We start from the raw sequence: 288,358 nt of genomic DNA, 5'->3' as shown, positions 1-288,358 counted from the left end.
CCACTGCCGACTTACCGCCGAAGCCGTGGGACCGATGGACCTCCCGCAGGCATGCCACCGAAGGCTCCCTGACTGCCACCCCCACAGCGACCGGCAGCTCCCCCCCTCCCCCCCGGCTTGCCGCCCCAGGCATGCGCTTGCTGCGCTGGTGCCTGGAGCCGCCCCTGTTACCCTGAAAAACACATGATTTAAGAACATAGGTTTAAGAGTAGGTTTGCTTCAGAGAAGAGATTCCTGGGGTTTGTGGTGAAGATACCACTAGGGTTCAGCTCAGTTCATATTTGAGCTGATTCTGTTCACCTATCCCTACCAATCTGGAGTGTGATGTGGCATGAATGATCCTGCCTGGGGACAAGTTTGATCCTGCCTGGAGTGATGAGCACGGGTAGTAGGTTACTGTGATGATGTCATTTCAGCTCCAGCCAAGGAATTGCACCAGCACCTAGAGGCTGCCAAGTTCCTGCCTCCTTCCCCCCCCCCCCCCCCATCAATTCCTGAGACTTGGTACAGGCAGCAAAACAAGCCAGCTTCTCTTCTGCTAATTAACTGAGCTGTGCCACTGCCTAAGGGTCCGCGATGCGGTGTTGAGTGCCACCACACCCCCCGGGCTTCAAGGGGAGCTGGGTGTGCTCAGCACCTTCCAGGCTCCTGAGAGGCACTAGACCACAGGCGATGCTCAGAGTGGGTGTGGCTTAGCCCTGACCCTGTGTGATCCCTACAACTCCATCTGACCGCTCCTCACCCCAGCCGGGCTCGTCCCTCACCCCTGCCCGCACTGCGCTGCCCTCCTCCTCTCCGGCCAGGCAGCCCCGCCCCTCGGGGGGAGGGTGCTCGGGCCGTGGCCTCTGATTGGCCGGGCCGGTGGCGCGGATTGGCTGAGGCGAGCAGAGCCGGGCCGCGGCGAGGGCGAGAGCGCGAGCGGGGGGTCCTGCGGCTCTGTCCGCTCAGCCTGGAGCTCGAACCCGGGGAGAGACAGCCAGCCAGCCAGCCAGCCAGCGAGCGGTGAGTGCGGGGGGGCTCGCTAGTCACAGCCGGGGCGGGAGGTCCAGGCCCTGGGGGAGGCTGGCTGCAAGCACCCCGTCCCCATCGGGGCAGCCGGGCGTCCCCAAACCTCCTGGCCGTGCGGGGCAGGGGGAGGCTGCTGGCCCGGCGCCCCTCAGCCCTGCCCCGTCCCACTCCTGTGGGGAGCCTGCCCCTCCTCCCGCGAGCCGCTTCTGGGAGCCCCCCGCCACCTGCCCCTGCCCTCCTCACAGCCCCTACTTTTCCTCCCGGGGTGGGGTGGAGGCTGATAGGCTCCCCCTGCCTCCGTCCCTGCCCTCCTCACAACCCCTACTTCAACCCGGGGGGGGGTTTGCTGGCACCTTCTGCTCACCCAGCAGGTGGTGAGGCTGCTGGGCACCCCGGGAGCTGCTGCAGGGTGCTGGCAGTGGTCTGTGCCCCCTCCCCTTCTTACATGGTGGCCCCTTACCCAGTGTGTATGATTCAGGGGAGGGAGTAGCGGTGTGGCGTTGATGCCCCAGCTGTTCTCTTGTGGGCACCAATGGCAGCTGTGGCACAGTTACATGCCTGGTGAGCTTTGCCAATTCTTGCCAAGGGCCCATGCTTCGCAGCAAACATGTATGAAGCAAAGACCCATCTGTTTCTTCTTGAGGAAGACTGGTTACTTAGAGGCCTACTTTTCTCCAGTACTGGAGGAGACCACAGTGGAGTGGGGGGCAGAGTCCCAGGAATAGATCCAGGAGCAAAACCACGTATGCACAAGGGTCCAGCAAGGACAGACAAGGTCTCCCACAATACACCACAAACCAATTCCTAGAGCAGATCCAGTTGGTGAGGTGCTAGGAACCCTGGGATATGCTCCATAAATCCTAGCACCAAACATCTGTAATTGCAGTGCCAATGTGAATCGTGGGTATGTGGCTACACAAGTACAGGGCATGTGGTTGTGCTGATGTGGGATTGGCTAACATGCATATCCATGTGCCTGAGCCAAGATACAGCACACTCTGCAGTGTAGACATACTCAAAATGACTAGTCCAAGGTGACACAGTCAGTGGCAAGATTAGATTTAAAACTGAGGGGTTTTGACTTCCAGTCCCATGCTTCCCAAGGCAGGCAGATTCCATCTCCTGAAATCCCCTCTCCTTTCTTTTTTCAGTTTAAAATCAAACTTCAGAATCCCTCACCTCTCTTAACCAAATAGAAATGTTGCACAGAAATTTGTTGGAAGCAAACAGATTGACTGATCACATTTATATATAGTATTGAAGTTAACTGTAAAAGTCATTATATCCTAAAACAGGGCAAACTTTTAGGACCGAGGGCCACATCTGGGTATGGAAATTGTATGGCGGACCATGAATGCTCACAAAATTGGTGGTTGGGGTGCAGGAGGAGGTGAGGGCTCTGGCTGGGGGTGCGAGCTCTGGGGTGGGGCCAGAAATGAGGAGTTCAGGGTGTGGGAAGGAGCGCCGGGCTGGGGAAGGTGGGGGGGGTGAGACCTGCGGGTGGGCTCTGGGGTGGGGTTAGGGATGAGGGGTTGGGGGTGCAGGAGGGTGCTCTGGGCTGGGACCGAGGGCTTCAGAAGGCAGGAGGAAGATTAGGTCTGGGTCAGGGAGTTGGGGCACAGGAGTGGGTCAGGGGTGCAGGCTCTGGGCAGTGCTTACCTCAAGCAGCTCCTGGAAGCAGCGGCATGTCCCCCCTCTGGCTCCTATGCAGAGGCGCAGCCAGGCAGCTCTGCACGCTGCCCTGTCTACAGGTGCTGCCCCTGCGGCTCCCATTGGCTGCGGTTCCTGGCCAATAGGAGCTGCGAGGGCAGCGCTTGGGGCAGGGGTAGAGTGCGGAGCCCCCTGGCTGCCCCTACACGTAGGAGCCGAAGGGCAGAAATGCCACTGCTTCCTGGAGCTGCACGGAGCAGGGCAAGCCCCGGACCCCACTCCCCGGTGGGAGTTTGAGAACTGGATTAAAACCTCTGAAGGGCTGGATGTGGCCCCCAGGCTGTAGTTTGCCCACCCTTGTTCTAAACTAAAGGAACTAAGTACTTTGCAATTGCAATTGCCAATTTGTCAGTACCATGGTTTCCTTCAAGGAGGCTCATTGAATGGTATTTGTTATTCCCCAAAAGAAAAGATCTTTGCACCAGTGATCAGGAGCCTTCAAGACACCAAGTGAGTCTGAACCAAACACTCCCCTGTGCTCTCTTTCCAAATGGGCACAGTTGGTAGTGGAAGAGCTGGGCATTTATCTTCATCTGACAGGAGAAAGACCAGTGAGGGCAGCTATTAGTCATATGTAAGAGACTATTCCTGCTGTGTCCCTGGAGAGAGAATGATACTTTGAGTGCAGTGTGGTATTGTCTGTAGAGTATGTAGATTAAAGGGCCATTAATCCACCACATAGATAGTTAATATGGCGGGCCTATCATTTGTGAAAGGATAAATAAGAAACTTATAGAACAGCTACTTCCTTTCATAGACAACATGCCAAAATATTCTTTTTCCAGTCTCTGATTTACTTTTAAATCGCCTTTCTTCATGGACTGTTTTGTACACTGAGGAGCTTGTGTTAGATGCTGGAACTGCTATCAGCAAGTGATAACTAACTCTTTCAGTGATTCAGGTTTCAAATCATCTATCCCAGAGTGCATGTGTTTTGTAATGTATTTTATCAGATCGTAATAGTGCACCCAGAACATAGTCCCCTTGCCTGAAACGATACCCAGGGGGTAGGAAAAAGGTAAAAAACAATTTTTTTGTTGGGCATATGGTATTTGTGCTAAAATAAGAGTTCTGCGTTTTCCCAAGGCCTGCAAAATGGCTCAAAGTCAAAATATTGTCATAAATTCTTTCTTTGTAGCTTTTAACCTCTTTTCTGATTTATGGGCGCTGGAGTCTGTATCATGCCTCAGTGCTAGTTCCTGACCCCATCCCCTTTGGAAAAGTAGGATCCTGCTCCTCAGGTTTCCCTCAGTCACCCATCCTTAAGGGAGCTGGGAATTCTTAGAAACCTAGCAAAGCAAACAGAACACCTAGGAGGAGGTTAATCATTTGTGTGCCTGTTGCTGTATAGTACATTGGGTTAGTGCCCTGTGGCGATGTGCTCGCTGGTGCAAATGGATCTTAGAAGGCATGACCTTAGGCACATTCTGTGCTAAAACCATTGCATTTGTTAGCTTTGTGAGAAAAGACCTGTGCTTAGTTTGAGCCAAGAAATGACCACAGCCATCTGTCTACCTCTTGAAATCCATGAACAAATGCAGACAATCAGAGTACCTTGTGTGCTTAGATGGTGAGCAAACTTACTCCATTGAATTTTTCAAAAATGTTGTTTTAAGATTTTAGTAAACATTTGTATAAATTTGCTACCTGTGACCAAGAGAACAAAGAAATACAGGTTATTGCAGTGTTGTTAGTTTCTCATCCTGTTCCATGAAATTATATATTGCAGCACCTTAGAATAAATGATCACATGGTTCCTTGAACTATGACACATGGACATGCAGTGGTAAATCTCTCTGTCCCTATTGTGTGCGGATTTTAGTCTCTCTCCATAGTACTTGGTAGCTGCCATAGTGACAGGTACTGCAGTGAAAATGTTCCTGTGCAGCTGCTGTTCCAGCTCAGGCTGTTGAATCTGTTCATTCTTCTACTACGTCAGATCAGGACATTTTTCACTAGCTGCCTTAGTGAATGTAAATTGGGGACACTGCTGAAAGCGTTTCACCTGTAGTATCAAGGACGCACATCTTGCTCCTAGTAACTAGGCTGGCTTTTAGAAAAGACATGCTCCAGTTTGCTAGCTAAAGTGCTGTGCTTACTGGGCTTGCTGCAAAGTTGTTTGTTACTGCACAAAGAGAAAATAGATGATCAGGTATATGAACTCACAATGTTTCGGTTACTGATACAGAATTTCCCTCAAACCCAAATAGCTTGCCTGCCTTTAGATTGTCTTGCACAGACCTTTCAAAGGACCCATCACAAATATATGTCTGAGTATTAATACAAAAAGGAAGCATTTGTTCACATGAGTGGCTGTATTGTACTGCATAAAGTTTGTGGATTTGCCTCTGGGTCTAAAATGTGTAAGTCCATGGAACTGCAGCTCATTTCCTTTTCTGTGGCAAGATTCTGGGCAGTTTAAAGGCAAGAAAGCTCAAGATTTCATGTATTGGTGAGATATACTGATTAAAGCTTTCTGTCTCCATTGAAAAAGCACATATAGTTAATTTACCCCAAAACAAAAATAAATCCTGATCTTTTCAAGCTTTCCTAATCCATGAGTCACAAAGTTGGCTATGTTTATTCTGAGCTTTATACCCATATATACAGTGAGGAAGAGCAGTGGTGTGTCTCCTTGTATGGGCAATAGACATGGAAAAATTACTATATTAGCTGTATAGCTATAATTACTGTTGCAAGACATTTGTTTATAACCCTGTTATCTGTGTTTTTGCTTACTTGTATCTTTAAAAAAAAAAAATTTCCATGTCGGTTCTCAGCCAAAAGGTCAATTTCTTTTTGCAAGTTTAAGTGGAAAATATGTTTAGCTCTTTTGAACTGTGAGGATGAAGAGTCTTTTTTCCCCCCTAGTGTAAAAAAAAATTGCCACGCTTTTTTACACAGATTACTCGAAATGACTGAACTTTGAAATTTGGCATATGTATAATACTCATCTTGGAATATTTCCATGATTCAAATCTGGGGAGCGAAATTGATTGGATAATAGTGAAGAGGCTGAGTAATCACTTTTGAGCAATACTCACTTGGCATCTGCTAAGATTTATTCTTGGAGCATAATTAAACCCTGCCCCCTTTGTAACATGCATGACAATTGCACTATTGCCCAGTTTAGCAGACCCAAGGGCTGCTGCTGGGACAGTCTGCACAAGGGAGATATTGAAAAACACACAGCACTGAAACATTTCCAAATAAAATAACAGCATGGGCAGGAGACAGTGAGAATGGAAAAAACTGCACATCCTTTGATCGTCATAGTTTGGGCTGCATTCTCCTCTGTGAAATTTTGAGCATCAACTGAGAAAATTGGATCGCGTCTTCTGGTTAAAACCTTCCCGTTGATCCATTGACAATGTGGCTTGTTATAGCTTGGTTTGTTCTGATTGTAAATGTGTCTGGTACAGAGAGAATTCAGAAATTTCTAGTACATTTTACTTGCACTTTCCCTTCATTTCCCTTCTGTCATCTCTCCTCCTCCTACACTATTCATGGGGCCAGAACAAAACTCTGTTTCCTGAAGTCCTCCAGATTATCTGCAGTGTAGTGTCCTTCCAGAGTCATGTGGGCAGATCTTTCCCACACATAACTCTCAAAGCCTTGAAACTCTTTTGATAAATCCTCCCATCTCTAGTCTTGGCAACACTATTCCTTCTTTTGAAAAATTTCCCTGTTCCTAACACTGGTCCAGCTCCGCCGGTGGGAGTGCTAATGTAGACAATGCAACAGTGTTTTTATCACTGTGTCTCATAAATCTGCTTTGAACAGGCTTTGTGTTGGTGGCCACCTTAAATCCTGTCTGCTTCTCCGTTCGTTGCCACCCATAGAAGAGCTGAAGCAGTGTTTGCAAACGTGAGAGACTTTTCCAGCTAAAAGGCTAATGTAGATCTGGCATGTGACTATATGAGATGAGAGAATGTCTATGTGCAGTATCTCCTTACAGGGACCAGGAGAGGTTGGAAGAGCATGTGCTGGACCTTTGCAGGGATAGGCTCTGTAGACTGAAAGACCCGGTGACATGGAAAACAAGGTTGGAAAAGAGCAGAGAGAAAACCGGGAGATATGGACATAGAAGGAAGGGAGAGAATCTGTCCTGCCAGAGCTCTCACCTGCGACCTTCATCTATCGTAGGAAGTGCAGCTTCAGGAAAGCCAGTTCCGATATCCAGGTTGTCCAGTACTTCCAAAGCACATGACCTAAGGTGGTGTATGTATATGTGTGATAATGTGCATATGGGTTGGGGGGATCGAAAGTAGAGGAGTATTATCAAATAATGTGAAGATTTCTATGAGGTTCATGCTTCTGTCTAGCACAAGTTCTTTTTTACTCAATACACTAAATGTGGATGCAGAATTTCTTCAAAACTCCCTTCAAATTAGAATATCCTCTTTATTAATAATTAAATGGGACTATTTTTTGCAACCTTGTTTTTTCTACTGTAGCTTGATCAGTTAGGGGTTGTCACCTAGAAAGACTAGTAAGTGGGGACCTGGGAAGGGAAATAAAGCAATGGAAGTATTTTCACAGTGCTCCATTTTTGCACTTTGTCAGGGGTATTTGAATCAATTTTCAGGTGTCAACTTGACTTCCATCTGTAATCTTCATACCAACAAAGAGAAAAACTGGTTTTGGAAATTGGTGCCTTGGCACTGCCTGGACTCCTGCTAATTCCTTTTCCTGTAATCTGGGATCCCAGACAACAGAGTGTATTCAACAAGATTTGGCAGTACCCTTTCCCCTTTAAACAACATGCGCACTAAAATCTGAGCTCATGCTCAGTGCATTAAGGCATGCAGAAAGGGTGAACTGTTTCAGTGTGTTGCAACAAATCACTAAGGGGAATACAAAAGGTAGGAATCCGTAATGTTCAGGAAAGTGAAAGAACAGTGTCCTTCTGTACAGCACCCAATACGATGGGGCCCCAATTTGACTGGGGCCTTTGGGTATTGCTATAGAATAAATATTTACTGCTACCAAAGCGAAGGACTGTGGAAGCATATTGTATAAGCTTCCTGGTAGCATAGCATTGCAGATGCACCTCATTCCTAACCTGCAATCTCTTGTGTAGTTTATTAGTAATATAAATTATTAGGATAGCACCTAGAGACCCAAGTTGAGCTAAATCTGGACCCTATTGTGCTGGGCACTGTACAAATATATAGTGAGACACAGCCCCAACACCAGAGACCTGACAACAGAGGGGAGGATAAATCATACAAGCAAAGTGAACAAAGATATTGTTTGTAGCATGGGCAATTATTTTTTAAATTAATCTGGCAGCACCCCTTTACATTTAAAGCCTAAAATGTGGGTTGGCAAATCCATTAATCCTTGTAACCTGTATTTCTACCCCTGGCCCAGATGACAAATTCTATTACATGGTGCTTTTTAATAAGCCTTTTGATGTGCATGAATTAAAATTGTGACACCAGGAAATGTAGTGGGGGAAATAAATTCTGAATAGCTCAGTGGATAGGTCTGATAGTGTTTAAAAGGATGGTTGCCTTGTGTAGAGGAGCGGACTCACCCCTGCAGTGCCTCCTGCTGGTGATTTCTGGGAATTAGCTCTTCCAGCATCCTGGAGCACCCTCTGCAGGCCAGTGGTCCGCCTGTCCTCTGGCCCCCCGTGTCCCTCCCAGACCCTGGTGCCCTTTTATCTGGGGTGCTGCCCCCTGGCAGTACACCCCTCAGTACTAGGGTCTCCCCTCCCCAGGGAACCCCCACCCACTATCCCTACCTCACCTCAGAATAAGGCCACTGCCAGTCACCAACTAGCCCCCGCTCCCTGGGGCAGACTGCAGTATAGGCTACTCATCACAGGCAAGGTTGGATTTGGACCTGCTGCCTTGGCCTACCCATGGGCTGCCCTCTGCAACCCCCAGTACCCCTTGGCCTCCTACTAGGCCGCAGCCTGGGGCTATCCAGGCTGGAGCTCCCCAGCTCCTCAGCCTTTCCCCAGCCCTGCTCTACCCAGGTACTCTGTCTTAGCTCCCTGCAGCCAGGCCCTTCTCTCTCTGAGTGCAGAGAGAGACTGTTTGGCTTCTGGCTCCCAGCCTTTTTTTACAGGCCAGCTGTGGCCTGATTGGAGCGTGGCCCAGCTGTGGCTGCTTCCCCAATCAGCCTAGCTTTTAGAGCTGCAGCCCTCTGCCAGGGCTGTGTTAAGCCCTTCCCGGCAGGAGTGGGGTAGCCACCCCGCTACACCTTGTTTGGGGTTAGAAGAGGATAATACTGATTGTTTTGATTTCTAAATAGCCTTTTAAACTAACTGCTCTAGCATGGCAGGACAGATTCATCAGTAAAATACCTATTGATGATGAACCAAGCCAAGCACTGCCTCATTTTCCTGTGCCATGAGGAAGGACCCAGATTTTGGGTGTGATCTCCAAATTCTTTCTAATTCCATTGGTTCAGACTTAAAGTGTCATTGAGTGAGTTGACACCAAGGGCTTGTCTTCTTTTACCATGGATCAACGCTGTGATGATCGATTCACGGGAGGAGCCCCGCCCTAGCTGCGCCCCTGCCCCTCCCACTTCCCGCCTCCCTCAGAACCCCCAACCCTCCCCCCGCTCCTTGTCCCCTGACTGCCCCCTCCTGGGACCCCTGCCCCTAACTGCCCCCCAGGACTTCACCCCCTACCTGAGCCTCCCTGCCTCTTGTCCCCTGACTGCCCCCTCCTGAGACCCTCCCCCCATCCTAACTGGCCCCCTGGAACCCTACCCCATACCTGTACCCTGACTGCCCCAACCCTTATCCACCCCCCCACCCCCAGACAGACCCCTGGGACTCCCACGCCCCATCCAATCACTCCCCACCCCCTGACAGCCCCCCCCCCAGAACTCCCGACCCATCTAAACCCCTCTGCTCCCTGTCCCCTGACTGCTCCAATCCCTCTCCCCACCCCTGCCCCCTGACAGCCCCGCCCCCAGAACTCCCCCCCCCCCCCCGCTCCTTGTCCCCTGACTGCCCCCTCCTGGGATCCCTGCTCCTAACTGCCCTCCAGAACCCCACCCCCTACCTAAGCCTCCCTGTTCCTTGTCCCCTAACTGCCCCCTCCTGGGGCCCCCCCCACCCTAACTGCCCCCCAGGACCCTACCCCCTACCTGTACCCTGACTGCCCAAAACCTTATCCACCCTTCCCAGAAAGCCCCCCCCCAAACTCCCGACCCCCCCCGTCTCTTGACTGCCCCCTCCAAAATCTCCCTGCCCCTTCTCCGACCCCCTGGCCCCCTTGTTGTTGGCCTTTGCCTAACGTCTCTGTGAACTTGCTCAGGAACGGCCTGAGCCGTTCGTCCCGGCACGCTGGGCAGCAGTGGAGGAGGAGCGGGGGAGGAGCTCCAGACTGCCGGAGGCGATCTGCGAATGCAGGGAGGGAGGGAGGGAGTGATCTCAGCTGCAGGGGAGAGGAGGAGGGGCTCTCTCTGGCTGTCGGAGCCCCATGTAAGTGGCACCATCCGGCCAGCTGCCCTGTTAGCCGTGCGCGCTCTGCATGGGGGCGGGGGGGGGGAAGTCCGGACATTTACAAATTCCCCCCGGATGCTATTTTTAGCTCAAAAAGCCGGACATGTCCGGGGGAATCCGGACGAATGGTAACCCTAATTTAGGTTAATCTTTCTATCTACCTAATGGGACTCAATGCTCAGTCTAGAAGATACCATCAGAGATGCTTAGTTTTGCAGTTCTCAAACTGTGGATTTGTGTCTCCAGAGGTAACATGCTTGTTAGCAGCAAAAATATTTTTAAATAAATAAATAAATAATATATAGAGGTGAGAAATAACAGATCTCAACCCTATTGTCCCTCTGCAAATTTGTGTACACAGACTCAATCCCTTACCTCTCTCTAAAAGTGCAAAGTTTTAAAAAGATCAATGAATAGAAGATCATTGGGGCGGAATAGATCTGGACAAGGAGAAGAAGTCCGAAGATAAATGTGAGAAGGGAGTGACAGGCAGTAGAAACAAAAGTGAAACTGTTTGAGCAGCATATTCCAGAAGTCTTGAGGTCTTTGAGTGTAGCCTTCATTGATTTGAGAGCTACCATACCATTCTCTCACTAGAAGAGAAAACCTATAATGGCAGCAGGCCGTAAAAGAGACCAATGAACTGGTGGAAATCACTTAAGCACTTGGATTCAGAGACTGTTGAAGTGATAATCTTTAACAGCAGTAGCTTCTTCTGACGGTGTAGAAAGAATATTTTCTTCCTTTGGACTAATTCATTCCAAATTAAGAAATCGTTTGGGACCTGAAAAAGCAGGAAAGCTTGTTTTTCTTTACCAGATTATGAACAAACAGGAAAATGAAGGTGAAGAGGACTGAGTTAGCTGCAGAAGCCAATATTTCTCATGTTGACCTGGCTGACATAGTCGATTAAATGGTTTTTTTTTTAAATATTTCATTTATTTTAGTAAAAAAACAATTTTAACAAAAACAAACCTGATTTTAAAAGACTTGAATGTTTAACTAAACTCAAAAATTCATATGCTTGTTTTGTTAAAATATTATGTTTGCTGTTGAAGAAAAAAATCCAGAATACATAACGTTGTTGTTTTAGTTAAATAAAACAATTTAAATGTCTGTCTGGTGATGTTCTCCTCCTAATACACCATGGCAAGCAAATCCTCCAAATATTAATGATTAACCTGTTGAACTGGAGATAGTTCACCTCCCAATGACTTCATAAATATCTGCTTCAATTACCCTTGGTAAATGAAATAACCAAACAATTATTCATTTTTTGATATAGCAGTAAAACTAATCTGAAAAGTTTTCAAAATAAATCACTTTAAAAATGTATAGTGTGTACCTTCTAAAAATAAAACCTACATCTAGCTCTGAGTTGTGAAGAATATGTATTAAGATTAAAACAACCAACAAGAAATGCACTTTGATGTAGAAATCCATGATTAAACCGAGTCTTCCTGACTAGTGATTTAAATAATGATTTAAATCAATTTGATTTAAATCAAATCCACTGAACTATATCCACTGGATCCCCCTTGTTGACCCCCTCAAAGAATTCTAATAGATCCTGTTTCTGTTGTAAAAGTGATTAGAGACAGGGTTCCGTGAACTTGAGGTAATGGTAAGTAGCAGTAGCGGTTTTATTCAAAATGTGGTGATGCCTTGAATGTGGGCTTTATTAGGCTGGGAAGAGCCTTGAATTATACAGTTAATAACATTCCCAGATGCTTTCTTTTTGGTGGAATAATTGTAGGTGACAAACCTTTTGTACTATTTTTTTCTTCCCATTCTTAAAGCCAGAATAACTATTCTTTTTGCATGTCTGTCTGCAGCCACAGGAAGTGAGCAACTGTTCTTGTTCATTAATTGTAACCAGTACCCTAATTTTTAAATGGCCACACATGCAGGTACAATGTCTCCATTTCAACCCAAAGGGTGAGATTCTGATCTCAGTAAATAGGAGAAGTAACTATGGACTTACACTTCTGTAACTGAGATCAGAATCTGGCCCTCAGTATCTGCAGTCAGGCCCGCCAACGGAAGGGGGGGCAAAGGGATCATTTGCCCAGGTGCCCGGCAGCGGATGGGATAGATAAGTATATTTTTTTTAATAAAAATTAAGATAAAGAAATCTGGTCTCCTCCTCCTGCTGCTCTGGACAGAGCACCATCCCTCAGTGTGACAATAACAGTTTGCCAGAGCGCTTCTGCACCCTACTGGTCTGGCAGAGCATCAGCAACAGCAGCCTGGAAACCACCGAGCTTGCTGCCTCCTCTGACTGCTCAGGAGCCGCTGTGCCTGCCATGCTGGCTCTCTGGCTGCGGGGCTGAGGACAGGGAGACTTTTTAAAGAGGAACAAGCTCCCTCTGTGCTATCAGTTTTTCTCCGCCAGGGCTGCAGCCCCTCACCAAACACAAGCCAGCAAGTTCAGCCACCCAATTGAGCCGCCCTAAGTTTGCCAAGAGGCAGCCGGGGCTAGCCCTCCCTTCACTGCCACTAGCACTGGTTGACGAGCCACTATCATGAGCACAGGATGAGGGGCCACCTTCACCACTCAGCCAGGGAACGAGGTGCAGGTTTTCCCTCTGCCTTCGCCCCGGCCACCTCCTCAGAGATCTTCCAGTGGATGTGGCACACCATGCCTGCCGTCTCCTCATCGCTCTGGGTGTTGATGTCCTACAACACCAGCAGTGCAAGTATTGTATCGTGTATTTTAACTTTATTGTTCATATTCAGTTACATGTGGTATATCGTTTTTTTCCTCGTCTTTAGATCACACACGAATCATGATTAGGTGTTTAATTAGCCTACTGGATACTTCAGGTGTTTTCTTACTTTGCGCTTCTTTAAATGTTTTATGTAGTAATTAATTTCATTCCATAATGTATTTATTTAATTTGAATATATAATTCAGAACAACAAATTCTACATCTTAAACAAACTGTGAGCCTAAATATAATACTGGTGCTGTAACTGGAAAAAAATTAACTAGCTCTAGCAATGCCACAACTTACGTATAGTGGGTTCTAATGTGCTATCAAAGTACATAGGATAAAAAGTTGTGTCGTAAACCTCAGCCATCCCTTTCTATGGGGGCCATTAACTTTTCTGCATTGGGGCCTGGAATTGCTGTCCAGAGGCCTGTCCACAGTGGCATTGTGGGACTCGGTCTCCAGACAGAGGTGAAACTGATTATAAACATCCTGAGTGTTGGGGGGTGTTCATATTTTTATAATTATAATTATTTTTTAAAATCAGCTTGTGATTAAATATGTGGGGGTTTCAAATGAAAGACAAACAGTGCTGGTGTAAACAGGTATAGTGTAAACATCTGCAACATTATTTTGCTAGTGTACCTCCATCTGAATGTGCAGCTCTCCTACTTCTCAATCTTAGCTTGCCATTCTTGAGTCCTTCTGGAATGCAGCCAGGACTGGTATGTCTAACAGCATCATAAAATATCTGAAATGAGGGAAAATGCTATTCAAGAGATGTCCAGTACTGGTTATTAGAGGGACCAAATCACTGCTTTATTTGTGTCTCTTACCTCTTCACATTATAAGAATGTTACTTGTTTCTCTGTGTTTGATGTGGGTAAGAAGGGGGAAGAGGTGCTTGTCATGAGTTGAATTTTGGAGTGGCCATTCCAGGGAGGATCTAACTTTTGTGTAGGCTCTGCCCCATACACCATCTACAGAGATTTTCCTTTCACTGAAATTATTCCCTTCCTCTGAAACGGAGCTTGGGGCCAAGCTGCACCAGTGCTGGGTCCCTGTGTGGCATCTCTCTAGTGAGATCAGGGCACTCATATCCAAGCTGGGAGGTGCTCTTGTTAGAGTGATCACCTTTGAAATGAGCAGCAAAAAAAAAAAAAAAAGCATCCCCCCCCCAACCCCAGCCACAAGGCAACTTCGCAACCCCACCTCGACAGCTGCTTATAATATCTAGATAGAGAACCCATATAGATAAGATTGATAACATAATTGATAACAAACGGGGGTTTGTTTTATTAGCACATTTTGCTAGCCAGTCCTTGCAGTCTGTTTCATTTAGCCAGTTGTCATTGAATGAGCAGTTTCTGATGCTAACTTTTTTTCAGGGGTGTAGTAGGAGCACTTGCACCATTGCCCTGATCTTCCATTGTTTAATATGCCTTGCATATCTCCTCATTCTCGCATGACTCAAACCCTCTCTCACACATGTGTGGTGTGCTTGCGTGTTGGTGGGCAAAGAGCTGCTGTATTTTCAACAGTTTTGATCTGTTATCACTTAAACTGCAGAAGTTGGAAAACTGCAGCATCTTCAGCTGGACACAGAAACTTTTAACATTAGATATCCCAGTGTATTGTGAAAATAATGCAAATTTTTAGATCCAGGTAAAAAAACCTCAGAAGATTATATTATTTTTCTGGCAACTACCAAATCCATTAAAAAGAAAAAAAAAGGCTCAGGACAGTCAAATGCTGGCCAGGTAACCCTAGCTCCTGTGGCCCTATTCAGTACTTAGTCGGTTTTTTGACTGATCCAAGAAAGTAGCAGATTGCTTGGCTCTGCTGTGGGAAGGCAGAGAGAGAACCTGAGAGTCCATGCTTGACTATGTGTGAGACACAGCAGGGTCATTGAGAAGTCTTGGGAAGTTTGTGTATGGTAGGAATTCCAGCTGATGGGCAGCCTCAGCACAGTCCGAGCAAAGAGAAGGAAGGATGTTTGTTCGGGCTTTTTTGTTATTCTCCCCCCTCTTTCGCCCATGCATTACAAACACATGCATGCTCTTGCTGACACCTTTGTTCAGTGAGCATATTGTTTTTTTGATATCATAGAAGCAGGAAGATGCACAATGGGCCAGAAGTAATAGGCAAGAAGGAACTCGTGCATGTGCAACTTTCCAAACCTTTAGAGGCCAGGCTGGGATGGATATCGAAGGAGGAAGATAAGGGGAGAGAGAGAAACTCTACACACCCAGTAGGAAGAGAATTGGGAATTTGTACAGAAGAAGAGCAAATAATGAGGACTCAGTGAAGTGAGGAGTAAAGATAAAAGGAAGGGCTTTCTGGGGTAGGATAGATAACACATTTTCTACACACCCAGCTTTTTAGTGTATGGGCCAGTCTTTACATTCCAAGAAAGGTCCTTGTGTATTTAAGAGAAATAATATCTCCCTGTGTTTTTCTGTGTCTTCATTTCCATATTCATGTAATCCTGTCTAGCCAAAGGTCCTGCAATAACACGTGTAAAAGGAACAAAATAACCAAGCAACCCTGCATTAGTTTCTAGCATCAGTTTTTCACAAGGTTTGCTTCAATACTTGTCCTCTCTGTGCTGAGGAATGAACCAAGTTCAGATGACATACAGGCAATATTTTAAGCAAACTCAAGAAGCTTCTGAGTAAGGTCATAGACTGTGTCCTGATTATCTGAATGTAGTGGCTGTATAGAGTGCAGTTTCTTAAGAATTATGATTTTCACACCTCTGTATGGCCATTGGTGTGAATGCAGGAAATCTGCAGTGCAAATTGTTCGTGAACTGTCTGTTAAATGACTTGGAACAGCTCCTAAGGTTAAGTTTTATTATACTGTTGGGGGAGGGGAGAGAAAGTAACTGATTTATTAAATGTGGTCAAAATCCACAAATGGCTCTGATATAATGGATTTCTACATTCCAGTTAGTAAGCTGGCGTTGCAGGCTTGCAATGGTGTTCCCAAAGTATGTCATAAAACTTCAGCTTCTGATTAACTTTCTGCCGTTAACTAGAAGCAGCAAGGGAGGAGGTGCAGGCTGCAGTATTTCTTGTTCAAGGCTTCAGTAGATCATCAAAGGATATTGACTTGGCAATGTCCAGTAAAATTACTTTATTGTTAAACCCTACACTCGAGTCTCACTTATAATGTATGTTTTATAGGTGAGAGGATAAACTTTGGACTGTCACCTTTTTTGAGCAGTCTACAACAATGCTCCCACTGCATAGCTGAGCACAAGAGAAGTTAAAATACAATCCAAGAACAACTAAAGGAAACATCCTTAAGGAAAGTGCTCTTCTGACCTATTGCACTGGGGCTGTTTGTTTCAGCATACTGTCAATGAAAAATAAAAGTTCCAGTTTGCAGAGTCTGTAACAACTAAAATGCCAAACCTAATGGCTTATTTCTTCCACTGTCCAAATAGGCCAAATTCATCCCTGTGTAACTTCTCTGAAGCCACATTGAATCACACTGACAGTGAATTTAGCTCAATGTCTTAGAAAGATTGCCACATTACCAATGTTCATCAGTGCCTTTCTAAAATGATAATCAAGTAATTGGGACAGGCTTGTCTGACAGTGCAGAAAACTAAAGAGACAAGGTGAACGAGGTGATATCTTCTATTGAACCAACTTCTGTTGGTGAGAGAGAGAAACTTTTGAGCTTACACAGAGCTCTAATAAAAGATATTACCTACCCACCTTGTGTCTCTAATATCCTGGGACCAACATGGCTACCGCACTGCGTAGTGCAGAAAATGTCTAATTTTCATCTAACCCCGGAGTAAAAGAGGCTTGACTTCGGAATTCATGAAGGCCTCCGATTTAGCAGTCCATCTCTATTCAGCAAAGCATTTAAGTACTGTATGTGCCTGAGGTTAAATTGGGGCCTAATTCAGGAATCTACATAATCTGGGTGTTACAGCTCTTATAGGGAAAGTCTGTCAGCAGTGTGAGGTGAAGGAAGGCTCTTGGAGTATAAGAGAGACTTCAGAATGTTGGCTGCCTTTTTTCCACTATATATCTCTCCTTTTTCTGTGGTCTTAAGTTCCTATACTCAGTTCTCCCCAGACTTTTTTCTCCTCTATACTACCTCCTCTTTTATCTAGCCTCCAAATAAAAAATGTCTACCTGTAATATTTGTTCTTTTGTATCGCATTCCACAGCAGAACATAGCTTATTTTGAGATTTCTATTCTCCTAACTATAGAAATTAGTTCTCCTTGTAAGGCACCCCTCCAATTTAGGGGTGGACTGAGCCTGCTCTCTAGAGCTTATTGTAAAAACACAGCTTGGGAGGTTTTCTCTTAGAATAAATTGAAATGAATATGATGAAAGAATTGTCATTGGAACCATGAATCTTTAGCAGAATGAAGTTTGACTATGTCAAATGACTTGTAAAAAGGACTGGAAACTTTTTTTTATGTTGTAGTTCTCGCTACCAAAATCCTCTCATTCAGCAAGGAAATTCTGCAATTATTCAGATCTTTCCCTTTAAAAGTCATGGTCAAGAAATGTGGATTGAGATGAGAGCTTTAAAGGTGGATTCCACTTGCAACACAACAAATGTCAAACATATGGCAGCTGTCTTTTTCTCATGGGAATGTCAGCAAATAAATATAGACTTTCCTAATGTTTACTCAACAAATACTAAAGCTAGCGGACAGTCTCTTGCAGTATCTCTAGGCTATCACACTATCCTCCTTCCTCTTGCAGAAAGCTTTCCCTCCCCACGTGTTGTCTCTAAGTCAACTGTGGGATATTTGCTTTTCTGAAACCTATTACACAAATTCGCATGATCTATCCGGAGGGGGAAAGGGCTTTTCATTAAAAGAGAGACTAGAAACCCCAAAGTCTGATTCAGCTAAATTTCAGTTAGGGTAATTACATGCTGCCTACTTAAATACCTTGGCATGGAAGATGCTGTATAAATGTTGATGTGCAGGTGCAGCAAAGGGAGAAAAATAATATGTCAAAGTGTAATGTACACTTCTATTCTAAAGCTCTTTTGGGATGCTAAGGCCCCACTTACTTAATTTTCTACCATGAGTAACTCCATTGATTTCAACGGGCTTACTCATTTACAGTAAAGTTATACATGTATGTAAGTGTTTGGATTGAGGCCTCAATGTAGATTTATAGTTGAACTGAATTCAAAGCTGCCAATGTCTGTCCATTTGCTTTCTCAATTGATGTAGATGACTGAAGCTGGAACTAACTTGCTTTGAAAAGGTTTGTGTGGGAGGTATGGCACATAGTGAGTGCTGTCACAGTCTGATGTTGTAGTGGAAGATGAATCCGGTTGTTTGAATAACATCATCTGAACATGTATGAGTTGACTGTTGTTCAAGTAGCTGCTCCTCAACAGTCAGACAGTATTTCCCCCCAAACCCCTAAAAAGCTTTTGTTTTTCCATGCCTACATTTAATTGACCGTACACCATAATTCCCACTCCCTGCCCTGACCAACTGAGATGTGTAACAGGATTTCAAGGGAAGGGGAGACAGTGCCATCATTTTGACATTTAAATTAGTAGAATAGATAAACTAGGAGAATGTATTGCGGGGATCAGTCCTGCATTAGCAGGGAGCTGGACAGCCTGACCAAATAGGCCATCTCCATTTCTAACTGCTATGAATCTATAATTAAAATAGGTATTTTACACAGGCGGACACACTTCTCAAAGCTTCAGTAATTGCCATGTTGGGTGGAACACAGACTGTTCTCTTGGGAAGGGGGCAGCTCTTATCAGCCATTGTATATCTGATCTGTCATTCTGCAACCATGGGAGAAAAGGTGTTTACTTTCAGAAATGGGAAATCTCTTCTGTAGCTGTTGAGATCTGCTGGGCTTGGGTTTTGTCTTAAGAGCAAATGTGTAATTACAGGCATTGAATACATTCTTATTTTCATATCAAACTGGAACTTGATATATACCTTGGTAAACTGGGATATAGGTGACTGTGTATAAAGAGCAGTGGACAGTTACCAAAGTCTTAGGGTATGCAGGGGCTAGGATGACCCATCCCTGCTACATGTGCTTGAAAACTCCAATCTTGCATGTTAAGTTTGATTAGCGTAGAATTGAATTGATGCATTTAATCTTTTGTCTTCCTGTGACTTATTAAAGAGTTAACAAACTCTCCTGCTGCAAAAATAATATATGAACTGATGTTGCATTATAAACATTGATACTGATGTCATAAGAGGAAATGAAGAAGAGTGGAGGAAATAACCTCCCAGCTCATTATCTGGACTCTGATGGGGATTGCTATTATGCCAGTATAGTAAATTGGCTGGAAATGTAATAGAAAGATTAAAAATGAAATTAACTGCCCAAAGTTTAGTAGACATGAATGTGCTGCTTTTGAAAGAGTTAGGTGGCTAAAAAGAAACTAAAATATGAGCTGGGCTATTTCATGTTTGCCTACTCCATGCATCTTGTAATTCTCCCACACACAAAAAAGACCATTTATTCCCATTTTTCATCAGATTTGTTAGCAGTTGTAATAATAGCTTAATTATTTTGTCAAAATGTACTGCAGACCACTTACAATTACACTATGATCGTTAAACTACACTTGTCAAGTAAGTGAATACAGTGCAGTTTGGATTTAGTTGCCAAGCCTTTTTCTTTGTTCCCTTGCTGATTTGCAGTATTTGCTGATTTCCACTGAGTCTTCCAGATATTTGTGAGGTTCTGCGCTGTGGCCGAGAGTTGGTAAGATACTTAAGCTCATGAGTAATCTTAAGCATGAGTAGTCTCATTTATCTCATTGAGACTATTCATATGCTTAAAGTTGCACATGAGCTTAAGTACCTTATTGAATTAGATCAATCTTAATTTAATTCTGCCTTCCAAGCAGTCTCATCAGCTGGAGTCTGGAGATGGTTGTTGAGGTTTTCAAAACAGTTTAGGGGATTTAGACACATTTTCCATTAAACTTATTAGAACAGATCTGTGTCTAGCTTTGAAAATCTCAGGCTGAATGCTGCAAGGTTTGCTTCAGCCTAATTCTGACAAGCGGGCAATGATGAAATAATGTTGGGAGTATAAGTATGCGAGACCCTACCTGACTTCTGTGTAGCCCCTTAGTTCATCCTTTCACACTATTTAACCTTTTTTTAAAAAAAAGGTTTAAGACTTCTCTCCTCTTTGATGTGAATTTAAGTAGCTAGTGTCTAAACGGCTTTGACACTTGTAACTCCAAATTAGTCCTAAAACGGAGACTGGGCCACTGGTTTTGTTTATGTCTGAGTGAATTGTATCATATAGCTGATACTTGAGTGACACTATGCAAACCTGCCCCTGCCATGCATACATACATACACACATTGATCCCTCAAATTTGTTGGAAAATAACAGGTTCCTAGTGATGTACTGAGGTTGATTGCACTGAATATCCAGCATTCACTATGCTTATTTTCTCTTTAGAGAGGATAGTTGCCTCCTGAAAATTAGTTTAGCTTCAAAGCTTGAAAGAGTTCAGTAGTATGGGACACAGTCTTCTAGTCAGCCATAGATGGAAGAGGGCATTTTTCACCACTGTGGCTATTTGGGTATCCACTGAAATTGAGCAATCCAACGTTGGTATTTTTTTTTCTCCCACTCCATTTTCTGATGTGCCTTTCTCTGAGGTCATCCCATCACTTTTGTCCAAATAAGGTTCAAACTCTTCTCCCCAGTTTCTACTTGCTAGAAAATTGCATGCTGTTTACAATAGTAATTCCTATTTGTGAGCTGCAGTAGGTATGTTTTGTTTTTGATAGCTCTTGCACCAGTGAGTATAGGAAAAATAACACCATCTAAACATTTAAGTTCTAAGGTGCAAAGAATATGCCAGGCCAACTTAATTTTTAGCCAGTGTCTGCATTGTTTCATATATTCCCTTCCAGCTACACTGAAAGACTTCATAGCTATAGTTTACAGTTAAGCTAGTGATCAAACTAGTTAGGCTAGTTATGGTATTGATTATTACAAAGGATAACCTAAGTTTGTAGACTATTTATAGTGATTGGGGACCAAATTTTGCTCTTAGTTATGCATACAAGCTAGTTGGCTTAATTAGGGTTGCACATGTATAATAGAAAGTTGTATTGGGCCATGGGTCCCTCTGCATGTGATTTTTCTGCCACATCACTCCCCATAATTACTCCTGGGGGAATTCTGCGCCACTGCACAATGCATAATTTTGCAGAAATTAACGTGCATGCAGAATTTCCTTTTCCCCCATAGAAATGGGCTGCAGTGCTGCTAGCTGCCACTAGGGACCACTGGACCTGGCAGAGCCCAGCTCGCACATAGAAGACACTGTCGGGGGGAGGGAGAGGGAGCTAGAGGGTTCCTGTCAGTTGCAGTTCCCAGCATGCCCTGAGGGAAGGAGAGGGCGGCACGCAGAAAACTCCGTGCAGGCCTGGGACCGAGCAACAGGCTGTTTCTCCCTCTGGATCCCTCGGCTCTGGGTGGGGAGAGGGGTGGGTGTCTGGGCTGGGGGGGCCATGGCTGGGCTCTAGGGAGGAGGGGGTACAGGTGTCTAGGCAAGGGGTGGCCCTGAGTCTGGGCTCTGGGGGGGTGCGGGTGTCTGGGCCTGGAGGCCCCCATGGCTGAGCTATGGAGGGGAGAGGGTATGGGTATCTGGGAAAAGGGGGGGGCCCGTGGCTGGACTCTGGGTGGGGGAGCGGGTGCAGGTATCTGGCCGGGGTGTGTGTGCATGTATCTGGGCAAGGGGGAGCCCTGCAGCTGGCTCTGGGGGGGAGGGGCTGTGGGTATCTGGGCCGGAGGGGTGGCCATGGCTGGCCTCTGCAGGGAGGGGTTGTAGGTGTCTGGCTCCCCGGCTGGGCTCTGGTGTGGGGAAGGAGGCAGAAAAACAGGAACTGGGTTGTCATAGGGGTTTCTTTAACTCTCCACTCCAGGGGGAATTTTTGTGTGTCTGTATTGTTACAGACATACTTGCTGACAGGTATTTTGAAATAAATTACCAAAATAATTGAAAATGGCATTATTATGTAGGGTTATTTTGACAAATAAAATTTGCAGAATTTTAAAATATTGTGTGCAGAATTTTTATTTTTTTGGCACAGAATGCCCCGAGGAGTAATCATAATAACTGATCCTATCCCCGATAAGGTGCTGAGGGACAGGAAAGTCCTTTATTAGTGACGACGAAGACAAATTTATAAGTTGTCCAGAGGTGTTTCTTCCTCTCCCTGAAATGGTGACTTGGCTCAAGGAGTCAAATAGCTGATTAAGGAAGATAGGGCCATAAAGTTCTGCAATCCCTTTGCTGCAGGAATCTTAAAGGTTTGATTTCCCGTGTCAGGAGCAGTCATAAATAGAAATAATTGTCTACCTCCTGTTAGTGTATGTAGTGTGCCTCTTTATGGAAGACACCTATGGTGGTGTGGGCTTTGATTAGGTATAATCAAATCACTCTGATTGTAGTAGTTGTCAGTATGTAAATATTGATTTGATACTCCAGTGAAAACAAGATGCTCATTCCTTTTCAAGGACTGCAGGCATTTTAAATGAGTGACACATTTCCTCCTCAAAAAGTTTGGAGTTCTCAGGGCTTACTTTTTAGTCCCTTAGCAAGTCAGTGTTCTAAATTATGAACAGAATGTGGTGGTGAATGTCCCAGTTTGTTTGGTCCTTTACTGCTTGATGCTGATGTGTTCTATTTCTATTTCTTGAAGGCATATATGACATTTATGTTTTTGACATTTTGTCTCTACCCCCTAGGAGCTCCTATGTCTGGGTATTTTGTTTTACTCAAGTGTTAAAGTTCTGTGCATTGTATGGAACATTTTGTATTTCCTAACAGGTCTCTGGCTGTTGCTTTCTAATGTGTCGGAGCCACTTCCTATTGAAGGTTTATAAAATAAATCATCATTTTCTTTGCTAGTATGTCTGGTCACTTATAGTAAAACCATGTGTCTGTAAATATCACAGCAATCAGTAACATGACTAGACCTTATATTACTGGGGGTAAAAATAACCAGTCTTCGTAGTTACCTTGTGCTTTCATTTGCTGCTGTGCACCAATCTTTCTAGATCTTGATCCTTTTCCTTTTAGCATATGTGTCTCATGATAATACACTGAAACTGATGCACATATAAAAGAATAAATTAATTTGATAGAAAAGTGTGCTTTTGAATAAGAACATAATAAGTAGAAGGATCAGTTCAAAAGAGCAGAAAATGTACTATAAGTTTCCCTGGAAAAATCCAGTGTGCTGTTTTGAGATTGCACTACTACTTTCATTGGTTGGCTATGTTCTTTCCTTCAACATGCTATTCAAACAGGACTTGTTACCAACATTAGTCCTGATGAGTTAGTGTTGAAGTCAATGGCTGGCTTGTGTTATGAGCCATAGTTTTGTTGCAATCATGAAAAGAATGATAGTCCTGTTAGATTACTGGACTGGATCTCAGCATATCTGAGTTCAGTTCCTTGCTCTGCCACAGACTTTCCGTGTGACCTTGGGTACGTTGTTTAATATCTCATGCATTGGGTCCCCATCTGTGAAAATGGGGATGATAATGCTTCCTGACCTCACAGGGTCGTTAAGGATACATTTGTTAATGTCTGTGAGATGTTCAAATATTATGGTGATGGGGAAGCCTAAGCATCTAGATGGATATTGGTGTAGAAAATGCATGTGGTAAAATGTACAGTGGGAAAAAAAAGGATTCAGAGCAGCCACACCTTCTTTCAGAATGTACATTCCAGCTTGAGATGGGTAGGAAGATATAATTTAGTCTTTTTACGTTGACACTTTTGGTGCAGGATTTACAAAATCGGTCTCTAGTGTTGAATTCAATGGTGATACCTTTGGAGCAGGGGGCTGTGTTTTATACAGTGCTTAGCACAACGGGGTCCCTATCCTGACTGGGGCCTCTGGGTGCTACTGCAATGTAAATAACAATAATAATAATTATTACTATAATGCTTTGAGCTTTGATAGCACCTCCTAGCCAAGGATTCAAATTCTTATAAACCTTAATGAATTCAGCTATACCCCATCAAGCAGAGTGTTTGCCACCGGCGATGTAATATCTCCATATACTGTCTCCATACAGCCCATATTGGGAGTCGTTATCCTGGCTGTTCAGCCACATAACTCAGAGTAGTAAATTTCTCGGAGAAACCCCAGCATTCTATAGATTGTGGGTATAGCTACCTACCACTCCCAACTCCTCACAGTCCCCCTCACTCTCTGCTAGCTGATATGGTCATGAAAATAACCTTCTGTTTGCACAGGAATATTTATTTCTTCTTAGCTAGTGATTAAAGTAGTTTCATAGTGTAGCTAGTTACTTGGTTCGCTACAAAGCCAATATTACAGTTGCTTATATTTTTCCCAGCAACCAGATAAGGCAAGAGGCTTTTGTCAACATAAATTAACTGTTTATATTAGGGTGACCAGATGACAAGAACAAAATATCGGGACACATGGGAGGGCAGGGCTCAAGCAAAAAAAAAAGCCGGAGTGCCGCCGAGGCTAAAAAGGCGGAGTACCCCGAACCAAAATATTGGGACAAATGGTGTCCCGACCATACATCCGTCGGGACGCGGGACAAACAACTGAATATCAGACAGTCCTGATTTTATCGGGACGTCTGGTCACCCTAATTTATATTAATAATAATATATGGGATAACTGATATGTTTAAACAGATATTCAACTAAGTAATCTGCATTCAGCACTAGAATAAAAGGGGTAAGGGATTAACATCAGTATTTAATCCAAATCATCTTGAACGCCTGTGATCTGTGGATTGCTTGGTATACTTCTGGCAAATGACTGACATTTGTGATACCATTGATAGATTCCAAGGCCTGAAAGGAGCATTGTGATCATGTCGTCTGACCCTCCTGTATAAAACAGGCCAGAGAACATCCCCAAAATAATAAAAATATCCAATCTTGATTTTAAAATTGCCAGTGATGGAGAAGCTGCCACGACCCTTGGTAAATTGTTCCAATAGTTAATCACCCTCACTGTTAAAAATTTACATGTTATTACCAATCTGAATTTGTCTAGCTTGAACTTCCAGCCATTGGATCATGTCTTACCTTTCTCTACTAGATTGAGAAGCCCATTATCAAATATTCGTTCCCCATGTAGTTACTTATAGACTGTAATCAAGTCCTGCCTTAACCTTCCCTTTAAGATAAATAGATTGATCCCCTGAGTCTAACATTATAAGGCACGTTTTCTAATCCTTTGATCATTCTTGTGGCTTCTTCTATGAACCCTCTCCAATGTATCAGCATCGTTCTTGAATTGTGGGCAATGGAACTGAACACAGTATTCCAGCAGCAGTTGCACCAGTGCCAAATACAGAGGTAACATAACCTCTCTACTCCTGCTTGAGATTCCTGTCGTTATGCATCCTTTTGGCCACAGTGTCGCACTGGGAGCTCATGTTCAGCTGATTATCCATCACAACCCCAAAATCGTTTTCAGATTCACTGCTTCCCAGGGTAGAGTCCTCCATCTTGTTAGTATTGCCTATATTCTTTGTTCCTAGATATGTGTTTACGTTTACAATGTTAAAACGCATACTGTTTGCTTGCATCCGGTTTACCAAGTAATCCAATCCACTCTGTATCAGAGACGTGTCCTCTTCATTATTTACCACTCCCGCAATTTTTGTGTTACTTGCATACTTTATCAGTGATTAGTTTGTTTTCTTTCAGGTCATTGATTAAAATATTAAATAGTGTAGTGCCAAGAACTGATCTCTCTGGGATTCCATTGGAAACGCATCCAATTGATGATTCGCCATTTACAATGATATTATGAGACCCGTTAGCCAGTTTTTAATCCATTTATTATAAATTAATGGAGATATCCTATCTCCTAGAACTGGAAGGGACCTTGAAAGGTCATTGAGTCCAGCCCCCTGCCTTCACTAGCAGGACTAAGTACTGATTTTTGCCCCAGATCCCTAAGTGGCCCCCTCAAGGATTGAACTCACAACCCGGGGCTTAGCAGGCCAATGCTCAAACCACTGAGCTATCCCTCCCCCCATTATTTGCCATGTTAATTTTATATCACTATAGTTTTTAATCAAAATGTTATATGGTAGCAAGCTAAACACCTTACAGAAGTCTAAGTATATTACATCAACATTATTACCTTTATCAACTTGACTTGTAATAGCAGGTTCAGTTTAGAGTGACCCCTGCAATCAGGGCATTCTAAACACAGTTTTGCTGCCCTTTACTCATACAGTAAGGATAACAACATTTCAGTACCCCTGCATTCAAATACTAGAGTGAGTTATAACACAAAACCAGCCAAAATTGATCATTTTGGCAAAGCAGCTCCATCTGCTGCATGACTGGGCATGTCTATGCAAATATGATCTGCTCCTGAAGCCTCTTCCCCCAGCTCATAACAAGATGTCATGGGAGAGCTCATTCAGACCCTGCTTACATCCGGTTTAATCTTTTTTAAAATTGGCACAGCGTTAGCTTTCCTCCCGTTATCTGGAACTTCCCTGGTATTCCAAGACTTATTGTTCTGATCAATAGGCTTCATGTGGAATGTGTCTACTATTTGGCAGTGTGGTCTGTAGTTCACATAGAAGGTGATAAGAATCCTCTAAGATCTTCTCCAAAGCCTGCCATCACTAGAGCTTGAGCACAAGGGTTTTTGGTGTTTCCTTGGCTATATCCAAAGGTCAGAAGAACACATCAGACCTGCAACCAATTTAGACTTCATAATTCCATACACTGTTGAACAAATAAGACATACTGAACCAAAATGTGCATAATCACTAGGATTATCCATCAGTGAAAAATTTTAATTTATAATAAAATGTGGTATGTTAGCAAGTAACAGTTTTCTTTTTAACACATTTGTTACCCAGCAAGTTTTTAAAAAAAAAAATCAGTATGTGAAATAAAGATTTGTATTTAAAGTACAGAGATTATTGCCAAAGACAACTGAATAGTAAATAGTCAAAGGTTACTAGATGTGTATACCTTAAATATTATTTTGTGATGTTAAAGAAAATCCATATGTACAGTGCACACATACATATATGCACAAAAGGTTGATCACTTTCCAATGATTTCCAAGGAGGGATGGAGTGGCATGCTACTCCTGTGATGTGATATCACCACTCTCTGCTTTTCCTGGCTCCGTGTATACCCCTTCACAGATTTTCCAGAGTGGAGCACAGGCTGATCCATTTTCTAAGTCACTATGTCTTGCTCAGTGTTTAGACTTCCACATGGCATAGGCAACATAGCAGGGATCTATACTCCTCCGTCTGTGTTCCCTCCCTGGCTGCTACCAAGGAGCCACTTGAGGTCCCGGGCAATGGTTGCATGGCCAAGGAGAGGGGAGCAACAGCCTCCCCTGGCTCTGTGCAGAAGGGGGTTCCCTTCCTTATAGGTATCAGTATTCCTACTGGCAGTGAGTCTGGACGTTGTCAGTTGGCCATTTATTACAGGAGGTCTTGAGGAGGGAATTAAAGAACAGTGTAGTGATGTTTAAATCATGCATGGTATACAGTTTAATTCCTCTTCCTTCTTGAATCCAGCTCCATGGTTTTCTTCCCTTCTAACATTGCATGTGTCTAAGTGTAGTGAGGCTGAGTGGCCTTCCTCCGACCGGGAGAGCGAGGGAGCATTACACGCCCCTTGGAGGGCGGAGCCTAGGTCGCCCCGCCCCCCCTCACCAGAAGTACCGGGGCGTGGCCGGAAGTATAAGAGGCCAGCCCTGCAGCACAGTTGGGGGAGAGCCTGCAACAGAGGAGGACGCTCGGCCTGTTCTCCAGAGGCCCCGAGAGGAGCCTGCGCCTGGCTGTTCCCGATCCCCAGATGTGGATGACGACTGGCCCGGAGTACCCGCTGCAGTTTACCCTGAAGAGCCGGAAGGGGCCTGGAGGCCGCAGGTACCAAACCCCGGGGAGGCAGGAAGTAGCCCAGGGGCAGCCACGGAGCAGCCGGCTGCAGAGCCCGGCGTGGCTCAGTTGGCGTGTTGCGGCTGTATCCCCGCCGACACAGGGGCAGCCAATCCTGCCCCTGACAGGGCCCTGGGCTGGGACGCGGTGGAGTAGGGTGGGCCCGCGTCCCCCTGCCAGCCCACCCTGGGTGGCTGACCCCCTACACGGTGCAAGGAGACTCTAGCCCAGGACAGGAGCTCCCTTACCACTCACCTTTAGAGACTGTTTGCTGGCTGCCTTAGCTCCGCCCAGGCCAAAGCCAGCCCTGCGAGAGTGTGTGTTTGCTGGCTGCCTGAGTTCTGCCCAGGCCCCAGCCAGCCCTGATAGACTGTAGTTAAAGGCTGAGTACTTGAGCTACCCCAGTCCAGGCTAAAGCCTGGTATTGACTATTAACCGCGCAGCCGTATTGGGGTTTTTGCCTGTCTTACAGACTCTGGTCCTGACCCCACAGGACTAGCCTGAGTGGCTTCCCTCCGACCGGGAGAGTGAGGGAGCATTACACTAAGCACTGCATTAATGCAAAGCAGCTGGACTTGGCTACCTAGAGCTGTTAGAAAACTCTCTTGCTGAGACATAGTGTGAAGCAACCAAGACTGGATCTTGCTTGCATTTGATTCTGGCGTGGCACTGCAGCAGATATGGCTCGATGACCCTGCATTATTCCATAGTGGTTAGGAGTTCATGACAGCTTGAATCACTGTAATGTGCTGATTACTGAACTGGGTAAGTCACTATCTCCCTTGTAATAATTACAGATTTCCTCTGTGATTTTTCTCCTATTTGTTACCACAGCAACCATGTAATAGCTCAGCTGAAGAGCTGTCTCAGTGATTTAAAACTGAAATAGCTCAGCCTTTTACTGCACACTGGTTCATCTTTCCTCTTGTTTCCTCCCCTGCCCCCTTGCAGCCATGGCAACCCATCAGTGGCATTCAAGTCTGCTGTGTTTCTCGGTGCAACTAGCAAGACAGCCAGCTCTTGGTTTTTGTTACTGTTACTACATAGTCACTGCTTTTATTGTGTGTGCATATGTATTTCTCTTTAACTCCACAGTTCAGAGAATGAATGCACCATGGGGAGATGAAAGTACATTGCATCGTGATGGCTAATTATATGTACATACATGCATTCATGCATGCATGCTTACTGTGCAGGATATCAAGGAAACAAATATAAGACTAGATATTTTGTAGGAATCGTGTTCCCCGATATTACAGCTGTGGCATTATAAGCCAGAGCACAAGTGATGCGTTACAGAGCTAATCTTTAGAGACGCATCTATTTTTTTAATCCCACAGTTATAAGGAAGATACAGTATTTGGAAACTAGGAGGTCATTTGAAACAAATACATTCCAGTTCTAGATCAGTCACTACTTTGGGTATGTCTACACTACGGGATTAATCCAAATTTATATAATTCGAATTTTGGAAACAAATTGTATAAAGTCGAATGTATGCGGCCACACTAAGCACATTAATTCGGCGGTGTGCATCCATGTACCGGGGCTAGGGTCGATTTCCGGAGCGTTGCACTGTGGGTAGTTATCCCATAGCTATCCCATAGTTCCCGCAGTCTCCCCCGCCCATTGGAATTCTGGGTTGAGATCCCAGTGCCTGATGGGGCAAAAAACATTGTCGCAGGTGGTTCTGGGTACAGCCTCACCCCTCCCTCCATGAAAGCAACGGCAGACAACCATTTCGCGCCTTTTTTCCTGGGTGAACACTGCAGACTCCATACCACGGCAAGCATGGAGCCCGCTCAGCTCAAGACAGCAGTCATGAACATTGTAAACACCTCGCGCGTTCTCGTGCAGTTTATGCTGAGCCAGGACCAGAAAAATGAGGAGAGGAGGAGGCGGCGACAGCAGCGCAGCGACAAGAGTGGTGAGGACATGGACATGGACACAGAATTCTCTCAAACCGCGGGCCCCGGTGCTTTGGAGATCATGTTGTTAATGGGGCAGGTTCTATCCATGGAACGCCGATTCTGGGCCCGGGAAACAAGCACAGACTGGTGGGACCGCATAGTGTTGCAGGTGTGGGACGATTCCCAGTGGCTTGCGAAACTTTCGCATGCGTAAGGGCACTTTCATGGAACTTTGTGACTTGCTTTCCCCTGCCCTGAAGCGCCAGAATACCAAGATGAGAGCAGCCCTCACAGTTGAGAAGCGAGTGGCGATAGCCCTGTGGAAGCTTGCAACGCCAGACAGCTACCGGTCAGTCGGGAATCAATTTGGAGTGGGCAAATCTACTGTGGGGGCTGCTGTGATGCAAGTAGCCAAAGCAATCACTGAGCTGCTGCTACGAAAGGTAGTGACTCTGGGAAATGTGCAGGTCATAGTGGATGGCTTTGCTGCAATGGGATTCCCTAACTGTGGTGGGGCGATAGATGGAACCCATATCCCTATCTTGGCACCGGAGCACCAGAGTACCCAGTACATAAACCGCCAGGGGTACTTTTCAATGGTGCTGCAAGCACTTGTGGATCACAAGGGACGTTTCACCAACATCAATGTGGGCTGGCCGGGAAGGGTTCATGACGCTCGCGTCTTCAGGAACACTAATCTGTTTAAACGGCTGCAGCAAGGGACTTACTTCCCGGACCAGAAAATAACCGTTGGGGATGTTGAAATGCCAATAGTTATTCTTGGGGACCCAGCCTACCTGTTAATGCCATGGCTCATGAAGCCATACACAGGCAGCCTGGACAGGAGTCAGGAGCTGTTCAAATACAGGCTGAGCAAGTGCAGAATGGTGGTAGAATGTGCATTTGGCCGTTTAAAAGGTCGCTGGCGATTGTTACTGACTCGCTCAGACCTCAGCCAAACCAATATCCCCATTGTTATTGCTGCTTGCTGTGTGCTCCACAATCTCTGTGAAAGTAAGGGGGAGACCTTTATGGCGGGGTGGGAGGCTGAGGCAAATCGCCTGGCTGCTGATTATGTGCAGCCAGACACCAGGGCGATTAGAAGAGCACACCAGGAAGCGCTGCGCATCAGAGAAGCTTTGAAATCCAGTTTCATGACTGGCCAGGCTACAGTGTGAAATTTCTGTTTGTTTCTCCTTCATGAAAACCCGCCCCCTTCATTGACTCATTCTCTGTAAGGAACCCACCCTCCCCCTTCCCCCAGCTCGCTTTCAAAGGAAATAAAGTCACTATCGTTTAAAAATCATTTATTCTTTATTAATTGATTCTAAAAAGAGGGAGAGAACCCGGGTGGGGTTTGGGAGGAGGATCGTCGGGAAGGAAAAGGCCACTAAAAAAAGGTTAAAAAAATGACAGCCTTTTGCTTTGGCTGTCCACTGGGGTGGAATGGGAGGGTGTACGGAGCCTCCCCCCCCCCCCCCCCCCCCCCGCGTTCTTACACGTCTGGGTGAGGAGGCTATGGAACATGGTGAGGGGGGAAGGGAGGTTATACAGGGGCTGTAGCGGCACTCTGTTATCCTGCTGCCGTTCCTGAAGCTCCACCAGACACCGGAGCATGTCTGTTTGCTCACGCAGCAGCCCCAGCGTTGCATCCTGCCTCCTCTGATCTTCCTGCTGCCACCTCTAATCTCGAGCGTCCCTCCTGTCCTCACGTTGGTCCCTCATGTCCTCACGTTGGTCCCTCCTGTCCTCACGTTCACTGGCTTCTTTCCTATACTTTGAAACCGTGTCCTTCCACTCATTCAGATGAGCTCTTTCACTGCAGGTGGATTCCATGATTTCCGCGAACATCTCGTCTCACGTCTTCTTTTTCCAACGCCTTATCTGAGATAGCCTTCGGGATGGAGGAGGGAGGCTTGAAAAATTTGCAGCTGCTGGAGGGGGGGAAAAAAGGAGAGAATTTTTTAAAAAGATACATTTTGCAGAACAATGCTTATACTCTTTCACGGTGACCAACACTATTCACATTACATAGCACATGTGATTTCTGTGCAAGGTCGCATTTTGCCTCTTAATATTGAGTGCCTGTGGCTTTGCTGCTAGAGATCACAGACGCAGGTCCGCGCAACAGAATTCGGCTTGCATGCGGCCATGGTAAGCCATTGTCTTTCGGCTTCTGCGCCCTCCTTTCCCACGTACCAAGCAAAGCCCGTTGAGTGCTGCGGTTTTCCTGTTAACCTTCAGCAGCAGAAAACAAACTAACCCCCCCCCCCCATCCAATTCTCTGGACGATCGCTTTATCCCTCCCCCCACCGCGTGGCTGGTATCAGGGAAGATCCCTGCTAGCCAAACGTGAAAAGATCAGGGCCAATTCTCCCCTCCCCCCCCCCGCGCTTGGCTAACTGCAGGGAAGGATTTCTTTTCAGCCACAGGCAAACAGCCCAGTAGGAACGGCCACCTCTGTCCCCTTAATTAAATTCCCGTATTTCAACCAGGTTACCATGAGCGATATCACTCTCCTGAGGATTACACAGCGAGATAAAGAACGGATGTTGCTTGAATGCCAGCAAACACCGGGACCATACGCTGCCAGGCTTTGTCATGCAATGATACCAGATTAGTTGCTGCAAGCATGGCATGGTCAAGTGTCCTACCATGGAGGACGGAATAAGGCTGCACTGCCCAGAAACCTTGTGGCAAGGCTTTTGGAGTACCTCCAGGAGAGGTTCATGGAGATGTCCCTGGAGGATTTCCGCTCCATCCCCAGACACGTTAACAGACTTTTCCAGTAGCTGTACTGGCCGCGAATGCATCCCAAGTCCTCAGGGCAAAGTAATCATTAAAAAACGCTTGCTTTTAAAACAAGTTTTATATTTTAAAAGGTAAACTCACCTGAGGTCCCTTCCATGGGGTCATGGTCTTGGATACTGGCTTGGGAGGGTACTTCAGTCAGGCTGAGAAAAAGATCCTGGATGTTGGGGAGAACGGAGTGCTGTGTGCTCTCCGCAAGCTCGTCCTCCTCCTCCTCCTCTTCCCCGTCTGCAGAATCCTCAGGTGTAGCTGATGAGATTACCCCCGCCTCGGAATCCACGGTCAGAGGTGGGGTAGTGGTGGCGGCCCCCCCTAGAACTGCATGCAGCTCGGCGTAGAAGCGGCATGTCCGCGGCTCTGACCCGGAGCGACCGTTTGCCTCCTTTGTTTTTTGATAGGCTTGTCTGAGCTCCTTGACTTTCACGCGGCACTGATCTGAGTCCCTATTGTGGCCTCTCTCCATCATGCCCTTGGAGATTTTTTCAAAAGTTTTGGCATTTCGTCTTTTCGAACGAAGTTCTGCTAGCACTGAATCCTCTCCCCCTATAGCGATTAGATCCAGTACCTCCCGTACGGTCCATGCTGGTGCTCTTTTTCGATTATCGGCCTGCATGGTTACCTGTGCTGGTGAGCTATCTGTGGTCACCTGTGCTCTCCACGCTGGGCAAACAGGAAATAAAATTCAAATGTTCGCGGGGCTTTTCCTGTCTACCTGGCCAGTGCATTCGAGTTCAGATTGCTGTCCAAAGCGGTCACAATGGTGCACTGTGGGATAGCTCCCGGAGGCCAATACCATCGAATTGCGGCCACACTAACCCTAATTCGAAATGACAATATCTATTTTGGCGCTACTCCGCTCGTCGGGGTGGAGTACAGAAATCGATTTTAAGAGCCCTTTATTTCAAAATAAATGGCTTCGTTGTGTGGATGGGTGCAGGGTTAATTCTATTTAACTCTGCTAAATCCGAATTAAAGTCATAGTGTAGACCAGGCCTTTATTTCTGGACAAGAACATTCATTGAGTTGATTTTGAATCTTATACAGATGTGAGTTAAAGTGCTACCCTATGTGTTAAGTGACAGAGCAGGTACCCTCTATGCCAGGCCTGCACAACTCGTAAAGCGGCGAGGGCCATATTACTCCAAAGAAAATGGCTGAGGGCCGAAACCCCCCGGCCCCGCCAAACCCGCCCCCCCCAGCGCCACCCGCCCCGCGGAAACAACCCCCCCAGAGCTGCCGAAACATCCCCCCCCAGCACCGCCTGCCCCACGGAAACAAACCCTCCTTCCCCAGCGCCGCCCTACCGAAACAGCGGTATTGAACCTTGGTAATATGTTATAGCGGGCTCCTAAGGTAGTATAATTAAGGTAAAAGAAAACTGTCTTTTTGCTAGAAGTAGAATAAGATCTTCCCCCCACTTTGTAGTCAATTGCCCTGTTGAAAGAATGAGGTGTGAATGAGGAAGGTGTGGAAGGCAGCACCTCCAGACAGCTGCAACCCTTGGAGAGGGACTGGGAGCCAGATCAGTAGAACAGGTCAGCCACCAACTCGCCGCTCGCCTCCTCAGCCCCCCACCGCTCCGGCTCACCTGCCCCCCCTCCACTGCCCGCTCGCTCGCCTCCTGAGCCCCCCGGCTCGCCTACTCACCCCCCACCACTGCCCGCCTGCTTGCCTCCTTAGCCCGCCCCCGATGCCGGCCCACCTGCCCCCCCGCCACTGCCTGCCCACCTACTCACCCCCCGCCACTGCCCGCCCGCTCGCCTCCTCAGCCCCCCTCCCTCACCCGCTGCTTGCCTACTCACCCCCCGCGGGCCGCACAGTGAGCCCACGCGGGCCGCATGGGGCCCCCGGGCCGCATGTTGTGCAGGCCTGCTCTATGCAGTCATGTGGCCTTGTTTTGAACTGAAGTGGCTATCTTTCTCCCCAACCTCACTCAGCCTGGGTTTAGATTGAGCACTGGCAATTTGTAAGAGCTAGATACATTAAAATAGATGGCTGTTTTTTCTCCTCAGTTGAACTGCAGAGTTGCTGCTAGATTCTTTTCTCTGATGGATCTTTGGTCTTATGGCAGTTACTGAAGGAAACTGACATCAATGATATTTCTCAACAATGCAGTTAACAGCAGCTGTTTTAAAAGGAATAAAAAAATGTACAATTTAAACTTACATATTTTCATCCAAGCAATGTAAGGGTCATGAACTTTGTGTGTGTGTGTGTGTGTATATATTGGAAGGAGTACCGTATCTATTGTGTTAAGATTTTAAAAATTTACTTTGAATGCTTTTGACAAAATGACAAATTGAAGGGTTTAATTACTAAGAAGAAAATTTGTTGTTGAAAGATGTGTGCGTATGTATGTATTTAGATATTCATAGAATCATAGAAGATTAGGGTTGGAGGAGACCTCAGGAGGTCATCTAGTCCAATCCCCTGCTCAAAGCAGGACCAACACCAACTAAATCATCCCAGCCAGGGCTTTGTCAAGCCGAGCCATTAAAATCTCAAAGGATGGAGATTTCACCACCCTCCTAGTGAAATAGTGTTTCCTAATATCCAACCTAGACCTCCCCCACTGTAATTTGAGACCATTGCTTCTTGTTCTGTCATCTCCCACTACTGAGAACAGCCTAGCTCCATCCTCTTTGGAACCCCCCCTTCAGGTACTTGAGGACTGCTGTCAAATCCTCCCTCACTCTTTTCTTCTGCAGAATAAACAAGCCCAGTTCCCTCAGCCTCTCCTCGTAAGTCATGTGCCCCAGCACCTTGATCATTTTTGTTGCCCTCCGCTGGACGTGCTCCAATTTGTCCACATTCTTTCTGTAGTGGGAGGCCCCAAACTGGACACAATACTCCAGATGTGGCCTCACCAGTGCTGAATAGAGGGGAATAATCACTTCCCTCAATCTGCTGGCAATGCTCCTACTAATGCAGCCCAATATGCCGTTAGCCTTCTTGGCAACAAGGGCACACTGCTGACTCATATCCAGCTTCTCATCCATTGTAATCCCCAGGACTTTTTCTGCAGAACTGCTGCCTAGCCATTCGGTCCCTAGTCTGTAGCAGTGCATGGGATTCTTCCTTCCTAAGTGCAGGACTCTGGCCTTGTCCTTGTTGAACCTCATCAGATTTCTTTTGGCTCAATCCTCCAATTTGTCTAAGTCACTCTGGACCCTATCCCTACCCTCCAGCGTATCTGCCTCTCCCCCCAGCTTAGTGTCATCTGCGAACTTGTTGAGGTTGCAATCCATCCCATCATCAGATCATTAATAAAGATGTTGAACAAAACTGGCCCCAGGACTGACCCCTGGGGCACTCTGCTTGATACCGGCTGCCAACTAGACATCGAGCCGTTGATCACTGCCCCTTGAGCCTGACAATCTAGCCAGCTTTCTATCCATCTTAGTCCATTCATCCAATCCATATTTTTTTAATTTGCTGGCAAGATACTGTGGCAGACCATATCAAAAGCTTTGCTAAAGTCAAGATATCATGTTCACTGCTTTCACCATATCCACAGAGCCAATTATCTCATCACAGAAGGCAATCAGGTTGGTCAGGCATGACTTGCCGTTGGTGAATCCATGTTGACTGTTCCTGATCACCTTCCTCTCCTCCAAGTGCTTCAAAATGGTTTCCTTGAGGACCTGCTCCTGGAAAAATCATAGGACTGAGGTGAGGCTGACCAGTCTGTAGTTCCCTGGGTTCTCCTTCTTCCCTTTTTTTAAAGAGGGGCACTATATTTGCCATTTTCCAATCGTCTGGGACCTTCCCCGATCGCCACGAGTTTTCAAAGATAATGGCCAATGGCTGTGCAATCACATCAGCCAATTCCCTCAGCACCCTCGGATGCATTAGATCTGGACCCATGGACTTGTGCATGTCCAGGTTTTGTAAATAGTCCTTAACCTGTTCTTTCACCACAGAGGGTTGCTCACCTCCTCTCCATACTGTGTTGCTCAGGACAGCAGTGTGGGAGCTGACCTTGTCTGTGAAGACGGGCAAAAAAAGCATTGAGTACTTCAGCTTTTTCCACATCATCTGTCACTAGGTTGCCTCCCCCATTCATTAAGGGTCCCACACTCTCCCTGACCTTTTTCTTGTTGCTAACATACCTGTAGAAACCCTTCTTGTTACCCTTAACATCCCTTGCTATATTCAAAGATGTGTCTTTGTACATGTGTGTGTGTGTAACTATTTTTTGAAATGTTTGCTAGTCACCTTATAGTCACCGTTTGCTTTCCTGTTCCTTCAATTAAAATGAGGGTCACCTTAAGGAAGCTAGAGCTCTCTCTTACATTTTTAATCCTCCCTACGTAATGTGTGGGGTGTTTTTTGTTTTGTATAGATTAGTTTTGTCTTCAGGAAACAGAAGAATGAATGACACTTTTAGAATTAGTTTCATTTGACAATTTATATCTTGTTAGTTTCATGATCTCTTAGAAAGCTTAGGTGGGATGTTGGGTTGGTGAACAAATACAGAAAAGGTTTGAGCAGGTAAACCTTTACTTTAGGTTTAGCATTCTGGGGGGTTGGAAATAATTGTGGGACAATTAATCTAAAAGTATGAGTCTGTCATTATGGGGTTGGTTTGTTTGACCCCTTTGAAAACTAGGCTGGATGTTCCTTTTTGTGAAACATCAGAAGCTTCATAATGAGGTTTTAATTTGGGGTATTTTTCCAGTTTTTTTTAAACGAATAAAAATTAAGTGCACAGTTTGATTCAGAATATGCCCATTTAAGGAAGTATTTGAGAGTTAGGATTTGTACATACAGATTAGTAACCAAGGTAATCATTGCAATCTCAATTTTATGCATTTTAAGACATTTTTTAAAATTTGGCTGCTAACAGGGTAATAAGTGTATAGTTTTGTGTGTTTTACCAGTCATTTATCCATGAACCTAACACATAGGTTTATGCCAAATATAAGGATAGTTCCACAACTGTAACCAGACCTCGCTGAACTTGTAAGAAACTGATTCTAAACCCTCAAACATACCTCCCGCATTTGATTCTGTTCCAGAACAGTTTTAGACCTGTACTCTGATTCTCCAGTGTTTCCTTTGGGAAGGCTGTACTATGTTCCAAAGAGGAGAAAGTAATGAGGTTGTCCTCACAAGTGGCTTCAACAGTATGTTAATTAGGTCATGGATCTATCATTTAGCTCAAGATTTGAGAAATGAAAAGTTGTTACCATCTGATGGCTCTTTCGGCTGGAGATCACTGGGTGGTAGTTTGTTCAGATCTTTGTTTTAAAATCACGATCCCCTCACTCAGGGATATATTAATGGAGAATCACTGGATGAGGACACTGGGATTAGAGGGGGTCCAACTCCACATGCAACAGTGACTCACAAGTGTAGCAGTAGGAAGTAACCCAGTGCATATCTAATTTTTGTCAGCTGGCACAGCCTGCCAGGGAACTGGGCTTGAGCAGCCTCATTTAGAGGAATACGAAGGGCTCAAAAAGTGGAAGTGGGGACACAGTGCTAGAGCAGTGTTTCCCAAACTTGGGACGTCGCTTGTGTAGGGAAAGGCCCTGGCGGGCCGGGCCAGTTTGTTTACCTGCCACGTCCGCAGGTTCGGCCGATCGCGGCTCCCACTGGCCGCGGTTCGCTGCTCCAGGCCAATGGGAGCTGCTGGAAGCGGCGCAGGCCGAGGGACGTACTGGCCGCCGCTTCTAGCAGCTCCCATTGGGCTGGAGCAGTGAACTGCGGCCAGTGGGAGCCGCGATCGGCCGAACCTGCGGACGCGGCAGGTAAACAAACCGGCCCGGCCCGCCAGGGGCTTTCCCTACACAAGCGACGTCCCAAGTTTGGGAAACACTGTGCTAGAGGATGAGGGCTGGGAGGAAGAATCTGCCTTGGGAAAACTTAAGTATTTGTAGTCAGGTCCTGTTTAGCCTAAATCCACTTCTGAATAGAAGTGGCACAATAGTTATAGGTTTGTATTTCTGTAGCACCAAGGAGCCACACTCATGGACTTGTACCCCATTGTGCTAGACACTGAACAAACACAAAACAGACAATCCCTCTTCTAACTGGTATCCATATTAGTAGTCTTAGTTAACGGGGAAGGACTAAAGGGGCTATTTAGATTGAACTATACTCTGACCCCCAAAGTTGTCCCTGTAGGTCTGTATGGAAGCTTTAACTGCTATTGCCCTTGCTCTATCTGTTCTGTGGCTAAATAAAGGTCTTCTGTCTCCAGGGCTGTCCATTTGGCATCTTTCAACAGCATTACAATTCACTTAAAATATAGATATTAATTATTATACTTCAGAGGAGAAACTGTTTAAATATAAATAAAAACCAAACATTTTAAATCTGTACCTTCTTGTCACTCTGTTATAAGGGCACAGAAACTGACAACTCTATCAGAGTTTTACTGATGTTCCAGTTCCTTGTCAAATCCACAATCTACCCAAAACCCTATCTTGGCAAGAAGTAGGAAGTTCTTTGGGTTTATAGATAAGTGCGAAGTAGATGTCACGAGAAAGAACTTTGCTTCAGGTTTATACCTCTTAATTTATTTCTTGTCATGTGATTGTATGTACTTTATAATGCAATATGTTGTTAATTTCACTTTAAGATGTAACAGCTTACCCTAGCTCCTGTGCTTTTCAAGTGACACATGGCCTGATGTATTAGGTATTTATGTTGTTCCTCAAATAGCAATGGCTGGAACTTAAGTTGTTAAAACTATACTAAGATGCTTCAGCCTTGATATGAAGACCTACATTTTGTCACTCCTATATTACATGCTTCCTAAATTGTGCATCTTTATGCATCTATGGCTTTGGTTCTCAGAAGGCTTTTGAAGATTTTTTAAATTTAGTTTTGTTCCTCAAAACTTCTTAGAGAATTAGATCAATTCAATTTAAAATCTCCTCAGTTTTGTAATATCTCTTTCTGTAGCTTTTGTGCGATGGAAAGAAATGCTGTTCACATCATGATTCTTCCTGGTTCACAGGCACCATCACTACTACTCTGTAAGATCCATGAGGCTAGGAGCACCCTTTGGCACAGCTGACCTGCTGCATGGTCTGAGATGTGCAAGCTAACACATATGCTATCTATTTCCATTATGTATACTACTTTAGTGGATTGTTAGTGTTAAGTCTGCATCCTTGTGCTGACACAGTATACAAAGCCTATGTCCTCTCCCTACCAACTCCTTCCTTCTAGACCCCCAGTCTCTGGGTCTCCAGCCTGAGTCCTAACCATCCCTATTTCCACCTTGCCCCCAGGTCCTTGATGTTTCTCGGTCCTTTCTTCCCCCACATAAATACAGATTCTGCCCAGCACACACACCTGGTTCACTAAAACTCCCAGCAAGTCTAGGCACCACCAACTTCTATTGAGTGGCTTCTGAGCAGTTGGGAAAGATTGAACACCAGTAGTGGGCTATTGTTCCAGTAGACATGATTTGATCGAGACACAGGATACATTGTTCTCAGTCTAATTAATCAGAGAAGTATGTGAATTGTTGATAAGGGATATCAGATGATAAAAGGAAAACCCAGTTTATAATTTACATATAGCACAATGCTCTTACAACTCCAGCAAACTGCTCCGATCAAGTACCCTGTCAGACTGTGTTCTTTTGATTAATGCTACATCCAAGACACTACTCCCACTTCTGCAGTATTTCTGCATTTACCTCTTTCCAACTCATTCTGTTTGTTTTTTGTGGTAAAGCTGTTACTACACCTCACCTCTCCCACAAAGTGTTATCACTCAGAATAACTCAGGGCTTCAAATTAATGTGTCTGAATTTAGGCTTCAGGCTTTCCCCCCCCCAGGGCTTTATGTAGACTTGGATTAAAGATGTGATGTTAGATCATATTAACTAGCTCAATCTATCGAACACCTTCTAAAGGCAGTGAGATACACTAAATTGTACTTTAGCAGATGCTAAACTGGCCAAGTTAAAACCTCGAAAGGAAACTAGGCCTTAACTTGACTAGGTGGCTTCTTGTTGTTTGGTATTTGTACTGCAGCAGCACTTAGAGGCCTTAGGGCACCCTTGTGCTATGTGCTATATAAACATGTAACAAAAAGATAGTCCCAGTTGTGGAGGGTTTGCTGTCAAAACATATGCTAAAGTATAACTTGTCTTGTCCTGATGAGTCTTAGAAAGTGTTGGAATGAGATACTTAAACCAGTCAAACAGCACACCTTTAAATTCTAGTCTACACAAAGCCTTAGAGTGGAGGCCTGGCATCATTGATTTCAATGGCATAACTACCTTCTATTCTACTTAGTATGTTTGAAAAGAAACTCTGCTTTTGGATTGATAAGTGAGGCATTAGTTGACATAAAGATGATCTAAATTTCCCCACTGATGTTCCTTTAAGCAGTGGTTCATTAGCTCATTGGGTTAGAATATTTAGGATATTTTGTGACTGGTTTTACTGTTCTGTTGGGAATCCCATCTCATATATATTATTTCATGACGTTTCATATCTTTACCATTTTTACTGCAATATTCTGGTTAATAGATAAGGAGCATGGAGGAGACATAATTGTTGCCAAGTATTTGAAGAATATAAGCACCAAGAAAAGCAAGGCATAGTTCAGGGTGATACAGTGAGTTATATGGCAGCCGTCCGTCTCGAAAGACGATGGTGTAAGCACCAAAGCAGTTCAGTTACTGCATGTCATGCTGCAGCATCGCAAGTGGCTAAAAAGTCCAATTCTCAAGCAACAGTCCTTGCCATAAATAATGCAGGCAAAAAGTGCAAGACCAGAGGATGAAACTGGTGTGCTACTAGCCCTTGATGCCGTCTTCGCTTTCCTCTCTCTTCAGCCTCTTTGACTCCCTGGTGCAGCACAACCTTCTATTGTGGCCATTGCTAGCTGCATCTTCCCAGCTTGCAGTGTTGATGTAAGCAGGACTTGAAAAGTTTGAACAAATGTCCTTGAACCTAAGCCTAGGTCATCCCAGTGGCCTTGGATCTTGTGCAAGTTCTCATACAAGAGATCCTTTGGAATGCATCCATTGTCCATCCAGTACAAATGACCAAGCCAACAGAAACATATGAGTTGGAGAAAAAATTAGAGTTGGCAATTTTGCTTTCTCAAGTACTTTGGTGTCAGGAACTCGGGTTTCTCACTTGATATTTAGAATAAAACAAAGACAGCAAGTGTGGAAAGTGATTAGTCTTAAGTGGTCTAGGTCTCACTACCATGCAGCAGCATTCTCAGAGTGCATGTCTGATAGACCCATATCTTGGTGTTCAATGTTAATTTCCTGTTTTCCCACATGCATTTGGTCAGTGGGCCAAATGGGGTAGCTGCCTTTCTGGTGCAAGAATTAACTTATCTCTAGGTGACAAGCTTATCCAAAGTTGATCCTGGATAGCAGAACTTATGCACAACTTCTAGTGTGGAGCTAGCTATTAAAACATCTGATGCAGTCGGCAAACCTTGTGCCATAATCATTATCTTTTTTAGAGTGATGGTTAGTCAAAATTCAAGAAAAGCTAGAGCAAAGCTATTGCCAAGGTGCTGGAACTCCTGTGTATGTGATGAACATTGCATCATTGGTGGGAAAAAAAGTTCTGTTATCAGCAGGAGTTTGACTTTACTTTTTGCTCTTACATGTGTAAAGTTGAAGAGTTTTCCATCTGATCTGGTATGGTGTCATAAACATACAACTAAGGGTAGCATAAAATCCCTCCTTACCTGTAAAGGGTTAAGAAGCTCAGATAACCTGGTTGGCACCTGACCAAAAGGACCAATAAGGGGAGAAGATACTTTCAAATCTGTGGGGGAAGGTCTTTGTTTTGTTCTCTCAGAGTCAGCAAAGGAACCAGGGCAGGGCAAATACATCTCCCTAAGCATATCTGGACTAAGCATCTAGTATTGCAGAAATAGTAAGTAATAGCAAAGAAATGCATTAGATTATCTTTTGTCTTAGCTTGTGAATTTTCCCAGTGCTAAGAGGGAGGTTTATCCCTGTTTTTGTAACTCAAAAGTTTTACCTAGAGGGGAAATCCTCTGTGTTTTGAATCTGATTGCCCTGTAAAGTTATCTTTCATCCTGATTTTACAGAGGTGCTTTTTTTACTTTTTCTTTCTTTATAATAAAGTCTGTTTTTTTTTTTAAAGAATCGGATTGGGTTTTAGTGTCCTAAAACCCAAGGGTTTGGTCTGTGCTCACTTTGTTACCTATCTGGTTGGTAGAGTATTCTCAAGCCTCCCCAGGAAAGGGGGAGAAGGGCTTGGGGGGATATTTTGGGGAAACAGGAACTCCTAGTGGTCCTTTTCCTGAATCTTTGTCTAACTCACTTGGTGGTGGCAGCATACTGTTCAAGGACAAGGTGGAATTTGTGCCTTGGGAAAGTTTTTAACCTAAGATGGTAAAAATAAGCTTAGGGGGTCTTTCATGCGGGTCCCCACATCTGTACCTTAGAGTTTAGAGTGGGGAAGGAACCCTGACATATGGTGACGTACATCGCTGGTGCTAGGTGAGAAAGCATGATGAAGCAGAGAAAGAAGAATGTACTGAAGCGTGTTGGTGCCAAAACACATTGCTGTTTGACACCACTGCAGATTTCAAAGCTGTCAGGTTGGTCACCATAATACTGAACTTCAGACATCATGCCACTGAGGAAGGATTGAATCAGACTGAGGAGAATGGGGTGCAACCACGTCTCTCTAGCAGTTGGAAAAGACTTTTTCTGCTGACCAGGTCAAAAGCCTTCATAAGGTTAGGCTGAATATTGTGGGGGAGATTTTTCAAATAGTGTGATCCATTAGGATATATCTTCACCGCTGACTTAACTTGTGTGATCAACTTCCACGTCTGAGCACCCAGATTGACCTAGCGTGGGTGTGAGCAGCCACACTGCCAAAGCCCTTCCGTGTCACTGTGTCCTCACTGTTGCTATGTTCACCTGTGTGTCACTACCATGGCAAATCTGCTGCTGCTCACTGTCAAGACTGGGAAAAGTAGAACAGGCCCACTTATTTTCTGAACGGTAAACATCTCGCAGGGTGGTGGTGGGAAGGCGTGTTTGATCAATAAAATGAAAGTAAATAAGCACATAAGAAGAACAAAAACTCAGGCTTGTTTGTAACTATGACAACCTGTGTACTTGAGAACTCAAATGCAGTTGTGGCGTTCCCAATTATATCCTGTTCTACAGAGAACCTTTAAGACTATTAGAGGAACAAATAGTCTAAAGTAAATATCAGTGTGCAAAATGTATCCATGGCTAAAATGGCAGTAAGGGCAGCAGCTTGCGCTGGCTGCCTGAGTACAAACCTGCCTGGAACCCCTGGGCTAGCCTGAGCTGCTGCCTGTGCTACCACCAGCTAAACTGCTCAAGTAGAACTAGTGTTTGTCTGCCTCAGCTGGGAAGCATGCTCCCAGGTGCAATGTGGATGTACCCTGTGGAAATGCATGTTTCCATTCCCTGATAGTCATTGCTCATTCCATTATTAATATTTGCTGGTGATAATGCTTCTCGTGAACTGTGCAATCCAAAGTAGAACACTCCACTCACTGGTGGTTCTTTTTTGTGCTGGCTTTCTGACTATTCCCTGGGAAACTTTGTCTGTCAAATAAGTGTCTCTCCCTCTTTCAAATGCTTAGAGGCCTTGAGGAATCCTGTTCTCTCTGAGATGCTGATGGCTGTGGACTGTCGTACCATGAACCCAGCACATACTGAGCAGAATCCTTCCACTGAGCATGGCTCAGTTGCTGTAGGTTTCAGTGGTAGCCGTGTTGGTCTGTATCAGCAAAAAAACAAAAAACGAGGAGTCCTTGTGGCACCTTAGAGACTAACAAATTTATTTGGGCATAAGCTTTCGTGGGCTAGAACCCACTTCATCAGATGTATGAAGTAAAAGGTACAGGAGCAGGTATAAATACATGAAAGGATGGGGGTTGCTTTACCAAGTGTTAGGTCAGTCTAACGAGATAAGACAATTAACAGCAGGATACCAAGGGAGGAAAAATAACTTTTGAAGTGGTAAGAGAGTGGCCCATTACAGACAGTTGACAAGAAGGTGTGAGTAACAGTAGGGAGAAATTAGTATTGGGGAAATTAAGTTCAGGTTTTGTAATGACCCAACCACTCCCAGTCTTTATTCAGGCCTAATCTGATGGTATCTAGTTTGCAAATTAATTCCAGTTCTGCAGCTTCACGTTGGAGTCTGTTTTTGAAGTTTTTTTGTTGAAGAATTACCACTTTGAGGTCTGTTATTGAGTGACCAGAGAGATTGAAGTGTTCTCCTACTGTTTTTTGAATGTTATGATTCCTGGTGTCAGATTTGTGTCCATTTATTCTTTTGCATAGAGACTGTCCGGTTTCACCAATGTACATGGCAGAGGGGCATTGCTGGCACATGATGGCATATATCACATTGGTAGATATGCAGGTGAACGAGCCCCGGATGGTGTGGCTGATGTGGTTAGGTCCTATGATGGTGTCCCTTGAATAGATATGTGGACAGAGTTGGCACCAGGGTTTGTAGTAGGGTTTGGCTCCTGGGTTGGTGTTTTTGTTGTGTGGTGTGTAGTTGCTGGTGAGTATTTGCTTCAGGTTGTGGGGCTATTTGTAAGTGAGGACTGGCCTGTCTCCCAAGGTCTGTGAGAGTGAGGGATCGTCCTTCAGGATAGGTTATAGATCCTTGATGATGCGCTGCAGAGGTTTTAGTTGGGGGCTGTAGGTGACGGCTAGTGGCGTTCTGTTACTGTCTTTGTTGGGCCTGTCCTGTAGTAGGTGACTTCTTTGTACTGTTCTGGCTCTGTCAATCTGTTTCTTCACTTCAGCAGGTGGGTATTGCAGTTTTAAGAACACTTGATAGAGATTCTGTAGGTGTCATCAGGAATAGCATTCCCGATACCATCATGGAAAACCTGGTGGCTGAACTTTGTGACTTTGTCCTCACCCACAACTATTTCAGATTTGGGGACAATTTATACCTTCCAAGTCAGCGGGACTGCTAGGGGTACCTGCATGGTCCCTCAATATGCCAACATTTTTATGGCTGACTTAGAACAACGCTTCCTCAGCTCTCGTCCCCTTATGCCCCTACTCTACTTGCGCTACATTGATGACATCTTCATCATCTGGACCCATGGGAAGGAGGCCCTTGAAAATTCCACCAAGATTTCAACGATTTCCACCCTACCATCAACCTCAGCCTGGACCAGTCCACACAAGAGGTCCACTTCCTAGACACTACAGTGCTAATAAGTGATGGTCACATAAACACCACCCTATACTGGAAACCTGCTGACCACTATACTTACCTACATGCCTCCAGCTTTCATCCAGACCACATCACACGATCCATTGTCTACAGTCAAGCTCTAAGATACAACCGCATTTGCTCCGATCCCTCAGACAGAGACAAACACCTACAGAATCTCTATCAAGCATTCTTAAAACTGCAATACCCACCTGGTGAAGTGAAGAAACAGATTGACAGAGCCAGAAGGATACTGAGAGGTCACCTACTACAAGACAGGCCCAACAAAGACAATAACAGAACGTCAGTAGCCGTCACCTACAGCCCCCAACTAAAACCTCTCCAGTAGAGTCTATAACCTCCTTGATGCACTGAGCTCACATGGATGCTAGAGGGAAGATGTCTGGCTCCTGTTCAAAGCTACTCCCATTTGGTAGGATTTTCCTACTTCCCGCATTGTGGGTTTTCAGGAAACCTTATCTTGGCCATTGGTTATCACACTCCTGCGGCTCCCTGGGCTTTGAATATTCAGTGTGAAAGCTTTCACCTTTGGTACATTTCATATCAGTTGTGGTTTTTTGTTTTTGTTTTTAAGAAAAAGATGGTTTAAAAAAAAAAAAACCCTAAAAACAACTTCCTCATTTACACACCTTTTATATGATTTTTTTTTTAAAAAGCTGCGCAAAGGTACATAATTCAATTAGCATTTTAATTAGACTTCTCAAAGTTTGACTAATGGAAAAAGAAGACTCCTGACAGAAGGAGCATGTGGAACTTTGAATCATAGAATATCAGGGTTGGAAGGGACCTCAGAAGGTCATCTAGTCCAACTCCCTGCTCAAAGCAGGACCAATCCCCAACTAAATCATCCCAGCCAGGGCTTTGTCAAGCCTGACCTTAAAAACCTCCAAGGAAGGAGATTCCACCACCTCCCTAGGTAACCCATTCCAGTGCTTCACCACCCTCCTAGTGAAAAAGTTTTTCCTAATATCCAACCTAAACCTCCTCCACTGCAACTTAAGACCATTACCCCTTGTTCTGTCATCTGGTACCACTGAGAACAGTCTAGATCCATCCTCTTTGGAACCCCCTTTCAGGTAGTTGAAAGCAGCTATCAAATCCCCCCTCATTCTTCTCTTTTGCAGACTAAATAACCCGTTCCCCCAGCCTCTCCTCATAACTCATGTGCTCCAGCCCCCTAATCATTTTTGTTGCCCTCCGCTGGACTCTTTCCAATTTTTCCACATCCTTCTTGTAGTGTGGGGCCCAAAACTGGACACAGTACTCCGGATGAGGTCTCACCATTGCCGAATAGAGGGAAATGATCACGTCCCTTGATCTGCTGGCAATGCTCCTACTTATACAGCCCAAAATGCTGTTAGCCTTCTTTGGAAGATGGCTTCTTGCGTTGTTTTTGTTTGTTTGTTTTTCAAATTCACAGTCAGTCTCAGGCTCAGTATTTGGAAGTGGGAGCCATATTTTACCAGTGTGCCATTCATTGCCAGTTTTGGACATGCAGACAGAGAATAGCCACCATGAATGACCTGAGAAAAAGTCTTGAAGAAAAAAGACTTAACGTGATCTATTGTACTTTCATTGCACATACACAGACTGCTGAATTCTTCACTCTCTTCCTGTGGCTGAGTGAATTACAATTAAATAATCCCCAAATACCCTTAGCTAACATACTGCCAGATTTTTTTTAAGTCGTTAGAGCAGTAAGTCAGGATTTCTAGGTACCATCCTTAGCTCTGCTAATAACTATGTGTAATCCTCAGGCAAGTTGCTTACTTTCTCTCTGCTTTGATATATTCACCTGTCATCATCTTTGTATGGCAAAAGAAGTGATTAGCAATGTTCAAATAGCCGAGTCCAGATAAATAAGTAGCTTCAGAAGTGGCTTGGTGTAAGTCTGAGATGCCACCAGCAAAAGATTGACACGGGCACTATTTTTTACAGTGTGGTCCATAGTTTGTGACTGGTGTCCACAGTTACATTGTGTCTCATCTTCCAGAGGTGTAAGAGATGACAGCATCTGCCATGCTATGTTCTGAAAATGTTCAATGTGGATCATTGTTTCTGGCATAGATTGAAGCCTGGAAGGTCTTTTGTGAGTTGGCAATCAGATGTTGTTTGAGACATTAGTATTAGCCCAGAATTCTTTCCAGTGTGCCTCCAGATTGAATTAGGACAGCGGTTCTCAAACTGTGGGTTGGAACCCCAAAGTGGGTCATGACCCCATTTTAAAGGGTTTGCCAGGGCCAGCATTAGACTTGCTGGGACCTGGGGCTGAAGCTGAAGCCCAAGCTCCACCCTCATCCAGGGTGGCAGGGCTCGGGCTCCACGCCTCCCTCACCCCCGGGATCATGTAGTAACTTTGTTGTCAGAAGGGGTCCCCGTGCAATGAAGTTTGAGAACACCTGAATTAGGACATTTTAAAGAGCTTTAGCCTAATGCCAAAAAGGCTTGCAAGATTTCATGCATGTCTTTGTAAAGTTCTGGAGGTCCTCATGGATTGATAAGTTCAAGTTGGTCATGGTTCACTTGTAACTGTCTCTCCGGATGCCTGTCACTCCAGATCTTGGGTGCAGCCAGATATATATGCCAGAGTGGGCAACCATTGAACAGATGTTGATTTTAATGTTCCAGCTGTAATTCTCTTTGTGGCATTAAGCTACACATGCAGAGGTTTGGAATGTGAGAGCTGCCTGCCCAAACTGGTGTACTAAATTTAGTGATCAAGTATATCACTTCTACAGTGGCTGTTCAAAGTGTGTGCGCATTGGCACCCCATGTTGCGCCTATGAGTTTTCATATGAGGCTAATTGTTGCTTTTACCTTTTCACATGTCTTTTCCAGATGAGCTTTAAAAGACAAGCTTCTCTCTAGAGTTACACTTCAGACAGGGCTCATTTCGGATCTGTTGATGGTGACATTAAGTGGTTCCTTGGCAGCTTTGTTGTTTAGGGAAAAGGCTATTACCAAGCTTTTGGAGGCATTGGGGCAGAGCTTCCAGTACTGAAAGTATTCCTATGTTATCTTGAGGCTGGTGGAGAGAATGTCACTGATGGCAATGAGGTCTTTGCCTGTACTGCAAGAGTGATGTTATCAGCATAAATGAACATATGCAAAATTGTGTCAGGTAAGACATTAATATAGGTATTGTATAGTGAAAGGGGGACAATGCAGATCCTTGAGGTAAACCACCACAGAGGGCATGTGCTTTGCTGATATGCCCATTCAAAAGGACACCGTAGCTACATTTGCTCAACATTGTGGCCAGGAGTCACATAGTGCTATGGTATTTGATGACCCTTGATGCCTTGGGTAATAGCCCATATCTCCATACTGCATCATAGGCAGTGGATAAATCAGTCAATGCTGTTTTGATTCTTACATTCTGCTGGAAGCCACCCTCAATATAACTATTAGTGGTGAGAACCTGGTTGCAGCAACTTCACCCCAGTCCGAAACTGGCCTGTTCCTTTGGTAGAATGACCCCAAAGATGGGCCGAGATGGGCCAATAAAACCCTCTCCATTAACTTACAAATTAACATGGGAATCTCTATTGCTGACCTAAGAATTGGACAACAGACCATAATGAACATCCTGGATTCCTCCAGGATAGACATCTTAAGGCCATGCCTCATATACTTGGTGAGGCCATATTTTGCATCATTCATGGTGGCAATGAGTTCATAGCCATTAATTTTATATTTTACAGCTTGCTTATAGTCTGCAGCATGAGTTTCTTGCAGAGCAACAACATCAGTGTCCTTCTCCTTAAGAACTCTTAAGCATTAAGTTAGTACATACACAGCACTTGTTCTATGTTCTTTGATGCTGTCCTGGACAAGGGCTCTTAACAGATTTCACATTGCTAATCCTACCGGTAGATTGATTAGTCAATGTCTGGTAGCCTTGAATGACATTCGTTATGTTAATCAATAACATGTAACAAGGTTAATAACATGTGAAGGTTGTCAAGTTGCTCCCTATTCACCGGTGAAATGGTTCACAAGGGTGGTGATGGTTAATGAGCGCCATGCATTTTGAGGCCCTTGAGTGGCAGGTACTGTGTAAGTAGTCTCTCTTTGATGTAGTCGGCAGGAAGTCATTAGATTCACCCACCCTTGCTCAGATAAATCCTGGGGAAGAACGTGACTATGGCTAGAGGCTAGATGAACCAACCCCAACCCCCAGCTGTTTGTGAAATGTACAAAAATAGTTCAGCCTCTGGGCTCTTCAGTTGTTTTTCCAATATTATTTGTTCATAATTAAATATGATGATGGTGTTACCTAACATCTACAAACAGGAAAGAAGTCTGATTTAATTCATTGGGGGACTTTTATGCTTTTTGGGGAAGGTTATGATGGGAAAGAGAGGAAGGGGAGAGCCAGCAGGAGATAAAAAGACTGAGGGAGATTTGGGATGTTTTTTAAGCTTTCCCTATTCTCTTTTCCACAAGAGAGTGTATTACATTTAGCTACATATATGGACCCTAGCTTTGAAAACAACTGGATCCTCATGCTCTAAAGAGAGATTTATTGGCTCTTTTGCAGACTTACTGTTCATGTTTTTTTCTTGTCATATTCACACAGAGTAATTCTGTTTTGCATCCAGATGCGCAGTCTGTTTTGCAAAGGGTGCATTGAGGTGACACATCTACATCTCTCTCCTTTTGGATTATTGTGTCTGTGAGTTGGGAGAACTGCTCTCGTAAGTGCCACTTCCCTATGTAGGAGACAATGATATTTATTTGCAGTGTGAATGCTGGTATATACATATTTGTACATTATTCGGGACACTTGGTCTTACCATGAATATTCTTGCGAAGAAGTATTAAAAAGGTTTGTATAGATCATCCTAGCAAATTCAGGGGTTATTCAAAACAGTATTTATGAATCCTCTTTGCAGTATTTGCCCAGCTCCTAATTATGTCCCTTCTTGCTGTGAATAGTGCCATTCATGACTGTTGACTCCAGGATCAGGAGCTGATTTGGGGCTTGTCTATGCTTAAAATGCTACAGCAGCACATTGGCATAAAGATGCAGCAGCTAGATTGATGGAAGAATTCTTCCATTGACCTAGTGCTGTCTAAACTTTGCCCTCCCTAAAGTGTCACCTGACAACAGTGTACTGAATTGTGAAATGACCTACTCATCTCCGCTTTTGGGTAAATATCTATCATGTAAACGATCCAAGGTGCTTGGAAAAGGAGCTACTCTTTTGCTTTTGGAGGTTGTATTTCCACTTCTGCCTTTAGGCATGTTGATGGAACAGTATAGGGAAGTTTGCACTGTGGCTGCCTACTTGGAACCAGGTCGATGGATAATGACAGAACTGCAGTCCCTAGGGCTGTCAGTCTTCCACCTTTCACCAGCACTAAATTTTCTACATGAAATTAAAAAGCCCTTCTTGCTCTCAGATCTGTGTTGGAAGTAAATGAACAGTGTGTGAGCTTGAGGGTACGAACAGTTAGCTCAGGGGTAGGCAACCTATGGCACGCGTGCCAAAGGCGGCACGCGAGCTGATTTTCAGTGGCACTCACGCTGCCCAGGTCCTGGCCACCAGTCCGGGGGGCTCTGCATTTTAATTTTAAATGAAGCTTCTTAAATATTTTAAAAACCTTATTTACTTTACATACAACAATAGTTTAGTTATATATATTATAGTCTTATAGAAAGAGACCTTCTAAAAACATTAAAATGTATTACTGGCATGCGAAACCTTAAATCAGAGTGAATAAATGAAGACTCGGCACATCACTTCTGAAAGGTTGCCGACCCCTGAGTTAACTCTTTGCATAGTGGCATAACTGCCATGCCTGCCTAGCAAAGTCAAGGTTTTTTATAAGTGAGGGCAGCTAAAGGAAAGAGAGCCCATTCTCCCCAAATTGTTGTGGAGATCTTTGGTGTAATTGCACTGCACAGCTTGTACTGCAATTTACTAAACCATTTCATTGTCCCCAGTTAAATGGTTTTTCAGCAGTTGAGAGAGAAATGAATCTGCCCCCATGAATTTAAAGCAGGCTCCTGTGTTTTAAACAGAAAGAATGAGCTAGAAGGCTGCAGTCAGCAGCAACGATATCTTCTGTCTCACATTCTTGAAATACGTGTGTTTCACCTCTTACTCTGGCACTTTTGCTGAACAGTGGTTTCAGATACAGATCCTATGAACTTCATTCTGAAATGTAGATTTGTCTTGCAGGGTATGTTTTAGTAAAATGCAAAGTACTTCCAATACTAAACTGGGTGTATGTATTTAAAACAACAAATAAACCTAAAATAAATAAAAACCTATGCCCTTAAATTTACGTGCCCTATAGAGTGAATTATACTGAGATTGCTTGCATTGATAGTGCTACACTAGTGGGAAATTAGAAGAAAAATCCTAAGTGCAGACAGGATTCACAAATGGCAACAACTTAATGGACATTTAGGCAAATGTACCAATCAGTTAAAAGATCCAGCTTAGTGAGAGGAGCTATGCATAATGGAAGTAGAGAGGGAGTTGGTTTTCTTTACTATGTGATAAAGGATAGTTAAGCTGAAGAACAGGTTACCAAGGGAGATTGTGGAATCCCTGTTAGTCGAGGTTTCTAAGAACGGTTTAGGCGAATACCTGTTAGGAATGGTCTAAATGTACTTATTCCTGCCTCAGCATGGGGGGATGGGTTATATGACCTCTTGAGGTGCCTTCCAGATCTACATTTCTATGATTCTACGATTAAGGCTGCGATTCTTTTACGGAGGTCGTAGAAGTCACTGATTCCATTACTTCAAGCTCGGGCACCCCACGGCCAGCCGCACCGGCCGTTGCCGGAGTGACCCAGGACCAGCTGCTACGGTGGTCCTGGCCAGCAGTGGCCAGTGCAGCTGGTCATGGGGACCACCCATATAGCAGTTCTGGGGAGCCCCAGGGAGTGTCTGAGCAGCGGTCCCGGGGGCTGCCCCAGGGCCAGCCGCACCGGCCATTGCTCAGGCGACCCTGGGTAGCCGGAACAGCGGCCGGCGTGGCTGATTCCGGGAAGTGCCCGAACAGCGGTCCCTGGGCAGCTGGAGTAGCAGCCCTGGGGTGCCTGGAGGCCATACAGAGAGTGGTCCCCAGTGGCAGGGTGACAGTCAACCCCCAGCACTGGAGCAGGCTCCCCCCTGGAGCAGCGGGGTCCCAGAAGTAGAGATTTAGTCAGGGGTATTTTTGGTAAAAGTCATGGGCAGGCTGTGATTTTTGTTTGTTTGTTGCCCCATGACTTGTCCATGACTTACCAAAAATACCCATGATTAAATTTTAGCCTTATCTATGATATATTCTGACCTCAGGCTGCAAAATAATAAAACTTTTTAAAACAGCTGTCAAGCAAAATTAAAGCAAGCTACTTAATTCTTAAACTCTTGTAATAATAATTTTGTGTTGTTTTCATGGAGCTTTTACAAAAAGCCAATACCATCTCAAAATGTAATTTTAAACATTGCATGAACATTATAATTTAAAGGATGCTAGATAGGGAATAATAAAATAAGATTCTGCCAGCAAAAATATGAGCTAATCTGTTCAGGGAAAACAGTTGGTAACACAGAGATTTAGTGAGAAGGAAGATGTGTGAAAAGCAATAATGCTGAAAGAGAACTAGGGATGGTAGTGGAAAGAAAGTAGATATGCAGTGTGATATGGCTGCAAAACTAAAGCCAGTGTGTGTTTGATCTGCATACACAGAAGCATCTCATAATTCAGAAGGAAGGTGGCCAAGACAAGCTACTGCAGAACATGCAGAAGGGATCAATCCTGAAAGGGACTAGACTAGATGACCTAATAAACGTTATAAATCCATTATTTTTCCCCAAGTTAAATTTTAGCCTTGTGCCATGGGTAGAACTTCATTGCCATGTTTTGTGTTATCATTACAGAAAATAATGGCTGATTACAGTTTTATAAGTTTCCTAGGGAGGTTTCTGAGGCAATGTCTTATAAAGCAAATTTAGTTAAGGGATGTGAAGGAAACCAGGAATTACAATAGTAAAGAACAAGTAGATAGCTTAGAGCTGTAATATCCTGGCTTATTAACTAGTGGGGCAGTGGGTGGGGACATGACTTTTTTGTCCTGAAAACAGTTCCCTACCACAGTGACATTGGCTTTTGACCCAGGCATATGCCAGAAAAACAGAATATATCATAAAATCAATGTATAAAGTACAATTCAGATACAGCACTTAACTTTTTACACACTAGTGAGGGGTCTCATTGAAGTAAATGGGAATACACAGTGTGTGAAGTTCAGCAGGTGTGTAAGTCTTTGAAGGGTCTGAGCCTATATGGAGGAAATGGAGAGGAATTGTGATGGAAAATATTAATAGGCATTAAGGGGACCAAATTAAATGAACCTTCTGCTGGAAACCAAGTAACTCTGCTTTCTACAAGTGGTAACTCCAGCTTCATTAAACTCCTGATCCAAAATTAATAAATGTATATCATGAGTATGATGGGGTGGACTAGGCCCAGAGGCCCCCTTCTGGAGGCGTCAGGGTCCTGTCACGCCCATCCGAGGAACGGAGCAGTGGAGCTAAGTCCTCCAAGCGGCTTAGAGAGACTGCAAAGGGCTAGCCAATCAGAGAGGCTGCAGGGAGCAGCCAGTCAGTTTCTTCCTGGAGCCAGAGGAGTGCAGCTGATTACTCCTGGGGGAATTTTGCACCACTGCACATGCACAGAATTTATGTCTCCCGCAGATTTCTTTGTTTCCCCGCAGAAAAGTGACTTTCTCACGGGGAAGCAAAGGGAAGCCACAAGAGCGGTCATAAGACCCTCCCCAGCAGTATGTTTTGGGTGCCAAGGGCACCCGGCAGAGAGGTAAATCACTGTGGGGCAGGGGACGGGACTTGGGAAGACCCGGCTGGTGGCTCCTACCCTCCGCCAGACTCAGCTGCTAGTCCCAGCTGGGCTGGGGAAGATGAGACTTCCTCGTCCCCTGCATGGCATCCGGGGATGTCAGACCCACCCCCAGATCTTTCCCAGCTGTAGTAAGCTCTGAACCCCCCCGCCTTCCCCCCGGTGCTTCCTGCACCCATTGCTCCTCAGCTGCAGGGGAAAGGATCACTGTACAGGGAGCTGCTCCCCCTTCCGCCCAACCCCCGTGCATCCAGACCCCCTCATACCAAGACCCTCCCACCGAGCCTCACCCCCACACACACCTAGAACCCCCCCAACAAGCCCCACTCCCTCTGCACCTGGATTACCCCAATGAGCCATCCACATCCAGATCCCCACCCTAACCGAGCCCCAACCAGCTGCACCTGGATCCCCACCCCATTGAGCCCAACTCCCCCAGCATCTGGACCATTCCCACTGAGCTTCCCACACCGAGACCCTCCTGCTGAGCTCTATCCCCCCGACACTCAGACCCTGCCGCTGAGCCGCAACCACCTTTCATCTGGACCCCCCTGTAGAGTACTATTACCATTGCACCCAGAACCCCCCAACAAGCCCCTGTGCATCCAGATGCCCCCCTGCACCTGGATCCCTCACTGAGCCGCCCACACACAGATTGCCCCACGCAGAACCCTCTCAACCCACACCTGGATCTCCCCCACTAAGCCCCTCCACACTTGGATACTGCCATGCTGAGCCTGCCTGCCCACACCTGGTGCACCTGGCACGGAGGGGCAGGGCCCTGGGGTATTTCTGGGGCAAGGCCAGTCCTTGCGCTGTGTCAGGGTTTGGCGCAGCCTCACTGCTGAGTCTGTGTCCCGGAGGGGAGCTGCACAGTGATCTCCCACCTCTGTGCAGCCAGTGGTCTGTGCTCCCCGCTGCCATGCTGGAGCCTCCCCATTTGACAAATAACATTTGCAGAATTTTAAAATACTGTGCACAGAATTTTTATTTTTTTGGTGCAGAATGCCCTCAGGAGTAGATGATGTTCCAGGCTGGCTAAAGGGAACTGCAGCACCATGGACAGCTCAGTGCTGGAGGATGGGGGTGGGAGTGTGGAAGAGCACCTGGCTGGCTACTGGGCCTGAATACAGGAGGGCCCTGAGCTAAGGGTGAAGCATGGGTGAAGGCTGGGACTGCGGGGAAGTGGCTGAAGGAACTGAAAGTAGTTTTGTTAAAGGGACAGGGTGGTGTGTGGCTGCTATTCTTGAGGTCCCTGGCTGGGACCCGGAGTAGTGAGTGGGCCTGGTGGTGTGTGTCTCCCCCCCACTTCCCCCCCCATAGGCCACTGGGGAAATGGCCTACAATCGGACAGCGGTAGACCTCCAGAAGGGGATCTGAACTACTTAGTGGCCCAGCTGGGGCCAGAAGGGCCCAGAAATGGCAAAACCATTGCCTCCAGGGAGGAAGCCCTGTGGGTACGGCCTGATACCAGGTCTGGGACTGTTTAAAGACCGCAGACACATCTGACCAGAAGAGGCGCTCATGAGAAGTGGGTGTCATGTCGTTGCAGTGAGTCTCTAACTTTTCCAAAGTATACAACAAATATTATGTAAGTGTTTTCTCGGGTTGGCAAATTTCAAAATAGGTTTGATTTTTAAATTTAACTATGTCTAATCTAAGTGCAACCAAGTGTCAGGCTGATTATCTTAGGGAAGACATAGGGGCTCTTTTCAACACAAAAATTGTCTTTCCGAATTAATAAACTCAGATTGGCAGGGACTGTCTGGAACTGTCAAAAAATAATGATGTGTAAAGTAAAGCAAATGCCATCTTGGTTAATGGTAACATAGAAATTAAACTTCTGACCTTTTTAGTGTTTGCTAAAACATACTTTTCATCCATGCAACAATAAACTAGCAGCTTCCTGGGCATCTAGTCATAAGCGTATGTTCAAATATTTTATTAGATATATGCAGTAAAGGCAGAATGCTTCTGTGAAAAGAGGCTGGAAAAGCAGATACATTTTCATGGCATATCACATAACAAGCTATAGGTCTGTTCCCACGGGGACCTATGGAGGGCACAAGTGACATTGCCTGTGAACTGCATATTTATACCTGAAACTTCATAAAACTATTCCAACAACTTCTGACAATCAAGAGGAGGCCCATAAGAAGAAGCAGCATAAGAATTGCCATGAGTTGTGTTGGGGGAGGAAAGTTGGTGGGAAGATACTTGCTGCACTGAGTCGAACATGAGTTCATGTTTTTAAGAATAAGATTTTAATTTAAACCCCCTTGCCCGCATTGGCTAATTGGTCATGAATGGAGATGATAGCTCAGCTAGACACTATTCCCATTACTGTAGATAATTCAGAGTAAAAAAACAGCCACGTTACAGTCCAGGTCCAAGTCTTCACTAGCAAGGCTACTTAGATTGCAGTGTCTTCCCTTGGATACCTGTGCGCAGCACTGTCACCGTGCCTCAATGGGTCACAGCTGAGAATACCAGATTCAAGACAAGCTGCTGATAAATAGGGCAGACTCACCCAAAACTGGTGGTTATTCTTCCATTTGGTATACCAAGCCAGTAACAAAAGTAAACTTCTGTCTCACCACACTGGTTAGCAAGAAGTCAGAAATGCAGTCTCATTAGGCATTCCAGCCCTTGTCTCACCACCCAGACACTGAACTCTATGATGAGTTGTTGCTGAAAACCATCACATACAGGGTCCTCTAATCCCAAGAGATTAGCCACATAGCCAGGTCAGTATATAACTCAGATCTTACCCAATAATCACACTGTTGCCAATCTTTAGCATCTAATATCTAAAGGTTTATTTATAAGAGAAAAGAAGAAGAGAGTTAAAAAGGTTAAGGAAGTCATATACATAACAATCATTGAAAAGTTCTTGGATCAGGTTTATAGCAGTGATATTACAGATTGCCAGCTTGTAAAGACTCTGGTAACTTCCAAAAAATTGGAAGGTCTTCAGTCAATATGCTCCTTTTAGTGTAAGTCCATAGTTCAGAGATCAGAGCAGGAAAGAGGCAAAATTGATATACTTCTACGGTCCTTTAGTATACCTTCTCCCATGTGGAGGGAATTCTCTCAGTCTTAGTTTGTGGGAAATTATAGGCACAAGATGGAGTCCACGGTCACATGCCCTTGCATGCTTTGATGACTCATAGGAGCAGCCATTACCCATATTCTGGCTAAAGCATCCACAGGAAGGCTCGCTATGCTGAATGAATTTCTTCTATGTCCCATTGTGAGAGTTAAGTGTTCTTTAATGAGCCATCAACTTGAATGGTCCATTCACATTGTGCTGGCTATACTGGATGTAAACTATCTTGTGGGTGTTACCCCAGGAGCAAACACATTTGAAATACTGGTACATAGTCAATATTCATAACTTTAGATACAAAGTTCATACATGCATACAAAAGGATAATCGTACTCAGCAAATCATAGCTTTCCCACTAACGCGTCACATGATACTACTTTGTACAAGATTTGTTGCAGTTGTCCAGTAGTGGCAATATTAATGATATAAATGGTCATGTTCCAATCATACAGCATCACAAGCACCCATGGCTTTGGTGATAGAATTTGGTCTTTGAACTATCTGTAGAAGATACTGAATGTTTTCAGGGGATTTGTTCTGCCCCCCCATCTTCCCCCTTCCTGATGTCCTTTCCTTCATCTTGGCTTTGTAGCTTCTTTTGCAGAATCTCTCTGGATGTTTTTTATTATGTGAAGTCAAAAGGAAAAAAAGTCACAACCACTTCCCATAATTTATGATGAATCTAAATGACAAATCTCTTTAAGAGCCATGGACTAGTAACAATTTTTAAAGCCCTTATCAATATAGTTCCACAACAAAGCATGCCAGAGAGAGAACATAAAATGAAAGGTGATCTTTTGTGCAAAAAGTGCCTTTTAGTGTTAGATGGTGGATCTTAGTTCATAACATAAAGGGGATCTTGTATCTTGCTTGGCATTTGCAATTCCTGGAAGCACAAGGGTCACAAATTGTAAGTTGCCAACAGGAATCGAAGATACCACAGGGATGCACTGTGGCTTAGTAGATAGGGCCCTGGACTGGGAATTAGAAGGACCTGAGTTTTAATTCTGGTTCTGTCACTAGTTTGCTGGGTAACCGTGGCAAGTCACTTGCTCTGCCTGTACCTCCGTTTCCCCATGTGCAACATGGTGATAATGATACTGACATTTTTAAGAGCTTTGAGAGCTACTAATGAAAGTGCTATATAAGAGCTAGGTAACAATAATAATTTTTTTACCTTGTAATAATAATAAGGGTGAGGGAAAGCCCCTTCTCTCAATTAACTTATGGCTTGTTGATCTTGTTTCATGTTGCTATAATGAGCTCTGTGGCTGATGTAAATTGTAAGATTTGGTATGGCGTCCATGGGACTTGTAAGCCTTTATTAGGGATAAAAGGTATAGATGATGGCTCGGAGTCATTTGCCTGGAGAAGAAGACGTCATTGGATAGGTTGTGTTCTCAGTCCTTGCGCTCCCGTTAGACTCCAGCAGCAACCCACTGTATTTGACATCCTTTCTGGCTTTCTCCATTTGGATGCGTGAAATGGTAATCGTGATGACTAGATCAACGGGAACATAGATACATTTTTTTTTTTTTTTCAGAACATCAGCTGGAATAAGGTGCTCTCTCCAGTTTGAGGTTTTCTGGTTAAAGAAAGAGTAAAATGGCCTTGATGTTGCTCAGTCGACAGCTGACTTGTTCTCTGCAACAGAACTCCAGGCTATTTGCATGTGGTAAGTATTCCCTTCATGCTTATGTAAAATATTATCAATGTAATTTACTATTGCCAGGTTTTGTCTAATAGTCTTCGATCCTCCAGATTTTGAAGAATTACCACTGCATTCAGCAGCTTTAGCTAATGCTGCAGTCATAGCCCAGAAATGTCAGAAACAGTTGTTCTTAAAGACTGCAAGCAGTGGAAGAAATACTCAGGAGCTGTTTTGTGCTACAATAGAATTTTTACTAACTGAAACAAATTTCTTTTTTCAAACACTGAATTCTGCTTTTATGGGACATCTTTTTGACATTGAACAGTGTGGAAATGAGAAATCAACCATCAACAGTGGCCTTTATTATTTCTTTTTCTTTATGCACTTTATGTATGATCCTGCATTCCCTACTTCAGTGAAGTCAGTGGGAGTTTTGCATTAGTAAGAGCTCCCTTATTGAGAACACATTACTTTTCTGACAGTGCACCAGTTAGCTATCTATTTCATGCAAGAGCTATATAAAGTGTCAAACTATTATCTGATCCTAGGTGTATAATGAAAAAATTCTTGCTTGGATACTGCCCTATATGTTAGTATACTATTTAGAAATATTAAGCCTACAATCTCTTCAAAGCAAATATTAAACTCCTTGGCCCTCATGATCTTTTCTAAAGGTGTAGATTGAGCTGGGTTTTGTATGATAGGTAAAACAGTATAAAATTTAGATCTGGCATCTGTTTTATCCAGTTTTATATCAAACAGAATTTGGACTGAATGGCTGCTTCTTCTTTGCTAATAAATGTTAAACCCACTGTGAAAAAACCCAGACAAACAAAGAAGCCTCACCTCCACTCAAAAACTAAACTTCATGCTGAAGGAATTGACTTCCTTTCAAATGCTGTACTTCAGAGAGCAGCTGACCTCTGCTTGACATACTCAGTCTATTCTTGTAACCATGTGAATGCATCAGGTCAATGTTGCAGTCAGGAAAATACAGTTGTATTCATGCCTGTGACGCACTGATGGTCTGTGTTGTGTAAATCAGGGATCATCCAGTCAATAATGGACAAAGGAAAGTGCTTGGAGCAACCAAGCCCTTATTGGCTATCAGTGCTTTGAGCTCATTTGTCTCTTGGAATTATGCTTCCCAAACCAGGACAATAATTACATTGCAGTGGGGGGGGGGGGGCTGAGGGGTTTGGAGTAGTAGGTCATCCACCTCCATGGCATTTTCCACCCATCCATGGGGATCCACTTTGGTGAGAGTGTGATGTGGGATGGGGTGGATGAGCACTGGCCTGTCTTCCTTGCCAATCCACCACAAATGGTAGTAAATCTGCAGTAAATGGCTCCACCAACTTCTCAGAAGTGTTCCCTCTACATTGGGGAACTTCCTTGAGTGTGGAGAAGCCCCACCATGGAGTTAGAGGGAAGAGCAGATGATCCTGGAACCAGGTATGGGTTCAGGGCTACCACATGGATAGTTCTGTGCTGTGAATGTATCCTCCGAGATTGAAGAGTATAGTAGGATTGGGGGCAAGCATCTGTAACCTCACACACTTTTTGTGGTTCTCTGTCCCCTTCTAGTGGTGAATGGGCCACATCGAGATTGATGAGCCTACTACATCCTTGGCTAACAGAGTGGTGTCTTTTAGCTCAGGCAGTGGAAGCAGGCTCATGTTCTTAGAGGCAGAGATCCTAGGTTTAATCCCTGCTGTTTACAAGATACCCAGGAGCATGATGTTACACCTCTCCTCTCTGGAGAACAATATGTGGAAACCTTCTTGAGTATGCTACCACTGAAACCCTCTCCCATAGATTTTCCATTATTATTAAGCACTCAGAGTATGCAGTGCTGTACAGAACAGAGAAAGACCTGCCCCTCGGAGCTTTATTGATAATTGGGCCATAAATTTATTTCAGTTGTGACCTTAACTGTGGGAACAGTGAATAAAAGTTCATAAAATGTCAGAATAACTTGTCACAATAAATGTTGATGGGAAAAGTTGCAAAAGGGGCACAGACTAATTAGTCTAAACCAGGGGTCGGCAACCTATGGCACGCGTGCCAAAGATGGCACACCAGCCGATTTTTAATGGCACGCTGCTGCCTGCCGGGGTCCTGCTCAGCCCGCTGCCAAACCCCGGTAGGCAGCAGCATGCCATTAAAAATCCTGCCCGACCCAGCCCGCTCTTCTCCGCCCCCCACCTACCACTCTCTCTGGCGGGGGCAGGGGGCAGAAGCATGCTTGGTCCTGCCGGCTGCTGCAGTACGGCAGGCTCCGCCAGCAGCCAAGCTTCCCCCTCCCCCGCCTCTTCCCCCAGCGTGCTGCGTCGAGCCCCGCCTCCTCTCCCTCCCTGCCGCCGATGGCCCTTGCGAGGGATGGGAGAAGAGCAGCCCCAGCGCCCTCGCTGCTCAGACCGGTAAGGAGGCGGAGGAGAGGCAGGGGGAAGGAGGGCACGAGCGGGGCGTATCCCTCCAGCCCCCTGCTGTGAGCTGCTCAGGGGGCAGGGGGCTGGGAGCACCCCCCTGATCCCAGCCCACCCCCCCAGCCCTCTGCCCTGACCCCTGCACCCCCCTTGCACCCCAGCCCCCTGCATCTCCCCCACGACCCCATGCCCTGACTCCTGCACCCCCTCACATGCCCTCTGCCCTGACCCCTGCACCCCCTTGCACCCCAGCTCCATGCATCCCCCCACGACCCCATCCCTGACTCCTGCACCCTCCACACATACCCAGCCCCTCCCACACACCATGCCCTGACTCCTGCACCCCCTCACATGCCCCCAGCCCTCTGCCCTGACTCCTGCACCCTCCACACATACCCAATCCCCCCCATACCCCTGCCCTGACTCCTGCACTCCCCATACCCCATGCCCTGACTCTTGCACCCCCCACATCCCCACCCTGAGCACCAGATTGGCAGCGAGCTGAGCGCCATCGGGGGCTGGGACCCCAGCTGGCAAGGGGCCGGCAGCCAGAACCCCAGACCAGCAGTGGGCTGAGCGGGGCCGGCAGCTGGGACCCTGGCTGGCAGGAGCCAGTGGACAGAACCCCAGACCGGCAGCAGGCTGAGCCGCTCGGTCCGCTGCTGGTCTGGGGTGTCGGCCCCACTCAGCCCGCTGCCGGTCTGGGATCCCAGCCCCAGGCCCCGCTCAGCCCGCTGCCGGTCTAGGTGAACGGAACCCCAGGCTGGCAGCAGGATGAGCAGGCCAGCGGCTTAAGATCAGCATTTTAATTTAATTTTAAATGAAGCTTCTTAAACATTTTGAAAACCTTGTTTACTTTACATACAACAGTAGTTTAGTTATATTATATATAGACTTATAGAGAGAGACCTTCTATAAAACGTTAAAATGTATTACCAGCACACGAAACCTTAAATTAAAGTGAATAAATGAAGACTCGGCACACCATTTCTGAAAGGTTGCCGACCCCTGGTCTAAACAAAAAGACTTACTGATATAACTCAAGGACTATGTTAATATCATGTCTGATAAACAAGAGAAATGTGGGACTGGAAATTAACAGACTAAAATTGGTATGTTGGAAATTAGGTCTAACTGGTGGACAAAATAATGAGGGGCTGTGCTATTCCACCCATCACTCCCTTTTGGGGTCCTTTAAAAAAAAAAAAGAGAGAGAGAGAGAGAGACACTTTGGAAGGAAAATTGGTGATCATGGGCACTGGCTTACTGAAAGAGAGAACAACAGGAAGGAGTGAGTTTTCACCATCATGGTTGTCACCTCCACTGTCTCTCAGGATCCACCATTGGGCCTTCCTGTCCTAATCCTGAGTGTTGTCCTGACCAGAACAGACCAGAAAGAGGGACCCAAATGACATTGCCACCTCCACCGGTGTGTGTGCTCACTATCACATGCTCTCTCCCCCCCCCCCCCCAACTTGTGTGTCTTTTTCTTTCCCTAACTTATTTCTTCTCTTTCTTATCCCTCTTCTTTTGCTTTCTGTTTAATAAGAATCTGGCTTAGCTGGCCAAAACTGCATATTTTTCAACACTGCTGTGAGTCTTAGACCAGAAAGGCAGCTAACATCAATGCCTTAAACAGCCCCAATGCTGGTACAAGTTTGCCAAGTCTCGGAGTGGCTGCTAAGACTGTGTGCTGTGCCTGTGTTTCTCCAGCAGTGAGGCTGCAAGTGAGAACTAACATCAGGCGTAGAAGCTGCGTTTTCTATTTTTGCTGTTCTTTTCTCTTCACTCTTGTGTGTTTGTGTCTTGTTTTGTCTCTTAGGAAATGGGATCAGATTTTAACTGCTCCAGCCCATCTCAACTAACTTCTCTTTTCTTCAAAAAGGACAGTTATTACTATCTTTATTACTATCTAGAAGACTGTCAAATAGGGCAGTATTCCTTCTAAAAATTCTCTCCAGCTAAAGGGAAAAGGAATAAGGGATGTTGTTAAAAAGAAAGCTTTACTTAATATTTTATATTTCAGATGCTTTAACTTTTTCCTTTTTTCTTTATCTTTAATAAAAGGTTAAAAGAATTTTTAATGGTGTGTTTGCCATGGTACCAAACCTGGAACCTTGTTTAAAACTCTTTTTAATGTTGGATGGTGACAGGGTCATATATTTACTCCTTTGACACTTTGGGCCCATTTATTCCATCAAAATAATATAACAAATTGCCGTGGTTTTCAATTGCAGCAAAACCTAAAGCTCTCAGATGGGTATCAAAGCCATTACAGTGATATCCAATAAGTTGGATGTTTGTATATTTCAATATTTAAATGACAAAATTTAAGTTTATGGGGGGGGGAGAAATTGACTGTTCCCTGGTAGAAATCTGTGTGGCTGTGCGCTGTCATGCTTCAGCTGCGAGCACATATTGAGCAGAATAATTATGTACAGCTTGCCTCTACAACAAATGTATTCTCAATAAAAGGATCGCTATGCTTGATTATTCCTGACTTCAAAAGCACAAGTATGGGAGTCTGCATTGTGTTGCCCATCAGAATGAAATAAACCAGTCACCTGACAAAGGGGTATGTGTGAAGAAATGGGGAAATTGATTAGCTGAAATTCAGTGCAGCAGGCAAATGTAAAAAGATGAGTAACCCCAAAATTAAGTGTTGAAGAGTGTGTGGGAGAAAAGTTTCACTAGACCATAATATTAATCAAAAAATTTTCAGGAAACTTGTGTCAGTGGGAAAAGAAATGGTTGCATTTAAGCTAAGATATTAACTCCCCAAAAGCTTTAGGGAGGGGTGGAGATCTGACTCTGGGGTGGGAGCCCATTTCTAATGTAAACGTCCCCTGCAGTGTTTTTAGAGCAATGGGTGTGCAGGACTGTGCTAGTCCATGAGAAGAGAACCAGAAAGGGAACTGACCAGTGTGTTCACAGTCCAAGCTGATTGATGCTGTTGGCTTTGTTTTTGCATTTTAATCTGAAAAGCAAGCTGAACTTTTAAATTTCTGTTTTGGTATCTAAAGTATTTTTATAAAAACACCCATTAAAATATTTGTTATTTTTAAAAGGACTTTTAACCAGTCTCCCCTTATTTTTCTTCATTACTTGATCTCAAGATGGCTGTCCCTAAAAATAGTTTCTATCTCAGAAATGAAAAGATGGCAGATTTAACTTAAACAAAATAGACTGAGTACACAGGATGTGTGGATTTGTATGAAATATATGTAATCCTGTCTTAATGTTTCCTGAGATATCAGTAGAATAACTTGCAGGAAATCTGTGTATGAGAGCTTTTATATTATAGAAACAATAGTGACTCTAGGTCAGGGGCAGGCAAATTTTTTGGCCTGAGGGCCGCATTGGGTTTCCGAAATTGTATGGAGGGCCGGTTAGGGGAGGCTGTGCCTCCCCAAAGAATCAGGCATGGCGTGGCCCGGCCCCCGCCCCCTATCCGACCCCTCCTGCTTCTCGCCCCCTGATGGCCCCCTGGGACTCATGTCCCATCCAACCCCCGCTGTTCCCTGTCCACTGATAGCCCCTGGAACCCCCGTCCCTGACTGCCCCCCACCACCCCATCCAACCCCTCCTCTCATTCCTGACTGCCCCCTGGTACCCTTGCCCCATCCAACCACCCCTTCCTCCCTGTCCCCTGACCACCCCCGGAACCCCCGCCCCTGACTGCACCCCGCAATCCCATCCAACCCCTCCTCTCATTCCTGACTGCGTCCCCGGGACACTTGTCCCATCCAACCACTCCCGGAACCCCTGCCCCTGACTGCCCCCTGCCGCCCAATCCAACCCCCCCTCCTTCCTGACTGCTCCTGGGGACACCTGCCCCCATTCAACCCCCCTGTTCCCCGCCCTCTGACTGCCCTGACCCCTAGCCACACCCTCACCCCCCAACCACTACCCCGAACTCCCCTGCCCTCTATCCAACCCCTCCTGCTCCCTGCCCCCTTACTGCGCTGCCTGGAGCACCGGCGGCTGGTGGCGCTACAGCCACGCTGCCCAGAGCACCAGGACAGGCAGCCGTGCCACCCAGCTGGAGCCAGCCACGCCACCGCGCAGCACGGAGCACCAGGTCAGGCCCTGGCTCTGCAGCTGCGCTGCCCCAGGAGCTCGCAGCTGCGCTGCCCCAGGAGCTTGCAGCCCCGCTGCCCAGTGCATTGCGCCAGCAGCGGGTCGAGCTGAGGCTGCGGGGGAGGGGAAACAGCAGGGGAGAGGCCGGGGGCTAGCCTCCCGGGCCAGGAGCTCAGGGGCCGGGCAGGAGGGTCCCGCGGGCCGGATGTGGCCTGTAGGCCGTAGTTTGCCCACCTCTGCTCTAGGTGGTTCCTCCTCTCTGGATTGTATGTGATTTAGATTCTTAATAAAATAAAATTTTGTTTCTGTCACCAGTCCAACACACTGCAAATTGATCGGAATTGGTAACTTCAGTCTAAATATTTGTTCCACTTCACACTAGCACTGGCAGAGTTTTTGCTGTGCTCTCAGATGCATATACTCACTGGTATGAACACAGTCTTCTGCCATATATATATACACACACACACTCTCACACATTTTCTTTCACTGAAAAAGCAGCTGTAGAGAGGCAGGATGATCCAGTGGTAGGGCGCTAGCCTGGGACTTGAGAGACCTGGGTTCATTTTGCTGCGCAGCCACAGTCTGCCTGTGTGACCTTGGGCAAGTCACTTTCCTTGTGCCTCCATTCCCCCAGCAGTAAAATGGGAATGATGGCACTCCCCTGCGTCACAGGAATGTTGTGAGGATAAACATGTGAAAGATTGTGGGGCTTTCAGATACTATTGGTCTTTGATTGATTGTAAAATGAAAAGCCCTGAAGATTCCTCACTGTCAGTCCTACTCCTTTCTCTATATTAATATTTGCCACCCTTCTTCCTTCCCTACCCTGCACTGTTAAAGTTTGCTTTTAGTTTTTTATAGATGTAAGGGAGGTGCCTAAAGTGAAATGCTGAACAAATTAGGGCCTGGGACAGAGTGATCTGTACTCTCACTGGAGTGGGGGAGGGGAAGGAGGGAGCAATGGGTCTGGGATCCCTGGGTATATACAGGCTCGCTGCCTTTTCCAGTCTAGGGGTTTTGTCCCTTTTACCTTCTAGGGGACAGTTTACATTGTGCACCCTGTTTCTCTCGTATCTTGAGACAGATTCTAGTAGTTCATTCTTCTTGGGGTGGGGGAGGTGATTTTGGTTAGAGCAGTTCTGTATAGAGCTGCTGATCTGTTTTGTGTCCAGTTCAGTGTGTGAAAGGACATAATCATGACTGTGGCTCCCATTGCTCTCCAGGGTGTTTGGAGCATTATAGTCCTCACTGATACTACATACGTTTCATGAGCAGCTGTCCACTCATCATGGCCCTCTCTTTCTCAGGTTTGTCATGGCCTGGCACCTGCTGTTGCCTTGCTCTTTGGGGCGAGCATTTCCACTGTACAGCCTGTTTGTATCAGGTCTCTGTGTTTCTCTGTGGTGGGGAATTCTTTCCCTGTTCCTAGCTAGCCCTGAGTGGGGGACAGGGCACCAAAGCACAAGCCACCTCATATGGAATTTGTTGCACTTATTGGCTTCTAATGTTACACTGTACCATTCTGTATAAACAGTCTCAGTTTGCAGGGTGTGATGCAATAGCAGTGTTCGCTCTCCAAGCAGCTCATGCTAGCCTGGCCTATTACATCTCCCTGTCAAGATCCCTTAGTAATAGATTCTGCTTCCAGCAGCTGAAAGAGAGAGCTTGGAAAATCAAAATCGTTCTTGTATAGGCTTGCAGCCTTCCAGCTCCTAACTGTTTTTTTTTTTAATCGAACACAATGAAGTAGGACAGTGAATATTGCAGTAATAGATCTGCATGTGTTATGATATGCAGTATTACTGCTATCATGTGGCAATGCAGAAAGACAGTCTGCCTTCTTTGGGGAAAAGGAGCTCTCACTCCCCATGCTTTGCAGAGGGAAGGATAGTGTGACCAGATAGCAAGTGTGAAAAATCAGGACGGGGGTGAGGGATAATAGGCCTCTATATAAGAAAAAGGCCCAAATATCGGGACTGTCCCTATAAAATAGGGACATCTGGTCACCCTAGGGAAGGATGAGGATTCCTAAATGTAAGTTTTAATTCCCACACCCAGTTTTCTCTCCTCCTTCCTTGAATTGGTTTTTCCTCTTGATTACACTGGTTTAACTCCACTGCCTTCAGTGAAGTTACTGCTGATTTACATCAGTGTTCTGAGAGACCAGAATTGAACCGTGGTGTTTACACCCATCCTCCTCTTGGCCTTTCAGGGGTAAGCAATCCCTCTGCAGGCCTATACTAAGCACAGCTCCCTCCATCACTGCTGCCCTTTTACAATGGAGACATGTAACCACAAGGCTGGAGCACAAGAAGCGGCACTGCTGATGACACTGCAGGGCTATTAAAAGGATGAACCTATTAATTAATGTCTGAGATCTTTGGCTGGAAGTTTCTATAGTAATGTGAAGTATTGTTACACTTGGTAGAACTTGATTTTTATTTTGTTACTTTTGATGGAAAATATCAGTTTATTAAGCAATTTTTATCTATTTAAATTTTCGCAGTCATGGGGAATTGGGGGGGGAAGATTATTGAGAATCAAAAAGTTTAAGCTTTAACCATTAAAATACAAATTGTCCACATCGTGTGTCCAAATATACAAAGTACATACATAGCCTTAAATCAAACTCTAATTTAAAGTTTTCAAGTAGCCCTTTTCTTACTTTGCTTATCTATAAATTTTGATTATTTGATTATTGATGGAAATAATCTTTTGTCGGTTTGTGTGTATACAGTGAAATCTATGTTTATCAACATTTACCGATAAAAGTCGAATCCTTTCAAGCCTAAGTATGATTATTAGAAATGCTGAGAGAGAAGGCTGGTGGGTGATGGTGGCAAATAGAAAAAGAGGGCAGAAAACTAGCCTTTTCTGTCCTAAAGCAAATGATGCCATCCCAATTATATTAAATGTTGCATTGTACTTATTTGTTAATGTTGCTGACATATTTAACAGCAAAATAAATGGGCTCTGTAGAAGTTTGAAAAGCCAGCAGTAGGAAGGGTGGAATTTAACTTAATAGTCTTTAAACTGCAGATTGTTTTGCTGCTAGAAAATTCTCTACAAATTATATACATCTCTACCCCGATATAACGCGACCCGATATAACACAAATTCGGATATAACACGGTAAAGCAGTGCTCTGGGGGGGGCGGGGCTGCACACTCCGGTGGATCAAAGCAAGTTCAATATAACGCAGTTTCACCTATAATGCGGTAAGATTTTTTTGGCTCCCGAGGACAGCGTTATATCGAGGTAGAGGTGTAGTATATTAGTAATAATACTTATATTTACATAGCACCTTTTCATCTGAGGATCTCCAAGGCCCTGTCTGACAGGCAGAAAGGGTGCTGTCATGTTATGTTAACCAAACACGATTGAAAAGCCCTCTTAATGCTTGTTCACAGGCTAACACTTCAGACTAAATACCTACAGCTATAACAGGAACAGCTAACAACTTCAGAGACATAGCCTGCATCATAACAAGCGTACAGATGGCTTTACAATCGTGATAAGCTAACACAGTGTAAGAAAGTACCTCTTTTGCCCATCATGACATTTCCTACGCATTTTACAAAAGTCAGTGAATGAATTTGGTCCATTGGATGAAATTTACAAACCCAGCTACAAGTTAGGCCTTGTTTACTCAAGAAAGTTATACTAAACTAAACTGTGAATTTAACTCACCAGTATGCCACTGCACAGCCACTCTTATCCTGGTCTAAGAGTGGTCTTTTCTTTCTTTCTTTTTTTGTTTTGTTTTTTGTTTGTTTATTTGTTCATCTTATATCACCTTTGGAGAAGTTTAAACTAAACCAAAAAAGCCACTCTTAGACCAGGATAATAGTGTCCACACAGGCGGTTATACTGGTGTAACAACATCAGTATAAATGGTAAAACTTCCCATGTAGACAAGCACTTAGTCTGCTACTGGCAAATGGTCAGCATAAGTATGCAAAGTACATGGGATTGTTGAGGGTTTCAGACACTAATGCTTTCTAGTTCTGAGGAGTAAGGCTGTAACATAACCCCAGTGACATTTCACATGTTTGAGCATCCTATAATAATAAAGACAGTACTAATAATCAATTGGGAGCAGGAAACACCTAAAACTGTATTTTTTTTTTTTCAACCATGCAATTACAGTTACCTTTTAAGGACAAAGGCCACATTTTTTAAAATCTGGTGCCCAGAGATAGGTCACTTCCATTTTATGTGCCTGATTTTCAGAGCAACTCCAGCACTCCTGTTGCTTTCCTTTTGCAGGTACATTAATATTAAAGTATCAGACTTGTTGGGAAATGTAGTTTGGGATCTGTCTGGTTATAATCTCAGTGTGCAAGTGTCTCTTGTTTGGATATATAGTACAAAGGTTCATTAAAAATAACATTAAACATAACAAGTAATTATCTGATAGGTCCTGACTCACTTGGATATAAGACCAGTTACAGAGAGCAAAGACTTTGGCTCAGTATGTTGGACAGGGTTCCAACAAGCCATAAAATTCCTAGAACTTATCCTGTTTTTGCTTAGTCTATTTGGGTTTATGTGGATCTTTTCATCCCAACATTCTGTAACAATTTAGATAATGATAAAGCTGGGAACATGTGGGTCAATGTGTAAACCATTATGGGCTCAGGAATAACGGACACCTTTTTGGATATGTGTGGGAATGTTTGTTTGTGCAGAAAATTTTTATCTCTTACTCTCTTACAAAGTGACCTGGGCTCCTTAAATTTTGTCTGGCCAGTGTCCAGAAAGGACCTGGATTTAACACATCTGAATGACATCACCTTTAACAGTGCAGCATCAGTATCTCTTCTTTCAGTACAACAGTGCTGTGTCAGACTAGCTTGGAGGGAGATTCCTCAGCAGGTGTAAATTGTCACAGTTTCATTGACTTCGATGGAGTTTTGACCATTTACATGAGTTGAGCATCTGTCCCCAGGTCTTGTTGTAGGATTTGACCTGAGCCATATGCAAATGTGCTATTCTGAGCCATCTTGACAATAGTTTAATCTGTTTCCTAGCTGTTAAGATGAGAGCTCTTTATTTATTTCCCTATGCAAATTTATTCTGGAACTTGACTATGATGATATTCAGATGAGACACAGGAGATCAGCAAATCAACCTTTCAGAATTGCCATGAAAGTATATTTGCACAGACTCATGATTTACTTTAGTTAAAAATTTTGTTTATTTCCCTTTTAAACAAAAATACACGCCCCATGTAAGTGGGTAAATGGAATACTGCAAGGCTGAAAGAATATATCTATTCTTGGCACTGCTAGAATATGTCTGAGCTACTGTGTATCCATAATCTGCCCAGCACTTGCTCAAAGTGGCCAGAGGTTAAAACAAATTTACAGGTATTGATAGTCAGAAAATATATCTGTCTGAAGCCAAACTGGGACTAATTCACCAAAGGCTTTGTTAGGTCCCCCCTCCCGACTGGACATCTCTTCAGGTCTCAACCCAAGAAGAGAAGGGAATTCTCTTCAGATCCTTTGATCTGGTGAAACATGCATCTCTTGTGTTGCGTATGGCAAAGCTTCTCAATTTCAAAGGGGGGAGGGGAAGGTGAAATAAGGAGAAGGGGAGAGATTCCTTCTGAAATAGTAGAGAGAAATAAATCAGATCTGCCATTACACAAGTTCTCATAAATTCAGGTGCTCTGTTAACTAGATATGTAGGCATCTTGTTTAGAAAATTAGTAAAAAATGTATTTGTATACTATATCTGTGAAACAGCCTAAAAGTTATTTTGCCTTTGGTGGAAAATGAAGTGTAATATATTGCAGACGACAGCAAACAAATGGAGAAAATTGATATTTGCGTCTCTCATTTTCAAATGGCTCAGGATCACTGGCAGTTACTGAAAATTAAGATAGTTTGGATAAACTGCTCCTGAAAAGGTTTTATTAAAAAAAAAAATCTGTTCCACAAATTGATCAACATTTCTAATTTGATGAAATCACCTTTAAGGCACAAAGACGATTATGTTAACTGGGGAGCAGTAACATGTTTTCAGCTCAGTTGAATAATTCCTGCACTGTGTACCAGAGATTTAGTTTATTCATACAATACCACACATGAGCTATGGCAATGTAAATTTATACAGCACTGCACAGTACAGTTGTGTTTGTTTTTAAAGTACTATTACGTGCCCTTAGCAAATATCTAGTTCACAGAAACTTTTGCATAAATACCAACAACAAAAAGGGGTGGGAATGACGCTTGCTTAGCTCTTTGCTGCTCTGCTGAGTATTTTATTGTTTTTCTTTTCAGTATTCCTTGGAATGCTGTAATTTACTTTTTTTTTCCCCCCTAAACTAATCCCTTCTGAGAGAGAGAGAGAGAGAGAGAGAGAGAGTGTGCGCGTGCATATGCACAGTTACCTATGGATTATTGCTTTTGATGTGAGTGTTCTTGAAAGGTGTTCTTAATCTGCACCCAGTCTGTTTTCTTCAGTATATGGCCTGATTTCTCAGAAGTGCTCAGAACCTCTGAAAAGCAGTTCAATGTAGATCAATTTTACTATGCAATGAATCTAGCTGCTGAAAGAAATGAATCCTTAGTGACTTATGCTGTGAAAACCACTAGCCAGGGGAGCAGCAGAGAATACTCCAGATAGCTTCCCCACAGTGTAGCACTTGTCCTGGCTGGTGGGATTTATGTTGAGGAGGATACACTGGGAAACACCTTCTGTTTCCTTTGCTACACTATCCAGAGCAGAATTTGCCCATGGAGTTGACATTAGATTTTTTTTTTTTATTAAACAATTATAAATAAAAAAATAAATCCAAGGGATGGATAGAATACTTAGCTCTCAGTCTTTTCGGGGTGCTTTACAAATCCCCCCCACCCAGGAGGGGGACAGGTAAATATTGTCCCCATTTTGCAAGTGGGGAGTGCGTTACTGGGGTAGTGGTAATGTGTCTGTCCTTAAAGAAGCATACATATTTGTTTTTTTCTGAGCATGATTTGATTGTTAAACTAGGTAGCAAACCTTGAATGGCCTTCAGAATGAGTACATTTACTTGGAGAGTCTGGCTGAAATTAATAGGAAAGTTTTCAGATGAATATTATTATTAGGGGCCAGATTACAATACTTAACAGATTGGTTAGTGCCTCACTATACGAGTAGTCTCATTGAAGTCAGCAGAGCCACTCATGGCTCAAGATGCTTTTAATGTGGCAAAGGGTGTCATAGTCTGACCCTTCTATAGTATCTCTAAACTTAAAAAATACTCCTAAAACTTTTCTTTATTTTTCGAGTGCTTGCTTATGTCGATTCCATTCTAGGTGTGTGTGCGCCCACATGCACAGTTGTTGGAGATTTCTGCCTTAGCGATATCCGTAGGGTTGGCTGTGGGGCCCTCTGGAGTGCTACGCTCATACCGGCCGTATACCCTCTCAGTTGCTTCTTTCCGCCCGTGACTGTTGGTTGGAGCGCCTGGTCTTGCATTGCAAGAGCATTAGCATCTCTTGATTGTTTAGATCATTCTCCTTTGTTTAGTTGAGTGACTAGTTAGTTGTTACATCTTTCAGTAGTAGTTTAGTAGTTAGAGTCCCAACTGGGACTTTGTCCCGGAGCGAGGCATGCTCTGTTCCCCAGGCTTCAAGCCGTGTTTTGAGTGCCGCCAGCTAATGCCCATCAGTGACCCTCATGATAGCTGTTTAAAGGGTCTGGGGGAATCCCATAGAAAAGACAAGGGTCGGATCTGCAAAAACTTTCATCCCCGGACTCAGAAAGAGCAGGACATTTGATTGAGGGCTCTCCTCATGGAGGCTGCTCTGACCCAACATCAGAGCCCTCACACTAAGGCCTTGGCTACACTGGCGCTGTACAGCGCTGCAACTTGCTGTGCTCAGGGGTGTGAAAACGCCCCCCCCCCCGAGCGCAGCGAGTACAGCGCTATAAAGCGCCAGTGTACAGAGCCTGCAGCGCTGCACGCTCCTCCCCTCGGAGAGGTGGAGTACATACAGCGGCGCGACTACACTTGCGCTTCAGAGCGCTGTCGTGACTGTGAAGTCCCGAGTGTAGCCAAGGCCTCAGACTCCATGCCCGCTACTTTGGCTTCACCACGCAGTGCACCGCCGGCACCAGAATCCGCCTGGCACCATTCCCTCTCACTCATACCAAAGAAGCAGTCTAAGTCGACTGGTCCACTGGCACCGCACAAGAAGGGAACTTCAAGCAAAGGACCTGTGTTAGGCCTCGTGCCCATTACGGAGGCTCTCGGGGATACCGCTGTGGTTGGACCACCTAGCCCAGCCAGGGTCCAGCCTCCAACTCTGGGGAGCGGTAGCAGACCATCTGCGGCCCGGCAGCCAAAGAACAGTTAGGCCGACCGGCACCACACACTCCTGGCCGCACGGCGGGTCCTACCAAGACACCACTGCTGATGGCCAGGCCAGTTATGGGGCCACCCACCCCTGAAGGCAGTAGAGCGTCTCCGGACCGCAGGCATCATTCCCCTTTGCCACGGCCCAGGAACCTGGCACTGCAGCCTCAGTCTCCAGCCAGGAGGCCCACATCTCTGATACCACGGTCCCCACCAAGACACGGGACTCCGGAGTCACAGCACCGATCCCCATACTCACAGTAGCTTACGTCCTCCCGCCAGGGATCGGCAAGGCGCCAATCACCATCGCCTCACGCTGCTCCCAGGCATCGGTTCCCTCCAGTACGGGATCATTCCTGGTCATGGCACCGGTCGCCGGGGTCCCGGTACTGTTCTTCAGGCAGGCTCCGGTCCTCGCCTTTTCCATACTGGTGCCGATGAGGCACAGTTGACAGACTCAGGCTTCGACAGCCTCGCCCTGGTCACCAGAAAGGCAGTGGTCCAGGTCGGAGTTCAGCCCTTCCCCTGTAAAGGGCGAATTACCTCCCAGCCAGGAACTTGCCAAGGCACCTGCTGCACCAGCATGGGGTCAAGGGCAATGGCCTGCCCAGTGGCAATGCTGGAACCTGTGGGGGTGTACCTGTTATACCAGCACCTTACTCCTATCGCTCCTCCCAGGCTGCATTGGACACGCGCAGCGCAGCTGGCACCGGAGTCGGAGCGTGGTACTGAGTCGGATGCGGGAGCTTTGCGGGAGGCTCCGGAGGCCACAGAGCAGTTCCCAATTGAGGAAGGGGATGCTCCCCACCCTCCAGTGGTGCAGTCGTCCTCGTCATCCCCAGATGAGGTGGTGGCAGAGCCCTCACAAACCAATAGTCCCCTCCAATGACTTCAGGGAGCACCAAGGCCCATAGGCGCCGACTCTGCACCCACCGGCAGCTCCCCACCCCAGCTCACCTCCGCCTCCTCCCCGAGCGTGCCGCGGCTCCTCTTCTCCCCCTAGCTCCCAGTGCTTGCCACCGCAAAACTGCTGTTTCGCAGCGGCAAGTGCTAGGAGGGAGGGGGAGGAGGGGGGACGCAGTGTTCTCAGGGAAGAGGCGGAGGCGGGGCGGGGATTTGGGGAAGGAGTCCAATAGGGGCAGGGAGGGGGCAGAGTTGGGGCGGGGACTTTGGGGAAGGGTTGGAATGGGGCGGGGCAGGGGTGGGAGGGAGCGGGGCAGTGGTGGAGTCAGGGTGGAGCCGGGCCGGGGGGAGGAGGGAGGATTGAGCACCCACCGGCGCCAGGAAAAGTTGGCGCCTATGCCAAGGCCTGCTCAAGAGGGTGGCTGCCAACCTGAATTTGGAGGTCAAGAAGCTAACTGAGAAATCCGACAACCTCTTCAATGTCATCCCTCCTCTGCCCCAGCCCAGGTCGCATTGCCTGTCAACCCAGGAGTCCCTGTCTTCCATTCCGCCTACATCCAAGAAGGTGGAAAAGAAGTACTATGTCCCCGCGAAGGGGTTTGAATCCCTGTACCCGCACCCTTCCTGTCTTCATTAGCTAATTGGCTGTTTGTTGAAAGTTATAAAAAGCTAGATTGGATACATAGGCTGGTGCAAATAAGAGAGAGCTGTAGTGACTCTGGGAAGGAGGAAAAGGGGATTGGGGAGGGAGACTGTAGAGGATCTTGTCTTTGAAGTAGGTGATGTGTTCCTGCACAGAGAGAAAGGGCAGGGCAGACTGAAGGAGAGACCAAGGCAGTAAATAGATGTTTGGAAGGTGTGGGACTGAGGGAAGAGAAATAGAGCTATTTGCCAAGGAAAACTGCAGAGCTGGAGGAAGAGAGGATAAATTTGTGTCATAGAGTACATTGTGATCTCATTCTCTGAGGGCAAAATTAAGGTTATTTTAGTCTATTATCTGCCTTTTAATCTTTGTGACTTTATAGCTGAGCTACTAAATGTACAGCCCTTATCGGCTATGAATTGTGTCGCTTTTAATGAACTTCAGAACTTTTATATCCAGTAACTTCTCTGGTGAAACTACTTTGTCATGCAGCCCACTATTTATACCACTGCTAAACAGGAGTGGTACAAAAATGGAGTGACATTGCTTTCCAAACAAAGCTCATTAATAATGCACTTCCTTATGGTGTTGTCACTTAAACTAAGGTGTAGCACTCAGAATTAAAACTGATGAGAATAATTGTAGTCAGTGGCCAAGATTTTCCAAAGTGAGCAGCAATTGAGAACTCAGCTAGAGACAACTTAAACGTGGCTGCCATTCAGAGGCTGGGTGCTCAGCACTTTTTGAAAATCAGACCTCTTTAAGGTGTCTCAAGTTGGGCACCCAAAAACTGAGGCATATAAAATTACAAGTCATTTCTGAAAATCTTGGCCAAATAGTTCTATTCAAAATGCAAATGCACTCTGCTGAGAAATGCAGGTGTGAAATTCCTTCCATTATTTCTTTTACTAAATATTTATTTCAAGCAAAATTATGCTTCTCAAGCCCCTTCTGAATCTAAAATCTTGTGGGGGAAAGTGAGCCTCCAGAATGGAGCTGTGGAATTCTGTTTTATTTTTCCGCGGTATAATTTATCTGCAGAAAAGTAGAGGGTTAGACAGCTGATAATACTGCACGCTGCTACAGGATGCTTTCCATAAACCTGGGCATTTGCCTGCCTTCCCATATGTTTATCTTTCTGGAGCTCTGGTACATTCTGTTGTTTCACTTTAGGGGTGATTGGCAGATCTGTTCCTGGCACTCCATGTGATATTGTTGAATGGTAACTTCTACCTGTGCTCTGATGAATCCAACTAGCGTCCATTTACCAGGTATCGACCTGGTGTAGGAGTGGTGCTACTAAAGCTCTGAATCAGTTACACCAATTGAGATTAATCTACAGCAGATAATTTGTTGGGGAATGGCCCTTGGGTACCCACAGCAAAAACTGTGGATGAGAATGTTAGTTTGGTTGTACAGTTAATAAGTTTGCTGTAGTTGAAGAGTACAGAGACAAGCTTGTTGTCTTTTTTTTTCTTGGTTCCCTGATAATGCTCTGGCATCTGTACTCTCCTTGCTGTGGATGTAACTCCCATCCTACTTTAATGGAGATTACAAACATGCATGTTTAGAACTTAACATGGCTAGGTCCAAATGTAACAGGGTAGTTTGCCCCTTGGGACTGAGAGGGCTTGGGAACTGGGAGCAGCCAGCTCTTGGATTCAGATCCAGCTGCGAAGGGGACAGGTGGCTGAGAGAGCTCAGATGAAGAGGGGAGCTGCAAGAAGGAAGTGGGCTCCTGTGGCAGAGGTGATGCAAAGGAAAAGGTTCTATGCCCCTACAGCCTACTTTGGTCATGGCAATAGCTTTGTTTTAGTGTTACTTTGTGAGTCTTGTGTTTGAATTTATCTACCCTGAAGGAGTGATCTGAACAGACTTTGGCCATGGTGTTAGTCCTTCCTGGGCTCAGGGACAGGCAACAGCCTACACTGAGTTTGTTAGCCCACTCTACTTCCCCATGTTCTGGTGGCTACACAAGCAGCCTTCCTTTTGTCCAGACTTGTCACTTGGGGGCTATCTTCATCCTCTTCTGCTCCGCCCCATACATCTAGGCCATGTTCTCAAAAGCTTGCTGTTTCTTCCTATGCTTTCTTTCAAAGGTGCTACATTTTATGTATCCTGGCAGCTACAACACTCGTCTGTGCCCTGATCATCTCCCATCTTGATTGCTGGAACCACCTCCTGATACGCACATCTTCCCTGCCAGGCAATCAGAAATCCACTCCATAAAATGACTTCTCACCTGTTGACCTGAGCACAGATGGCCCTCCCAATTCTGGTTGCTTAACCTCTCTGTACTTTGGTTTTCCCATGTGTAAAGTGAGGAGAAGGATGCTCACCTGTATAAAGGGTTTTGAGATCTTCAAGTAAAAGATACTGTAATAATGAAAATTATATGGAAACTATGGGGCTAATCCAACTCCTAATAAAGACAGTGGAAAGACTCTGGTTCCAACAGGAAACTAATCAACCCATGCGTGGCCTTCAGGCTCTTACCTTGGTACTGCATCCCTTTGTGTCTCTTGAGTGACAGGAGATATCATAAATAAATAAATAAAGTGTTTTTTTTTTTTTATTGTGAAGTGTCAAATTATAATCTGGAAAAATGTAACATTGAAACTGTTTTGGCCTGCATCCCTGAACATGGCAAAGGACTCCTCAGAGTATGTATCGCTTTAAATATCCTCTAGTGCTAAGTTGTTGCAGTTCATTCGTCTGCCATCTGACAGGATCATAGAAAAATTCACAACAAATGCATGTTATACTCACTTTGAATATGCACTTAATGTTTTATATCAGACGTTCAGTGAAGTAATTGTCAGTATTTGTGACAGTTGTCTGTATTATTGGATAAAATCCCATGTATGTATAATAGGACCTAGCTATTTTTAAGGAAGTTGGTATTTATTAAACATTTTGGAATATATCTTACAAATTGATGGGATGATTTTAGGGGTATGGTCTACTAATAATCTGTGGATTGATATGTGCTGTGTTGCTAAGGGCTGATTGATTAGTATTTGTACAGAGCATCACAAATGTAAAGCACGCTTATATTGCTGCTAACTATTAGCAATATCAGGTTTGCAAAATTTCCTTTGCTTAGCACTTTTGATCTGTAAGTACTGCTTATTACGTACTTTAGCACTCTGAATACTTTGTGTCCATATCAGTATACACAGGAAATTAATGTGGACCCTTGACTAGAAACTCCACTGATAATGTTTCCTTGAATGTGATGTAAGTTTAAAAACCTTAAGATCCTACAAGATTTGCCTTGCTCTTTTTCATCACATGTGAACGCCTCAGATTTTACTCAGTAAATACCGCTTAGATTGTATCTTGTGAACTGTTTTACTCTTAAATATTAAACCTTACAGTTTTGGGGTGGACAATAGAAAAAGCTATTTTCTACATCCTTTAAAACCACACTCAAATCCTATATTTTGCAGAAGTTCCTTTAAAAAACTTGAGCAGTCTATTACTGATGAAGCATGGTAGTTTTCTGCCTTTCTGCTTCATTAGAGATGTCAGGTCTGCTATCTTTCCTCCATTACACGCATGGCTACAGAGCAGCAGTCTACCCATAGGTCAGAATAAAGATAACCACAATATGACCCAGCTCTCTGAGCTGCAGTGCATGCTGTCTTAGTCATGCAGTATTCATTTGTTTAACAAAGCCATTTTTCTTTTCTGAGGTATACATCTTCTTTTACACCCTTAGAATTATTACTAAGCATACCGTAAGAACTTTCATTTGAGGACTCCATGGGAATTTTCAAATGGTCACTGCACTTCCCATCTTACAGATGAGAGTCCAGGGATAGATTTGCTCAGTGTAACACATCAAGTCAGTAGCAGAGATGGAAATAGAACCTAGGATTCCTGACTCCCATTCCCCCTTCTCTACAAAATAGACTATGTCTCCTCTTCTCTAGTGCCGAGCTGGGGAGACCCATTTCTGATCTCACTTGTACTGGGATAATGCTACTGTCTTCCTTGAAGTTACTCCTAATTTACATTGGTACAAAATCAGAATCAGGCCCTGAAAGTTTTCTTCACAGAGTACAACATAGATATCCTCAGCTATTGGATATTCTTATAAAGAAGAAGAATTGGATATTTATTTTGGGGGGAGTTTGTAATTTAGTTTTTTCATTGTTTTTATTTCTTACAGGGCACAGATTGATCAGTCAAACTGCAGCTAAAATTGATGTGGACTTTGATTATGATGGACCGTTAATGAAGACAGAAGTTCCTGGGCCTAGGTCCAGAGTAAGTTCACAAACTGAGGTGGTTTCACACACACACACACACACACACACACACACACACACACACACACACACACACACACACACACACACACACACACACACACACACCAGCCATATTTTGATTGACCAAAACACAGTACCATGCCTGATATATAAAAAACGGGAGCTAAAGATTATTGTTATCCTAAATAAATATTACAAAATACACAGAATCCATTTTCTTTCGAAGACCCCCAGAATGACAGACTAAAATGGAAGAAACAACACTAAAGAACATCAATGTTCCCAGAAGCAAGACAATAACTGTGCACACACTTAGATCAGATTATGAAAAGAGTTAGACAAATGTCAGGTTGTCTGTATGTCAAAATATTTTAAGACAAAACTCTCCTCCCAGATCTGCATGAAAGCTCTCACCTGTAAAGTTCTGCTTCTATAGTGTAACTTCAATGGTGCAAGTGGTCCAGTTGCACCAGGGCCTGCAAGATGTGGGGGAGGGGTAACTAAAGGAACTGCTGGGGAGATGGCGGAGTATCTGAGTAAAGATTCGCAATGGCTGATCAGAGAGGAGATTTTGCCCTTTGTGTCTAACCTCCTGGTTTCCTAATGTCTATTGCTAGAATTAAGAATTAGAAGCAAGTGAGTCTAATGAAACCTCCCATCTGCAGGAGAGCAAAGTGTATTTGCTTGTCTCCTAGTCCTCCAGTTGGAACACTGAACTGGTTGTGCCGATTACAAATTGATACTTTAGTTTTGAAAGTGGCATGAGGGTTTCAATTAGCTGGACATTATTTCCTTCTGACAGAGTCAAGTATTTAATAGAAATCATTAAAGCAGTTCAGTTGAAGTGTACAAACTATGTTTATCATGCTCTTGATTTTTTTATTATTTCCTTTCAGGAGTTAATGAAACAGTTAAATGGAATTCAGGTAACTCATCAAATTTATTTTTTGCTGCCAATCTCTCAGCGTTTCCATTTTAAAATCAGATTTTCTAGCGTTAGGTTCATACTGCAAAACTAGGCAAAAAAAATTTAAATTTAGGAGTAGCTGTGACAGACTGACAGTATCCCATAATATCCTGAACAAAACTTATGGAATTAAGATAAACTTTATTGAATAAAGTTAAACATTATTGAATTGGGCTTAATACCTTTGGGGTAAACTGTATTACAAATGCAATTGTGTATGTGTCACTGTGGAATTGTATGTATTGTTTCAAATAGGGAGGGGGATGCTAATATACTTCCTCCATTATCAGCCTTTGAAGCCATTCTCCCCCCCCCCCCCCCCCCCACACACACACATACTAGTTCAAACTGGCTTCTCCAAAGACTGACAGCCAATGGAAAGGAACTCTGGTCCACAGCAAGCCCCATCCTTAGGGAAGGATTGGAAGAACTTGGCTTACTGGGGCCTATAAAACTGTGTGCTTGTTCTGAGCTGAAGCTGTCATGAACTTGTAACCACAAGGAAACCACGAGGGTGGGGTGTTGAAAGACTGCTCTTGCCTGAGCCTGTGTTAGAATTGTGGTGGTCTCTGGTTAGCTTCTTAGCATGTGTGTAGGTTCTTTTATTGTTTTTTATTATGTTTTCTTTGTAATGCTTTTTACCTTAAGAATAAAGTAGGCTTGCTTAGAAAGAGCTGTATGTTACTTACAACTGTAGCAATCAGTCTGTTATCAGTCTCTGAAGAGCAAGTAAGCAGGTTTGTTTAGGCAGACTATCATTGCTGGGAGTAACACAGGGAATCAGGCCACTGAAGGGGGAATACAGGTGCAATTGCCCTTAATTGTGACCATAGTATTTTATGGTTAAATTATTGTACAATGTTTAATAAAAACTAACTCTATAACAGTTTTTAAATTCTGAAATGTTTTGTGAAGTCAGTGTGCCCTATTGTTTATTATTTACCTCCTTAGGGATTCCTACTGAATGTGGTGATTTTTTAATTGCTATTAAGCAGAGGATATGAGTATAGGAATCTTTGAGCTTAAAAGTATGTCAATATAACTATATATTTCCTTGACCAAAAGAGCAATTCTGCAATGTGCACACTTGATTTATGTGCAGAAACTGCACCCTTGCAGTTGTTCGACTTTATTCACCAACTGGTCCATGCAAGGCCTTCCCCCCCACACACATAGTGTGTGTGCGGATTATTAGAGGAACAGATTGAGTCAGGAACACTGTGTTTTATTCTCTATTTTGCCCAAGGTCAAATACTGAGTCAGTAGCAGAACATTATCTTCATTTAATTCACTGAATCTTGTAAAACACCTTGAGAGCCTTAGATGAGGAAGTGTGAAATACTGTACTGCATTCTGTTCCCTCCTGTGTCCCTATTGCAATTCTTATTAAAATCCATTTTTTGTAAGAGGCTACAGTAAACTTAATTCCCATACAACAGAGATGTGTATATTTGTATTTTATCAATAGATATTTTTAAAAGGTTTTGCTATATATGTCCCCCACTTACTATCTCCAGATTGAACTGAATATTCTGCCACATGCTAGATTTAATGGTTTATTTTTTTTTCCTGTAAGAATGCAGAAGCCGTGCACTTTTTTTGCAATTATCAAGAGAGCCGAGGGAACTACCTTGTAGACGTAGATGGCAACCGCATGCTGGATCTCTACTCTCAGATTTCATCCATCCCAATAGGTAAGAGCCAGATTGCGCTAAAGCTCTTGGTTTGCTATGGAACTGCTCCTTTCTCTCTCAATCTCTGCTGGAGAAGCTGATTCATTAAACAGTGAAATAGCTGACACCATGTATGCCTCATTGCAGTCACAGTGCTTCACTGCTCTGTATTCCATAACTGCATCTCTATATAGCTGGAGGATCTGCTTTAGGATTCAATACACATGGCTCACTTGAAGCATATATTGGGACCTAGAAGGAGCCATAGTATTAATCTTGGATTGAATCACGGGTGGTGGAGGGTTCTATAACTTTTAAAACAAGTTCCTTATTAAATTTAATGGCCTAAATGCAATATTTGACCAAGCATATTGCCTTAGACACAGCTGCCCTTCTGAGACAAAGACTGTCCGCCCACTCGACCTCTTCCCAACTGCAGACAAAACACATTCATTTGAAGGCATTCTTATCCTCACATCTCTCTTCTGTAGATACCAAACATGTTGCTTCTGAAATCCATTTTCTCTAGTTCCTTATGAGTCTGTGTGATGAAATACATTATTCACATACTGTGGGGCTAGCCCTGCAGAGTTCCCTTGGTGTTATCATATACCTGACCAGTGCTAGCCCACTTTGTACATTGTTTATGTTGATCACAGCAATTGAAACAATTTGGTTCTAAAGTATTTAAGCTAGGTCATCCTATATGGACTTGCTAGATACGTTTGCACATCATTAGACTTGAAAGAATCCAAAATTAAACCAAACAATGTTGTTTAAATCAAGTCTTGTATTGCCCAGAATTCAGGTTCATGACTACTTTCTCTTGCTGTTTTGGTCCCATACCATACTTTTGTAAAAGGTCACCTGGGGAGTGAGTCTGGAAGTTTAGAATAGAAGAGGAAGTATTTACCCTCTAGTTTGAAAGGTCAGATGCATTAACCAAAGTTGTTAGCATACGCCAACTGGTTGCTGATCTTGACCCAGGTCCTAGAGGACAGGTGTCTACATTGGAAAAACTACCTCTAACTGTCCTTCTGTCGACACTCTCAGCAGAGAGGCTAAATGGAAATGGGAACTGAACCTCACTCCCATTCTAGAGGTGATACGTCTGAGCCAGTACTACGGCACATTGATGGGAAGTCAGGGAAAGCTTGCTGTAGCCCTACTGCGTTAAACAGTGGATGGAAGAGTTTGCTATCTAGGGCTGTCAAGTTGACACCTTTCATCTAAATTCACTAAAATAAAGGTTCTTTTCATAGAATCATAGAATATCAGGGTTGGAAGGGACCTCAGGAGGTCATCTAGTCCAACCCCCTGCTCAAAGGAGGACCAACCCCAACTAAATCATCCCAGCCAGGGCTTTGTCAAACCTGACCTTAAAAACCTCTAAGGAAGGAGATTCCATCACCTCCCTAGGTAACCCATTCCAGTGCTTCACCACCCTCCTAGTGAAAAAGTTTTTCCTAATATCCAATCTAAACCTCCCCCACTGCAACTTGAGACCATTACTCCTTGTTCTGTCATCTGGTACCACTGAGAACAGTCTAGATCCATCCTCTTTGGAACCCCCTTTCAGGTAGTTGAAAGCAGCAATCAAATCCCCCCTCATTCTTCTCTTCTGCAGACTAAACAATCCCAGTTCCCTCAGACTCTCCTCATAACTCATGTGCTCCAGCCCCCTTATCATTTTTGTTGCCCTCCGCTGGACTCTTTCCAATTTTTCCACATCCTTCTTGTAGTGTGGGGCCCAAAACTGGACACAGTACTCCAGGTGAGTCCTCACCAATGTCGAATAGAGGGGAACGATCACGTCCCTCGATCTGCTGGCAATGCCACTACTTATACAGCCCAAAATGCCGTTTGCCTTCTTGGCAACAAGGGCACACTGTTGACTCATATCCAGCTTCTCGTCCATCGTAACCCCTAGGTCCTTTTCTGCAGAACTTCTGCCTAGCCACTCGGTCCCTAGTCTGTAACAGTGAATGGGATTCTTCTGTCCTAAGTGCAGGACCCTGCACTTGTCCTTGTTGAACCTCATCAGGTTTCTTTTGGCCCAATCCTCTAATTGGTCTAGGTCCCTCTGTATCCTATCCCTACCCTCCAGCGTATCTAGCACTCCTCCCAGTTTAGTGTCATCTGCAAACTTGCTGAGAGTGCAGTCCACGCCATCCTCCAGATCATTAATGAAGATATTGAACAAAACCGGCCCCAGGACCGACCCTTGGGGCACTCCGCTTGAAACCGGCTACCAACTAGACATGGAGCCATTGATCACTACCTGTTGAGCCCGACGATCTAGCCAGCTTTCTATCCACCTTATAGTCCATTCATCCAGCCCATACTTCTTTAACTTGCTGGCAAGAATACTGTGGGAGACCATATCAAAAGCTTTGCTAAAGTCAAGGAATAACACATCCACTGCTTTCCCCTCATCCACGGAGCCAGTTATCTCCTCATAGAAGGCAATTAGGTTAGTCAGGCATGACTTGCCCTTGGTGAATCCATGCTGACTGTTCCTGATCACTTTCCTCTCCTCCAAGTGCTTCAGAATTAATTCCTTGAGGACCTGCTCCATGATTTTTCCAGTGACTGAGGTGAGGCTGACTGGCCTGTAGTTCCCCGGATCCTCCTCCTTCCCTTTTTTAAAGATGGGCACTACATTAGCCTTTTTCCAGTCATCCGGGACCTCCCCCGATCGCCATGAGTTTTCAAAGATAATGGCCAATGGCTCCGCAATCACATCCGCCAACTCCTTTAGCACCCTCGGATGCAGCGCATCCGGCCCCATGGACTTGTGCTCTTCCAGTTTTTCTAAATAGTCCCGAACCACTTCTTTCTCCACAGAGGGCTGGTCACCTTCTACCCATACTGTGCTGCCCACTTCGGATGCAAGTATTCAGTATTTTAACACCACTTTCATCTTCTGTGGCTGCTGGTCCATTTAACATTGCTGACCTGAACTGGGACTGAAATAGCAGATAGCATTTCCGTTTAATGTTTGTAAAGATTGTAGAAAATGGAAAGCACCATATAAGAGCTAAGCATTGTTATCAAAACACTTAATTTAAAAGTTTGCCATTTCATAGCCTCTTTTGAAAACAGTCCAAATATGTAGCTTCGAGATGCATAGGCTGCATTAATTTGATTGGACTTGTATAAATCTTTCTTGTTTTTGTAAGTGAAAATGTATGGTTCCTTTGGTGTTTAAGTTTGTACTTCAATCCACAAAGAATTGGAAAAGGAAGCAAAGAACCAGTTGTGGAATCTAATATGATAAAACTGGAGAAAAGATTAGGCTATAGTGCTGATTTAAAATTATGGTAGCAGGCAGATTGATGGTCAAGGGACTGAAGGATGGAGTTGTCAGATTCTGGAAAACTGGGTTAACTTTTGAGAAATATTTCAGTGGAAAGGAAAATCAGGCAGTGATCTAAGCACAGTTGCAAAGAATGCAGATTTATGACCACAGACTGATTGGTGTACTTGTGCTGTATACATGTTACTTCTGACTTGTTTAAGGAAATGTTTCTGTTGGAAGAACACCAGCAAAAAGTTATGGGGCTAATTAGAAAGAGATATACCCTATGTAGAAATTGTGATAATTCAGTCATCGCCACATACTTCTCTTAATCCATAATTTAGCAATGTTTGAGTCATTGCAGCATTTGTAAAGTCATAAATCTTTGCATTAATCTTTTTGCATTTATATTATCAAATAACATGCTTTTCACATTGCACCTTAATAAATGTATAAGTATTCCAGAACTCCTCACTACTTGCACCTAATTCCCATTAATACAATTGCTGTGCTTTCTCTCTGAGGCCGCTTTTGGGAAACCAATTTGGTTGGCTCTAATGTGTAAATAACAGTGGTTTTAGGGGACACTGTGTGCACTAACTACATCTAATCTAAATGGATTTGACCCTGGATTTCTAGAAATGAAAATGAGTTTGGTATTATCCTAGCCTCCCATTCATCTACATCACAAAATTGCCACGTGAGACAGGGGTCCTGGGGAAAAAATAGTGTGTGATTATGTAATTAAAAATTGTATCATAATTCAGACACACAAGGGGGCCAAATTGAGGTTGCAGATAGGAAATGCCAGAATTTATGCTAACTTTAAAGTGCATGACTTTACAACCTTAGTGTTCTTTTAACTTGGGGTGTGTGTAGATGTGCAAAAAGTTGTTACTGTATATATGTATATATTTATTGTGTATGTATATTGTATGCTTATATTTGAAATATATGTCTAGAGCACATATGCCATGCTTATTGGGAATCCTTAAGAAAAGGATAGATAATAAGACAGAAAATATAATATTGCCTCTATATAAATCCATGGTACGTCCACATCTTGAATACTGCGTACAGATGTGGTTGCCCTATCTCAAAAAAAGATATATTGGACTTGGAAAAGGTTCAGAAAAGGGCAACAAAAATGATTAGGGATATGGGAACGGCTGCCATATGCGGAGAGATTAATAAGACCAAGGGGGATATGATAGAGGTCTATAAAATCATGACTGGTGTGGAGAAAGTAAATAAGGAAGTGTTACTTCTCCAAACACAAAAACTAGGGGCCACCAAATGAAATTAAAAGGCAGCAGGTTTAAAACAAACAAAAGGAAGTAATTTTTTCACACAACACGCAGTCAACCTGTGGAACGCCTTGCCAGAGGATGTTGTGAAGGCCAAGACCATAACAGGCTTCAAAAAAGAACTAGATCAATTCATGGAAGATAGGTCCATCAATGGCTATTAGCCAGGATGGGCAGGGATGGTGTCCCTAACCTCTATTTGCCAGAAGCTGGGAATGGGCGATCACGGGATGGATCACTTGATGATTACCTGTTCTGTTAATTCCTTCTGGGGCACCTGGAATTGGCCACTGTCGGAAGACTGGATACTGGGCTAGATGGACCTTTGGTCTGACCCAGAATGGCTGTTCTCATGTTCTTATTACTGGAGTCAGGTGATGGCATTCATGAAAGATATGTCTGGGTGTATGTAGTCCAGATCCTTTAAGAAATTTGTTTCTCAAATCGTGTACTAATCACTAATTATCTTTTAAAGTTGTTCTAGTCTTCACCGTATTTTGCATGTAGTTGCCACAGTAATGGGAGCATTATCAGTTCTTAGATGCCTGTCAGGAATTTGCAAAAGGAGATGGCTTAATATGTGAAACACAAATTATTCCGATTAGAAAACAAATCTGTTAGGATAAAATCACCTTTGGTACAAGATCTCAAAAAACTCTGTAACTTAATAATGAAAAATACCTGACAACTCAAACTCCTTTTCACGTGAAATCTAAAATAAAATGAACAAATAAGATGAGAAATGCTGGTCTTGCTTAGTCAATGGAGAAGAAACTTCCGTAACAGGCGAAATGATTTAAGTAGACAACGGTACTTGCCCATTGCTGTATATTGTTAACACCCCATTGCTAGCATCCTCTTCTGGCACAGAGCAAGTGGGTTGGATTTTTCAACAGTGTATGGTAGCTTAGGTCACTATATTGTACTAAGTCAAATTCTTCCCTCCATTTTTCTCTTTCTCTCCTTCTTGGTGGTAAACTTCATCCCATCTACACATCTGAAAAAAACAAGTAATAATTCTTCCCCAAAGTGTAAATTAGAAAAATCCTTTCCCAGTTCATTGTAAAAAAAGTGAGTATGTTTGTTGAACTACGTTGTTACCCAGAAGTGATTTATATGAACATCTCTGTTATCACACTGTAGCTGTCTAATGAGAAATGGGGAGGAATGGGTTAATTGGTTGCATGCTGTCTACAGAGATGAAGTGCTGTCAACTTTGGGTGATATTCTTGGGGCAGGGTTAAAACATGGAAAAGTAGATTTATGGGAAATGAATGGGATTTGATGATATGCCCATCCAAGGTGAAGGAGGGGGAATGTTTGATATATCCATTCTAATACTTTACATAATTTTCAGTGGTGAGCTTCAAAGATAGAAAAGAGTCGAAACAGTGAGCAAAGATTATGGCTTGGAATTAAATTTTCCAGGCTCTTCGGCTAGTCAAGTGTGGCTCTTCCTTCGCCCATGCCAAAGTTCTGTTTTTCATGAACAGGAAAGTCTCACTTAGGGTATGTCTACAATATGAGAGTAGTTCGATTTTACTTAAATCGAATATGTGGAATCGATATTACAAAGTCGAACGTGTGTATCCACACTAAGGGCAGTAATTCGACTTTGTGAGTCCACACTAACGGGGCAAGCATCGACATTGGAAGCGGTGCACTGTGGGCAGCTATCCCACAGTTCCCGCAGTCCCCGCTGCCCATTGGAATTCTGGGTCGAGCCCCCAATGCCTGCTGGGGAAAAAAATGTGTCGAGGATGGTTTTGGGTAACTGTCGTCATCCAACCGTCACTCCCGCCCTCCCTCCCTGAAAGCGCCGGCGGGCAATCATTTCATTTCGCGCGCTTTTCTGGTGAGTGACAGCGCGGACGCCACAGCACTGCGAGCATGGAGCCCGCTGCGACCATCGCTGCAGTTATGGCCGTTGTCAACACCTCGCACCTTATCATCCACCTTTTCCAGAGGCAGATGCTGAGAAATCGGGCGAGGAGGTTACGGCATCGCAGTGAGGACATGAAGTCTGAGAGTGGCATAGACCTCTGGAAGCTTGCAACGCCAGACAGCTACCGGTCAGTCGCGATCCACTTTGGCGTGGGCAAATCTACCGTGGGGGTTGCTGTGATGCAAGTAGCCAACGCAATCGTTGAGCTACTGCTGTCAAAGGTAGTGACCCTTGGAAACGTGCAGGTCATCATAGATGGCTTTGCCGCGATGGGATTCCCAAACTGCGGTGGGGCTATAGATGGAACTCACATCCCTATCCTGGGACCGGACCACCAGGCCAGCCAGTACATTAACCGAAAGGGCTACTTTTCAATGGTGCTGCAAGCACTGGTGGACCATAGGGGATGTTTTACAAACATCAACGTCGGATGGCTGGGCAAGGTTCATGACGCTCGTGTTTTCAGGAACTCTGGTCTGTTTAGACGGCCGCAGGAAGGTATTTACTTCCCGGACCACAAAATAACTGTTGGGGATGTGGAGATGCCTATAGTGATCCTCGGGGACCCAGCCTACCCGCTAATGCCCTGGCTCATGAAGCCCTATACAGGCGCCCTGGACAGTGAAAAAGAACTCTTCAACTACCGTCTCAGCAAGTGCAGAATGGTGGTGGAGTGTGCTTTTGGACGTCTCAAGGGGAGATGGAGAAGCTTACTGACTCGCTCTGATCTCAGCGAAACCAATATCCCCATTGTTATTGCAGTTTGCTGTGTGCTCCACAATCTCTGTGAGAGCAAGGAGGAGACCTTTATGGCGGGGTGGGAGGTTGAGGCAAATAGCCTGGCTGCTGATTACGCCCAGCCAGACAGCCGTGCGATTAGAAGAGCCCAGCGGGACACGCTGTGCATCTGGGAGGCTTTGAAAGCTAGGTTCCTCAGTGAGCAGGGTAACCTGTGACTATTAACTTTGTTTAAAGAGAAGCTGAACCTGCCCCCGTTTCTTTACCCAGTTTATGTTAACTATCCTCTGCAGCTACATACCCCGTTCACCCCGTCCCCCCCCTTCCAACACACGTTTAAAAATAAAATACATGGAACTTTGTTAATGAACACTGTTGTCTTTATTACGGGTTTCGCGGTAAATGGTTGAAACTGGGATGCAGACTGTGGTGGGGAGCGGGCGTAGTGATGGAAAGAACGCTTATAAACTCGAGGAATGACAGGCTCCTGCTCCTAGAGCGGTCCGCAGTGCTGGACTGGTTGTTTCAACGGAGCCTGCCACCCCTCCTTTTCGGGAATCTGTGTTTGGGAGCTATGTGACTTTGTGGCAGGGGGAGGACGGTTACAGATCCCCTGCTGCGTGGCTCTGTGATCCAGGATAAGGACCGCTGCATAAGATCTCTAACCGCCCTCCCCCGCCACAAAGTCACATAGCCAACCCCCACACAACATGAAAACCACCTCCCAGACTGACCAGGGTGCCTAGTGACTGCAATGTGTGTGTGACCTGCTGCTGAACCTGCCCCCGTGTCTGTACCCTGGTAAAGGTGACTGTCCTCTCCAATTACCAACCCCTGTCCACCCTTCAAACACACTCTCCTGTAAAAGAACATGATGGAAACAGTAATTAACAGAAACGTATTTTTTATTAGCAACTACACAGTTAGGGGATGAAACTGGGACGGGGGCTTGGGTGAGGCGGGAAGGAAAGGACTTATCAAATTTTGGGGAATGAGAGCCTTCTGTTACTTGAGCAGTCTGCAGGGGTGGAGTGACAGTTTTCACGGCCCCTGCCGCCCCTCCTTCTTGGGACTTTGGGTGAGGGGGGTATGGGACTTTGTGGCGGGGGAGGGTGGTTAGAGATAGACTGCAGCGGGGCTCTGTCCTCCTGCCTCCGGTCCTGCAAAACATCCACAAGGCGCCGGAGCGTGTCCGTTTGCTCCCTCATTAGTCCAAGCAGCGTTTGAGTCGCCTGCTGGTCTTCCTGCCGCCACCTCTCCTCCCGTTCAATGTGTGATGGATGGATTTGGGACATGTTCTCCCTCCACTGGGTCTGCTGGGCCGCCTCGGCTCGGGAGCAGCCCATAAGTTGTGAGAACATGTCGTCCCGTGTCCTTTTCTTTCTCCGCCTAATCTGCGCCAGCCTCTGGGAGGGGGATGCCAGGGTAGGTCGGGAGACGGTCGTAGCTGTGGGATGGGAAAAAGGGAGTGAATTCCTCACAAAGATAATTTTTTGTGAACAATGAACATAGTCTTTCTCTGTGAAGAAGACCATGCACAGCACCTATCACATGCGCAATCAGGACAAGGTCGAATTTTCGGCCTTCGCATTCAGTGCCTGGGGTTTTGCACTGGAGATCAGACAAGCGGGGCAGGACAGCGGAATTCGGGTAGCAGGCTGACATGGTAAGCCGTAGACTTTTGGCTGCTTAAAACTTAAATTATAGCAGTGCCCTCCTTTCACGTTCAAAGCAATGCTCCTAGTGTTGGCCAGTTCCTGCTGCCGGCAATCCGGCAAGCATGAACTCTGCCCCTGTCCCACCCTCTCGCGGCTGTCCCCGGGAAAGATCCCTGTATGCTGCCCCTCTCCCGCCTCCACCGCGTGGCTGTAAACCGCCGGTTACAGTTCTGTAAAGGAACAGGCAAGCAGTCCCAACAGTAACATTCCCCTAATTCAAAGCAGGTCACCATGAGCGACATCACTCTGCTGAGGATTTCTGGGACAGAGAAAGACCGCATGCTGCGTGAAAGCCAGCAAAAACCAGGGCCGTATGCCGCCATGCTCTGCAAGGCAATGATCCCGGAGTACTTGATGATAGCCTGGCATGGAAAAGTTTCCTACCACAGAGGACCCAATAAGGCCGCTCTCCCCAGGAACCTCATGCAAAGGCTTTCCAATTACCTCCAGGAGAGCTTCGTGGAGATGTCCCATGAGGATTTTAGCTCTATCCCCGGATATATAGACCTTCTTTTCCAGTAGCTGCACTGGCAAGGACTAAAAAGTAGAGCGCCTAGGGCAAACTAATCATCATAAACCGGACATTGTTTGATTCTTTTGCAGTAGTTGCACTGCCAAGGACTAAAACGTTAAGCGCCTAGGGCAAACTAATCATGAAAAACCCATTGTTAATATTGTTAATATTCCTGTTCTGTTCAAAATAAATGTTTACATGTTTTAAACACTTACCGACTGATCCTTCCCCTGATTCTGGCTCCGGGTTAACGCCTGGGGACGGTTGGTAGGGGATCTCTGTGAGGGTGATGAAGAGATCCTGGCTGTCGGGGAAATCAGCGTTGTAAGCGCTGTCGACTGCCTCGTCCTCCTCATCTCCTTCCTCATCTTCCCCGTCCGCTAACATCTCCGAGGAACCGGCCGTCGACAATATCCCATCCTCAGAGTCCACGGTCAGTGGTGGGGTAGTGGTGGCGGCCGCACCTAAAATGGAATGCAGTGCCTCGTAGAAACGGCATGTCTGGGGCTGGGATCCGGAGCGTCCGTTTGCCTCTTTGGTCTTCTGGTAGCCTTGTCTCAGCGCCTTGATTTTCACGCGGCACTGCGTTGCATCCCGGCTGTATCCTCTCTCTGTCATGGCTTTTGAGATCTTCTCGTAGATCTTTGCGTTCCGTCTTTTCGAGCGCAGCTCCGAAAGCACGGACTCATCGCCCCACACAGCGATCAGATCCAAGACTTCCCGATCAGTCCATGCTGGGGCCCTCTTTCTCTTCTGGGATTGCATGGTCACCTCTGCTGGAGAGCTCTGCATCGTTGCCAGTGCTGCTGAGCTCGCCACGATGTCCAAACAGGAAATGAGATTCAAACTGCCCAGACAGGAAAAGGAATTCAAATTTTCCCGGGGCTTTTCCTGTGTGGCTGGTCAGAGCATCCGAGCTCGGACTGCTGTCCAGAGCGTCAACAGAGTGGTGCACTGTGGGATAGCTCCCAGAGCTATTAGCGTCGATTTCCATCCACACCTAGCCTAATTCGACATGGCCATGTCGAATTTAGCGCTACTCCCCTCGTTGGGGAGGAGTACAGAAATCGAATTTAAGAGACCTCTATGTCGAACTAAATAGCTTTGTTGTGTGGACGGGTGCAGGGTTAATTCAATTTAACGCTGCTAAATTCGACATAACCTCCTAGTGTAGACCAGGCCTTAGTTTGATTTTTCAGAATGCAGTACTCAAGAAATGAAAGACGAAAATGGAGCTCTGCAGCTAGCTGAAAAAAGTCCAGAATTTTATCTGATAGGTAATGAATTTCTCAGAATTGTAATAGACCATCCTCCTGTCAGCTGATGAGAATGATAGACTATAACTGCTAAGTGAATTTATTGCCAGATAGACGGCATCAGAGACTTAAATCCTCTACTCGCAGAACAAGTACAGCACAGACAGTGGAAGTGTAGCACCCAATTACATTGCTCTGTCAGTGTGCCTCCCATCTGAATCAGAGAGATGATCTTTAGGGGCAGTTCACTATTTGTTCCCATCCCATCCTTAGCACTCCATGACTTTTGCGATATGAACAGGTGTGAACTAAGAACTGGGGGCATGCTTTATATTAGGGTACATTTATATATAGTTTATAATGGGTTAATAAGTGATTGATAGACATCATAATAAATGCATAATGAGTGGCTATGGAATCCAAGAGATAAAGTTGCTGCTAATCACATCAGAAGGTATTATAGATGGTTATTACAACCATCTATAATACATATTGCTCATGTCTATAACATCTATTAATAGTTTATTAACCCTCTATAAATTGTTTATAAATGTGCCCTTAATATAGTGAGTGACTAGAATTGGAATGAAACCCACCAACTCACCTCCATCTATACAGTGAAACCCCCAGCAGATAGAAAGGACTTCTGGACTTTACTTTCTTGGTTCAAACCAGTGACATAAGTGTAGAAGACTCCCTAACCTGTTACCAGTCCCCTCCGTCATCCATTGCCCTTAGTTCAATACCTTTTTAAGTCTGCTTGAGGAAGAGAGATTTAGCTATCTGATCTGTCTGTTATATTCCTATACTGTATCTTCCATATCTGTTGTAGGCAGTTGGTGAGTTTGAGTATTTGATGCATATAAAAGCAAGGAAAGCCTAACATCAAAGGCTGGAGCTGGGTGTAATGCGAGTAATCACTATTGTTCCTATTCTGGGCCTTTCTTAAGCAGGAACTAACTGTGCCAGTGGATTAAAAATGTGGCCACAATGCCACAGACGTATGATGATAATGGCACCAACTCCTTTTTGTAATGACCCTAGTAGGATTTTTGTATTTCAGCATTAACCTGCTGCATTACCATACATTTTCAACAAATGAACATTTAAAATTATACCAATCTTCCCCTACGTGCAATGCAAAGTCATTAACTATGTCAGTTTCTGTAAATTTACAGAAACATGCTATGTAGATACTAATGCCTATATACTGGTATAAGCGCGCCCATGCTCAGTAGTCATACTGCTTTAACTTTAGTGGTTTCTAAACCAATGTAAAGTGGTACAAAAACTGTGTACACATCCCAAAGAAAGTCTGTGGGCTCTTTTCTATTAGAAAAATCCTCTCCTCCATTCTCACTCTCTGTCCATATGAAGTTGTAAGACGTCAGAATCCATTGGCAGTGTCTCTGCAATCAAGGCATCTTTTAAAAAAAAAAAAAAAAAAAAAAAAAAAGTTAATTGCTCCAAACAATTCCCCTGGCCTTTTTTACACCCTTCAGCTTTCTTATACAATGACATGGTGCAAACTGGCTTTTCTATACTCTGTTCAGCACAGCTCTACCTCTCAGGATCTGCTTTGGGTATCAGAAATCATAGCTGATTACCACAAGCCCAACTCTCATGCTCCAAACGCCACTTGTTTTGCTCCCTAGGGAGCATGGTGAAAATCCTGCAATTAAGGAACCATAGTTTAATTCTTGACAACTGCTCAGGGTATGGATTTAAAATGTGCAGAAACAGCAAGCTTCCTGAACTACATATATTTAATAAATTGTATAGCTCTTTGTTGGAGATCTGCTATGAAAAACAACATAATGTCAGTAGAGATGACTGGCCTCTAGGAGCATGAAGGTACTGCTAGACATGTGGCAGATGCCGGTGGAGCTAGGCTGTAGATCTCATGTTTTAGAAAAGGATACTTGAGCAAAATTATGTCAAAAAGTCAGCATGAATGTGAATACTTGGGTGAGGGCACTAGTCTTTTGTACTTATCTCTCTGCAAGTAAATCCAATAAACCTTGCATGGATCTGTTAGACTTTGTACGCCACAAGATTTAATAATGGACTGCCAGGCTAGAACATCCTTATCAGCAAAGACCGAGAAGTAATAAGCTCCTGTGCAGAGAGATAAGAAATGAAGTTTGAAAGACTCTTTAGACTAAAGACACTGGACTATTTCCTGCCAAATACCAATAGCTAAAACAAGGCTCTGGGAGATGCATTCCTCATCACATGGGATGTGCTGCTTCTCTGTGCCTTTCCTCCCTTTCCCCTTCTGTTCAGAGTACTCCACAAGATCCTGGGGGACAGAGCCCATGTCATCCTTATAGCTCTGACATAGCCACAACAGATCTGGTATACTTCCCTCATTTGCATGATGGTATGCCCTCTGATCTCTCTCCATCCAACTCCGTGACTCCTTTCACAGGTTGCAGGTCGCATCCTCCATCCCAATCAACCTGCTCCACCTGAAAGCATGGCTCCTCCATGGTTCTGGAATGTGGAAATAACCTGTTCGGAAGCAGTTAAACAAGTACTCAGTTAAACAAGTACTGTTTAATAGCAGGCGCGCTATGACTCGACACACTTACCTCCACAAATGGACTAGATTCCAATCCCGGTCCGCCTCCAATCAGGTCGAGGCAATGAGTGCTCCATTACCACTTATCCTGGACTATATTTTACAATTTAAGCAATTGGGGTTATCCACAAGCTCCATTCATGTGCATTTGGCAGCCATCATGACCTTTCACTACGAGATAGACGGCCACTCTGTCTTCACCCACCCTCTCATGGAACGATTCCTAAAAGGCCTCCAAAATCTTTACCCTCACATATGGGATCCAACCCTGGCTTGGGACCCTGGCCTCTTCCTACACTCTCTTACTAGACCTCTATTCAAACCAATGGCAATATGCTCTTATGTTCATTTACCTATGAAAACAGCATTTCTTGTTGCTATCACCTCTGCCTGGTGGGTTGGTGAAATTGGAGCATTTATGGCATACCCCCCATGCACAATTTTTCATGAAGACAAGGAAACAACTAGTGGGTCATCCATTTTGGATCTGGGGTTGAGCAACAGGGATGAATTGATTAGCGAGAAGGTCCCAGAGCTCATGCTGCAGTCCAAGCCTGAACGTCTGCACCACAATTAAACAGTCACTTAGCCCTAGCCCTAGCCCTGTAAGCCCGGGCCAGCCATGGGTGTCTAATTGTAGTATAGACATAAGCTAGGAGAATGGAAGCCCTGAGCTGCTGACCCAAGTGCCCTTGTTGGCAGTGGAACAGGCTGCCACCTCTTCGCCATTCCAGCCTAAAATGTCCATTATATTCTGCTTCTTGGACTTTTTCTTTGTTCATAATATTTATGTAATGATTAAATGGCAAGAAGAGGAACTAAGTTATCAATCTCACATGGATGTAAGTCCTGCTCAGAAGTGCTTGGGGGACCACAAATCCAGCAGCCTAGTAGGAGCTGCCCTGCTTTGGGGAAAGAGTCAGGCTTCAGGGGCTCCACCTCACTTGTCTGGGATTTGTATGCGGAGTAGGAAAGCAACAAGATGTACCAGAGGAGAGAGAAGAATGAACAACGTGAGGAGGGGGTCAGAATGGCAGAGGTTGGGGTATGGAGAATAAGAAGAGGATGGCATGAGTTAGGATGGACATTGTGTGTGGATGGAAAAATGAAAGAGAGTGGGGAGAGGACACTCTGAATTTGTGCTTTGGAGAGGGAGGGGGCATCTGAATAAAGGCAGCATATCTACACATTTTTACAACCAATATGAAAGTTAGTATCTAAGCATCTTGGATAGTAGACTCTGTTAATGTCAGCGTTCCGTAGGGTTTAATCTGGAGGTCTCTCATACAGCAGGTAGTTTTTCAACAGCAGCAGCTAATCACTTCATTCCCTCCAACATACCCCCAATACTTCCCCTGATAGATTCAATGCATACTCAGTTGTGTTGTCTGTGTCTGAGTAACCAGATCTACTTTCTTCATAATAATCTTAACTGATTCCTGCTAGCATGACACACAATTAAAATACTGTTGAGATTTTACTCATTGTAGACCAAAATATTCAAAACAGTATTTAAAATTGATCCTCTCTCATGTTAGTCTAATGTGTCAGTGCTTGGAAAGAAAAGATAGGCTGTTGTGATGAAACTAGAACAAGGAATTTAGGGGCATGATGTGCTTAGTTATAAAATCAATATGAAGTGAGACTCTGTCAATACCAAGGAAAATGAGATTTCCAAATTACCAAAGAGAGGGAGTATAAAATAATATGCTGGTTCCTGCCGGGGTCTTATATTATTTTAAAATCAGATTTTAAAATAGGTATACTAGGCCCCAGTCCTGCATATATCTACATGTCTGTTTACTCTTAAACATGCGAGTAGTCCCATTGACTAGTGATGGGCATAAGTTAAGCATCCTTGATTTAGTTAGCCTTATCAGCAGCCTGCAATACTGTAATGTTTCCCTGTGAAAAGGGCAGAATATATTCTTTCAATCTCAAATAGACTCTCTTGTTTTAGTTTAAGGAAAGCAAGAAGGAACCAGGAGAGTGCATGGTCTCAGCTGTAATACGCCACAGCAACTCTGAGAACAGAAATGCTTCTGCAGACAGGCAGAACCATAGGAATTTAAAGTTTCAGTACAGAGAAAATAAAATCATAAGTTATACAACATACATTAAAGCTACCACTGACCAGAAGGCTTGATTCTTTCCTGCAGTGACTTACTGTTGTTGATGGAATAGTATTTCAAAGGTTTGCTCCTTCTGTCTGCAGTGCTCAAAGAGTAGGTAATAGATGATTTTTCTTCCCCAGGATGTTGTGTTTGGGGTTCCATTTTGTGACTCTTGTGTTCAGTGTATATCTGTGCCTGTTTAGGGAACATACTTTGATCTGCAGTGATAAATGCTTTAGGTCTACATCTTTTCTAATTTAAACAATGGGAAAGAACAGCATCTGATAGCAAATGGAAGAGACTGGGTGCATGTGAACTGGCTGGGGATCAGTTGAGTTAAGACAAATTGATGCTAATAGGTAAGGAAAGCATTTTGATGAACAGGCTAAGGCTGAGAGTACAGCTTTGACTGCAGGAGTGTCTGACCTTTACCAATATAGATACCTGTTCAAGGTTACATTGGATCCATTATAGGCTGTAGATTCACAGATAGGAAGTAGCTACCATAGGTGGTGTAGTCACTAATGGCTGGCAACATTTCTCTCCAAAGCAGACTATGCCTCATTGATCAAGGTCCTATGACTCTCAGGCTAGATTATTTATATGCACTCTGGTTGGGGCTACCCATAACAAGGACTCAAGACCTTCAGCTAGTATGGAATGTAGCTGCTCTTCTCTTGAGTTTGGTGAGCCACATTGAATTCATAACCCAATCTGCTTTCTGCTCTGCATTGGCTATTTTTTTGCAGGTGTGTGAGTACTGTAATGTTGCACTCCATATGCTTAATGGAAATATGCTTATGAATATGACATAACTGGAATATGCTTTATGCTAAATACCCCTTGTATGGTGTCATTAGAAAGCTTGTAATCTACTAAGTGTGTTCATCCTATTTGTCTGCATGTATTATGTCTATATCTGGAGTTAGGAGAATAAGATATGAACTTGTATCACTGATGTAAACATATTAAGTGGAGGCCATTAAGGGTGCTTCAGAAACAATCAGTTGTAAAGGGTTACTTGAAAGCCTTCCTGTGTACGTGTGGGCCAGCCTATGGGGAATGGAGACTAGGGGTCTTACAGTGACATGTGACCATGTCACCTGATAATGAAATCCATCTTAAATCTGGTACTTTTACATTTAGAAGGAGGGGTGGGGACCCAGAGAGACAATAGATTCCCGCCTTGTGCCAAAGCTATAAAAGGGGGTGGAGCAGGACAAAAGGGGCTGCCAGTCATGAGGAAATCCCTGCTTACCACCTGAGATGTCTGCTGGAACTAACAAGGACTGTACCAGGGGAAAGGATTGGGCTGAGACTAGAAAGGAGTCTAGTCTGTGAAAGAAGCTTATTGGAACATTTCTAAGGTTGAGATATTACCTGTAATCAGTTTCTTAATGTATTAGGCTTAGCCTTGCATGTTTTTGCTTTATTTTGCTTGGTGACTTACTTTGTTTTGTCTGTTATTACTTGAAGCCACTTAAATCCTACTTTTTATACTTAATAAAATCACCTTTGTTTATTAATAAACCCAGAGTAAGCAAACAGGGAGCAAACAGCTGTGCCTATCAGTGTTATAGAGGGTGGACAATTTGAGTTTACCCTGTATAAGCTTTATACAGAGTAAAACGGATTCATTTGGGGTTTGGATCCCATTGGGAACTGGGTGTCTGGGTGCTGGAGACAGGTAACCTGCTAAGCTGTTTTCAGTTAAGTCCGCAGCTTTTGGGGCATGGACCAGACCCTGGGTCTGTGTTGCAGCAGGCTAGAGTGTCTGGCTCAACAAGACGGGGTTCTGAAAGTCCCAAACTGGCAGGGAAAACGGGGCTCAGAGCTAATTTCAGCACATCAAGTGATAGTCCCAAGGGGGTCTCTGTGACCGAACCCGTCACAAGTACAATCTGTAAAGCCCTAAATAGCTTGAGGTGGAGTTATTTAAAACCATATCCAATCACAGACTTTAAGATCTGGAGAGTCTTCCTTGCTGTTGGTTCCTGGGGTTAACATCCCTGTAGCCATAGTATGAGGGCATTCTCAGTGGAAAGGCCATGCATTTGGAACAGTCAGAGCTATTGTTTAGAGTATCAGAACACGGGGCAGATGTCTTTCAGTTAGGTACATAATTGCCACTTGTGGTTATGTAATTTTATACTAGAGCTAATTAGGGAGATGTTTTCATTAGTATGTGGGTTGGTGGGGGCGTTTCTAATGTAGTTTTCCCTTTTCCTTTTTCTTGCGTTTGAGAAATGTGTGATGATTAACTGTGGAAGAATGTAGTATGATGTGTTTGGTACTTAAAACTAGGGTGCTAGGAAGTTGGTTTTTCCTCCTTGATACTCCTAGCTGCCAGATTTTTCTTCTTTGAAAGATAATTATCTTCTGTAGAATCAGTGACAAGTGAAGGATGTTGTACTGTATAGCTGGAACAGAGATAAGGAGAAATTAGTATAAAAGGAACTACATGCAGAGAGGAGAACAGGAGGTAGGCAGTATTTTCAGAGCAACGTAATTCAAGAAAATAATGGTGTCCCTATGTAGTGTCTTTCTTGGGACTCCTTTGAAATATAAGGCCAGATTCTGATCTCCGTTATACTGGTGTGAATTGAGTCATTCTATTGACCTCATTGACATTACTCTGCATTTACATCAGAGTAACTGAGATCAGAATTTAACCCAATGTGCGTGGTATTGGTCATCATGATTGAAAAGATGCATTTAGGTGTTAGGTGGTGGAGCACTGCAGTGTTTGATGTATAGAGTGGGAAGGATGTTCAAGAAAAAGTTAAGCCTTGAGTAGGTGTGACTAGGACAGGGGTTCTCAACTGTGGGTTCAGACCCAGATTATGGGTCCTTTTTTTTTTTTATTCTGAAACAAAATTTGATCATGACTTCTCTCCAAGTTCAGAGAAATTCCTGGGGCCCAACCTACAGCAGTTAGCATTGCTTGACTTCTGTCTAATGCTACCTTCAGACATGTTGCTTTGTAACAAATGAACCGTGTGCCATATGAGAGTTGTTTCATATTTAGCATTTCCAGGTTTTATCAAAGAGTTGGGTCTTAAAATTTTAATGTATTCTCTTGAAGATGGTGCAGTAGGGAAGAGAAATATTAATGCAGAAGTTTAAGTATTGATTGTTGAAACAGCCCAAGATTTGATCTTGGTCTTTGATGAGGGTTGTTATTAAAAATATATTAAAAGGGACTCAAAATTCCAGTCTGGGCTAAAGGTAAAGAAAACGCTGGGTTCAGTTGATTTTTACTGTCAGCAATTTATTTGAAAATTCATCTGAATGCCAGTGTTCCCAGATGTCAGACCAATAACTGAGTGTCAGATGGCTTGAAGACAAATGTATTAATTGTTTCCACTTCTAATTACTTGTCCTATTATTATTATTTATTATTAGATCTGCATTCTTGATTGTGAGAATGTGGAACTGTGGTGTCCTATTAGGGAAGTTCAGTTCTCAAAAGAGTCAGGGGGGTTCTTTTCAGACTTCTAAAGATCTGATGCTTTCCTGAATCTTTTCCATCTAAAAAGCTGGTGAGGACCACAGTTGCCAACTTTCACACGGTAAATAAGCATCCCAACTTTCACAATAAGCCAAAAATGAAGCTAATCCCATTTCAAAACAAGACCAAAACAAGCCAATCCCTAAGAACCCTAACACTCTATGTGACTAGATCCAGCTTGTAAGCAGTCTGGGACTGTGGTGGGCCCGCTGTTACCCCTGCTTGCCAGGAGCCGATCAAAAAAAAAGAAGCATCAAGCTACAAGCCAAACAAGCAACAAGTTACAAGCCAAAAACTAGCCAACAAGCAACTCACAAGCCACTTAAGCCAAAAACAAGCCCAATTTCTGCATTTTTTTCCACGAGTTTGGCATGTCTGGTGAGGACAAACTTTCATGTAACTTCCCGTAGTTTTCAATTATGTTGGAAATACCTGGCAATAGTATTTGTTGAGGCATTTTGGTATTTCTGTCTCTGGAGCCATCTGAAACCAAATAGCACCAAGGCCTGTGAGGATAATTTACATTTTAGATTTATTTTAACTGAACTTTCTTGAATCTAAAGAAATGTTCATGGTCTGTTCGAGTTCGGGGCAAATATTTAGACTGGATATTTTTGCCAGATTGTCTTGTCTTGGCTGTGGCATCAACCCCTGCTTTTAATATCCTTACTGCAAGGTCTACCTGATGGAATTGGTAACAAGGATTACGAAAGGTGATAACTAATGACCTGATCCTGAAAGATATTAAGTACTTCCTGCGAGGTACTGAATACCCTCTGCTCCAGTGAAATCAGTGTGAATTGATGGCACTCAGCACCCTATCAGATCAGGCCTTCAATTCATAGAGAGCTCATTGCAATGATGTTGGAGAACAAAGCTTGTTGGAAAATCAAAACAATTTTTTTAACTCTCCTTTTCCACTCAACTCCTGCTGTATGTTATATATCAATAGCCACAGGTCATACAGGTTGAGTTCCAGATGTACTGTATTTATCATAGTTGAAGAAGAATCCTCCTGTTTTGATATTCTGAAGTAGTGTTAAAAATAACTACTGTGAGCAAATATAATATCACATTCAGAGCCATCGCTAGGATACAGCGAATTGGGGCAACAGCTCCGGGTCCTGAGCTGTGGGGGGCCCTGCGGGCCAGCACGATTGACCAGCGTGGTCGGTCCCAGAAGTGACAGATTTGTCACTTCTGCCTCACGCCCCGCATCCCCAGTAGGGATGGACCTGATCACATTTATGATCTTTCTCTCCATCCACTGACTTCTTTTCTCCCATTCATCTACTTAAAAACAATTCACTTCTGCTCTAGTGTGTTGTGATGAAATGTACAGTATAGAAACATACAGGCTTGTGAGGAAGCCCAGACTGTGATTGTGTGGTCTCTGTGTAAGTGTGATATTATCTGATAAAAGTGTGACCATATAGATCATTGTTGCAACCACTGTTATATATTTGCAACAAATCTTGTACAAAATGTGGCATGTAAGATATCTATGAAAAGGTTATGATTTGCTGGTTGTGATTATGCTATCTCTATGCATGTATCTTTTTTTTATTTGAAGTTACGAATATTGGCTCTATACCTAGATATCAAATGTTTGCTCCTGGGGTAACGCCCACGAAGTAGTTAGCCAGCACATCTTGGAGGGATTATTCAAATTGAGTGGCCCATCAAAAGGACACTTAACTCACAATGGACCATGGGAGACACCTATCTACACTGAGTGGACTGTCCTGTAAACGTGCTGCAATGACTGAGCGAAATTGGGCATGAACATGTGACTTGCCCATGTGACTCCAAACACTATCTGGTCACCTGTGATTCTCCACTCCCTGTGCTAAGGTTTTTGTTTGAAACAATGGGTTTCCCTCCACATGGTGGAGGATATAAATGGCCCTGAAAACCCCTCCATTTAGCCTCTGTCCTGCTCCAGCCACTGCCAGAAGTGGCCGGCACGTCCCGCGTGCGTGTGCCCTGTAGGCACCACCCCCACAGCTCTCATTGGCCAGGAACGGGGAACCGTGGCCAATGGGAGCTCCGGGGGTGGTGCCTACAGGGAGGGGCAGCGTGTGGAGCCACATGCCCCCCCCCACAGGGGCCGCAGGGATGTGCCAGCATCTTATAATATAATATATGGAGATATACCTATCTCATAGAACTGGAAGGGACCTTGAAAGGTCATTGAGTCCAGCCCCTTGTCTTCACTAGCAGGACCAAGTACTGTCCCTGAAATTTTTTTATTTGCCCCAGATCCCTAAATGGCCCCCTCAAGGATTGAACTCACAACCCTGGGTTTAGCAGGCCAATGCTCAAACCACTGAGCTATCCCTCCCCTTCTGGGAGCGGTGCGGGGCCGGGACAGGTAGGGAGCCTGCCTTAGTCCTGCTGCGCTGCCGGACTTTTAGTGGCCGGAGATTGCAATCAACTGGCAGAGACTTCGCGATCGCCCAGTCGATCACGCTCTACCAGTTGGTGACCGCTGCTCTAATACCACAGCAACCACTGCAGACCTGGTGGAAAAGCTAGCTGGGCCTCCAGCTCATGTGATCTCCAGCCTTGGCTAGTTTAAATTTATAACCTACTCTCCATGGCCTCCAAGGCTCCTCTAGCATTTGAACTGGTCTACGATTCATTTCAAATACAAATGGAGGGGAAAGGCATCAAGCAAAAGAAACAAAATGCTAATGCACTTTTCTGTTGGTCATTTAGCTTAACACAATAGCCTCCAGCAACAATGATATCTACTGAGAGAATGATACCTGAACTGCTACAGGAGCTGAAAGCATTAATTGTTGCCACCTTACTGTAACCGGGGGAGGGGGGGGCGCAGAATAGAGTGAGCGGAGCGGGGCTTCGGGGAAGGGGCGGGGTAGATCCTGTGTTGCACTTAAAGTCAAAAAGTGATCTTGTACTTAAAAAGGTTGGAGACCACTGTATTAGGTGGAGTGCATTCTCTTTGAGCTTAAACTCTAGTTTCTCTTACATGTCAAATAGAGAGGGACATTTTCTAAATTCCAGGGAACAATACGACTGGTACAAGACAGGAAGGCAGAGAGGGTTGGGAAGGTGAGGAGATTGGTACCTAAAATGCTATCAAAGCAAGAAGAGATTACTCCTGGGGGAATTCTGCGCCAAAACATTAAAAATTCTGCACACAATGTTTTAAAATTCTGCATATTTTGTTAAAATAACACAATATAATCACCCCAGTTTCAATTATTTCCATAATTTATTTCAAATTAACTGCCAGCAAGTATGTCAATAATATAGACAACAAAATTATTCCCCCAGGAGTAAAGTTAAAGAAACTCCTATGACAACCCAGTTCCAGTTGGGGGGTGCTGGAGAGGGCTGCATGGTATAGTGGTTTAAAAAAAAAAAGTGGTAAAAAGCTAACCTAACTAAACTTCATATTCCCCAAATGAGAAGTGGGGAATATGGAGTTTAAAATGAGTTTATCGTCAACTACACTACTGAGTGGATTCTTCATATTCTGTAGCTTAGCACTTCTGAAAGGTAGAAGAATGTGTAGTTTTTCTTTAGGTAACTGTGTATTTCTAATACACTGGGAATATTACTTTAAGTAGTGAGGATGACCTGGTTTTGGTCTCACTTTAGGTCTGTGGCTTGTTCTGGGGTGCTGCCAGGGAATGAAAGGGAATAAGGAGTTGAGTTCAGCAGAGATGGTACCTTGATGAGGACCTTTCTAAGCCCCTGGACCACATCCTGCATAATATCTACTTCACCTCCATGTATGAAAAATGTCTGCCACCTCTTATTTGGAAATGTATAGCGTGAGTAAGAGATCATTAGCAGCAGTTTTATAAGGAGAGATTTATTGTACACTGAGATGGATTGAGTGATCTTGCACTTGCCTACATCTTGCATAAAGATACTGATACATTAGCCCCTGTCATTCTCTCTTCCCGTCCCCAGCATAATGGAAGATGATAAAACCAGCACATCTAACAAGTTTTGGTTTGGTTTTCTTGACTTTAAATCGTGATACATAACTAGGGATCTCTAGTGGTAATGGAGGTGAACAACTGTTATAACATCTTACACAGACTTGTACACTCCACTGCCATTGTGTGCATTACTGTGTGTGTTACACCTCAAACAAATACAGTAGGATTGACTTATAGCCTCGGCATGCACCTGTCCATGTACTTTGGTGTTTGTGCAAACATTTACCCACACCTTGTGTTAGGATTGTCAAAGATCATGCACTGGTGTCTGCACCTGCAAAATGTGGGTTTATGTATATGCATGTGCACAAATGAAGGCACGGCTAAGAATATGGCCCAATATGTGCTCTTTTTTAAAAAGGCAGAATCTTTCGGAGATTGTGTGGAATGAATGCTTAATGTGGGAACGTAGTTATGAATGCTCTCCAAATGTAACAGATGTGCCAGAGAGAGCTGTCAAGCCATTGGCAGAGCTCTGTGTGATGCCTAGTGTTTCTCGCTGCTGGGTAGGCCTCAGCATTGTTGGTATCTGTACAAAACGTTCGCTAAAACAGTGCTGTTGTGCCATTGAATTTCCCCTCCACTATACAATTATAACTGGACCTTCTTATTAGGGACAAAAAAGCGCATATTTAAACCTGGTCCATAATTCTGTGATAGGCTGCATTATGTAATGAAACTTGTAATAGCTAAATGAACTTACCCGAGGAGTTCAATAAATGTGTAGTTGCCACCGACACCTATTTTAATGCAGACTTGCTTGGCATTGTCTTTCCTTTTATAGACTTGTAAACTTTAAGCTCGGAAGGGACCGTCATGATCACGTCTGATCTCTTGCACATTGCAGGCCACAGAACTTTACCCACCCACTACTGTAGTAGGGCCATAACCTCTGGCTGAGTAACTGAAGTCCTCAGTATTAATTAAGTGAAGTGCTATTTCTCCTGCAAACTGTTACTCCCTTTTGGGGGGGGGGGCGGGAAACAGGTGGGAAGGGAATAACTCTCACAACTTCATGTTTTTGAAGCTGGCTTTCTGAGGCAGCATGTCACTGAGGAAGTGGGCCTGGCCAAAAGTTTCCGTAGGGAACAGTGAATTTGTGGGTTTGCTGTTTGGTGACAGGTCACTGGATGCTCTTGCTATCCATCGGCCACAGGAACTCTTATAGCTCTAGAGCAACCAGACCCTATTGCTATACAGTGTCAGTTCATGCTGTTCATTTGGATATAATATGCTACTTTGCCAGGGATTATACAGGGCTGGCCTTACCATGAGGCGAACTGAGGCGGCCGCCTCAGGTGCCAGACTCTGGCGGGGGGGGGTGCCACTAGGACCCAGAGTGTAGAAAATTGTGTCTGCTGCTGGTGCATATGTATTCTCTCTGCTCTAGATGCACAGAGATGGTGGAGTGCTGTGCTGGAGGAAGGAGGGCACAAGAGACATAACAGGCAGGCAGGAGAAAAGGTGAGAGGGAATAATAGACAGCAGCAGAGCTGCAGGGAGAGAGAGGAGGAGGAGCCTCTTATGTTCCTCTCTAGCACGCCCAGGAGCCTGGACTGATTAACACCAGCTTCTCAGGGAGCTTCCTGTTTCCTGCTGCTTCCCTGAACCCACTTGAGGAGAACAGGCAGTCAACTGAAGTAGTAGGAGCCAGTTAGGCCCTTAAGACGCTGATATCTTCCCTCACTCAGGCCCTGCTACCAGCCTGCTTATTTGTCCCCTTCAATTGAGTGTTGAGAGCCACTATAGCTGGCACAGAACAGCAGTCATGAGTGAAAGAAGAAAATGCCCCTTGGGCAGCATTCAGAAAAAGAAAGAAAGCAAAGGAAGCTTTTCTATCTAAGCAGGAAGGAGCTCTCCTGAGATGCATAGACACAAATGTTCATGGTGAACCTTCCAGCCCTTGTGAGGATGTGAGTGGTGAAGAGATGCCTGATCTTCCAGTTAGAGTGCAGGTGACCTGGCAGCTACTGCAGCATCCATATCTCCCTCTCAAATGGATGTAACCATGCACATTACTGAAGAAAAGTGTAGATCAGAGACGAGTGTGGTGGAGGCGCAAGAAACAGCTGCTGCTGAGTTTAATTTCTTAAGTCTAGATGATCCAGGACTGTGGACCCACTTGAGCAGTAGCCTGAGGGACTTCCTTGTACTGGATGGGCCACAGCAAGTGAAAAACTTCATGTTCTTCTTCGAGTGCTTGCTCATATCCATTCCAGTCAGGTGTGCGCGCGCCGCGTGCACGATCGTCGGAAAACTTTTACCCTAGCAACACCCGGTGGGTCGGCTGTGGAGCCCCCTGGAGTGGCGCCCTCATGGCGCCGGATATATACCGCAGCCGACCCAGCGCCCCCTCAGTTCCTTCTTACCGCCCCTGACGGTCGTTGGAACTGTGGAGCACAGCATAGCTGGTCTCCACACTCCCTAGCTTCTAGCTTGTTTCTGTAGATAGTTGTTCATTTAGATAGTTGTGTATAGTAGTTAGAGTCTTTAGATAGTTGTTATTTAGCTGGTAGTTGTTGTAAATTGTTAGCGGGGGTTAAGGGGGTTGTTCTCCCCTCTTTTCCCCCCCGGAGCATACCGGGCTCATGCCCAAGGCTCCTGGCTTTAAGCCGTGCGCGTCCTGCGCGAAGCCGATGCCAACAAGTGACCCGCACGCCTCCTGCTTGAAGTGCCTCGGGGAAGCCCATCACGCAGATAAGTGCCCAATCTGCAAGGCCTTCAAGCCTCGAACGAGGAAGGAGCGGGACTTTCGGCTTCGGCAGCTCCTCATGGAGGCGGCGCTCAGCCCGGATCCTCCCTCGGCGCGCCCGGCCCCGGCACCGAGCGCGTCGGTGCGCAGCGCCCCAGCGGCTCCGACCGGCACCGCGGACAAGTCCTCCCGGCACCGGCAGACTTCGGCACCGCGCCCACCTCAGGGGACTCGGCGCCGATCTCTCTCTCCGGGCCATAAAAAGGCCCGCAAGGCTCAGGACACTGCTGCCCTGAAGACGCCGGCTCCCCCCGTGCCGGGGGTAGAGCCGCGTCCGCCTTTGGACCGCCAAAAGCAGGCGGCCACACCGTCGACTCCGGCACCGAGGCCGTTGAGTCCGGTACGGACTGTTTCACCACCTAGGCTGGTGGTGGAACCTTGTCTCCCCTCGACTCCGGAGACATTTACTACCGCGAGGGACCTGATCGCACTCACGGAGCCGGCACCGTCGCAGCTCCCGGCACCGGTGGCTCCGCGCATTGTGCAGTCGAGAGGCAAGCCTGCACTGGTGCGCCCACCGTCTCCAACCGTGGACTCTCGGCACCGCTCCAGGTCTCGGAGCAGGTCCCGACGCCGCTCGGAGTCCCGACGCCGACTATCACCTCGGCGCCGGTCGTACTCGCGGTCGAGGTCCTCTTCGCGGCGCCGCTCCACATCTCGGCACCGTCGCGACCGCCGGCACCGATCAGACTCGAGGCGCACCTCCCGGTACCGGTATGAGCGCCGATCGAGGGACCGCTCCCGGCACCGGGTGTCGTCGCGATCGTCGTCCCGCTCCAGATCCGGATCGCGGCACCGGCGCGGCTACCGGCACCGATCCCGATCCCGGCACCAATCTCCGGCACGCTGGGACAGATCGTCCTACGACCGGCACCGACCGGCACCGCACCAGCCGGGGACGGATGCATCGCGTTCGGCACCGCCATGGCCGTCGAGATCCGCGTCCCACTCCTCTGAAGGGGCCTCTAGATCGGCCTACCCTCCACAGGGACAGGCGGCTTCGGCGGACTTCAGCCACTCACAGGACATGGCAGAGGACCCTACGCAGGGACCTGCTCACTGGTCCTTTTGGACCCCATGGGCCTACCACCAAGCCCAAGGGGCCCCGCCGTCTGCCTCCCGCTCGGCACGCTCTGAGCCCAGGGCCCCGGAGGCCACCATCTCCCGCCCCCCGCCAGGGGGCATGGAGGCTCCAGTGCCCACGCCGGCGCAGGCCATAGACCCTGGGACGAGCGAGGCCCAGCTCCAGGAGCACCTGGAGCAAGACTTGCCTTTGGACCCCTTGCCACCGGGCGTATCCTCCTCCTCCTCGCCTGATGAGGCGGTAGCGGGGACATCCGCCATGGGCCCGCCCCCCATAGACCTCCGGGCCCACCAGGACCTGTTGCGCCGGGTGGCGCGCAATATGGACCTTCAGATGGAGGAGATCGTGGAGGTTCACGACCCGATCGTGAACATCCTTTCAGCGGACACCCCATCCAGGGTCGCGTTACCGCTGATTCGCTCCATTCAGACCAATGCCACCTCCATCTGGCAAACCCCGGCCTCTATTCCCCCCACGGCCAGGGGCGTGGAGAGGAAGTACTTTGTACCCTCCAAGGACCACGAGTACTTGTACACTCACCCTCAACCGTGCTCGCTGGTAGTCTCATCAGTAAATGCACGGGAGCGCCATGGTCAGCAGGCGGCAGCGCCAAAATCGAAGGACGCTAAGCGCTTCGATTTGTTCGGGCGCAAGGTCTATTCCGCGGGGGGGCTTCAGCTTAGGGCGGCCAACCAACAGGCGCTCCTAAGCCGATATAGTTTTAACACCTGGTCCTCCATGGAGAAGTTTAAGGAACTGGTTCCCCAGGAATCTAGGGAAGAGTTCGGGACTTTGGTAGAGGAGGGTAAGCGGGTGGCACGCACCTCCCTACAGACCTCACTGGATATAGCCGACTCGGCCGCTAGGACCCTAGCGTCGGGTATAGCTATGAGGCGAACCTCCTGGCTCCAGGTGTCGGGCCTGCCACCTGAACTGCAGCAGACCCTCCAGGACTTGCCCTTTGAGGGTCAGGGCCTGTTTTCGGAAAAGACAGACTCGAGGCTCCAAAACCTTAAGGACTCTCGAACAATGATGCGCTCTCTGGGGATGCATGTCCCAGGTCCACAGCGCAGACCCTTCAGGCCCCAGCCTCAGAGGTTCTACCCTCCCCCGCCTCGCCCGAGACAGGACTTTGCCAGGAGGCGGGGTCGAGGCGGTAGGCGACGGTCGACCGGCCCTCAACCTGGTCAGAACCAGGGCCAGCCGAGACCACCTTCAGGGCCTAGACAAGCCTTTTGAAGGTGCGGTCGAGGACGGCACCAGAGCCAGCACCCAGGATTCATCTCCCCCCTTCCGGGATCGCCTCTCCCGTTTCCACCGTGCTTGGTCCCTTATAACATCAGACCGTTGGGTCCTTCGCACGGTGGAGAGGGGATACGCCCTCCAATTTTCCTCGCCCCCCCCCTCCCACTCCCCCTCCCCGTCCCTCTTCAGGGACCCTTCTCACGAGCAACTCCTTTCACAGGAGGTTTTTGGGCTCCTCTCTATGGGAGCCATAGAGGAGGTTCCGCAGGAGTTAAGGGGCAGGGGGTTTTATTCCCGCTACTTCCTGATCCCCAAATCGAAAGGGGGTCTACGTCCCATCTTAGACCTGCGCGGACTCAACAAATTCATAGTAAAGTTGAAGTTCCGCATGGTATCATTGGGGACCATTATTCCCTCGCTGGATCCTGGAGACTGGTTCGCCGCCCTCGACATGAAGGACGCTTACTTCCATATAGCTATTTATCCGCCTCACAGGCGCTTCCTGCGATTTGTAGTAAACAAGGTGCACTACCAATTCGCAGTCCTTCCCTTCGGCTTGTCCTCGGCTCCCAGAGTGTTCACGAAATGTCTGGCAGTCGTCGCGGCATACCTTCGCCGACAAGGGGTACAGCTGTTCCCGTATTTGGACGACTGGCTGGTGCGCGGCCGCACCAGGGACCAAGTTCAAGCTCACGTCCACATGGTGACACAGACTTTCCACGAACTGGGCATTCTACTCAACAGGGAGAAGTCCACTCTGGTGCCAACACAGAGAATAGAGTTCATTGGAGCGATCCTGGACTCCAGAAGCGCACGAGCCATTCTGCCAGAAGGCCGCTTTCAGTCCATCGCACGCGTCATTCATGGACTGCGGGCATCTCCGTTCACCATCATAAGAACATGCCTTACCCTGTTGGGTCACATGGCCTCGTGCACCTACGTAACCAGCCACGCCAGACTGCGGCTTCGCCCACTGCAGGCTTGGGTGTCATCGGTGTACCGTCCTCACCGGGACGACCTGAACATGCTGGTCACGGTCCCGCCCTCGGTCTTGACCTCCCTCAGCTGGTGGTTGGATCGCGCAGTGGTCTGTGCAGGAGTGCCTTTTCATGCCCCACAACCTTCCCTCCACCTAGTCACGGACGCTTCATCTCTAGGATGGGGCGCTCACCTCGGGGAGCGTCATACCCAGGGCCTGTGGTCCGCATCCGAATTAGCCCTACACATCAACGTCCGGGAACTGATGGCGGTGCGCCTAGCCTGCCAGGCATTCCTCAACTTCCTACAGGGCCGTTGCGTGCTGGTCCTCACCGACAACACCACGGCCATGTTTTACATCAACAAGCAAGGCGGAGCCCACTCATCGCTCCTATGCCAAGAGGCCATTCGCTTGTGGGACTTCTGCATCGCCCACTCGATCTATCTCACCGCATCATTCCTGCCTGGAGTCCAGAATACGCTGGCGGACCGTCTCAGCAGGTCCTTCCAGACGCACGAGTGGTCGATTCGCCCGGATATCATCTATTCCGTCTTCCGGAGGTGGGGATTTCCCCAGGTCGACCTATTCGCATCCCGGGCCAACAGGAAGTGCCACGCATTCTGCTCCCTTTACGGCCGAGCTCCAGGCTCTCTGTCGGACGCTTTCCTTCTAACGTGGAAGGGCCACCTGTTCTACGCCTTTCCCCCATTTCCGCTTGTCCACAGGGTGCTGCTCAAGATCCGCACCGACCAGGCACGAGTAATTCTAGTGGCTCCCGCTTGGCCGAGGCAGCACTGGTACACCACACTGCTAGAGCTGTCGGTTCAAGCGCCGATCACGCTCCCCTTGAGTCCGGATCTCATCTCCCAGGACCACGGCCGTCTGTGTCACCCCGACCTACAATCGCTCCACCTCACAGCGTGGATGCTCCATGGCTGAGTCAGGCGGAGCAACAATGTTCGCAGTCCGTCCAGCAGATCCTGCTGGGAAGTAGGAAGCCCTCTACACGGTCCACTTACTTAGCCAAGTGGAAGCGGTTCTCCTGTTGGTGTCAGCAACGGGCTACGTCCCCCTTGCAGGCACCTATCCCTCTCATATTGGACTATCTCCTGTCCCTAAGACAGCAGGGCTTGGCGGTATCTTCAATCAGGGTTCACCTCGCCGCCATTTCGGCATTCCACCCAGGAGAACTCCCGTCATCGGTCTTCTCTAACCCGATGGTCGTTAGATTCCTCAAGGGCTTGGACCGGCTGTACCCACAAATACGCCAGCCGGTTCCAACGTGGGACCTCAACCTCATTCTCTCCAGACTCACAGGGCCCCCGTTTGAACCATTAGCGACCTGTTCGCTCCTGTACTTATCCTGGAAGACGGCCTTCCTCGTAGCCATTACCTCAGCACGGCGTGTTTCTGAACTCAGAGCGCTGACGTCCGAGCCCCCATACACGGTGTTCCACAAGGACAAGGTGCAGCTTCGCCCCCACCCTGCCTTTCTTCCGAAAGTGGTTTCACCTTTCCACGTAAACCAGGACATCTTTCTCCCGGTCTTCCATCCAAAGCCACACGCTACTCGTCAAGACCAGCGTTTGCATTCTTTGGACGTACGCAGGGCCCTGGCTTTCTACATTGACCGTACAAAGCCGTTTAGAAAGACGACGCAACTCTTCGTTGCGGTGGCCGACCGGATGAAAGGCTCACCGGTCTCCTCACAGTGCCTGTCCTCTTGGATCACGTCCTGCATTCGTGCTTGCTACGACCTGGCCGGTGTCCCGACGCCACGCCTCACCGCTCACTCCACGAGGGCCCAGGCCTCCTCGACTGCCTTCCTGGCTCAAGTCCCGATCCAGGACATTTGTAAAGCTGCAGTGTGGTCTTCGGTACACACGTTTGCGGCACACTATGCGCTGGTGCAACAATCCAGAGACGATGCTGCTTTCGGGTCAGCGGTTCTGCACACAGCAATGTCTCACTCCGACCCCGCCACCTAGGTGGGGCTTGGGAGTCACCTGACTGGAATGGATATGAGCAAGCACTCGAAGAAGAAAAGACGGTTACTCACCGTTGTAACTGTTGTTCTTCGAGATGTGTTGCTCATATCCATTCCAAACCCGCCCCCCTTCCCCACTGTCGGAGTAGCCGGCAAGAAGGAACTGAGGGGGTGCTGGGTCGGCTGCGGTATATATCCGGCGCCATGAGGGCGCCACTCCAGGGGGCTCCACAGCCGACCCACCGGGTGTTGCTAGGGTAAAAGTTTTCCGACGATCGTGCACGCGGCGCGCGCACACCTGACTGGAATGGATATGAGCAACACATCTCGAAGAACAACAGTTACAACGGTGAGTAACCGTCTTTTCCCCAAAGACAATGAAAATAGAAGTTTCCATCCAACACATTACTGGCATGAAATCCCCAATGGTGACAAAGTGGAGAGGCCATGGCTTATGTACTCAAAAACCCAGAATGTTGCATGCTGTTTTTGTTGCAGACTCTTGGGTTCTACATTGGGTTCTACAGGAACAAAGGACTGGAAAAATCTGGCTAGAAATCTGACATGCCATGAGAAGGCAGCAAATCACCAGAGAGCATTCCGTAGGTGAGACTAAGGTTAAAGGCCACCATAGATGATCAGCATCAAGAGAAGATTGCATCAGAGTCTCTTTATTGGCAAAATGTTCTGAAAAGGCTCATTGCCATTGTGAGAATGCTTGCTACCCAAAACCTAGCATTGCGTGGCACTTCAGATCAGCTGTATGTGCCAAACAATGGAAACTTCCTTAAAATTGTGGAGCTGAAGGCTGAGTTTGATGCTGTACTCCAGGAACATCTAAGAAGAGTCACCACCCAAGAAATGTACACACACCACTACCTTGGAAAAACAATTTAAAATGAGATCACACAATTACTGGCAACAAAAGTCAAACAGAAGATTGTGGCAGATCTGAAGTCAGCAAGATATTACTCTGTTTTTCTGGACTGCACACCTACATCAGCCATACAGAACAAATGACTTTAGTGGTGCGTTTTGTAATAACAACAGAACCTAGTGAAAATGTCCCTGCAATGGTGACTGTCAGAGAGCATTTTCTAGAATTTAGTGACATTGATGATACTACAGGTGCTGGTATGACAAATGTGCTTCTTAAAAAGCTGGAAGATATGGGAATTGCGATAGCTGACATGAGAGGTCAGGGCTACGATAATGGTGCCAACACGAGAGGAAAGAACAGAGGAGTGCAAACGCGGCTCCGAGAGTTAAACCCTCAAGCTTTTTTTGTCCCATGCAGCTCTCATTCATTGAACTTGGTGGTCAGTGATGCAGCATCAGCTTCCAGTGAGACTGCTGAATTTTTTAATGTAATTCAAAGCATCTATGTATTTTTCTCTGCATCAAGTCATTGACGGCAAATTTTGAAGCAACATCTGGGAACATCCTCTCTGACACTGAAACCACTGAGTGCCACATGACGGGAAAGTCGGGTGGAGGCGATAAAGCCTATCAAACACCAAATTGAGAAGATAGATGATGCCATAGTTGCCATTATGGAGTATAATGCTATGACAGGAACTGTTCGTGGGAGAACAGTGGCAGAGGGAAATGGAATCACCAGAAACATACATAACTTAAAATTTCTATGTGGCTTAGTGTTGTGGCATGACATACTGTTTGAAATAAATGTTGTAAGCAAGAGACTCCAAGGTGTTGACCTTGATATATCTGGAGCAATGGAACAACTGGACAAAGCAAAGTCATACCTACAGTCTTCCCGGTCAGATGAGGGATTTCAAAATGTTCTGAAGAGTGCACGGAAGTTGGCAGAGGAACTTCACACTGAAGCTATTTTCCCACCCATTCAAGAATACAAGAGTCACCAAAGAAGAAGACGTTTTGATTACGAGGCACGGGATAATCCCATAAGAGACCCCAAACAACAATTCAAAGTTGAATTATTTAACCAGGTGCTAGACTGTGCAATACAGTCAGTTGAAGAACATTTCATGCAGCTCAAGGAACACAGCAGTATATTTGGGATGTTGTATGATATTCCAAAACTCCTCGCTATACCTGAAGAAGACCTACACCAGCAATGCAGGGCACTAGAGACAGTGACTCATGATGACATGCATGATATTGATGCGAGTGATTTAAGTGATGAACTGAAAGCCCTTTCAAGATGCATTTCAGCAGGATCAACTCCAAAGGCTGTTCTGGAATATATGTGCACAAATAAGATAACCACCTCTTTCCAAATGCTTTTGTTGCTTTGCGCATACTTCTAACACTTCCTGTAACAGTTGCCAGTGGAGAACACAGCTTCTCCAAGCTGAAGTTAATAAAAACACATCTATGCTCCACAATGACACAGGAGAGGCTGGTCGGCCTTGCAACCATCTCAATAGAGCATAAGCTGGCCCAGACTGTTGACCTTCAGCAGGAAGCAGTTCAAATCTTTGCAGCCAAGAAGGCATGGAAAGCACCACTTTGATTATTCAAACCAGATAAAAATGCCAGTGTTTACTATGCAGACAAGAAAAGTTACATTTGCTGTTCAGGTATTTGAAAGTTAAGAGTTACTTAAAGTTATTCTTCGAGTGATTGCTCCGGTGTATTCCACAGTAGGTGTGCGTGCTCGCCACATGCACCGGTGCCAGAAGTTTTTCCCTTAGCAGTACCCGTACTGGGGGAGCACTGCAGCGACCCCTGGAGTGGCGCCTGCATATCCCGCTATAAGGGGAGCCGCGGGCTCCCCTCACCCTCAGTTCCTTCTTGCTGCCAGTGAAGGTAGTCAGAACTTTTGTGCTCCAGCTCTGCTGCAGCCCTTCTTCTCGACCTTAGTGGTTCCGTTGGTTGATCGTCCTTCAGTTGTTAGAGGGGGCTCGGGGCATGCCCCGTGCCCCAGGCTTCAAGTCGTGCGACTCCTGTCGCCGTTCTATGCCCAGGAGCGACCCTCACGCCGAGTGTCTTTGCTGCCTGGGTGAGCCTCACATTAGCGACCGTTGCAAGATCTGTAGGTCGTTCAAGCCAAGGACCAAGAAGGAGAGAGACTTTAGACTCAGAGCTCTCCTGATGGAGTCGGCGCTGACCCTGACGCCTGTACGCAGATCGGACTCGGCGCCGGCCGCTGCGTCGTCGGTACGTAGCGAGGCCCCTTTGACCAGTCGGCACTGCTCTCCCTCCAAAAAGCGAGGGAAGGGCCCGGCCTCGCAACAACACCGCAACAAGGATAAGGGGGAGGCTGGTCCCGCACTGGGCAGCCCTCGATCCCCCCCGGGCTTGAAAGCTCCGACTCACGTGGAGCGGAGCAGCCCGGTACCATCGGCCCAGGCATCCCCACCGGTACGGATGCCGTCGACGCCGGACGGTGCAGGCTGCGAAGGACATTATGTCTTTGCTCATCCCGAGCTCGCAAACGGGCATGGGCCCTAGGTCGCAAGCCAAGCTCCCGTTGGGTGCCCACCAGACCTCTCCAAGCAGCCGCAGTTCCCGCTCCGAGGACCGCTCCCCGCACCGCTCGGCGCGCAGCAGCCGCTTCTGACAGCTCCTGGTCACCCTCGACGCCAGCCAGACCATCCGGTCCACCATAGGGACGGGATTCGCAGGGACCCTCTCCACCGCCTGCCAGCGAGCGTAGGCACTGAGAGAGGCACCGAGAGCGCTCACTTGCTAGACGTAGCTACCGGAGCTGCTCTCGACGGGACAGACATCGACGTTCCCGTTCCAGCTCCCGCTCGTCTGGACGTCACGCCAGGGGCTCCCCTCGGGGTACCTCAGCGCCAGGGCACCGGGCTTCGCGTCGCCGTCATGCATACCGAAGCAGTTCGTCACGTGGGTACCGTTCATCGACGTCGAGATCCAGGTCCCGAGGTAGACGATGTCACAGACACCGCTCCTACCGCTCCCGCGGCACCGAGCGCTCATTGGCGACCTCGGCCTCGGCATCTGTCCACCCATCCTTGGCACGCTCTGTTCTGCTGGGACACATATTGCCATCACGGGCTCAGCCGAACCAATGGCAAGGGACCCCGTGGCGAGGGCAGTGGTGCCAGTGGGCCATCGGTGCCAGCCCCAACGGAGGCCCGCTCGGTGGCCGGAGCGTCCCAAGCTCTCTCGGCCTCGTCTGGCCGCCCACGGGACAAGTCTGCGGATCACGAGTCGGAGGACCCGTGCCAGGACTCTGACCTCAGTCTCGATGCCCCGGCACCGACCGAGGCACCTGGCTCCGTGCGGGCCCTCTCTCCGGTGCCGGACGACACCATAGCGGCGCCTCCGCCATCAGTCCCGCAGAAGGACTTCAAGGCGCATCAGGATCTGCTAAAGCGGGTGGCATCCAACCTCCAGCTGCAGGCCGAGGAGATGGAGGGTCTGTCTGATACCCTTTTTAACGTCCTGTCTCCCTCGGCACTGGGCCGCGTGGACCTGCCTCTCTACCAGGGTATTGCCAATATCTCTACCTCCCTGTGCAAACTCACGCCTCCCTGGCCCCAATCTCGAAAAAGGCCGAGAGGAAATACTTTGTGCCGGCGAAGGACCATGAATACCTCTATTCCCACGTGGCACCGAACTCGCTCGTAGTGGAATCGGTGAACCACAGAGAGCACCAGGGCCAGCCCGCGCCCACCCCCAAGAACAAAGACGCCAGGAGACTGGACTCCTTTGGCAGAAAATTTTATTTGTCGGCTAGTTTCCAGCTTCGGGTAGCCAACCGCCAGGCCTTTCTCAGCAGGTACGACTTCAACCTGTGGAAGTCCCTGCCTAAATTTGAGCCCCTCCTCCCGGACCGGGACAGGAAGGACTTCAAGGCCCTGGTAGAAGAGGGGTCGGCGGCGGCTAAAGTGGCCCTGCAAGCGGCGTCCGATGCTGCTGACACGGCGGCCCGCTCGATGGCTTCCGCGATCGCCATGCGCAGGGCGTCGTGGCTCCTGTTGTCCAGACTGTCGACGGAGGCCCAGTCTCTTATGCAGGACCTCCCCTTCGATGGCAAGGCGCTCTTTGCAGACCGGATGGACGTCAGGCTGCATGGGATGAAAGATTCCTGCACCACCTTGCAGACCTTGGGCCTCTACGTCCCCCCGGCTAAGGACAAGGCCAAATCGCTCTCGGCGGCTCAACCTGTGAGGAGCAGATATGAGCCCCCGTACAAAAGACCCAGAGACCAGAAGCGTCAGGGCGGTGGAAAGGGTACCGGTTCAGTTCCAGGGCAAAGGGTTCTACTCCCGATACTTCCTGATCCCGAAAGCGAAAGGGGGTCTCAGGCCTATTCTGGACCTGCGTGGCCTGAACAGGTTCCTAACCCGTTCCAAGTTCCGTATGGTGTCCCTGGCCTCTATTATTCCCTCCCTGGACCCAGGAGACTGTTACGCGGCCCTGGACCTTCAGGACGTGTACTTTCACGTCCATATTTTCGAGGGGCACAGACGCTTCCTCCGATTCATGGTAGGGTTGGACCACTACCAACTTGCAGTCCTCCCCTTTGGCCTCTCCACGGCTCCCAGGGTCTTCACAAAATGTATGTCCATGGTGGCGGCCTATCTCAGGCGGAAGGGGGTACAGATCTTCCCTTACCTGGACGACTGGCTCCTCAAGGGGGAGTCTCGTTTCGAGGTGGAGGCCCACGTGGAGCTGCTCCTCTCGACATGCGCAGATCTAGGCCTGGTCGTGAACGAGACCAAATCAACATTAGTGCCCGTTCAGCACATAGAGTTCATTGGGGCCCTGCTGGACTCCTCCAGGGCCACAGCCTCTCTTCCCCTAGACAGGTTCGAGACTCTAAGGGATCTCATTGCCTCGGTCACGACGTTTCCGGTGACCACGGCGAGGGCGTGTCTCCGGATTCTGGGACATATGGCGGTGTGCACTTACGTGTTCCGCCATGCCAGACTCCGCATGAGGCCCCTCCAGATATGGCTGGCCTCCCGATTCTCCCAAGCTCGGGATGGGCTGGATAAGGTTCTCACGGTTCCGTCCCCGGTACTGGGTTCCCTGCTCTGGTGGTCCTGCCTGAGCAATATGCTACAAGGGGTTCCCTTCAGAGAAGCCAACCCGTCCATAGACCTGGTGTCCGATGCCTCGGATGTGGAGCCCACACGGGGAACGTGGTCGGCCCCGGACTTGCCCCTTCACATAAATGTCAAAGAGCTCAGGGCAGTTCGGTTGACTTGTATGGCTTTCCTCACGCACCTCCGCGGCAAGGTGGTCAGAGTCCTCATGGACAACACCGTCGCCATGTATTATATCAACAGGCAAGGCGGGACTCGCTCCCTAGCCTCTGCCGGGAAGCCCTGAACTTATGGGAGTTCTGTATCGCCTACGATATCTCCCTAAGGGCCGCTCACCTCCCAGACGTCCGCAATACACAAGTAGACCGCCTCAGCAGGGTCTTCTCCCCCCAGTAAGAATGGTCGTTCCACCTGGAGGTCGCTCGCCGACTCTTCCAAGAGTGGGGAGCTCCCCAGATCGACCTGTTTGCAACCCGTCAGAACCGGCGTTGCCCCCAGTTCTGCTCCAGGGGAGGGGGAGGGGAAGGCGCGATCTCCGACGCGTTCCTCCTGAGCTGGTCAGGCCAGCTCCTCTATGCCTTTCCCCCGTTCCCCCTCATCGCCAAGGTCCTTCAGAAGGTGAAAGCGGACAAGGCGGAAGTCATCCTCATAGCCCCGGCGTGGGCCCGCCAACACTGGTACGGGCCCCTCCTACGCCTCTTAGCGGCCCCCCCCGAGGGTGCTACCGTTCCACCCGGACCTCCTCTCCCAGGACGGAGGGCGCCTCCTCCATCCCAATCTGGCCGTGCTCCACCTGACAGCGTGGATGCTCCGTGGCTGAATGAGGAGGAGAATAGGTGTTCAGAGCAAGTAAGGCGAGTCCCCCTGGAAAGCAGGAAGCCGTCCATGCATCGGACGTACGTGGAGAAGTGGTCCAGGTTCGCCAGGTGGGCGAGTGAGCGGGGGCGTCTCCCCCACTGCCGCACCCCTCCAGGTCATCCTGGACTACCTCTTATCCTTAGGGCCCAGGGACTGGCACCCGCCTCAGTTAGGGTGCACCTGGCGACCATGTCAGCTTTTCACCTGCCGGTGCAAGGCCACTCAGTCTTCTCCCACTCGATGACCTCCCGCTTCCTGAAGGGCCTTGACCGTTCGTTCCCGTACGCTAGGCCCCCCGTGCCGCAATGGGACCTCAACCTGGTCTTGTCCCATCTCACGGGGCCCCCCTTCGAACCTTTGGCCACGTGCTCCTGGTCACACTTCTCGTGGAAGGTGGCCTTCTTCGTGGTGATCATGTCGGCCCGATGTGTCTCGGAACTCAGGGCCTTAACCTCGGAACCCCCCTATACGGTTTTCCATAGGGATAAAGTCCAGCTCCGCCCACACCCGGCGTTCCTCCCGAAGGTGGTCTCCGCCTTCCATATGGAGCAGAGCATCTTCCTCCCCGTGCTCTGTCCTAAACCCCACTCCTCTAATGAGGAACACCACCTCCACACGCTCGACATGCGTAGGGCGCTGCCTTTCTACCTGGATCAGACTAAGCCGTTCTGGAAATCCTCTCAACTATTTGTTGCCTCGGCCGAGCGGGCAAGGGGGCAACCTATCTCCACCCAGCGGCTTTCCCGCTGGATCACCTTGTGCATACGCACGTGCTATGATCTGGCAGGGATTCCCCCGCCACTGATCATCAGGGCACACTCTACGAGGGCTCAGGCCTCCTCAGCTGCCTACGTCGCCCATGTCCCCATTCAGGACATTTGTAGGGCGGCCACTTGGGCATCAGTTCACACATTTACTTCGCATTACGCGATCGTCTCCCAGTCTAGGAATGACGCCGGGTTCGGCAGGCGGTACTTCATCCCGAACCATCGTGAACTCCTACCCACCTCCAGCAGATATTGCTTGGAATCACCTACTGTGGAAGACACAGGAGCAATCACTCGAAGAAGAAAGGACAGTTACCTGTTCCGTAACTGGCGTTCTTCGAGATGTGTTGCTCCTGTCTATTCCACACCCCGCCCTCCTTCCCCTCTGTCGGAGCTGTCCGGCAAGAAGGAACCAAGGGTGGGGGGAGCCCGCGGCTCCCCTTATAGCGCGATATGCAGGCGCCACTCCAGGGGTTGCCGTGGTGCTCCCCCAGTACGGGTACTGCTAAGGGAAAAACTTCCGGCACCGGTGCATGTGGCGAGCACCCACACCTACTGTGGAATAGACAGGAACAGCACATCTCGAAGAACGCCAGTTACGGAACAGGTAACTGTCCTTTTTTGAACAAGGCATTTTAAGTTGTTAGTTCTCCTTTATTGGGGTAGGTAGCAGAGCAGTACCATGAGGGGAGTAGAACAGGAAGAAGGCAGAATTGAGACCTTTCAATGTTTTGGCCCAAGCAAGAGGGCTTGGGGGTGTCATTTGAGCTCCCTGCCTCAGGTGCTAAAATGTTGTGGGCCGGCCCTGGGATTATATCAGATACCCCCTCACCAAACCCAACAGCCCAAACTATGCGCCATTCTTGTGTAAGACCTTCCACAAGTTCAAGGGTGAAAGGTGGAATGATGCTACTTGGGGTTCTCTCCTCCCACTTTGTGATCATCGGCCACGTTTGGGTGATATTTGTATCCTTTCTGTGCTTGGAAGTGAGGGACTAGTATGGGCTGAGAAGCATAAGGATGGAGCATAATTTTCCAGACTGACTTTGAGTGGACAAATGAGTTTGTACGAAAATACAATGTTCAGTGCTTGATGAAGGTCATTTTACTCAAACAAGTCACGGTTATGATTACTATCCCTCTGTTCTTGGAAAGAATCTCTTCAGAGTGGGAAAATAAGCAGTCCACAGTGCATGCTTTTTAAACATTTACAGTAATAGAATCTGAGCCGAAAAACATTAGTGGCACTGATCTAGCAACAGTGATACCATTCTCAGTAAAAGAAAGCGGGTGACAGATACATTTGGTACTAAAGAGAAATGGGAAGTGTTAACTAGGTAACCCCAGAGTGAAGAGGAAGCAAATTTCCACCACTCAAGTGGATGGCAGCACTTCAAACTGATGGTTAAAAAGATTAATCACCAAAGAGCTTCATTTATACAAGGAAGATTCACATATGTCACCTGTGGGCCTGATTCCTTTTCAAACTGTCTGTAATTGTTTTATCTGTTTTAATCAAACTTTAATAGGGCAACTGATCATGTTGTGTCCATTTCAACCTAATTGTCAATTTGGTGATAAGCCCCAACACTAGTGAAGTCTTACACCAGAGTGTTTGGTGGTATTGCACGCCTCCCTGTAATCAGATGCTGCATTTGACCCACAGCCACCGAAGAGAATGTAAGTCATAGGGGCATAACAGTTTGTGCCACTTTAGAAAAGAACCAACCTTTAATACTTTAATACGTGGAAAGGTTAGAGATGACACTAATCAAAAAGCAAGTTAAGAAAATAACGTTACTCTCTACAGTACATACTGATGAATAAATCTCAAAAAGGCTACTTGAAACCAGATGGAAATAGTCTCCTTCTTTTGTTTTAGGTTACAGCCATCCATCTCTGATGAAACTTCTCCAGCAGCCACAGAACTTGGTAAGTGGTTTGTATAAAAGACACAAAATAATTTAAATCAGTTCTTCACTCCTCCCACCCTTGTTATTGCTTTATCTTGTGTTAACTTTTTAAAAATGGCTTGTTCGCAAATCAGTTTAGTATGTGAGTAGACATGCTTTAATTTTTGGGGGGGGGAGGGTGAGGGGCCTCACTATTTTTAAAAAAGCTCTGTAAAGTTTAAGGATAACAACAAAGACTTTATGTAAGTTCCAGAAGAAGGGAGTTTGAGGTGGCATATTTATGCATCACTTTGTACATACTTGAAAGAGAGAATTCAAATAAAAACAACAAGGAGTCCGGTGGCACCTTAAAGACTAACAGATATATTTGGGCATAAGCTTTCGTGGGTAAAAAACCCACTTCTTTAAGGTGCCACTGGACTCCTTGTTGTTTTTGTGGATACAGACTAATTCAAATAAATGCTCCCTTCAAAGCCAGGCTGTTTTGAATTAATTATTTTTTGTTGTGTTCTTGAACAAAGCACTTTGAATGAGTCTGTTAGCAAGCTTTACTTATTTGGAATCTAGCATGACTCCTTGAAAGAGAGCAAAAAAATCGATGCTATCTTCTAATCACAATGTGAAAATGGTAATTTAAATCCAGAATCCTGGATTTTTATTGTGCCTTGCTCACTGTTGTGAGAAAGGATGCCATTCAGGTACTGATACACTGTCATATCCTTGTAGAATTAAAACAAGAAGGCTAGTGCAGTGAGATAGTTTGGGAGTAAGGTAATTATTTTAAATGCCTATGCAAATAATATATTGTTTGTAGTTTTGTCATAGCTGTGTTGGTGCCGGGATATTAGAGAGACAAGGTGGGTGAGGTAATATCTTTTATTGGACCAACTTCTGTTGGTGAGAGAGACAAGCTTCCAAGCTACAGAGAGCTCTTCTTCAGTTCTTCCTCTGTGTAGCTTGAAAGCTTGTTTCTCTCACCAACAGAAATTGATCCAATAAAAGATATTACCTCACCCAGTTTATCTATGCAAATAATAGAGAGACAAGATGGGTGAGGTAATATTTTTTATCGGATCAACTTGTGTTGGTGAAAGAGACACGTTTTTGAGCTTAAACAGAGCTCTTATTCAGATCTGGGAAAGGTACTCAGAGTGTTACAGCTAAATAGATGGTGGAACAGATAAGGACTTAACACATATTGCAGAAGACCATTCAAAGTGATAATGGGCAGTTAAACACTTCTACAGTTGAAGGACAAAGGAGGGTTTGTGGCTTATAGACTGTTGTAATGAGCCATAAATTCAGTGTCTTAAGTCCATGATTTTCAGTGTCTAGCAGAGTTGTAAATTTAAATTCTCAGGCTTGTCTTTTGAAGGTGTTGTGCAGGTGTCCTTTGAGGACAAGGACTGGGATGTCAGATATGGAGTAATTATGCAGATAATGTGAATATATTGCTTAGCAGTGTAAGGGCATGGCTACACTTGCAGATGTACACTACACTACACAGAGCGCTGTGAGTTAAACCCGCCTTCGTACAGCGCAGTAGGGAAAGCGCTGCAGTCTGTCCACACTGACAGCTTCAAGCGCACTGGCGTGGCCACATTTGTGGCACTTGCAGCGGCATTGGGAGCAGTGCATTATGGGCAGCTATCCCAGCATGCAAGTGACTGCAATGTGTTTTTCAAATGCGGGAGGGTGGAGCGTGACAGGGAGTGTGTTGTGTGTATGTGGGGGGAGAGAGAGTGGTTTTTGGGGTGCTGAGAGTGTGTAGCATGCTGTCTTGTAAGTTCAGACCCCCCTTTCCCTCCCCCAGCCTCTCTCTCACTCACTCAAAGCAAACAGTAAATGATTGCTTTTCTCGGAACTGATAAGCAGCTGGCTTCTCCGAAACCAAGCTTTGAAAGGGCATTTCCGCATTCCTGTAGCTGATTTCACAACAATGACAAGAGTGGCCACTTGACTTAAGGGGATTATGGGACGTTTCCGGAGGCTGATCACAGCGCAGTAACGCAATACCTTGTTCACACTGGCGCTGTGGCGCTCCAGCGGGGCACAGCAAACGTTATTCCACTCGCCGAGGTGGAGTACCAGCAGCGCTGTAGCTGCGGAGTCAGAGCGCTCTATGTGCCTTGCCAGTGTGGATGGGGAGTGAGCTAGGGCGCCCGGGGCTGCTTTATTGTGCTGTAACTCGCAAGTGTAGCCAAGGCCTATGTCTTCAGAAAGAACAGCATCCTACACCCTTGTTGCCTATGAAGTGGAAATTATGGGAGGAAATCCCACATGAAAGATGTTTGAATAATATTGCATTATAATTCAGTCTGCTTTTTTGCCATGGCCTTTCTGGAAGTCATGGGTTCCATGATTTTTGTATATATTTTTTTTAATTTCCATGACTTTTGACAGTTTAGCTTGTGCATGTGGGTAGATGCATCCAGGGTCAGCTCCAGCTTTTTTGCCGCCCCAAGCGGCGAAGGGAAAAAAAAAAAAGAAAAACCCAGTTGAGTGGCTGCCAAAGTGCCGCCGAAGAGGAAGAGACGGAGTGAAGGACTTGCCGCCGAATTTCCGCCGAAGACTAAAACAGAGCGCTTGAGCTGCCGCCGAAGACCCGGCTGTACCGCTCCAATAATGGACGGAGTGCCACCCCTTCTATTGGCCGCCCCAGGCACCTGCTTCCTTCGCTGGTGCCAGGAGCCGGCCCTGGATACATCGGATGATGAACTGAATTAACTTAATTGAAAACCTTGCATGATTCCAAGTTAAGCCCTGACCTGTATGAGAGTCTGAACGCAAAAGCTCAGCAACACTGTTTAGATGTGAAAGACCAGACCAGTGAATTCTCAAGGAGAGTTCTCATTTCTCCAGGGTGGGTGATTCTACCTTCCCTGAAGGTAAAACAAAATGCCTCAAAACTTTTTTAAAAACCAACGTGGAGAGCTAGGTCAGCTCAAAACACCCTAATCACAGTGCAGCATTAATCTAACAAAGAGCGGTCTACCACCATGGTGTTTGGTGGCACTAGCCTATTTGTCTACTGGCACTTTAAATGTCAGAGAAAAGTTTGGAACAAATCGCAGATCAGAATGCCTGCAAAGTCCAGATAGGAACTTTATAGCTAGGCCCATCTCTCCTAAACATGATCTGCACAGACACTGTTAGTATCCTGGTTTTATTTCTAGAGTGGATGATATAGGCCTCCATCAGTTCAGTGGGAAAAAAGACAGGATTAAGTCACCCAGAACCCGTCTTTGCATTGTCCATTTCTGGCAATGCTTTGTCTTGGCAACTGTAGGCAATATGTCCATTTGCACTGAAGTATACTGAAAGCATTTAGTTCCATAGTCAGGGAATTATGAAAAGCAAGGGCTTCTGGAAACCTACTGCAGCCAACTGTGGTATATGGGGGTGTGATTGCAGACTGCTGAGTGTCAGCCATACTGTGAAAATGCATTCCCGTTCTCAGGGCTGGTCTCCACTAGAAAATTTGATTGACAAAGCTGTGTCACTCAGGGATGTGAAAAATCCATATTCCTGAGCAACGTAGTTAAGACAACCTAAGTCCCTGTGTAGATAGTACTAGATGGATGGAGGTGGATTGTCTACACCAGTTGAAGGACCCCTTCTGTCAGTATAGGTAGTGTCTACACTGAATCACTACAGTGGTGCAGCTGAAGCACGTAGCTGCTCCCCTGTAGCACTTCATGTAGACTAGCCCTTAGTCTTACTCTTACCGGAGTAATCTCCCCTGAGGCGCCAAAAATATTCCAGGGACTTTGTTTATTGTTAATGATAAGAATAAAATTTACTTCTGGGGATTATGTCCTTATTTTTTTTAGTGCATCATGTACTATATTTTTATCCCATTGTGAAGAATCTATTCTCACTAATTTGAAATGGTGGCAGATGATTTGAATGTTCTATTTCTCTTGTTGCTGGGCTTATCTCTTTTTAACAACAAAAGAAAAACATACTTTCTTCTCAAAATGGCCCATAATCCATTAATCTGTTATGAATTTTTCTCAAGCATCTAGTTTTATGTGGCAACTTGTCGCTAGTAAAGACAAAAGTTAAATAAGAGCTCTAGTACACACCAAACAAAATTTGCTGTTCAAACAATTGGAGAGGAATATCTGTATTTATATTTATTTAAGTCTGAGCCTACAGAAGTAAACATTGTTTCAGAAATTACATATTTTTATAAATTATGAAATTTTGGCTAGTGTCCAGTTAGATCCTGTGTATTTTTCAAGAATTCTGATGATGATTTCCTTACACATTGTAAGTATTGCAATTCACATCTCTCGTTGCTCTGATCATGTTCCATGCATTTCCTGAATAAGATGAGCTTCTCTCCCAAAGAAAGAGATTGAAAAATATCAAATAACATGCAGACTGCCTTTCACTGAAAAACATAGAGGATTTAGGAAAACACTCTCTTCTCTCTGGAGACCTATAAGGACTGACTTCACTGGAGCTCAGACTGTAATTCTAATGAGAACTTGGGAAAAGTAGCATTGTTTTGTAGTAATCATGGGTTGTTGAGCCTGCTTTGATACATGAATTCATTGCCAAACATTACTGACTTGTACTTAATTCACTTTTAATATACCGGTAAAAGTAGCATATTGTTTGACAATAGAACATCTGCAAAGATTAAAATCTGTACTATGGAGGAACACTTCAGTCCATGATATTCCATTCAAGTCACTTGAATAAATTTACCAAATTCATCTGTATTAATAATTTAACAGTGATTTTGAAGAACAAAAACTGTTTTTCAAACAGTGTACTGTACAAGTTGGTGCTCACTGACTCCCCACTCAGTTATCACCTACAGACCACCAACACCAAACTCTATTCTATAAGGGGTTTTATACCATGGTCATTGCCATAGTATCTGAGTACCTTCTAGGAGTGCATTAAGCAACCTGACTAACTGCTGTCACATGTTTTGTTCACTCATCCTGTTCCCAGAGGAAGTAGCAGTGGAGTGTCTTGTTTTGATAGCATGGATTTCTTTTGTTTGTTTTCTCTGTGTGTGTATATTAGAGAAAGCAAGGTCAAAGAAATCCACCTTGCACTTGGAATGGAAAGTGTTGAGGTTCGTGATAGTCCTGTCCTGGGGAGTCAATTTCCTAAGCCAGTGTAGAGTACAGAGGCTACTGTGAGCACATCACACCTGTCCTGTGTTGCTGAAGAGCATTTTGTATTAATTGGAATTTTGTAAGTGTTGAAGGTTTCATGCCCAGATATATTACATTGCTATAGTCCATTTGAGAGGTGATGAAGTCCTGAATAACTAAGGCCAGGTTTTCATCCATCAGGGTGGGATGGAGTCTCCCAGCCAACCAGAGAAGGTAGAAAGCATTACTTGTGGCTGTTGTGGTGTGAGGAATTCAAGAGTACTCCTAGACTATGGACTGAATTGACCAATTGTGCACGTGAACTTTCAATCACAGAAGACTCTACCATACTGAAAACTCCTCAGAATACTTTCCTTTGCCCTCTTTGGCTTGGATTCAGATTCAGCCAGTTGTTCATCCATAAGCTGATCTCATCCAAGCACTGGGCCATCTTGGTGGTGGTTGACATGGTCATAAGTGTTGAAGAGCTGTGTATCATCTGCATATTGCTGGCACTTGAGTCCATGTCATCTGACCAGTTCACCCAATGTTTCCATATAGATGTGGAAAAGAACCAGAGAGAGAATTAATATTTGTGGAACCCCCCAATTGAAGGGTCTAGTGATGGAAGTGCAGTTCCCATTACTGTTCTTTGGTGCATCACTCCAGGAAGGACTGAAAACATTTTGGCGCATCACCCTGAACTCCTGCCACCTCTGTCAGGTGAAACAGCAGTATCTCATGGTCAATAGTGTTGAATGCTGCAGAGAGGTCTAGGACGATGAGAATGGATGTCTGGCCTCTATCCATTGTCAGGAGGAGATCATCCATCAGTGCCACCAAAGCAGTTTCAGTTCTGTGTCTGGGTCTAAAGCCAGATTGTGCTGGGTCTAGTATGTTGGCTTCACTTAGATGAGCTTGTAGTTAGTCTTTCGCTAGCTTCTCTGTGGTGGGGCAAATCTTGCTGCTGCACCTCTGTAGGTGCCGAGGACTGTTGTAGTGGAGACGTTTTGTTTCTACTGAGTAAGAGAGGGAAGAGTTGGGGAGGACCCCACCTCTGGGAAGCAAAGAGGAGTCCAGCTCCACAGTGTGTCCCTGCATGTTGTTGCACAGAAGAAAATTGGGGATAGAGCTTGTCATAAATATAAAGGGAAGGGTAACAACCTTCCTGTATACAGTACTATAAAATCCCTCCTGGCCAGAGGCACAAAATCCTTTTACCTGTAAAGGGTTAAGAAGCTCAGGTAACCTAGCTGGCACCTGACCAAAAGGACCAATAAGGGGACAAGATACTCTCAAATCGGGGGGGGGGGGGAAGGGCTTTGTTTTGTCTGTTCTTTGTCTGTCTGTTCTATGTGCTTGCCAGAGACAGATCAAGAAAGCAAGCAAACCAACTCCATTAGTATTAGTAAGTACTAGCGAAGGAAGCTTACTTTTATTTTGGCTTGTGATTTCCTTTGTCTAAGAGGGAGGTTTATACCTGGTTTTGTAACTTTAAGGTTTTGCCTAGACGGGAGATCCTCTGTGTTCTCAAGTCTTTTGTTATTCTGTAAAGTACTTACCATCCCAATTTTACAGAGGTAATTCTTTTACCTTTTCTTTAATTAAAATTCTTCTTTTAAGAACCTGATTGATTTTTCATTGTTTTAAGATCCAAGGGTTTGGGTCTGTGTTCACCTGTACCAATTGGTGAGGATATTATTCTCAAGTCTGCCCAGGAAAAGGGGTGTAGGGGATTGGGGGGATATTTGGGGAAGGTAGGGCTCCAAGTGGCCCTCCCTAAAATGTTTGTTTAAATCACTTGGTGGTGGCAGCGTTACCTAATCCAAGGTACAAGGAAGGATTTGTGCCTTGGGGAGTTTTTAACCTAAGCTAGTAGAAATAAGCTTAGGGGGTCTTCATGCGGGTCCCCACATCTGTACCCTAAAGTTCAGAGTGGGGAGGGAACCCTGACAGAGCTGGAGAATCCATTGCTACAAAGATCATCCAATCTTCTCCACGCCTTCAAGAGAGGGTGCTACGGCTATGGAGGCTACTCCAGCCTTAGTGGTGCTGAATGGCTCAGGGCTGGACCAAGAGAATGGATTCCTCTCTCTTGTCTGCAGGGAATTCTGCAGCTGCCAGCCAAATTACTCAGATGTAATGCTGGGAGAGGCTGTTGGCCAAAGAGAGACTAGTTACCGACAACATAAATGCGATGAGTAGAGAACACCATCATCTGCTTAGCCCATTGTTACAATCTGAAAGAAGAAATTTACCATGCTAGTGCACAAAGGAGAACCTCCCTAAAATGCAGTCATGGTAAAGGGGCATGCTTCAGGCTCCTAGGAGGTTGGCCACACAAATAAAAGGAACCAGAACACCAAACCATTGATTTAATTGGAAACATTTTGAACCTGAGCTGCTAAGCTGAGTGGAAGGCAGCACGGAGACAACCAGAATCTTCAGTGTCCAACCAATCTTTGGTGAAAGCCAGCCTCCTTGGGTAAGAATAAATGTACGTCATAGAATCATACAATCATAGGACTAGAAGGGACCTCAAGAGGTCATCTAGTCCAGTCCCCTGCACTTATGGCAGGAATAAGTATTATTTAGACCATCCCTGACAGGTGTTTGTCTAACCTGCTCTTAAAAATCTCCGATGATGAGATTCCACAACCTCCCTAGGCAATTTATTCCAGTGCTTAACCACCCTGACAGTTAGGAAGTTTTTCTTAATATCCAACCTAAACCTCCCTTGCTGCAATTTAAGCCCATTGCTTCTTGTTCCTATCCTGTTATCATGTCCCCTCTCAGTCCTCTCTTCTCCAGACTAAACCAACCCAGTTTTTTCAATCTTCCCTCCTAGGTGATGTTTTCTAGACCTTTAATCATTTTTGTTGTTGTTCTTTGGACACTCTCCAATTTGTCCACATCTTTCCTGAAATGTGGCGCCCAGAACTAGACAATACTCCAGTTGAGGCCTCATCAGCGTGGAGTAAAGTGGAAGAATTACTTCACATGTATTGCTTTCAACACTCCTGCTAATACATCCCAGAAAGATGTTCGCTTTTTTTACAACAGTCTTACACTGTTGACTCATATTTAGCTTGTGGTCCACTATGACCCCCAGATCCCTTTCCACAGCACTCCTTCCTAGGCAGTCATTTCCCATTTTGTGTGTGCAACTGATTATTTCTTTCTAAATGGAGTACTTTGCATTTGTCCTTATTGAATTTCATGCTATTTACTTCAGACCATTTCTCCACTTTGTCCAGATCATTTTGAATTTTAAACCTATCCTCCAAAGCATTTGCAACCCCTCCCAGCTTGGTATCATCCACAAACTTTATAAGTGTACTCTGTATGCCATTATCTAAATCATGGATGAAGATATTGAACAGAACTGGACCCAGAACTGATCCCTGCGGGACCCCACTCATTATGCCCTTCCAGCATGACTGTGAACCACTGATAATTACTCTGTGGGAACGGTTTTTCATTCAGTTTTGCATCCACCTTATAGTAGCTCCATCTAGGTTGCATTATCCTAGTTTGTTTATGAGAAGGTCATGCGAGACAGGATCAAAAGCTTTACTAATGTCAAGATATAACACGTCTACCGCTTCCCCCTTATCCACAAAGCTCATTACTCTGTCAAAGAAAGCTGTCAGGTTGGTTTGACAGGATTTGTTCTTGACAAATCCATGCTGACTGTTACTTATCACCTTATTATCTTCTAGATGTTTGCAAATTGATTGCTTAATTATTCGCTTCATTATCTCTCCCCTCTTCCATGACTTTTCAAAGATAATCGCTAATGGCTCAGATATCTCCTCAGTCAGTTCCTTGGGTATTCTAGGATGCATTTCATCAGGCCCTGGTGACTTGAAGACATCTAATTTGTCTAACTAATTTTTAACTTGTTCTTTCTCTATTTTAGCCTCTGATCCTACCTCATTTTCACTGGCATTCACTATGTTAGATGTCCTATCACCACCAACTTTTTTGGTGAAAACCAAAACAAAGAAGTCATTGAGCACCCTTGCCATTTCCACATGCTCTCTTGTTGTTTTTCCGCATCATTGAGTAACGGGCCTACCCTGTCCTTGGTCTTCCTCTTGCTTCTAATGTATTTGAAGAATGTTTTCTTGTTACCCTTTATGTCTCTAGCTAGTTTGATCTCATTTTGTGCCTTGGCCTTTCTAATTTTATCCTTACATACTTGTATTATTTATTTATATTCATTCTTTGTAATTTGACCTAGTTTCCATTTTTTGTAGGACTCTTTTTTGATTTTTAGATCAGTGAAGATCTCCTGATTAAGCCAGGGTGGTCTCTTGCCATACTTCCTATCTTTCCTGCGCAGTGGGATTGTTTGCTCTTGTGCCCTTAATAATGTCTCTTTGAAAAACTGCCAACTGTCTTCAGTTGTTTCTCCCCTTAGATTTGCTTCCCAGGGGATCTTACCTACCAACTCCCTGAGTTTGCTAAAGTCTGCCTTCTTAAAATCCATATTCTCTTTTTTGCTGTTCTCCCTCCTACCATTCCTTTGAATCATGAACTCTACCATTTCATGATCACTTTCACCCAATCTGCCTTCCACGGTCAAATTCTCAACCAGTTCCTCCCTATTTGTCAAAATCAAATCTAGAACAGCCTCTCCCCTAGTAGCTTTCTCCAGTTTCTGAAATAAAAAATTGTCTCCAATACATTCCAAGAGCTTGTTGGATAATTTGTGCCCTGCTGTGTTATTTTCCCAACAGATATCTGAGTAGTTGAAGTCCCCCATCACCACCAAGTCCTGTGCTTTGGATGATTTTGTTAATTGTTTTTTTTTTTTTTTTTTAAAGCCTAATCTACCTCTTCTTTCTGGTTAGGTGTTCTGTAGTAGACCCCTACCAAGACATCACCCTTGTTTTTTTACCCCTTTTATCCTTACCCACACATCCTAATGTGTGAGAGAATTACATGCACAGTGGCAACAGTCCAGTGGATAGGTCACTGGACTGGGAATCCAGGAGTCTTGGATTCTACTTCCAGCTTAGCCACTGACTGGGTGTGGACTCTTGGAGAAAGCACTTCACCTCTCTGTGCCTCCACTTCCCCATCCGTAAAATGAGGATAATGATACTCTTCTTTGCAAAGTGTTTGAGATCTATGGATGAAAGGTGTTAAATATTATTTATCATGCCATTTGCTTTAAACAGCAAACACAAATATACTGTAGTACAATAGAGCCTTCCAGGTATCTCCCAAAGACAGCATGGAAAACAGAACTGAAGAAAGCAAACAATCATTCAGGGATGTATTAGCAGGAGTGTTGTAAGCAAGACACAAGAAGTCATTCTTTCATTCTACTCAGCATAAGGCCTCAACTGGAGTACTGTGTCATGTTCTGGGCACCACACTTCAGGAAAGATGTGGACAAATTAGAGAAAGTCCAGAGGAGAGCAACAAAAATGATTAAAGGCAGTACTTAATTTGTGTCTGGGCTTGCCAGGGCTGAGACCCAGCACCTCTAGGCTTGGCAGTTCATCACTCTGGCACCTCTGGGCTTGCTGCATCAGTTATAAAAGTAAAAAGAAAAAATTGTTTGAGCCCTGGCACCTCTTTCATTACAAATTAAGCACTGATTAAATGTCTAGAAAACATGACTGTCAAGGTTCCTTCCCCACTCTGAACTTTAGGGTACAGATATGGGGACCTGCATGAAAACCTCTAAGCTTCTCTACCAGCTTAGATCTGCTTTTGCTGCCACCACTCCCAATGTGCTAACTCCTTTCCCTGGGTAGCCTTGAGAGACTCCTCCACCAATTCCCTGGTGAACACTGATCCAAAACCCCTTGGATCTTAACACAAGGAGGAATTAATCATTCCCCCTCCCCACTTTCCCTTTCCCCCCCACCAATTCCTGGTGAGTCCAGATCAATCCCCTTGCATCTTAAAACAAGGAAAAATCAATCCGGTTCTTAAAAAGAAGGCTTTTAATTAAAGAAAGAAAGGTAAAAATCATCTCTGTAAAATCAGGATGGAAAATAACTTTACAGGGTAATCAAACTTAAAGAGCCCAGGGGAACCCCCTCTAGCCTTAGGTTCAAAGTTACAGCAAACAGAAATAAACACTCTAGCAAAAGGTACATTTACAAGTTAAAAAAACAAAGATAAAACTAACACGCCTTGCCTGGCTGTACTTACAAGTTTGAAATATGAGAGACTTGTTCAGAAAGATTTGGAGAGCATGGATTGATGTCTGGTCCCTCTTAGTTCCAAGAGCGAACAACCACCAAAACAAAGAGCACAAACAAAAGCCTTCCCCCCACCAAGATTTGAAAGTATCTTGTCCCCTTATTGGTCCTTTGGGTCAGGTGTCAGCCAGGTTACCTGAGCTTCCTAACCCTTTACAGGTAAAAGGATTTTGGAGTCTCTGGCCAGGAGGGATTTTACAGTATTGTACACAGGAGGGCTGTTACCCTTCCCTTTACAGTTATGACACGCCCCCCAAATCACAGATAGTGTTGGACAGCCGATTCCACACTGGCTGTGATTTCCTCCTGGAGCTCTAGGAGAAAACAGAGTTAATAAGACACATGCACCTTTAGGCATACTACTGATTATATAAAAACTAACAATATGTCCCACATTTCAAGAACAATTTTTAACCAGTTGATTCTGGGAAACTTTTACGGGAGAGTGCATCAGCCACTTTGTTAGAAGCTCCTGAAATGTGTTGTATTTTAAAATTAAAATATTGGAGAGCTAAACTACACTGAAGAAGTTTTTTGTTATTCCCCTTGGTGGTATGAAGCCACTGTAGTGCAGCATGGTCGGTTTGTAGTTGGAAACGCTGTCCCCAAATGTATGGGCATAGCTTTTCCAGCGCGTACACAATGGCGTAGCATTCCCTTTCGCTGATTGACCAGTGGCTTTCCCTCTCAGACAGTTTCTTGCTGAGAAACACGACAGGATGGAATTCTTGATCCGGTCCTTCCTGCATTAAAACTGCTCCCACACCACGCTCGGACGCATCTGTGGTTACTAGGAACGGTTTGTCAAAGTTTGGGGCCCTTAGCACAGGGACAGACATGAGTGTCACCTTAAGCTGGTTAAAGGCCTTTTGACACTCATCAGTCCACTGAACTGCATTTGGCTGGGGTTTTTTTTGTTAGGTCTGTCAGTGGGTCGGCAATTTGGCTGTAGTGTGGTACAAATCGCCTATAATATTCGGCCAAACCTAAGAAGGATTGGACCTGTTTCTTTGACTTTGGGACAGGCCACTTTTGGATAGCATCCACTTTGGCCTGTAGGGGGTTGATAGTTCCTTGACCCACCTGGTGTCCAAGGTAATTCACTTTGTTTAGGCCTATTTGACACTTTTTAGCCTTAACAGTTAGTCCTGCCTGCCTGATGTGCTCGAAGACTTTTTCCAGGTGCTCCAGGTGTTCTGCCCATGAATTAGAAAAAATGGCCACATCATCGAGGTAGGCAACTGCAGATTCTCCCAATCCTGCTAGGAGACCATCTACAAGTCTTTGGAAGGTGGTGGGTGCATTTTGCAGCCCAAAAGGGAGCACATTAAATTTATACACCCCTGCCTGGGTGACGAAGGCTGACCTTTCCTTGGCGGGTTCATCTAGTGGTACTTGCCAGTACCCCTTGGTTAAGTCTAAGGTAGAGATGAATTGGGCATGTCCCAATTTCTTTAATAGCTCATCTGTGCGTGGCATTGGATAGTTGTCGGGACGAGTTACAGCATTTAGCTTACGGTAGTCCACGCAAAAGCGTATTTCCCCATCTGGTTTGGGAACTAGAACCACTGGAGATGCCCATGCATTCTTAGAGGGGCGGATTATACCTATCTGTAGCATGTCCTGGATCTCCCATTTTATAGCAGTTTGGGCATGAGGTGACTCCCGGTAGGGTGGGGTTCTAATTGGGTGAGCATTACCTGTGTTAATGGAGTGGTATGCCCGTTCGGTCCGTCCTGGGATGGTTGAGAACATTGGTGCAAAGCTAGTGCACAGCTCCTTGATCTGCTGCTGCTGCAGACGTCCAAGGGTCACGGAGAGGTTTACCTCTTCCATGCCACCATCACTTTTTCCTTGTAGTAGACACCTTCAGGCCACTCAGCGTCATCTGTTTCCTGGACTGTAAACTGGGAAACCTTTAATTCTCTGGAATAAAAGGGCTTAAGGGAATTAACATGGTATACCTTAGGCTTTATGTTGGAGGTGGGGGATGCTATGAGATAGTTAACAGCTCCTAGGCGCTCCTGGACCGTGAATGGTCCTTCCCACGACGCTTTCATTTTATGGGCCTGGAGCGCCTTTAAGACCATGACTTGGTCTCCTACTTTGAAGGACCGTTCTGTAGAATGTTTATCATACCAGACCTTTTGCTCTTCCTGAGCATCCTTTAGGTTTTCTTTAGCAAGGGCTAAAGAGTGTTGGAGGGTGCTTTGTAGGTTGCTTACAAAATCTAGAATGTTAGTTCCTGGAGAAGGCGTAAACCCCTCCCATTGCTGCTTCACCAACTGTAATGGCCCCTTAACCTCGCGGCCATACACAAGTTTAAATGGTGAAAACCCTAAACTGGGATGTGGTACAGCCCTGTAGGCAAAAAGCAACTGCTGCAACACTAGGTCCCAATTATTGGAGTGTTCATTTACGAATTTACGTATCATGGCCCCCAAAGTTCCATTAAACCTCTCCACTAGGCCATTGGTTTGATGGTGGTAAGAGGTGGCAACCAAGTGATTCACCCCATGAGCTTCCCACAGGCTTTTTATGGTCCCTGCCAGGAAATTAGTTCCCGAATCTGTAAGGATGTCGGAGGGCCAACCTACCCTGGCAAAAATGTCTGCTAATGCCTGGCACACACTTTTAGCCCTGGTGTTGCTTAGAGCTACGGCTTCCAGCCATCGGGTAGCAAAATCTATGAAAGTCAGTATGTTCTGCTTTCCTCTGGGTGTCTTCTTTGGGAAAGGACCCAGAATATTCACAGCTACTTGCTGAAATGGGACCTCAATTATGGGTAGTGGCTGGAGAGGGGCTTTGACCTGGTCTTGGGGCTTTCCCACTCGTTGGCACACCTCACAAGACCAGACATAATTAGCAACGTCCTTGCCCATTCCCTCCCAGTGGAAGGACTTCCCCAGCTGGTCTTTGGTTCTGTTCACCCCAGAATGGCCACTGGGATGATCATGGGCTAAGCTCAAGAGCTTTACCCGGTACTTAGTTGGAACTACCAACTGTCTTTGAGGATGCCGGTCTTCCTGGTGTCCACCAGAAAGAGTCTCCTGGTATAAAAGTCCTTGTTCTACAACAAACCGGGATCAGTTAGAAGAGCTGAGAGGCGGTGGGGTGCTCCGTGCCGCCGCCCAAGCTTTTTGAAGGCTGTCATCTGCTTTCTGCTCGGCCTGGAACTGTTCCCTTGATGCTGGAGACATCAGTTCCTCCTTGGAGTGTGGACTTGGGCTTGGTCCCTCTGGAAGCGATGCAGGTGCTGGGTTGTTTCCTTGGACTGTGAACCACTCTCCGCTGGTGCACTATGTGGTATTTCAGGCTCTGGCTGAGCCTCTTGGGTAGCGTTATCTGCTGCTTCTGCCAGTTCAGGCTCGCTGGTGCCCTCTGGCGTTGGAGTTGTAGACGGGTTTGCAAGGGCTGGACTCAGTGCTGGCAATGGTTCTGGTGCTGGTTGCGTTGCCAGTTCTGGTTCTGGGACTGGCTTTGGCTGGGTCTGTGGGACTGGATCCACTACGGCTGTTGCAGTCGTGGGCAGAGGATCCGGTTCCACCACCTTTGTCTGGGTCTCTGGTAACACAGACGGGGCCCTGGTGGACGGCTCAGGAACAGGGATGGGGGTGAAAACTTGCTTAGCCTGGCTGCGGGTGACCATTCCCACCCTCTTGGCTAGCTTCACATGGTTGGCCAAGTCTTCCCCCAGTAGCATGGGGATGGGATAATTGTCATAGACTGCAAAAGTCCACATTCCTGACCAGCCCTTGTACAGGACAGGCAACTTGGCTGTAGGCAGGGTTAAAGAGTGTGACATGAAGGGTTGAATTGTCACCGGAGCCTCTGGGTTGATGAGTTTGGGGTCCACTAGGGATTGGTGGATAGTCGACACTTGTGCCCCAGTGTCCCTCCACGTGATAACCTTCTTTCCGCCTACTCTCAAGGTTTCCCTTCGCTCCGAGGGTATTTGAGAGGCATCTGGGCCTGGGGATCTTTGGTGTGATTGTGGTGTAATGAACTGTAATCGGTTGGGGTTCTTGGGGCAGTGGGCCTTTATGTGTCCCAGTTCATTACATTTAAAATATCGCCCTGCTAAGGTATCACCGGGTCGAGGTTGGTTGGTGGAGACTGGTGTGGTGGGGTGAGAAGGCGTCTGGGGTTTCCCTTGGGATGTAGGGGGGGCCTTGGGTTGTCCCCGGTGGTAGGGTTTTGTTTTGGGTTGCCCCTTCTGATATTCGCTCCAACTGCTATTAGTTTTTTACTTTTCTGTCACCTCCACCCATTTGGCTCCAATCTCCCCCGCCTCCGTTACAGTTTTGGGTTTCCCATCTAGGATGTACCTTTCTATTTCCTTAGGAACACCGTCTAAGAACTGCTCCATTTTCACTAGGAAAAACAGATCTTCCAGAGATTTAACATTTGCTTCTGATATCCAGGCATCACAATTTTTGTCAATGTGGTAGGCATGTCGGGTAAATGACACGTCTGGTTTCCACCTTAGGGCTCTGAACCGCCGACGGGCATGCTCGGGTGTTAACCCCATTTTGATTCTGGCCTTGTTTTTAAAAAGTTCATAACTGTTTGTGTTTCTTAGGCATTTCAGCCGCCACCTCTGCTAAGGGTCCACTGAGCTGCGGCCTCAGCTCTACCATGTACTGGTCTGTAGTGATGCTGTACCCAAGGCAGGCCCTTTCAAAAAATTTTAAGAAGGCCTCAGTATCATTGCCTGCCTTGTAGGTGGGGAATTTTTTGGGATAGAAAGCGGTACCTGGAGAGGGGTTGCTAGGGTTGGCTGGTATTTCCTGCCTAGCCCTTACCAACTCTAGTTCATGCTTCCTTTCTTTTTCTCTCTCCTCCATCTCTTTTTCTTTCTGCTCCATAGCTCTCTCAGCAGCTTCTTTTTTGAGTTTTTTTTAATTCGAGCAGTCTCTGATGTTTCTTTTCATTTTCTTCTGCTTCTAGTCTGGCCAGCTCTAGTTTAGTTGCAGCCTCACTGGTAGTCAAGTTCCTGTTTTCTTGTGCTGGGCCACACCCCTCTGCAGTTCACTGCAACTGGGATGCACTCAGCTCAGGGCTGCTTAGTTAACGGAGACTTTCTAACTAGGTATCCCCAAGAGGTAGAAAGAAAAAAAACAATTCAGCTTGTAAATTCCTTTTGCCAGCTGTTTGCTCACTGCTTGAACCCTTTTCTTAACAAAGACCCTTGTTAAAAAAAACTTAACACCTCTACATTCAGGCAAGGAGAGATAAGATATGCATCTACCTTCAGCTCTGCTTTCTAAGCAGCTAGAAAGGAGAAAAAAAATCTTACTGGCTTTTGGTTTAAAATGATCCACCGCTCTGCCACCATGTCAAGGTTCCTTCCCCACTCTGAACTTTAGGGTACAGATGTAGGGACCTGCATGAAAACCTCTAAGCTTCTCTACCAGCTTAGATCTGCTTTTGCTGCCACCACTCCCAATGTGCTAACTCCCTTCCCTGGGTAGCCTTGAGAGACTCCTCCACCAATTCCCTGGTGAACACTGATCCAAAACCCCTTGGATCTTAACACAAGGAGGAATTAATCATTCCCCCTCCCTTTCCCTTTTCCCCCCACCAATTCCTGGTGAGTCCAGATCAATCCCCTTGCATCTTAAAACAAGGAAAAATCAATCCGGTTCTTAAAAAGAAGGCTTTTAATTAAAGAAAGAAAGGTAAAAATCATCTCTGTAAAATCAGGATGGAAAATAACTTTACAGGGTAATCAAACTTAAAGAGCCCAGGGGAACCCCCTCTAGCCTTAGGTTCAAAGTTACAGCAAACAGAAATAAACACTCTAGCAAAAGGTACATTTACAAGTTAAAAAAACAAAGATAAAACTAACACGCCTTGCCTGGCTGTACTTACAAGTTTGACATATGAGAGACTTGTTCAGAAAGATTTGGAGAGCATGGATTGATGACTGGTCCCTCTTAGTTCCAAGAGCGAACAACCACCAAAACAAAGAGCACAAACAAAAGCCTTCCCCGCACCAAGATTTGAAAGTATCTTGTCCCCTTATTGGTCATTTGGGTCAGGTGTCAGCCAGGTTACCTGAGCTTCTTAACCCTTTACAGGTAAAAGGATTTTGGAGTCTCTGGCCAGGAGGGATTTTATAGTATTGTACACAGGAGGGCTGTTACCCTTCCCTTTATAGTTATGACAATGACGCATGAGGAACTATTGAAAAAATTGGGTTTGTTTAGTCTGGAGAAGAGAAGACTTATGTGGGGGGGACAGAAGTCTTCTAGTATGTAAAGGTTGTTATAAAGAAGCGAGTGATTTAATTGTTCTCCTTAACTACTGAGGACAAGACAAGAAGGAATGGGTTTAAATTGCAGCAAGGGAGATTTAGGTTAGCCATTAGGAAAAACTATAAGGGTAGTTAAGCACCAGAACAAATTACCTAGGGAGGTTGTGGAATCTTCATCATTGGAAGTTTTTTAAGAACAGGTTAAACAAACACATGTCAGGGATGAGCTGGATAATCCTTAGTTCTGCCTCAGTGCAGGGGACTGGCCTAGATGTCCTATCGAGGTCCTTTCAGTCCTACATTTCTGTGATTCTATGAATATCATCTCTGCTTTCTCAGCCATTGTTCATGTCAGTCTTCTCTGCGTAGCTCTGTCTCACCAGTTAGATTACCTTCATGAGTATTGGGGATTGGAACTGGTTCAGTGTTGCAACAGCATTCTGAGACACTTCATGTGCAGCTGAGTAGACACAATCAACTCAAAATGTAAACTATGGCCAGTAGTTTTGATGATTTTAACCCCCTTCTCTCACAATCCAGTACCAATCTGATCAACCTCTGAGCGCAAAATCAAGTTGCTACTAAAACTAAGCTGCACAAAGCCACTGAATGCAATTTTACATAATATGGTGTAGCAGTATCTCTCATTAAATCAGAACACAAATCCCCATTCCTCCTACAGCATCCATTCATCCAGACATGGTTTTGCCTAACATGTTACTCCCTTGATGTACTACTCACTGTTGTAAATGTGTGAGAGGATTTTATAAGGGAGAGAGCATGTGTGTTTGTGTGCATAATTTTATTGCAGGGAAACTATTTTATTGCAACAATTGCTTTGCTGATTCTTGCAGCTTATCTTTCTCCTGTCCTTTGAACATATCTTTGTCTAGTTCCCCCAGCCTCAAAATCCTATATTGTCATAATATCTGGAGGTTGTTTATACCCACATTGTTCAGAACTGGTCTCCCTTGAAGCCTGATAAGGAAGAAACTGTTACACTATCTTAATTAAATTTGGGTTTAGCCATTCTAACTGAAGCCAAATAATTAAGGCTTTAAAGTTTATTTCCTCTGTATAAAAGGAACTGAGATTTTGGTGAAAGAATAGGGTGAAGGGATAAAAGATCAGTGTTAAAGAAAAAACATTTAGTGCAGTCTAGAATATTTCTCTTTAAAGGTGACCCTCAAAGAAAATAAAATTTGGGCTTAGACAGAAAAATGGGTGAATTTATTGAGACTTGAATATTTTCAGTTATTTTTAAAACTTCTGTATCATAACTGCAAATATTTAAGAATTTGCCTAATGTTAGTGTACTTGAACTTTAGACTTAGTTTAATTTATATTTACATTTTTTGAATCGCAGTCTCAACATCGCAGATTTTTTCTTATGATGTTAAATACTTACTGTTTCTCTTCCTTCACTTTTCAGAGTACATTTGTTAACAGACCTGCTCTTGGGGTTTTACCTCCAGAGAATTTTGCTGAAAACTTAAAGGAATCTTTGCTTTCGGTAAGTTTAAGAATGAACTATGATGATTTACCATATTCTAAGTCTGCATATTCTCCAAAGTGCATGTATGGTATGAACCCGCCCTGAGAGGAAGGATCTGAAATTTCTGTTGCATCAGTAAATTGCAAAGTTACTTAATCACAAATAAGAAATAGAGCTCTATGCAATTATCTTAAACACCCCCCATTAGAATATTCCTACCATCCATGTTAACACCGATGAAGGGGTTCAGAAGGTATGAAACACAATGAAAAATGCAGTAGCTGCTTTAGTTAATGAGACTACTCACATTCTTAAAGTTAAGCATCTGCTTTGCTTGATCAGGGCCTAAAGAGCATAACAAAATCCAACCTACAATGCTTAAAGCCATGATGGAAACAGGATTTGAAGAGATTTTAAGGAACGACAGGATTTTTTTTAAAGATCATCAGAGAACTGACCAGATGGTGCTGCTCTTCCGCTCTTGAAGAGATTCAAAAGTTGGAACTATTATTAAATAATCATTATTCTATATTCTTGAAGATGTCTACTGAAATTATGGATAATGAGACTGAGTGTTGAGAGTAATCATCGCTTACAGATTGAAGAACTAAGCATCAAAGGAAGCAATGTTTTTGCTTTGTTAGTGTTCTACCCCTTTTCCAGTTTATGAATGCCCTTTCATAAGTGGGAAATTTCACATGGAACCCAGAAAGTACAAGGCTAAAGTTCTGTCTAACAATCCTTTAGCTCAAAGTGTGAATAGCTAAAGATGAGGCCTCCAAACCTTCCATTGTTGTATTTTCACTAGAGGCTTTCTCCAAGTGACGCATTGTTTGTCAACCTTCTTTTCCTTGTATGCCGAGCATGTGGAGCTTGGCATTGAGGTTATTTTCCATGTGTGCCTTTCTCCAGATGGTGGTTATTTGTGTAATTATTCTGTAAAGGAATGTGTGTGTTTTCTCTTTCTTTGTTAAAATTGTGATCAATGTTTATGAAGAAACACGTGGTATTCAGGGTACAGACTTACCAGGGTAAAAATAAAAGCATTTCAATAGGAAATGTTGTGGTTTAACTGTTAGCAGCTGAATCACCTGCCTTCCCCTTTTCAAGAGAATGGGATCCATAAATGAAGCTGGATGTTCCCATGCAGAGAACTTTGCAGATGAAATTTCAAAGAGAATCTCCCACCCTCCACCGTGATGAAATCAAACCTTTTATTCTCTTAAGAGCTGAATGTGAGAGGTGGTGGTGGTGTCTGCATGCAGACACTGCACTGGATTTATTCTGAGTAAGGGAATGAAATGGGGCTGGTTAGTATTTTTGCTTTGTTCCATAACTGCTATTTTAGCTTTATTATGTCTCTTTGTTGACAGGTGGCTCCTAAGGGCCTGCAACAGATTATCACCATGTCCTGTGGATCCTGCTCCAATGAAAACGCCTTTAAAGCAATATTCATGTGGTACAGGGTGAGTCAAAATTCTGAGAATGACTCTTTACAAAACTGCAGAACCTAGACATCAACAGTGCTTCGTAAGAACTGAATCTACATGGAATGTGTTCCTTTAGTTATACAATTATGGATTAAACTGTAGAAACCAGAATAGACCTTTGTACTTTTGACTTTCTCACTTGGAAGATCCCAGATGTGTCAGCAGCTTTCTCACTACAAAACTATTGTTTTTTCTCCCTGTGCCGCCTCCTCTCCCTGGTCAGAATTAGGTGGATCAGGTAAAAATAGAGATATAAAATTCACATTTTGCTTGAACAAGTGATTATTTAAAGATCTGCTCTCTCATGAGCTGGCAGGGCTCCAAACAGAGGCTGTGTTTCTATCCTGGTTTCTACAATATTTATTTAGATTCTGGTCTGCTACAAACTCCACATTGAAAGGCATCCATACAAGGCTTTGGGCTTCCTTGACATGCATTTTAAAAACATAAGAACACAGAAGATACAAAGTAAAGATCAGCCAGTGCAGCTGCACTCCTTCCTCCCTCTTTACCATCACAAATCATGTGACTGATGCAGCTTAAAACCTTCCAGCACACTTTCTCACTAATCAGAAATTCTGCCCTCAACTGTCTGTCTTCTGACAATGCCTATGCAAACAAATGGGCTTTGCAGTGTATAAACTTGGGCTGTTTCAGACTTGGGTGCGGTGAGGGGAAGAAGGGGACAAAAGCATTCCAAATGAAAGGAAAGCTGCTGATGCAACTGTGACAGTAAGGCATTGGAAGTGGAGAGAGCGAGGGACAGATACCAAGCAGTTTCTGGGTTTTTTAGGTCAAAACCAACACATGAAATTCCACCCTGAAGCCAGTAGGCCCATATGGCTCATAGCAAAACTATTTTGGAAAAGCTTAATTCTTTAAAATTGTTGCAGTGCATTTTTGTTTCTGGCATTCCAAGGCCTGTGTGTGATTCTAGGACAAAAAGGGGTTAGAAGAAGTTGGTTACAAAAGTACCAGTGAGGCTATCTTTTTAAACAAACATTTTTTTTCAAGCTTTTGTCTTAAAATGTGTTGCCGAAACTAAACATGCAAGGGTCTGGTATAAAATCTTCCTTGGCCCTAGTTTGGAAAGACAGCATTAAGTTATGTCTACGCTACGGACCTTACTGCTTACGAACGTATTGCTGCAGCTGCACCACTGTAAGGTCTCCTGCATAGCTGCTCTGTGCTGGTGGAAGAGAACTCTCCTGCCGGCATAAGTAAACCACCCCCAATGAGCGGTGGTAGCTATGTCGGTGGGAGACGCTGTCCTATCGACATAGTGCTGTCCATACCAGTGCTTTTGTTGGTGAAACTTCTGTCTGTCAGGGGTGTGAAAAAGTGCTAGTATAAACAAAGCCTAAGTCACAAGTGGCTGTGCTCATTCACAGTCTCTCTCCTAATATCGTGAACTAAACTAGAGCTGGCCAAATCTTTTAACATCTCTGTGCATAGAAGATGTATACTGAATGGAATGTTGTTGGGTGACGGTAGCATACAGTCAACCAGTTAAAGCTGCAGCAACCATTAGTTTAAATCCATATGCTGTTATTGTTGCTTATATATTACAGTAGAGCCCAAAGGTCCCAATTAGGATTCATGCCCCATTGTCCCTAGTGCTAACATAGATAAAGAGAGAGTCCCTGCTCTGTAGTGCTTACCATCTAAAAGAAGCTAATCTTTTTACTAATTCCCTAAGCCATTCTCTGGCCCCTCTAAATTCATCTAATAACAAAATAGGTAAATCCCTTCATTCTCCTTTTGACTTTCAGAATGAGCATATAATGCCTCTAATGCTAGATCATCCCACACAACATGACACTCAAGAGAAACAATGTATGGAGCTCTTCAGAGGAAAAAGTTACTGTCCACTTTAGACTAAACAAACTCATAATTAGCTTAAGGAGAGACAAACGGGCAGTGAAGAGTGGTCACACAGACAAACTCTGGAGCTTCCACTACATCTGAAATACTGAAAAGAGTTATTCTCTTTTTAAAAAGAGAGACATAAAAAGGATTTTCTGACTATTTTCTCATGCCCACTCCAGACAGACTTGTGCCTGTTAAGCTTTGGAGATTTTATGTAATTTGTGGCTTAAAAATCCATATATGGTTTCATCAAGTCTGTCATTTTACCTGCTGGTTAATCCTTCAGACACTTTATTACAGTAGGATTTTTCAGCAAGACTTCACCAGCAAATAATGAGAGAGTCATCTAGGACACCTCATAAAAACTTCTTCATTGCTTTTGCAGAACAAAGAAAGGGGTAATAATAATGTCACAAAGGAAGAACTGGAGACATGCATGATTAACCAGGTAACTTTACTGTTCTGTTATCTTACCCAGATTGTTAGTTTTTGATTTGTTTACAGAAAAAAATCCAGGGCTTTCTAACATTGCAATGGATACTAGTACCTAAAAGCTTCAAGAATGGTCACATATAACTCACTCCCAACCAAAATTCTAGGCCTGCTACTGGCATCCTGCTGCCTCCCGAGATAGTAGTTGTGACTTGTGTTAAAACTGCCCTTTTTATGTGATACACCATCTGCTACAGACACGTGCATGTGCTGAGAGAGACTGTCGGGAGCACTAATATACACAGATTTTATAAATAAAGATTAAGAACATTAACAGTCCTCTTAATTTTTTCCAAAGCTGTGGTTGGATGACTTAAAATTAATCAAGAAGCTGGTTTGCAATGGAATAATCATATAATCACATAGGAGCAAGAAATTAAGATGCAGCTGGAAAGCCTGTGAAGTGCCAATTCAGCTCTAACCCAGATTGTGTTTCTCTAGCCAGTCACAAACCTTAATACACAAGGCTACTAATGAAGTGGGAGAATGTGTTTAATTTGGGATACCTTCTAAGATGTGAGCATCTTGGAAATTACAGGATCTATAACTCCAGGGCCAGATCCTTGGCCCAGGGTACGTTCCTGTTGTGTTGCTCCAGTGGTGCAATGTTTAAAACTGTCTTGAAGAGGCTCCTGGAGATTCTTCTGCTGGAAGGGGAGCTGGGATGTGCTTTAAATTGAGCCAAAGCCAGGGTGAGAACTGGGTACTGGAGCACACTCTGTTTTTGCAATCTTGGAATGATAGAATGATCTCATAGGGACCATTCCAGCTGGCATGAGTTAAAGCTGCCCTATGACTGATCTGATTTATATCAGCAACCACAGGATTGAGGGAGGTGGTAAATGTGCTAGAAGTACTTTTATCCCGCCCACAGCTACATCTTGTGTGAGCTCATTGCAGTTTAGGATTAAACCCACAGTGTGTTTGATCCAAGCATTTTTTTGCTGTTCCTAGGAAGGGTATCTTCTGCCTCTCCAAAGCTGCAAAGGTCCCACTGAGGTCACCAGTCTTGTGATATATAAGGGCCATCCTTTCATAGTGTGAAGTTAAGGCACTCCCTGCCTCTGTTCCCAGGGGTGTTGGGCCTGCTTTTCTCTCCAATGCTCCCCACCATGCAGTGGGATTGAATTATTAATGGCTAAAGAAAAACTGGGTTGCGTATTTTTAGGCCCCAAATCTAGGATTTGCATTTAACAGAAACAGACCTTACAAAGTTTTACAAAACGTAACAGTAGAAGAGTTTCCATGAAATTCTAAAAGAAAAGAACAAATGCAGAAAGAAGAGGGGTTTGTTTAACTTTAGTATTCACCTTTGGTGTTTGGAAACTAAATGTTGACGACTTGGGAACCAGAGAGAAAGAGACTGATTAGCACAAGATATAAACCAAGAGCAGGAGTGGAGGCAGTTCTTTCACTTTTAAGATTAGATCACAAAGAAGGGGACTGGTCTCTTTAAAATAACCCAACAGTGTCCCTTTTAAAGTTCAGCTAATGTAAAGTTTCCATATGCTTTATATTAGTTTATTTTTCATTCAGCGTCCAATAAGTGAATCAAAATAGAGAGGTGTGTGGTGATCTGAGTGCAGCCCTGAGGACTCAGGTGTTCCTGTGTCTAATTGCCTCTTTGGACCCAATCCTGCAAACACCTACATACATGCTTACGCTTATAAGTATTGAAGTCATTGATCCATGTGTTGGGCAATAATTCCCTTGTGACCTTTGGCAATTTACCATCTGTCTTGATTTCTAAAAAAATGGGCTGATTGACCTCTTTCCCCCCCCTCCCCCCGGGTGTGTTGGGAGGATTAATTAGTTAGTATTTGCAAAGCAATCTGAAGATGGAATGCTAAATTGGCCGATATTTGTCTTTAATATTCATGGTATTTACAGGAGGTCAGATAATTTTAAAGGGATGAAGAATATTTCTTGGCAAAGAAATGTGTGAATATACTTTACTGAACTTGCTGCCTGAAGAGTAAAACTTGCTTGCATTTTAGTTGAGGCAACAGCCAAAAGTAGCAAAAATCTTGCTGTCTTTCCTAATGCTCTGATGGACATATCCTTGACTGGCCATTTGATTACAAGTAGAATGTTTGTGTGTTCTTCAGTCCAGTTATGTAATCCTGTTTATGATTCCATTCCAATAAGCTACACTGCCACCTTCCTGTTGTTCGAATAGTTCATTGACATATCCTGTATTTTATTTCAGTCTCCAGGGTGCCCTGACTATAGTATTCTGTCCTTTATGGGTGGATTCCATGGAAGAACCATGGGTAAGAAAAACACTCCCCGTAACCTATATATTTTTGCCCTCTTCCTTTCTCAGATGATATTGGACACAGCAGTGCATATTTATCTCCTTGTATTTATATATTTTAAATGAAAGATTCTTTTGCAATGAATTGGTGATAGAAATACTATCAGTAAAAAAAACCATAGATTTATTAAAATATTTGGAACCTAAATCTGATGCTAATGGAATTTGTTAGAAATGTACTAAAACAGCATTTTATTTCAACTGGAGGTGTGGTTAACTGTGGATTTTCACCTTTGGGAGATGGCCCAATTTCATTCTAGGCCCATAGTTTTGCCATCTACACTATTAAAAATCTACCGTTTTTGGGGGGGACCTGCTTTACAGGATATTGTCTGATACCATTTGGTCCTGCCAGTGCAGATGGGAGAGTTTCATATTTTAAACATGTTACCTAACTGTGCTACTGCTTTGAACTTTGCAGGGCTGTAGCTTGATTTAGAACGTGGTTTGGTCTTGTCAATACTGGGAAGATGAAACCCAGATTTAACCGTAGTGGCCATTACCATCCTATAACCAGATTCTCCTAGCTTTTTTAAAATTACATTTTAAATAGTGTAGATGCCATCCAACTCTTCAGAATGATGCTCCGCCTAATAGAAATCCCCAAACCCAATCAATCAGTACTCCAGAATAATCAAATATAAATTAATCTGAACACTGCAGTTAAAACGGAATCATCCAATTCTTTCCAGTAGCCCAGTAGAAGACAATTTCTCACCTCTCAGAATGTTTCTTTCCTTATTTCTAGTGAGTTTTTGTTTCAATTTTTGTTTTTCTGGTTTTTAGGTTGCTTAGCTACAACTCACTCTAAAGCAATTCACAAATTAGACATTCCATCATTTGACTGGCCGATTGCTCCATTCCCAAGACTAAAATACCCCCTGGAAGAGTTTGTGAAAGAGAATCAACAGGAAGAAGCCCGCTGTTTAGAAGAGGTGAGTACTTCACTGTCTGCATTCTGTTTTCATTTTGAAATAATGAAGTTAGTGGGATTAACTGCTGTTAACTTGGAAGAAAATTTTCAGGAATTGGAACGGCCTTGGATGAAAGCAGTACTCCCTAAGCTGTTACAGTTAATAGCCTGCCTCCGCTGCCATTTAAAAAGAACGGTCTACTATGAAATTATGAATGGTCTGCAGAAATTTGCCCCAGAGTGAAATTTCGCATACAAGGAAAGGTTTGTTTAAAAACATGTGAATTAATTTTCTCTCCCAAATTTGGGAGAGGGAAATGTGCACAAGGGTGAGCCTCAGTGTGCTTAGTCCTCTGAAAAGCAACTCTGTAAAAGTGACATGGACTTTCCTGCTTTTCTATGTAAAATTTCTGGATTCAGGCTCTGATCCTATAACCATGAAGTTATATGCCGGTGTGGCTCCCCAGTGAAGCCAATGAGGTCTGCCTGTGCAGGTGTAGTGGGGTCCTATGCAGAGCCAGTTGCAGGATTGAGGCTTTCATTTCCAAACTAAATCTGGAAATCAAGCTTTGTTCCATTCTGCCTTTTACATCATCGCTAAGGCTATATTTTAGTCACGGCTATTTTCAGTAAAAGTCACAGATCGGTCACGGGCAGTAAACAAAAATTCACAGCCCGTGACTGTCCATGACTTTTACTATATACCCCTGACTAAAACTTTGGGGGAGGGTGGCTTGAGGGGGACGGCCCGTGGGGTTGCTCGGAGGAGGTGGGGTTGATGGGGCTGGGGCTTGCTCCCTACCTAGCTCCTGAGCTCCACATGCTCCTCCTCTCCGCCCCAAACCCCGGTTCTGCAGCTCCCATTGGCTGCGAATCGTGGCCAATGGGAGCTGAGGGGGCGGTGCCTGCCCGCATAGGCAGCCCATGGAGCTAGGAGCTGAGAGAGGGGAGTTCCTGTAGCCCTTCCAGGGAACCCGCCTTGGGTAAGCACTGCCCCGCCTCCCCATACCCAAACTCCTGCTGCTGGGGGGGCAGGGCAGGGGGAGGGGAGGCAAAACTGGCCCAGAGGCTGCCCGAGCTGCTCAGGTGGCCTCCGGGCCAGGCACACCAGCCACTGCAGCAGTCATGGAGGTCACGGAAAGTCATGGAATCCGTGACTTCCGTGACCTCTGTGACAAACACGGAGCCTTAATCATCACTAATAGCAATCCTGCAGTCAGAATATAGCTGATATTTCTGTTGAAGCATAATGCAGAATAGAGTCCAGGTTGCTGTGCTAAGATAAGTAAATGCTTGTTTTATTAGTAGAAATGACTCAGGGCAGACACATGTTGAGTAAAAAGGTGTATGGTTTTTTTTCATAGCCACTTTTCAGCATGATCTTAACATAGCTTAAATATTCCCCTTTCATGATTCCCAGTATTCTGGCCAACTCTTCCTGATTATTAGATATTTGTGCTTCAGGAAGAGTTTTATCCTCCTTATAAACCTTCTTCTTTCCTCTGCACAATCCTGAAGCAAAGCTATGCAGAACATGGTAGGTTTCGGTGTTATTTCTATGAATATTATATCTGCCCCATTTTAGATGCTCAGTGTTATTCTGTATAACTGCATGTGAGTAAAGCAGAGGAGGTTGTTACGGGGAAAACAAACAGGAAATAAAACAATGACAGATAAGGTATTTTTGCCGAGAATACCGAGGGTCCTCAACAGAACAGTGGAGGAGCTCTTAATTGGGAAATGTGCCCTTGCATGGCTCCAATCAAGCTAGCTAGTTTATTTTTCCAAGACCCAAATATAGGATCAAAAGGATACTAAACCCTTAAAGTCCTCTGTCTAGAGAGGAAAAGGGGTGAGCAGGCAGGAGCAGCTGGACGTAAGGCTCTGACAGAGATACTGAGGATATGTCTACACTGCAATTAAAAACCCGCGGCTGCCCCATGCTAGCTGACTCGGGCTTAAACTAAGTGGCTGTTTAATGGCAGTGTAGAGGTTCAGGCTTGGGCTGGAGCTTGGGCTCTTGGACCCTGCAAGGTGGGAGGGTCCCAGAGTTCAGGGTGCAGCCTGAGCCCAAACATCTGCATTGCAATTAAACAGCCCCTTAGTCTGAGCCACATGAGCCAGAGTCAGCTGGTATGGGCCAGCCGTGGGGTTTTAATTGCAGTGTAGACATACCCTGAGAGTATGCTGCATGGGCTGTCTCTCCCAGCCCAAGAGTAGGAATGTCTCGGCTGATTGGAACATACCCATAACTTGCAAGGAGAAAATGAAGTTTAAGTAGGTTCCTGCATGTCAGCCTTATTTGTTTTTTTAACCCATTTCTCTGACTACTCTGTTCTTGCTAATAAGTAGTACTTTGTTTTGAAAAGGCTGACCTGTGTTGCTGCATACAGTTTGTGGTTACAGAACTTCCAAGAGAGAATACTCCTGCAAGGAGCCAAGCCAAATTGGCCCTGATAAAGGAGCCCTGGTGGGAAACAGGGATGCCACAGCCGAGGGACACCCAGTCTGAGGCTATGTCTACACTACTGCGGTAAGTCGACCTATGCTACGCAACTCCAGCTACGTGAATAACATAGCTGGAGTCAACGTACCTTAGGTCGAGTTATCGCAGGGTCTACACCGCAGGGGGTTGACGGGAGAAAATCTCCTGTCGACTTACCTTACTCTTCTCATCAGGGGTAGAGTACAGGGGTCGACTGGAGAGCGATCTGCAGTCAATTTGGTGGGTCTTTACTAGACCCGCTAAATCGACCACCAGTGGATCGATCTCAGAGCATCGATCCCTGCTGTAGTGTAGACCTGCCCTGAGAGTGGCAGTGAAGTGGAGGCCCCAAGCCCATCACCTTGAAGCATGCCCTCACAAGAGACTGCAGAGGGTTACAAGGCATAGCAGCTCTGTGATCTCAGACAGAACAATGATGAATTTGACACCTCATAACTATTTATACTTCAACAGGTTTGGATGTCCTAAATGAAGCACTATCACTCCACAGCAGGATCATTCAGATGGGCATGTTGGGTTACACTGGAGAGGTGGTTGGTTTTTTTTTTTTTTTTTTGGTTTTTTTTATTCAAACCTGGATAACATCAGGAAAAACTACAAGCATAGCAAAATGCTTTTGGGATACATGCTGTTATGACAAACAGCAAAAGAACATGTCAGTGGAGAAAGCAAGGATGCAAAGGATCAGTTCACAAACTTAAAGATTATAAAGAGATGGTGATTTGTTTGAAAGACCCTATAGTAGCTGATGAGCACCTTCAGAAAAGTGTCACTTTAAATAGCATAAACTGTTACCAGCCCCAGGAAGCTTGGAGTGGAAATTTCCAGGCACAAATTATATTACTAACCATCAACAACTGGTACTCTGGGATTAATTAAAATTTTTCTATAAGATGTTCTCAGCAACAAAAGTTCTGCACTATTTAATCTGATTAATTTCAAAGCATCTGCAGTATATTTCCTTGTAATACTAATAATTCAAAATGATTAGATGAGGTTTCACTTAGTGGCACAATATATAACTGTTTTTTCTTCAGCATCACTTGAGTGGCTTAATAAACAAAAGTGGTGTCCATTATTTCCCTGAGTTTTGCTACAACTTTCAATCAAGCATTATTGTAAATTAATGTGAGCTGTGTTAAAATGGTTTAAAATTATAGCACTTTAACATAATTAAAATTAAGAAGTAGGTAACCATCCTAATTTCTGCAGCAACCACATGTTAATTTTTTCATCTTGATGTTTGTGGGTTTTGATACCACCAATGCTCTTTGCACCAAAGAAGTCCAGCTTCTGGTGCCAGGAAGGACTAGTTTTTCCTGAGAGGAAACTTGCCATTATGTCTTGGGAGGAAAATGTAATATTCATGTTTGATATATAGGTGGAAGATCTGATTGTAAAGTACAGGAAAAAGAAGAGGATTGTTACTGGAATAATCATTGAACCAATTCAGTCAGAAGGGGGAGACAATCATGCTTCAGATGACTTCTTCAGGAAGCTACGGGACATTACCAGAAAGGTAAATCAAACATTTAGAGGTCCACTAACTGGTTAGCTGAGTCTGCAAAACTTCATTCCTGCTTCTCAAGTTAACTGGCATTTTCTCCAGACCATTTCAATGGGTTTCCCATACTCCCCTTCTGAAGACTAACATAAGAGTCCAAACATCCTGGAAGACCTCTAAAATGGCACTGGTGGCAATGATGTGTATGTGCTCAGACCCAACAGTGCCTCTTCACCAGCACAGTAACACCTCCGGTTCCATTTGAAGTGTTCTCAGAGAGTTAGCAGTGACTTGTTCTGTTGAATAAATTCCCCCACTCTCAAGGGAGACCAAGGGATTGGTCCAGTCTGATAAATCCTGGTTCCACATCAGTATCCTTAAGCTATAAAGCTAACTTCCATAGAGAGGCTCACGCAATTCCAGGAACAGTAGTTGGGATGGTGAAGAAGTATTTTTCTTTCTGGAACATTTGCACTTGCAAATATAGACCCAGCAACAGTAAAAGCAGAAGTTGAGTCCAGATGTAAGTTCAGATGTTCCAGTAAATGATAAAAATGGACAAGATGTCTTATGACATTTGGAATATCATGGGAACCATTTAAAAGGGGAGATGAGACCTACCTTTCACTTTCTTCTTGTAAATGTTCCGGGCGAGAAACCTGAATGTGTGTTCATGGAAAAACATGTTAATGACATTTGAGTAACCCTGTTCTGTAGGATGAAGCAGCATCATTTCTCTTTGTTAACAAGTGCTCTCACTGCCCACTCATTTTTCTCAGTGTGGCATCATTTGAGCAGTTTAGATTAGATGGGCAAGTATGAGGCTAAGTCGAGCAGTTTTTGTCTTGCCCAAACTGAGGATGTGCCAATGTTGTAACAATACTGTGTTGAGAACACTTAGTAATCTGTTTTAATGTGACTTTTCAAAATCTCCTTGCCCGCACAGGATCAGTGGAGTAGTCCATTGCAAGTAACATGTTTTTGTTTTGTTTTTTTAAAAAGGGCTGGAATTTTCAGCTAGTCAGGGTGACTTGATTGGCCGACCATTCCAAAGTGCTTTACGCTACAGAACAGATGTGCTGGGATGTTGCTTGTGTCTATCGAACGTGACTGGCCCCCAGTGTTGTAGGTGGAAACTTTCAAAAGCACAAATGGAAGTTAGGCTCTAAACTCCCATTGACTTTCATTGGGAGTTTAAAGTCTAACTGCTTTTTGAACTTTTTTAAATCGCTCCCTTAGCGTTTTCTAATATCCCTTATAAATGTTTTGATACAGTCTATCTAAAACATGGTTCTTTTCTCTGTTGTCCTCACAAGCTTGTATAGAAACCAGATTACTGTGTACCTTCCTAAAAAATAGCTGAATTTCTTTTGAAGCTGTAGTCACAAAGACCTAAAAGATAAACTGTTTTACAGACTGACGTGAGAGAGGTGTTCAGAACAGTTCTCCTGACATATTGTTCTGTGCACTATTCTTTAACTCTTAGTATTTATGTATTTAGTAAGAGAGGTGAATATTTGTTTTGGAAACATGGATTCAAGTTCCCTGATCTCTCAATCTCTCTGAACAGCATGGCTGTGCATTTCTAGTGGACGAGGTGCAGACAGGAGGCGGCTGCACTGGGAAGTTTTGGGCCCATGAACACTGGGGCCTAGATGACCCAGCCGATGTGGTAACATTTAGTAAGAAGATGCTGACAGGAGGATTTTTTCACAAGGAGGAGTTCAGGCCCAATGGTGTAAGTGTTTTAGTGTACCTTGGATTCTGTAGTCCTAAGTGTTAATGAGTGAAGGAAGATGGTCCATTTCTGGGAGTGATTCTAAAATGTGCTGAACCTTGGGACATGCTTCTGTCCTCAAATGCCTGGTGAATAGTATTGCTGCATATATAATAAACTCAGCTGTCCTGCAACTGAGTTCATCTGATATGTGGCAATGCACATGGCTTATTTGAGTACGATGGAGCTATTATTTGACACAAACATTCTGTATACAGTAACTCCTCACTGAACGTTGTAGTTATGTTACTGAAAAATGCGACTTTAAGTGAAATGATGTTAAGCGAATCCAATTTCTCCATAAGAATGAATGTAAATGGGGGGGTTAGGTTCCAGGGAAATTTTTTTTTGCCATACAGTACATTACAGTCCAGTACTATAGTTGGGAGGTGCCCCCGCCTTGCCCCACACAGGCACAGCCCACTGGCACTGGAGACAATGAGGCAGGCAAGGAGGCTGAAGGTGTGGTAGGCTAGGAGAAGCACGTTGCGCAGCAGCAGCAGCAGCTTCCCCTACTCTGCAAGCACCAGGGGCGGGGGGCTCAACCCTCAGCCTGCCCATGCCACCCCTTCCCCCAAGCCCTCACCCTTAACTCGCCTCTTCTCCCCTCCCCCATTTACTCCACACGCCGCGACCTCGCTCCTCCCCACTCCCTCCCCTGCCTCCTGCCCGCGGCAATCAGCTGGCTTGCAGCGTTCAGGAGGGAGGGGGGAGGAGCGAGGACACGGCACGCAGGCTCCCCCTGCCTCCTGAACACCGCAAGACAGCTGATTGCCGCAGGCAGGAGGCAAGGGAGGGAGGAACGAGGGCATGGCATGCAGGCTCCCCCTCTCTCCTGCCTGCGGCAATCAGCTGATTTGCGACGTTCAGGAGGGAGGAGGGAGGACTCGGCGCGCAGCCTCCCCCGCCCTCCTTTGCCTCCTGCCCGTGGCAATCAGCTGGCTTGCGGCATTCGGGAGGCGGGGGAGGAAGGGGGAGCCTGCGCACTGAGTCCTCGCTCCTCCCCTCTCTCTCCTGAACACCACAAGCCAGCTGATTGCCGCAGGCAGGAGGCGGGAGGAGGAGGGGAAAGGCACTGATCCGCGGGGTCGGTGGGCGGGAGGCACTTTGGGGGGGCGTAGGGGAGCTGATGGGGGGCTGCCAGCTGTGGACAAAGAAGGCAGCCAAACAACGTTATAGTGAAGCATTGCACAACTTTAAATGGAGCAGGGACGCAAGATCGAAACAACGTTAAGTGAGAGGACGTTAAGTGGGGAGTTACTGTAGTTTCACAGGCACAGACAGTGGGCCTAGTTCTCCATGCCCTTACGCTAGTTTAACTACAGTGAAGTTTCTGCTTCAGTGGACTTACGCTCGTATAAAACTGGTGTCAGGGAGTGGAGAATCAGGTCCGGTATTTCTAATATGCTTTATTTTCAGCACCAAATGTGAGTAAGAATTGATCCTGTACTTTTGGGCGCTATATCTCTTTTCTTCAAGATCTGCAGATTCTTTTATTCAGAATTTTTTAAAGACAATTAGCAATCTGTGCATAGTTATAAACTTAACATGTGGAAACTGAACCAATGGGACAACAATGGAAACACTAAGGCAAAACCATACCATGCTAACTGCTGGCCTCAGTTACACAAACATTCATTTCAGTGAGGTCACAAAGGACAGGGTGCCATTCTCAGCGCAGAGTGGCTTCGCCCTAGTTCTTCCTAAATGCTGTGGATCTGCTCTTCTGGGCAGGCTTTCTGTTCCTACAGCACAGAAGAGGCGCCTAGTGTTCATTTCTGGTGCCCCAGAAATTTGTTGATACCCATGTGCTCACTTTCCTTTGTGTAGAGCATTGCTTTGATTCAAATTGCCTCTCACCATCTTCCACAATTTTTTCCCCCTCTCCCTCCAGCCATATCGGATTTTTAACACCTGGCTTGGAGATCCCTCCAAGAACCTCATGCTTGCTGAAGTCATTAACGTTATTAAGAGGGAAGACCTTCTAAACAATGCAGTCCATGCAGGGAAAGCTCTACTAGCCGGGCTGTTGGACTTACAGGTGACTTGCAGGGTTCAGGAGGGGATTCCGATCTGGGGCAGAGGGTTCAGGATGCAGGCTCCAGCCAGGCTGTATTTACCAAAGGCGGCTCCCAGTTGGCAGCACAGCAAGGCTAAGGCAGGCTCCCTGCCTGCCCTGGCTCCATGCTTCTCCCGGAAATAGCCGGCATGTCTGGCCTCTAGGCGGAGGCCTGGCCAAGTGGCTCTGAACGCTGCACGTGCCCAAAGGTGCTGCCCCCACATCTCCCATTGGCCACAGTTCCCAGCCAATGGGAGCTGCAGAGCCGGTGCTGAGAGCAGGGGAAACATGCAGCGTTTCCCTGATCGCCCCTGTGCCTAGGGGCTGGACATGCCAGCTGCTTCTGGGAGCTACGCGGAGCTGACCAGACTTTTAACGGCCTGGCAATCCTAGCTTCCTGGTGAGCCAGCACTCGCGGCTCCAGCCCCACCGGGGAGGTGTGGGGGCGCTGAAGCTTGTGGCTTCTAGCCTGGGGCATAGAGACTTGCTGCAGGCCGGATCCAGGCCACGGGCAGTAGGTTCCCCACCCCTGGACTAGATGATCACAATAGTCCCTTCTGGCCTTAAAGTCTATGAGTCTGAGTTCTACTATGTGGTGTACAGTCAGTGTACACAGGTTTAATTGTCCTAGTTTTATTGTTTTAAGGTTAAGTATCTCCTTGTACTACAGAAGTCCCACTTGTCTTCTAGACAAGAAAATGAAGAGATGGTGGGCCTTTTCCACCGCAAGTATTAAAGTTTTTATCGACTGAGGTCTTTATCGCACTGCTCAGCATAGAGTCTGAGCCCCATTGTGATCACCTGCAGACTGCCTCATACATACAATCCTGGTGCATTCACTGAAGTTGTTTTTAATACAAATAAAATCTGGGCTTACTGATGCCTTTACAATAATCAAGGCAATCTGTACTAGCACAAAAGGTTTTTGAATGGCTATTTATTGTTAGATACTAAGCTAATGCTAGAAGTACTTTTGAACTGAGAATCTATTGGCACTTAGAAGCTGTGTGACTAAGATAGGGGAAGTGTTTGTCCAATCTGTGAATAGTAGGTGGGCAGAGAGGAGCACAGTCAGCACATTTGTTTGCAAATGGTTAATGCTGTTCTCCCTCAGGATCTACTCATTAATGATCCTGCCTAAGCAGACAGGGAGAAGTGACAATGTGGTTTGTTTTTCTTTGAGATTTATGGGGCAAATTAAAATTGTTTACTCTTAACTTCAGTTTGCAGGATTTGTGTCCTGAAGCTGAGTTATGATGGGTTCAGCCTGTGGACATGACAGATCTCGCTGCCTCAGCTTCTGTACTAAACTATTGATCATGGGTTGTTGTGTTTTGTTTTTTTTTTAATTAAAAGCAATCCTATAGAATATACCAGACATTAGTTCAATGTGCTGCACAGAGACAGTCGTACATAAGGCCATCTCCTCAAAGTGTGGTGCATATAAAATATAATGGATTCAAACAAGAACTGGATAAGTTCATGGAGGATGACTATTAGTCACGATGGTCAGGGATGCAACTCCATGCTCAGAGCAACCGTAAACCTCTGACTACCACAACCCGGAGAAGAAGATGGGGTGGATCGTTCCGTAATTGCCCCGTTCTGTACACTCCCCCTGAAGCTCTATTGGGCCACTGTTGGAGACAGGATATGGGCAAGATGGACCATGATCTGACACAGTATGGCAGTTCTTATGCTCTTATATTGGGGAATGAGATTTTTCTTCCTATACAGAAATTCCCGCTGTTGCCCTTTTTCATTTTTCTCTTTTCATTAAAAAAGGCTATGTCCCAACCACACAGCAGTGCATGCTTCCTTGGGGAATAAAGAGCTAAACTCTTACTAGTTTCACTTAGAAAACAAAGTTACCACTTCACTAGAAATAAGCATCATATAGGCCAAGGGGTTGAATATACCTACTGTGCATATGTATTTTTAGCAACTGAATATATTTGTGTCTAGCAAAACTTGCAGCTTATTGCAACATGAAGATAAGCTGGTTTCTAGCACCATTCAATAAGCGGTTTGGGCTCAGATTTGCCTTGGTAGTATCCTAAATGTATAGAATGGGTGCATTTTAAAAATCCAAGTAAATATTGCCTATTGATCCTGTTCTGTGGTGTAAACTCTGTCAGACTCCTTTACATCCTTATGAGAGAGAGAGAACACACGTTTCTACCAGCCATAGACATCTAATCTTCTGATTACTAAACTCTCCAGCAGCACCAGGCAGTTACTGCAGCTGGGTAAATAGGTCACAGGGCCCTGTGTCAGAAATTAAAACTGTGTAATATTTCCATGTCTGCAGAAACTGAGAAGGCAAAGTTTCCACGTTGTAGAATGCCAAGGTGCACAGCTCACCAGTAAAATGCCCTGGAGTCTCTGCTGGAAAGGTCTGACAGCAGATATAAGAGTAATGTTCCCATAACTCTTTATTCTAGGCTCGTTACCCACATCTCATCAGCAGAGCGAGAGGACGAGGGACATTCTGTTCGTTTGATACTCCAGATGATACAACTAGGAACAAGCTAATTGCAATAGCCAGAAACAAAGGTATGATAAAGTCTGTCCGCATGTCATGCAGGAGAGTGGCTTTCAGTATCACATCCCCTGCATTTGATTTTTCTCCTGTGGCGTATGAATGAAAAGTTCCAGAAAAGTTTGTTTTCCCTGGCTGGGGAAATAACATACTATTTCTGTAAGCACGATGCCAAAGCCTCAGGTTGTTTCCACATTCGGGATGTAAGATAACAGAAATGTTCCCCTTATGTTCTACGTACAGCCTAATATCACTTCAGTGGAGATTTTAATTTTTATATTAAAATAGAGTCTAGTTCTACCAAGGCTGTTTTTTGTTAGTGAATACATTTACACCACCACGCTAATTTATCATGTATTTATAAATGATATTTTATAATGCCATTTATAATTTGAATTTTTTAATTAGAAAATGAGATCTTTTTTCTATAACAGTTGAATGTTCTAGTTAGGCTGGTAATACGCGAAATGTATTTGTGTATCGAAAACCACATAATCATGTGTGTGTGTGTATATATCCCTATGTAATCCACTGTTCTTGCGTCGTAGTTTACAATAATTTATAGTTTATAGAATGGTCTAGGGTTGCCAGTTGGATGAATTCCTGGAGGTTTCATTACATGACATGATCTTAAATTAAAGATTAATCTTTAGGTCCTGGAGACTCCAGAACAATCCTGGAGGGTTGGCAACCATATCCCTGTCACACAGTCCCTCCTTCCCCCACCTTCAGTTGAAAATCGGCTGGCAATCTCATAGGATGCCCATGGAACAATGGGTTTGAGAAACCTACATCACATGACACTGTACCCATCCCATGAGGTATTGCAAACCCTTCCCAAAGCATCCTGTGGCCAGTTTCACAGTGGGATAGCTATCCACAGTGCACTGCTCTCTGTGTCAATGCAAGAGTTGCTAGTGTAGAAGCACTCAGCCGACACAAGGAGCATAGTGTGGACGTGCAATAGCGGTTTAATTAAAGCGGTTTAGTTAAGGTCGCATAACTTTGTAGTGTAGACATGGCCAGCTGAGCAACAGAGATTTTAACAGTACTGCAGCCTTTGATTGGGAGAACGGATAGATTGTTTCAGAATCAGGAGAACACTTCACATTTTTTTTAAAAACTTAACAGGGATTAAGTGATTGGCCAGTCCCTTTGGATGGTTACCCTTGACCTCCTGTACTCAACAGTGTATTAAATACAAAAACGTCACACCAAAGATGAAAACTAGCAAACATCTTGTTCTGTGATGTAGGCACAGAAGTGACAACGACAAAGAGAGTGATGCTTTAAGAGTATTAATGCTTGTTTTCAGTCGTTGTCACTGCCTGAGCATCACTCTCTTTGTGATACTATTTGGCCTCCCTTGTCACGGCTAGGACTACTTCCAACATTTCAAACATCTGGTGAACAGCATCAAACAGCTACCATGCTGCTTATGTTTGTTGTTGTGTCAGGTGATCAGCTCCAGGCCCCGCTGCACCACTGAAACCCCATTTATGGCTTTACATGGGTCTGCAGTGCTGTGGAGAAGCTTGTACTGGCCCTCCACACTGCGGTGAACTTCATCCTGAGAGAATGATATGTGTTGTGTATCCTACAAAGAGGGAAGTCACTAAGGTACGTCTTATTGCCTTAGGTGTTGTGCTGGGAGGCTGTGGCGACAGATCGATCCGTTTCCGCCCAACTCTGATCTTCAAGGATCACCACGCGCACCTCTTTCTGAACATCTTCAGTGACATCTTAGCAGACTTCAAGTAAACACACATTTTCCTTGCACTGAACAGTCCAGTCCTGTCCTCTAAGATTATGAAATTAGTTTACTTAATTGATATATATTTTCACTTACAGGACAAAATGTGAATTCATAAAATGAAGCTGTTGTTTTTTTCCCATGCTTACCAGCAAGTCAGGCTGTTTTAAACTGAAACTCTGGACGCACATGGAGCTTTGGAGTTTCACAGACCCCCAGCAAGTGCATCCAAATGCCTATGATCTGAGCAGTGTGTTTGCAAGGGATATTGCACTTGTTGAGTGCTAGATTGCACTCCATTTTCAGCCTTGGGTCAGAGCAGGAAACAAGGAATAACCCTACAGACATGCACTGCCTTGCATATTTGATTATTTAAACATAACACAATAATATCTATATTTTCATAGGTAAATGCTGTAACTTTCCATTTTCCACTTTGTATCCAGACGAAGCAGCAGGTCTTGTGAGTGTGGGGTAGAAGCTTAGGAGATGTGTCTGCCAAGCAGAAAGTGCCATTGTCTGACAGTGACTGGGAGGAAAGAACAGATGTTTCAAAGTAAGCTCTGCTTTTCAGCACTGCCAAGTACAGTATTTCAGAGAATCACTTCCAGCTGTGTTCCCATAAATACTAACACACAATCTGCCATACCAGACTGGACCAAGGGACCATCAGATCTGCTACCCTGCCTTCGGCCTATACCTAATTCTTCAGAGGCACTGATGCATCTGGCCAGTTGAGCGGTACATGGAAGTGATGGGGGGAATAATTCCTTTCTGGCCCGTGATTAGTTATTCCTAATGTAAACAGTCAGCCTTGTGCACACAAACCTGTACCCAAAGGTTTCTGAATTGCTGAAGCTTAGGAAATAAAATGAAGCATGTACTGCCGCCTTATTTTAGCAATCTAAAATGTATTGGGCTGCAGGATTATTTAACTGGCTTGCCCATAATATGCAGCCATTGATTTAGCAAAATTTCTAAGCAAATATTCAAGATATTTTGCAAAACCACAGATGCATTGTTTTGTACCGAGCCATTACTTGACATCAGATCTGTTGTGATGGAGTCCTTACTAAGTGCACAGTTCTAATGCAAAATAATTCTATTGTTTTAGTAGATTTCTTCTCTCACACTTGAGGGGTCCTTTAGAAAATCACAGGATCTATAAATGTCGGTGGTCTGTTAATCTGTTCCCTATCAGACAGTTGTTTTGGGGTAGCTCCTTTATATATGTCTTTCCTCGATCTAGTAGAAAGGATATTTTCATTAAGCTGATTTGCTGAGCTAATACTGTTATGTATTCCCTTTCTCTTCACTAGTGAACGTTTGAATTTTGACTGAATAATGACTGAACGTTATTCAGGGTGAAAAATATTTTGAACTGATTTGTGAATTTTTCATGTCCTGAGACAATAGATAAGTATTACAGATTAAACTATTAAGCTCCCAGTGGCCAGTAGGTTCTACAGTGCAATTCAGTGGAAGCACTTAAATATTTAGGTTGAGACCTGCACATAGGAGATTTAGACATACGTTCTGATAAGTTCAGTGAAAGATGTGTCTAAGTCTTCTGGTCTGCTTTGAAAATATTTCTGCCTAACAAGTAACTTTCATAATGACTGGCAACTAGCAACCAAGGAAATTCACTTCTGCTGATTTAAAAATAAGCAGATTCATGTAAGCCTGTCTGTGCTACACACTGTTCTGGAACTTGTTGGTCAGAATTTTCATAGTATAGACAGGGCTTTTGACTGTAAGTTTTCTGATGATTATCTGTAAAAGTTCATAGTTAGGGAAATAGTCAGCAAAAGTCAGGGTAAAACTTGGAATTGTATGTAGATTACAAAAGACTTGATGGAGGGTTAGTGAATAACTGTACAGTGAAACCTCATTGTCATCACAGTCCTAGTAGGTATAATGCTATCAAGAAGAAAGTCAAACTAAGAAATTCCTCATTTGACAACATTTTGGGAATTAGTTCATTCAACATATCAGTGCAGTAGATTTTAGTAAATGTCTCTAGCAAGTCTTGTACTTTTACAGAATCAAAGGTCCAGTAATGAAGTCTTATCACATCCTCACTTTTATTATAAATCCTCTAGGTGTTTTTAATAACTTTTACTGACACTCAGTAACTGTGTAAAATTGTGCACAATGTATGTTGATCCGATTATGTTAGAAAACATACTCAGAGAGCACTGCAGCCTAAGCATAATAAAGTAATATTGTTTACAGCATATTGTGGACAGTGCCAAATAAATGTTTAAACAAAAATACCTAACTGCACTTCATGATGTAACTGGTGGTAATGTACACGAATCCATGAAATAAATAAGTTTCCTGTGTAATCAGTATTCTTAAATAAAATATTTATAATTGAACTCCTCCAGTAAGTAGCCCTTTTTATTGTTAGAAATACACTTTTTAAATAAAAATATACAATCATAATTGTTATGCTTACTACATAGTTCTGTATTTGTATATACTCTATGGAGGATTGTACACCATACACATAGCCCACTCATTCAGGTGATACCTCTGGCTGCATTGGTATTTAAGCCAAGAGGAAGCACAAGCCAACATGACTGCTTCGTCATTTCCTTTTGCTTTACTGCAGTAGTATTGAGTTCTGCCAAGCCATAGGAATGATGTGAACTCCCACTACTGGCTCTGCATTAGTAGACTGCAAATCAGGGTTGGTCTGAGTGATGTGTTTAAGTGGTGGTGATTTCCCCCCTAAAATACCAAAAAAAAAAAAAAAAAAGAGCCACAGGCGAGGTGTGGAAATAACCCTGAAAATTATAGCTAATTCTTCCAGTGTAAGTGAACATTGAGAGCTGAATTATTTGCCATTGTCCTAGGTTTGCTCCATGAAGTAAAAATGCATGACAGATAAAAAATGCTGTAAGGACTTGACTTAAGCACTTCAGAACAACTCAACATTTGTAAGTTTTTCTTGTATTTGTGATAGAAATGTTAAAGTTACAATCCAGCAGACTTTTCACGTACAGGTCTTTGATTTATACTCAGCGCTGAGTGAGCCCCTTCCAGATGACTATCGTTTCATTCTCTGAATCAGTAGTTTTCTCAACATCAGTTGATTAAGTCTCACAACACGCCAGCAAGGTAGATCTACTTACGGGTGTTGAGGATGCATTTAAAAAAAAAAAAAATCTAAGAAATTATCCATTTCAGAGATGGGGATACTGAGACCTAGAGTTTAAATATCAGTCAGCATTCACACAGTGAGTCGGTGATAACTGGGATTAGAACATTTTACTCCAAACTCCCATTTCTCTACTGTAGACACAATTCATCCCCACCTTCAGACCTCAAGGTTCACAGTACATCAGTGAGCAAATCCTGCCCGGTTCAGCACAGTGGAGGGAGCAGACATACTCCCTGCAAAGTCCTACTATGAACTTTATCCAGTTATAGCAGGATTTCACAGGACAGGTTTGAAGCTGCCCTGGGAAATGCTCTTTGTCGCTCCTACAAGCAGAAGCAAAGTGCACTTTGTGCATATCATGCTGCTGTGACTGCAGCATGTAATCCATTTGATAGAGTGGGGTCGGGTTACATCTCCATCCCTTAAGGTATGTCTAACACTTCAAACTGGGAGTATAAGTCCCATCTTGAGGAGACATAACTGTGCTAGCTCTGATCTAACTACTGCACTAAATGTAGCTGTGGCAGCAGGAGGCGGTAGCCACCCCAAGTATGTGCCTAGCATCTTAGACAGGTTGGTACTTGGCATGGCTAGCCCTTCCCCGCCCCTTGTGCCTCCGTGGCTATGTTCTATTTTTAGGGCTAGTCTACATTGGCAACGCTAAAGTGCTGCCATGGCAGCGCTTTAACGGGACTTGTGTGGTTGCGGCAGAGCGCTCTAAAGTGCTCCCAGAACTCTAAAGAAACCACTTCCACGAGGGGCATAGCTCACAGCGCGGTTTACACTGGCACTTGACAGCACTGAAACTTGCTGCGCTCAGGGGGGGTGTTTTTTTCACACCCAAGCGAGAACGTTGCAGCACTGTAAATTGCCAGTGTAGACAAGCCCTTAGTGTGCTAGCTCAATCATAGCTAGTACAGAGATAGATGCCTTCTCAAGCTGGGAATCAAACCCCAGCTCAAAGTGCAGACATATCCTTAGGGACATGGCAATCTCACATTGGCTGGCCTTTTATCCTAGCACTCATAAGATCCTGCCTTGCAGCTTGTTCCCTAATCCTTATCTTTCTTCCTCCACTCTCTTGCATACCAGTGCAGCAGAGAGGATTTTGTACTAACGTGCAGTACGTTTTTAGGAATTATTTGACTTTAGGCAAAACATTTGACAGTGAATTGTAAATCTGTCACAGAAACCAGTAATACCAGAATAATCAAGAGCAGCTATGTAATGAGAAATGGAACCTCCAAAGATGTTAAAGGTGGAATGAACGCTAAGCTAATGCATGTGATCACCTATGTTCTTCTTGAACATTTCCATTTATGATGCCTTAGTGACCTCCTTTGGCAGCTGCTCTGTAATTGCTCTTATCTGACAGGGTAGGCTTAGATAAGGATACTTTGTGCTTCTAAGACCACGACTTCATGTAGTACTTTATTTGGTCAATTTCAAGTGTTTTTGTACAGAGTAATCTATCTTATCCCACCAGCCATCCTCTCCCTTTACTAATTCAGTTCTTTTAATGTGAAAAGGAGAAAATTGCAGTGCTTTGCCCCTCTCAGGATTAGGCTCTTCATTAATATATAATGAAATTTATTACACGTGTAAAGTCCATACAGGGCCACACAGAGGGTTTTGAGGGCCTGGGCAAAATCTAAAACGGAGGCTCCCCACCCTTCCAAAAAGATTACCACTGAGGGGTGGGGGTTGGTGAGCCTGCCCCACACTCACCCCAGGGTAAGGCTCACTGGGCCAAATTTCAGTGAGTGATCTTGCAACATGATACATCAGCTTGCAATGCCACTAGGTTTGGGGGCCCTCTCAAAAAGGGCTCCTGGGCAAACTGCCCCTTTTGCCCCACCCTGGGTTGCCCTGAGTCCATGTTTTCTCCATGTACAGGCCTGCTTCTCATTATGGAATAAATCTTGCTCCTGATTTCCAGCTGGCTGGTAAGGACTATTCCCCACCCAAGGCCATGGAGCAGTAAAGCTGCTGTCCTCAGTTGGTAGGGGAGAAAGTAGAGGATTTGAATAGTGGTTCTTCCAGCCTCCCCAGGTGCGCATAGCTGTGCAAGTAGTTGCAGGGGTGGGGGATGGGACTTTATATGCCCTCTGTGAGACTGCCAAAAGCCAACACAAACACAGATACGGTGACGTTGTGCAGTCTATATGGTTTTATAAAAACTTGATAATAAGTCAATATAATGTAACTGGGATAGTTTTAGAAAAATATGGTAATAAGTGAATATAACGTAACTGGGATATGCTTCATGCAAAAGGTCTCTTGTAAGGTATCATTACAAAGCTTATAATCTACTGAGTATGATCATCTGATTTGTATAAATGTACCACTCTTGTATCTAAAACTAGAAATATAAAATGTAACTCTGAGGGCCTATTGCAATTATGTAAAGTGTGGGCCATTAATGATGTTTGGAATCTTGATGACTCCCATTAACAAGGACCATTATCTGCAGATGGCTGTGTTTACCTGTGAGTCTTCCTGTATATGTGTGTGCTGGCAAGTGAGTAATGAAGTCTTGCAGTGACATGTGATCATGTCACCTGAACTGGAATCCATCTTTAACCTGGTGCTTTTCCAGTGAGGGGGGGTGGAAACCCAGAGGGACAAAGGGTTCCCGCCTTATGCAAAAGATATATAAAGGGGTGGAAAAGAACAGAGAGGAAGAGAGGAGCCATCATGAAGAATCCCTAGCTACCACCTGAGCTGGAACAAGAGCTGTACCAGGGGAAAGAATTGTGCCCAGGCCTGGAAGGTGTCCAGTCTGAGAAAAAGCTTACTGAAGCATCTCTGAGGGTGAGATTATCTGTATTCGGTTTGATTAGGCATAGATTTGCGCATTTTATTTTATTTTGCTTGTGACTTACTTTGTTCTGTCTGTTACTACTTGGAACCACTTAAATCCTACTGTCTGTATTTAATAAAATCACTTTCTATTTAGTAATTTACTCAGAGTATGTATTAATACCTGGGGGAGCAAACAACTGTGCATATCTCTCTATCAGTGTTATAGAGGGCGAACAATTTATGAGTTTACTCTGCATAAGCTTTATGCTGGGTAAAATGGATTTATTTGGGTTTAGACCCCATTGGGAGTTGGGTATCTGAGTGCTAAAGACAAGCACACTTCTGTGAGCTGTTTTCAGGTAAACTTGCAGCTTTGGGGCAAGTGATTCAGACCCTGGGTCTGTGTTGGAGCCAGACGGGAGTGTCCGGCTCAGCAAGACAGGGTGCTGGAGTCCTGAGCTGGCAGGGAAAACAGAAGCAGGGGTAGTCTTTGCACATCGGGAGGCAGCTCCCAAGGGGGGTTCTGTGATCCAACCCGTCACAGATACTGCTTCTGTAACCAGGGCATTCCATATCTGGAGAGGCATTGGGCAAGATTTACTCCTGTGAACTTTCATGCTATGTGAAGTTGTGCAGCTTTAATTAAACAACTCCCACTATACCATATGGTTGCTTGTGTTAACACTTTTAATTTTTCACATGATAGTAATAAAGGTAGCCATTACATTTTTATTAAAATACATACTGTGCTGTATAAATCTGCTTAATTATCTGTCATTCTATATCAGTAAGCAACACAACTGGAGTCTGTTAAAACTTTATACAGTACAACTTTGGGTTTTTTAATTTGTGATAAGTACAGTACACAGCAAAAAAGCAAATTTATTCTAACTGTAGTCCAGTCAGTGAAAGGATATTTTGAACTGATGTGCCATTTAGCTCCTGTATGGGCACTGTTGCTGTTGAAAGATCCCAACCAGTGATGAAATGAAGCTGTGCATGCACACACTTTTTATAAAATCTCAGCCCAATTCAAATATTTCCATGATTCTTTATGTTCTAATGTAAATCTTTTAAAAATAACCATTTCCCTGCGGTTTTTGCAACCCACATATTACGATGCTACGCCTAAGAAAATGAAATTGACCGTTTCAATTGGTTAAATTGAAAAAGAAAATCCCAACAGAGCATAAGCACTGAAAAATAAATGCTTAAAATTCTGTTTTAATAACCTAAGATATTGTCTATAGACCAGGGTAAGAAAATGTTTTTTAAACTTGAACAGAGACCTCGATGTGTCTGTAAATAGTACTAATGTAAGATACTTCTCTTCAGAATTTTTGATCCTTTTCACTGTGTACACAAGTTAAAATGCTTTAGTAGGGCTCTTGAGACACTGTTCAGCTACTTTATTTGCTTTCACATAGTTGAAGTAGATATTCTCTTGCAACATATTTTTCTCCAAGCAAGGCTTAGAGCCTTGTGAAGATCATCCAAGCACTGAACCCACAAGCCACAGATGAACAATGGCCAAAGTTCACTCAGGATCCTATTAACACGTTTTGATCTGACAGAAGAACTGTTAAAGAAAAAAGTGAGTGGCACACTTCCCAGTTGGTGCCAGCCCAGAAGACAAGGGACTGAGCAAGCAATTCCACCGCATCCCCATGACAATATTTTTGCAAATCCTTGTACCAGGATACCGTTTTAATAACTTACTAATATTTCATGTTAATATAAATAATTAAGACTTTCCTGATCAAAATTTGATATAAATTGGAAGTGCAGTCTCACAAGAGACTAAAAATGGCACTGTGGGCTGCTACGGTTGTATCTATGATCGCAAATTATATTTGCTCAGTTTTACCAATAAATATTTTTTAACTGCCATCCTACAGTCTGAAAGCCAAGCTGAGAGAGCCACACACAAAAACCACCACCACCACCATGCCCAACTGCACATTAAGGTGAAACAATTAAGATTTCAACTGTGTAAGTTACCATCAGACATGAGTATTAAACTATATTTCTTTACATAATGGTTGTGTGTAGGATAAGATTCCGCTTTCATCTGAAACTAGTTGTACAGGAACATCTATCTAGTGGGTTGCTACATCACTGTATCCCCTTTATCCAAACACAGCTGTGCATATTTGCTCATAGAGGTTTTGTATTTGAGTGCTTACAAATCTATTAAGCTATGGATGTGATGAATTCAGCATGAAGAGCAATGGAAAACATTAAACAAGCTAGACTCTTGGAAAATGTTGGTCATTGCATCTAATGAGTTACTAAAATCCTCCAAATATTTGGGCAAACCTCTGTTTATCCACAATATGGCCAAATGTTAGAGTAAAATATAAAACCTGTGTACTATTATGCTGTTTAAACTGGAGCAGTACTTCATTCTTGGCATCTCCAGTGTCATCCAAGGTCATCACACTTTCAACTGGACAATAAATTTCTTTCTTTCTTCCCCAAAATGTCAAGTGTGCCACTTTTACCATGGTGCCAGCTTCATTTAAGTACATCAGTCCAATCATTCGTCTGAGAAAATAACTTATACCATACAGCATTGCAGCAGCAAAGCAAGCAATGCCAGTGACATACAACACAAAAGCCTGAGAAACTTGTTCCTGCAGATAGAGGTGATAGACAGGCGGGAGGATGACTATGGTTATAGCAGTCTGTAGCAACTTCATTCTTGAAAATATTCTACAATATTTAATTCCTGGAAACTTGTAGACCAGTTTGAACTGTTCTTTGTTCTCAATCATCGACTTGTCCAAGACTCTGTTGGTGGGGGTTAAGCTGCCAGTACATCTGTACGGTGCCAGCCCTGTCCCAGGATAAAAATTAGCACTGTCAGGTTGCCATCTCTGTGGTTGTAAGAACATATGGGTCCCAAAGCAATGGGGTAGGCACGTGTCTTCTCTTTTCCACAATCTTGTTGAAAGCTCCCTTGGTAGAGATCTCCCAAAGGAAGGTAGCAAGTGGAGTCTAGTCCTAATTTTGAAGATTCCAGACTAAAAGAAAACATTCCCATACCACACCATTAAATCCTTCAATACTGGCATTACAAGAGAATTGCAGTTATTACAATATTTGTCTCTTAAGCACCTTGAGGACAATCTGTGTATAGAAGTTACATTCTTAACTTGTTCTAAGTGAATTGGTGAAGCTCATGTTTGTGTTGAGAAACTTAGTCATGTGCAGATTTCAATTTGAGGCCTGTTTACACAGCACAAAAGAGCCAAAATTACTTGCTATAGAGGTGCAGATCTGATCAGAAGCACCTGAATGCACAGTGTATACAGGCTGAAGGGCCCTGGAGTGCCCCATATCCTCTCTTTAGGGCAGCAAGGTGACCAGCACCGGCCCCAGCACACTGTGAAACGTCATGATGCCTGTCGGGGCTGTCCTGGCGCTAGGTAGCGCCACCTTCCCGGCGTGTCTGCCGGCAAGGTGCTATGTGCTTCCCTCCGAGGGAACTTTACTACCGCGCCTTCCCTCCCCCGCCGTTTAGGGCGGCCTGCCCCCCTCTCCCCAGCCCAGCTGCTGCTGGGGCCGGACCTTGAGAGGCGGAGTATTAGCGCTGGGGGGCGGGGCCCGTCCTGCTGTGCGCCGTGTACAGCGCCTAGCACCGAGCACTGCTGCGAATCCCGCCAGGGCCGTGCCCCGCGAGCGGGCGCTGGGCCCGGGCGGCGCCTCGTGCCGGAACCGCAAGCGAGGAGAGCACCGGGCCGCATCCCCCAACGCCAGCCCCCGGCCCCTTACCATTTCGACGCGGAGAGAGTCGAGGATACGCGACCGCACACTGCCCCTGCGCCGCCGCTACCGTCGCTCTACTGCGCCGGCGCCCTGTGGAACCACGTCGCGGCTGGCGCGTGGCACTGTGGGCGGGCTCGTGGGGGTGGCGGCCTGCGGGCGCCTTTCGGTGGAGCTGTTTGGGTTCCCGGCATCCCCCGCGGCGGGGTCGCGCAGAGCCGGAAGCGAGTGCAGCTCCCGGCTGAGCCACCTCATTCATCCGCAGTATGGCGGCGCCGGGCAGCAGCGTCCTGTGCCTCTTCGACGTGGACGGGACCCTGACCGCCCCCAGGCAGGTGAGCCGGCGGGGGCGTCCCTGGGGCTTCGGACCTGGAGCGGGTCACAGGGAGAGGGGTCTGGAGTGGGCTGGGGGGGTCACATATGGGAGGGGTTGGGGCTGGGGTGTAGGGTAGGGGGTGGGCGTCACATGGAGGAACGTGTGGGGGGGTATGGGGTTGGGGTGGGCTGTGGGGGATATAGGGCGGGGCTGATATGGGGGTGTGGGGGAGGTGGTTGGGGTGGGCTGTGAGGGATATAGGGCGGGGCTGATATGGGGGTGTGGGGGAGGTGGTTGGGTTGGGGTGGGCTGTGAGGGATATAGGGCGGGGCTGATATGGGGGTGTGGGGGAGGTGGTTGGGTTGGGGTGGGCTGTGAGGGATATAGGGCGGGGCTGATATGGGGGTGTGGGGGAGGTGGTTGGGTTGGGGTGGGCTGTGAGGGATATAGGGCGGGGCTGATATGGGGGTGTGGGGGAGGTGGTTGGGTTGGGGTGGGCTGTGAGGGATATAGGGCGGGGCTGATATGGGGGTGTGGGGGAGGTTGGGTTGGGGTGGGCTGTGGGGGATATAGGGCTGGGCTGATATGGGGTGTGGGGGAGGTTGGGTTGGGGTGATATGGGGGTGTGGGAGGTGGTTGGGGTGGGGTGGGCTGTGGGGTTACACGGGGGACATATGGGAGGTTATGGAGTATAGGGATGAGTTGTGGGGGGGGAAGAGTCTGGAGTTGCAGGGCAGAAGGACCTGGGCAGGTGATTATTAGGCGAGTCTCTGGCTGGACTAGGAGCTTGGGGAGGGTATAGGGTGGGTTATTGGGGTGAGAGATGTGGTTTGGGCGGGGTTATCAGTGATACGGTCTCGGACCAGTCAGTTCTGACTCCCAACATATGCAATTGACAAACCCTGAGAGTTACACTATACAGGATTTTGGAGCTGTGCTCCTGTTCAGCTCCAGGCAAAAACCTGCAGCGTCACTGCTCCGGAGCTGCTCCGCACTCCTGCTCCGGGCTCCGCTCCAAAGCCCTGTTATCAAAGACCTAGAAAATAGCAGTTTCCAGTCCCACCAAAGATCTGGCACCTACAATTTCCCCCTGCTGCATCACTTTTTACACCAGTAGGGGGACCCTGTGTTACAGTCATGTTCTTTTCATGCTGAGTTTGTCATGTTGATGGAAGATGGGAATGTTGCATTTTAGTATTATGGCTTGTCAACACCATGTGACAGTGACTTATGATTAGAGCTGTGCAAATAAGTGATTTCCCCACTCCCTCAACTCAACTGGCTATGCTGAAAAATTGGAGAGGAAAATAGTTTCAGGTTGACATGGGATGAACATTTTTTGAACTTTTCAGTTAACCAAAATGTTTAAAAAAATTAGTTTGGGTCAAACTAAATATTTCATTCTGTTTTAGAGCTTTTTAAAACTTTTTAAAATAAAACTGATGTAAAATTCAGAACAAAACTCATTTCAAATACAAAAAAAATCAAAACTCTTTTTAAAAGTTTTTTGGTATGAAACTGTTCTGCAAATTTGTCATGGCTTTGCATTAATTTTTGGTTGACCCAAATCTATATTCTTCAATAAAAATAGGTTTTGGCTGAAAATATTCACACAAGTTGCACTTGTGATAGATTTAATATTTGTATTAAAGCTAATGTTAAAAAAAATTATATAAACCTAGGTTGGGAAAAGAGTGTCTACATCTGGGTGTAGTGCTTAGATTAGTCACATATACAAAGTTATTTTTTAAAAATCATATGATCCATAGAGTACATAATCCGCAATAACCCAAATTTAGGTGAATAGATTGAACAATACAGTTTAGGTATTAGAATTCGAATACTTGGGTACATCGCTCATGAAAAGTTGTACAGAGATTTGGTTGTGGAAAGCAAAATACATCAGTGAGTGGGGATTGTCCCCCAGTAATTGAGAATTAGGTTGGTTTTCCATTTAGAAAATACATACTACACTACAAAAATCATTTGTTGCTGTGACATCCTGATCGCCAGTTCTGTCCCATGTGCAAACTCTGAAAGAGTAGACACCCGGAAACTTAGGGCTTTGTGACTAGTACTCTGTGTTGCTATTTTTAATGATGAGCTCTGTCCATTCTGATTGCAGTCATTTTTTGGTAATAGTTTAGGTGACTTTTGAGACTGGAGACATGGATTAAAACAAGCACCACATGATATTATAGTGCATACTGCTAAATGGGAGACTGCTTGACTAGTTCACGTGAGGCCTTTGTCTGATAAACTGGTACAGTAGTCCAGAAAGGATAGGAACCAGTACACTGAGGGTCGGAGTGGCAGAGGAGTTGTTATATAAAGCAAGCTTAAAGTATCCATTGCTGCCACATGGGATGAGTTCAGTGTCAGTATTGGGATTCTGCTTTAAGAAGCATGTTGTGTTGTCAGCTCCAATGTTTAACTGTCACAGGAGCGTCTTTCCTTAATTATTCCAAAACCCCTCTGCTAGCACTAATTATATTACACTGGAGGATGGATTTTGTTGAACAGACATTAATAGAACTCACTTTGAGATTCAGAAAAATAAATAAAAGTGCAGTTCATGTTTTTTTCCCAAAGGGCTGGAATATTTATTTTCTATTGATTTAAAAGTAACAAGCTGCATGCGAGGTTTAGAAAATTAATAATTATATAGTTATATGCTCTGAGTTTATATCAAACTGAGATTTTTTGTAACAAGATTTTTTTGTAACCGCTTCAAAATAAATATCATATTACTTTTGAACATTTTGTATATTCAGTGTAACTATAATCGAAAACGTGGATGACATTTTCAACTGTTTTTCAGTTTATTTACTTTGTACCTTTGACAGTACTTCGCATATAGCCAGTTTTGTTGTTTCCTTTGTTTTGCATGAGTGTTTCACACAGTAACAGAAGAGACATCTTAAAAAAAAAAATTGTTATAAAGCCACAAAAATTTGGCAAGGGTGCTCGTGGGCAGTTGTCTGGCCTGAAACTAATTTAACTCAGCTTTTTTTAATTCATTAGATTTAAGATGATGGCGTACCTTAATATTATTTACAGTCTTTTGTTCTGTTTTTAGGAGTAACTTTGTCCCAGTAAATAATAGCTGGCTGGCTGGAATGAGAGTGAGCTGACTGAAGCTCAATGAATTACAAATGGAGATAATGCCAGTAATTTGAAGGAAATGCCTACTGTTCCATCTTGAGAGAATTGAGGGTGTATAGTATGTTGTTGGCTTGCAGTTTAGGGGAGGGAGCTCCTGGATTCTCAATTTTTCTTGGTTTCAGGAAGCAGCATTGCTCATAAGTGCCATTTTTTTAACCTATGAGTTCAGTGTGATGATTGTAAGCCATTTATTCTGATATGGACGTTGTGCCACGCTTACTGATGTCTCTGACTTCCAAACTGGGGGCAGGAGGGGGATTAGTTCAGTCTATGTGGAGGCTGCCCTAGAAGACATCTCAGAAGCCAGTGCAGTTTTTTGACTTTTGAGCAGTAGGGAACAAGGTACATTAGTGAGCCAAATGCTGTAGTGGCTTCCTTGTTATTTAATGCATTTTTACGTTAAGGGAAGATTTTATCAAAGGCATTTTTTAAAAGCTCACATATTGTTTGTTAAAGCCCTACACAATTTAGTTCCCAGTGACCTTTCTCCCACTGCACTGTTGTATTTACGGTCAACTGGTAACTCATGCTAAAAGTACCTAGACTACCTAAAAATTGTAAACTCTTCTTTTAATCTAGAAAATCACAGCAGAAATGGCAGATTTTCTGCAGAAGCTGCGGAAGAAGGTGAGAGTTGGAGTTGTAGGTGGTTCAGACTTTGACAAAGTTCAAGAGCAGCTGGGAGACGATGGTAAGAAAAGAGGATGATGCAATCCAAGTTGAAATGAATGGCTTATGAGGAAGTCCTGATGCGTAAATACAAACCCTTTCTACTGGAGTTGTTCATTTAATGCAAGCTTCCTTATTCCTTGTTCTGAGTATCAGTTTCTCTGTTTTTATTATATCACACCAATTTCATGAAATGTTAGTTATTTACTGTCCCACTCAGAACCTGCTCAGGTTAGCATATGACAATTGCTGAATTTTATACCCTATGTGGACAGCTACCAGCTGGATTAAAAGTCCTATCTAGTACCTATGCTTTTGGGTAGAATGATTTTATATCTTAAAGATCTTGACATTTCTTCTTAAGGGATTGCTACTCAGAATGAATTACTGACTCCACACTAGCATTGTAGTAACATATATATTTTAATATCTTTATAAATTGGAGTTGTGCATATCTCATTACATAGGTTGTTAAATTATCTAATGTGTTCATCCATGCAGGAGCTGATTTTATTAGATGGTGGCTCTGAAAAGAAAATCTGGTTCTTTTCCTTTTTAACTCTATGTAATATTTTTAATGTGAAAGATCAATATTAATAGCCTTCCATAATTCACAAGTATGCAAGCCCATTACATACCACGAACATTTTATCTAATCGTTGTTTCACGTGGCCTGGAAGTCGCCTCTAGGAAGTCATCTTGTCCTACACTAGCAAGATCCTGATACCCTGAAATAATCTCCAGCAGTATTACAACTACTGCAAATGTTCAGATAAGGATGTGATTTCACAGTAGTTGTGGAACAGAATATTCTGTTTCAAGAAAAGACCTATTCCTTCAAAATTCATTTGAATCCGAATGCTGAATTTTAGTTTCAGCAGCAGTATCACACAGCTTGTATTGAAAGAAATAGTACTGTACATTTTCCTATTGAAATATAGTGGCGCAGAACAAGCTGCTTGGATTTACCATTTTGTAACCATATATTTTCATCTTCTAATACTAATTACATATCTCAGAGGAGACTCAATACTCCTATAATTCAATTTAAATACACACACACAAATCTTAATAAGGCAGAGTTGCATTAAAAAAATCACACTCAAATAGGTAAACTTTCCTTCATCCTCTTATCAATTTAAATCCAGATTGTTGTTCCAAGGTTTTGCAATACTTACTGGATCCAGGACAGTTTACAGTAATAAAGCACAAAGAAATGTGATAAGGATGGAGTCAGATCCTTAACACTAAATGTATGCAACTTAACTACAAGCTCTTCACATGATAGACGCCTGGTGACTTCAGAAGGAGGAATAAATACAGAGGAGTTGCAGGATTAGGTCCTTGTAATGTCCAGTGAGAGACTCCAAGTGTGTAACTTTTGTGCTTAATATTCTAAAAACTACTGTATTTTGACTTGAAAGGGTTTGCATACTATAAAGTATGAGGAAAGACAATGTATAAGCTGCAGCATTTTTTTGTTTGTATTTTAGTGGTTGAAAAATTTGACTACGTCTTTCCAGAAAATGGTCTTGTATCATACAAAGATGGGAAATTTTTGTGCAAGCAGGTATGTATGCAGTTTTAGTGATCATTTTTTAATAAAATCTGAAATTATTTTATATGTTGTCTTTTATTTGTATAATTGACTGTTCATTTTGCTCTTTGTAGACTGACACAAGGTATGGGGCCAGATCCTTGCCTCAAACTTCCTGTTTTGTGCTGCTCAAAACCTGGTAGATTTGGTTAGATGAGAATTTTTCCAGCATGGGAAATTCTTGAGTGACATCTCTCCTAGCTGCTGGAATAGGGATCCTAGCTGGAACCTACTAGATAGGACTGGGATCTAGTGATCCCAGCTCATAGAATTTCCATGGCAATTGGGGCTCATTTAGAGCAACCTTGAGGCTACTCTAAATTATATCTGATCCCTGACAGGCCTGAGAATTGGGAAGCTGGAAAGGTGGCTTTCATCTTCTTTCCCTCACCACCCTCCAAATGAGTGCAGTGTACCCTGGCTGCTGCTTAGGATCTAGCTCATAAAGTGAACTCTTGATTGATTAGTGTAATCACTGTAAGTGGATGAGAAAATACTGTTGATTAAATCTAATATTGTGATAATCTTAAGTGTCTCAATCTAGCTATTGCAGAATGGAAAATAAAATAGCGCAGGACCCAGATTGATATCTAAGACAGTGGTATCTCACACTGTACTCGTCACTGTCTGCCCCTTTCCATTCAATCCTGCATTTTCTAACCCACAGTTTGAAGTAGGGGCTTGGAGGAGCATGTTATAAGGAGAGGTGATCAGTTGCCCAGCACAGCAGTATATAATTAAGGTAGAGAATGGGAGCCTACCATACCAGTGCTGCACACATTCTAACGGAGAATCACTTATCTAAGGCATGTTTTTCTGGGATCTGCTATACATGAATATCCAAAACCTGTGTTGTCAATTAGCTACTTTCAGAACCTTGAATTCTGGACCTATAGCTGATAGGTCTTTTTGTATGTTTAGAGCATTCAAAGTCACCTGGGTGAGGACCTGCTCCAAGATCTAATCAACTATTGTCTGAGTTACATTGCAAAGATTAAACTACCAAAGAAAAGGTAGGTATATGCGCATGTACCTCATAGGGGAGAGGATATTCCCACTTTTGGGATGTTGAGCATCAATAGGAAGACAATATCCAGTCCACTTAGAGCTGGATGGTTGTGTTTGAGGGCACACTGTATAATTGAGATAGATATATATTATTGTTCCAACAATCCCATTCATAGGAAGACAAGTTCTGCTATTGGAGCAGGTGAAGAAGGATCAAAAGAAAAGATTGTCCAAAGTTGCTTGCCAGGGAACAGGGAATTACTTATTCCCCATAGAACAAATTGTTCTATAAAAATCTAGAAAGACAGAACATTGGGTGCTGATTGGGATACCTCTTATTTTCATTTCCCAGGGAGGGAAAATTAAAGTTGGTGTAAAAGGAATTTTCTTGATGCAGTTGGAATTCAAAAAGCAACAAAGAGTCCTGTGGCACCTTATAGACTAACAGATGTATTGGAGCATAAGCTTTCGTGGGTGAATACCTACTTCGTGAGACGCGTTACATGCGTCTGACGAAGTGGGTATTCATCCACGAAAGCTTATGCTCCAGTACATCTGTTAGTCTATAAGGTGCCACAGGACTCTTTGTTGCTTTTTACAAATCCAGACTAACACGGCTGATACTTGGAATTCAAAGGCATTATTGCTTCCATAAATTATAAGTTTGCAAGTTTTCTTCTAAAATTTGAGAGCAGTTGCCCTGCACCGTACTTGGGAATGCAGCTGCTGGAGATGCTGAGCTAGATCCTTTGCTCCATACAGTTAGGACAAGGAGTGTGAAAGATAGGTTTAAGCTACCCTGGCAGCTCCCCAATATTGGGGCTGGCTAAGAACTGTCCTAAGGTTGCTTTCAGTTCTGTCCAGCCACAGCCTCAGGAGAGCTGATCCAGCAGCCAAGGAGCGATTACTAGACTGAAGGGGTGCTTCCGCCATGCATCCTTTTCACTGGGAGTGTCTTCTATACCAGAGATTAGCACGGGTAGTGTAGGGGCTTTGCACCAAGCAAAGATTCCTCCACGCCAGGGGAATCGAATCCTGCTGGGTTTCTGGCTGCTTACACAATGGAAGAGGAATGGGGCTGAGCATCTGACCCACAAGGTCTTGAGCACTTATAACTGTTTTTATCAACAATGTGCAGGATATGTAGTAATCATATTTACTCTGACGTCCTAAACAAATTTCTACTTGGGTAATTACATTTTGCAATTTGAAATGCAAACTTACGTGTTTTCCTCAGCTATCACTAATGTAATGGGCAAACACAATTCCTTTAAACTGTAATATTTTCATCACATAATGCCATTTTTGGAGATCTCAGTAATAGAGCAAAAGTTCTTGAGATTCAACAATCTGATCATAACTGTTTTTGTCTTTCAGATATATGTGGACTTGTGTCCCTTTTCAGCAGTGACAGTTGACTCTTTTTTTCAGGGGTACTTTTATTGAGTTCCGAAATGGGATGCTGAATGTCTGCCCTGTTGGGAGAAGCTGCAGCCAGGAAGAGCGAATCGAGTTCTATGAACTTGATAAAGTGAGTCAATTTTTAAAATGGTTTGCATCTCTTATTCCTCACTGTTCTAAAGGACACTGTCATGGTCAAACTATATTTTCGAAAACTCCCCTTCTTGTGTTTAACACCTTTCTCCCTGCCATTGGTTGAGTTTCATTGTTCAAACTGCAGGAAATGTAAAAAACAGATTAGCTGTGATTTCACTTTCTCTTTCTGGTGCTCTAGCACAATGCTGTTGTGAGGCGTTTCCAACACTATAAATCTCCCTTCCTTCTCACCCTGCACCAATCCTTCCAAAACCCCCTCATCTGTCGGTGTATCTTGGGTTTTTTATAGTACCGATCACTAGTAGCTTTTATGTTAGTTGAAAATTAATGAAAGTAAAAAAATTTTCTTATTACCTTCTCTAATACTTTTTAAACAAAACCTAAACTTGAGGCTTAAGCTACTCAGCATTAGCCTTCTTTAAAATACAGTTATGTTTACCAGGGCAGAGATAGTTTTGTGCCTAAACGCATAAGACTGGGAATTGAGAAATCTGGGCTCTGTTTCCTATATTGTCTCAGACTTCTTTTGTGACCATGGGCATGTCACCAAGACCCAAGATTTCAAACAATGTCTCTAACTTAGAGTACCTCAGTTACTGGATGCCTAACTTTTAGACAACTAGGGTTTGATTTTCAGTGTGTCTCAGGCCCAAAAGTGTAAGGCGCCCAAAATTAGAGACCACTTTTGAAAATTTGGTCTTAACCTCACAGTGCCTCAGTTTCCCCGTCTGTGAAATTGAGCTTTTCATCAAGGGTATAATACATAATTCATTAATTTGTAATTCATTAGTATGTAAAATACGTTGAGATCCTCAGATGGAAGTGAAAAATAACATGGTATAGATCAAATTCTGTTCGCATTTACTGTACACTCGTGTAATGTCATAGTAGGCCCATGGAGATGCTCCAGACTACACAGGTGTATGCTGAGCAGAACTTAGCTCTAAAATACTAGTACTGCACCATTGCATTCGTGGACTTGGGAGCAGCTAGCTAGAACCGCAGTTCCCTGCTTAATATTGCCTTTTCTGATACTGATTGCTAAATAGAAATCACTTAACTGATCCGTCTTTGTTTTTGTTTTTAACAGAGGGAACATATAAGAGAGAAATTTGTAGCTGATTTACAAAGAGAATTTGCAGGAAAAGGCCTCACATTTTCTATAGGTATCACTTCTTTTTTAAAAAAAGAATTTCATTTAAAAAAAATCATACCCTCTTGCCAGATTGCTCCTGCTGTATGATTCAGTTGTCAGGGTGGGGTGGCTGCTGCCATTTTGTACATGAAGTCTTTTTCGTTAGGTACTTTGTGGTAGAAGACACCACAACAAAAGGAAAACTGCATCTCTTTTCATTAGTTCATTATCTTCTGATGTCTCTCATACAGTGATTTTGCTTGATTAGTCAGAAATGTGTAATACATTTTTACAAATGAGAGATGCTGCTTCTGCCCACCACGTACATTACAAATACTTACTGCATTAACACTGCCTCCATTACTAGCCCTTGACTTTTAATTTCAGTGGTTATATTGTGTGTGTGTGTGTGGGGAGCGGGGCGGGTGAGACAGAAAGGAAATTCAACAGGAGACACAAGATGCACAGTGATTCTGCACAGTAAGAATGTGTCTTTCTAGGCTTCTCTTTCCTATTTTTTCCTACTGAAAATCTCTGGGCAAATTCTCCACTTTCTCTTTCATTTACAGTAGAAAGAACAAATGGTTGTCTGTCTCTACCTCCGGCAGTGTTAAACATTTGGGGCAAAATGAGTTTCAAACAGGGCTTGCCATGAACAATCCTCTATGATGACATCCACTTAAACTGAGCAAAACATTTTTAAAATATCAAGAAAATCCTCCTGTTTGAGACTTTGGGTCAAATTTCAGCCCAGTGTTAAACTTGACATTATTAAAAATCCCTTGGAAAAATATAGGTTTAGAATAAAAGTAGCAACTCAAAGATCACCGTAATAGAGTGAAAAGCTTTGCTTTATAAGACCACTATCTTAGGACTAGTCTACACTGGCAATGCAAAAGCACTGCCGTGGCAGCGCTTTAACGTGGCTTGTGTAGTCACGGCAGAACGCTGGGAGAGAGCTCGCCCAGCACTCTAAAAAAACCCACCTCCATGAGAGGCGTAGCTACCAGCACTGGGAACACGGCTTCCAGCACTGGTGCACTGCTTACATTGGCTCTTTACAGTGCTGAAACTTGCTGCGCTCGGGGGGGTGTTTTTTCACACCCCTGAGCGAGAAAGTTGCAGCGCTGTAAAGTGCCAGTTTAGACAAGCCTTTAAAAAGATAGGCAAAAAGGAGGAAGTCAATTTCAAAACTCTTATGAAATCTTACAGTGTAAACACAGTCATACTCAAAGAACCAGGAACTCATCCACAATGTTGTATATTCCATTGGAACATAGAGAAAAGGAGTAAGAGCAGGTCGTGTGCACTCCACACCGGCTATTCAAATGGATTTGTTTCTCAGTGATTGGAATTCTTACCTGAAAAACTTACTTGTGTTTGAGAGCATCTTTCCAGAAGATGGTATGCACTGAGTCATGTAGGTTCCTTCCAGTGCTGAGGGATTATCTCAATGGATGAGTTTAATTGTATATCTATAAGTTCTCAAGCATAAACATTTATACTCAGCATCATACAGTCCCTGATATGTGGTGTCCCTGAAAATGGTCATTGTTTTTGTAGAGGTGATGGGGATTCTGGCATTAGCTCCATTCAGAATGAATTGGTTCAAAGCATAAAGTGATAACCTGACAGTCCTCATTAATTCAAAAACACTCATTTTCTGCTGAGTTGGTTGCAAAGTTGGTGTCAGGGAGAGTAGCTGACACACCCCTAGCCCATATTCAGACACACTTGTAGAGCTTGATTCCCACTGAGGCCTGGTCTACACTAGAAAATTAGGTTGATTTAACTACATCGGTCAGGGTGTAAAAAGTCCACACCTCTGAGCGATGTAGTTAAGCCTACCTAAGTCCCTGTGTAGACAGCATTACACAGAATTCTTCCATCAACCTAGCTACTGCCTCTTGGAAAGGTGGATTACCTATGCCGATGGGAGAATCCCTTCTGTCGGCATAGGTAGTGTCTATACTGAAGCGCAGCAGCTCTGCAGCGTTTTAAGTGTAGACAAGCCTGAGAAGCTTCTACAGGCTTGGAAAAAGGGGGACCAATGGAGTAAAGGCTTCACTTACCTTTTTCTTCAATGTCTGAATCTGCCAAGCCTGCCACCCTTTCTGCTGTGTAGAACAAGGGTGTGGCATGATCTGCTTTCACTCAGAAGCAGGCACTTGAACTTTAAACATTTATTTTTAAATTTTTTGAGAGCTGTCTGAATTGAAGTTTGGTCCTAGTAGATGCATGATACCGTGGACAGGAAGAAATCTAAACCTTTAAAAATCAGTTTAATGTGGGACCACGAACACTAACATGCCTTAATCAAAATCCTGTGCTCTTGCATCCTGTTGCTACAGGCCAGAGTTTGGTTTGTTTGGGTGTACCAAAGATGTTTGGATTTCTTTTAAATTTAAACATCTGAATATCCTGAGTGTAGACCACTTGGGTTGGTAACAATTGTAACATCCCTGTAATGTGTTTTACACTAAGTCTTGATGTGTTCTCTGAGCCTTAACTCCATTTCATTGTAGTTTTTGTCTCGGACTTGTTCAGTTTCCTCTATCAGAATCTGCTTCAGTGGAGTTCAGCCTCCATCATTCTCCCTTCATAAAAATAGAGTTCCTTCCCCCCACCCCTTAACACTTGCCTCTTGTCTACCTTTTCCTTAGGGGGGCAGATAAGCTTTGATGTATTTCCAAATGGCTGGGATAAGACATACTGCTTAGGAATTGCCTGCAACGATGGATACAAGACTATCTATTTCTTTGGAGATAAGACCATGCCAGTGAGTACTGCACTATTTCTGCATATACATTTAGAATCTCTTTCCCAAACTGAAAGCTCCATAAGCAGGACTTTTTAATCAATTACATTAGAGACTGAATCCACGCTATGGCTTTAATCTTTTGTCAAACATATTTCCCTCCCTTAATGTACCTTATGTAGTATTAGGCAGTCACAGCACAGCAAGCAAGTTGCCTCTAGAGCGTGAGCAGTTTTCCCTCTTCTGAAAGGAATACAAGTACCAGAGATGATGATAGAAAAATGTTACTACTGTCATCCTATATTCAAACATCTAGGCCTGATTCTGATTCCACGTGTCTATAAACTGGGAGTAACTTATTGAACCTCATCATTCCTCACTGAGGTGATCTAAATTATACTGTTGCCCCTTTTTGACCAGAGCAGCTAGACCTCAGGGCCCATGGGATGTTCCGGTTGTAAATAGAAATTGATAGTCTGGTATCTTCTTTGATGCCATCTTGTTTATTTACAAGGAATGTATCAATTCCTGACTTTCTGAGTGCAGAAGATCAAGAGGAGCAGTTGCTTAGTTTATAGCCCCCAAGCATTTTTAGCGAAAACTGGACTCAAAAGCTTGCTGTGTGGCTTATTCCAGCGTCAGACTGTGCTTAGTCTGCTGCTTGGCTTTCTTGCCCCTCTCTCTGTTCTCATTTTGTGTGATCTCTCCCTCCCCCAATATCCCCACCAAAACCAGTGCTCTGCTAAAATGTCTTGGGCAGGTTCTCTCACACTTTTATTCTTGGGTGGGGGATTATGCTTACAATTATGGTAACTGATGGGTGAGTTCAATGGGATTTTAACACAACCCCATAATAAAGTTTCATCCAGCTCATAACAATACTGAGTAGAGGAGCATCTTAGTAAAAGAGGTAAATGTTAATGATTAACACCAGTGCTCTGTACTCAAGGCTATAACATACTGTGGTGAAATCTATAGGTGAGAACTTGGTGACCTATTCTGAATCCTTCTCCAGACTAAATGATTTATTTCCATTGTGTTTTTGACATGGGTTTGTAATTGACACACATGTACAAGGCATAACCAGCTACACTGACCATTTACCTTGACAGCTGTTTACTTAAGAACAAAGATTTTCCAGTATAGTTATTCAGCAAGAACATATTTTAATACCATGGAAGTGTTTGACCTAAAAACACTCTTATTAACATTTCACTTTAGATTAAAATATATTAAATCTTCCATTTGAAAACAGATTTTCTTCTGGTCTAAGTAATGACATTCAGTGATATGAAAACAGCTCCAGCATTTACTATTGAAATATTTCCATAACATTAGTGTATTTTCAGAATGCCCTTTCAAAATAGTTCTTGAAAATATTCCTAATCAAATTTTATGATACATTTTCTTTAAAACTATTGCAGTTCATAATCAGTTCAGAAGTGAGATGTTTCTAAGGTGCTTGCATCTGTCTGCCTCTTGGGCTATAATGTGAAATGTCACCTAACCTCGAAATCACAGTATGGAAAGATTTCAATTTACGTCTAGGATTTTGCAAAATTATTCTGCCATGGCTAAACAGAAATCGTCTTAAATATATTTGTTTTGAGGATGAAAATGCAGAGTGTAGAAACTACTAAATGGAGTTAATAAATTTCAGTCCAGAAAATTTAAAAGGAAAAATCTTGTATCTGGTGTTTTCATTACTGTGTGTTCTGCTAGCAAAGAGCTTTTAAAACTATTCTTTTCTTGGGGCAAATCGATGATGTCTGCCCCAAATTAGACTCTATTTTAAACTATACTGATGAATATTCTCTGAAGTTTTGTGTTGGGTACTACAGTGAGCTTCCTCTGTAGCAATTCTTAACTCACCAGAGTTGTTTCTGCGCACATGAGCAAAAAGATTAGAAAATCTAGTAAATTATCCAGTTAGAATCCCTTGATTTCAGTAAGTTTCAGACCAGACCCTTTGCTGGAGAGAACGGCGAAGGAACAGAATTCCATTTTGAAGTTCATAAAAGAGCCAGCTGAAAACTTTATATTTATTACATCTAGGTGTAAGTGTCCATAAAAACTGTTTCACTGTATTATTTGAGACAGTTAACTTGTACCCAAGCAGAGCAAAGGAGAGAAGGCTTTGTCCCCAAGCTGGTAAAATAAGAATGGCTTTTCTCTCTAGTATTACTATGAGAGAGGGGTTACTTACTGCAAATTGACACTGTTCAAGAGTTTTGCCTCTGCATACTCCCATTTGTGGGATTGGCACCTCCTCACATTGCTGAACTTTTTTACCTCCATTTAATACCCTGCATTTTCTTCCTCAAAAATATTTAAGCCAATTCCTGTTTAGCCATTTGACAGAATAAAATATCTCTCCCCCTACCTTTATAAAAGTTGTACTAGACATGAGCTCTAACTCATTCAGTGTAAAATAATAAAAATTCTCTAGCTCAAAGGGCCTCTGGCATGTTACACACTGAAAGTGGGTTCTTCTGCCTGGGCTCCTGCTTTACAACCTCATTAATAAGGGGGATAGGGGTCACTGCTTTACAACCTAATTAATAAGGGGGATGGCGGTCACACTCAGAGGCTTGCTGTGTGAAAGGGGTCACCAGTACAAAAAGTTTGAGAACCACTGGATTAGACTAATTCAGCATCACTGTTGGGTCAGAACAGCTTGTGCTGTGCAGACTCAAAACCACAAGAACTCTCTTCCAAATGTACTGTTACTGAACTGTACAGCTGTGCTGTTGGAGTGATTTTAAATAAGAGTGCACAGAACACGCTAGCTGCAGTTACCTAGCTTGTCTACAAGGTGCACCAGTGCACCCTGCTAACATGCACTAAAAGCTCCCTAGTGCACACCAGCAGGGTCCACATAGACAGTTAGTTCACACCATGAAAACAAGGACTTGCATTGGCTTCTGAAAAATCATGTTGGAAATACTAATGTAACCTCTGCCTCTGTTTCCAACCCATCTTTTACAGATCACATTGAAGGGGCATCCACATGGTTAGATTTTTAAAAACCACTTGATACTAAAATCTATTGTGGTCACACACAGGGGAATATGAAGGAGTAAGGCCCCTGTCCCCTTGCACAGCTGAGTTGTGTAGCTGGCAGAGTGCCTGATACATCTCCCTCCCAACATCAAATTGTGGGGGAAAACCCTGCCCCTGCACACCAGCCTTTTCACATCCCCTCCATCAGAAGGTATTAAGCATCTTTCTAGGGCTGAAGAGGGTGGTTTTTTTTTATAGATCGAGATGTTTAAATAAAGAGGCTTTAAAGATTAGCATTTATCTATCTGTAGCGGTGAGATCTGTACACTCACAATAGTAAGACAGCCTGATAAAAAAAGCACCTTTTATTAAAACAAAAAATCTAAAATAGTTTTCTGTAAAATGTAATAGGGAAATTACAAGATGTGGGACGGGGTAAAAGTTTATTAGCACAAGTTGGAAATAACCTGCATAACTCAGTTGTGATTTGTCACTCTTATCAACTGTACAGTAGGCATTTTACAGACAAGCTTCCTATTTGCTGTATAAGTAAGTTACTTGTGTGTGTCCAACTGGGCCAGTAAAATCTGAAGGGCTAATCTCCCTTGTGTAGACACAGCATATGCTGACAGTTTTTATGGCAGCATATACATGGGGATTTTGCGGGCCTGTTGGCGCACACAGAATCATAGAAGATTAGAGTTGGAGGAGACCTCAGGAGGTCATCTAGTCCAACCCCCTGCTCAAAGCAGGACCAATTCCCAACTAAATCATCCCAGCCAGGGCTTTGTCAAGCCTGACCTTAAAAACATCTGACCAACAAAACTTTGTAGTGTTAGACCTGGCCTAAAGGTTTGTACTATTTAGCTCAGGCTTTTTAAAAGTGACTTTAGTATATCTTTAATTATTCCCATCTTTGAAGGTCACTGAATTTGTTAAATGGTACACTGGAGAGATTTTTTTAAGAAAATAATCAAAAGCTACTCTGAGCATATTGACCAGTAAGTGACAGATTGACTTTAGTACACCGTCTAGTCATCTATATATAAATCAGCTTTTAGCATACTGTTCCAGTCGTTTAGTATTTTTCTATTTTATACACTGTTTGGTGAGTACCTTAAGTTACAAATGTGTTAAGTTACTATCGCAGTAAACAACAATTCAAATGCTGGTTAAGCCTAACCTGTGTGTGGTTTATGTGCTGCACGATCTGGCTCTCCAGCAACCTTTTTAGTGGACTGTTGCTCCCTTTGAGTTTGAAAACCATTGACATCCACCCTTTTCGCAACACACACAATTTCCTTAATGTATGTAAGCAGGCATGCATGTGTACTGTGAAGAAGGCAGCTGACTTACTTGTCTCTCTTGTCCACAGGGTGGAAATGATTATGAAATCTACACAGACTCCCGAACAGTAGGCCACAGTGTCACATCACCAGAGGACACAAGAAGAATCTGTGAAGAGCTCTTTTTTTAAATAAATGACTTTCTTTTCCTTTAGATTTGACAGCAGCCAAACACTGTGTTCAGCTAAAGTCAAGAAGAAATACCAATCCCTTCAAACATGAAATATTTCACTTCTTTCCAGTGGTGTTTTTTCTTAATGGCTCACAAACAGCAAATGTCCTGTTAATCATACATCACTAGCGAGAATTCAATGTTGATTTGTCAAATATAGCAAAATTTGTTTAGGAACCAATCTTTTGTATTCCCATAGCCACAAGTTTAATTCGGTTATGTGCTGATGTCTTTTTAAAAATGAATTATCTAACTAGGATATGTAGATTCAGCTGTTTTTTCTCTGAAGTGGTACATTGGGGAACATAATTGAAAACTCCTACAACTAGACATTTTTGGCTCAAATTAACACTACCTGATTTAACTCCTCATAGGCTAAAATTAAAAATTCACTGGCATATTTGATTCCTAGCAATGTTAGTTTTGGATTTAGATTTAGTGGATTCTGTGATAAGGGAGAAATGACACCATTAAGCCAATGTGCTTTAAAAATAGGTGTAGTAAAAAACAGGGAGCGAGACTTGTCACCTTCAAATAAAGTAATCTTTCTGCATCCAAGGAGGTTTTCTTACCTAATGAAATGGGACCTGTGGGGATAAGCTGGCCATTAAGAAATGGGCATTTTAACACTGGAAATACTGAAAACAGACTTAAGCTACAGTGAATTCTCCATTTTCTGAGGTAAGATCCTTAAAAATGGCCTGCAAAGGGATGCAGGGGGGACTAACTTATGCCTTTCTCTCTTTTTTTTTCCTGCTTTCTATACTTTATAAAGAACACCACGGTTTTTGTTTGGGGTAGGGATTTTTTTTTCCCCCTCAAGTAGTCTCCTTGTTTTACCTGAAAGCCTGGAGAACCAATCAGTTCCATTTCCTTCTTGTAACGCCATCAACCAACATCTCTTCTGTTAAGCTGTTTTGCTTACTGCAGTTCAACCAAATATTTTTCCTCCAACCTGTTTGAGCTAAAGATCCAACACGGCTCCAATCGTCCTCTAAGGATAACTCCAGCAAAATTACTGATGCTTAGACATGTGGTTTAAATATAACAAACTGTCACAAAAGGCCCAGCAGCCTTATCTCTGTGTAAATTACCTTTAAAATGTCTCACCCTTTGCTGTGTTTTCTTTGCAAAGTGTAACTGTCACATCTATGAGTGGCAGTGTAGGATAATTAAATAACTTGTCAGAACATTAATCATGCCTCACAAACTAGTCTGTACCAAGAGGGAGAGGGGTTTGTATATTTAATAACAAGTTGAAGAATCAACTGTGAGATAGTAGCAAAGCAGAATGTTGCCTATATTGTACATTCTGGTCTAAGAGCAGATCCTAGAGTGTTTGTTGTAGCACTAAACATACTATCATTTCCCTGTATAACTAATTGTTCACACTGCGTTGCACACTAAAAGTAACTTGCATACTGAAGGTTTTAAACTATTTTAGATTTTGTATGAAGCTTAAATGGAAAATGAAAGTTGGAAAACCTGGGATACAAGTTACTATTTGGTACTGTGAGCTGAAGATTTCAATGCACTGAGAAACAGGTTAGCTACTGAATTTTGTCTCATGCATACAAATAAGCCTCTATGTAAACAAAAAACAGCTTGCAGACAAACCAGTGAACAGGATATGACTAAAGCTGACCAAAGTATTCAGAATGTGCCACAATGCCCCACCAGTGGGGTTAGTTCAGCCTTAGTGTAATTTCATTGGTCAAAAGGCAATTGGTCAAAAGTCATTGGAAAGACTGTCATCGGCACCTGTATTGCGAACACTGCAGCCCCATATTTTTTTAATCTTCAGTTACAGTGGTGCACATGTCTTGTATCAGAGTATTGAATGTTACAGTATTACCTATTTTTTCATTGCCTTATATATGTAAACACAACCTCTTCATAACAAAAAATCAATCTGCAGCTTAGTAAGAGGAAATACTGCTTATTATTGCTGAAGTGACCTAGAATTGGGCTGAATTTGTCATCGGCTATGGCAGGGATAGTCAATAAGCAGACCACGGGCCAAATGCAGACTGCCTGTCGCTGTTGAATGGACAGTATCATTAGTGGTGGTGGTTTTGTAGACAAAAAAATAATTAAGTATCCCTGTTCTATGGTATTGCTGTTTTCCCTCTCTTGTACAAAGTTGTTGACTGGCCTGAGGCAAAGCTCACTTTCTCTCCTCTCGTGTGTATTCTAGCAACACTGCAGTCACATTGAAATTACCTTTTAAAAAAAGGAACAGCTATGCATATTAGGCTCACTAGCAATGTAAAAGGCACAGAACTAAACTCCGGTCTCTTCTCCTCCCACCCCTGCTTTTTCTTTTTTTTTTTTTGTACTGTTAGTGCCAATTCATTTTCTAGAATATGGTTAAAAAGAACTTTAGGAAGCTCCAACCCTTCCTGTGTTTCTCAGCCCACCATTCAAGAGAATCATCTGATACAGCCTTGGATGACGTTTCAACATACAATTTCCTGAGTCTGTCTCAGGATAAATTTGTTCTAGTGAGAGCTGTACCGGTCTGAATTTTCTTCCTTAGTATATAAAGACTGAGCTTTTTGCTATTGTCAGGTGATGTTAGCGTTCAAGATGTTTTATCCCTATGGGCGCACCCCTGTAAGAGTCACCCATGCACGTGCAACCGAAGAATGCAAAGCAGTTTCTGCAACACTAAACAAGGGGAGGCATGGCCCCACCCCCAAGCTATGCTTGCTCACTTGAGCAGCAGAGCTGAGGGGCAGGCAGTGGCGCACTCATAGGGACAAAACATCTCAAGGAGGCAAGACTGTTCAGAGGAGTGTAGCAGCAGGTAAAATGGCATAATGCTTGGCAAATGTGAATGGAAGACCAAGTTGCAGTCCTACAGGTTTCTGCTATTGGGACATCTTTTAGTAGTACTATAGCTGTGGACTGAGTGCTAGTTGAATATGCTGGTCCTTTGGGGGGGGGGGGGGGGAGGGCGAGCCTGCCTTCCAGTAGATTCATAACAGGTTAAAAGGCAACCCAAAACTCACTTTGATGGTCTTTGAGTCGAAACAGGTTGTCCCTTCATCCTCTCTGCAAATGATCTAGGAGAGACCCAGAAGGTCTTAGTACTGACAAGGTAGCAGCTGAGAGCCCTTCTATCATCTAGTGTAGGTAGGCTGGTTTCCTATCTGGTGGCATGAGGCTTTGGGATAGTTCACTGGTAGGCAGCTTGTGTGATTAATATGGTTTCCAAAGAGACCTTAAGCAGGAAGCAAGGATGGGGACACAGTGAAATCCTCTCTCTACAGAAGATAGTAAATGGCAGGTATACCCTAAGAGCACTCAGTGTGCCCATTCATCTAGCCAAGTGATGGCTATAAGGAATGAACTCTTGAGGGAGAGGTGGTGGAAAGAATGGAAAGCCATCAGTTCAAAGGTGATGGGAGAGTTCCTCAGGGCACTGAGACCCACATTAAAGTCTCACTTGGGCTGGATTCTATACAGGGAGAAAATAAGTTGTGTAAACCTCTCAGCAACTTGGCTGTAGGAGTGTGGGCAACAACCAACAAGCCCTAAATGGGCAGTTGTGATAGCGGCCAAATGTACTCTGACTGAGCCCATTGTCTTTAAATCCAACAGGCAGTCTAGGGGTGCCAGATGGCCAGAAAGGGTTAAGCATCCTGCAGTCTTTACATTGTCAACCTCTAACACAGTGGTTCCCAAACTTGTTCCGCCGCTTGTGCAGGGAAAGCCCCTGGCGGGCTGGGCCGGTTTGTGTACCTGCTGCGTCTGCAGGTTTGGCCGATCGCGGCTCCCAGTGGCCGCGGTTCGCTGTTCCTGTCTATGCTGTATTCTGCTAATTCAGAGATCTTAACATTTACATGAACTGTAAATATAGTGATATCAGCATAGTGATTTCTCACTGAAGCATATAAGGCAATTGCCTTATGTTAATCTGTGTAGCTAATTACCGGTGATGCTTAGGTCCTGATCCTTTTTATCTCAGATCTGCTTGGTGCTTTATGCAGGGGAAGTTCAAGTTGTAAGACTGAGATCTCCAGTCCCAGCTGGATCATCCTGGATATGAATAGTGGACTGAATCTATGGACTAATTCTAAGAACTCTTTCTAACGCCAAAGTTCACTATCTCTACTATGAAACTGATCTCAGAACTGTACTCATGTCTGTGTGTATATTGATCTTTTAACCAATACTCACTCTCTTTTCTTTTTTAATAAATGTTAGTTTAGTTAATAAGGATTGGCCTTTTGGGTAAGATCTGAAATATTCATTAACTTGGGAGGTGATGTGTCCGATCCTTTGGGATTGGTAGAACTTTCATATTTGACTCGGCTGTCTGGGTGGAAGCCCACGGCTGGGTTGCTTTAAGAGAACTGTGTTTTGGCTTCTGTGCAACCAGTAAAGCACTGTAGGAGCTTTTTTGTGCAGGTTTGGTAAATCTAAGTATTGGAATATCAGCTTTGGGGATTGTCTGCCCCATTCTTTGCAGTTTTCCCTAATTGAGCAACCTCAGTGTGGCTCCCCTGGCATCCCTGGTCACACTAGGATCGTGGGAGAGCACTCTTCTTAAGCATCAGAAGTTCCCAAGAGAACACCAGGAATGGACGCATTTTACTTTTGAAGGTATTTGCGAGTACTAGGTTTTCTGCTAGGTTGATTGGACCTTATCCAATCAGGTTAGCTCCATGCTCGAGAACCGTCTAGGAACCATGCTCTGATCTCAGAGCTCTGTGCAGAGAAGGTGACGGTATCGAAGCCTGAGTAGAAGGGCCAGGTGCATCTTGGTGTCAAGAGATGTCAGTCTGTACCGCGGAAGAAGGCTCCCTGTGCTGTCTATTAGAAGAGTTCTTTGCACACTGCTTCGTTGGTCAGTACCAGACTCAGATAGAGCCTCAGCTGCACCCTTTGACAGACACGAGGTCTCCTTAGAGTAGGATTTAAGGGGCTGAACTACCCCTCCTCCATGTTTCCCTGGTGGGGGAATGAGGCTTCTTCAGTGTCCTAGTCTCTAAAAGTGCTGCTTAAGCTGCAACAGTCACTGGCACGGCCTGGGATGTTGAGGCCGATGTACAAGATGGGAGAAGCGGAACCTATTGGTGCTAGTGAGCATTCCATTAGAAGGCATTTCAGACAGCTCGGTTTTTCCGAGACCTGCCTTTAAACCCTGTACAACCTTACACTTTGATGAGACCTGGGTGTCTTGGAGGTAACTCAAATGTCCGTCACTAGGGAGGAAAAGACCTCGGGCAAGTCGGGCAGGGCTTAAACCCCAGGATCTTCTACATAACCCGGAGTGCTAATGGACCAAAAGCAGGGGTCTTAAAAAAAAAGGCAGGGAAGGGATAACTCCTGTTCAAAACACAACTGGGCTGAAACAAAATACGAATAATAAAATAACTAAACAAAGGGAAAAAACCATGACTCAATTGCTGTGTTAAGAAAGGCGGGAAGCTAAGAACAGCGGGCAGGCAGGTAAGAGCATGCGTGTGTGCGCATCCTACAGTGGGGCAGCCATAGGGACGTATACTTGAAGATTCTGATTTTTACAACAGTTCAAACCCACTGTGTCTAGTTGAACAGACTTCCTAGAAAACATTTCAGCCAAACTGTGGTCAGATTACTATGTAAGCAGACGATCCTTCCCTTATTTGACAGCCTCCAGCTGCTGTTGCTCACAGCTTACTAGGAGTATTTTTATTTTATTTTCTGTTTTGACCCTTCATGAGATGGGCTAGAATTTCTCTGTGCCAAGTTCTGCTCAGTGGGGGGGGGAGGCTTGTCAGGGAGCCAGTTCTGCCTCAAAGTTCTCAGGCACTGAAAGGGGCTTGCAAAGCAGCTTTAAATTCTACATAAGAATGGCCATACTGCGTCAGACCAATGGTCCATCTAGCCCCGTACCCTGCCTTCCAACAGTGGCCAATGCCAGATGCAGGCCATCATCAACTGCCATGATGAAGAGCTTTAAGGGCTCCCATGGCAGTAGTGTGTTGGTACCTTTCCTCCACAATACAGCTCTGTGCTGTGCGGACATGAGGGCAGGGTATGATGGTAACTCTGAAACCGAACCTTATGGCACATCATTAGCTATTGAATTTGCTGATTGTCTGAGAACCCTTGAGGTGGAAAACAAGTCAACAAAGAGCAGACTCAAGAAATAAGGATGCTGCAGTAATGCATCACACAGAGTGAACAGGTGCTGGGTTCCATTTAAGTGCTGTTCCTCATGCAAAGGGCTGCAGATCCCTTTACAACGGAGACCCTTAAAGAAAAACTGCAGTCATGGGACTGCAGAGAAATTCACTCAACCTCCATGTTCTGATAAAATAAATTACAAACCAGGAAAGAAAAGTACCTGAAAACACCAGACCGCTGTGGCCTATTTTTCTTCTGGCCCCTATAGCTGAACTCCCCTGTGGGGGGACGGGACTGAGGAATCTGTGCTGTTGGAGGCGGGAAGAGAGAGAGGCCTGGGGAGATGGGCACTTTCCACTAGACCTGCAGGGATTCCCTAGTAATACTGAGCGTCAGCATGAAGTGACTTCTTGCTGTGAACATATATCAAAACGTAGCTAGCACCATGTTTATAATCACCAATGTGGCTGTTCTACAAACACAAGCTGATTACGCTGTGTTTTTGTGTGCTGGGTCTTAAACGTGTTACTCCTGACCTAGATATAGGCTGCAGACAGCAAAAGTCTCATTGGTCATGATTGCATTGCTCATAAATAAACAAGCTTTGTGATTATCAAGTAAACACCTGAAAAAAAAAATACAGATTTTACTTAAAACCTAAAGTCGTCTAATAAAATACACCAGAGGTTCTGAGCAGCTAGAAAACTAAAGTTTCTCATTTTCCAACACCCATAATTTGATATTGCACAGAAGTGATTTTTGCAAACAACTTCACCACTCTCTCTCACACACTCACCCCCCCCCCCCCCACACACACTTTTAATTAGTATTAGTCTTAACTACAGAATAGGTCGTGAGTGAGTACGCGGAAGATAATTTATCAACCAGTTATGAAATAAACTTTTATTGTGAAGGAAGCAGCGTATGCTAATCTACAATCTACAGCATATTAAACCCACAACAAATACAGGTTTAAAACTCAAAGTAGCTTACAAACTATTTAGTACAATATAGATGAATTAAAAGTAAAACAAAACATCACAGTAATTATTAACCTTCACATTTCTTTTCTTTTAATCACTGTAGGTTGAAATTGCTTGAGACATTTCACCTTTCTCTGTGAAATAGCATCTTCATGCATTCCACAACAGCACAAGTACTCATTGTTACTATAGTGAACAGGCAAATTCCACGTAACTAAGAGAAGAGAGTTTGATTCCAACCATTTTAATTTCTGCTCCCTCGGGGGGGACGGACAATGCTTCATTTGGAAAACTTGGCGGACAAGCAGTATCAGAGCTAGTGCAGAGATTAACAGTTACAATAGTTTGTCTGCATGAACGCCTGCAGCAACAGAAGCGGAGAAGAGATTCTAGGTGGTGGTGGTAGCACTATATACCACCGAGCAAGCTTTGCAGGAAAACATGACTGCAGAATCCACTACAAGGCTTTATAACTCAAGCTACTAAATAATTCACACAGCATTTTATATACAGTGATCTGAACATGGCAGCGTTCGCTTTTTCACAAGTGATGTGAATATGTAAATGCTAACGAACCATGGTAGACACTAACTACTCTATCAAACATGGATATATGAAAAAAATCAAGGCAGTTAAAAGGTTTCATTAAATTCAGGCACCATCAGAGGCTGTGAACCACTCCCACCTCTGTTGCTTTTCTACTGCTTAGTGTGAAGCAACCTACTTTTGTAACTACTGGCCTGTAAATCTGTTGCTAATCACCCATCAAGGCACACAAAGTAAATTCACAAACAACCCACATTTAATAAAGCTAACAATTCCACACTCCTGCAGCTAGCTAATTTGCAACTGTTCCACCTGACAGTTAACCAGAAGGTGCTGTCAAAACTGATAACTGTCAGATAAAGACTTTGTACAGTGTGCTTGTTATTTAGCTTGTGAAGAAAAGAAATTGCAGCAACGAATGTCTCTCTCTCGCTCTCTCAAGTACATTTACTCAGAGACTTTTCAGCAGTATTCTGCTGACATTCTGCTGCCTGAGCATTCACCACATTTACTGAAAGTTAGCCCATGGGAACAATGTTACAGGTGGTTATTGGGTCTCTAAGCTATGTCCCTTGGTGCTGCGGAGCTGTTAGAGTTCCTAACACCTTTGGGCATCCACTAGCATCAGCTCACAGATCACAAAAGCAGACAAGTCCGGCATGGAAATTTCCTTAAGCTATTTTTTTCCTTAGAGTTTGTATGTTGTTTTTAAGTATCATGCCTATTGTAAAAATGGTAATTTGGCCAACGCCTACCTTAACAGTTTTCCCACTCAATATGCAAAATAGTCATTTGTCAGTCTCACGTGAAAGTCAGTTGTTGAGTGTCTTCGATGATACAGCTCCATGCAGGATAACTTAGGAACTAATAACATGTCCTGACCAGGTCTCATGTTTTGTTCCAGGTGCTAGGTGGGTAATGACCACATCTACAGCCTGCAGCTTCTCATTCTTAGGTGGAATAGAGCACATCTTGTAGGTGACTTCATCGCCAGCCACTAGAACATATTCTCCTTCAATACTGTTAAGGGAAAAACAAAAACGGGGGGGGGGGGGGACAGCTCCAGGTAAATGTATTCTGGCACTTGCAGAATAATTAATTGTACCGCCTCTGCTATTGCTCTGTAACAGCTGCTTCATCAACTCTATAACCTGCACTTTTCTTTCACATTAAACTCCTATCTATGGATCCCCAGGGCCTAGCAGGCCTCTGACCTTTATCCTCTCTTTCTGGGAGTATACCCCATTAGTGCTCTGCCCTAAGCCTTCACTTTTTGTAAGGGAGAGCCCCACGCTGCACGACTCCGTTTCTTGCTGTGGTTTCTCCAGCGGGTCCAAAGGACTTTATGCTCCTGTTGGAGACTTACCCCTTTTTGGGAACCATACAACCAGCAGAAGTTTTGCAGCAACATAGGGTGGCCTTCTCAAAACAAGCCAGCATTTATTAGTCCACTGACCACAGTACAGGAAGGTTAGAATGGAAGAGCAAAGCTTACACAGATGTCCATGCTAGCAATAGACCCTGCCTCTAGCCCAGAGCATCCAGGACTCAATTTGCGGTACTGCACTGGGCAGCCAAGTTCTTATTACAGCGAGCTGACACCTCAGTGTCTTGGTTTCAAGTTGCGGTTGTGCTGGTTCCGCATGTTCAGCTGCCTGTCATTAAAAGTTAATGACTGGTCCCTGTCCTCCACAGTATCTCCAAGGGCCAAGCCATGCAGATGCTGAGGGTTCTTGAGCATTGCTTCCCACCAATCCAGAGATTCCTACAGTCTAAGGCACTCCTTCCCCAGTACTCTGTCCCAGGAAAGAAATTAACCCCTTCAAACCTAGTGAGATGGGAAACTCTGTCACATCTATTCTTCCAGAAATACAGATATTTCCCACCTTCTCCGCACCTCAGCTCTCAACCCAGCTTTTTGCAGAGGAGGCAATCAGCATCACACCCTGAGGGGCAAGATCTAATGCTGAACCAGATGAATCAATGCCTCAAGTCATAATTGTATGATTATTCCATGACAACACTGCAGGCTACAATTAAAGGTTGCCGAACCCTTAAATGTGTAGTTCTTACCTTAACTTGTTTGGATTCCTTTTAAGCATCATCTCCACTCCTAGATTTTGGGAGAATTACAACATCCCTGTGATGATGTTAACCCTTAAGTTACTGAGATGTACTCTCAACCTTAATTCCCTCTTAACATTTTTGGCGGGAGAACAGAATGGACACCGAAATTAATATACAAGGGAGTGTCAAATGCCTTAGAGTTCTTTCCTTAGAGTTCCCCTAATCCCCTAACTCTAACCCTAAAAATTCCAAACGTGGGCCTCATGGAACAGTCAAATGCTGAGCCATTTTCAACTTCCACTGACAACACTCGCTCCCTTTATCTGTTATTCATCAGTAGCGTTAAGGTGGGTACACAGGCCCTCAGAGCAAGTACACCCAAGCTGCATAGTCAGCTCATTAATTGGTAGCTGTTTACTGTATGCAATCCAAGCAGAACCTGCCTGAAAATAACGCATCTCCTCCTCCTATATCCCAATATCAGGGTCAGCCATACAGAACATTAAAGGTTACTAACTCTCCACATTTTCACTGACTGCTACTAACTTTTGCAAGGACCCTCCTCCCTGCCCCCCAGCAGCCTGCCACTAATAGAGCAAACATAGCAAGAAGTTGGGCTTAGAGCTCAGAACAAGGTTTTCACCCTTGAAGGCTGTGGGAGCCCAAGTGATTAATAATACTTGTGTAGCCAACTCTCAGCCACACATTCTCCTATCACTAGGTTAAAAAAATAGCTGCAGAAAAGCTCCTCTTTCCCACGGGAATATAACTCCAGACAGACCAGCATGGAGCAAAACAGTCAACACAGGGCCTCTGCAGAAGCAATCCCTGCGTAAAACCAGCCTTTTACAGCAATGAGGAATGGCAACATAAGGCAGAAAAAGCTTTCCCAGGGGAAATCTAAGTAAAGTCTTCCATTATGATTTAATACCAGCTCCACCAAATTCAATGCACCTTCCCCACACAGCCTGATCAAACTGATCTTTACCTCCCATGGCTCCAGGCTGCCCTCCCAACCCAAGCTGAATCAAACTCAGTGGTGGATTAATGCATGGGCCTATGCCCAGGGGCCCTGGCCAATTTGGGGGCCCCCGGAGGAGCACCGGAACCTGGGTAGAGGTGGGGGGGGGCACCAGTTCCAGCACTAGTGGCCCCGCCCCTGCTCCTCTTCCCCGGCCCCGCCCCCTGTCCAGGACAGAAGCCGCATCTGAGCCAGGGTAAGAGCTGCCCAGGGAACCCAGTTCGCTGTGGGGAGCCCTGGACCTTCCACCTGCCCTGGGCAGGGGGCCCAAGAGCAGCCCCCTGGCCCGTGTCTCTGCCCTCCCCGCAGCATGCCACCCAAGCAATCTCCCAGGGTGCCGGGGGAGGGGAGGGGGGAGAGGAGGAGCATGGGGCAGGGACCCCGGGGGTGGGGGGAGAGTTCTTTGTGTCCAGGGCCCCAGTAAAGCTTAATCCACCTCTGATCACACTAACCCTATGATTATTTGAGACTTGGCCTTACCCATCTCCTGGCTCCAGGAGCTTGCTGTAGAGAGTGGGTACAAGCAGCTTCTTGAAAGCAGAGACTACTGAGACTACCCTCAGTGGAACCACTGGAAGTGCTCAAAAGAAATGGCTACCATCCCTCCAGCATCCAGTCTGCCTTGTAGCCTTTAGATCCCAAACAGTTCCAATGTGACCCAATAAGACATTCTTGCTATGTACCTGGCAGTACAAGCCGCTCCCAGGGGCTTAGATACAAATGTGAGATGTCCTGACTGTCAATGCAGCATCACAGCACTACCACAGTGCTACCAGGCACCAGAAAGCCAAAGTCCCAGTGTCAAAAGGTTAATCTGAGCATCACTGAAGAACAATAGGTGCTGTGGGAAAATTCAGAGAATGAGCTAATGAGCACTGACAGATGAGCTGATGCAGCTTTTGTGGCTGCTCTTCAGCTAGGGGTATTATCTACATTGTAATTTAACTCCTGCAGCTGGCCCGTGTGGGGCTTGGGCTCTGGGGCTATAAAACTACATTGTAGACATTCAGCCTCGGGCTGGCGCCCAGGCTCTAGGACCCTCCCCACTTGCGGGTCCCAGAACCAGCCCAGGCCTGAACATCTACACTGAAATTGTATAGCCCCACAGCCCATGTCACCGACACGGGCCAGCCACAGGGGTTTTACTGCAGTGTAGCCATACCCTTGGAGATGATAAGCCTGATATGAATCAGCCTGAGTCATTCAAACAGAAGACTCGTGTTCCACTCATCACTACCCATCTGGGGATGGCATGTTTACAATAAGTACCTGAGGTGAACATAACTTACGTGGGTACCTAAAGGACTCAGCACTGGGGCATGCTATCCCAGAAGTAGTCTGGGCACAATGGTGAATGCCAGTTGCCCATAAGATGTAACAAATCAGCAGCTATGCTATAACTCCACTGTCACACCATATCATGCATGTGCATGAGGAACAAACCTGAGGACCATCAGCTCCCAACAGCCCACAGGCTTCTACTATTTGGGCTAATGGAGAATCCCCGTTAGCTATTACTGCCAACAAAACTCACACTCTCTTTTATCCCTGGGGCCTAGAGATGCACCTGAGCAGACCAAATGCCGTTCAATGAAGGGCACTGGACAGCCCCCTGGTGAGGGACTCCAGACGACAGAATAAAATACCTAAAACAGTGACCAAAAACATAAACATAAGAAAAGATATGGCCAACCTGCGTCAGTGGAAGCAATGGAGCAGTGAGGCATTCTTTTCCATGGGGCTTCACACACACTCTGCCAACTGCAGACAACGTTTTATAAAGCAACAGCTGCAGAGTTAGAAAGGTTTGGAAACAAAGCAGCATCTATTCCTCGTCCCTACAGCCAACCGCACCTCCATCTCACTGACACACGCACGATAGGTGTTGAGAGCGTACAGTCAGATCACTGTTTTATAGGCTTCAACCCAAACTGGTGCCATTCCCAAGCATTGTCGTCGGTTTGGCTGAAGGAGCTGCTACACGAATAGGTGTCAACTTTGGCTTTAAAAACTTTTCTGAACACAGGTGACATCGATCTAAACACTGGGCACGTTGAGGCATTGAAAAGGGACACTGACAACTAGCCGTAGCCTGAAAGGATATGAACTGTCTCCTGCAGTGCTGTGAACCCCAAACACAGCGCAACGGGCTAAGTACATGAGCAACGGAGCAAGCAGTCAAGTCTCTTGTGTTCTTGTCCAAGCAGAGTTAAAAAAAAAACAACAGACTAGCCCCAGTGGTAACGATTGGTTTATTATTTTGTATTGATGTTTGACTAGCGATAAAATCGGAATGATACATATAGTTACATGTATGTGGCCAGCTCTCGAGATGAAAGGGAAACCAGGTGCACTTTAACAGAAAGCTTTTCCTAATAATCCAGAGCATGTGCACCGACCGACCTGCACATAACATGAGAGCTGCACCGGCCTGCAGTGCAGACCATGTCTTAGGGAGAAGAGCGAATGGGATGTGTACAGAGGTTGAAGGTTATGCTCTCCATTACCATGTTACCTTTTCTCTCCACACAGCTATTCGCCCACTGGTCGCCCACACAGAGAACAAGAAGCTGGCATCATTGTAATCCATAAATTGTGAGTTTAATAAAGCTGGACTTAACTTAAAAGAGCTTGGGTCAGAGTAATTAACCCAATGGGCAAGGCTAGTTGCCTTGGCATGCTGTTAAAGGCAAAATTAACTCCTGGTGACCATACTCCAAAATGGAGGTGCCCGTGAGCACGCCCAATCAGTAAGAACCATCGTCCAGTTTCAGTTTAAGCGACACTACTGTTAGTAAGAGAGGCAGGAAATGTTTGAGCATTATGTTGACTGCATCAGTGTTGTGTTTTTCCAAACTTATACAAACCGACATGCCAGGAGACTGAAGTTTACGAGAAAAATCTCCCTCCACACTAGAAAGGCTCTAAGTGCTTCCTCCCTCTAATGCTTTTCTGCCTCACATCTTCCCCTTCCTGTTGACATAAAGTTTCTTGATCAAAAACAGGACAGTCCTTTTGAACCAGCAAGAATGGCCCAGGGCTGCAGACAGACTTCATTTCTCACACACTGATGCGCTTGGCTTCCTACTGAATGGAGATTCTTTCCCCTGCATCTTCTCTCTGCGTGTCTCGCTGGATATGGCAATGTTAACTCTGTGTCCATATCAGAGGGGTAGCCGTGTTAGTCTGAATCTGTAAAAAGCAACAGAGGGTCCTGTGGCACCTTTAAGACTAACATTCTGTTAGTCTTAAAAGTGCCACAGGACCCTCTGTTGCTTTTTTCTGTGTCCATAGTACACAAACAGGCTGCAAAACACTGGACAGAGAATTGCTCCTGCCTTGTGATATGGTTAAATGATGTTTTGATGTTAAAGAGCAAGCAATGTTCGAGCTGGATTAGTCTCTCCATTGGTGACAAAAAGAAAACTATATAGCTATGGGAAAGATGACAAATCAGCAGTAGAGAGGGAGTGGAAAAACGCACTGAGTGATGGAGTCTAAGATGAAGGGATAATTCAGAGGTTGTTTTGAAACCCTTCTTTGAGTTACAGGAGGGGGCAATACACTTAGTTTTGGAAATCAAGTGAACTTGAAGAGATCAGATAAACTAAGCAAGAAGAATCAAAGTGTTTCAGTATGTGATAGCTATTTTCTTTTTGACTACGCTTGCATTAAATGCAATTCAGATTATAGGTGTAATCTAGTAGAGGATCTGCTAGGAGGATAAAACAAAGATGTCTTGTTCTTATGGACTGATGAATATTTGAAAATAAGGCTGAGTTTGTCCAAAGCTACTTAAGGGATTTGGACACGAACTGCCTTTAATTTTAAATGTAAATTGAATTCTGCATCTAAATCCTTTAGGGTACTTTGAAAATCTCAGCCAAAAATATTAAAATAGAAAATGTGGTCCTTGACTCAGCGTAGAACCGAGAGCATGTATATTAAGTTTTATGCTATCCAGCAACTCTCATTTCCCATCACAATACCAATGTGATGATTGTGAGTATCTTATACTGCACTATTTTTAGGGAGGTCTGCACGTGAATCAAAGGAGGGGCTCTTATTAAGAAATTGTCTAAATATGGAATGTTACAGGCTCACAGTCGCTATTCGTATCAGTAAGGCTCTAGTTAGCTCTCCAGGGACAAAGACAAGGTCAAAGGGAAACCTTTTAGTGTAAGTGCTTTCAGTGTGGTCAAAATATGTCAGAAGGAACAATCCTGCATGGCAGAGAGCTGCCCTAGATAGCTAGGTTCCATGCCTCTAAGTTCTATATATCTTGCACACTTTGTAACGCTCATTTAATATCCTACAACACTAATATTTGTATTGAGTAGCAAGACATGAGAGACCAGTAGAGCTACCCTGGGTTATCAACCCTGAATGCCTTCGTACAACTTCAGTCCCAGGCAAACAGCTCCAGTCTTGCAATCAACAAAAGAAGGGATGACCTAACAAGGGGCCATGGAAGCCATGGAAGAGAAAGAGAGAGTTGCCCAATCCACCTTCCTTAATGGAGTCTGAGCCAACCACACAAACAGAAACCTTGGAATTTTTGAGGTATTTCTGCCCTACCACCTGTGAAGCAGACCCTGCACCTGGGGAAGGTTAGATAAGAACAACAGAGCCCCCTGCTAAATAATCAATGCTTCGTTCTACGAGCCACAATTCCAAAGAAACCTACACTTGATGCCACTGAACAAAGCCACAAACCCTGGAAAGTTCCAAATGGTACCAAGTGAAGCAATCTCCATAGACATATCTCACCCTGATTCCCAGCTCTTGGTGTCAGCTCTCTAGTGAACACTGTCCATGTCCTGATATTCAGAGCCATCTATGAGACTGACCCTAGCTACCAAAGAGAATGCCTGTTCCATGCCAGTTACGTCCCACCTTTGTAACAGCGACATTGAACTAGAAGCAGGAAACTGATGACCAATAGCAGAAAACTCATGAGCACGAAAGACAGAACTTTCACGGGATGAGTGCCTAGATTTTAGAACAAGCTCTGCATGTACACGTCCAAGGTGGGGCTGCATCATGAGGCCACCTGCAAGATGAAATCCAGGCAGCCACATTCTTAAGCAGCGCACCACACAGAGAACATGGCACCAGTACTTAACCATGGTTTTGGCTTCTGGCTACCTGAGTAGCTGCCTGTTTGCTCATGTGAGACACTGTAGTTGCTATCCTGTCTTTGGACCAAGCCACAGAATTGTCAGCCCCCAGGACATGCCACAAAACTCATCTTTTCTCTTGGCTACTTGGGGTGCATCAGACAAGGGGTCTAGGGTTGGATTATTATGAACATCATTGTGGGCACATACTGTTGTAGTTTTCAATGGGAAGCCCACTTTGCATTAGTATTATGTGAATTTCCTGACCAAACTGAGAGGAGGGAAAATACATGAATGGCAGAAAAACCTACGGAAAATCCTGCTCACTAATTTTCTCGTTTCCATAGCCCTCCAAATAACATTGAATGATTTGTTCCCTCTCTTCCCATCGGAGCTAGTTCTACCTGCCGTAACAGCTCCTGCTTTGGATATATTTCAGTATACCAATGGAAGTAAACCACCTGACTGGCAGGGTGGGAAGAAGAGACACTGCAGCCCTGGGCTAGGCAAAGCCACAGCCTGCCTTCAGAACTAGCAATGGACTCAAGTCAGAACAATCACACCTGGATTTTCAACAACCCCAAGATTCAGGTGGGCAGAGGGATAAGAAGACAAGAGGTCCGACTGGGGAATATTGTTCAGGACCATCTCCTTTTAAAATGTAACACAGGCAGGGCTGTGCAGAGCTGCTCTCCGCTTCCTTTTGCCACTCAAAAAGTCACTTGGGATATTCAAATTATAAAATCCAACCTATGACTCACCTATGTGTTTCACAGAGCAGAGAAACGGGAGAGAGAGAGAGAAAGAGAGAGAGAGGAGTCTAAAACAAGCTATACAAATCCAAAGGGATGCTTGGTCCACCTTTGGGCATGTTCATATGGCATGGCAATGGGATGGCAACTCCATGGAATCATAGTTTAACATGAACAGATTTCATTACTGGTACACAGCAACAGGTAGTATGTAGCCATTTATCACACTTGTTTTGTACAATGCATCACTTCAGCTCACTGCTGAGTCCTCATTTTTTGCTTCCATAGAAGTTCTGAGTGCTCAATCAAACATTATGAACTGTGCACTTGGAGAAACCCCTGCTAATACAAATACTTCAAACTTGAAAAGCAGTGAGAAAGACCAAGGCCAGGTTAGGTGCTTTAAGAGGAATCACACCACAGCATAAGCCTGGTAGCTCTTTGTCATTTAAGAGATATGGTCACATTTGCCTGGCTTACCTCAATGAGGTTCTAAACTGGCAGATTCCAATAAGCAAAGAAACATTCTCCATTCCAAGACAATTTCAGAGCTATTGCACTGCGAGTTTTCCTGGGTGCTGAAGCTTCGATTCTTTTGCTGGAATATTCACTTTCAATTCTGTCCCTCAGCTCAGAACTAGACTCACCTTTTGGAGAAAAATTACTATTTCTCGTGTCTCCAATACATGATTTTATACCCCACACCACAGGTACAAGAACAACCCAAAGAGTGTTAAGGCAAGATGCTGGCCTTGCAACGCAACTGACAGCAAGTCAAAGAGGAGTTTGAAAAAGACGATCCCTATATTCCTGCCAAAGAGCCTGGAAGGGTAACAAAGGCAATGTCTGATTTCTTTCATGTAACGGGAGTGTGACATGGACATATCTAGGTGTAAAAGCAGGATGTCGTGGCCCAAAGTAAAACTCTTACCTTTCAGTAATCTCTTCTGATCGCATATGTATGAATGTGTGGCCTGAAATGGAAATGCATCCCTATTTACAAACTGTTTCCAGCTAACATCTCATCCTTAGTTATGGATGTAATGAACCTAGTTCTTTCAGAATGCATGCCCCAGTACGTTAGGAAACTACAGCAAGCCGGAGATCTCTGCAAGGCTGTGTATGATGCAGAGGGGCGGAGAGAGAGGTACAGTAGGGAGTGCAAACAGAGCACAGTTCTGAGAACTGGTTCACTAACACTGTGATCAGTACATTCCAGCCTGAAGGACAGTGTGAAGGTCTCTGCAATGCAGCCATTCCTCTTTGCAGCCAAGTTCTAACAAATTGCAGAAAGCCACAGAAGCAAGGCACATCACTTTCCCATTCCATGAAATCAGCTGCTCCTACAATGGTGTTTTCTGAAGCAGACATTGGTTCATTCACTTGTAACGCTCTCTGCTGAGCTAGCTTCCAGTCTCACCTCTATAATCAGGCCAGTTTAGGGCCAAATCCTGTTTTGCACTGTACAGGGTTGGGGGATAAACAAGCCTTCACTGCGTGCCCCCTAGTGCTCACTAGAACACTAGCAACCGTCACCATGGGCACTCCACAGCCCCAAGGGACCCACAGCGCACATGCTGCAGTGTCTAGCTCATACTACGCAGCAGCTTGTCTTATACTCTTCCACACACTTCCCTGGCTATTCTGTTCTGCACCAGCAGGATGGTTTGGGAAACTGCTGACCAGCAAGCTCTGCAGTGATCTCCTCTACTACTGACTACCACACAAAAGCTTCAAAGCCCTCAGATTGTCATCCATCAGGAACTGCGCCCAGTCTTTTTGGGAAAGACAGATGGAGAACGAAGAATAAATTACAGTCATATGAGTTGTTATGCTTCAATGACAGACAAGAAGCCAGCATTTGCATGAGCTACCATTAGCCCCCATTCAATTGCTGGCTATGAAACCAGAACAATGGAGATAGGATATTCAAAAGGACAGAAAATTTGCTATAATCATTGCTGCTACAATAACACTGTTACCTTGGAGATAGTGGTTCATTTTAAAGCACTGCCTTGTGGTTAGAGAAGAGAAGGGATTAGAAGACCCTGCCAGGGAGAGATTCATACCCCTATTGGGAAGTGGATTTTTCAAGCCCAGTTCTAAACGAAGACAAAGTGCATGAAAACCTTACAGCACTCGGTGGGCCATAATGTCTTTCTAGTTTAATTACTTTTTACTATAATAATATAAAGCATTTCCAATAATCTCCAGGAAGCTTTTCAATAAAGGTACTTGGTTTTCTGGCATCAATACTTAATGCAGAAGGCCAGAAAAAGTAGAAACCACCAGTTTTGTGGATCAGCCTTTGGTCTGGTTACATATCAGGCAATAGTGAGTTTCCATATCAGACACTACGGGGAGTCATAATTTGAGAAATGCTTCCAAATGGAAATTCCACCACCCACCTGCTGTGTGCACCAATATTACAGGGCTTCACATGGGCCTAAAGTTCTGCCCAAACTGAACAGTTTGCAGGATCAGGGCCTAACTGCCTACACCAGGAGAAAGAGTGAAACCGAATATACACATGTGCTATCTAAGTAAAAACAAACTGAACCAGAGAACTTTTCCCCTCTGATCTCTTTCAACTCTAGTAAATTTAGGAGTTACTTGTTACAATGGTAGGTAAAACAGACAGAAGAATGGTTTAATTTGATGAGATCCTTTTAGTTTGATGGGCTTATGAGACACAGTTGCATTGAAATGTAACCTTGCTATTCCGCACAGCGGTGGGAGCAAACAAAAGAGGATCAGACAATCTTACCAAAGTTGCTTGGGAAAAACAAAACAAAATCCCAACCATTACACTGCATTTCTTTACATTAAAATCAGGGCTTCCGGTTTTAAGTTAAAGTAATGTTCATCTGTGGTGGGAAGCAGCCAGATTAACAGTTGCTGTTTAGAATATCCACTGACCTTCCCCCATTGTAGAGATGAGCAAACTTCAATGGGGTCCCTTTTTATCTAACCCCTAAAGTTGGTGAATGCAGATAAAGCATTCAGGTTTGGTTCCAAAATGTCTGTGCTGCAAACCTGGTCAACCAGTTTCATGCCACTCCTAGTCAAATCACACTGGAGAGTGGCCGGAGGCTGAAAAGAACACAGAGAAGAAGTGAACCCATATAAACACAGATCGTATGTTGAAAGTGACACTGTATAATGGTAACTGAGTCACAAGAATCTACTGAGCCATTATGGGTTATACAACGCTCCTGATATGAGCAATTCCCATTAATGAAGAACAGTGTTTCTAATTCCCAATGCAAGATGCTGAAAAGCAAAGAGTTATTAAATCATCGTTTCTGCACTGCCTGGTGTCAGAAGTAAGAGACAGTGATACTTCCATTCACTTTCAACCACAAAAGCTATTTCCACCTACCTGAACCGTACTTTAGAATAATTAAAGAATACAGAATCTTCAGCACTTTGGTAATTGCACATATTAATAAGAGGGAGGGAAATGTCAACTATTTTAAAATTGTAGATCTGAAACTGAACATTTAAACTAAAGGCCCAATCCTGTTCTTATTAATATCAATGGAAAAACTCCCACTGACTTCAATGAGAGAAGAGTTAGGCCCTAGTCCCACAAAACTTGGAAGTGTTAAACTTGCTAACCTGCTTATAAAACATAAAGGAAGGAAAACATAAAGCCACTCTGCATCAGACCATGACGCATTCAGAAAAACTGGACACTAGTAACAGTGGGATCATCAGGGAAAAAGAGCCAATCCTGGAATTACTTGGTAAAGCATAAACAAGAGGCAGTGTGATTCAGTAGATAAGGCACTAGACTGGGACTCAGGAGATCTATGTTCAATTCCCAACTTTGCCAATGGCCTGCCTGTTTCCCTCCCACTCTCTGTCTGCCCTCTCTATTTCAACTGTAAGCTTTTCAGGGCAGGGATCATCTTTTCCAATGTGCTTGTGCAGAGCCAAACTGAGCCTAGCACGAGCCCCTGATCTCAATTGAGTCCTCTAGGCAATCCTGTAATACAAATAAATCATCACCACCAGCATCAGTGGGGCTTGAACCTGCAGACACTCACTACTGGGGACAGTGCAGTGAATAGCTCCATCAGTAAAGCACTTCAGCCAGAGATATGTTTTCAAGAGCACATGCATTGTTTGCAAGTCTGGCAGGAGTAAGGGAGGTTGATAATGCACACGACAACTCTAGACATGCATTATCGAAGTGGTAAATATTTATCAAGCACTGCATTTGCTCCAACTTCTACAGCACCAGAACCACTGAAATAGGAGTCAGGTGGAGCCAGAATACGTAAGTGCCCATATTTAAACAAAGAATTACTGAAAGATCAACACAAGGGGAGGTGCTGAGGAGGCAAACATGGCACGGTACAATCTCAAATTCCATGTGTTTGAACAAATTGAACCAATATGGAAAGGATGTGAACAGAAGAAAATTTTCAGTTGCTTATATACCAACGCTAGGTGTGTGGGATACAAGTGAGAGGAACAGGTTTCAGAGTAGCAGCCGTTAGGTAAATTCTCATTGATGAGAAATAATTTGCTGTAACTGGTATTACTGAAACCTGGTGGGATGATTCACACAATTGCAATGTTAAAATCGTCAGTTACAACCTGCTCAGGAACGACAGAGTGGGTTAAAGAGATGGGGAGGAGAGGGTCACTCTACGTTAAAGACACTATTACCTGTTTTAGGATTACTGATAACTAAGAACTACAGGACCTTGAATGCATATGGAGCAATTGTTAACTAACAAAACCCAGGGAGGGCTACTGGTGGAGGCATGTTACAGGCCACCAAATCAATCCAGAGAGCAGTTACCAATCCATGAGAGGACCTTCCGTCTTATCCCATGACAGCTTACTTTGCTTAAGAGCCTTTGGTGTGGTACCTTGTCAAAGGCTATCTGAAAATCTAAATACACTATATCCACTGGATCCCCCTTGTCCACATGCTTGTCCACCCTCTCAAAGAATGCTAGTAAATTGGTGTGGCATGATTTCCATTTACAAAAACCATGTTGACTCTTCCCCAACAAATTATGTTCATCTATGTATCTGACAATTCTGTTCTTTACATAGTTTCAACCTGTTTGCCTGGTACTGAAGTCAGGCTTATTGGCCTGTAATTGCTGGGATCACCTCTGGAGCCCTTTTTAAAAATTGGAGGTCTCATGACCTCCATGTTGGAGGTCTCATGAAGCCAGTAGGAAACACCACTTGGAGTTTCTAAAAATTATAGATGATCATTTTTTAACAAAAAAGGTATTGCACCCAACACAAGTTAACTTGATTTTGAACTTCATTATGACAAATGACGATGAACTAACCACTGGCCTGGAAATTACCTAGGGACCAGTGATCATGATCTGATTACATTTATTGTGGGCAAACAGAGGACTGTCCCAATCAGTAATACAGATACTTTATGCTTCAAAAGGGCTAATTTCCCAAAGGTGAGGAACGTTATGAGAGAAATTGATTGGGAAGAAAACGTAGAGGGAAAAAAGTGAATGAAAATTGGGAGTTCTTGGTCTTTCTGGAAGATATGCTTTTAATCAAACAAGTAATTGGACTCAACGCAGAACACACTGGGTGAAATGTAAAGGCCTGTGAAATACAGAAGGTCAGGCTAGATGATCTCACAGTCCCTTCTGGCCTAAAAATCTATGACTTTATAGTATTGCTCAATAACCAGCTTAGCCTACTACTTTCCATAATATTTGCACATTTTTCTGCACTGAGGTTAAAGTTGCACAACACAGACCCCTTTATAACCTGAGTAATGGGAGGGAAGAGAGGGGGAAAGGACATTGCCAATCAACTGTAAGTTACAACAACCAGCTCTTCAACTTGAAAGACTTACTCAGAAATGTGTACAAAGATGTCTGGCCCTCCATCCGCAGGAGTAATGAAGCCGTGGCCTTTGGAGCGACAGAAGCATTTACAGACTCCTTTATAGATGGGGCCTTCAGAGGCCCGCACAGTCCTGCACATGGAGAGGGACACAAATAAGCAGTTCATATTCAGTTATATGTGGGCTTCCACCCACATCAGAGCCAGAGAATACCATCCACACTGAATACAACAGTCCAAATGTTCAGTTACACACCACTAACATGTCTCTCTGTGCAAACTATTTTAACATACAGTATCGTATGCTACATACATCTTATCTAGCACCCCAATGGCCTTTGAAAATGGGTCAAAATCAATAGAGATCTATGCTGGTGCTGTAGTCCAGCAGCTGATACCTTTAAACACATGTGCTGGGATTGCTTTAGAGTACAGATTTTCTGGAAGTGGGTATTCATACAGAGCAGCAGTCTTGTCCCAGGCTCCCATGTAGATATTTATATAACTGTTGCTACAGGGCCTGAGCCAATGAAGTCAATATAAGGACTCCCAGTAACTTCAATGGACTTTGGATCAGTCTCTTAACTGGTGCGGATAACATCCACCCCATCAAAAACGCTGATCTGCCATTCCCCAGACCTGCAATAGCTGTAGCTGAATAGGCAATTGGTATGATAAAGCATGGGATGTACTGATCATGACGAAATTTACTCCAGTGAACAGGGATAAATATGCTCATGACATTTTGTGATTTAGCCATTTTGTTCTCTCAGCTATGCTTATTTGTAAACCCAGGCAGCCAAACTACCTGTCTAAATACCTTACAGATCCACAAGATTGTAATGAACTTCACTCCATTTTCACTGACTGTGCTCTCCACTTGTAATATTTTTTCCTTTGTTGTGATTGTTATGATCGCCTGGCCAATCTTTATACCGACACATTCTCTTTCTTTTTCTTCTCCACCTGTGACTCTCTAGAATGGTTATTTAAAAAAAACAGAATAAAAAAGACTGTGCAAGATGTTTGCACCCCAGCCATCACTTCTCAGGTGCCCTTCATAGGCAAGTGTTATACCTACATTACAGATAACCTTTCTGTGCCTTGTTGGGGAATAAGTGATACGCCCAATGTCCTGCATTCAGCTACGTAAAGGACTGTAAGAAAGAGAGTGTGGAGATAAATAAATAATGTAGTAGCAGAAAATGGCGGGCCTTGTGCAAAAAATAGTGGAAATGTTAGGTAATAGCCAAGAATGAGAAACATGGATTCGGGGGGGCCCTGAGGAAGCTGAGGCATATTGATGTGGCTGAATAGATAAAGTTACACTTACATAGCAGCAGGACATGAAACATGGTCAACTCACGGCTGCATTCGCTTCTTCACCCCACCTTTCACTTTGTCCCTGCTATTGCGGTACTGTTTGTTTGTTTGTTGTGCTGCTGCTACCATGTGGAATCCAATCTAAAGCTGGCGGGAGGTGGGAATGTAGCGTTTCAGTTTGTCAATAGCCCTTCTGACCTCTCCCTTGCTCACACTGAGGCCGATTCTCTCTCATTTCTGAGCTGCTGGCGGGATTCCATTATGAGCTGGCCAACCCCCAGTAAGTCATTTGTATTGCCACTTAGACATGTCATAATTTTCACAATGTACGTCACCTTCAGAGGGTTTATTTAGATCTGAGTGAATTGAAAAATCTCTTAAAAGATCTGCTCTGTTCCTGAATCACTCATTTAAAGCCACAAGCCCCAGCAGTGGGAAAATGGGACAGAAAACGTAAATACCAAGTATTGAAAAAAGCGTCCATGAATAACTTCATTTCTACCTCCAAAAGCGAACTAAGGGCCTGATCCTGCAAGTATTTATTACTGGGTATAACACTTACTGCCCTGAGTAATCCATTGACTTCAAATCAGCCTATTCAGGGAAATAAAGCACTCCTCCCAGCAATGTTTATAGGAGAAGACCTCAAATCTGTAATGAACCAACGGAAAGTGGAGAATTTCAGATCACACGCATCAGAAACGAATTTTAAAAATCTACCTGGTGCAACAAGATGTTTGCCACCACAGTCTTTCTTTCCATACAGTTTAGGACTTTGAACTGGCTTAGAGCTCCTTTTGTTTAAAAAGGGCAATCAAAATTAACAGCTGTTTTAATTTTCAGGGTTACCAAATTCAGCAAGATTCTGACAATTAACAGTGATTAGAGAATTACAAGAGCCCCCCACCCCCTCCAAAAAAAACCCCCACCATAAGTCTTTAAGAGCTGGAGTGGAGATTAATGACTGATAGTTAAATCCTATAATTTAGACATAGGAAAAGTCTAACCCTGAGGTGGTTTTTATGGTCACATCAAGCCCAGACATGAAACTGGGCAAGCACCTCATGAGGTTTTTTTAAACCATAAAATGGTCCATTATAAAAGTTCAGAGCAACTGAAGTATTTTGTAATTAACATCATATTAAGTTCACTTCTTCTGGTGTGGGTTTTTTTTTTTAACTCACTGAACACAACTGCTAATATAAATAACCTCAATCTCAATTCTGCAATGAATCAGTAATGTTAACTTCTGACAAGAGAAGGTGGATTACACAGCAGCAAAACACAGCTGACAAACATACCAAGGCAACTAGATACAGAAGCACTTAAAATATAGACAAACTGAAAGACTGAGGTCTTAGTGATATAGCATTTTACTGTGAGGTCTGCTTGTACAGACCCCTGCTCCCATAAAGACCTCATTCCAGGACTGGGGTCCAATGGCTGAACACAGCTTCATATTATATATATGCAGTGTAATTGTACTCATGTTGGTCCCAGAATATTAGAGACAAGGTGCGTGAGGTAATATCCTTTATTGGACCAGTTAGAGCCTGATCCAAAGTTAATTGAAATCAAGGGAAAGACTCCCATTGCCTTCAACGGGCTTTGGAGCATAGCCTTATTGTGCAGTTTTGCTCTTTATCACAGGCCCATGTCATACGTTCAGTCAAAAGTGACCAGACTGTGACCTCTTTGGGGAAGACACTCCTGCAATATTTATTTCACTCGGCCAATCTGGATCCACCTTGTCTTGGTAGAATCCTCAGAGGCCTGTACTGGATGGGTGGGTGATGGAGGGTGAAGGATCAGGACAAGGCAGACTGCACTGGAGGATCAGGGTCTTAACTAATTAAAAACAACCACAACCACACACACACACTTTGTAAGGCAGCTTCAAGCAACCCACAAACGCAGCGTCCAGCCGAATCCAACAAGGGCAGAGTTATACCAGGAAAGCTAGTATATACCTTGAATAACTCTATTAAACTTGGGTTTTGTGCAAATTCATAGAACACTATTAAAAGAGGTCACATTAAATGTCAATAGGTGTCCTTCCTTCCTTCCTCCCGCGTTGCTCCCCCAATACTCACGCTGAAAACGTCCTGGTCCGTCGAGTTGGAAGGGGACTGGGGATAAGGTAACCTCGCATGGGAGATGGAGAGCGATCTCTTGTTCTGCGGTTTTCGGGCAGGCGGAGAGAACGTGGAGACCCTGGAGAAGTGGGGGACTGCTCAGAAGCTGAAGACGTGGGCTCAGAAGACATTCCTGATCCCTGAAGAATATCTACCGGGGGAAGGAAATTCTGATTTAGTACAAGATTTTGACCTTTTCAGTAAAGATCATAGTTTTCCAGCTTCTATTAAGTCATCAAAGCGGGGTCACTTCCCTGCACCCATATGCCCAGATATTAATGCTCCAAGGCATACTGCTATGTGCAGGATCATATGACGTACATTTTCGATCAGCTAGTTCTCATGAACTGCATCGGGAAATTCCCACAGAAAATATCCAAAGGCAATCTGTTGCCTCACAGATTCACTGCCTTATTTCCAACGTGGCTAGTCTCATTTGATGTGTATTGACAATTTACCTATATGAAAAACCCACAAAATTAAAAAGCATTCCTAAGTTCCTTCCTAAGACATTTTTTATTTGATAAAACAGATTAAAAACTGCATTCTCTACAGGCTTGGAGGAAGAGAATCTGGGATTGGTCCTAAACCCTGATCCAGAATCAAAGACCTGGCCTGCCTCCATTCATATGAGAAGTGGAATTTCTATTGGAACCAGAGGGTCTGGAGAACTATAAACCACACAGCTCTTTTTTCTTTCCTTTTACTTTGTAACTTGAAGTGAATTTTTTCAGGTATATGAAAAGTGCTGGATTCGCAACCTAGGAGACTGAAATCTGTTTACACCACAGAACAGGTACTGCAGAGCAGAGGCAGTGGCAGTGCAAGCCTTATTCAGCAGAACTCAGCCCAGACCAGGAGGAACCATCGCTAGGGAAAAGCTAAGTGAAGCCAGGTCTATGCTAGGAGCGCTTTGCTGGTAGAACTATGCCAGTATATTATACCGGCAAGGCGCTCCTAGAGTAGACAAAGATTACAGCAGCAAAAACCTTTGTCAATATAGCTTATTCCATGCACCCCCAATCCCAGTGAAATAAACTAATCCAACAAAAGTGCAGGTTTTTTGGTACAACTGCATCTACACTACAAAGCTGTGTTGGTCAGAGGTCACAAACTAATCACACCCATGAGTGACGAGCTATGCTGGGAAACATCTGTAGTGCAGAACTGACCCGATTCTCCCAACCAGTCAAATTCTTGGTCTTCTTGCCAAAACTCCACAAAAAGGTGTCAAATTGATAAGAACATATCTACCCACTATGACTAGACTGAGACCACGCAGCAGTTCAATGGTAACTGTCCGTCCCTACCACCTGGGTTGATTCACACCAATGACCAAGAGAGGCAAATACTCCATATTTAAATTAAGAATCCCAATCCCATGAACACCAGCCAGTCTTGCCCTTACCCACTTTGAATAGAAGGAAAGGAAAAAAGGTCTTTTCCTTTCCTTACCCCAATCTCAAGTTCTGTGTTTCTAATGACACAAACAATCCAAAACTTTCAGGAGTTTATTTTCCCAGCATTACAGGACTGAGACCACGTCACATACACAAAAAGCCTCATTTAAAGGCATGGGAGTGGTGATGAGGAATACAAACGCCAGAAAAAATAAAAACCTCTTACTGAAAGGACTAATCAGGGAAAGAAGTGCTTCCCAAATTGGTTTTGGCCAGTTACAATCAGACACCTTCTTGTTGGGGTTACAGTATATGCTTATATTCTGTGTATTTCTCCTGAGTGAGACAGCTTTTGAATTGGTTTCAAATGGCAGTGCAAAAGGATCCTGGTTTCATTATTTTTAAATGTAATAGCATTATTTTTTTTAATTGAATACATAAAAAACTGCTATAGCTGCTGGTACATGGAGTAGAAACCCACTGACAACATCACCTAAGATTTAAGCTTCTCTTTTCTATTACTTTCATGTATATTTCAGTGAATAAAAAAAGAGTAAACAACAGCACTTTGAAGCACTGAGTCTCTCTCTGACACACCCCCACCCACTCACCCATCCACTTGAAGGAATGTGATCAAGGGCTCCTCTACACACAGAAGTTGTACTGCTTAATTATACCAATATAGCAGTACAACTCCCCCAGTGTGGGCTCAGTTATACCAGAATAAAAGTGCTTACCCCAATATAGCTATACTGGTATCACTGGGAATAAGGGGGCATGAGCTATACTGGTATAACTGCATCCACACTATAGGCTGTAGCAATGTAGCAGTTCCAGAAAAGATATCACCAAGACCAAAAGCTTATTCAAACTGGAGTTTTTCAAACTAGACAAAAGAAACCCATCTCACACCCCACTCAGACTCCCACACACCCCTTCCCATGAATTATGGAGCGAATCCTTAGGTGACAGTTGGAAGAGTCACATTCTTGCTGTCAATACAACAATTCCATTCCCGTTAGTTCCTTATTGAAACTATCAAATATAAAATTAAAGCAGCCTCTTTAGAATGAAGACATCAAGGGAAAAACCTTTATTGGTTTAATTACTTGAGGTGTCAAGAGGGTAAGTTGGAAGAGACGAGATCCTCATGTTCCTTTTAGCAAGGCTTGAACTTTTCACACTACACTCTCAAGGGCACCAACGCCCTGTTGAAATAAATGCTTTTTTCAGATTATTTGGACATCGATGGTTCTTTGGGGCATGTCTATACGTACAGCACTGCAGCGGCACAGCTGTACCGATACAGCTGCGCTGGTGCAGACACTCTATGCTGACAGGCAAGGTCTCTCCCGTTGGCATAAAAAAACCCGTCTCCGCGAGCAGCATAAGCTATGCTGGCAGGAGAAGCTCTCCCGCCGACACAATGGTGTGCACATGAACGCTTATGACGGTGTAACTTATGTCGCTGGAGGGGGGTGGAATATTCACACCCCTGAGCAATGTAAGTTTTGCTGACATAGACTGTAGTGTAGAAACAGCCTGAGAGTCATTGGCCAATGTCAGCCCTGATGTAAGTGGGCTCAACATTTGGCAGGGATTGGAACAACAGAGGCAAAGCCATAGGATTTCCCAATTTTTTTCCCAGTGATTTGCTGAGCAAGCTTATGCTGAGGAAGTCAAGAAGAGACCCCAGTGTTACGACTGGAACCCTAAAAGCTCTCTTGATTTATTTGCTTTGCTCTCAAGGGCTGAGCACCCCCAATGGCAGTAGAGACCTAAGATGTCTCCAATGAACCCTAAAGCAAAAGTAAAACAGAGGTGATTTAAAATTCCAATTTGAAAACTGAACAAATCAGAGGTGATATGGGCTGTTGTACCAGCAGCAGTACAAACGTTTACAAAGAAGCAAGGCTTTTACCAGGTTATATACATTTGAATCCACAGAGAGGAAACCCTTGGCATTTTGCTTATATGTATAATAAGCAAAGCACAAGGTAACTGTGTTTCCCCTAAAAAAAATGAGGGGTCCCTGTGGCACCTTAGAGACTAACGAATTTATTTGGGCATAAGCTTTCGTGGGCTAGAACCCACTTCATCAGATGTATGAAGTAAAAGATACAGGAGCAGGTATAAATACATGAAAGGATGGGGGTTGCTTTACCAAGTGTTAAGTCAGTCTAATGAGATAAATCAATTACCAGCAGGATATCAAGGGAGGAGAAATAACTTTTGAAGTGGTAAGAGAGTGGCCCATTACAGACAGTTGACAGGAAGGTGTGAGTAACAGTAGGGAGAAATTAGTATTGGGGAAATTAAGTTTGATACCATCATGGCAAACCTGGTGGCTGAACTTTGTGACTTTGTCCTCACCCACAACTATTTCAGATTTGGGGACAATTTATACCTTCAAGTCAGCGGCACTGCTATGGGTACCCGCATGGCCCCACAGTGTGCTAACATTTTTATGGCTGATTTAGAACAACACTTCCTCAGCTCTCATCCCCTAACGCCCATACTCTACTTGCACTACATTGATGACATCTTCATCATCTGGACTCATGGGAAAGAGGCCCTTGAGGAATTCCACCAAGATTTCAACGATTTCAACCCTACCATCAACCTCAGCCTGGACCAGTCCACACAAGAGGTCCACTTCCTAGACACTACAGTGCTAATAAGCGATGGTCACATAAACACCACCCTATACCGGAAACCTACTGACCGTTATACTTACCTACATGCCTACAGCTTTCATCCAGGCCACATCACATGATCCATTGTCTACAGCCAAGCTCTAAGATACAACCGCATTTGCTCCGATCCCTCAGACAGAGACAAACACCTACAGAATCTCTATCCAGCGTTCTTAAAACTGCAATACCGACCTGGTGAAGTGAAGAAACAGATTGACAGAGCCAGAAGGGTACCGAGAAGTCACCTACTACAAGACAGTCCCAACAAAGAAAGTAACAGAACGCCACTAGCCGTCACCTACAGGCCCCAACTAAAACCTCTCCAGAGCATCATCAAGGATCTACAACCTATCCTGAAGGATGATCCCTCACTCTCACAGACCTTGGGAGACAGGCCAGTCCTCGCTTACAGACAGCCCCCCAACCTGAAGCAAATACTCACCAGCAACTACACACCACACAACAAAAACACCAACCCAGGAACCAAACCCTGCTACAAACCCTGGTGCCAACTCTGTCCACATATCTATTCAAGGGACACCATCATAGGACCTAACCACATCAGCCACACCATCCGGGGCTCGTTCACCTGCACATCTATCAATGTGATATATGCCATCATGTGCCAGCAGTGCCCCTCTGCCATGTACATTGGCCAAACTGGACAGTCTCTATGCAAAAGAATAAATGGACACTAATCTGATATCAGGAATCATAACATTCAAAAACCAGTAGAAGAACACTTCAATCTCTCTCGTCACTCAATAACAGACCTCAAAGTGGCAATTCTTCAACAAAAAAACTTCAAAAACAGACTCCAACGTGAAGCTGCAGAATTAATTAACTGGAATTAATGTGCAAACTAGATACCATCAGAATAGGCCTGAATAAAGACTGGGAGTGGTTAGATCATTACAAAACCTAAACTTAATTTCCCCAATACACCTCTACCCCGATATAACGCGACTTGATATAACATGAATTCGGATAGAACGCGGTAAAGCAGCGCTCTGGGCGGGGCGGGGCTGCGCACTCCGGTGGATCAAAGCAAGTTCGATATAACGCGGTTTCACCTATAATGCGGTAAGATTTTTTGGCTCCCGAGGACAGTGTTATATCGGGGTAGAGGTGTACTAATTTCTCCCTACTGTTACTCAGAACCTTCTTGTCAACTGTCTGTAATGGGCCACTCTCTTACCACTTCAAAAGCTATTTCTCCTCCCTTGATATCCTGCTGGTAATTGATTTATCTCGTTAGACTGACTTAACACTTGGTAAAGCAACCCACATCCTTTTATGTATTTATACCTGCTCCTGTATCTTTTACTTCATACATCTGATGAAGTGGGTTCTAGCCCACAAAAGCTTATGCCCAAATAAATTTGTTAGTCTCTAAGGTGCCACAAGGACCCCTCGGTTTTTTTGCTGATACAGACTAACACGGCTACCACTGAAACCTGTGTTTCCCCTGTGCTTTGTAAAACAGGGGGAGGATGGGAATCAGTCGGTAGCACATTTATCTATTTTAGTTTGATATATAGATGACCTGCAAAGATATTTACACACAAAAAGGCTATAAAGATTTAGAAGTGTGCTGACTCATGTTACTGTTTCACTTTATCCTATTCCTGTGCCCTTTGCATTGTTGACATAAAATAAAATGTGATCAATGTCCAAAAAAGGGCTTTCAATTTGTTTGTAACGTACATGTAACCCTTTGTTCTCTCCCCTCTTTTCTCCCCTCCCTCCACCCCCACCACCATGACCAAAGCAGATGCATTTCCCTGGCTCTCACTTATTATTCGTATTACAGTAGGGCCCAGAGGTCCTAAATCAGGATCAGAACCTAGATGTTACATAAAAAGGCAAGAGACAGCCCTTGCCTTAAAGGGCTAATCATCCAATTTCAAGCATGATGCAACAAGGAAATGCAACAAATAAACCAAAGGAACAGGACAGGGACAGTGAAGACAGCAGTACTAGAAGAGCTGCAAGGACAGCCAGATAGTTGTGAATCAATTGATGTAAAGAAATAAAAGCAATTTCCCAGTTTGCACTCTGCTGGCAATGTCTTACATGCCATGGAACCCCTTTGGACAAGACATTTCAGGAAGGGTTCACAAAGTTGTATGATTTTTCCTCTATTTCTGCTGGGGTTTTACTTGCTTGAGCATTGCATCCAGGGTGGATAAAAATCAATGATTTTTTTAAAAAAATTTAAAAAATAGATTTTTTTTTATTTAAATCGGATTTTTTTGATAAAATGCTTTTTGGGGGGAAAGCCTATCTAAAGATAGTTTTAATTAAGATACATTATAGCTCAAAGATATCTCATCATGGAATTGGGATTATAAAATCTAATTCTATAGTATGAGACAATATATTCATGTAATGTTTAAGAAAAGTTTTGTAAATGAGTTCCAATAGTTCATGCATTAGGGACCCAATCTTATGGGTTTCCATGGGCTTCTGTATAGATTATTTAGGTTAATCTTTCTATCTACCCAATGGGGCTCAATGCTCAGTCTAGAAGATACCATCAGAGATGCTTAGTTTTGCAGTTCTCAAACTGTGGATTTGTGTCTCCAGAGATAACATGGTTGTTAACAGCAAAAATGTTTTTAAATAAATAATATATAGAAGTGAGAAATAACAGACCTCAACCCTATTGTCCTTCTGCAAATTTGTGTACACAGAGTCAATCCCTTACTTCTCTCTAAAAGTGCAAAGTTTCAAAAAGTTCAATAATAGAAGATTGTTGGGGGCGGAATAGATCTAGACAAGGAGAAAAAGTCCGGAGATAAATGTGAGAAGAGAGGGACAGGCAGTAGAAACAAAAGTGAAACTGTTTGAGCAGCATATTCCAGAAGTCTTGAGGTCTTTCTGAGTGTAGCCTTCATTGATTTGAGATCTATCATACTATTCTCTCACTAGAAGGGAAAACCTATAATGGGAGCAGGCCGTAAAAGAGACCCATTTTGGGAATAAGAACCATTCAAGAAATACATGTTTGCTGATGATGTTTTAAAGATGTTTAAAGTGAACTGGTGGAAGTCACTTAAGCACTTGGATTCAGAGACTGTTGAAGTGATAATCTCACTTTTAACAGCAGTAGCTTTTTCTGCTGGTGTAGAAAGAATATTTTCTTCCTTTGGACTAATTCATTCCAAATTGAGAAATCGTTTGGGACCTGAAAAAGCAGGAAAGCTTGTTTTTCTTTTCCAGATTATGAACAAACAGGAAAAAGACAGTTACCTTGTCCGTAACTGGTGTTCTTCGATACGTTGCTCATGTCTATTCCACAATAGGTGTGCACGCTTGCCACGTGCACCAGTGCCAGAAGTTTTTCCCCAGCAGTACCTATAGGGGAGCGCTCCCCCCACCCTCAGTTCCTTCTTGCCAGACAACTCCGACAGAGGGGAAGGAGGGCGGGATGTGGAATAGACATGAGCAACACATCTCGAAGAACACCAGTTACGGAAAAGGTAACTGTCTTTTCTTCTTCGAGTGATTGCTCATGTGTATTCCACAATAGGTGATTCCAAGCTATATCTGTTGGAGGTGGGAAGGAGTTCACAAACTCTTGGGGTGGAGAAAGGCCCTGCTGAACCCGGCATCCTCCCTGGTCTGAGAGAAAATCACATAATGCGAGGTGAACATGTGAACTGAAGACCATGTGGCAGCCCTACAAATGTCCTGAATGGGGACATGGGCCAAAAAGGCAGCCGACGAGGCCTGCGCCCGAGTTGAGTGCGCCTTCACAATTGGTGGCAGAGGGATTCCTGCTGGGTCATAACAGGTACGGATGCACGAGGTGATCCAGTTGCAGAGCCGCTGAGTGGAGATCGGCCGACCTTTCATGTGCTCGGCCGAGGCGATGAACAGTTGCGAAGACTTTCTGAACAGCTTAGTCTGCTCCAGGTAAAAAGCCAGAGCCTGTCGCACATCCAGCGTGTGGAGGCGGCGCTCCTCACTGGACGCACGGGGCTTGGGGCAGAGGTCCGGCAGAAAAATGTCCTGACCCATGTGATAGGTGGAGACCACCTTCAGGAGGAACGAGGGGTGTGGATGGAGCTGGACCTTATCTTTAGGAAACACCGTGTACGGGGGCTCGGAGGTCAGGGCCCTGAGTTCCCAGACCTGCCTAGCCGATGTGATCGCAACCAGGAAGGCTACCTTCCACGAGAGGTGTGACCAGGAGCACGTGGCTAGCGGCTCAAACGGGGGCCCCATGAGATGGGCCAACACCAGGCTTAGGTCCCACTGCAGGACTGGGGGCCTAACATACGGGAAGAGACGATTCAGCCCCTTAAGGAATCGGCCACTCATAGCATGGGAGAATACTGTGTGGCCCTGCACCGATGGATGGAAGGCCAATATGGCCACCAGGTGCACCTTGACTGATGAGGGCGCCAGGCCCTGGGCTCTAAGGTGAAGGAGGTAGTCCAGAATCAGCTGGATCGGGGCGGCCACCGGGGAAACGCCCCACTCGTCCACCCATCTGGAAAACCAAGTAGGCTCGGCACGTGGAGGGGCGCCTGCTTTCTAGAAGGACGTGCTGAACCCCTTCCGAGAACGTCCTTTCCTCCCTACCTAACCAATGAGCAGCCACGCCGTGAGGTGGAGTGCCACTAGATTGGGGTGGAGCAGGCAGCCCTGGTCCTGGAACAGCAGGTCCGGGCGGGGCGGCCACGGCGGGGCGACCGCCAGGCCCGTGAGGGTCCCGTACCAATGCTGCCTGGGCTAGGCCAGGGTAATCAGAAGGACCCAGGCCTTGTCCATCTTTATCTTTTCCAGGACCTTGCCGATCAGCAGGAACAGGGAAAAGGCATAGAGAAACTGGCTTGACCAGGACAGGAGGAAGGCATCAGAGATGGCGCCCAGTCCCCCCCGGAGCAGAACCGGGGACAGCGACAGTTCTGCCGAGTCGCGAACAGGTCCACCTAGGGAGTTCCCCACACTTGGAAAAGTCTGTGCACCACCTCTGGGTGGAGAGACCACTCGTGCTGAGAGGAGAAGTCCCTGCTCAAGCGATCCACCCGCACGTTCCGGGTGCCCGGCAGATGGAAGGCCTGTAGGCAGATGTCGTAGACTATACAAAAGTCCCACCACCTGAGGGTTTCGTGGCAGAGGACAGAGGATCGGGCCCCGCCTTGCCTGTTGATGTAGAACATCGAGGCCATGTTGTCCGTGAGGACCCTGACCACCCGACCCTCCAGGTGCGAGCAGAAGGCCATGCACGCCAGCCGTACCGCCCTGAGCTCCTTGATGTTTATGGAGGGTCAGATCCTGAGCCGACCACAGACCTTGAGTCTGAACGTTCCCCACATGCGCCCCCCATCCCACGTCCGATGCGTCGGACACCAGTTTCAGCGACGGGGCCCTGCCCCTGAATGGGACCTCTTGGAGCATGTTTCTCGGGGAGGACCACCACAGTAGGGAGGTGATCACTGGCTTTGTCCATCCTGTCCCTGGCCTGCGAGAACTCCGAGGCCAACCAGAGCTGGAGGGGCCTCATCCTGAGTCTGGCGTGACAGACCACATACGTGCACGCCGACATGTGACCCAAGAACTGGAGGCACGGTCTGGCTGTTGTCACCGGAAACCTTCTGACCATATCAATGAGCCCCTTCAGGGTCTCGAACCTGTCCAGTGGGAGGGAGGCTCTGGCTGACGAGGCGTCCAGGACCGCCCCAATAAACTCTATGCGTTGTACCGGGACTAACGTGGACTTGGTGTTGTTTACCAACAGGCCCAAAGTGGTGCAAGTGGCCAGAAGGAGTGCTACATGATCCCGCACCTGCTACCGGGAGCTGCCCTTGACCAACCAGTTGTCCAGATAGGGGAAGATCTGGACCCCCCAGTGCCTGAGGTAGGCCGCCACCACCGACATACATTTTCTGAATACCCTGGGGGCAGTGGACAGGCCAAACGGGAGGACCGTAAATTGGTAGTGTTCCTGCCCCACTGTGAAACGGAGGAAGCGTCTGTGCCCCTCGAATATATGAATGTGTAGATAAGCCCTATGTTAGTTGCAGAATACAATATTTTAAGTTTCTCATGTTGACCTGGCTGACATAGTCGATTTAATTTTTGTGGGTTTTTTGTAAAATATTTCATTTAACTATTTTAGCTAAAAACAATTTTAACAAAAACAACCTGAATTTAGAAAACTTGAATGTTTAACTAAATTCAAAAACTCATATGCTTGTTTTGTTAAAATATTATATGTTTGCTGATGAAGAAAAAAATCCAGAATACACCTCTACCCCGATATAATGTGACCCGATATAACACGAATTCAGATATAATGCGGTAAAGCAGCGCTCCGGGGGGGGCGGGGCTGCGCACTCCGGTGGATCAAAGCAAGTTCGATATAACGCGGTTTCACCTATAACGTGGTAAGATTTTTTGGCTCCCAAGGACAGCGTTATATCGAGGTAGAGGTGTATATAACATTGTTGTTTTAGTTAAATAAAACAATTTAAATGTCTGTCTGGTGATGTTCTCCTCCTAATACAGCCTGGCAAGAAAATTCTCCAAGTATTAATGATTAACCTGTTGAATTGGAGATAGTTCACCTCCCAGCGACTTCATAAATATCTGCTTCAGTTACCTTTGGTAAATGAAATAACCAAACAATCATTCATTTTCTGATATAGCTGTAAAACTAATCTGAAAAGTTTTCAAAATAAATCACTTTAAAAATGTAAAGTGTGTACCTTCTAAAAATGAAACCTACATCTATCTCTGAGTTGTATGAAGAATATGTATTAAGGTTGTAACAACCAACAAGAATGCACTTTTATGTAGAAATCCTGACTAGTGATTTATTTAAATCATATCCACCCTGATTGCATCTGATTAGTATTACAGATAACATGAATCAATAACTTCCTGAAGAATCACATTCCTTGTACGTACTGGTACTTTAAAATGTTTGCATTTGTTAAAACATGTGCTTTTAGAGTATTACTGCTAAAGTAAATGGGGCATTTGTTTCCATGCAGGTACAATATAGTGAGCAGGTCAACATTTCAAAAGCATCTAAATCCCATTCAAAGTCAATGGGATTTAGGAGCCTAAGTCACTTATTAAAATTTTACCCAGTGTCCATTCAAATCAGTCACAGTCTGTAATCATCAACGGAGTGAGGGACTCGGGTCCAACTCAACCACTGAAACCTCAGGGGAAATGCTACTTTAAGAGGCTTAATCTCCAGCTTCTTACTGGGCTAACAATCCAGAACCACAAACTCACTAGACACGTTATAACATTCAACACCATACACATTCTTTAGAGATGCCCCCGGTGCATATCTTCCACAGAGTGAAAAACAAAAGATTTCCAAAATACTTACAATCCAACCAATTAAAATATAAATTCCTAACACTGTTTGGAAATGGGGTTTTACACAATCAAAATGTATTCTGATGACAAAAATAATCCATTGACAACAGCAACTTTATCGTCAAAGACGACAAGGGAAGAATTGTAGGAGCATTGGTCAAGGACAATTTGGTGCATTTCTGTAGTTTATGTTATCTCTGTGAGATGAAGTATTTTCTAAATATCAGCAATGTTATTGAAAAGGAGAAAGCTGTCATGTCAAAGTTTATGCTAATATATTTAAAACATGTCATAAAGCCCTGAGCTGAAATAGGTTCCTGCAGGGGTCAGGCTGCATAGTCAAAACTCTGATAAATGTTAACACAGCTGGGATTTCACTGGAGTGTAAGGAAATCATGTGATGAACTCCCAATGGACCCTAACTCCCATAGGCTCCTCTTAAAATCCCATCCCATAAAATTATTCTAGAATAGCCTTGACTGAAGGAAATCTTATCATGACCTTTTCAACCAGATGGGAGGACACTCTACTTAAGCTCTTCCCACAATCCCAAACAGGCGACTGTTTCTGCTAAAATTATTAACAGTGAAAGGGAGTTAATGTTGATATTTCAGTGTGCATCGATAGGATTCAGAGTTAATGTTGTGAACGTAGTAAGACAACCGAGGACAATTCACAACTCTCACAACTATTGATTCTCTATCTGCAGACTCAATAGACAGCACTGCAGAGGGTCCCACTGAAAGATTTTTCTTCATTACATTTGGCTTTTTAAAAATGTCTTTCTGTACATTCGAATATGGCCCCCAACATGGGGGTATCTGAGCATCGATTGTAATGAATTTTATATTCACAACACACTCGCAAGCCAGGAAGCATGATCCCCATTTGACAGATGGGGAAATGGAAGTCCAAAGAGGTTAGGTGATTTATTCATGGACCACGGTCACACAGGAATCTACAGCAGACACTGAAATTTAACCCAAGTCTCCTGCATTCCACTCTGGTTTCTCAGCCACACGACGACCCTTGCTTACAAATGTATAGGTGCAGCTAATTTTTACAAATCTCTTCAAAGGCTTTTCTGGGATTTAAATCTGATCCTCATATCCACAGAGCACAAATCATACCTCTAGGCCAACAAATTTAACCTCTGCAAAGACTGAGGGTTCACAGGAAGAGAGTTGGTTTGTTGCACAATTTCAAGCTAACCCTCATTTTCAAAATGAACAAATAGTTTTAAGGCAGCTTGCATCCACTTGTAGTTACATTTGAAACAAGGGTTTCATCAGCAAGAAAACATTATCTCTGAGTACTATTTTCACTTCCTACTCCAACAACAGAGCACAGTTTAGTTCCATGTGAAAAATTCCCTATGCATTAGTTCAGTGCTAGCTAATCCCAAACAGATGGCATGAAGTATAAATGCAGGGTTTTCTGAAGGTATCTGAACATTTTCTTTAACTGAGCCCTGGCAAAAGTGCCACAGGTAGGGGTAGATGACACTTTGTTTTAGTCATGGGGAGGACAGAAGAGAGAGAGGAAAGTGTAAGTTAAGGCATAGAACAGTGATTAAGGAGTTTCTGGCACTACTACTATCTCTGTGTGTGGCTAAGTCCTTTAACGATGATGTGCCTCAGTTTCCCCACTTGTATAACTGGAGTTAACAATACTTTGTTAACTCAAAAGTGGTTATGAGGCTTAACTCAGGATTCTGCTGAGATTCTTAGATGCTATGGCGTTGAGTGCCATGGAAATGCCAATAAATAAATAGAAACAGAAGGTGAAGATGCAGAGTTCTTGCTCCCTGCTGAAAAATAAACCTATCTGTTTTTAACAGCCTTACACACTCACTCACTCTCTCTCTCACACACACACACTTCACTGGACATTTTCCAACCATAACCCTGGATCAATATGCTTGTATTTTGCATTATTTATTTATTGCTTTTAAGATTGCAGACACTTTGAGGGATGGACTTCCAGTGTGTTTGTCTGGTGCCTACAGAGTGGAGCCCCAAAAGTGCCTGGGGCTTTGGGGGCAATAAACCTATATAATTAATATGTATAAATGAAATAGCAAAATATTTAGATGGTGCCATTTATAGCATCAATGTAACTGTATACATAGGTGTGAGATTTTAACTTAGATGTTTTTGAAAACCCCACCCAGATGTCAACTAAGATACGAGCAGATTTAAATACAAAATACTCTGTAATTATTAACAAATGTTATCTTCCATCGAAGAGAGTGTGTGTGTGTGTATGTATATATATATATACGTATGTATATATATATATATATATATATATATATATATATATATATATATATATATATATATATATATATATATATATGTATATATATATATATATATATATATATATATATATATATATATATATATATAGGACTGATCATGAAATCATGGAATATTCTACTATTACAAAGGGATACATATTTTTTGCTGTTTATTTTTTTCAAACAACTAATAGAACATTTGAATGACATGGGAACGCCAACATGTGGTATATAAATATAGGATCTGTCAAATACACGTCACATCAGTAACAGCTATTCCTTACTCTGGGGTATTGTGATCTTTATTCTGAAATTTCCTATGAAGTGCTGCAAAAACCTACTGAGACAGGTTAAAAAAATGAGAGGGGGAGAGAATATTAACTATGTAAAAGATACCCCTACTTCTAGATTATATAAAAAGTCACTTTTTATTGTCATTGTCCTCTTTGTCCACCCCACACGCAAAAAGAAGCCCCCAACCCCTCAAAAAATGCAGAAACTATTTTCCCAAAATGATGAATTCCTATTGGCACCATAATAGACTACAGAGGAAATCTAATCTCACTTTTGACCAGGACAGGGGCCATGAAACTAAACAGATGAAGTATGTGAGACATTTCAGGAAATCTCTCAGCTTGGGTACATATATGCCGCTGTAGTACTTCAGTGTAGATTAGTGGCTCCCAAACTGGGGTTCGTGAACCTCTGGGGGTTAACAAAATGTTACAGGGGGTTCTCGGGAAAAAATTCCCTAATGGCGGACAGAGCTGTCAAATGGCTGCCCATCTGTCAAATGGGGCCAGCAGCTCAGAGCTCGTGGACTTCCAAGAGCTAAGCAGATCAAAGCAAGCATATCTATCACAGTGAGGAGATTTAAACTTCAAGACTCCTTATACGAAATAGGAAGGGAGGTGGATATTTTTTGCTGTGTTTAAAATTAAATAGGCTGCTGTGACGTTATTTACATAATCGTATAGATCATTGTGGCAACCACTGTTATATATTTGCAGCAAATATTGTACAAAGGTTGTTGTGTGAAGTGTCTATAAAAAGGTTATGATTTGCTGGTTATGATTATGCTATCTGCATGTGTGTATCATTTTTGTAGTTGAAGTTATGAATATTGGCTATGTACTTGTATCTCAATGTGTTTGATTCTAAGTAGCATTACTGAAGTGCCAGTCAAGAAACACTTAACTGACAATGGACCTTGGGAGACTCCAATCCACATGAGACGTCTTCTTGGGAACGTTCAGGTAGCATGTGAGCAATGGCTGCTCTCCAAAGAACTGAGTCGTGCATGGACATGTGACTCGCCCATGTGACTTGCCCACATGACTCCAGACTCCATCTTGCTGCTGTGATTTTCCACAGTAAGAACAAAGGGGTGTCCTTCCACATGGCAGAGAATATAAAGGGCCCTGGAAACCCCTCCATCTTGTCTTCAATCCTGCTTCTGACATCTGGAGGGACTTTGCTACACTGAAGTTCTGAACAAAGGACTGAATGACCCATCCAAGCTATGGATGTACTCCAGAGACTTGATTTGAACCTGCAGTTTATTCCATCACTGCTACAAGCCTGAACCAAGAACTTTGCCATTACTGTATGTAATTGATTCCATTTAACCAATTTCAACTCTCATCTATATTTCTTTCTTTTATGAATAAACCTTTAGATTTTAGATTCTAAAGGATTGGCATCAGCGTGATTTGTGGATAAGAGCTGACTTGTATATTGACCTGGGTCTGGGGCTTGGTACTTTGGGATCGGGAGAACCTTTTTTCTTTTACTGGGGTATTGGTTTTCATAACCATTCGTCCCCATAACGAGTGGCACTGGTGGTGATACTGGGAAACTGGAGTGTCTAAGGGAATTGCTTGTATGACTTACGGTTAGCCAGTGGGGTGAGACCGAAGTCCTCTCTGTTTGGCTGGTTGAAACCCAGCCTTGGGCTGTAAATGCCCTGCTCTAAGGAATTTGTCCTGAATTGATACTCTCAGTTGTGTCCTGCCAGGGGCAGCATCATTACAGCTGCTAGTGTTGGTTTTAAATGACTATGAAGAACAAGTTCAAGCTTTGTTGTAACGTGCATTGTTTGCCTGGTCTGCTCAAGACCTGAATGCTTGTGTAGGAGGAACTCTTTGAGTTGGCTTCTTAAATACCTTCATGCCATTTCACATCTGATACTCCTTGATGAAACATAGGAGCCAGAGGCACCAGTACGAGGGTCACGTGCTGCCCCCGTGTCGGCGCCCCCCCGCGAGTCCCTCCCTTTTTTTTCCGGCGGCCCTCGCGGGCCCCCCCACTTTTCCGGCAGTACTCCCGCCAGACCCCAGGGTGTGTGGGGGCTTTGCCCCCGCACCTCTTTTTTCTACTGGCGCCTCTGATAGGAGCCTTGTCTTATAACAGGCTTAATCAAAAGTGATACAAGCTACAAAAGTGAGATCTTGGAAGAGTGTTACTGTTTTCATAATGTAATAAAAATACTGTAATGATAAATAATTATTAATAAATAGTGTGTAATAAGCATGTCATAAAAACAAATTTTGTATTTCCAAGATCACTGCTTTTATAATTTATGCTGAGTTAAGGGAGAAAATCCCTGGAAATATTCATTTTTAGGAGGGGGTTCATGAGACTTGACATTTTAGTGAAAGGGGTTTGCGGGTTGTTGAAGTCTGGGAACCACTGGTGTAGATACCACCTACACTGACAGGAGGGGTCTCCCATTGGCATACGTAATCCACCTCCCCGAGAGGCAGTAGGTAGGTCGACGTAAGAATTCGAGACCTAGCACTGTCTGCACCAGGGGTTAGGTTGGCATAGCTACATCTCTCAGGAGTGTGGATTTTTCACACCCCTGAGAGACGTAGTTAGGCCGATGGAAGTTCCCAAGGTAGACCAGCTCCTTATGAACAGTTTCTCTTTCACACACAAAACACAGTAGCATCTACATCCAGTCCATACAGTTTCAAAGGGATTATCATTTGAACACTCAATTGGGTATATTCCAATGTGTCCATGTGCAGTAACATCAGAGCATGAAGAAGAGACCTGGGATCTCTGTAAATGTTTTTAGCTGGGGTACAACACTAGCTGGACAGAAGGCAATAGTGTGCGTGAAAGTGGTCCCTGAGAGGATACAGTACTGAATGCTTGTGCACGGGCACAAACAGGCCTGCTTAGCTATTCTGTATAAAGCAGTGGTATCCTGTGGCATGAGATTAGATTTAAAGGGACACTGTCAACACCACATTTGTGAAGTTGACTGATTTTTTAAAACCCGTTTCTGATAGATGATATGTCCTGAATTTACTTCCTTTTAAAAATCTTTTTTCAAGGGTTTTCCTGTTCCTCTGTTGATGTTCACAAGGGTGTTTTCAACAAGGGAGAAAATGACTAGTATTGATGAAACTGACTCCACACAAATACCTTTCTCTGTCCTCTGCTCCCCGCTCCCATCTGCGAAGAGGGATCACTTAGGAGACTCTGCTCTCTCACTCTCCTCTCCTGGAGAAACTGCTCTGCCCCCACATGTGGTGTCAATCCCTCAGAAGACTCCTATCCCATTCAACACATGCAAAATTTCTACTCACCCAAGGCAACCAGACAAGCAGGTTTCTCCAGCCTTCAACTATATTCTGACATGCCAGATGCACAGTCAAAGATTTGGTGCATTCAAAGTCCTCATCCTTTGAGAGCACTGAGCTCCTATTCCCAAACCACAGCAAAGTCAAGTACTTACAAAACAAAAATTGTGAAATAGCTTGTCCAAAAGTTTCCCCTTTAGTAATATACTAGTTTGCATATGAGTAAACTTTCCAAGACTCCTGCAGATGCGTCAATTAACACTAAAGTCCAGAGCGGTTGCACTGTGCTTTTGACATGCTAATGATTTTACAAAACATACAGAGCACTATGACACAGAAGTCATGCTCTCATGTCTAATGAAACAAGCATTGGGGAAAGAGACCATTTGCATTTAGCCCATTTGTTATAATCATGCAGTATGTTAACAAAGACTTTGGCATTGCCAGACTACGCCCCAGGTACATTTGAAACCTAATTCTAAAGTAGGCAGATACATTACGTGCAAGGCAAACTCTTAGAAAAGCTTTGCTTAAGAATGTAGCTAACCTTGTTTTAGCTAAAACCTTCCATGGAGATTTTGAATGTAGCAGAACAAAGCAGCCACTACATAGCAAGGAGCTGTCTACAGGAAGGTTGAATCAGGCATAAACACAATCTACAAGGTGCATTCATAAATTAGGGGGCATTTTTTCAGGTCAGTATATTCTATTGATAATGTAAACACACAAGATACCATTTAAGCAATATAAGATTTAAGGAGGAGAATGGAAGAGAGATGTGTATCAGACAGCATGCGTATTATTTCAATGGTTTATAGAGGGTACAGAACATTATGTAATAATATCCTGTAGACACGCCTATTAAAAATAAAAAAGGCAAGTCTCTCTCTTCTGGGTAATATGATATCCACCACCGCCGCTGCAGTTTCTTGCTTCCACTGGCTTAGCGGAAGGGAATCAATCAGGAACCTTGCAATAATGCTTTTAAACAAACAGAAAAAAGTGAGCTAGGTGCAGGCTGCCACAGGTAAATTGGTACGGGGGCTCGTCCTCCAGGCTCAAATCTAAAACCACACTATGAAGAGGACAATGTCTCCCTCTATCCTGAAGACCCTCTCCAAGTGATCTGAATATCTAAACTATCATATTTCATGCAGATTTGCTCAGTTTGCCTGAATCTTAAAACTACGGTCTTGTCTACACACAAAAGTTGTTCAGATTTAACTAAATTGGTTTAGAAACTGATTACGACCTTGTTTACATGGATTGAGAAATGAATTAACAAGATCAGTTTATAAACTGCTTTAAATTGATACAAGCCCCTAGTATGGGCACACTACTTTCAAATTCAGTGGTTTGTTTTAACTTAATATTTTTGTTTGTTTTACAGGATTAAGCTAAACCTTAACATGAAATAAGAACATCTACATACTAACTTGCAATGGTTAACTGAATCATCTATATCTTTCATTAAACTAATACAAGTTTGTGTGCAACTTATTATGCTGTCCCACTTTATTCCCCACTCACAATCTTTCCTCCACCCCCGACCCGAGTTATAGCTCATCGTCCTATGAACATCAGGACAGTCAAGTAAGCCTGTAAAGGACACTTCCCTTCAGGACCTGCACTCCTTGGGACCCGACTCTGCCTTTTGGCTAAGCACCCTTGACTCAGTGAAGCCAATGGGAGTGGAGGAGGGCACCCAGCCCTGCTTAGGAGGCACTTGCCCCAGCAAGATCGGCCTGCTGGTTTCTGTGGCAATACGGCCATGTTACAGCCTGGCATTTCCCAGCACCCAGCTAGAAGGCCGCCAGTTGCACCGGAACAGCAGCTGGGCTGGGAATAGACCCCAGACGCTCCACAGCCCAGCCCTTGTTCTAACTGCTCTCCTCCCACAGTTGGGAACAGAACCCAGGGGTCCCAGTACCAGACCCCAGCTCCAGAGTTGCCAACTCTCACACTATTACATTTTTCCTGGTTCTGGGCATCTACGCTGTACTCAGGTCCAGCCAGCAGAAAGCAGGAGCTTTCCTCACGTTCCCCTCTCCCCCTTGCTTAAAATGGCTACTATGTCCCATTGCTCTCAATGGAACAGAAGCCATATACTGCCCTCAGCCAAGGCGACTGCCACTTCTCCACAGCCTTTTCAGGTAGAAGTGAGGCTGCTCCTAGTAAAGATGGCTGCCATCTCTTATTGTTCCCAGTGGGAATGAGGTCCACTGCCCTCAGCTAAACCTGTCCCCGTACGAGGCCCAGGCAGAACATGAGGAAAGTGGAGGGGAACTGTGGAGAGGAGGGAGAGACTGTGACGTTGTGCAGTCTATATGGTTTTATAAAAACATGATAATAAGTGAATATAATGTAACTGGGATAGTTTTAGAAAAATATGGTAAAAAGTGAATATAACGTAACTGGGATATGCTTCATGCAAAAGGTCTCTTGTAAGGTATCATTACAAAGCTTATAATCTACTGAGTGTGATCATCTGATTTGTATAAATGTACCACTCTTGTATCTAAAACTAGAAATATAAAATATAACTCTGAGGGCCTATTGTAATTATGTAAAGTGTGGGCCATTAATGATGGTTTGGAATCTTGATGACTCCCATTGTCTGCAGATGGCTGTGTTTACCTGTGACTCTTCCTATATATGTGTGTGTGCTGGTAAGTGAGTAATGAAGTCTTGCAGTGACATGTGATCATGTCACCTGAACTGGAATCCATCTTTAACCTGGTGCTTTTCCAGTGAGGGGGGGTGGAAACCCAGAGGGACAAAGGGTTCCCGCCTTATTCAAAAGATATATAAAGGGGTGGAAGAGAACAGAGGGAGAGAGGAGCCATCATGAAGAATCCCCTAGCTACCACCTGAGCTGGAACAAGAACTGTACCAGGGGAAAGAATTGTGCCCAGGCCTGGAAGGTGTCCAGTCTGAGAAAAACTAAAGCATCTCTGAGGGTGAGATTATCTGTATTTAGTTTGATTAGACATAGATTTGCGCATTTTATTTTATTTTGCTTGGTGACTTACTTTGTTCTGTCTGTTACTACTTGGAACCACTTAAATCCTACTGTCTGTATTTAATAAAATCACTTTTTATTTAGTAATTTACTCAGAGTATGTATTAATACCTGGGGGAGCAAACAACTGTGCATATCTCTCTATCAGTGTTATAGAGGGCGAACAATTTATGAGTTTGCCCTGCATAAGCTTTATGCAGGGTAAAACGGATTTATTTGCGTTTAGACCCCATTGGGAGTTGGGCATCTGAGTGCTAAAGACAAGCACACTTCTGTGAGCTGTTTTCAGGTAAACTTGCAGCTTTGGGGCAAGTGATTCAGACCCTGGGTCTGTGTTGAAGCGGACTGGAGTGTCTGGCTCAGCAAGACAGGGTGCTGGAGTCCTGAGCTGGCAGGGAAAACAGGAGCAGGGGTAGTCTTTGCACATCGGATGGCAGTTCCCAAGGGGGTTTCTGTGATCCAACCCGTCACAGAGACCATGTGGATCAAGGAAACATGGGAGGGAGAAGGGAGTTCACAATGGGGAAAGAATTGGGGGGTGGGAAGGGAGGAAAAATGGAGGGGCAGGGACATTGAATGAGGGCAAGGGAAGGAAAGGGTGCCAGGATGCTACTAGGCAGGCCAGAGCAGGAAGGTGCGGGGAAGGGGAGGTCCAGTTTCGTATGTGTAAAGAAGAATGAATTTCCTCATGTAATTAACACGCACATGTTAGGAGTGAGGGGGGCTTTCACCTAGAGGTTAAAAGAAAAATAAGAGACAGAAAAAGCCACACACCTTACCACTAGATAACACTCCTGGGTAATAACAAGTGTTTCTAAAGATTTAGCCTGTCTACAAGTTACCTTGAAGCATGTGGGTCAGCATGTGTAATCAATGTTCCCTAATCAATGTTCCCTAATCAATCTTCCATAATCAATGTTTTATGGCCCATGGCAAAGAATGCTCATGCCCCCCACATCCATTCATTATTAGCCATTATTATTCATTATTATGCTTCTTCTTGAAGCACAGAGGCAATACGTAATACTTTTTATGCCATCTTTACTGACAGACTTCAGTCACAATGAGTTTATCTACCTCCCAACTGGTCTACGGATGGAAAGGGATTAAGCTGAACAACCTGAATTTGCTATTACTTGCACCTTCACTGCAACTGTTCTGTAGGCAGAGTAGCGCATGAGTTTTGGTTCCTATCCTGTTCTGTTACAAATTTCAGGCCCCATTTCTGCAACTGCGTGCATGTGGGCAGAGCATCGACTTCAAATAATAACGATGCATGCAGTTCCAGGATTTATTTCATTTCTACTGAAAAAGCCTTTCCCAGACTCTAAAGGTGACATTTTTCAAAAGTGCCTAAGTGATTTAGGACTTGCGTACATGAGGAAATGTACCCACATAACTATGCCAGTATAACTACAAAGCTGTAGCTATACCAGGATGACTCCACATGTGGACTCTCTTATTCTGGAATTAGAGAAGCTTTTTTTCAGTTTAGTTTATATTGCTTCCAACATCCCATTTTTGAAGATGAACTGAGGTGCTTTTAAAAAATTTACCTTAGGCGCTCCCTCTTTCCACCATAGAAAATAAAATAAAATACAACTAAAAATATATATTTAAACAGGATTGAGCTTTTTCTATAGAAACTGCAAGTGTCAATTACCTACAGTAGAACCTCAGAGTTACAAACACCAGAGTTACGAACTGACCAGTCAACCACATTTGGAACCGGAAGTACGCAGTCAGGCAGCAAAGACGAAAAAAGGGATAGTTTAAAAAAAAGATTTGACAAGGCAAGGAAACTGTTTCTGTGCTTGTTTCATTTAAATTAAGATGGTTAAAAGCGGCATTTTTCTTCTGCATAGTAAAGTTTCAAACCTGTATTAAGTCAATGTTCAGTTGTAAACTTTTGAAAGAACCATGATGTTATGTTCAGAGTTACGAACATTTCAGAGATACGAACAACCCCATTCCCAAGGTGTTTGTAACTCTGAGATTCTACTGTACTTAAATATCTTGCCAGCTACTTACTTGATTGAGATGCTTACCAAAAGCTTGAAAAGTTAGGATGAATGTGGTATTTAGACACTAAAAATGAAACATTCTGTTGTGAAGTTAAATTAAGCCATACAGGTGTGAACAGTACTGTATACATATTCTGTGAAAATTGCAGAGATTCCTTTCTTGCTTTTCATGAACTCACAAGGATAGTTCTATCAAGAAATATTCCCATGAAACCTGTCTTGACAGCATTATGGACACCAATAAATAACTAAATAAATAAGTTGCATAACAGACGTGGCTTTATTAAAAATAAAGAGGAGTGGAACTGTATATTTGGAGGATATTTTGGAAGAGTCTCTTAAGACAGGAAGTTGTGTAATAAGTATGTAAAACAAATTTGAGGAACTGTATTTCAAATTTGCTTTACAGACTCAGAAGCAACAGAGTCCAGAAAGAAATGTAAGCAATTAAGAAATATTTTCATTGCACCAGTTCGATAGCCTTTAGAAACTGCTAATCAAAATTCATTGGGGTTGAAAGAAGTGGCCCTTTGCAGTACATAGACCACAAAGTGTTTTGGAGCTTTTTTATCTACTGAATCATTTACATAACTGTTGCAGCACCTAGCAAGAATACATTTTAAGGAGTAATTCATTCAAAAATCTGAAAATTCCATTTGCAAACCTGGATTGAACTTAACCTTTGAAAAGCTTACAATAAAGTAGTAGTTGTACAAGCTTTAGTTTGTTATAAATTATAACAAGCACAATCAGCTGGCTCAGCACCTTCTGCCCCATCACGCATGCTAGCTTCAAGGTCCAAAACAAAGCTAACAGTGGTCCAGACACTACTTTTTTTCAACTACCGCTCAATCAATAAACCAAAATATCCAAAGGAAGGGGCCCCTACATTAGCCCATATCATTAAGTCAGGCCAGGTCAAAGGTATTTAATGGTGACCTGTAAAGGTGGGGCGGAGGTAATATGTTTGTTCTACTATTTGCTTCTGTATGATGAGTAAGAAGAGATGGGAAAGTTGGTGGAGGGGAGCTTCTGCTTGTTTCTTTTGCATCTGTCCTGGAAGACTGGACAACTAGTGAAATGACACCATCACTTGAGTTGAGAGTGAAAGCTGAACTACTGAGAGAGGGAAAAAATATACATATATTTTAACCAGGCTGTTTAAATCTGTACTTTTTGTTAACACCTATTCAACTTCAATGCCTAAAATACACTTTGGACAAAGGAAGACTTTGTCTAAGATCCAACCAAGTTCAGCTACATTGTTGGAGCACACAATACATACATTATCGCATTCCCAGGCAGTCCTCTAGGAACGACCAGACATTTCACTCCTGATATTTCTAAATGTAAAGAAGCGGTTGGGCAGGGATTAAAATGTTCTCAGAGTTTCTATATATCTTGGTGGAAAAGGGACTCAAGTCCAATAATTTTTTTAATCCTTTGCAGGGCACCTCTAACAAATTACTTCTATATGGAATTCCTAGTTAGTTTCTTCATTACATATTATCATGTAGGCAAGTTAGCATAAAACAAACAGCCAGTTCTATCATCAAGTTCTGAACAATGCTAAATCAGCAGAAATTCACAAGCACAACTGTTAGAAACTAGAGCATGGCAGACTAATCTCTGAAGGCTATGGATATACAGTAACTCCCCACTTAACGTCCTCTCGTTTAACGTTGTTTCAATCTTATGTCCCTGCTCAATTACAGAACATGCTCCATTTAAAGTTGTGCAATGCTTCGCTATAACATCGTTTGGCTGCCTGCTTTATCCACAGCTGGCAGCCCCCCTATCAGCTCCCCTACGTCCCCCCCGCAGCGGCGCGGGCAGGAGGCAGGGGAGGGAGGGGGAAGGAGCGAGGACGCGGCGTGCGGAGTAAAGGGGGGGGAAGAAGAGGCGGGATAAGGGTGGAGGCTTGGGGGAAGGGGTGGCGTGGGCAGGCCGAGGGTTGAGTCCCCCGCCCCTGGTGCTTGCAGAGTAGGGGAAGCTGCCGCTGCTGCTGTGCAACGTGCTTCTCCTAGCCCACAGCACCTTCAGCCTCCTTGCCTGCCTCATTGTCTCCAGTGCCAGTGGGCTGTGCCTGTGTGGGGTAAGGCGGGGGCACCTCCCAACTATAGTATTGTACTGTACTGTACTGTACGGCAAAAAAAAAAATTCCCTAGAACCTAACCCCCCCAATTTACATTCATTCTTATGGGGAAAGTGGATTCGCTTAACATCATTTCACTTAAAGTCGCATTTTTCAGGAACATAACTACAACGTTAAGTGAGGAGTTACTGTAGCTCCATTTTGGAGCTCCCACTTTTGCAGTACACAAGCATACGGTACAAACTAAGACTCCAACTCAAAAATGTGGACAGATTCCTATGCCCATATAAAACCATAAGGAAGTCAACAGGGTTCCACAAGGAGTGCAGGGGGCTGTCCAAATGGTTTCAGTTGCAGGACTGGGGCCCAGTATCAGTTCATATTTTCCTCTCTCTCCAGCCCTCTCAATTACTACTGCTAACACATGCACACTGAACATTGCAGAAGTCTTACAGTCAAGGCTCCCAGACATGAAGGTCGGGAGATACAATTCAGAACAGCGCTGGATTGATGGCTTCTCTCACACCACTCCATCAGCGCTCCAAAATACAGTTTTATTAAGTTACCGAGTGCCAAACTTCCCAAACCACTTGAAATTCTGGGTCCTTCCAATTACATTTACCACTAGTGTCAGGTGTAAGTGGTTACAGACGTATCAGGACTAATTAAAACATGACTAAGTATTGGTCTACACTTAAAAGAGTTATATCGACATAGCTGTGTCGGTCAGGGGTGTGAAAAAACCACACCCCAACTGACGTAGCTATGCCGCCATAACCCCCAGTGTAGACGCAGCTATGACAACAGAAGAGTGCTTCCATTGACGTAGCTAACATCTTTCGGGGAGGTGTAGACTGCACCTACATGCCAGTATAGTTCCCCTAAGTGTAGACATACCATAACTTTCCTCCCCAACTAAGGTCTTCAATAAAAAAATTAGATCATATTAAAAAGTGTAGGTTTATATTTGTAAGTATTTATGCAGCACAAATACCTGTTGGATTAGTCAAAGACAGATTCAGAAAGATTAATCCTATGAGGTCATTTTCCTTGCAAATGTTCCAGCAAGAAACAAGTGCTATGGTGCGATGCCAGCAGCTGCTTACACATTATACAAATAACTTGATCCCCTCACTGGTGCTGTGAAGAAACCACGGGCTACTGAAGTCTTTTCCCTCTCTGCTCTATACTTCTCCCTGCTATAATGCACCTGTCATCTCAGCTTCTCATCATATTAGTCATTCTATAAATCAACCTAAACATTTGAGTCTAATAATCTGAGTCTAATCCAACATTCAGACTCTCTAAAATCAATCCATCTAAAATTTGTGACTGAGACATCATTACCAATCTACTTCTGTATCAATTAGTGAGTCACAAAGATCCAATTATCTATAATCTTAGTAAATGACAAATTCTCAATTTCTGTAGAGAAGAAGGAGGGAGTAGAATTCTCAATTTCTGGGGAGGAAGGAAGAAGGTGGAAGAAATGCCTTTGATCTGTCAAACTCTCCCTACCCCTCAGAAAATTGATTAGTCCCTAAACAATCTTTTCAAGACCATGGTAGATATTCTACCACAACAAAGTATTAGAACCATACTCCACATGCATAAAATTTAGTGTCTTTCCCCACATCTCCCCGGACCAAAAAACAAATAAAAAAAGCCCACCACATAATGACACACCTACTTAACCTGCACTAACTGACAAACTTCTCAGGTTTATTTAAATTCCATTAGCATCAGACAAAAGGAGCAGATTTTCCATACACACTCTCAAAGCAGGGAGAGAGGGGGAGATACCTGAGTTCTAATAGGGAAGCGCTAGCAGCCCATTTAATGGCTACATTTCTCTGCCTTTCTCCCCATCTCTGTGCATCTCTCCCGTTTTGTATATTAGCGCATGTCTACACTAGCAAGCTTACAGCGGCACAGCTGTACCGAGGCAGCGGCACCACTGTAAGATCTCCTGTGTAGCTGCTCTATGCCGACGGGAGAGAGCTCTCCCGTCAACATCATAACACCACCTCAACAAGCGGTGGTAGCTATGTCGGCCGGAGAAGCTCTCCAGCTGACATAGTGCTGTGCATACTATCACTTATGCTGGCGAAATTTATATCACTCAGGGGGATGGAATATTCACACCCCTGAGCGACATAAGTTTTGCCGACATAGGCTGTAGTGTAGACATGGCCTTAGGGTCTGCTCCTCCCTCTACCACTCCACAGAAGACCTCCAGTAGCAGGAGATAGTCAGCACTGCATCCTTGCACAGTAGGGCTTAGCTTCCTCTGCTCCAGCTCCTGTGAGGGATTCTCCTGGAGTACTTCTAAAAATGAGGACAGACAAGAAAAAAGAAATCTCATAGTATCCTCACCAATTTAACCCTCTGAGACAGACGTGGTTCAGGTATCACTCTGGAAACTCATCCCCTATTAATCAGATTAAATGAACCTTAGACTGCTAAATGATTTAAACTACTGCAGGTACCTTATATATAATGGAACAGCTCTCCTAAGCAATTGAACTGAAGACTGGGAATCTGTACTTTCAAAAACAAAATTATTAAACCAAATCAGCAGTTGCACTAGTCAGGAGAGAGTGGCAGGATTAATATATTTCAATTTTTAAACCACTTCAGGGCCCCCTGTCATTTTTATATTAAACATGGCAAAAAGGCAGATTTATTGAGCAATGATGATAGGATTTTATAAGTACTACACTCTTACTCTAGCTACTGCAACCCCAGAGGCATTTTACCCTAACCTGTAGTCAAACACCTGACAGTTTAGCAAATGCCAAGCAATCAGAGCACAACAACAGAACCATATTAAAAACTCAAAGAGTCAAAGTTAGGCCACAAAACAAACAAACTGAAAAACTAAACTTAAATGAGAACAGCATAAACTAGCAGATCAAGTTTGGGACAGGGAGCCAAAAACTACTGAATTGTAATCCTGAATCTGGCCTCTGTAAAGTCATTTCACCTCTGTGCCTCAGTGTCCCTATCTGTAAAACTGGGCTGATATCTACCTACTTCCCAGTGGTGTTGTGGGGATTAGCTGGCATTTGTACAGCACTTGAGAGACATAACACCTGTTTGGAACTAGAGGGTTGTCAACATGCTAATGCTAGGAAATATAAAGCATGTTATATAGAGTTTCTGTCAAGCCACAATTCTTGTCTCATTGCTCTCCATGTGTATGATACAGATTGGGATCAGGTTGAAAATAAACTGGCTGCCAATCAGACTGAGAGAAGTAATGATTATTCTCTTTGCTATGCCAGCGGACAATTGCATCAACTGAAGGTGTATATTATTCTCTTGTAATCTTGCTGTAAGGCCAGAAAGTGCTTGTTACTTCTGAATCTTCCTTCCCTGTGACCAGCTCCAGTCCCTGCTCAGGTTGATACACCCAGAGCTTTGCAAAGCAACAGCAAAGTGAAACTGAACCAAATCTTGTCAATTTCACCCTGCAGTAGCAAAGGCAGCAGAGCTGACTGTCCTTAGACTCAAGTCTGCTCACATAGATTCACATTCAGATTTTCCTTAGGACCAGAAGCACTAGATTCAATTGGATTTTCAAGCTCTGAACAAGAACATCAGTCACACTTCTAATAGTGACCAATTTAATACACAAAATCACTTATGCATCATTTCAAGGTAAGGGCTTAATCAACTATAATACAAAATCAAATGTTTAGAGTCTCACGCAAAACTTCTCAGTTAATTTAACTAAGATATACAGGACAAGCGCTATTTAACATTCAAATGCCACAAAACTGTTTCCTCTTCAAATGTATACATTACATTACCAACTACCTATATTACAGAGAATGTAGCCACTTTACCTTCTGTCCAATTAGATCCCTTCCCAACCAGGCCTTGATAGCACAATTAATACTACAGCACAATTAATTGATAGCACAATTAATACTACAGCAAGTAGGTTCAGTAAATAACTTCTGTTTTCCCACACTGTGTAATAGTGTAATTACAAGTGTAATATCTTGGACTTCTACAGTACCTTCTAGTGAGGCTCAAAACTGTTTTAACAAACTAATTAATTAAGCCTTAAACGATACCTATGGGTAATTTATTATTCCCATTTTACCCGAAGCCCAGTATGCCAACCTCAGCCATGGCATAGGCACAGCTAGGTTGATAGAAGAATGCTTCCATCAACATAGCCACTGTCACTCGAGAAGGTGGAAAAACCTCTTCCATTGTGTAGGACACATCTACACTATGGCACTGCAGTGGCACAGCTCCAGTGCAATAACTGTGCCACTGTCGCGCCCATAATGTACACATGGCCTGAGGCACAGAAAGGTTAGAGTAGCTTTACTCTGAAAAGCAACAGTGCAAAACCAGCACCTCTACTCAGCAGACCAGCTCTACAGCTGGACTCAGAGTCAAATAGTGACCAAATTCAATTTTATTGTGAGCCAAACGTCTATGGGTGTGAATCTGGATTCTATTACCTCTTTGCATCAACAAAATTGTTTACTAAGTTCCAATTTCAGGGCCAAAAGTTACACCAATTTGGTGTAAACCTAGTACAAGCAATGGAACTAGCAGGCATCAACAAGGGCATAAGTATTATTTATGTTTATTATGCTAGTGCCTAGGGGTCAACTGAGAATGAGTGTAGGGGGCTGGGGGCATTGAACTTTTGTTATGATGATGTGGGAATGGAAAACTCTTGGTTTAACTTTGCAAACCCATAGTGACTTCCAGGGCTGGCATTAAGACAAAAGGGGGGGTCCTTTCCCTGTCTTTTGGATCCACTTCCACTTGCCAATATCTACTTTTAAGGTCCACTTTTAAGCTTCTACAGGGTATCATCTATTCAGGAAAATGGTAAGAATCCTTTAAAAACAACTTCATTTAATTGTCTATAGTCCACACCGAATCTTGTGCTGCCCTTCTTTTTCTTCATCAGCACTACTTCAAAGTCACAAGAATGAGTAACCATGGAACCCTACAATGTCACTTTCAGGGTCACTTCTCAGACACACTTTCTCCACACAAATCAATGGCAAAGCCAGGAACAGAACCCATCATCCAACTTGAGAGTCTTCTACTTAACCAGTATTTCATGCCTCCTTTGTACAACAAAATCCTTCATCTACCATTATCTACCTAGAGGAAGCACTTTGGAAAGGCCTTGTGCGGTATTTCATAATCGTTATTGACAGATTTGCTCTAAGTACCATCTGAAATAAGAAGTAACTTAACATTCTCAAGTCAAAACCTACAAAGCAGATCACATTCCATCTTACTAGCTGGCTGTTAGCAGGGCATACAGGCCTGGATACTTTTTTGAGCTGTGCTGACTGCCAGTGGCGCTGAAACACTTTTTACAGTGAGGGTGCTGAAAGCCAGTGGTCCCCAAACTTTTTACTTCGCACCCCCCTTACCCTTGTTGGCGCCTCCTCTCCCCAGAGCAGAGCCCCAGGTACAGGGCCAGGAAGAGACCCCCTGGTGCAGGCCCGGCATCAGCCAGAACCCCGGGCATGGGGCCAGGAGCAGAACCCAGGGCCTTGGGCCAGCAGCACCGGGACCCTGGGCGTTGGGTCGGTGGCCAGGATCCCACATAAAACCAGGGGGTTCTGCAGCACCCGCCACGCCCCTAGTTCCAGTGCCTATGCTGACTGGCATGGTCATCCTGCTCTTGGTCAGAAAAGGCTGAATCATATTTGTTTACACTTCAGCAACTGCTTCATGGACAAGCATCTGTGGAAAGAAAATGCCTAACGGCCAAGGTTACATTTCTAAGTGTTGATTACAACTCTTACATAGCCTTCAGATATGATGATTATTTCATCCCCATCAAGTACCTGAGAGCACAGCAACTTCCTCTAAGCAGTTTTTTGAAACAACCAACCATGCATACACACATCAGCCCAGGAAAACCACGTATCACCACTACCAAGAAGGCAAGAGCCCCACTACTGTGGTGATAGGGCCTATATTAGTATCTAGATAGAACATTTTGCTTCATTACTTGCTTTGTCAGCAGCATGACTTATTCACTCTGCCCATTGCTTGGGTTCTGGTGAACACAGTAGTATACAAAAAAGTAAACTTTAAAGTAAACTGGAAGGTCAAACTCTAATGTTTCCTGGACACAATACACTCCTTGTCTGGATGTTATCTGAAACTGCAGCAGTGTCAGAAAATACACAGGCCTGAAGAAAAACAACACTTCTGGAAGCACTGCAAGACCTCGGGCTTTGGGTTAAAGGGGATGGAGTCATTTCCACAACTCAACACATGCCGTCCTCTAAAGGAAAAATGCCTCCATTTTCTTCAGCCCAGCTACCTAGAAGTTCATCAATCAAGGGAAATTTACGAGCAAACACTGGACCTGGTTACCAACCTCTTCCTCTCACCGCGGAGCACTTGTTGTTAACAGGAGAACTTGTGCAGGTAACTGCTGCTGACCGGGGGAGCAGGGGATTCATAATATGCCCTCTGAGGCATTTTTGTTCAAGTTTAGTTACAGACAGGACCTTCTGATAACAAGGCACCTGGACCTCAATTCTCTATTGATGGAGGTGTTCTGAAAAGGGGACTCTCACATTTCTACACAGAGCAGGGCTAGAGGACTATGGTAAGAAAGGTGGATTTCTGTCTACACTACACTCTCCGCTGTTTCTGCCATTGGTGGATAATTAAAAGTCCTAATTGCCTCAGCCATGTCTGCACTGGGATGTCTTTTGTGCACCAGCAATGTCAAAGCCCAACATAATAGACTATTCTAGTACTTCTTATAATGTTTAGTGTCTTAAATTGAACACTTAAGGTTCTATTACTCTCCTCTGCTGCCCAGTGCAGAGCACCCTAAGCACACACAGGGATCTGAATAGCACAGCCAAGCCAACATGGTCCATGGATGTCTCTCCACATCTGTCTGGGAGGGCTGGAAATCAGATCCTCTAGATGATATGCTCCTCTCTGAATTCAGCATCTTTCCCAATGGAAACCCACATGGGAGTTGGTGTCACTAGCTGCAGTGTTAACTTGCTCTCCCATAGCACCTACCCCTGTCTCAGACAAAGGGTTCCATGCAACTCTGAAGGAGGAGCCTCGGTTCCTAAATCAGTCATGCTGTCCGGCACACGTGTGTGTTTGGGGGGAGTTCACTAAGCAATATAGCGGGACTGCCTATACAACCTCAGATCAGCTTGAAGGCACACCATGCCCTCGAGACGCTGTAAGATGCAGACATTTTCAGAGCACTTTCTCCCGGCCAGCAGGTTTTCTCCCCCACAAGGCAGAATCCAGGGCAGACTGCTAGATTAGCATAAAATATCCAATATCCAAACAATGGTTAATGTAGCATATCTTAACATTCATTCCCCTATGCCCGTTACATTATTAACGCAGTTTGGAAACTGGATTACAGTCTCTTAATGCTGTGTTCTAACACGGCTGGTGTCACTTCCCAGCAAGAGATTCAGAAATGGCAACTGTTATTAAAAGGGATTTGTTATTTCAGTTTATCCATATTCATTTTTATTCATCCCCATGCAGGAGAAGCAGCACAATGGCCCTAAACATCCCACTTGAGTGCAGGGATCACTGATGATTTGCAAAGGAACAGAAAATGGGGTCTGTGCCTCTTTTGTTTCTTTGTGATGTGTGAAGGAGGCTGGGAAAGTTTCCCCCACCTCCACTACCACCTCCCAACATCTCTTCCCCTGCTTGTTTTTTTTTTTGCATTAGAAATTCAGATATTGTCTGATCTGTTTTTCCTGGAAGACTCTATGAGTGAATGAAGAACTAGTAAAATTATGACATCAGAGAAACCATTAAAGTGAACCTTGATTAACTGAGATGGGAAGTGATTTTTATTCAGGCTATTTAAACCCTACCCCTTCAGTTAAGCTCTGAGAAAGCTCCCACTCTGAGTCACCAATAAACCCTACAGCAAAAACAGGGAAGATAAGATTTGACATGTCTCACATTTCTGGGGGGAGGGGACAAGTATAATTTTTATATATTCCATATAATTTTCATCTATATGGGAAAAACACATTTCAGGCCTTCTTTATACATCAAAGAGACAAAGAGAGCACAAACCAATTTTCTCACATACACTCTCTCTCTCTGTCTCTCTCTCTCTCTCTCTCTCTCTCTCACACACACACACACACACACACACACTTTGCTGATCACATTTAAAGTATAGGGCCTTACTCTCTGCTCTGGGATGAATTTCATCCCTAGTGAATTGCTTCTTAATGTGTGAATTTTCATACTACTGAGCTGAGAAAAATGGGTGAAGTTTTCCTCTAAAGTGATACTGCGAATGCTTGTTTATGAAGAGTCACGTCACAATCTTTCTGCCAGGATACTTCCTCATTCACATCAAGCAGAGATCATGCCGTACGAATTAATGCTGCAAAAGCAGTGAGGCCTCAACAATGTTTGAGCAAGAACCACGGGGTGAAGGGTCTCTCTTGCCTCATTTAATGTTATTCTTGGTGGCATAAGTCAGACATCAGACACCACAAATCTGCACACACAGATTATGAAAATGAAAAAGAGCATCGAGAGAAAATTACAAATCCATTACCCAGCTAGCAGAGGTCAACTTAAAGCAATGGAATTACAGATCTGAACCAGAAAACAATTCAAACCTACTACAGCATCAACCTCAGCTTTGAATTATCCTCTGTGACCCTCAAGAGACAATCCTGCCATAGAGTAATAAAAATAAATGAAGTGAGAACAGTTTAGAAGTCTGAGGAAATGAAGATAACTGGTCTTCCCAGAGGGCTGCCCTGGACACGATGAAAAGACAGTATTATACAGAGGCAGGCAATACAAAACAAAACAACTCTTTGGAATCTTTTTAGGAAACCGTCTTTTCCTGAAACAGAAGAGATGGTAATTACTTGGATGAACTCTCTCTTTAGCTGTACTAGTGCAGCTTGAGAGTGACTAATCAGGCATAGAGAAAAACTGTTCTCTCTTGCCACAGAGTGCAGGACAAGAGGCAATGAGTTCAAACTACAGCATAGCAGATTTAGATTAAATCTCAGGAAAAACTCCCGAACTGTAAGAACGGTAGGAAAATGGAACAAACTGCCTAGGGAAGTTCCTTCACTGGAGGTTTTCAAAAGGAGGCAGGATAGCTATCTTGGATGGTTTAGACCAGGCCTGCACAACATGCGGCCCGCGTGGGCTCACTGTGCGGCCCGCGGGGGGTGAGTAGGTGGGCTCACTGTGCGGCCCGCGGGGGGTGAGTAGGCAAGCGGCGGGTGAGGGAGGGGGGCTGAGGAGGCGAGTTGGCAGTGGCGGGAGGTGAGGAGGCGAGCCGGGGGTATGGGGTCTGAGGAGGCGAGCGGGCAGGCAGTGGCAGGGGGGCAGGCGAGCTGGCAGCAGAGGGGGGGGGCTGAGGAGGCGAGCGGGCAGGCAGTGGTGGGGGTGCAGGTGAGCCGGCGGTGGGGAAGGGGGGCTGAGGAGGCAAACGGTGACTTGATGGCTGACCTGGTCTACTGATCTGGTCTGGCTCCCATCCCTCTCCAAGGGTTGCAGCTGTCTGTAGGTGCTGCCTTCCATGCCTTCCTCATTCACATCTCATTCATTCAACAGGGCAATTGATTACAAAGTGGGGGGGAAGATCTTATTCTACTTCTAGCAAAAAGACATTTTTCTTTTACCTTAATTATACTACCTTAGGAGCCCACTATAACATATTACAAAGGTTCAATACTGCTGTTTTTTAAATTAATGGAGATATCCTATCTCCTAGAACTGGAAGGGACCTTGAAAGGTCATTGAGTCCAGCCCCCTGCCTTCACTAGCAGGACCAAGGACTGATTTTTGCCCCAGATCCCTAAGTGGCCCCCTTAAGGATTGAACTCACAACCCTGGGTTTAGCAGGCCAATGCTCAAACCACTGAGCTATCCCTCCCCCCCTTCTGGGGAAGGAGGGTTTGTTTCCGCGGGGCGGGCGGCGCTGGGGGGGGGGTTGTGTTTCGGGGGGGCTGGGTGGCGGGTTTCGGCGGGGCCAGGGGGGTTCGGCCCTCAGCCGTTTTCTTTGGAGTAATATGGCCCTCGCCACTTTACGAGTTGTGCAGGCCTGGTTTAGACACAACAAATCCTGCATCTTGGCAGGGGGTGAGACTAGATGACCCTTGCAGTCCCATCTAACCCTATGGTTCTACGATTCTATACCAAATCACCATTATCTATCCTCCATTTCTCTATAGAGTATTTGATTGTCCTTTTATTCTACACAACAGACCTGTGGGAGAAGTAAACAGTTTACTTTTTTTTTTAAACCTATCACCTTCTAGAAGAACACACATAGCCTTTTGTTTCCTTTTTCTTACACAAACTTATCAACTTCCTGCACTTTCTGGTGGCTAACAGATCAATTGGACATGGTCTGCACTCAGCTGTGCGGCCCAACACCCGCTGTTCCAACCTCATGGGCGGACGGTGGCCAGTCTTCTTGCTAGAAGTCTCTTCGTGGATATATAATAAGTGAAAAGCTGACGAATGCTGGCCCCCCATTCAGATCCAGTCCCCCACTGAGTTTCAAGCAAGCATCTTTTTGATGAGTGGCAGATCCTGGATTAATCCTCAGCTTTCCTGACTGAAATCCAAAATATCTACAGAGCTAGATTTCCACAGTAAAAACCCATTAGCTCCCTCTGAAAGTTATTCTCTACAGGATTTCCCTGGTCTTAAAAAGGGCTTCCACCTCTTTCCTTCAAAGACTATTCCACAGTAATCAATCTAGCTATCTGTCAGGAGATTCTTCCTGGTATTTAACATGTAATTTCACCGATGATCATGCTACATATGTAGCATCTTTTATCATGAAGAACCCCAAACCCCTTACCAAGCTATATTATACATAGCTTTAATCTACTGGACTATCATGATTACATTTCCCTCTTTCCTGGAAGATGCTTCTACAGTACTTCCTAATATTGTACACTACCATGTTCTCACTTCCCCCTACCCACAGAAGTTAGTGGCCATTTGACCAATATATCCATGATTAGTTCTTTTAATCTTCCCTCAGAAATCAAGCCCTCCAGGTCTTTAATCATTCTAGTTTCTCTTTCCCCAGCTCCTTCCACGTTATCTACGAATTTCCAGTACTGAAGTACCCAGAAATTAGTACAGACTGCAAGGGAGATATCATCTCTTTCAAACACATGCCTGTCTATAGGTGTTTGACAGCAGGTTACTATCTTTGGTGTTATACACAAGGCCCTGATCCAAAGCCCACTAAAGCACCGTTTCTCAAATGCGGCCACCAGGGGGTTCCCCTGCAACCACGACAGCTTCCTGGGTGGTGATGGGGGGCGGGGGAAAAGCATCAGCCTATCCCCCTCCCTCCCTGTTGCTCCTCGATGCGCCACTTTGCGGAGACTGATGGGGCACAACGCTGAAGGAGCAAGGTGAGTTCTCTACCTGAGGGAGAACAGGGGGGACTTAGTGGGGCTCGGACTTCAGCCCTGGGGTGGTTGGACGGCGGGGACTTAGGGAGCCTGGCTGCAGACTAGGCTCCAGCCATGGGCTTCAAACGCCAACCCCTGCCATGCGGCGGCGGGCTCTGATCCCTGCTCTGGCTGCATGGCGCTGATCCCCAATTCCGCCGGCGGCCGCTGGCCCCAGGCGCTGACCCCCGTCCGTGTGCTCCGACCCCCAGCCCTAGTCACTGACCCCAGGTGCCGACCCTGAGCTCCAGCAGCTGCTGGCCCTGGGTGCAGACCCCCAGTGCTGGCCTTGGGCTCCGGCGGTTGCTGGCTCCGGATGCCAACCCCTAGCCCTGGCCGTGCACTCCAACCCCCAGCCGTGGCCATTGATCTTGGGCACTGCTCCTGGATGTCAATCCTGGGTTACAGCAAGTGCTGGCCATGGGTACCGATCCCCAGCCCCAGGTGCAGTTCCCCAGCCCGAGTCACGCAGCAGCAGGCACCAACGCCAGGCTCCAGCAGGTGCTGGCCCTGAACGGCGACCTCCAGTCCTGGTTGCGCAGCAGCAGGCTCCGGCGGGTGCTGGCCCCGGACACTGACTCCTAGCCCCGGCTGTGCAGCAGTGGGTGCGGACCCCAAGTGCCAACCCTGGGTGCTGACCCCTGGCCTCAGTAGCACAGCAGCAGGTGCTGGCTCTGGGTGCTGACCCTCAGTTGCGTAGCAGTAGGTGCTGATCCCTGGCCCTGGGCGCCGGTCCCTGGCCATCCAGCTGTGGGTGCAGACCCTGGGCTCCTGTGGGTTCTGGCCCAGGGCGCCGACCCCCAGCCCCAAGCACCAACCCCTTCCTCCGACTACACGGTGTCGGGGCCCCCCATCCATCACCCTTGGCCTCTGCGGTCTCACCCTCCACTCCTCCATCCATCCTCCCTGGCCTCCGCTGTCTCACCCCCGACCCCTCCGTCCAGGTCTTAACTTGCCAGGACTTGCTGTGAAAAGTGATATTAACAAACCTACAAATATCACTTTTCACAGCATTATTTTAATTATTGAGTCCACAAAAAAACCCTACATAAATAAACTGCAATGATCTGGATGTGTATACATGCATATTTATTTGTTTTTCCTAAAGTTAATTAAGTATTTTAGGGGAAAGTGTCAGTGCGGCCACCAGCAAGAGTTGGTGGCCGCACTCTGAGGCCACCAAAAAATTTGTTGTGAGAACCCCTGCAAGTCAATGGAAAGACTCCCATTGACTTCAATAGGTATTGGAGGCTCTGAGTACATTTGAACTTTCAGATTCTTTTTGTCCTACAGTATACCTTCAAACATATTTCTGACTGTAAGCTTGTAAGTGCAGAGACCATGTCTACTTCCACACTTGTACAACTCCTAGAACAAATGAGGCCACGATCTTGCTCAGGGCCTCGTGGTGCTAGCATAAATTAATTAATAAATACTACAAGCCAAAATTAATTTGGGCAACCAAATTTTATACAGTATTTGGCCAAGGTGATATAGCACTTTGCTAGGATGAAAAATAAGAGCCAGCAGGTAAATCCTCTGATCCAAATCTGAGTGCTTCATGGCATATTTCAATGCTACCATCACAGCAGCTACACAGGAATCAGACTTAATTCAGACCTATAGTGAGCCAACCGCCATTATTAATAAAAGGCTGGAGAAAGAGAAATATTTATATCTGCCAAATGGAAGAATATAAAAATAAGAGAGATGATTTAAGCTAAAACAGACAGTAAAAAAATCAACTTCACAAACAACAAGTGTCCAGAGTATCATTTCAAACAGTCTCGATTTAAACACAACTGTTCACCCTCTCTTTTTAAAGAGATCACACCTGGCCCCAAATAAAGTTTTGTAAACAGCATTCCTTAGCATTAGTTTTGTAAATCCCTACAGAAACACTGCAGGGGAAAAAACAAACTGACATCCACTCCCAGTAGTATTTGCGACACATATTTTGCAGCAACGGAACCCAAAAGTAAAACTTGGTGCACTTGGTCTGTTTCCACTGTTGAGAGCTATGCAAAGTTTGAATGGACAGCATAAAAGACAAAGTAAATTAGACTTAGTTTTTTTCCCAGCTTTAATAATCTGAGGTGCTAATTAATACAAGAAATATTGTTATTATTTGAAATGTGCAACTGTCCCTGTAAAAAGACAACATAAAAGATTTTGTGCACTTTATTGTTTTTTCGTGTCTATCCTACAAAGTCCAGAATAATGTAAGAAGGGTTGTTGTTTTTTTCCTTCCTACAGGAAAAGCTTGTCTTCTGGGCTCTTCTTTCTCATGCATTGCCTAAATTTATGTTTACTGCAGAAAATTTTTTCCTTTCCTTTCACTTTAAGTGAAAAAAAGTGAATTCCAAAAAGGTTTACAGAGCAAACACTGGTCTTAAGATGAATTCCTTCTTGTTAAAATAAATTCAGTGGATGAGAGAGATGATGAAACCTCAGTGTGATTCACCTTCAGTGAGTGTTAGGAGTGAGTCCAGACCCAAACCTATTTTTTTTTCCAGGAGGCACTTAAAAGTCCAGTCACCAAATATGCTAATTATAGAACCTGTATAAGTACAAATCTACAACAGTACACTCACAAAACTGAAATGAAAGGACCTTTTCAAAACTTCTATACTAACTGCCCCCGTTTAGCAGGGACAGCCTCTACTAAGCAAAAGATCTGTTATTTGCCCTCCCGCTCCAATGAATTTCAGCAGTTAAAAAGAGGTCTCCATTTTTCTTCACCAAATGTCCTTACTGATAGCTTTCAAATGCTGGCAGGTCTGAAGATGAAGAAATCAGTTGTATGCCACGGGATTTGGGTAGTCTGCGTTCGTGGCAGTCATGTAAAAGGCACCATTCAGAAGTGAATGGAGGAGGGTGGAGAGAAAGGGGGGTCGGAGGGAAGAGAGAAAGGATTTGCTCCATCGAGCTGATTCTACATGCAAGAGCATCAGCCATCACCCAAAAAGAAAGCGTGAGGTGGCTCCACTACTTGGCTCCCAACCCAACCACACACAGCCAGATCTCTTCTTTCAGCCATTGGGCGAGGAGTGCACAGTCCCCTCCCAGGCTCTCTGTTTACTGAGCCTCCCCGCTCAACACGCACTTCACTTCGGGCTCGTCCGGAGCAGCAAACGAGGCAGAACAGAGGCTATACGGGGCAGCCTCTGGAGTGCGCCCAGCGAATGAGGGCTTGCGGGGGATGCAAAGTAGAAGGGGAGAATCGGAGAGTTCCCCGAGCTCTGCTCTCTACTTTAGAGTCACTTGCAAAGCAACCCCAGCCCATTGTTACAACCGGATGTCTCACTCCGGCTAGCGCACACTGGTTGCACAGCCTCCCCGGCCCCTCGAGGATGGCTTCGCTTGACAGCCAGCTACAATCTGTAGCAATACCCTGCCCCACCCCAGTACCGGGAAACCACAGCAACATGAACTCTGCATGCTTCCCCCTCCCCGGGCTCCAGGTGCATGTCGCGTGACTTGCAACAATCTGCATGCTCGTCCCCCGTGCATGTGGCTGTCCCTTCGCGGCCAGGCTGCAGGCTCCCCCGTCGTCCGTGCAAGTTGCTTTGGTGGCACGGCATGTTTGCGCCCCCTCCACCCTCCCGCCCGCTGCATGTGGCTGCAGTCCGTGTGCAACCGGCTCACTCACCTTCCGGGGAAACTTCTCTCTCTCTCTCTGTGTGTCTCGCTGTGCACCAGGCTCCCGCGGCTGCACCTTCTGTAACTCCAGGGGCCAAGCGGCGTGAGGTAGGCAGGGCTGAAAGCGGGAGCCACCCCCTAGCTGGAAACAATCGCACGGGGCGGGGACAGGGCTCAGCGCGGAGGAGCTGGGGCCCCCAGCAGGGGGACATGGACTGTGGAGGGGCGGGGCTGGGGGCATGCAGAGGGCATGCAGCAGGGTAGGGGGAGCGGAGATACGGGGGGGCGGGATGCCAGGGAAGGGGGCCAGCGCTGGGGGTTGCATGCACAATGGGTAAGGCTTGGAAGGACTCGATTTTTCTCAGTAAATGTGGATTTTACTGTACATCCCCCAAGTCCCATGAAAAAATATTTCCATCGGGGATCATCAACATTTACAGACAGGCAAAGGAAGAAAAATGCTGGAGAACTTACTAGAGTTTGATTGAGGGGTATTTACACTGTGTTTTCTGCCACTTTGCGTTTTCCCAGGTACAAAGCTTTCATTTTTTTGAATGGCAGGGCCTACTGTCATTAACTAATTATTGGCTGAGAGCTCCCGATTGGCTGAGCCCCCTGCCCCGCCCCCCCATAATTTCCCGCAATTGTGGACATTTAAATGGATAAAAATTAACAATGCTTAAAAATAAACGTTGATATTATCCATTGGAATGATAAAAAATTAAAAAGTGAATTTTGCCAAGCCTAAGGCTGGGAGAGCCCTAAGTGCTGGGTCTGCTCACAGTTTGAAAACGAACCCCCCCGCGTCTCACACAAGAATAAAACAGCCCTTCTGCCTAGTGGCTTGAAAGCCCTGCTCCCCAAGGAGCTGCCCTCATACTGCTGAGAAACGCCATGGCTGCACTGCCGCGTAGACGCTTAGGGCTTGTCTACACTTACCAGAGCATTCGGCGATAGATGCATCGGCGGTCGAGTGAAGACCCGCTAAATCGACCGCCGATCGCTCTGCTCTCCACCCCTGCACGCCACCTGATCGAGAAAAGTAAGGGGAGTTGACGGGAGAGCGTCTCCAGTCGACGTCGCGTAGTGTGGACCCTGTGGTAATTTGATCTGAGCTACGTCGATTTGAGTTACACTATTCACGTAACTCAAATGGTGTAGCTTAGATCGACTTTTCCCTTTAGCTTAGACAAAGCCTTACTTGTAAGTAGCTGTAGTAAATCCACCCCCTTGCGAGGTGGTAGCTAAGTCGAAGGAACAATTCATGTGTCAACTTAGCGCTGTCTACACTGGGGCTTAGGTTGGCTTAACTACATCTTTCAGCGACATAGCTAGGTCGACATAACTTTCTAATGTAGACCAACCCTGGGTATCAAGGAGACCCTGGCTTGCTCCCCTTTAGGGCAAAGCAGGAGGAGACCCCCTAACTCAGGGCTGGTATGCACCCCTGAGAGATGTAGCTGTGCCGACCTAACTCCCTGTGAAGACAGTAATAGGCTGATGGAAGAATTCTTCTGTCAACCTAGCTGCTGCCTCTCAGTTTGAACCCCTTCTGACAGCATAGGTAGCGTCTACACTGAAGCACCACAGTGGTGCAGCTGCAGTTTTGCTGCTGTAGTAGTTTAAGTGTAGACCCAAACCTGGTCTACACTACAGAGTTAGGTCAATGCAAAGCAGCTTACGTCAACCTAACTATGTGAGGCTGTGTGTTTACACTACAGTTTCTCTCAGCATACTTTATGTCACTCAGGAGTGTGAATAAACCACTCGAGTGACATAAATTACACCTACATAAGCGCCAGTGTGGACAGCGCTATGTCGGCAGGAGAGCTTCTCCAGCCAACACAGCTACTGCCGCTCTCAGAAATGGTTTTATTATGCCAATCGGTGACATAGAGCAGCTTCACCAGATGTGGTGCAGCTGCACCGTTGCAGCGTTATATGTGTTGACAAGCCCTGAGTGTCTACACTAAAATTTCACTCCCACCGACGTAACTTGCCCACTGAACCAACTTAATAACTCCACCTCCACGAGAAGTGTAGAGTCAATGTCGATATAGTTAGGTCAATGTTTGGTCGGGACACTGGACAAAAAAGAAATTTTGCCCTCCGCTCTGGCGCTCGCGCCCCCCTCGCCCCGGCTCCGCCCCCTCCTTCCCCCATTGGCTCCCTCCCCAAATCCCAGCCCTGGCCCCGCCTCTTCCCCAACCACGCAGCATTCCTCCTCCCTCCCAGGCTTGCAGCATGGCGGCGCAAGCCTGGAGGGAGGGGGTGGCGGCGGTGCCTGGATCCTGGAGCTGGTGAGTCAGCTCCGGCACCCGGGCATCGGGCGGGCAAAGGGGGGCTGGCAAGGGAGGGAGACGTTGGGCTCAGCTGTGAACCCCCCCGCCGCGCCAGAGTGCTCCTGCCCGGGCTGCTGCACCCGGGGCCGGGAGCACAGCCTGGAGGCTGCTCCAGCCCTGCAGCCCGCGGGGCAGTGCGGTGGGTCCGGTCGGGGGCAGCGCGGAGTGGGTAGGGGCCAGGTGGGCGGCGCGGGGGCATGGGCCGAATCCCCGCTGCTGCCAGGGAGCCCCGCGCCTCTCCCTCCCGCTCGCGGCTGCGGCTCCTTCCCGGTGGGACGCGCCCCCCGGCCTGCCCCGGGCACATGCGGCGCGCGTCCAGCTGCTCCTTCCCGGCGGGAGGGAGACTAGGCGTGGGGGACGCGCGCCGCATGTGGCCGGGGCAGCGGGAGGCGCATCCCGCCGGGAAGGAGCCACAGCCGTGAGCGGGAGGGAGAGGCGCGGGGCTCCCTGGCAGCAGCAGGGATTCGGCCCCTGCCGCCCACCCGGCTCCTGCCCGCTCCGCGCTGCCCCCGCCCGGACCCACCGCGCCCCGCATATGCCCGTGGCGGGCCGGGGGGCGGGAGGCTCCGCGGGGAGGGCAGCGTGCGGGGCCGGGGCCTGCTAACGCTCCAGGCCCCTTTAAAACTCTTTTTTTTTTTTGCTCCGCCCCCCCTTTTTTTGCTCCGCCTCCCCCCCCTTTTTTTTTTTGCTCCGCCCCCGTCCCAATATTTTATTTTTATACTACTAATCTGGTCACCCTACATGCACAAGCGTTGTAATTACTGCGGCGGCTGTATGCCAGTGCAAGTTAGGGGTTTATCTAATTTTGTAGTGTAGACATGCCCTTATTCTCAGCTTCCTGGGGACCCAGGCACTGCAGCATCAGGAATAAAGCTCTCTATGTACCTCATGCATCACACCCCCATCCTCTGCAAATGAAGTTTCTAGGGTTGCCAACCCTACAGGGTTGTCCTGGAGTATCCAGGAATTAAAGATTAATCTTTAATTAAAGATTATGTCATGTGATGAAACCTCCAGGAATACGTCCAAGCAAATTGGGCTGGGACATGCAATTACAATTCAAAGTCCATGGGTTAATGAAGGGCTCCGAGCAAGGAGCAAATGTTTCATAACAAAAGGCAATACAAACACACTGCTTAAAAGTAGTTGCAACACAAATTCAAATTACCACTGTTATTAAAAATATATATATGCTTCTACTGTGTGATCTTTGCAATCCTCAGCTAGTGCATATTTAATTCTGGTACTAGAGAACAGCACACAAGCTGGAAATCACTAATTTTAAGAGACACCGGAAAACAAAATTCTTCTGTAACATATAAAAGCCCTACTTGCCCTGAAGAGACCATCAGAGACCACTTAAGTGGGGCACCATCTTCTCTGTACCAACATGTTTAAACTGTGGTTAACATGAGCCCCAATCCTGCAAATGCTCACACATATACTGAACTTTAAGGCCATCCTATTATCTTCAATGGTATTACTCACCTGATTGAAGTCAAGCACGTGCTTAAGTGTTTGCAGGATCTGGGCCATGGTATGCATCTGCAATACACAAATGTTAACTGTACTAGCGTCAAGTTCCAGAACAATTGTAGGACTGAAATGCCATGCTGTAAAATACCAAAATTTTCACTAAAACAAAATGGGCCAAATTCATCCCCAGCATAACTCCAGTAACTTGTAGGGAGTTACACAAGGGAAGATTTGGCCCAATGAAACAAAAACAGAATTTGCTATTTTTCACTCTAAACAAATATTGTTAATAACTTGGGATCTTTCTTTTTAACTATTTTTTCTGTGCAAACACAGAGTCTCGTAAAAGACAAACAAAACATGCCAGACAAAACAAAGAAGCTTTTATCTTAGTAACAACCAGAACGCGAGAACCGTCTGAGCTCAGGCACCACTAAGTACATTTGGTCTGCAAAGAATAATAACTAATATTGAATTAATGCTTCAATTTAGGGAAAGAAAAGCATGTGATGTAATTGGATAAATGTATAAGAAAAGGAAAACTTAGGCTGAGTTGTAGAAAAGACATCCCAAGGGTGGACAAAGCAGTAGAAAATATATTAGGAAATAACCCTCTACTGGCAGGGAAATGGGCTAAATAACCTAGTTGATCTTTTCTGTCTGATTTCCATGATGAGAAATTTAGCTGTGGTGCAAGTTACATATCAGCTATATGTGGGTCAGAAAACATGTAAGTGATTTGTAGTAGTGTAACATCCACTGATTTGGCATTCAGTGGCTGTTCAAGGCTTGTGTAATTTGCTCCACAAAGGGGCAGAAGAAGGAAGTTGTAGCAAGAAAAGGAACTAACAGAGTGTATGGGAAAGGCAAATTTTAATTAACCTTCCCCAACATTCCTAGGGCCAAATTCGACCCCTGCTATAAACAGGTGCACCTCTAACTGAGCTAGTAGGAACACAGGGATTGCCAGACTAGATCAGACCAGAGCAGTGATCTGCCTAGTCCACCAACCTATCGCCAAGAGCAGACAGCATAGACTGCTTCAGAGGAAGATGAACAAAACACTGTAGTAGGCAGTTATGCAGTTATGCCAACAGGGAAATTCTTTTCCTAACCCCCAACAGTTAGAGGTTGGCTTAATCCAAAGGGAGCTGTACTCACTTATTCCAGGGAATGAATTTGGACTCTGCAGAATCAATATGAGTTACACTCCTATCTACTGAATGCCAGATTTCTCACCAACTTATGCCCACAGTCACGTCAGCCTCTGAATTTGGCCAAAGGCTCCATCCACGCGACAGTCTTGGCTGGCTTAACAGATGGTCTTCAGGATCCAGCTGGACTAATGCTTTCAGTTAATACAGTTTTACTGGCTGATGCTGTCCGGACAGGCCATAACTTTTAAAAACCTGGTTACAGAAACCATTCAATACCTTAGTGTAGACAGGGCTTGAAATGTCTCCTTTCCTTTTCTTTTCCTATTTATAGACAACAGACAAAGCACGTCTCAGTATCACTGCAAAGTAAACTTTTTGGTTTATAGAAGCAAAAATTATATGCTTGTTTTATTTAGTCACTCCTAACCACACAAGAAACAGTAGGCACTAAGAGCAGTGTGCAAATTATACTTAACAAATAGGCTCAAATGCTACTTATCTCATTGGGAAAAATAAACAGTTTGTGTTATTCTAAAACACCCGGTTATATACATTACTCACCATTAGACCTGAGTAAGAAATAGGACAGAAAATTAATAATGCTACATGGGAGCAAATTAGCCATCCTCAGAGGTATCTTGTCCCTCTGGCCTCTGAGTTCTTATTCCATAAAAAATATTACAGCTTAGTGGGGTATAATATGGAGAGTTGTGAGTTTTCCTACCCAGGGCTTTAATTTTATTCCTGCACATCTATCCTTTTACGTTGTGTGATTGGACTAGTTTCTAGGGGAGGAGGAGGGTTAAGGGAAAGCAAATAAATAATAATAATGATTATACTAAGCACATCCATCGAGCCAAAGCCTAGTCATGTCAATGGAAAAACTCCCAAGGATTTTGATGGGCTTGGATCATAAAATGGCCAACCTCAAACGTTCGAAAGCCAGGAGTCACCCCCCCACTCCCCTCCGAATCATGAGATTTAAAAAAAAAAAAAACCCAAGCCTAATTTTTGGTCCCAAATTTCTCTCATGTTTTTGGTCTGCCTTTGGATTTTGTAACTCCCCCTGGCCACCCCAGCATGTCTGTGTGCATGAGCGTGCGCATGGCCCCTGCTGCATAAGCTCTCCCAGGCTGCCTGATGGTGCAGAGCTTCCAACATCTTTCTGTCCCCAAACTTCTAATTCATTAATTCATCCCCACCACCTACCCCCATATCAACCCAGCCCCCAGCCTAGCAATTAATTATGTTCCCACATCAGTTCTGCACCCCCGGGCCCATATTGGCCTCTGGCCCCACTGCACACCTCTGCTCCTCCTGCAGCTCCAATGGTTCTTCAGCCCCTCTCTTCCTTCCCAGCTGGGTGTTGCAAGGATAGAGGGGGGATGTTGGGGGGAGGAGGAGGATGCCGGGCTGTCCAGAGCTGCTGGGCTCTTTTTGCTCCCTCTCCCCCCATCCCCTCTCTACTACCCCAAAACTCCTCTAAGCTCCTGAGGGGAGGAGGGAGAGGTCTGTCTGCCTCCTGCAGCAGCCCTGATTGGCTGCTTTTCTCCAGAGGGCCGGGAAATGGAGGAGGTAGCCAATCAGAGGGCATTTCTCCACTGGGCAAGGCTGGAAATAACGTGAAGGCTGGAGTTTCTTGTATTGAATTTGGCTCCACCAGGGGCCAAAATCACATTAGGCGACTTCATTGTGAGGGTTGGTCACACTGGGATCACATTTTTATAGCACACTTTTTACCCCTGGTAAAGGTGGGAGAGCATTATTATCACACCCTGCATTTTCCATATGGGGAAACTGAGGCACAGAACAATTAAGTGACTTCCTAAGGTTACAGAACAACACAATGGCAGAGCTGGGAATAAAACTTAGGCCTCCTAACTCTGAGTCTAGTTTCTTATTTTTTAGACCCTGCTGCTTCCTTCAGATCCAAACGATTTCTTTGGATGTCTCAAGCACCCCTCTCTACCAGGAGCATCTCATCACGTGAAAATCCCAACCCCAGCACCCTCCAGAGAACTTCAGAGAAGGATCTAGGAGCATTTTTCAGTGCGCATTCAAATGCAGATCTTGAGACCACTGTGGTAGCTTTACCCCTGGAGAGCAATCCAGCCCATCCCCTCCCAGCCTGCCATTATCCCACGCATGTTTATTTAGGGAACATGTCTACTATAAGCAATAGCATCTTTGATAACAGTATGCTGATTCTTCAAGAGAGCAAGGACCATTCCTAAAATGAACTGAACACAGCACTTTGCAGCAGGGCACTGGTCCTGGGGCAAATGTGTGTGCCCAAGCTCCCTATTTCAAGGCCGTGGCTGATTGGGCGAGTCAAGTCATGTGACAGATCAGAGACAGCATTTCCTATAAGAGGGAGACGCAGGGTCAAGGGAAGGAAGAGTCTCTATGCACCAACCAGGTGGAAGGTCTGGTAAAAGATATCTCCAGGGAAGCTTTAATGTGGGTAGTCGTTAGGGAAGCCCAGGAAACAGGACTTGGGTTTCAAGAAGGAACAATGTCATCTAGGAAAGCTTGGAGCTGGGTAGAGTTGGCACTGAATTGTTTTGTTCAATGAAGAAAACCCCGAAGAAAGGAGTTGAAATTCTGCCGTTGATCTGCGCTTTATTTGATGCACTGGCTGGGGAGTTGGCCTACGAATTTACAAATACCCATTGCCTTGTTCTTCTGATGTCCTAGGGCTGCAAATCCTTGTTCTACCACAACCTGCTTTAGGTAACAGACCACAGGAGGAAGGATGGTCTTGTGATCTTATTCCATAACATGTGCCTGCTATAATGACCATCCATTATTCTCTGTCTACTTTGTTTTATGTTGTGCTTTGTAGCTACTTAGGGATGGGGCCTGTTATTTCTCAAGAACACACATTCAATAGCACAGCACCATGGATACTGATGTGAAACTTTTCATTCATTTAAAATGTGCAGAGAATGGAATTACATCAGCTGTGTTTTCATCACTTGGACTGGGGGGAAAAACTCGGATAATGGGATGGATCTCATTAAGATTGGGCAAAAATGACCCTATGCAGGGAGCTAGCACAAGGCCACTTAAGTCCTCTAAACAGGTCTCAAGTAGTAGATAGGATTTGTACTGGTGCTTTACCTGAGGGTGGATTTCACCCTTCATTACTAAATGCCATCATTCTTGATGCAAAGCAATAATAGCATAGTACAGAATCACCATATGCCACCTTTCATATGAAACCTCAAGCATATGTTCCACATCCTGTTAAAAGCTGTTTATCATATAACTGAAGAGAGAGAGAGACATAGGCACCACATTTTATAAGCTCAACTTTTTCAAATAAACAACTAAGTCACTGTGTGCCCACATTATCTTAGTCACCTGTTATTTGAATCACACTTTAGTTTAATCCCACTCAGTTTACATAAGTGTAGGAAGTGAATAGCCCTCTGCTCTTCTCTGATGAGTTATAGCAGCAAGATCAGGGAAAACAAGGAAACACTGGGGTTCATAAAGAAAACAAATTATAATTTCATATGCCCCACACATAGGGTGTTAATGGGTAGAGTTAGGGTGTGTGGCCCAATACAGTAAAGGAAATGCTAATTGTGGTAGCAAATAATCTTTGAATATTCATTTTTATTTAAAAATAATTTTAAAAAATGCCTTTCCCAGGCGCTAGGTACACGGATATCATTAACACCACAATGAAGTCTCAGCAACATTAAAGTGATCATTTCAACCCTCAGCCTCCCCCCACACCCTCTCAAACCAATGTCTTTTGCAGCATGCCTGAAAGGTCACCATATTTGGAATATTTTGGACAAGGAGGTGGGGATAAAGATCCAGGGTTCTGGAGCCCTCACAGGAGATGCCCTGCTAGCCATTCCACCTCTCTTTTATACAAGGGGGATCCAGCTCTGGCAACACTGCTGACCACAGCTATAGTATTATGACACGGGGAGAGAGGGGATCCCTCAGGTAGGCTGGTCCCAGGCTATTTAGGGCTCTAGAGATCATAACCAATGCCTTACTTCCACCCAAAGTACTGCATTTTTATTTCTGGAAAGGCGATTCCCAATCCCTAGTGAAATTGGTATCAGTTGAGGCAGTGATGGGAAAATTCTGACAGTGGCTTCCAGAGAGACAGGCAGGAAATGATGACAATTGTCATGTATGACCTTAAACAGGCTTCTGTTTCTTTCCTTGCTTTCAGTTTACATTCCCCTCATGCTGCCTTTTAGCTGCTTGTCCCATAGCCTTTCCTTCTCATTTCCAATATGTTGCCCAGTTCCATCCATTGTAATGAAAGACTGAGGCCATGTCTATGTGACAAAATTATGTCGACTCGAGTTACATTGGCATACACTAGGATTGTCAACTTTGGTTGGACGAATTCCTGGAGATTTCATCACATGACATAATCTTTAATTAGAGATTAATCTTTAATTCCTGGAGACTCCAGGACAATCCTGTAAGGTTGGCAACCCTACATACAGCTGCCGCAGTTAGTACATTGCTTGTGTGATCTATACTTGGCTCCTTGTGTTGGTGGTGCACATACTAACGAGGAGTTTATTGAGGCACAGTGTGGGGCACCCTGAGTAGGTGTCTCACTGTGCAACTCACCCCCATTGAGCACACTGTCTTTTGGGAAGTTTTGGCAATGCATGATGGGGCCTAAGCAAGTCACGCAGGGGTGACTGGGAGCATGGGGCTAACATCCCAGTTTGCAACTGTCTCTATTCCATAATGTTATCTGTATTCCATAATTTTTTCATGCCTTTTCCCCCAAAAATCCCACAAGCCTCCCAACCCTCCTCACTGTCTGCCATCTCTGACAGCAGCATGGAGCCTGCACAGCTCTGCACTATTATCATGAGCAACGCACCACAGGATGCATGATCCTGGACATAGGCGCTGACTGCGTGGGTGCTCTGGAGCTGGAGAACCCACGGGGAAAAATTAGCGGGTGCTCTGCACCCACCAGCAGTCAAGCTCCCCCCGCTTCTTCCCTGCCTCCTCCCTTGAGTGCGCTGTGCTCCTCCTTCCCATGTTCCTGCTCCTCCCTATCCCTCCCAGCACTTCTGCACTCAAGGGAGGAGGCGGGGGGGGGGGGACTTGGGGAAGGGGGTGGAATGGGGGCGGGGTGGAGGAGGAGTAAGGTTGGGAAGAGGCAGGGCGGTGGTGGGGACTTGGGAGAAGGGGTGGAGTGCAGGCAGGGCCGAGGGCAGAGGGGAGTTGAGCACCCACCAGTGGGAGCAGAAGTCAGTGCCTATGATCCTGGAGTATTTGCAGTGCCACAAGAAGCAATGAATGAGTGGAGAACATGACGATTCCTTGGAGGATTGATCGCTGTTGGACATAGCAAGAACCAATTCAAGGTTGTTGGTGGCATTCATGGAGCAGTTGCAGATGGTGGCGCTTCGCTTCTGAGCCCGAGAAACAAGCACTGACTGGTGGGATCACATAGTAGCAGTGGCTACAGAACTTTTGGGTGCACAAGGCCACATTCCTGGATCTGTGTGCTCAGCTTGCCCAGTCCTCAGACACCAAAATGAACAGCGGAGAAGCGAGTGGCAATTGCACTGTGGTAACTTCCAATGCCAGATTGCTACTACTCAGTTGGGAATGAATTTGGAATCAGGAACTCCACCATGGGGCCTATTGTGATGCAAGTGTGCGGAGCCATTAATCACCTCCTGCTACACAGACTGTGTGACTCTTGGCAATGTGCAGAACATAGTGGATGGATATGCAGCAATGGGGTTCTTGAACTGTGGTGGAGCAATAGACGGCACAGATATCCCTATTTGGTACCAGAACACCTTGCCACTGGGGATGCTTCTCCAACATCAGTATGGGCTAGTCAGGGAAGGTCCTGGATACTCACATCTTTAAGAACACAGGACTGTTCAGAAAGCTACAAGCAGGTACTTTCTTTCCTGACTGCTGGATTACCATTGGCAATGCTGAAATGCCCATAATCAGGTGGACAGGCATACCCCTTGCTCCCCGGCTATGAAGCCGTACACCAGCCACCTCGAGAGCACAAAGGAACAATTCAGCTACCAATTCAGCTAGTGCAGAATCACGGGCGCTGACTCCATGGGTGCTCCGGGGCTGGAGCACCCATGGGAAACCGGCACCCCTGCAGTTCAGCTCCTCCTCCTCATCCCCAGCTGTCATGCCCACTGGCAGGCCCTGCCAATCAGCGCCTCCCCTTCCCTCCCAGCGCCTCCCGCCCACCGCAATCAGCTGTTCAGCAGCATGCAGGAGACTCTGGGGGGGAGGGGGAGGAGCGGGGGCAGGAAGAGGTGGGGGAGAGGGTGGAATGGGGTGGGAAGAAGCAGGGCAGGGGCAGGAAGAGGGGGGTGGGGCCCTGGGGTGGAGTGGGGGGTGGAGCACCCCTCCAGGAACTCAGGAAGTCGGTGCCTCTGTGTAAATGACAGTTGAATGTGTCTTTGGTTGTTTGAAGGGCTGCTGGCATTGTTTACTCACAAGATTGGACCTCAGTGAGCAAAATATCCCAATGGTTATAGCTACCTGCTGTGTCCTGCCTAATGTATGTGAAGCAAAGGGGGAAAGTTTCCATCGGGGTGGAGGACAGAGGTGGAGCGGCTGTCTACTGAATTTGAACAGCCAGATGCAAGGGCTATTAAAAGAGCTCAGTGAGGAGATATATGGCTCAGGGAGGCTTTGAAAGCCAGAGTACTGTGTGTTGTAGTGTTCTCTACCTGGCCCTGATCTTTTGTGGCCTGCTAGGAATCATGTGGTGATTGCTGTACAAGTGGGAACAGAACATTGTCAATGCACTTAGTAATTTGATTTGTGAATGATCCTATGAGTTGTGTGACATTGTGCATTAACAGTTAATTGGTTGCTTTCAGAACTGCTGTGCACTCAGCAGCATATATTTTGAACTAATAAAGATGAATTATGTTCCAAATAATAGAATTTTATTCTGTAACAAAATCAGTGCAAAAACATGCAAATTTAAAACAGTGAAGAATAGACACTTTTGTTTTACCATGAGCTAAACTCACTGAGGTCAGGCCTATACACCCACCAGGGGTTGACCTCACCTAGTTTACATTAAATCCTTCCCGTACCAGTATAGGTGCACAGGGCAGAACTAGTCTCTTCCATTCCTCTCTGTCATTTGTCACTGCTTCCATCTGGTCTATGGTATTGAAATCGACTGTTCTGGCCTCCCTACTAAGGGTTTTTTTTAAACATTTTGGTTGGGTGCCCTCATTTCCTCACACCAGTTGGTTTATGCTTGACACCTTCATGTGGAAGTCCATGTACTAGCATCCGGAATACATGCCCCAAATATGTTCAGCGCTTCCTTCTGATTTTGGAGTAGTAGAGCTGATGGTTGGTGATTTCTCAGGTCTCTATGCTGGTGATGAACTCTTTTCATTCAATGCACAGGATCGTTGTCTAGTTCAATGCCCGAGAAGTTGTCTAGTTTTCTGTCTAACATTTTGGAAGATCTCCAGCTCTCATGGCCATACGTAGCACTAAGGGTATGTCTACACTACGAGAGTAGTTCGATTTTACTTAAATCGAATATGTGGAATCGATATTGCAAAGTCGAACGTGTGTGTCCACACTAAGGACAGTAATTAGACTTTGTGAGTCCACACTAACGGGGCAAGCGTCGACATTGGAAGCGGTGCACTGTGGGCAGCTATCCCACAGTTCCCACACTCCCCGCTGCCCATTGGAATTCTGGGTCGAGCCCCCAATGCCTTCTGGGGAAAAAAATGTGTCGAGGGTGGTTTTGGGTAACTGTCGTCATCCAACCGTCACTCCCGCCCTCCCTCCCTGAAAGCGCCGGCGGGAAATCAGTTCGCGCACTTTTCTGGTCAGTGACAGCGCGGACGCCACAGCACTGCGAGCATGGATCCCGCTGCGACCATCGCTGCAGTTGTGGCCGTTGTCAACGCCTCGCAGCTTATCATCCACCTTTCCCAGAGGCAGATGCAGATAAATCAGGCGAGGAGGCTACGGCACCACGGTGAGGGCCTGAAGTCTGAGAGTAGCACAGACCTGTCAGAAAGCATGGGACCCAGCGCCGAGGACATCACGGTGGCAATGGGTCATGTGGATGTTGTGGAACGGCGATTCTGGGCACGGGAAACAAGCACGGACTGGTGGGACCACATAGTGCTGCAGGTCTGGGATGAATCCCAGTGGCTGCGAAACTTTCGCATGCGGAAGGGGACTTTCCTTGAACTTTGTGAGTTGCTGTCCCCTGTCCTGAAGTGCAATGACACCCGGATGCGAACAGCCCTGACTGTCCAGAGGCGAGTGGCCATAGCCCTCTGGAAGCTTGCAACGCCAGACAGCTACCGGTCAGTCGCGAACCACTTTGGCGTGGGCAAATCTACCGTGGGGGTTGTTGTGATGCAAGTAGCCAACGCAATCGTTGAGGTACTGCTCTCAAAGGTAGTGACCCTGGGAAACTCGCAAGCCATCATAGATGGCTTCGCCGCGATGGGATTCCCAAACTGCGGTGGGGCTATAGATGGAACTCACATCCCTATCCTGGGACCGGACCACCAGGCCAGCCAGTACATCAACCGAAAGGGCTACTTTTCAATGGTGCTGCAAGCACTGGTGGACCATAGGAGACGTTTTACAAACATCAACATCGGATGGCCGGGCAAGGTTCATGACGCTCGTGTTTTCAGGAACTCAGGTCTGTTTAGACGGCTGCAGGAAGGTATTTACTTCCCGGACCACAAAATAACTCTTGGGGATGTGGAGATGCCTATAGTCATCCTCGGGGACCCAGCCTACCCGCTAATGCCCTGGCTCATGAAGCCCTATACTGGCGCCCTGGACACTGAAAAAGAACTCTTCAACTACCGGCTGAGCAAGTGCAGAATGGTGGTGGAGTGTGCTTTTGGCCGTCTCAAGGGGAGATGGAGAAGCTTACTGACTCGCTGTGATCTCAGCGAAACCAATATCCCCATTGTTATTGCAGCTTGCTGTGTGCTCCACAATCTCTGTGAGAGCAAGGGGGAGACCTTTATGGCTGGGTGGGAGGTTGAGGCAAGTAGCCTGGCTTCTGATTACGCCCAGCCAGACAGCCGTGCGATTAGAAGAGCCCAGCGGGATGCGCTGTGCATCTGGGAGGCTTTGAAAGCTAGGTTCCTGAGTGAGCAGGGTAACCAGTGACTTTTCAGTTTGTGTACAGAGAAGCTGAACCTGCCCCCGTTTCTTTACCCAATAAATGTTCAGTATCCTCTCCAGTTACATACCCCGTTCCCCCCCCTTCCAACACACGTTTAAAAATAAAATCACTTGAATTTTGTTAATGAACACTGTTTTCTTTATTACTGTTTTCGTGGGAAAGTGTTGAACCTGGGACGCAGACTGTGGTGGGGAGCGGGTGTAGTGTAGTGATGCAAATGATGCTTCCAAACTCCAGGAATGACAGGCTCCGCAGTGGTGGACTGGTGGTTTCAACGGACCCTGCCACCCCTCCTGTTCGGGACTCTGTGTGTGGGGGGGCTATGTGACTTGTGGCAGGGGGAGGACGGTTACAGATCCCCTGCTGCGTGGCTCTGTGATCCAGGATAAGGACCGCTGCATAAGATCTGTAACTGCCCTCCCCCGCCACAAAGTCACAGAGCAGCCCCCACCCCCCACAGAACACTAAAACCACCTCCCAGAATGACCAGGGTAACTAGTGACTGCAATGTGTGTGTGCCCTGCTGCTGAACCTGCCCCCGCCTCTGTACCCTGGTAAAGGTGACTGTTCTGTCCAATTACCAACCCCCTTCCCCCCCTTCAGACAGACTCTCCTCTAAAGAACACGATGGAAACAGTAATTAATAGAAACGTATTTTTTATTAGCAACTACACATGAAACTGGGGGGTGAAACTTGGACGGGGGCTTGGGTGAGGCGGGAAGGAAAGGACTTGTCAAATTTTGGGGAATGAGAGCCTTCTAGTAGTAGAGCAGTCTGCAGGGGTGGAGTGAGAGTTTTCACGGACTCTGCCGCCCCTCCTTCTTTGGACTTTGGGTGAGGGGGGTATGGGACTTGGTGGCGGGGGAGGGCGGTTACAGATAGACTGCAGCGGGGCTCTGTCCTCCTGCCTCCGGTCCTGCAGAACATCCACAAGGCGCCGGAGCGTGTCTGTTTGCTCCCTCATTAGTCCAAGCAGCGTTTGAGTCGCCTGCTGGTCTTCCTGCCGCCACCTCTCCTCCCGTTCCATGTGTGAACGGTGCATTTGGGACAAGTTCTCCCTCCACTGGGTCTACTGTGCTGCCTGGGCTCGGGAGCAGCCCATAAGTTCCGAGAACATGTCCTCCCGTGTCCTCTTCTTCCTACGCCTAATCTGCGCTAGCCTCTGGGAGTGTGATGCCAGGCTGGGTTGGGAGACAGTCGCAGCTGTGGGAATGGGAAAAAGGGAGTGAATTCCTCAGAAAGATAAATTTAGTTGTGAACAAAGAACATAGTCTTTCTCTGTAAAGAAGACCATGCACAGCACCTATCACATGCGCACTCAGGACAAGGTCGAATTTTCGGCCTTCGCATTCAGTGCCTGGGGTCTTGCAGTGCAGATCAGAGAAGCAGGGCAGGACACCGGAATTTGTGTAGCAGGCCGACATGGTAAGCCGTAGACTTGTGGCTGCTTAAAACTTTAATAGTTGCACTGGCCTCCTTTCACATTGAAAACAATGCCAGTCCCTGCTGCCAGCAATCCGGCAAGCATGAGCTCTGCCCCTGTCCCACCCCCTCACGGCTGTCCCAGGGAAAGATCCCTGTATGCTGCCCCTCTCCCGCCTCCACCGCGTGGCTGTAAACCGCCGGTTACAGTTCTGTAAAGGAACGGGCAAGCAGTCCCAATACTAACATTCCCCTACCTAATTCAAAGCAGGTCACCATGAGCGACATCACCCTGATGAGGATCTCAGACACGGAAAAACAAAGAATGCTTCGGGAAAGCCTGCAAAGACCAGGGCCGTATGCCGCCATGCTCTGCAGGGCAATGATCCCGGAGTACTTGCTTGTCTCCTGGCACGGAAATGTCTGCTATTACGGAGGACCCAATAAGGCCGCTCTCCCCAGGAACCTGATGCAAAGGCTTTCCAATTACCTCCAGGAGAGCTTCGTGGAGATGTCCGTTGAGGATTTCAGCTCTATCCCCGGACATATAGACCGCATTTTACTGTAGCTGCACTGGCAGGGACTAAACAGTAGAGCGGCTTGGGCAGAACAATCATGCAAAACCGGACATTGTTAGATTTTTTTTCAATAGTTGCACTGCCCAGGACTGAAACGTTAAGCGCCTAGGGCACAGTAATCATGAGAAACCCATTGTTGTTATTGTTAATATTCCTGTTCTGTTAAAAATAAATGTTTAGATGTTTAAAACACTTACTGGATGATCCTTCCCCTGATTCAGTGTCCGGGTTAACGGCTGGGGACGGTTGGTAGGGGATCTCTGTAAGGGTGATGAAGAGATCCTGGCTGTCGGGGAAATCAGCGTTGTAAGCGCTGTCGACTGCCTCGTCCTCCTCATCTCCTTCCTCATCTTCCCCGTCCGCTAACATGTCCGAGGATCCGGCCGTTGACAATATCCCATCCTCAGAGTCCACGGTCAGTGGTGGGGTAGTGGTGGCGGCCGCACCTAGGATGGAATGCAGTGCCTCGTAGAAACGGGATGTCTGTGGCTGGGATCCGGAGCGTCCGTTTGCCACTTTGGTCTTCTGGTAGCCTTGTCTCAGCTCCTTGATTTTCACGCGGCATTGCGTTGCATCCCGGCTGTATCCTCTCTCTGCCATGGCTTTAGAGATCTTCTCGTAGATCTTTGCATTCCGTCTTTTGGAGCGCAGCTCGGAAAGCATGGACTCATCGCCCCACACAGCGATCAGATCCAAGACTTCCCGATCAGTCTATGCTGGGGCCCTCTTTCTATTCTGAGATTGCACGGCCATCTCTGCTGGAGAGCTCTGCATCGTTGCCAGTGCTGCTGAGCTCGCCACAATGTCCAAACAGGAAATGAGATTCAAACTGGCCAGACAGGAAAAGGAATTCAAATTTTCCCGGGGCTTTTCCTGTGTGGCTGGTCAGAGCATCCGAGCTCGGACTGCTGTCCAGAGTGTCAACAGAGTGGTGCACTGTGGGATAGCTCCCGGAGCTATTAGCGTCGATTTCCATCCACACCTAGCCTAATTCGACATGGCCATGTCGAATTTAGCGCTACTCCCCTCGTTGGGGAGGAGTACAGAAGTCGAATTTAAGAGACCTCTATGTCGAACTAAATAGCTTCGTGGTGTGGACGGGTGCAGGGTTAATTCGATGTAACGGCGCTAAATTCGACATAAACGCCTAGTGTAGACCAGGCCTTAGATTATGTTCAAATTGAAAATTCTCAGTTTTATTCTGGTACTGTATATCTTTAACTTCCATATGTTGTTGAATTTAGTGAATGGTGTGGATGCCTTTCCTATCCTTGACGTCACTTCCTTCTTGAGGTCTTGGTTGGTTAGTATGGTGCTGCCTAAGTAGAGGAACTGTTCTGTTTTCTTGATGAAAGTTGCAGATCTGATTAACCTGACATTAACATTAGTCTCATAGAGATGTCAGAAGTACAGGCAGTAACAAGAAGCTGAAAAACAACAATGTAGCAGGAGATGATCAAATCATAGCACAAGTGCTAAAAGCACTTGATACCACCACCCTAATGAAACTGGCAGAGATGTTAATGAAGTCTGGGAAAAGGAGATTTCTCTTGACCAGCAGAAACATAAAATCATTGTCAGAATATTCAAAAAAGGGTGCTCTCACTGACTGGAGCAACTGGAGAATAGTTACATTACTCTCTGTTACAGGGTTTTACTACGCAGGATGAAAGAGGCAGTGGATGCAAAGCCTAGAAAAGAATAGGCTGGATTCAAGATCAAGAGACCCTGTGTAGACCTTGTATTTACAATAAGGTCCATCATAGAAGACTGTATAGAATGGCAGGCTTCCCTCATCATCAATTTCATTGACTTTCAAAAAGCATTTGACAGTCTGCACAGCCATACATTGTGGAACATTCTTCAGTCCTATGGAATCCTAGCTAAAGTTGTCAACATGATTAAGGCCATATATAGATGCAAAGTGCTCTGTAAGGGTGAACAACCACACAACAGAGTGGATCAAAGTGGACATTGGCATGGAACTGGACTGCATTTTATCTCTGCTGTTGTTTGGCATTGCCATAGACTAGATAATGAAGAAGTGTATTAGCAACACAAACACTGGCACAGCATGGATAGATAGGCTCCCTGCCTCCCCTAGCTCTGCGTAGCTCCCGGAAGCGGCTGGTATGTCTGGTTCCCAGGCGCAGGGGCAATCAGGGAAGCTCCACGTTCTGCCCCCACCCCCAGTGCCGGCTCTGCAACTCCCATTGGCCAGGAACGGTGGCCAATGGGAACTGCGAGGATGATGCCTGTGGTCACAGGCAGTGCGCAGAGCCGCCTGGCTGCGCCTCCATCTAGGGGCCAGATATGCTGGCTGCTTCTGGGAGCAGTGCGGAGCCAGGGCAGCCTTAGCCGCACTGCACCACTGAACGGGAGCCACCTGAGATAAGCGCTGCCCAGCAGGAGCCCACACCCCAAACCCCCTGCCCCAGGTCGTAACCCCCTCCTGCACCCTAACTCCCTCCCAGAGCCTGCACTGCCTCCCGCACCCCAACCCTCTGCCCCAGCCTGGAGCCCCCTCCCGCACTCTGAACCCCTCATTTCTGGCCCCACCCCTTAGCCTGCACCCCCAGCTGGAGCCCTCACCGCCTCCCGCACTCCAACCCCCTGTCCCTGCCCAGTGAAAGTGAGTAAGGGTGAGGGAGAGCGAGCAACAGAGGAGGCGGGCTGGAGTAAGTGGGGGGAGGGCCTCAGAAGGGGCAGTGCCTCAGGGAAGGGGTGGGGCAAGGTTTTGTGCAATTAGAAAGTTGGCAACCCTAAGTGATACCTCCAAAAAACTACAAATGAAGATAGATAAACTGGCAAAAACAGCAGGCCAAAATCAGATATGCCAAAACATATGCACATCCTGGAAACCCAGACATCAAGCAGCAACATCACCTAGGTTACCATAAAGTGCCTTGTCTTCGCTGTGTTTTTACCTTGCGAGAGCTCATGCACATTAGTTTCTCTGAGGTAAAAAGCATACCTTTTTGAGCACTGAAGACAAGGCTTAAGTGAAAACTGTCCACGCTGCCTTCAACTCATTGTATTTTAAAGTGACAGTTCGTTTACAGAAACAAAACACTGCCCCTTCTTCATTCACTCTCCAGGCTGCACTCCCTACACACTACCTCTCATTAGGTGTACCATAGGAACTGCCTGCTGCTAGTTCCATCTCCCTGCAATGCACTGGACACTCAGCAGCATATCATTCAGCTGCCCCAGCCTCTGGCCCTGCCTCCCATGAGCTCTGGGATTCCCATTCACATCATATGCTAGTAGAGCTGGTGTTGCATTCAATTTTAAGCATGTATACCATAAACTCACCATAAGGAATCAAAAGGCCAATCTGATTCTGGCTCTTTACTGAGTTCCATATCACACTGGATCTGAATGATTGTCAACTACTCAAAGACAGCTTGTGCAAATTTTGCATTACACATACTATGAAGTCAGGCTATGAACTGCTAGGCCTGTATCATTAACATCTGAAGACAAGACTCAGCAAAGGACCCCTGAGAAGATGCATTTCAGCTGTGAGTCACGGTGTCTTGAGGAGAAAAGATCAATCTAAGATCAGGATGCCAGGTACAAGACAATCATAAAACATTGAACCATACACTGATTATCCCTTGCAAGCATACCTAGTAGAGACACTGGTATACGATGCCTCATTCATGCACAGCAATAAATGGGAAAGTGTGTGTTGGTGTACAAACTAAAAGCCAATTGATCAAGCAAGTGAGGCAGCTACAGTTTTTGAACTGGTTTCCAATTTTAGAACCAAAGGAGGATCAAAATGACCCTTATTTTACTACTGCTAGCAGATGCCTGCTCAGCGGATGAATCCCAGTTAATTAGCCAGGCTGCTGAGCCACGCTGTGAATGTTAGCATTTTGTGTTAATTTTTTTTTTTTTTTTTGGCACCCAGGCTACATACATGCATTTGTTTTACCATATACTGTAGAAAGTAAAACCTCATGAGCTTCCCAACAATTAAGCTAAAGAGTTTCTCTTTTGCAGAGCAGCCTAATTAAGTTTGATCTTCATTGTGATAGAATTTACATTTTCAGGCATAATGATGGTTAATTATAGCAAGAACAAAATGGAGGTCATGCTTTGTCCAATTAACACCTCCCCCCCCCCCCCCCCCACACACAGCACAATCAGTTTAGGCTCACAGTTTTATCTTGGGAGAACGCAATGCTAAACAATACTATCCCACATTAGTGTTTTCTTTTATGACCTGCTATAGTGGATGAAGGCTGCCTGTGGCAAAGCCATGAATATTGAATGGGCATCTAGGCACTGGCACTATTTTGTACATGCAAAAGCTGCAGTTGCTGAGATTCCCTATGTATAAAGGTTGATAAGTGTGTTTGAGAGAGAACTTGTAGGAGGCATGGCCCCTGTTCCCAGACACCAAGTGAGGGCTGGCTTTTCAGAGAGAGAGATGTGGGAAACAAGAAGGCAAGAAACCCAGCAGAGAATACATCTGTGAGATTTTCCCCCCTGACTTTTATTGCCTCCTGTCCTCATCCCTCTCAAACTTTTTGATTCTGGAGGAAGTGGATGGAGCCAGTCACTCTATTTCTTCCAGTCTGTGACCATGAGGGGTGCACAGTTTCATTTTTTATTTCCCACCCTGAAAACTACTCCAAGCACCATTTTGAAGGAGCTGAGAGACCTACAAAGTGCTGCCATCTTGGATTTTAAATCAAGGTAGTGATGGCTGAATGCCAATGACTCATTACACTGGTCAAGTCCCCACTTAGTGCTTCTTTCATTTTTATTTTAGTTATTTATTTTGCTCAGCTAAGTGTAAAATCTTCCATCCAGAGGTCTCAAATTGTTTTACAAATTAGCTTCACAACACCTCAGAGGGGAAAGTATAGATCATCCTGCTTCACAGATGTGTAAGCTACAGAGAAGTTAAGTGACAAGTTCATTCAACCAGTAAGTGACCGAGCTAGGAACAGAAGCCAGGTGTCCTAATACCAAGCCCCTTTCTACAGCCACTAAATGCTTTGGCTCTACACTACAAAACCAAACTGTTGAAAATATTAGAGTAGGTGACAATTATTAAGAAATGTACATAATCAAAATAATTATACTAAAATATTTAAAATAACAGTTATGATAATAGTACTACGAGTCAATTATTTTGAGTGAAATCTCTTCCGTAGCAGGTCTTGATCTTTCCAGCATAAAACTCCACAAGGCACTTTATTCATCTTTGTATGGGATATGAGGGGCACAAACATTGTGGCACTACTAAGCCAAGGAGAAAGCAGCATTGCCAGTCACCCAAATGCAATTTGTTTTGTTTCATTTGTCATAATTATGAAGCCACATGTTACAAGTGAGGGGTAAAATTAAATTAAGAGTGTAAGTGGGAGGATAAAGGATGATCTTGTGGTGAAAAAACTGGACTTCTTATTCAAAAGACCTGGCTTCAAAACCCAGCTCTCAGACACGTTCCTTGTAGAGCTGGATTTTCAAGAGTTCATCAGCCATTTAGATACTGAATTAAAATGGCCAAACGCTGAGCACTATTGAAAAACTGACCACTTTAGTGAGGTCCCTAAATAGAAGCTGAACTCTTGAAAATCTGGGGACTGAGTACCTTTGGAAATCTTCCCATTAATCTCACTGTGCTTCAATTCCCCATCTGCAAAATGGGCTTAAAATTTTTATTAAGATGATGTTAAAAAAAATAGTGAACAGAGTTTGAGCATAGAAGTTTCTGGTTATACAGCCCCTCTGTCTGTCTTGCCTATTTCGACCCTGATCCTGCAATGGCTTACACATGCACTGAACTTTACAAACTACAAATAGTTCTATTCACTATCAAAGGGACTAGTGACAATGGTTAAAATTAAGCATACACGTAAGTCTTTATAGGACTGGGGCCTTAAATGGTAAGTTATTTGGAGCAGGGACTTTCTTTTACTATGTGTACAGTGTCTAGCACAACTTGACTGGGGCCTCTAGATTCTACCACAACACAAATGAAATAAAAACAAATCAACATATGCAGGGCCATCTGCATAGGGAGAAAAAACATTGTCTACAATCTGAAAACATTCTCTTCAAAAGAAGAACTAGACAAGGCTTCCCTTTCTCCCTGTTCTTATTCTCCGCACTGCTAGAACTATTAATGATAAAAAGGAACAAAAAGAGGAAAAGCATTTAGAAAAAATTCCAGATGGGGAAGATCTTTACAAGAATCCAGCTACACAAAATCTGGGGAAAACATCCTATTGCTGGTCAAAAAGCCTGACAAATCTGTACTGGGGGAGCTATAGGAAATTGTGCTTTTCAAGCAGCTCAGTGCCATGTTAGTAATATAGCTAAAATCAAAGTACAGGCCTGCTGGGTATTGAGCTACATAGAGGACAACACAAGGCCCCAATCCCACAGTGAGATTTGTTTGGGCAGAGCCTTGTTGAAATCTATAGGTAACTGAAGTCAAGAGGAGCCTGCGCCTGTTTGGATCTCTTTATGGGATCAAGGCAGAATCCCATCTAATCCTGGATTCAGGAGTTTTCAGCAGAAACCCCATATACAAAATAATTGTGTAATATGGGATTCATCCTGAACTTGCTATCACATCTGTCATCCATAAGCTTACAGTATTTGTTTCCTCAATCATATCAATAGCAAGACATACACACAATGTATTCTCTTAGTTAGGGGTGTGTCACTTTACTGATTACTACAGGAAAGTATAAAAGACTTGATCTTTATTTGCAGCGATGTCTGCATTACCTTGGAAAAATCCTCTGAAAACACTACCAAACAATGGTGAGTTGTATCTGGGGAGACAAGGGTGTTTCAAGAACAGCAGGCTTGCTAGTCCATGGAAAGCTTGCCAGGTTTAAATATTTGATGACCAGATATAGCATTCGTCCTCCTAATCAATTCTTTTTTTAGGTACAAGTCAGAAGTACTCTGGAAAGTACAATCAGGCAGCACTGGAGACCTATGGAGCGTCTCACACCAAACAGTGATCAGTCCCACTTGGTGGGAAATACATTGGGGAGGTCTAACTCACTGACCTATCCTATCACAAGCAGATTGCAGGCCCAAAAGAAGAGGTTGGCTTTGAAAAAAATATTGTTTTTTTAGAAAGCATTTCTAAACCCCTGAGATTTGGTAGCATTTTCTCCTATTATTAAATAGAGAGGAAGATTTTCAAAAGCTTACATGGGTGCCAACTCCTGTGTGAACACACATCTAAGGGCATGTCTACACTACAAGATACCTTCAAAGAGGGTTGTCAGGGTGCAAGGTGGGTACATACAAATACAGTGAGCAGGGCGGTGGACAGGGCCTGGCTGCAGCATACACTACCTGTTTTCGGAATTGCACGGAGTGTGCTAAGGCTGATTTCTAAGGCTCTTGGTCATTACCATCCCCTGCCAAATTCAGACCAGTGACCCAGACGTGAAAGTCCCCACATTCCATCACCATTCTTCAGAGCCCTCCAGTGAAGTTCCCTAGGAGAACATCATCATCTTTTGAAGTTTGTGACAAATCTTAATGTGGATAACAGCTTCTGGGCATGATTCTGCTCTCACTAAAGCCAATGGAAAAGCTTCCATTGACTTCAGTGGGAGAATAATGAGGCTCATAATGCATCTGATTGAAAAAAAACACATTGTGAGGATGGTCCCATCCTCTCCATTGGCATTCTCCCACTGCCCTTAACTGCATTCTGACAGCTGATTGAGGTAGCTTTATTTGCAGCTGAAGTTCTATATCTATAGAGTTGACACTACTGGGTCATGAAGTAAATACCTGTGTACTAACAATGGAAGGGATTAGTTATGTGATGACTCAGGAAAGGGTATCAAAACATTGGCTTGACAGAGAGTCTGTGAGAATGCTGGTTTGTGCAAACAACTGACTGACCTATAAACCTGTCCTGATGGAACGGTTTGTTTATTTTGCTCCCTGTAATATTAATCAGTACTGTGGTTCAGGGTTGGATATTTCTTGACTGTATAATGGGGTGGAGGGATTGTGAAGCAAATTTCATTGTGTTTTGTTTCAAAATGCAGAACAATAAAGACTGTTGTACAGTCCTGTTACTGAGGTTAACTTGGAAGAAAGCTGCCGCTTACCTTGCTTGGCTTAGGACCACGATAGTAACTGTTTAATGTCACATCTGACCTCTTGCAGAGGGACAACCATGATGAATTGATGGGCATGTTTTGTCTTTAAGTAGGACCCTACAATTCTGAGAGTGTATGTTCTAAATCAGAATGAGCAATTAGACCACAATTCAGCAAAATGTTTCAGCACATGCTAAAGTACTTTGCTGAATCAAGGCCTTAAGAAGCAGCTACTTCAGGGCTCTGAGGGGTCTGTTCTCCATTATCCAGCACCCTGTCTAATCATTTCCACTGTGCAAAGTGGATATACACAACTGATCTGATAGCACTTTATACTCTCTTTGTGCTTTTAACAGGCGTAAATGATTACACAAGATATAAGGCAATAGAGTTAGTATCACACCCATTGACTGCAGGGGAACTTCTCACATGAGTAACAGTTGGAGAATCAGGCACTAAAACTGGCTGAAAAAATTTTCCCCCATGGAAATTTTTGACAAAAATGAAAAGAATAATTGTTTTCATCTAAGACTTTCCAGGGAAATCTTTTATTTTTCAACAGAATTTCAAATACTGGAAACTTGACCAAAACCTGAAATTTGGGGGGGGGGGGGGCAGATTGTTTTTTCAATGACAAACATCTAAATGTTCTGTGTAAAGAAGACACTTTCCCCCAAAAAATTTACTCAAAACCCCAATTTTCTATTGAGAAACAGTTTAGATGGAACATTTCTGACCAGCCCCAACTGTAGTACCCTCATTTACCAAAACATGTACAGTGACTGTACACTTAGTCACTGGACAGGAGTATCACAGAAAGAAGCTAAATCACATTTGAAGGTGCTGTATCTGTTTCAAGAATCTAATACATTAGACACTGATATTGTGTACACCATGGTCAGTTCTTAGCACATTGTGCACAAGTCAATGAAAGTTATGTCAGCTATTATATAGCATATATTAGATTCTCTATGACAGAAATATATTATAGCAGTGTCAGGCTCTGGACAATAATTGTAGAGAATAGAGTTCCACTTAACCAGATGGTCCATTCTGATGTCAGACTTGCAACAACTCCCAACAATACATTCTTGTGCCCTCATCACCAAACAGAGGAAAATCCCTCCACCAATGATGTTAAACGGATTAAACAAAGAGGCATAGTAAATCACCTTTTCCTCAATCTTCCCCTTCCCCTCTCCACCTCCCTACTCCACTTTTCCTCTTCATCCCCATTTCACATGGTGGGATTTTTGGGAAAGGGCTTCTTTTTTTTGTCTTAAAAAAATAAAAATAAAAAAAATTACAAGTTTCACTTATAGGAGAAGTCTAAGCCTGCACTGTCCCCTGAACCCCATTCTGCACCCCAAAGACATTATATTAAAGGGATGGAAGCAAAAGAAGAGCAAAGAGAATGAAAAATAGTAAGTAGAGAAACGGTGTTTATAACCACTGTCCCATTACTTCATCTTATTCTTGCAATAGGAACTAATTTTCATAGTGGAGACACACATTGCACAAATCCAAGAAAGAGAGTGGTTTTTGCTATCCACACAGCAACTGGCATCTGAAGCTGTCAAAGCTAACTAAGGAGATGTCTACATTACACACCAGTGTTCGCAGGAAGTAGTGTACATGATGCTACATGCTGCACTGAAAAGCAAGCTGCATCCACAGCAAGCCGCATCCTCCCCCCTGCCACAGCCCTTCTCCGCTGCCTGAGTCTTTTCCTGCAGCAGGGACAGTCTTCAGCAGCGGGGAGGCAGCAGGATACTCCACTGCTAAATACAGCTGTGTAGATGGGGAGGCACAGCTTGGGCGAGCAGAAAGCCGTGTAGAGGGGTGAGTACACACCCACACCCTTCAGGAGTGTCTTTACTCACCTAGGCCATGCCTCACAGCCGACACTGCCGTAGATAGCCGTGGTAGAGGGGCTATGCGAGTGTGTACGTTACACGTTGCTGAGAGAAGTGTGCAGTGCAGACACGTCTCCAAAAATTACTAACCATTAAAAACCTTATAAAACAATAATTCAGGACTGACAGCAGTTCATTACTCTGCAGAGAAAATATGAAATCATAGATAACAGTTATTTGTTCAGTCAATACGTGAGCTTGTCCACACAGCTGATATGCGATAATTCATCCTCCATCCAGCCAGTGCCTTTCCTCACCTCCAGCAGTGGAGAGCTGCTAACGCCTTTCCCCGTTGCCTCCCCACTGCCAGAGTCTTTCACTGACATGTATAGCTACACTCTGCAGTGTGGATGCTACCTGCTTTTCACTGCCGCACGTAGCTACATGTACACTACACGCTGCCGACACGGGGGAGTAGCACAGACATAGCCTAGGAGTGCCCCGTGTTATATTCCTTCTCAAACACAGGGAAAAGCCAAGACAGCCAGGCTCTCCTCCCCATTTCAAGCACTGAATGCTGGCATAGTTCTTCCATTCTTCCAACCAGGCCATATTTTCTATTCCTTAACAGTTGGAGCATTTTTTCCAGAAGGAAGATCTGAAGGCAGTCAGCTGTTCAGCACCGGAAGCGAAAGGATCTGTGTGTACTCTACTAGGGATGAGTAGGGGGTGTGGGGAAAGAGCAAAACAGGAATGACATTTGTTTTACAAGGAGATTTGCAATGCTTTGATGTTTCATCTTTTTTTTTTTTAATTAATTGCAATTAATACTCTTGTCGTTGGGCTATTGGAAATGACCTTGCACTGTAGCAGCTGCAGCACTAGTTTAGGTGAGGTGTCTGTCTTCATGTCCATTACTATCTGTCTTCAAGGGGTTAGAATTACACTGTCAGGTGGAGCTCCTCTCTGAAGTTGAGCTTGGCACTCATGGGATAGGCTGGGTGGGTTTTTGTGCTTCTGTAATTCAAACACAGTTGCTGGGGTGGGAGTAGGAGTAGAAATAGGATTTTGTATGAAAAGCTGCAGCTGCCTGTTTTTCCAGTTCAGGATCGATTTCCCCGAGGAAGGTCAGAGTATCCAAATTGGAGGAGTTGCATTTATAAAAGATGGAATAACTAACGTGAAATAAATACAGTTGTTCTGTTGGTAGTTTTAAAAGGCCAGTAACTAGAGAACAACCATTCTGTTAATAGGTTTAGATCATCAGTACTGTACTGTTAAGATGTCTGGGAAATGATATTGGACAAGTGGAAATAGTCTAATGCACTCAAGCGCTGTCTCCCTGCGTAAGAGATTTCTGGCTGTATTTCATAGATTCATAGATTCTAGGACTGGAAGGGACCTCGAGAGGTCATCGAGTCCAGTCCCCTACCCGCATGGCAGGACCAAATACTGTCTAGACTATCCCTGATAGACATTTATCTAACCTACTCTTAAATATCTCCAGAGATGGAGATTCCACAACCTCCCTAGGCAATTTATTCCAGTGTTTAACCACCCTGACAGTTAGGAACTTTTTCCTAATGTCAAACCTAAACCTCCCTTGCTGCAGTTTAAGCCCATTGCTTCTTGTTCTATCCTTGGAGGCTAAGGTGAACAAGTTTTCTCTCTCCTCCTTATGACACCCTTTCAGATACCTGAAAACTGCTATCATGTCCCCTCTCAGTCTTCTCTTTTCCAAACTAAACAAACCCAATTCTTTCAGCCTTCCTTCATAGGTCATGTTCTCAAGACCTTTAATCATTCTTGTTGCTCTTCTCTGGACCCTTTCCAATTTCTCCACATCTTTCTTGAAATGCGGTGCCCAGAACTGGACACAATACTCCAGCTGAGGCCTAACCAGAGCAGAGTAGAGCGGAAGAATGACTTCTCGTGTCTTGCTCACAACACACCTGTTAATACATCCCAGAATCATGTTTGCTTTTTTTGCAACAGCATCACACTGTTGACTCATATTTAGCTTGTGGTCCACTATAACCCCTAGATCCCTTTCTGCCGTACTCCTTCCTAGACAGTCTCTTCCCATTCTGTATGTGTGAAACTGATTTTTTCTTCCTAAGTGGAGCACTTTGCATTTGTCTTTGTTAAACTTCATCCTGTTTAACTCAGACCATTTCTCCAATTTGTCCAGATCATTTTGAATTATGACCCTGTCCTCCAAAGCAGTTGCAATCCCTCCCAGTTTGGTGTCATCCGCAAACTTAATAAGCGTACTTTCTATGCCAATATCTAAGTCGTTAATGAAGATATTGAACAGAGCCGGTCCCAAAACAGACTGCTGCGGAACCCCACTCGTTATGCCTTTCCAGCAGGATTGGGAACCATTAATAACAACTCTCTGAGTACGGTTATCCAGCCAGTTATGCACCCACCTTATAGTAGCCCCATCTAAATTGTATTTGCCTAGTTTATCGATAAGAATATCATGCGAGACCGTATCAAATGCCTTACAAAAGTCTAGGTATACCACATCCACAGCTTCTCCCTTATCCACAAGACTCGTTATCCTATCGAAGAAAGCTATCAGATTGGTTTGACATGATTTGTTCTTTACAAATCCATGCTGGCTGTTCCCTATCACCTTACCACCTTCCAAGTGTTTGCAGATGATTTCCTTAATTACTTGCTCCATTATCTTCCCTGGCACAGAAGTTAAACTAACTGGTCTGTAGTTTCCTGGGTTGTTTTTATTTCCCTTTTTATAGATGGGCACTATATTTGCCCTTTTCCAGTCTTCTGGAATCTCTCCCGTCTCCCGTGATTTTCCAAAGATAATAGCTAGAGGCTCAGATACCTCCTCTATTAGCTCCTTGAGTATTCTAGGATGCATTTCATCAGGCCCTAGTGACTTGCAGGCATCTAACTTTTCTAAGTGATTTTTAACTTGTTCTTTTTTTATTTTATCTGCTAAACCTACCCCCTTCCCATTAGCATTCACTATGTTAGGCATTCCTTCAGACTTCTCGGTGAAGACCGAAACAAAGAAGTCATTAAGCATCTCTGCCATTTCCAAGTTTCCTGTTACTGTTTCTCCCTCTTCACTAAGCAGTGGGCCTACCCTGTCTTTGGTCTTCCTCTTGCTTCTAATGTATTGATAAAAAGTCTTCTTGTTTCCCTTTATTCCCGTAGCTAGTTTGAGCTCATTTTGTGCCTTTGCCTTTCTAATCTTGCCCCTGCATTCCTGTGTTGTTTGCCTATATTCATCCTTAGTAATCTGTCCTAGTTTCCATTTTTTATATGAGTCCTTTTTATTTTTTAGATCATGCAAGATCTCGTGGTTAAGCCAAGGTGGTCTTTTGCCACATTTTCTATCTTTCCTAACCAGCGGAATAGCTTGCTTTTGGGCCCTTAATAGTGTCCCTTTGAAAAACTGCCAACTCTCCTCAGTTGTTTTTCCCCTCAGTCTTTCAGGGTGCTGTAGCCTGCCACACAGTGTAAACAGGAGCGTAGCTGGGGGGGAAGTGGGGCAGCGGCCGCTCCCCCACCGAGCACAAGTGGCGCCTTTTAAATTTTACTCACCCGGGAGCGGGGGGGAAAAAAAAGGCGCCACCCGCTGCGGCGCTTTTACTGACGGGGCGGCGCTCCGGGTCTTCGGCGGTACGGCGGCGGCGGGCCCTTCACTCACTCCAGGTGTCTTCCGCGGCACTGAAGCTTCATCGCCGAAATGCTGCCGAAGACCCGCCTGTAAAATAAGAGTAGTGGTGTCCTACACGACTTTTATATCAGTGTGCCTTTGAGTAATATTTTACACAGGGAAAAGTTTTCTTAGCCACTTTTACTGCTCTGACTCTCCAAGGTTTAGCTAATCAGATTACAGCAAACCAGACCTCCCTGTCTTTGTTAAAGACTTGGTTACTGGCTTTAGCCCAGCCAGAGCGACAAGGGGGAAAAGACCATTATGGGCAGCTCACAGTGTCTAAGAGAGCAGGTCATCCTCCTGTTTTCATCTCACTCCAGCAGCAAGCCACTGTGCCGTGACCTCTGTGTGAGCAGTTCCTCACTCCACAGAGAAACACAATGGCAAGCAAGCCACGTGCTGAGATTCTTTGTGACACCTATTAGATTAAGAGGGCATCAAAAGATATGGTAGGACCAGTGAGACGGGAAAGAGGATTGAAGATTACAATTCCTCCAGTAGTTTCAATGGATGAGATGATTCTTTACTTACCCCAAACCACTTACAGAGTATATCAGTGGATATACTCTTCTATTGTTGGCACAGAACAGCTACTACACTTCACCCCAGATGTGGCTGCATTTCATTAGTTAGCAATAAATGCACACTTTATACACACATGGTATGCATGTGCATGCACACAATTTGTCCTTTGGCATCTTTCTGGCATAAAGGTACTACCAAAAATACCAAACCAAGCCAAAAATCAGGTACCTGTAAATAAATAAAAGTCACGTTATCCCTAAAGCCTTCAGACAGGGCCAAGGCACAGAGTGAGATGGCTGCTTGGCAGCCATGCAAGGTGCTCCTGACCCCCAAAAACAAACCGGGTGCCTTCGCAGACCTCTCAGGCTCAGCAGGAGTGATGGACCCAGTTCAGGACCCAACTATTGCAGGTGCACTAGCTAGCTCCTCCCATTCACCACAGCTCCAGCCTTGGCCACCTGTTTGCTAGATTCCGGGGGTCTTCTTTGAACCACTCCCTCTCAACATGGCAGCTTCCCTTCGACACCCACAGTCACTCCCCGGCAGCTGCTTCCCAATTGCCCTGGCAGCTTATAAATGCAAGGGCAAGAAGCAAGGTGCTCACTGACTCGCTCCCCAGCAGAGAGCTTAGGGTTTACAAGGAAGCCTGACCCTTTGTAGACAGCATGAAGCACCATTTTGCTGTCAGGCTGCAGCCTCAAACAGTCACTGATCAGTTAGACACACGGCAGGGAAGGGATAGCTCAGGACTTTCCCTTTTTCCCGTCTGTTCCAGGCCTGCCTGAGGTACCTGGAAGCATTTGCTATGAGTGACAAGCTCCCTTCACTACAGGAATTTTTGCTGCTAGCCAATCTGACCGGGGAAATAATTCCTTCCCAGCCCCACATATGGCGATCAGTTAGACTCTGAGCATGGGAGCTAGAACCAGCCAGCTAAGTACCTGAAGGAGCGAATGCTCTCGGTCTATTTTTTATTTTTAAATATCAAGTGGTTTAAGCTCACATGCCTGGAGTTAACTAGGGTCTGATCCTGAACTGTCCGATTCTAACTTTCATACCTATGAACAATATAGAATAAACTCCAGCCAGGCTGACACACAGAGTTGCACCCGTTTAACTAAAGATGCCATTATCCTCTGATTTGGTGCACCTTTGTGTGTGGACACTCATAGTGGTTTAAACTAGGTTTAGTGCCGGGCAAGCTAAATAGATATAAACATGCCCACATGGGGATTTGCATTTGTTTAACAAAGGCCTGGTCGACACAAAGATTTTGTACTGGAGTAACTATGTCAATTAGTGGTGTGATTTTTACCAGTATTGTTATACTAGTGTGGATGCAGTTATATTGGTCTACAGGTACCGTATACCAGAATATCTTATAATAAGCTATATTGGTATAAGCACATTTATACCAATATAATTGTCCACACTGGGGAGGGAGTATAGTTAATACCAGCATAGTTAAAGCTGTGCAGCTTGTGTGTGTAAACAAGTTGGGACTTAGGCCTGGTCTACACTACGAGTTTAGGTCGAATTTAGCAGCGTTAATTCGAATTAAGCCTGGACACGTTCACACGAAATTAAACCAGTGAAACTTTTCTGTTTAGACAAGCCTGTAGGTACCCTGCATAGCTGCAAGGCAGGGAACACTCCCAGCACAACAGGAACTATCGGGAACTCCAATTGCTGTGTGGCAGGTGCACAGCCTGTGACTGTAGATGGACAGATTCTGGAGATTTAAAAAAATGTAGCATGTGTTAGGGATACTGACAATAATTCTTTGTGATAGACAGTTACTTGTAATAAAATAACTCAGTGGCCGGCATCATCTGGGTTAAATAATGTCAACTCATGTGTGATGGATTGCCTGGAAGTTCTGATTTAATTCTGCTATTGTCTTGGAGATTACTGCTCAACGAAGAGCATCCCACGTTAGGCCTAGGAAATAACTTACACCCTAATAGCAAGAACAGAATGACCTATCATTTGTGTGAACTGACCCTTTCGAAACAGATGAGATCTTGTTGACATCTCAAATCTGGACTATGTTAGAACAGATGGAAGGAGGAAATATGCAGACTTTGCCTTTTAGTTTATGCTGGCCTTGTTTGGAGAATGAAGACTGCTTAGCTCTACAGAGTACATATTCATCTGCAAACTAATCAGTCATCACAAACCTCTGTGAGGCAGGGAAGTATTGTGGCTATTTTATAGCACACAATGGTTTTGATGTGCAAGATATAACCCGTCCTGCACAGCCCTGAAGATTTTCTTGAACGATTACAGAGTTTAGACCAAAAACAACGAGGAGTCCTTGTGGCACCTTAGAGACTAACAAATTTATTTGGGCATAAGCTTTCGTGGGCTAGAACCCACTTCATCGGATGCATGAAGTGAAAAATACAGGAGCAGGTATAAATACATGAAAGGATGGGGGTTGCTTTACCAAGTGTGAGGTCAGTCTAACGAGATAAATCAATTAACAGCAGGATACCAAGGGAGGAAAAATAACTTTTGAAGTGGTAATAGAGTGGCCCATTACAGACAGTTGACAAGAAGGTGTGAGTAACAGTAGGGAGAAATTAGTATTGGGGAAATTAAGTTTATGTGTTGTAATGACCCAACCACTCCCAGTCTTTATTCAGGCCTATTCTGATGGTATCCAGTTTGCAAATTAATTCCAGTTCTACAGCTTCACGTTGAAGTCTGTTTTTGAAGTTTTTTTGTTGAAGAATTGCCACTTTTAGGTCTGTTATTGAGTGACCAGAGAGATTGAAGTGTTCTCCTACTGGTTTTTGAATGTTATGATTCCTGATGTCAGATTTGTGTCCATTTATTCTTTTGCATAGAGACTGTCCGGTTTGGCCAATGTACATGGCAGAGGGGCACTGCTGGCACATGATGGCATACATCACATTGATAGATGTGCAGGTGAATGATACCCGGATGGTGTGGCTGATGTGGTTAGGTCCTATGATGATGTCCCTTGAATAGATATGTGAACAGAGTTGGCACCGGGGTTTGTAGCAGGGTTTAGTTCCTGGGTTGGTGTTTTTGTTGTCTGGTGTGTAGTTGCTGGTGAGTATTTGTTCAGGTTGGGGGGCTGTCTATAGGCGAGGACTGGCTTGTCTCCCAAGGTCTGTGAGAGTGAGGAATCGTCCTTCAGGATAGGTTGTAGATCCTGGATGATACGCTGGAGAGGTTTTAGTTGGGGGCTGTAGGTGACGGCTAGTGGCATTCTGTTACTTTCTTTGTTGGGCCTGTCTTGTAGTAGGTGACTTCTCGGTACCCTTCTGGCTCTGACAATCTGTTTCTTCACTTCACCAGGTGGGTATTGCAGTTTTAAGAACGCTTGATAGAGATTCTGTAGATATTTATCTCTGTCTGAGGGATCAGAGCAAATGCAGTTGTAGACAATGGTCTGGATGTGATGTGGTCTGGATGAAAGCTGGAGGTATGTAGGTAAGTATAGCAGTCAGTAGGTTTCTGGTATAGGGTGGTGTTTATGTGATCATTGCTTATTAGCACTGTAGTGTCTAGAAAGTGGACCTCTTGTGTGGACTGGTCCAGGCTGAGGTTGATGGTAGGGTAGAAATCTTGGTGGAATTCCTCAAGGGCCTCCTTCCCATGGGTCCAGATGATGAAGATGTCATCAATGTAGCCCAAGTAGAGTAGGGGCATAAGGGGACGAGAGCTGAGGAAGCGTTGTTCTAAGTCAGCCATAAAAGACCCTGTTCCTAGAGGAGCTCATCGGATGAAGACTAAATGACACTCTTGCTGACTCACCTGTTCTTTGACAGGTTATATGGGAAGAAATGCTCTTTAGAACTAACTAGGACTTGTTCCTGTTCCCATAGAAATCAGCGGAAAGAGGATTGGACCAATGGCAGGATTGGGGCCAGAAGACAAAATGAGGTCATGCATTACAAAAAATATTTTTAAAGAATTTTTTTTTTAAAGTGAATGAAAAAGGAATAGAGGTTCTCAGTTAAGCATCCAAACCATAGTCATGTTTGTGAATTGTGACCTCATGTTACTCCACAGGACTCTACTGGGTCCCTAGGAAGCATAATTTGTAGTTTCCATCCCTAGGATTCCCCATTGTGTCTAATTTAAGGCTTTGTGTAACATTCACCACCATAGTATCCAAGCATTTATTCTGCAACTACTGCACATGAACATGGTCTTAGGTCCTACCTTTAAAAAGATTTCAAAGATCACTAGCAAAGGATGAATTTTCAGGGCTCCAGTTGGTATAAACAAGCCACATATTCTGGAACATCTTATTGCTTAATCTGGAAATGTTCTTTGAGAAACTCCCTGTAGGACTTATCCCTCTGGTGCTCCAGTAGCACAATCAAAACCAAACAGCATTTCC

The 288,358-nt window shown here is 44.8% G+C and overlaps 4 protein-coding genes across 9 annotated transcripts; 2 read left to right on the top strand and 2 right to left on the bottom strand.

The window, feature by feature from the left end:
• Positions 1-79,993: 79,993 nt before the first annotated feature.
• ABAT (4-aminobutyrate aminotransferase) lies at positions 79,994-161,644 on the top strand. Of its 5 annotated transcripts, XM_065411945.1 has the most exons (18): positions 80,027-80,107; positions 81,009-81,038; positions 82,656-82,773; positions 92,904-92,923; positions 107,006-107,020; positions 108,202-108,220; positions 114,002-114,024; positions 123,264-123,332; positions 142,352-142,432; positions 143,788-143,880; positions 146,159-146,221; positions 148,475-148,538; positions 149,369-149,517; positions 153,383-153,520; positions 155,076-155,243; positions 157,177-157,323; positions 159,786-159,897; positions 161,523-161,644. In XM_065411945.1, the coding sequence occupies exons 1-18, from the start codon at positions 80,075-80,077 to the stop codon at positions 161,642-161,644; spliced, it is 1,464 nt and encodes a 487-aa protein (XP_065268017.1). In that variant the 5' UTR covers positions 80,027-80,074. The 5 variants fall into 5 exon arrangements, with proteins under 5 accessions (XP_065268018.1, XP_065268017.1, XP_065268020.1 ...); XM_065411946.1 differs by lacking the exons at positions 92,904-92,923; positions 107,006-107,020; positions 108,202-108,220; positions 114,002-114,024 and having other exon boundaries at positions 79,994-80,107; positions 123,283-123,332; XM_065411948.1 differs by lacking the exons at positions 92,904-92,923; positions 107,006-107,020; positions 108,202-108,220; positions 114,002-114,024 and having other exon boundaries at positions 123,283-123,332; positions 153,419-153,520.
• Positions 161,645-168,279: 6,635 nt separating this feature from the next.
• Positions 168,280-171,452, bottom strand: TMEM186 (transmembrane protein 186). Its single transcript, XM_065412158.1, has 2 exons — positions 171,388-171,452; positions 168,280-170,636 (listed from the first exon to the last, which is right to left on the bottom strand). The coding sequence occupies exons 1-2, from the start codon at positions 171,388-171,390 to the stop codon at positions 169,902-169,904; spliced, it is 738 nt and encodes a 245-aa protein (XP_065268230.1). The 5' UTR covers positions 171,391-171,452; the 3' UTR covers positions 168,280-169,901.
• A 143-nt stretch (positions 171,453-171,595) lies between these two features.
• PMM2 (phosphomannomutase 2) lies at positions 171,596-189,194 on the top strand. Of its 2 annotated transcripts, XM_065412171.1 has the most exons (8): positions 171,596-171,713; positions 175,439-175,550; positions 177,022-177,098; positions 178,047-178,138; positions 179,565-179,664; positions 180,781-180,856; positions 183,489-183,604; positions 187,962-189,194. In XM_065412171.1, exons 1-8 carry the CDS (start codon positions 171,645-171,647, stop codon positions 188,061-188,063), a joined length of 744 nt encoding a protein of 247 aa, XP_065268243.1. In that variant the 5' UTR covers positions 171,596-171,644; the 3' UTR covers positions 188,064-189,194. The 2 variants fall into 2 exon arrangements, with proteins under 2 accessions (XP_065268243.1, XP_065268244.1); XM_065412172.1 differs by lacking the exons at positions 180,781-180,856; positions 187,962-189,194 and having other exon boundaries at positions 183,489-183,598.
• A 7,228-nt stretch (positions 189,195-196,422) lies between these two features.
• On the bottom strand, positions 196,423-253,863 carry CARHSP1 (calcium regulated heat stable protein 1). Its single transcript, XM_065412463.1, is given in 5 exon segments — positions 196,423-196,773; positions 210,574-210,696; positions 213,980-214,172; positions 253,633-253,699; positions 253,702-253,863. Coding segments are annotated over 5 exon segments (708 nt in total). The 3' UTR covers positions 196,423-196,610.
• Between the last annotated feature and the right edge of the window lie 34,495 nt (positions 253,864-288,358).

The sequence above is a fragment of the Emys orbicularis genome, chromosome 10 (assembly GCF_028017835.1).
Source record: "Emys orbicularis isolate rEmyOrb1 chromosome 10, rEmyOrb1.hap1, whole genome shotgun sequence".
Taxonomy (NCBI): Eukaryota; Metazoa; Chordata; order Testudines; family Emydidae; genus Emys; species Emys orbicularis.
This window is presented reverse-complemented; position numbering and strand designations above follow the sequence as displayed.

Excerpts from the sequence above, each read along its gene's own strand:
- PMM2 (XM_065412171.1), top strand. The coding sequence starts at position 171,645 with ATGGCGGCGCCGGGCAGCAGCGTCCTGTGCCTCTTCGACGTGGACGGG. Across the intron at positions 178,139-179,564 it reads ATTAAACTACCAAAGAAAAG|GGGTACTTTTATTGAGTTCC; the intron begins GTAGGTATATGC and ends TCTTTTTTTCAG. Across the intron at positions 183,605-187,961 it reads TTGGAGATAAGACCATGCCA|GGTGGAAATGATTATGAAAT; the intron begins GTGAGTACTGCA and ends TCTTGTCCACAG.
- ABAT (XM_065411945.1), top strand. The coding sequence starts at position 80,075 with ATGAAGACAGAAGTTCCTGGGCCTAGGTCCAGA. Across the intron at positions 146,222-148,474 it reads AGACATGCATGATTAACCAG|TCTCCAGGGTGCCCTGACTA; the intron begins GTAACTTTACTG and ends ATTTTATTTCAG. Across the intron at positions 149,518-153,382 it reads AAGCCCGCTGTTTAGAAGAG|GTGGAAGATCTGATTGTAAA; the intron begins GTGAGTACTTCA and ends TTTGATATATAG.